The 288,358-nt window shown below is 35.2% G+C and overlaps 1 protein-coding gene across 1 annotated transcript; it reads left to right on the top strand.

Moving 5' to 3' along the window:
* Positions 1 to 104,392: 104,392 nt before the first annotated feature.
* TGIF2LX (TGFB induced factor homeobox 2 like X-linked) lies at positions 104,393 to 105,097 on the top strand (the record flags this gene model as incomplete). Its single annotated transcript, XM_081043026.1, has 1 exon — positions 104,393 to 105,097. The coding sequence occupies one exon, from the start codon at positions 104,393 to 104,395 to the stop codon at positions 105,095 to 105,097; it is 705 nt and encodes a 234-aa protein (XP_080899152.1).
* Between the last annotated feature and the right edge of the window lie 183,261 nt (positions 105,098 to 288,358).

Here is a 288,358-nt window from a genome sequence, read left to right as displayed (position 1 = left end):
CTCAATCCCAAAAGGCTGTCTCCAAGGAACATTATATTGAAACTGTCAAAAATTAATGACAAGGTAAGAATTCTCAAGGCAGCCAGGAAAAAGAAGACGGTAACCTACAAAGGAAAGCCCATTAAATTATCATCAGATTTTTCAGCAGAAATGCTACAAGCTAGGAAGGAGTAGAGTCAAATATTCAAACTACTGAAAGAGAGAAATTACCAGCCAAGAAAAATGAATCCAGCAAAGTTATTCTTTAGACATGAAGGAGGAATAAAGACCTTCCCAGATACACAATAGCTGAGGGAATGTTCCACCACAAGGCCTGCATTACAGGAAATACTGAAGGGAATTAATCTAATTGAAATAAAGACAAAAGGATACAAAACTATGAGTAACATGACTAACAGACAGACAAAAGCAGGAAATGGCAACACTTATTCAGAATAGGGCAGCATACCCTTAAACATAGCATAAAGGTTAAAGGAGATAAAAACATAAAAAAAGAAAAAAGAGCAAAAGAAAATTTGGTACTGCCACTTGGAAATGAACTCACAGCGTAAATAGGGATAATTAGTGACAACAAAAACATAAAAGGGGAGGGTGCAAAGGTCTGAATTTGCAAAGGGGAATGGAGATAAGATGCATGCTAAAGAAAAAAGACTACTGTATATATGAAACTATTTTACATAAACTTAACGGTAAACACTCAAAAAATATATACAGAACTGAGACACATAACATAAAAAAGGAAAAAAAACAGAGGGAAAAAAGTCATAGAACACCACCAAACTAAAATAGCAGAGAGAAACACAAAGGCAAAGAAACAATGGAGACACTGAGCTACCAGAAAACAAAATATAAAATGGCTATAGGAAATCGTCATACATCAGTGGTCACCCTAAATGTAAATGGACTGAACTCACCAATAAAACAGCACAGAGTAGCAGATTCGATCAAAAAACAAAACCCAACCATATGCTTCCATCAAGAGACACATCTCAGCTTCAAGGACAAATATAGATTCAAAGTGAAAGGGTGGAAAACGACACTCCAAAAAATGTCATTCAGAGAAATGTGGGTATAGCCATACTTATATCTGACAAAATAGACTTCAGGAAGGAAAAGGGGATCAAATATCTGGTGATCTATTATAGAAATGTACACTTGAAACCTATATAATGTTACTAACCAATGTCACCTCAATAAATTTAATTTAAAAAATCAGAAGGTTTTACATATATACTTATATATTTTATAATGATCACCATATTTTATAATATTTTAAAGGAGCATTGCATTACACTGGTTTGACCAATATAACGTGGTTCAAATGACACTGTTCTTACTTTAGGCCTAAACTTTACAGATATCTGGGCATCTTCTGGTTTTGCATTCTTGGATCTCAGTCACCATGCCGTAAAAAATGTCCAGGACAGATAACTGAATATTTAGAGGCCACAAGAGAGGTCTGTAGGCTGAGACTTTCTAGCCCTAGCAGAGCTCCCAGCTGAATATGGCTACATGGGCAACCTCAGCCAATATTATGGGAACGGAAAAACCACTCAGCTGAGTCCTACCTCAATTCTTAATCCACAGAAATATAAGAAGTAATAAATTGTTGTCACATTTTAAAATCATGACCTTTGGCATGTGCCTTTTTATGGGTAAGAGAGAAATAAGACAACTAAGTAAACTATTTAAATTTTCAGATGAGTTAATTATAAAGGAAAGAAAGTAGGACAAAAGCTAAGACATATGAGAGGGGCACAAATCTAAATATAGTATCTAGGAAAAGCCTCAATAAGGTGACTAGTGAATCAGTACATGAAAGAAGCAGAAAAAAGTAAATCACATTAATCTGTAGAAGCATATTGCTTCATATGTTGTTAAAAGGATTTTTTTTTTTTTTTTTTTTTACTCTTATACTGGGATCCAGTGGAGAATTTTGCGCAGAGGTATGACTTCTTGATCCAGTTTAGCAAGTCAGCTCTTCTCATCAAAGCCCTTAAGGAACTCAGATTCCGTACAACCTCTTCTTCGGCACTGGTATCCTTTGGGTAATTGGGTAATTGCCACGGTATGCCTTATGTAGTAAGTGGCGGCCAACCTTAACTGCAAGGAAGGTCGGACAGTCATGTACCAAGCCGCAGTTCTGTTATTATCAAAGGAAGGAAGAATAGATTCTGGTGGACAGCTAGAAATCTTTACCACAGGAGCCATGAACACATACATAGCAACTTAAGCTGCAATACTGCATGAGATGAAAAAAGGAAATTAGTGTGGGATACATGAAGATAATATAAGAAATACAATACCAAAAAGCTCAGAAGATTCTACATTCCAGTGATTATAAAAGTGTGATGCGCCCCTGATAGATGGCTTCTGAGTTAGTTCTTGATAAAGAATAGATGATATAGTGGTGATTAATATTTGTCACAATACGAGAGCCCCTCCTGATACCGTGTTTCCCTGAAAATAAGACCCAGTCAATCAGCTCTAATGTGTCTTTTGGAGCAAAAACTTAATATAAGACCCAGTCTCATATTATATTATGCTAGATGAGACCTAGTCTTATTTTACTGTAAGACCAGGTCTTAAGTTAATTTTTGCTCCAAAAGACGTATTAGAGCTGATTGTCCTGCTATGTCTTATTTTCGGGGAAACACGGTACTAATGGTGTTATAATGAATACATTGCATGGAAATCAAGAAGGTATTAAGCAGAGGTAGCCTAGATTTGGACGTGTTAGTTCCGCGTTGGATGGGTGAGGAATAGGTAATGTTCAGGTGGGCTTTAAATAGAGAACTTAGAGTAAGATGATATGAATGCTAAATTAAAAATCTTGCAAAACATTTTGGAGTTTACGAAGCTCTTGGGAATCATACTTTTATACCTATTGGTATGATTACAGCCATGGAAATAAACCATGGTGCTCATTAATCCATATTGCCTCACCTATTATTCTCTATACTGGAAGGTTCTGAGGAATAGTTAAGTTCATTCCTTTGGTTGCTATTTTGAAATTATAATCATAAAATTAATAAGGTTATGTACAATTGTGCAATCCTGCTGATTTGTTTTCTGCAACATGGGGCAAACAAAACTGAACAACTCAGAGTCTAATTCAGGATGTGTGGAGGCAGATCGAAATATTTTCCTCTTAAGCAGAGCAAGATATATCTGTTTATTTTCCCTTAGTGATTTTTGTGGAGGTCTAGATTTACTTCACTATCAAAGTTCCTTCTCTATCAGACCCCAACACTCACACTAGAATCCACTCTCAGAAGCATTATCCAGTTTCACTGGAGAGCAGTTTTCGGCTGGCAGCCATACTGTAGGAGAGAAGATAAGCCCAATGGGGCCAGCTATTATAAAACCGTTTTTTAAAGATTATTTTTGTAAATGCTCTATTTTCTACTCTCAATCTTTATTTGTTTACCTTAAGCACATAGATTCTTTCGGGCTTATTTGAAAGGAACCAGTATTACCTCTAATATTTGTGGTCATTTCCTTAATAAATTCAGTGCCATCTCCCTTGTAATTTCTAAGAATCTCACCAAAATATGATCTGCAGAAGACATTCTTTCTGGTTAAGAGCTATTATGCTTTTATTGATTGCATTAAACATTTTTCTATCATATTGAAGAGGAATATTGAAATGGTAAATATCAAAGCATCACTAGATTTGAATATTAGATCCACCACTTAAGAATTTGTGATCTTGGGAAAATTATTTAACCATCTTACTCTAAGTTTCTTTAGTTCTAAAACATGATAATATTCACTATTCCAGGGGCATGATTTTGAGGATTATGTGTGATATGTAGCCTGATGTCTAACATATAATAAGTATTCACTACATATATATGTTATTATTATTTTTATAATAGTAAGACATGTTACAGACCAGTTTTAATTAGAAACTTGCTTAGTTTCTACTCTCTACATATATTTCTGAGAAAATCTCCTAATGTGTTATTAGTGGGTGAATTAGTTTTCTAATCAGTTTGCTAACATGAAAATTAATTAGATGTATGTAGAACGAAATTGTGCACCTGACTACTTCAGATAAGTCTGTGATATGAGATGTTAAACAAGGATGTTAAAAGTGAGTTACTTCTACTTGCTATGTACAACCATCTGAAGCCAAAATCAACTCAATAGGAATATACTCACTCACACACACACAAACACACATACTATTGGAGGTAATTGGGAAAAATTGCAATTTGAAACCAAATGAAATGACAATCGTGGTAAAAGTCAGAAATATTGAAACCTGCAGCACTGCCCCAAGATATCTATTGAGCTAAAAACAAGCAGTTGGTTGAAAAATATTTTATATCATTATTAAAATAATGGAAGTGTTATGAATGTTTTGCTGAATGTCCTGGTCTCGTGTATGATAGAAAAGCCTAAGTTTCATTATATATTTTATTTCATATTTATTATAATAAAAGCACAGTTTATAACAAAATTCTCAATAGTCTTGTCCCCATCATATGAAATTAATATCTAGGGTAAATTTGTGTGTGGGCCTGTGTGAGTATAAGGAATTACTCAGATTTGCATCAGTTGTACATTTGAAAAGTGTATCTATCCTTTTTTCTCCACAGAAACTTGGTTTATTACTTTTCATGCATTCTGAGGACTATTGTCGGGATATTAATAAAGTCTAGACACATGACCTCCATACACTAATATATTTTTTAAGTTTCTAAACACTTATTTTATTAAACAGGGACTGTAGAGATAAAGTGTTTTAATAAAACCACAGCATGTTTTATCAGGGCAACTTGCTTTGTATTTTTCTTTTATTGCTTATCTTTATACATGCTATCCTATATAACCTTCACTTGGGAGGCTGTCTTCATTTAAATTATTTCTAAGGGAATGTTTTTATTGCAGAAAAGAATCGCAAACTCAGTCAAAGTTATGATCATAAAGAAGAGTGTAAATCTCAAGTCAAGGTATGTTTTTACAACATGGTAATCCTCCTTTAACTAAGCTGGCTTCCAAGTTCAACATCATGGAAATAATTATATACATACAAAAATTCTGCAACAATGCAAGGTAAACTCTTCAAACAACAGTATGCAACATAATGCATTGACATTTACTTAGGCCTTAATTATCTAGATATCGGGTTCAACAGCACATAGTAATTTACAGTCCTCCTATGGGCTCTAAGAACCCATATAGAGAGATAGGTCTAGGATAGATACTAACCTATTCCCGCAGTGTAGACTTTTGCACTCCCTTTGTCAGGCAAATGTGGATATTAAGCCATCTTGCTGGATTTGATGTATAAAAAGAGAGTGTCTGGTTCCAGTCTTTTGGGATGTAACGAGGTGTGATTGAAAACTACAGTAAATGTTTAAATAAATTAAAAAAATGTTACAGTAAAAGACTCATTGCCATTAATGCCCCTCAGAATACTCCCCCTCACTTGAACACACTTATCCCATAATTCTTGCCACGTTCTGAAGCAGTTCTGGAAGTACTCTTTCATGGGTGTCTTTAGTTGTGCTGTCGTGACTGCCTTGATGTCCTGAGTCGATTCAAAATGTTTACCTTTCATGGTCATTTTACCTTTGGGGAAGAGCCAGAATTTGCACTGTGCCAGATCCGGTGAATAAGGTGGATGAGGACACACCGTGTGATGTTTTTATTTGACAGAAATTGCCATATACAAGAAGCAATGTGTGACACAGAACATTGTCATGATGGAGGATAATTTATGGCACCGTTTAAAACACACCTTCTCTCAACTGTAGCTCACACCCAACTGATTGCACTGAACAAGTTGAAACTTGTCACACACTGTTACTAAGGTTCGACGGGCCACTTCCCGTATTGAAGATCCCTGCCTTTCTGTTGGATGGCACTCGGCAGCAGCATTCACCATAGTTTTTGATTACACCATATAAGATTGTGCTGGCTTTTATAGATGATTAAGAATATATGCATCAGATATCTGCAAGTATTTATTACACACTGCTTGTGAGCTACTATAGTGGTAGCTACTACACACAGTTTCAATTTCTTCTCCGAACAGAATTTTCAATCATATAAAGAAAAAACACAAGGCAGTGACAATTTTCTAAAATTACACACACACACACACACACACACACACACACACACACTCACACGTCTAGGTGTTCATATACACATATATGCATATATACACACCTATATACATATTATGTAGATCTGATATAATGTTGCAAATTATTCTCAATGTGGATCTTGGTATGTGGTTTTCCTAAAAAATCTTTATGTATTAGTAACATACTGAAAATTTATGGTTGAAATTGTATAATCTGTGATTGCCTTAGATTTGCTTTAAAATTCTCTGGCCAGAAAAAAAAAATTGGAGGTAGGCCAGATGGAACAAGAATTGTGAAATGTTAATTGTTGAAGCTGGATGATATGTACATGATATTTCATTGTAAAATTTTCTCTAAATTTGTAAATGTTTGAATTTTTCTATAATGAAGTTAAAATTAAGACAATTTACAGATTAAAAGAAACACAAATATTGTACAGAGCACACTAAAAGCAAAAAATAAATAAAAAAATAAAAATTGAGAACTAACAGGCTGACACCAAAGGAAAACAGAGATATTATCAAAACCAAAGTGTGAGTGTGTGTGTGTGTAAGTTTACAAAATCCCCTCTTCCTAATATGCCTCTTTATGTGCTCCAGAAAGAAGAGAGAAAAATCACAAGAAGTCCAAAAATCTTTCTCACAAAGTAAACATAGACATTAATATGCTGGTTCCTTCTCTTTTAAAGACAGTATATTTATCAAATTATTTATTGAGGATCTATTATATGCTAGCTAATTGAGATACATCAGTGTAAAAGCAGAAACAACCTTTCCTCTCATGGAGTTTTCATTCTAGTGAGGCGAGACATACGATAAAAAAAACAACAAAAAAAGAGTAAGTAAAGTTTAAAGATAAATAGGTGTGAAATAGGTAAATAAGTAGAAGATATATATATGATAGGTAGGTAGGCAGACAGACAGACAGACAGACAGACAGATAGATAGATAGATAGATAGATACTAGATAGAAAAGGCAAATAAGGCTATGGAAAAAATAAAGCAGCAATGGTAAATTGAGAGTGTGAGAAAGGACTGAATTTTAGTAAGGCCATAAGGTATATTTCTTTTAAAACGTGACATTTGAGCAGAAAACTGAAAGAGGTGAGGCTGTCATCCATTTAGATATCCGAGGAAAGTGTTCCCAATAGAGGGAAGGGCTAATGTAAAGGCCCTGAAGTGGAAGTATGTTTGATATAGTTATTCAAGGAAGTTTAAAGAAACCGGTGTGAGTTTAGAAGAATGAATGGTGGAGAGTCTAGTAGACGATATGGTCAGAGAATTAACAAGGGGTCAAAATGAATTAGGGCTTTGTAGGCTATTGGAAAGATTTTAACTGTTCCTCTCACCAAGATGGGAAAACACCAGAATTTAACAGAAAAAAGAATTTATTTGATATAGATTTTAAATTATTTCCTCTTCTATGATGAGAGTAAATAGTAAGTGGTCAAAAGTAGAGTAAGGAAAACCAGTAAGGTCGTTATTACAATAGTCTAGGTGAGAATTTGGTGGTGGCTTGGTTAGGAATAGAAAATTGGAAATGGTGATAAAACATCAGATTCTGGATGTATTTTGAAGGCAGAGCCAAAAAAATGTTCTGGTGAATTTCAACTATACTATGAGAGAAAGAGAGAAGTAAAGGATAACTACATGCTTATTTAGAAATGCCTTGACGAATTTTGATGTCTGGACATGAGATTTGATGGTGATGAAGGATAAAAAGTACTTCACAAAGTATTTCTCCAATAAAAAAGTGAATTTGCCTTGGTGACATACAATCAGTTCCAGGGAATATACTGCCATCACTGGAATATTCAGGAGTTGGCATATTCACAAGCACAGTGAGTGTTGAGATATGCATTGGAAATAAACACGGCATGTAAATTTAAATGAAAGATCTTAAGTAATTGTTTACATTGAGGTCCATGCAAGCAGTCCATTAGGGATAACTCTATGATAAATGAGATTTCTTTATGGCAAGGATGAAGTTGAACTCTAATGTGAAGAGTAAGGAACAGTACAGCATTCTATACTTTTATGATATCACTTCTTTGGTAGAAATGATGCTTTTTCAACACTGATATTCTTTTAGAGGTTTTGGAAGTAGAGTCCTTCCAAAATTCATTCAACAACTGGAATTGTTATTTTCCAGTCTGAAAGACAGTGAACAATTTATAAGTAACTAATTTCTAGGCAAAATTATGTGTTATTTCAGTCTCAAAAGATGTGTATCTGAGCTTTAGCTTCAACAAGTAGAACAAGTAAAGCAGGTCTGGCTCTTCATATTCTAGTAAACTTTAGGGACCCAGTCAAGATGGCAGAGCAGGTAAATATGCTCACCTCATCCCATGACCACCTCAAAATTACAACTAAACTACAGAACAACCATCATTGAGAATCACCTAAAGTCTAGCTGAACAGAAGTCCTATAACTAACGATATACAGAAGAAACCATGTAGGGACTGATAGGAGTGGTAGAGATGCAGAATGGCTGATCCCACATCAACATGTGGTGGATAAAACTCAGGAGGGATATCTCAGCTACAGAGGAATGAGGAGTCCTACCCCCACACCAGGCTCCCAGCCCAGTTTTCTAGTGCCAGAAAGAGAAATCCTCATAACTTCTGGCTTTGAAAACCAGCGGAAATTTTGGCTGAGTGAGTAGGAGGGCAGCTGGAGTTACAGATGTTCCTCTTAAAGGGCCCAACTTGGACTTACTCATTGGTAAACTCACTCGCTCTGAGCTCCAGCACTGGGCAGCCGCGTGAAAGGAGCCAGGGAAACATGGGGAGGATCTGAATTGTCTGGCTACAAGGTGAGGGCTGGAGGCACAGCTTTCTTCCAGACAGAAATGTTAGCAGAAACCATCATTCCTTTGTTGCGCCTTCTCCCCACCCAGAATGCAGACACAGGCAGGCACCACATTTGAATCTTCTTCAACCTGGCTATCACTATTCACCTCACCCTAGTAATTCCCTGATACTCTGCCCCACCCAAAATTTAGGCCCACTCAAACCACTTCCAGTGGCTTTTCCATGTAAACAGCCTGTCTTGACTCATGCTGTGAACATTCGTAAAATCTCTCATAGGTTCACAAACCCCAAACAAGCAGCATCAGTCCTTGGCATGCCCAATACCTCTTGCTAAGCAGCCCTAAGCCCAGCATTAGCAGCAGCCAGCTTTGGTTCAAAGCTGAACCTCTCCCAGGCACCTCCAAGCCCAGAACAAAGGACAACTATCTTCAGGTCACTTTATAGCTCATACCAAGTAGCCCTGTCCAGGGCACAGGCAGCTGCTGACCTTTGCCTGCACAAACACCATCCCAAGAGGTCCCATAACCACACATCCAATAGCCAGCTTTAGACCGCACCAGAGCACCACCCAGCCACCACCACAAATGACACACCCAAAAGTCAGACTATGCAAGAACCATAGGGTTAGTCCCTGCACAACAGCTCCTCCACTCTAGTCAGGGCCAATCCTCACAACCAATCAACATGAGGGTCAATCCCTCCCACTGACATGCAAACAGTAACCAAGGCTCAACGGCAACATAACCCACACAAGGGACATACCTGGAGTACCTGGCTCAGGGGACCAGGAGACTGTGCCACTGGGCCCCACAGCACACCTACTACATAAGTCCACTCTACCAAGACTGGAAGACATAGAAGCTCTACCTAATACATGAAAACAAACACAGGGAGGCAACCAAAATGGGGAGACAAAGACACATGTCCCAAATGAAGTATCAGAACAAAACTCCAGAAAAAGAACTAAACGAAATGGACACAAGTAATCTACCAGAGTTCAAAACACTGGTTATAAGGATGCTCAGTGATCTCAGCAAGAACTTCGACAATGAGATAAGAAACATAAAAATGGAGATAGGAAACATAAAAAAGAACCAGTCAGAAATGAAGAATACAATAACTGAAATGAAGAATACATTCAAGAAAATCAACAGTAGATTACATGAAGCAAACGATCGAATCAATTTTAGAAAATATGGTAGCAGAAAACACCCTATCAGAACAGCAAAAAGAATCCAAAAAAATGACGATAGTTTAAGGGGGCAGTGGGACAATTTCAAATGTACCAACATTCATGTCATAAGGGTTCCAGAAGGAGAGGAGAGAGAAAAGGAGTTGAAAATTTATTTGAAAAAATAATGACAGAAAACTTCCCTAACCTGGTGAAGGACATAGACGTAGAAGACCAGGTAGCACAGAGAATCCCAAACAAGAGGCCCACACCAAGACCTATCATAATTAAAATGCCATAAGGTAAAGACAAAGAGGGAGTCTTAAAAGCATCAAGATAAAAAGCAGTTAGTTTCCTACAAGGGAGCTCCCACAAGACTGTCAGGTGATGTTTCAACAGAAACTTTGCAGACCAGAAGGGAGTGGCACAAAATAGTCAAAGTGATGCAAACAAGGACCTAAAACCAAGATTAATCTACCCAGCAAAACTATCATTTAGAATCAAAGGGCAGTGAAAGCACTTCCCAGACAAGAAAACACTAAAGGAGTTCATCACCACCAAACTGGTATTACAAGAAACATTAAAGGGATTTCTTTGAGAAAAAGAAGAGAAAAATATAAAACAAAATGTGAATAATAAAATGGCAATAACTACATATCTATCAACAATTACTTTAAATGTAAATGGATTAAATGCTCCAATCAAAAGATAGGGTGGGTGGATGGATAATAAATCAAGACTCTCACATATGCTGCCTACAAGAGACTCACTTCAGATCAAAAGACACACACAGACTGAAAGTAAAGGGATGGAAAACGATGTTTCATGGAAAAAAAAAAAAGCTGAAGTAGCAATACTTATACCAGACAAAAGTAGACTTCAAAATAAAGGCTATAGCAAGAGGCAAAGAAGGAGCCGGTAATTCCACTTCTGAGTATTTATCTGAAGAAACCCAAAACTCTAATTTGAAAAGACATATGCATTTATATGCTCATTATAGCATTATTTACAATAGTGAAGATATGGAAGCAATCTAACTGTCCATCAGTAGATGAATGGATAAAAAACATGGTGTGTGTATATATATACACTCATATGTGTGTGTGTGTATATATATATATATATATATATATATATATATATATATATACTCATACAATGGCATATTACTCAGCCATAAAAAAGAATAAAACCTTGCCATATGCAACAGCATGGGTGGGCATAGAGGGTATCATGCTGAGTGGAGTAAGTTAGACAGAGAAAGACAAATACCTTATGATTTCACTTATATGTGGAATCTAAAAAAACAAATAAAGGAACAGATAAAACAAACAAACTCATAGATACAGAGAACATTTTGATGGTTGCCAAATGGAGAGGGGATGAGTGAGAAAAGGGAAGGGATTAAGAAGTACAAATTAGTAGCCACAAATGGTCATAGGGATGTAAATTTACAGAATAGGAAATATAGTCAATAATATTGTAATAACTATGTATGGTGTCAGATGGGTGCTAGATATATCAGTGTGATCATTTTGTAAGTTATATAAATGTCTAATCACTATTTGTACACTTGAAACTAATATAATATTGAATGTCAACTGTAATTGTTAAACTTAAAAAATCATTTAAAAAAAGTTAGAGATTTTTCAGTACCTATAGGAAGAGGTTGTGTGTATATATAAATGTAAATTCTTACAAATTTGTGAATCAGAAATAGTTGGACATTTTGAGACCATAGATGAGGGGGTGCAGCTGTTAAAAACAGTCAAAACTATAAAGCTACACTTTTAAAATAATCAATATACATCATCACAAAATATACAACACATTTTAGATATATTTGTTAATTCATATTATATTTAAGAAATATTTCTAATCAAATTACTTAAAATAAAAAAAATGTCAGAGGTCTAAGTTTTAAGCTGTCAGATGTCTGGAAAATTCAACTATCCATGGTGAGTAAATATGTAGGGCTTCTTCATAGAAGTTTATTATAATAAAGATATACATTGAAATAGTTATAGATAATGAATGAAAGATAGAGATAATTTTCATGTTGTAAGTAGAAACCTAAAATAAAATAGATGTATATCATTTACAACTTAAAATGCAGTAAGTGGAACTAGAAATGTTCTATAGATCTATGTGCCTTCCAAGCACACAGTTTCATTTGGTTGCACGAGACAATACATTCTCCACAAAGTTATCATAGTTTTTGATATTTGCCTTCAGTGAAATCTGTGTCTTTACCCTGGCTTCAACTCGCTTGAAAGAAGAGTCATCTACAAGATTCATGGTGTCTCTTTCATACAAACTTGAAGTTTCCTTTTTGAATAGGGAAGTACATTTTACAAACATGTGAATTCAGGCCAATTAACTAAAGAGTATACAGTTTCTGAATATGTATATTCCTAGAAATTAGGACAATTACTCAAAGTTAAAAAAATACTTAAGCAGTCATTTAGACAACTAAAACAAGTGTTCCACAGACCTATTTTCTATAACACAAAAAATATGGAGAGTGTAAAGGTCAGGGACAAGGGAAGAAAAACAAAATCCCCCTTTTATAGGAGAGAATGTTTTTGTTAATGTCAGTTTTGACATTTCATCAGTTTCCAAATGTTTCCATTGCAAATTGTTACTGAGTAACTAAATTTTGTTTTTATTTTAAAAGTAACTTCTTTTACTTTGGACTCATATAAATCACATGTACACAATTGTTTGAGTTCTGCTTATCCTTTTACTATTCACATTATAATCGAGGATTTTGTCAATTTCCAATGTTTTATGCTGTAGCAAAGTTAAAGGAAAAAAAAATCTCATAATAACCTTAAGAAAATCAGGCAGAAGAGACCAAGCTGCACATGGACTACAATTAAAAAGATAAAAGGAAAATATATTTACATTTTCAAACATGGTTCTTAAATAATTTAAATGGAGGAGAGGAATACAGGGTGGAAGGAAAGGGAGACGCAAATCCCTAAAGCATCATCGAGTTATTTTCCAATCCTTGTATGAATATGCTAGTGCAGTTTTCATGAATAATATGCATTCTTGGAAAATGTGGATTTTAAAAGAGAAATACTCATGTGATATTTACCCCATGATATTTCAAGATGATGTGTGACAAAATGCAAACGTATATTAGGCATAGCCAAAACCATGGGTTCCTTTATTCTAGAATTGAAACACAGCATGCTTGACATTGAAACTTTTGGTGATAATGACATACAAGTATTATAGGTAACTTGAAAAGCTGGAAAAATACGTATGTGTATATGTGTGTAAACAGATTAGAAAAATAAAGCAATCCACGGCACCATCAGCCAGGCTTCATGCAATTTGTTCTTTGGCCTTATGATAATGTGCCTAATCCACAGAAATTAAATTGTCTTTCTTGAACTATATTAAGAAGCAATATTATATAGGGCTTAAAAGCTTGGATGTTATGGGCAGAGTACTCAGGTTTTGAATAAGGATTCTTTGATTTATTAGTTGAGTGACCTTGAACAATTTATTCACAACCATTTTGTGCTTCTACTTCTTAATGTGAAAAATTGAGAATACCTTGTTGCCTATCTTCTATGGTTGCTGCAAATATTAAACTAAATAATATCTGCGATAGTATGCAATTCAGTGTCGATTCACACTTAGCATTCCATAAATTACAGTGATCATGATGTAATACAGCTTCAGAAGGAGTCTGTGCATGATATCTATTTCCAATCCTAAGTGACAAAGCTCCTCACCATGCCGAGTCTTGACAAGGTCTTCTTCTCCACTGTGATTCCTCTACCACCTGTATATTCCAAACACTGTTTACATGATGTAATATGTCTCTTATTTTCTCATTAGCTAAAGCTCTCATGTGTTCCTGCTCTTTTCTTTAGTTCAATTGTTGACTCCTTCAGAGTAGAAGATACGTTTTATCTGTATTGTGGATTCATGTACAGAATAGTGCCACATACACCATCACCTCTAACCATTTTGTAAATACTTTCTATAGAAATCAATTAAATTTAATTTTGTATTAACTTATGAACATGAGAAATATAGGAGAAGACATTTGAATTGTAGTGGTCTTAGCTTTTCTAAGTATCTGATTAATAAATCCTCTATCTCTTTTCAGTGACAAGAAAACAGTAGCTAATTCTTAGCATATTAGCCAAAAGTTATGAGTTTACAAATCCTGTGAAAGTGGAGTGATTTTAATGGCAAGGCTGGTTGCACAAGGAAATGTGCTACCACTAACACATTGCATTTCTTGGAGCATTGATAATTATCTGTAGTACTCCTCAAAATATTAGTGGTAGGGTAGTGTAGTGTGTTTTGCAAGGAAATCAAGAAAGCAAATTTCAGGCTACAAATCCTGAACTAAGCTCATGCGAGGATGATTGGGCCTGTAGGACTCTTTTTGTTATTGGAGAACAGGTTCTTGGTATCATCACAGGAAAGAATTCAAGGATGTACCGAATAAGTCACGCGAAGAAAGCCAAGCAAGTAGGGAATTTATTTTTTAAAAAAAAGGACACTTTCAAGATGTCCTGAGAGTGGGCAGGCCCAGAGGAACAGCAACTGCCCTGAAAAACAAAGAAGCTTAGGGTTTATTCTAAACCCTGAGGGTGTGAAATAGTCAAGATTTAGGGGTGGCATTATAGGTGTTTCTAGGCAGGTCCTTGCTGTCGTCACTGACTACTCCTTCCCCTCGAGTGGTGGGATTCCCTTGTTTTTTATGTGGCCTGTGTAGGAAGTGTCATGGCAACACAGGGGGTGGAGATTTTTTTCTGCGATGCTAGCACCATATTTCCCCGAAAATAAGACCTACACAGAAAATAGGCCCTAGCATGATTTTTCAGGATGCTTGTAATATAAGCTCTACCCCCAAAATAAGCCCCAGTTAAGATTGTCAGTATGTCTGTTGCAACACAAGACAGATGTATTGAATTATAAAATAATATTAATATGTAATTAAATATAAATAAATCATATTGACATTAATATTTAAATGATAACATAAATTATAATTAAGTGTTTGTAAATACCCAAGTGGGTGTCTTTGGATGAGAGGTAAACGCCTATGTAAACAGAAGAACTCGAGACTTATTGCCGAATGACCAATCAGAGTACAGACACAACGCAGGAAAAACGTGTGCACTTGATAAGGAACAGATATGGTTGTGTCTAACATAAATCTTCATAATTCAATATGTCATGTGTTGTAACGAATGTACTTAATGCACCTGTGTGAAATAAAGAAATGTTTTCTAAATTTTGGTGCCTGAAATTTTTCATCACTTTTGTGTGGACCATCATTCTTAACTGTCATCATTTTTGTTGCCACTCCTGTCTCGTACGTCTTCAATTAACACTTGATTTAATGGTAGATTTAAAAGGAGTAACATTTTGTCCACCAGACATGATGAGTGCAAAAAGAAAGATCTATTCTGTCACGTACAAGAAAGGAATCGTGGAGGACTCCCAAGGCAAGAATCTTACAGCTTTCTGCGAAGAGAAGAAGTCGGATCTCCCAATGGTCTGAAATTGGCGTGCGGAGTACAATAACCTCAGTCAACAGGTGGACGAGGGAAATGGTAAGAAGCGCAAGTGTGGATCAGGTTGGCAACCATTATTTCCTGAGCTGGAAGACATCGGCTGTGAATGGATTGCTAACAGGAGAGCAAAGGCTTTGGTTGTGTACAGGGCTGATATTCAAGCATTTGCCCTTGCAATGGCACCACAATTAGAAATATCCCCAGAAGAATTCAAAGCACAACAACACTGGCTGAATGGCTTCCCTCAGCGATATGAACTGTCTCTTAGATCGACAACACTGTTCAAGCTGGAAGATACTGAAGTTATTAAACGTGCACTTGCATTCAAGTCCTTTGTTGATGGCATCGACTTTTCTAAATACCAACTCTCCAACATGATTGTTATGGATGAAACTGCAGTGTTTATGGGCCAAGGATCTCAAATGACAGTTGATCAGAGGGGTGACTCGTCAATCTATATTCCCTCCACTGGTTACGAAACTGCATGTGTTACCTGTATTTTGGCAATTCATCTGGATGGAAAGAAAGCCCCACTTATAATTATATCTAAGGGCAAGAAAGATAAGGTTGAACATGTTTTAGGCATTTATGTTCTTGAAACCATAAAAGCCTGGTGCACACAAGCAGTTATAAGGAAGTGGGTCAATGTAATGCTGCCACTTGTTTTGTGAGGTGGCCAAAGAGGTCTGCTAGTCTGGGATTCAGCCAGCACTCACCACGCTGAAGACCTGAAGAACTTGACTGCAGAGAGATGAATAGATCAAATGATTCTCGCAGGAATGACTGCCTATCTCCAGAGTCTTGATATTGCAATAAACAAACCATTCAAGGACTATTTGCACATGGAAATCAATGACTACATTGAGAAAAGAATGGAGAGAAATCAGCGTGGAAACTTTGTGAAGCCTAGCCTGCAAGAAGTCGTGACTTGGGTGAAGAATTCATGGGATAAAATCACTGTCAGCTGTGTTGCCAATGCACTATGAGCAGGCTGCATGAACAATAAGTGCTCATTCAAGGAGAGCTCTATTTGCTGGGCATGAGAGACTGGGGCCAATGGTTCTACGGGAAATGGAGTCGCAAGAAATTCAAGCTGGAATTTGGGGTTTGGAGAGTTATAACGATGTTCCAAAAGATGACTGTATTAGAATAAATGTAGATTTTTGTAGATGAATAAATGAACAAATATAGATTGCTGTACATGAAAAAATAAGACATCCCCTGAAAATAAGCCCTAATGCGTCTTTTGAAGCAAAAATGAATATAAGACCTGGTCTTATTTTTGGGGAAATACGGTAGTGTTATAATCCATTACAATTAGCTGTAGCTGCACTGTTTCTTAGAATGACCCCATCTCCTCTTTCCTTAATTTCCCACACTTCCCCCTTCCCCGTTCCTCCCTCCTCTCTCCCCGGTGACCCTTTTTTTTCTGCCTATTAACATTATTATATTTATCAGTGACTTCCTACATCTAGTCAAAAGTTTTTCTTTTCCTATTTAGATACAAAACAAACCATTGAATTAATACATATAAATATTCATCATTACTTTGTTTTTCTTGGTGAATGCCTGCTCTTGTTTATTTTGAATATTAAGATAATTATCTTACTTTATTTAGAAAGTTCAAGAAACAATCAGAAGAAACAGTTACGTAGCAGCTAATATGATATCCTTCTGTATCAATATCAATAAAAGTGAGGGTTACTATTACTATATTGTACTAAATATCTGGAGTCAAGTATTTTTGAAAGAAATATTTTTATTTTATTTTAATTAGATGACAGCTTTATAAAGAGCCAACTAATAAAGATAAGAATTAGAGAAACCAATACAGGAGAGTGTAATACTTACAGGATAGCAATTTAAGGAAGCAATTATTAACATTAGGCTTCACGACTCATGGGAGTGAAGAGTTACTGGAAGTCAATTTAGATAGTTGTTTGGAGGGGATCTTTCTAACATAAATCGTTGTCTTTGGAAGAAAAATTAAGTATATGGAATGATAGCAATCTAGCAGTTAATAAACTGGGGAGAATAACCTCAATGTCACCCACTTTTCAATTTCTTGTTTCTGACTCCAATGGCCAAGCTCAATGAAAAACTAGAAGGCAATGAAGCACTTTAATGCAGTGTATACTGGTCATTCTACCAGGGAACAAAGTAGAGTAGAAAACGGGTCATGTGTGTCTAAAGGGGAAAATTAAAGCTATCCTACACACGGTGCAGAACTCAATCCAAGATACCATATGTTGTTGTAAGTAATCTATCTTTTTTCATCTCTTGGTCTTCCTCTCCTTTGCATTGGCATAATTTTCAGGAAGACTCTTCCTACATTTCGGCAAAGTGATTTCACACTATTTTTGTTCTACTAGTTATCAACCGCTGCAGCCAAAGAGTGCCTTTTCCAATCAATATCTTACAACACTCCCAAAAGGACTCTAATTGATTAGGTTTAGTTCCTGTGCACATTTCTCAACCAATCATTTTGATTAAAGAAATATAGTGCTATGCCTGGCCACCAAAACACTATTATAAGATTATGTCTAGGGCTTAGAGGAATGGGGGAGAAGGTACCGCAATCAGAACTATGTGTGTTAAAAGAGAATGGAAGTTCTTTAAAGGAAAATGCAGATGCAATTACGAAATGAAGAGAAAAGGGATGTTGAGTAGCCAAAAACAATGTTTATTACATCTTCTATTTCTACCCATCATCTTTTGCTCATTATGCCTCAAATATTCTAAAAATAGTTTATATTTTTGATGCAATTCAGATATTTTTATTTTTATAAAACTTCCATAAATGATAATAATTTGAAGTGAAAACTAAGAACCATAATATGATATAGTTATTCACTCACAAAAATTTCAAAAATAAATTAGTGGAAGCCATGTTTATTCTCAAAAATAAGCCATTCAATTTCAACCTAAACAAAATCTTCTGCTAAAGAAGCTACTATTTCAACAAATATGTTTATGCCCTGAGGTTAAAAGGTAACTATTAACAGCTAATAAATGGAGTTGCAGCAAACAATGTATAACATACATAACATTTTGGAAATGTAGACACACAAGATTTCCTTAACTTTAGAGCAATTTTTACTTTTTTTCCTTTTGAGTCTTTAACTCTATTTAACAAGTATATTTATTAAGTACTTATTCATGCAAATAACTTTACTAGGTATATAGATAGTATAATTGGAAACACAGGCACACACACACACACACACACACAGACAACGATAGAGATTTAAAAAAACATGGTATAAGGGTGTTAGTGGGGTAGACATTAATTCTTGTAGAGTAAATCCCAGAGATTTCTTGAAGGAAATGGATTTTAATTAATCATACAAAACAAGGGTAAGATTTCAAGAGAGTTGATACATACTATATCCAGAGAATTTATACAAGTTCCAGCCCATGTAAAATGAACAATAAATATCTAGTAAGTAGATGTATGCATACATGAATGAATGAATGAATGAATGAATGCACAATGATGTTGAAAAATGATATTTGCCATGTAAAAACATGACAAAGGTATAGAACTGGGAAACAAGAAATTGTATTTGAAAAAGAGTGACTATCAAGACAACTAGAATATACTTTTTATAGGTACTTTAGGTGAAGGATGTTAATGGTAACCTGAATTTGTTCTTTACCTTTTATTTCTTCATCAAGATAGTGATATTGGAACATGTCTTGTGTAGCTAGTTGTATTTTCCCAGACGCATTTATCCTTAGATGTTTCTCAAGAAAGCATGCAGATTTTTTTGTTCTTTTACTCTAAAATGAATGAGAAACACTTATCCTTTAAATATCCCCTTGGGTTTCTACTAATGGAGAGAGGACGTAATTGTGCCTACACACAGCAAATTGACTGCTAAAATGGCCTTTTATAGCAGACCAATCACAGACTTTATCCAATTTGTTGCCTCGGTGTGAAGAAAAGCACCACCAAACAAACATTTGATTGCCTCCCCATATCTTAAGACATAGGCTTTCATTTCTTTTATTTAGTTCATGCAAACTGTTTGCTCTCGTGTTTTTTTTTTTTTATCCATTCAACCTCTATTATGGCAGCAGTATTAAAGACTGGCATTTTGTATTAGTGAGATTCCTGTTTTCCAAGAGTGGCTCTAGATTTAAACCTCAACATTAGCAAACAGCTAACTAAAACCACAAAACGTCTCCAAAGTATTATCTTTTCATTATATCTATGCCTAGTTCCTTCAATTCCATGGACAATTTGTCCTTCTCATTTCTCTCCAGTTTCAGAACTTCCTAAGCACTTACTCACGTTTCAAATTGCCAAACCAATTTAATAACTACATCACATTTTAGAAATCCCTGCTAATTCTAAAGAACACAATGGCAAGGCAGGCATAGGACAAACTATCATGTTTTACCTTTATGTTAAAAAAAAAAAAATGAGACAGAGATTAAACAATTGTATCAGGATTTTTTAGGCAGTTCATCAACTGTCCATGGTTTCCTTATTTATCATCTATCTATCTATCTGTCTGTCTATCTATCTATCTATCTATCTATCTATCTATCTATCTATCTATCGATCGATCTCTATCTATCTATCTATCATCTATCTATAGCTCTATCTATCATCTATCTATTTATACAGACCCTACTTCTTCTGTAAGAAAGAATTTAAGACAGTCATATTTAGGGAGCTTTCTACTTTTACTCATCTATGTGTTTTTTTCTTTCCATTTTAATGGGTCATATCTGCAGTCAGTCAGAATAAATAAAAACATTCTCTTTCTCTGTTGCTTAGGTTTAAATAAACAGAGTTTAATTCCTTGATATCAGCATCTACTTTGACAGAAGATTTGCATTTGTTTGCATATCTGTCTGAACATGTCTGTGGTCTTTTACAGTGTACTGAAAGGCATTTTAAAGATTGCTTCTTTTTTTAAATTTTTAATGATGAAGTGCTGATTTTTTTCCAGCTTTATTAAGATATAATTGACATAACATGATTTGACACACTTATATAGCAAAGTGATCGCCACCATAGTATAGATAAATCTCTTATTATATAATTACCATCCTTTTTGTGGTGAGAGCATTTAAGATTTGCTCTCTTAGTAACTTTCAAGTATATAATACAATATAATTAATTATAATCACTACGTTGTATATTAGATACCCAGAACTTATTCATATTATAACAGGAAATTTGTACACTTTGACCAACATCTCCCCTTTTACCGACCATCCAGCCCATGGTAACCAACATTCTACTCAGTTCCTATGAGTTTGGTTATTTCAGATTCCACATATAAGTGACATCATACAGTATTTATGTTTCTCTGTCTCATTTCACCTATGCCTTCAAGGTCCATCCATGTTATTATAAATGGCAAGATTTCCTTCTGTCTCATGGCTGAATAATAGTCCATTGTGTTTGTGTGTGTGTGTGTTTGTGTGTGTGTGTGTGTGTGTTTGTGTGTTATATATAACTGAAACAGCCCTGCATCTCTGGAATAGATCCCAGTCAATCATGGTGTATGATTATTTGCAATGTACTATTGAATTCAGTTTGTTAATATTTTGTTAAAAATTTTTGTATTTGCACTCATTAGGGATATTGGCCTGTAACTTTCTTTCTTTTTTTTATTTTGACTTTTTTAGTATTCTTGTCTGGTTTTGTTTTCAGAGTAATGTTGGCCTAGTACAATGAGTTTCAAAGTGTTTCCTCTTATTCTTTTCTTTTTGACAGAATTTGAAAATAATCAATATTAATTTTTCTTTAAATGTCTGGCAGAATTCACCAGTGAAGCCATCTGGTCATGGGCTGGGCTTTTCTTTCTTGAGAGAATTTTGATCACTGAGTCAATCTCCTTAATAATAATTGGTCTATTCATATTTTATATTTCTTCATTGCCAGTGATTTTATAAAAGTGCTGAGTATTTTTGTGTTTTGTTTTTCTTTTTGCTTTTTGGGGAGAAAAAAAAAACCTGACTTTAAGTACAAAATATAAAAAGGAGAAGGTGCATCTTTGAATTCACAGCATAAGAAAGTTTCCATATTAACCCATTTTCTTTCACTTCTTTCTGTCTTATTCTTCAATGGAAAGTAGAGATCTTCTCATGGGCATGGTTGTAAACAATAAAGATCTTAATGAAGGGTGTTCAAGAGGAAGATAAAAACTTTTTGTTAAAGCAAAATGGCAGAGCAGCCATAAGCTTAATGAAAATAAGCAGGGAAAAGATACCCAAGAAGACGCCTCCTGGGATCAGAGTCAATTATGAATGTTGGGTAGGCTGTACAAGAAATAATGGCTAAAAACTTCCCAAATTTGATGATAAAAATTAATTTAGACATCCAAGAAGCTCAACAACTCAAGTATGTCAAAGACAAAGAAATCCACACCTGGACGTGTACAACGTCAGAATAACATCTGAGTTTTCATCAGAAACAATAGAGGCCATAGGACAGTGGGACAATATATTCAATGTGCTGAAAGTGAAAAAAAAAGGGTTAAACAACCGCCAACCAAGAATTATGTCAAGAAAAAGTATATTCCAAAAATGAAGGCAAAAATGAAGCTATTCTCTGATAAGCCAAAACTCAGAAAATTCATTCCTAATTGACCTGTCTTATGAGGAATACTGAAAGAAGTTATTCAGGCTGAGAGCAATGATAATAAGAGAGTCATCTGAATACACTCACATACACACAAAGCACTTGTGAAGGCAATTATGTAATTCATTATTTAAAAAGTGTAATTACATATTATCTTTTCTTCTCTTAACTGATTTAAAAAGAAAACTGCATAAAACAAGTACATGATTGTACTGTTAGACCTATAATATATAGAAATGTAATTTATGTAATAAGAATACACAAGGAGGCAGATGGGAACAAAGTTGTGTTGTATTAAGAATATGACAACAGTTGATAACTAATATCCCAGGGAAGAAATGAAGATAAATAAGAAAAATAAATAAGAAGTTCAATATAACAAATTCTAAGTATATACTAGCATACTTTTTTCTCTCAGATTTTTAAAAATATAAGATTATATAAAGCAATATACTTCATAATCAATACAAAATAAAAATTGTATAATCACATCTATATGAAATGTTTAGAATAGGCAAATCTATAGAGATAGGATTAAAGAAAACTTTCTCAATCTGATTAAGGGCACCTATGAAGAATCTACAACTAATATTATAAACAAAGATGCAAGACCAAATCCTTTTTCTATAGGATCAGGAAAATACAAGGATGTCCACATTCACCACTTTTATTCAACATTGTAATAGAGGTTCTAGCAAGGGAAATTTGGGGATTAAAAACAAACAAGCAAACAAGCAAATAAAAAATTAAAAGCATCCAGTTTGGAAAGAAATAATTAAAACACTCTGATTTCAGATAGCAGTAATATATATGTATATCAAATCCTGAGGACTTCACTAAAAACCTGGGAGAAATTAAAAACTTTCTGCACAGTAAAGGAAAAAAAATCAACAGAATTAAATGGCAACCTAAAGAATTGGAGAAAATATTGTAAACATTGTATCTGATAAGGGGCTAATATCCAAAAATATATAAGGAATTCCCACATTCAATAGTAAAAACAAAACAAATAACAGAATTTAAAACTGGGCAAAATACTTAGACATTTCTCCAAAGAAGACATAAGATGTATGAAAATGTGCTCAAACTCATTAATTATCAGAGAAATGCAAATCAAAACTATAACCTGAAACTAATAAAATAAAATAAAATAAAATAAAATAAAATAAAAAACTATAATGAGGTATCACCTCATATCTGTTAAGATGGCTATAATAAACAACAACAACAACAAAATGATAGGATATGTTAAAATTGTACCCCTTGTACACTATAGGAGTGAATGCAAAATGGTGCAGCCACTATGGAAAACAGTATGGAAGTTTCTCAAAAAATTAAAAGTAGAATTACTATATTATTCAGTAATCCTATTTCTGGGTACATATTCAAACTAACTGAAATTAAAATCCAGAAGAGATATCCGCCCTCCCATTGCTATGTTCTGAATATTTGTGTCCCACCAAAATTCATATTTTGAAATTGTAACGCCCAATGTGATCATATTAGGAGGTGGTGCCTATGGGAGGTGATTAGGTCACGAGGACAAAGCCCTCAGGAATAAAATAAACATCTTTATAAAAGAGGCTCAAGGGATCCCCCCCTTTTCCCGTCTACCAAGTGAGGATATTGCAAGGAATCGGCAACCAGAGAGAGGGCCTTCAGCTGACTGTGCTGGCCTGTTGGTATTGAACTTCCTGCCTTTCAGAACTGTGACAAATAAATGTTTGTTTTTTTCGTTATAGCAGTCCAAACAGACTAAGACACCCATGTTCATTGCAGCACTATTCAGAGTAGACAAGAATGGAAACAACCCAAGTGTCTATTGATAGAAAAAAGGATAAAGAAATGTGGTATGTACATACAATGGAATATTACTCAGCCTTAGAAAAAAGAGGGAAATAATCCCATTTACAAAAACATTGATGAACCTGAAAGACATTATGCTAAGAGAAGTAAGCCAATCACAGAAAGATAAATACTACATGATTCCACTTATGTGAGATATCTAAAATAGTCAAACTTGTAGAAGCAGAGAATACTATAGTGGTTTCCAGTGTTTGAAGAAAGGGGGGAATGGAGTTGTTGTTCAATGGGTAGAAAGTTTCAATTATGCTAGGTAAAGAAGTTCTAGATATCTGCTGTACAACATAGTGGCTGTATTTAATAATATAGTATTGTGCACTTGAATATTTGTTAAGAGAGAAGATCTCATGTTGTGTTCTTATCACACACAAACAAAACCAAAAACAATTAAAAATAGGGACACAAGGGAACTTTTGGAGGTGGTGTATGTCTATTCCCTTGATTGTGGTGATGATATTATGAGTATTTGCATATGTCCAAACTCATCATATACAGTGTGCCAAAAAATGTATACTCATTTTAAGAAAGGAAGAAAACTGTATTAAAGTTGTAATACTCAATGTATACCAATAACAAAAGATGAATACAAGTCACGTTTGACTTCTTCAATTACAAGAGGTGCTCAAAGTTGTTACCATCAATGTCCAGACACTTCTGATTATGGCAAACTGCTGCTTGAGCAACGTAGACCAAAGTGTGCAGTTTATATATTTTTTTGTCACGCTATGTATATACATTACATATATGCAGTTCTTTCATATCAATTACATGTCAGTAACACTGTTGAAAAAAGAAATAAAGTAATGAAAATGTTTCCCACACACAAGAGTATTAAAGTCATAAAAAACAAATAAAAACTGAATAATTTTCCCAGATTGCAAGAGAGACTAAGGGTATATGGCAATTAATGTAATATTTAATTTTAGGTATGATTGTGGACCAGAAAGAGTACATTAGGAGGACAATTAGCAAAATTGGCTTAAGCTCTGTAGATTATTTAATGGTACTTTACAAATATCAATGTTCTGGTTTTAAAAGTTGTGCAAATGTTTTTAAAAATGTTAACAAAGAGAAAACGCGAGTAAAAGTAAATGGGAATTCTTTGGACCATTTTTACAACATTTTACACATTCAAAATGATTTCACACATTTAAAGTAACATCAAAAGACTAAAATGATTAGGTACACATTTAACAAAAGAAGTGCAAGACTTGTTTACTGAAAACTAGAAAATGAATAAATGGAAGTCATACCACTTTCATGAATCCGAAAACAATTTTGTTACAATGGAAACACTTCCTAAACTGATCTATTGATTAAATTCAATCCTAATCAAAATCACATCTGACTTCTTTGCAGAAATTGGCAAGATGATTCTACAATTCATATAGAAATTCAAGACCCAGAATAGTCAAAACAATCTTGAAAAAACACAATTGGGGGTATCAGACTTCTTTATTTCACAACTTACTACAAAGCAACAATAATTGAGAATTTGTGGTAATGGCATTAAGGTATATAGATTAATAAGGTTAGAATTTAGAGTACAAACACAAATCCTTACATTTACGGCCAAATGCTTTTTATCAAGTGTGATTGGACAATTCAATGGGAAAATAATAGTCTTTTTGACACACTGTACAAGGACCACTGGATATCCACATTCAAAAGAATAAATTTGGACCCCAACTTCACACCATACATTGTAATTAACTCAAAGTAGATAATAGACCTGAATGGATGAGCTAAAATATATATTTTTTTTAGAAAATGTAGGCATAAATCTGTGACCTGGAGTTAGCTAAACTTTTCTTAGATACAACATCATAAGCACAACCAACAAAAAAGAAAATGAAAGAAAAGAAAAAAAAATCAAACTTTATGAAACTGATTAACTTTTATTCTACCAACAATATCATCTAGAAAGGAAAAAGACAATGAACAAAAAACAAGAAAATATTAACAAATCATACATGTGAGGCACTTTTATTCATAATGTATAAAGAACTTTTATAAATATATAATAAAAAGACAGATAACCCAATTAAAAAATGACAGAGGATTTGAATAGCTTCCCAAAAGATTATATGCAAATGGCAAAAAGCACATGAAAAGATGCTCAATATCATTAATCATTAGGGAAATGCAAATCAAAAACACAAGGAAATACCACTTCACATTCATTAGGATGACTTGAATAAAAAAGATGTACATTAATGAGTGTTGGCAAGGATGTGGAGAAATTACAATCTCATTCATTGCTTATAGAAACAAAAAATGGTACAGCTGTTTTGAAAAACAACTTAGCAGTTCATAAAATAAAGTTCCTAACTTTAAACATAAAGTTAAGATATGACCTACCCATTTCTCTCCTTGATATTTACCTGAATAATGAAAACAGATATCCACATAAAAACTTTTACATGAATTTTCATAGTAAACTGATTTATAATAACATAAAAGTAGAAACAATTCAAATGTCCATCATTTGATGAATGGATAAAATATGTAACATTTATCAATGGAATATCACTTGATATTAAAAAGAAATAAAGTATTGATACATGTGATAACATGGATGAAACTTGAAAACATTATGCCAGACCCAAAGACCACCTATTACATGACTCCATTTACATGAAATGTCTAGAATAGGCAAATCCATAGAGATAGAAAGTACATTAATGGTTGCCAGAGGCTGGGGAGAGGGAGCCAATGGATAGTGACTGCTAAATGGTACAGGGTTTCTTTTTGTGGTGATAAAAACGTTCTAAAATTGATTGTGGTGATGGTTGCACAACTCTATGAATATGTGAAAATAACTGAATTCTTCATGTCAAATCAATGAATTGTAGGATTTACTCATAGTAATGGTGGCGTGAGCCTCTTGAAACCTCCCCTGGAATTTACAACAAATTGAACAGTTACAATTCCACACAGGACTCCCTGCATAGCAGACAGGCAAGACTAAGAGACGCGCAATTGAAATCATCTAAAGGTGGGCAAATCAGGCGGGTAGGGAAGGAGTGAAAGGGGAAGTGCAGATCTGTGGGTCGCATGTGGGCTGTAGGACAAACACAGACTGGAGCACCAAGCTCCCAGCTCCCTGGATTCTGGAGCTACAGCAGTCACAGGAGAGGGAAGAATTCATACTGCTAGCGCCCCCCTTATGACCCATAGTCCTACCTGAGGGATCAGCATATAACATGGTTGAACCCAATGCTCACGGCAGAGACCTCAGAGCAAAGACTGAGGGAAGAAGGATAAAAACAGTGGTGTAAGCCCTCACTGCAAAGCAGAGGATGGAAGGCACAGGAACGGAGCCTAGCTGCCCTCTCACTACCCTCCCAGAGCTCACCCCACCCCAACCCTCCCAGTGCTGAAAGCAGAACAGTAGCAGTGTCAGATAAAAAGAACATCCTCCCACAAGGTGGTGCCCTGAAAACCAGGTGACTTGCTCACAGAAGAGAAGCCCACCTGCCAGGGAACGCCCCCCTCCCCATTGTGTGAAAAGCCAGAAGAGTGCAGAGAAAATATAACACTACCAAGGTAACAAGACAGCTCAGAAAGAAAATGAAAACTATCCAGAAAATGAAGTTAAAGACATGGAAATATGAGACTTAAATGACAGAGAATTCAAGATTGCAGTTCTGAAAAAAACTCAACAAAATGCAAGAAAACACAGACAGGCAGTTCAATTAACTCAGAAACACAATCAAAGACCAAAATGAACATTTTACCAGAGATTGAAATTAAAAAAAAAAAAAAGCCAAATACAATTTCTGGACTTAAGAACTCAAAAAAGAAATGAAGAATGAAACAGCCAGCTTAGGTAATAGAGCAGACCTGATGGAGGAAAGAATCAGTGATATTGAAGATAGAAATCTGGAAAATGACACAGATCGAAGAAGAGAGAGACTTAAGTGTTAAAAGAAATGAAAGACCTCTACGAGAAGTTTCTGAATCCATCAGAAAGAGCAATATAAGAATAATGGGCATACCAGAAGGAGAAGAAAGGGAGAAGGGAATAGAGATTATATTCAAAAAGTCAATGAGAACTTCCCAAACTTGTGGAAAGACCTGGATCCTCAAATCCAAGAAGCAAATAGAACACCTGATTACCTCAATACCAACATGCGTTCTCCAAGGTACATTGTATTGAAGCTGTCAAAAATTCACAACAAAGAATCCTTTTTTATTCCTATTAAAAACAAACAACAAAAAAAAAATTCAGAGGAAAAAGACAACTTGCTACTGCAGTGCAAAAATCCTAAACAAAATTCTAGCAATTCGAGTACAACAATGCATTAAAAAGATTAAATATCACGACCAAGTGGGGTTCACCCCAGGGGCACAAAGATGGTTCAACATATGAAAATCCATCAATGTGATACATCACATAAAATAAAGGACAAAAATCGTATGGTTATATCAATTGATGCAGAAAAAGCATTTGACAAGATACAACATCCATTTGTGATTAAAACACTAAATAAAGTAGGTATAAAAGGAAAATACCTTCACATAATAAAGAACATATATAACAAACTCTCAGCTACTATCATAATTAACAGTGAAAAACTAAAGCCCGTTGATCTATGTTCAGGAAAACGACACGGCTGTCCCCTATCATCTATGCTTTTCAACGTAGTATTTGAAGTCCTAGCCAGAGCAATCAGGCAAGAGAAAGAAATTAAAGGCATTCAAATTGGGAATGAAGAAGTTAAATTGTCACTCTTTGTAGATGACATGATGCTATACATAGAAAACCATGAACTCCACCAAAAAAGCTATTAGAAACAATACATGAACACAGTAAAGTTGCCGACTACAAAATCAATGTACAAAAATCGACTTTACTCCTATATACTAACAATGAAATCTCAGAAAAAGAAATGAAAAATAAAATTCCTTTTGCAATTGCAACAAAAAGAATAAAATACCTAGGAATAAACTTAGCCAAGGATGTGAATGAACTATATATTGAAAACTGTAAGACATTTTAAAAGAAATTGAAGAAGACAGAAAGAAATGGAAAGACATTCCAAGTTCATGGTTTGGAAGAATCAACATAGTTAAAATGGCTATATTGCCTAAAGCAATATACAGATTTAATGCAATCCCCATCAAAATCCCAGTGGCCTTTTTTAAAGAAATAGAACAAAAAAAAATCATCAGATTTGTATGGAACCACAAAAGATCCCGAATAGCCAAAGAAATCCTAAGAAAAAAAAAACAATGCTGGAGGAATCTCACTCCTTGACTTCAGCTTGTACTACAGGGCAACAATAATCAAAACAGTATATGTGCTCGCTTCGGCAGCACATATACTAAAACAGTATGTTATTGGCATAAAAGGAGACACACAGACCAATGCAATAGAATTGAGAACCCAGAAATAAACCCAGATAAATATGGACAGATAATTTTCAACAAAGAAGCCAAAAACATAATGGAAAAAAGACAGCCTCTTCATATAATGGTGCTAGGAGAATCGGAAAGTCACGTGCAACAGAATGAAACTAAACTGCTATCTGTCACCATGTACCAAAATTAACCCAAAATGGACCAAAGACTTAAACATAGACCTGAAACAATAAAGTGCATAGAAGAAAACACAGGTACTAAACTCATGGATCTTGGGTTCAAAGAGGATTTTATGAATTTGACCCCAAAGGCAAGGGAAGTAAAAACTAATATAAATGAATAGGATTATATCAAACTAAAAAGCTTCTGCACAGGAAAAGAAATCATCGACAACATAAACAGGCAAACAACTGAATGGGAGAAGATTTTTGCAAACAACGTCTCCCATAAGGGGCTAATGTCAAAAATATATAAGGAATTCATACAACTCAAAAACAAAAACACAAACAATCCAATTTAAAAATGGGCAGAGGATATGAATAGATATTTCTCCAAAGGGGACATACAAATGGACAATAGTCATATAAAAAAATGCTCAACATCAATAATCATTAGAGAAATGCAAATAAAAGCCATAATGAGATATCATCTCATCCTAGTTAGAATGGCTATCATCAACAAGACAAATAATAACAAGTGTTGGAGAGGCTGTGGAGAAAAAGGAACCCTCATACACTATTGGTGGGAATGCAGACTGGTGCAGCTACTATGGAAGACAGTGTGGAGGTTCCTCAACAATTGAAGAATAGAATTGCCATATGACCCAGTACTCCCTCTCCTGGGTATATACCCAAAAAATCTGAAAACATTTATCCATAAAGATATGTGTGCTCCAATGTTCATTGCAGATTTATTTACGGTGGCTAAGATGTGGAAACAACCAAAGTGTCCTTTGACAGATGACTGGATAAAGAAATTGTAGTATATATCCACAGTGGAATACTATTCTGCTGTAAGAAAGACGAAATAATGCCATTTAGGACAACGTGGATGGATCTTGAGATCACAATGCTAAGCAAAATAAATCATACAGAAAAAATAGAGATCCATATGATTTCACTGATATGTGGTATATAAAACTGAAAACAACAAAAGAACAAGACAAACAAATGAAGAAACAAAAACTCACAGACACAAACAATAGTTCAGTGTTTCCCAGAGGGTAAGGGGGGAGGGAGGTGTTACCTGAGGGTAAAGTGGATCACATATATGGTGATGGAAGGAGAATTGACTCTGGGTGGTGAACACACAATGTGATATGTAGATGATGTATTACAGAATTGTACACCTGAAATCTATGTAACTTTACTAGCATTGTCACCCCAATAAACTTTAATTAAACTTTAATTTTAAAAAAGTAAATCGAAATATGTTTAAAAATTCAGTGAATTGTATAGTACGTAAATTATATCTCAACTCTCCAGCTGCAGGACGCCCAGATGCCCCAAGTTTGAGGCTGACAGCACCTGCACCATGGGGGTAGGTAGCTTGGCTCTCCTAATCTTTCAATAAAGCTGGTGGTCTGAGTAAAAAAATAAATAAATAAAATTATATCTATAAAAAGCTATTGAAATACATATGCTCTTAAAAAATTAGAACTCTTAAAATCAGAGACAATTTGTATTAAAATTGACCATAATACTTGAAAATTGATTTACTCTGTAAGCCTCATCAAAAATGTCCATTTTCTTTTAATTAAACAATATTTTTATTTTCTGAATAGTTTCCTTCCCATTTTAAATTCTATCTTTGGGATTATTTGAATATTTTAGATTCAGCACATCGACTTAATAACACATTACATACAGAAGATCATTTGGAGAACCTGAGATTCATTGCTGTTACTGTAGCCAGCAAGAACAGGGCCACAGGCAAAGAGGGGGAAGGAAGGGAGGGAGGAAGTGAGAAGAGACAAAGGAGGGAGGAGATGAGATGATTCTTAAGAGAAGGTACAGCTACAAGACAAGGTAGAATTCGCTTTCAGTGGCCAATAGCAGACCCAGAATGCCATTTTGCCCATCTGAGGTGAACTTTAACTAATTGTAATAGATTCTAATAATAGTAGCATGACAGGAAGGGAAAATCTCCATTCCCTGTGTTACCATGACAGTTCCAAGGAGGGCTAAATATGAAAAAATAAAAATAAAATCCCTCCTCCAGACCGGAAGGAATGGTCAGCAAAGACGGCCTGGGAATGACTATAATGCCACACCTAGGTCTTGAATATTTCACACCCTCATTTCAAAAAAGATAAATTCCCAATCTCCAACCGTTTTCAGTTTAGTGGCTATTCTCCCAGCCTGCCCACTCGCACCACTCTGGAAGTGCAATGTCCTATCCTCTTTCTTTCAATAAATTCACTGCTTGCTCAGCTTATTTGGGGCACTTTTGAGTTCTTTCCTGCAGAGTAACCAAGAACCCGTTCTTCAACAACATAGCCTCCTGGAAGAAAAACTGATTGAAAAATGGGTGCTTACTTAAGGAGGGTTAAAAAAATTAATCATCTAAATTAACACTTTAATTGTTTAACTTCTTGTAGTTTCATTTCTACATCACCAAATCAGCCGTGAAACTGTCCACACTGAGTAAATGAAGTAAATATAGACTAAACAATGTTCATTATTTTTCAAAGAAATAAGACCAACAAGCTAATGCAGCTCTAAAACCTATAAAAGTGGACATTGATGCCTGAATTGGCAGACAAGGGAAAATAAAATAAAAATTGTTTGTATGTTTGTAAAGCTTATTATTCCCTTTGCTGAACAATTATCTTCTTCACTATTCCAGAAGATGGCATACTGCAATGCAGCTGCTGACTTTTGAAGACTCAAAACTTCTGATAAATATATCTATATTGAAGATTTCTATTTCTTAGGAAAAGAAAAACGAAATTACTGCCTCCCCTATAATTCAGAACTATTCTTTCATTTGTACAAGTCATATTTTGACTCCCATTGTCATAATGGAATGATAATGGAAGGAGGAAAAAACAAAACTATAATCCAGAAAATACATTGTCCTCATAGGCACAAACTGGAGGACGTAAACTGCGAAAAACTTGAATCCAGGGAAGTTTGTTTATGACTGAGACAACTGAGCTGGGATCAGGTCCTTTTGCTGCTAAACAGAATCCTGGCAGGTACTTTCCTGGAGCCAGTGCCAGTCAGCACAAAGGCCTAATTTAGCACCTTGTCACCTATTCACCAGAAACTTAACCTATCTTCACAATCTCATTTGATGTGGTCACTGCCCTGTACTCAGTTATAACAATGCATGGTTGTTGCTGATCTTAGGAAAGATAACGGCATTCACAGGCACTCAAAAGAGGCAAATGTTTTCAAGGTGATAACCATTCCCAGTGATCCTTTCTCTCAAGTATCTCATTCATAATAAAATTGGTGTACTTTATAAAGATAGTCAATCCAACAAAGAAATGATCCCCTCTTTCCTAGCATATTTCTTTGAGACTGTCAATTAGATTACAGTTGTACCTGTTGTAAATCACATCTCCAACAGCTGGTAAAGCAGGCAGACAGAGCATAGGTTATAGCACTAGGATTGAAACAGATGTTATCATTGATCTTTACGACACTTGATTCATGTGACTGATTTTCTCCCATTCCTAATTTATACCCATGAAGTGATTAAGCAGTTAATAATATTACCCCATTTTCCCACCCAAAGAATATACATTCTGGTTCTGATATACATATCAGAACCAAGTAGGCCAAGCACTGGATGTGAGGAAAAGAGAAACTACAGTGTTAGTGTCCTAAATAAGGAGTGTAATACCAAATGCTTTCATTCTGGTTTAAGCAAACTGAGTTCAATTGAGAAAATATAGTTGCCCTTTATTTCCCTCAATTACAGGATAATTATAACAACTTTTCTTCTTCTGACATATAATATCACCAGATACTTGGCATTGCAAGTTTTCTCAAAAACCCCTTTCTTTCCACCATAGAAACACACAATACAATTTGATAATATAACTAATAAATGTAGCCTATTAATTTAACTACACATTTATTAAATGTCAAAATGTGGTTTGCGAAGTAAACTTGGAACATATGAGTATTATTTAAGTTAGTAGTGTAAGGTAACAAAAGTTCACTTCATAAAATTACTTTGGTTGAAAGATGATAAAAAAAATTGACATTAGAAAAATCTTTAAATTTTAAAGATGAAAAGCACTTAAGATGCTTTACATTCTCCCCTTAGAATAGAGTGGAGACTAAAAGTAGAATTTTTACTCATGAATTGGAATCTAAGATCGTGGAAACAAATTTATGGAACTTAATACTGATAATTTGTACCATGAGATCTAGCTTTTGCAAATATCTTGCTTTGGCTTGGGTCTTGATTGTTTTATTGATAACCACATCTTTTCCACCTAAAAAATCCAAGGATGCACATTTAAAGGAGAGTAAAATGAAACAAATTTGGAGGAAGTTGATCACAAAAAAAGAGAATGACTACCTAAGCTTTTAATATGACAGAAAATGAGACTAACTACAGGATAGGAAACGTTCAAACAGCTCATGTGCAGCTTTTGATAACTGAGTGTTTTTCTGGATATCGTTGAAGATAAACCTAAATTATAACTGACACCCATGGGAAAGATAAAAAGAAAAACTGCATCTTTTCATCACCACCCTTTATCCTATTCCCAAAATGGAAAATGTTGACCTAGTTGAAAAAAAAAAATACAGAAACATAATTGAGGCATATTGTGGGTAATCTTAAGGCACAGGGCCAGTAAGTGAAGTTCTCAATGACATTGAAATCTCTAATATGTGTGAGCTTGGCAAATGCAGACCTCCTATAAGATGTTAAAAACTGATACAATTTTTTTTTAATCTATCATGAACATCTTTCTTTTGTCTAAACACTCCACCTTCCATTCCTTCTTGCCAAACCCTGACATTACACATTGAGCTAAAGATAACTCTCTTTTACTCTCTGGCTTTCTTATTCATTTTTCCTCTTTCACTGGAAGATGGGATTTAGTTAACATTTTTATTCATCGCCGTGGTGACCTCTGAAACTCAGATTTGGTTTTGTTTTGATTCATCTCCATCAGTTCCTATAAAGGTCTGACAATTAATTTCGAGAACTTGTTGCAATGATGTTGCTAACCTTTTTTTGATATCAGTGGGATTATTCATTATGAATTTGTACCAACTGGACAAACAGTTAACCAAGTTTACTATTTGAAAGTGCTGAAAGGGCTGTGTTAAAAAGTTAGAAGACCTGAACTTTTCACCAACAATTCATGGCTCTTGCATCATGACAATGCACCAGCTCACACGGCACTGTCTGTGAGGGAGTCTTTAGCCAATAAACAAAATACTGTATTGGAACACCCTTCCTACTCACCTGATCTGGCCCTCAATGACTTCTTTCTTTACCCAAAGATGAAATATTGAAAGGAAAACATTTTGATGACATTCAGGACATCAAGGGTAATACAACGACAGCTCTGATGGCCATTCCAGAAAAAGAGTTCCAAAATTGCTTTGAAGGGTGGACTAGGTGCTGGCATCGGTGCATAACTTCCCAAGAGGAGTACTTCAAAGGTGACTGTAGTGATATTCAGCAATGAAGTATGTAGCACCTTTTCTAGGAGTTCGCAAACTTAATTGTCTGACCTTCATACATGACTTGAGAAAGATGAGCTTTCCACATGGTCCATAGTAACTTACCAGAGTTCAACATTTAGTTTTTGGATCAAAACCTCAGCAATCAATAAAGTGTTCTTTTGTCTTTCTTTTTTTTCTTTTCCTTTTTATATATGAATCTCACTCAGAAACCTCACAGGAAAAAATGGCGTCAAGGCTAAGTTAGGATTTGTTATTCCTATGTTTTCTGGCTAAATATTATCAAAATACCACTCAATTTGAATAGGCAGGGCAATGAATAAAAGCGACTGAAATAAATGGCCTAGTTTTCTATCCAATATCTTGAATGTATGTTCCTGGGATCATGGTTATATGAAGGTAAAACAAAAATTTGAATGGAGATACCCTCAATGCATGGCATTGTCTTAGTTTGCAGGTACTACCTTAAACCGGTTCTTTTCTTGTAATAAGAGTAGGTTCCCAAAATTAAGGGCTCATTTGATACTCATTCACTTTGCATTTGCTTTATAATAATGGCTTATTGACCTACCCACCCCAAGTGACATTTGATTCTATATTATTAATGATAATACCAGAAAATCACAGAAATGGAACAGACTTTAAATTTATGTAACTTATTTACTACCTTAATTTTACAATTATTTATTTTTAAATAAAGAATTTCATGACATCATTGGAGGGGGGGGTGAAAATCCTGATTGTCCATTAGATCTTTTCTGATACCATCATTACAGGGAGTGGATGGAGTTTCTCCTTACTGGTCAGGTGGTAGTCCACGCTTCCCATTTAGTCTACATTGACATCAATGGGGGTTAGGGAAAGTTCCTTACCACCCAGTTCCCCATTTGCTTCTCCTAAATGTTTCTATTGCCACTTTGGCAGGGAGATAAATGTGCCTTGATACAACTTGGCAAGGGTAATCTCTATTATTGAAAATATGCCATACTTTATCTGTAAAACTACCACAACTTACTTTTCCATAGAACTGTTTGGAAAAGGATTGAATTGTTTTCAGGTAGTGTGCAATATAATGAGTTTCAAACACAAGTTTTGTGACCAAAACTACAGATGTGAAATATCTATAAGTCATGGGTATCATTTGTGATTGTAAATATTATTTTCTGTACAAGGATAATTGACCTTTAAGGGAATCAAGTTTACGATATCAAATATGGCACAAAATTTAACCTACAGATATACAATGAAAATAAAAATCTTATCAGATGATGGTTTAGAAGTTGACATATTATGCTAAAAAGGTACTTTTCATAGGAAACAATTCCAAATTTTACCGATAGTTTTCTGATTAATTTTTAGTTTCCTAATCTAAATGTCATAATTCAGATAAATAAAGATTAAAGGGAAATGATGGAAAAAGAAGGCCCAAATTTGTTAAAGTCTAAATTACTACTTTTCAAGAAATGCACTTTTGTTATTTTTACATTATTTGAGCAATTGAAACTAGGCTAATAAGTAATATAATTATACTACTACTACTAGATTCCATATAATAATAACTGTTTACAGATACATGGGTTCTATAATGCCCCCTTATCTTCTTTTTACACTAATTTTCTTAGAGTCTTAAAATAGAAGTAAATGTTTGTCAATCTCTGTTTAAGTATCAAAAGCCTCAAATTAATAAGGTCATATTTTGGTCTAAAAAAGAACTGATAATTTCATTCAAAATAACAAATATCAGGTAAAAATTATTTATCTTAACCAGTTAACCAACAAAAGGTATAGAAACTTCTTTATATTTCACAAAGGATGACTCAAAATTAGTTTTCAAGACTCCAAGCCATTTGTCTTTCAACTATAATTTTTCTGATAGGTACTTACTTATAGCCTCATCAGTATCTTCTGCCTAGCAAAAGAAAATAATATATATGTATAATTATATGAAATTCTAGATTTATATATATTATTACTGATTTCTATTTAAATATGGAACAAATACACTCTTAAATAATAAAAACAATGGAAAATAATAGATTTTAACTGAATCTATATTTAATGGAAAATATCATAAACATTGAAAGATTAAAAATAACTTTAAAGAGAGCTACTTACTTAATAGATTAATAATTCAGAGATAAGACATCTACTTATTATTTGTATTAAGTAGTTTGTTTCATTAATCCACTGAACAGAAAGAACTGTAATTATACATATGCAGACATATTTAAAAACACAGTAATTATTTTTTCATATTTAAAAACATAGTAATTATTTTTTCATATTTAAAAACATAGTAATTATTTTTTCTGAACTTTAAAGATGTAATAACTTATTTAAAATGTATTCAATACATAAAAATTTTAAATTGCACTCCATTCTATAAAACAAATGAACATATTAAACATTCGATTAATTAAAAAAAATAAAGAATTTCAACCCAGAATTTTTAACTGAGTCACCCATGACATTGTTGACAGAACTGAAAATATAATGCATTCTTTCAGACTCCCAGTTTTGGCTACTTTCCTATAAACTCCACTGCTTTTATTGCAACAGATAATACTAAAATGTAAAATATGTATATTCTCTTTAAGGAGGAACCCTAATTACTAAAGGTATTATAAGAAGCATACCAGAACCAACAAACATAATGACAAATCTTCTAACACCTATCAACAGAGTGTTTAAGAAGAAGAAATATTCTTTAGCTGCAAAGAGCTATTAATTTCACTATTCTATTTAATTTTATTTTTTAAGTTTATAAAAATTCATATGCACATAATTTAAAGAATCAGATAGCTTTATAAGACTTGGTGAGAAAAATATTAGCTCTCTCTATCCCCTCCTCCACTATGTTTATATCTGCCCACTCTATTAGCTGGTTTTCTAAAAGTTTATCTCCATTTCTCAAAATAAGATTGTATACTGATACTTTTTAATTTTATATCTTGGGGAACCATTGACTTTCCACTGTGAAAGATGAGGATTTACTCTATTTTATGTCTCCATCCTACAACACACACAGGGAGGTATATGTATTATTCACCTATCCATGAATATAGTTGTATTGTAAGTTTTGGTTAGGTCAACATTTAGCTATTACATTTTGGCTATGTTAAGTATTATTAGCAGCTATGACATACTCTGAATACTTTTTTAAAATGCACATTATTTTATTTTTTCTTTACATAATTATTGCCTTATTGTTTCTCAGAGTTATTTTTAATATTTTGTTTTGTTTGGATTTGCTTTGCTTATGTTTGCATGAATTTATTCGAATATCAGTGCTATGCTAAGAGTAATGTGAATCTCCTTCCAATATGCTCAGACATATTAGCTATTCTATCATTTTTTTATCCTCTTGAAGAAATTCTCCTGTGGTTTTCTGTTCCAATACAGTTTGAAATATTTGTTTTCTAGTCCTTTTGTACATCTTCATCTTGGGATCATTTTTCACCACCATTCCTTTGCCTCTCGTTGGTGTAATTCCCTAAATCGTGGATCACATGTATTTTGTTAACTGCATTTCTCTCTTTTATTGGTGAAGTTTATGTTCCATTTTCTTCTTGAATTGAAATGCATGGGACATAATATTTAATGATTTTTAATGTCTACACATGCCTTATAGTACCCTAATACTTATTTAACTGACAGTTTACCTGGCTGTAGAATTCAACGTTTTATAGTATTTTTTTCCCTTAGAATTTTTAGTATTTTTTTCCATTGCCTTCAAGCTTCCTGAGAGACTGTTAAGAGATTGGTGACAATCTGATGATTCATGGTTCTTAATATCAATTCTGTTCTTTTAACTCTTTTTAAGATTTTTGTAGAATATTTTTAGTGTAACCTGTATATGAATATTTCGTAGTAATATTGCTTTATGTGGGTCTATTAATTGTGTTGGGTACACACTTTCAATCTGGACACTCATGTCTAAGAAATGTTCTTGAGTTTCTTCTTTGACAATTTTTTCCTTTTTTATGATCTTTTTGTAAATCCTCTTAATCAGATATTGGACCTTTTGTATTGGTTCTCTACTTTTCCTATAATTTGCCTCTTATTTCTCAATTCTTTTTATTTTTGTTCTACTTCTTGGGAGATATCCTCAACTTTATATTACAAGATAATATTGAGTTTTGTTTTCTTTTTTTACTTCTGCTTCATAGTTTTAATTTTCAAGAAATCAATATTGTTGATTAGTCATTTTCAAAATACCCTGTTTTCATTCTTTTGAATGCAATATTTACTTATTACTGTGAGGATATTAATGATAATATTGTTTCATTTTTAATTTTCCCAGAATAGTCTTTTTTCCCTTCAAGTTAATTTTTACTATTTATTTGTTTAGATCATTTTCTTTCATATTAGATGATTTCCTCAAAAATCTGGGCTTTTGTATGTCTGCTCATAATTAAGAGAGGGTAATAAAAGAGATGTTTAGGACAGCATGAGTGGAGCTTGTTAACTGCGGTGTTTACTTTATTGTAATAATATAGCTGCAAAGTTTAACTGAAAAATCCCTAATGTCAATGTCATTCTTTAATGAATTAATTAATTTATTTTCATTTGCACTGGTAAAATTCTCCAGGGAATACTTTTTTCCCCAGTCTTCTTCTTGGACGATATAATCCTGCCTGCCAAAGTTCTGGACGTTGAGTGAAGAAAAACATTTCAGGGATCTCAATATCCAGTAGGAAAATTTTCACTTAAGCGCACTTTCAGTATGCTACCACTGCCATAAATTGTGTCTCATTTCTCATAGTGCAGGGATTCTCTGTTTAACCCTCTTCACAGACTAAATCTTGCATTATCTGCAGGAATTGTGAAGGACCAGTCCCCCATTTGTACAGAGTGGTAGAAGGAATCTGGAGAGGTTATCTAATTTATCCTCAGTGATATTTCTAACCAACCCTTCCGAAGATATGTGGAGCTGAGAGTTCAGGATCCTTTGGGGCATTCTGTAAATTAGACTACTTTGCAGTTTTCTCCATTACCAGCTTGAGATTCTTAGTATCTTCCTCAGCATTACTTTTTTAGACTTAGTGGTAGCTCAATTACCACTGTCTGTCTGCTTTTCAGTTTCCATTTTTTTTCTATCTCCTCTTCCATTATTTAGTTTAATGTTAGTGTTTGGAGAGGTAACACAGCTAAAATGTTTTCAATCCACTATCATTAACTGAAAGTCAAGTTACATGATTTTTACAGATCTTTTCCACATCCTGTTCTTAGCTGAAGCACAATTTGGGCCTCCCCAGATCAGAAGCAATTAGTGGCTGCCCAATCCAGGACTATCTCAGAATATTCCTAGTTGTGCTTGCAGGTCATAATGCAAACATATTGAGAAATGTTAATTAACCTATTTTCCCTTTTCAGTCAAGAAAACTGTTGGAAAAAGGGAGGAGACTAACATAGTCCAATTGTGTGAATAGAGTCATTAGAGTCATTTCAGGAGGATATCTCTGAAAGTCATTATTATGTTCAATGGATTGCCAAAGAAAAATTTATTTTAACAACAAAACGTTTCTTCAAAAGACAACAGATGTCTATCTCAAGAGAGAAGTCATAATCTATCTTGATTGACTCTGGAATACATAGGTCAAATCTAATTAGGACTACTATGTTTCTATCACTTCTACCCATGCCTTAAATTTTATTTTTCCCTTATGTCAAGTAATGTGTATAAAAAAAAGTTTTTAGCACAGCAGAATTTGAGCTCTCGGTATTTTCAGTAATAGAACCTGACAAGCGTCTGCCTTTTTACTCATTGAATAAGTCTTCTGTACCATGTAGCATACTGATACTTCTATCTTGTAGTATTTATTGGGTGTCCACATTGTAAACATAGAATGAAGTTTTATTTACTTCTGATAAGCAGACATAAGGGCTTGTGTTTGACACTCACTAAGGATTCAATATTGTAACAAAGACTGACATTGTTTAGTATATAGTCTCTTGTGAGCAGAAAGTAGTTACAATTAGTCTCTCTTTTTATCCTAAATTTGTATTTTACACAATTCCTTCCTTATTTTAAGCAAGATTAATTTTTATATTTCAAAGGTAGCAAAATTCCCAAATGTTTTGGTTAAATCTGTTTATTTACTAAGAGTAATTTTGTATGGAAGCCTGCTGATTGAAGAAACACTAAATCTTAAGATCACTACACATCTGCACAAGAGGTAAAGAAGGTTTATAGAATTTGTTCTTTGGAACTGCTAGGAATCAGGGGCTAAAATCGGTTTCCTTAGAATATACCTATAGTTTAACCTCTGAGGCCCAGCAGTATAACTTCCTGAGTGAAGTACATTTAACATACGATGTTAAAAACAAACAACAACAACAAAAACAACAAGAGTTTAAAGTCCTCTAAAAAACTGTGGACAGAGGCACACTTAAACAATTTTAGGGACTACTTCCTAGCAATAGCAATGGTTACACAGGCTTGCTGCCTTGGGAGAGAAGCAGAAGGGTCATTCATATTGCGTGGCATAAATTAAATTGTCTGTTGTGGAATATGAAAACTTTCAAGCATGTAGCGTCACTGGTGACTGTCAGGATTGTGCACTGGAATTCATAAGACTAAAGGATTAGCAACTGGAATATGGACAGATTGAGACTGTTTGATCAGTCCCATCACACATAATAAATAACATTTATGGAGTACTTCATATATGCCAGACACTTCATTTATGCTACATAAATATTAATCCATTTAATCCTCACAACAACACCATGAATATTGCTCTATAAATATCTTCACAGGTGGGCACCGGAAATCTACAAAAGACATGGGAGAGAAAGGACTTGAAGAGTTTGTGATTTGTGATATCACCTTTGGAACTCCTATACAACAGCCTTCTGCCAGCAGAGGGATGTGGTTATTGATTGCTGCTCCTACTGAGACTAGGTAGGGAGCGTGGGAAAACTTGTTACCATTTAGCATCCTGAAAATATTCTCAAGACTATTTTGATTTGGGATATGTGATTTGCAATAACCATGTAGAGACCAAAAAATGTACTTTATGTGGAGGACAAAATAAGTTTCCAACAGCCTGAGTATTTATGGGCTTAGAGTAGAGACTTGCAATTTTTTTTTTCTCCCATAATGCAGGTGACGTTCTATTTACCAGCTTGCCATATTTTGTTGAATATACTCAGATTTTATCAAATAAAAAATCAAATTTGTGGAAAATGAGGCATTATAATTCATAATTTCTACTTTTATTAAAAGCATATCAGTTATAGAGGGAGGGTTGCAAATCAGAAGTGCCATAATGGGGAAAATGTGGAGTTTGATGCAATGGACCGAAAATTATTGCAAACTGCTAGTACTTTATCAATGGTAACAGATTTTTTATTGCATACCTCAAAACTTATCACAAACAACAATGCTAAGTGATAGAAAACTGCTAGGTTTGATTAGGTTTATCTACAGCTTGTACCTGAAAATTGTGCCATGCTCATTGAACAACACCACAAAAATATCAGTTAACAAACTCATTCTCCTAAAAAAGCAGACAGCTGTCAGACTCTCAGAGAAAAGATGTGAATGACCAAGTTACAGAGGCTTCCAGAACAGCAATTCTTAGGACTATGTATTTAAAATACTGTGTATGTTAAAGCTTCTAATCAATAAATTTGATTATATTAGACAATGCAATGCAGACATAAGAAGTTTGGAGCTCTGGAGCTTTACTACCTCGGTTCAAATCACGTCTCTTCCATTAACTTGAACTGTGTCGTTGGCAAGTTAACCTATATATCTGTGCCCACCTGTGAAGATATTTATAGTACAATATTCATGGTGTTGTTACGAGGATTAAATGGATTAATGTTTATATAGCATAAATGAAGTGTCTAGAATATATGAAGTACTCCATAAATGTTCCTTATTATGTGTGATATTAATACAATATACCCTAAACTGTGTTACATGTCATAGGAATTGGAAAGTAGCCTAATTTTTAAAATAATGTATATTTGATTTTATATTTCTGCCCACCTGAATGAACCTAATAAGAAAGACAATTCTATGCTTGCTATTCAAGAATCACAAGCAAACAACTTTCACCAGTGTGGAATAATGTGATTCGTACACTTGGAATAAATAGCAAAGTGGGCTTCCAAGGTTTTAACAGTCCAAATAACTAAAATACTATGCATGCAGAAGTGAAAACCATTAAAATTATTTTGAACACTGGGGAAAATTACAATAGTTTTATGCTCATAGAGTCAATCATATGTATTCTTATTTCCATATGTTGGTCACAGTCCCAAACACTGCACTCATAACAATACAAAAGCAAATGGTTATTATCTCACTATGTTAGTAATGAGCAGTAAAATGCATCATTTCTCCACTTCAGTATGACAAAGTTAGCCTGAAGAAATCATGAGATAATATTTAAGTTACATACTTTTGACAAACATAATCAAATAGTCATTATTCAAACACACAATGTTTGTTAAGACTGTAAAGAAAAGTATTTCTAGGAACCTTACTGTTGGAAATATTTAAATAAATCCCAGGACAGCAATCTTGACATCATACTCATCTGGTCTAGTAGTCCATCATAAAACAAGTTTAAGTATCAGATTACTCTGGATTTATTCAATTACTCTTCAGTTAAACTTGCAAATATTCAATTTATTAACTGCTTTTTGTGTTGTGTTTATGCATGTGTTATTTCTGTTATTGCTATTAGATTGGTTGATTCTGAATATTATTCTATAATAGAGTTACAAAATAAGAACTGAATGCGATAATGGGAGTAGTTGTCAATATAAAATAGGTTACACTCTAGTAAGAAATAACTACCCCCTGAATCAGTATTTTAATACAAGTTTACTTTTTCCTCACACTGCATATTTCACATGGAAAGGACTCTATACACTATCATTCAAAGACTCAGGCAAAGAAAGCTCTATTATGTTTTAGCTGCACTATTTCAAACACTTGGACTTAAACAGAGAGATTCTACATACAACTTAATAACAAAACTAAAATAAAACAAACAAAAAACAATCCAATTTAAAAAATGGGCAGAGGAAGTAAATAGACATTTTTCCAAAGTAGACATCCAAATGGCCAACGGGTACCTGAAAAAATGCTCAACATCACTAATCATCAGAGAAATGCAAAACTACAGTGAGATATCACCTCACACCTATTATTATAATGACTTTCATCAACAAGACAAGAGAAAACAAGTGTTGGCAAGGATGTGGGGGAAACGGAGCCTTTGTGGTGGGAATGTAAATTAGTTCACCATTGTAGAAAACAGAATGGAGCTTCCTTAAAAAAAAGAAAGAAAAATCTACCATATACCAGCAATTTCATTTCTGGGTTTATATCCAAAGGAAATGAAAACAGGATATTGGAAAAATAGCTGCACTCCCATGTTCATTGCAGTATTGTTCACAATAGCCAATATATGGAAACAATTATGTGTCCATCAGTGGGTGAATGGATAAAGACAAAGGATGTAGGTACGTACAATAAAATATTATTCAGCCATGAGAAAGAAGGAAATCCTGCCATTTGGGACAACATAGATGAAACCTGAGGACATTGTACTAAGTGAGAAGTCAGACAGAAAGACAAATACTGTAAGATATCACTTACATGTGGATCTGAAAAAGCTGAACTCATAAAAACAGACAGTAGAATGGTGGTTGCCAAAAGCTGGGGGATAGGGAAATAGAGATGTCGTTTAACAGTACAAACGTGCAACTAGTAGATAAATAAGTTCTGGAATATAGTGATTATAGACAACAATACTGGACTATAAACATCAAACTTCCTAAGAGATTAGATCTTAATTATTCCCACCACAAGAAAAGAAATGAATACATATGTGACGTGATACAAGTAACGCTGTAATGGCAATCATATTGCAATATATAAATGTACCAAATTAACATATTATACACTTTAAACTTACACAATGTCACATGTCATTATATATCATTTTTAATAAAAAAAGATTCTGAACGAAGGCATGAAGTCTTTTCACTGTCTCAGACTGGAAAGGACACCCAATGCTTCTTTTCATTTCTATTTGACTAGACCTAGTCACATGGCCCCACATAACCACAAAACATCTGGGAAATGAAAACTTCCTTCTGTCTGGAAGAGAGAACCAGATATCTGTGAGTACCAGTAATATCTATTGTGTATGTGCTTTCATTTCTGCCTTCTATTTTAGAAAACTTTCTAAAACAGATCCCATATAAATTGTTTTCCAGGTCTTTACTAAATTGTAAGTGGGTGTGCAGTGGAAGAGGGGAGCAGGGTGGAGCAGTATCAGAATAAATATCAAATTCAAATTAGCTTCAAAAATAATATAATTTATATTTTTCTTATTAGGACACTTAAGTATGCTTTGGAATTTAAGAAGCAGAATTCTTAAGCTAACGTGAATTGAATTTTGTTACTTTCAATACAAAATATTCTAATTTGCTTAGCACATGATTTTTGGATGTACATAATTTTGTACTAGTTATTTAAATTTAGGATTATTTCTAAGGGATAATAAAAATAATTATAATAGCTTCCATTTTAAAGCAATCATTGTGTTCTAGGTACTGTACTAAATGTTTTATATATTTTATCCCATTTGAATTGTCATCATGCTTATGAGGTAAATAATTACTTCCATTTTACAGTTAGGAAAACTAAGCACCAGATAGTTAAATAAATTATTCAATGTCTTATCATTGATGAGTGTTAGAGTTCAGATTTTAAAGTGAAGCTTGACTGATTCCAGTATCCATGCACTTAAATACCATACTATCTTTCTTCAAATATATATGAAAATGTTCTAAAAAGTTAAATTAGAAATTCATTAGAAAATACCATTCCCCAGTCTTGCCAGGAAGCAGACTTTTTCTACATATATCGATGGAAATCATACTTAATGAAGAGCTTCAATCACAACTTGCACAACAAAACTCAAATAACCTAAAAGTAATCACACAGAATGGAGTTTACATATTTTTACTGTTATTGTGGAGAAAGAAGTAAACAAACAAAAGTTAAGTTCTGAAATGTCATGCTGCTGACACTTCTCATTTGAATTATTTGTGGAATTACTATTACATGATGTCATTTTCCTGAAATTTCCCTGAAATAAATGTATCTGTAGTTCATCTCTTAATTTTTATCTCATATTCACTAGGTAAAGCTGCCTGAATTATTATATTAATGCAAATGTAAACTTTTCACTTCGTCTACTTAAATCTGTATTCTTCTCTCATTAAGTTACATTGATTTATATGTGATTACAAATTACTGTGATGTTAAAAAGACCTTAGGGTAAAATGTATCTCAGACTCAGTATGGGAAAATGGAATTATTACCATGTCTATGTACAAAGTTTCTTGGTAAATGTTAGACAAAGGTGAATTGGTAGCTACTTTCCATCAAGTGTTCTGATGAATGGTAAAACAGTCTTAAAAGCAAAATCAGCCCTTCCACTGTCCTGGTTTGGTGTTTGAAATCCCCTGGATAACTGTTTATTTTAAGGTCTTTTCTAAAATCTTTTAAGTTTATTATGTAACTGTGTTATAAGAGAAATGTATCTATATTATCTATTTAATAACATCAATAGAAATGTATTTTCTAAAACCATTGCTGACCACTGGTCACCCAAAAGAAAGGAGAGGGTGCTTTAAGCAGAGACAGGATGGAATGATATTAACGCATAAGAAGAAAGAGAAAGTAATATAACCTTAGGCTAAGTTAGTACCGTGTTTCCCAGAAAATAAGACCTAGCCTGACCATCAGCTCTAATGTCTCTTTTGGAGCAAAAATTAATATAAGACCGGGTCTTATATCATATCATATCATATCATATCATATCATATCATATCATATCATATCATATCATATCACATCACATCACATCACATCACATCACATCACATCACATCACATCACATCACATCATATATTATATCATACCAGGTCTTACATTAATTTTTGCTTCAAAAGATGCATTAGAGCTGATGGTCCGACTAGGTCTTATTTTCGGGGAAACACAGTATATAAGTATAGGGCATGGCCATAAACCCTCCAAAACAAAGAATGAAGATTCTGATGGAGAAGGGAACGCAATAAAAAGAAAGAATAGGTACTCAAAGGTAGTATGAAGTTGGAGTAGACCACTAGAGAGGTAATTGTGACAGAGAGCAAGTGGTATGCCCTGAACTCAAGCTGTAATCTTTAGGCATTAAGTTTTATGTACATTTATTTATTTATTTATTTATTTTTGATTAAATTTATTGGGGTGACATTGGTTTATAAAATTATATGCTTTAAATGTACAATTCTATGACACATCGTCTGTATATTGCATTGTGTGTTCACCATCAAAAGTCAAATCCCATTCCATCACCACATATTTGAACCCCTTTACCGTCTTCTACTACCCCATTCCCCCTTACCTTCTAGTAACCATTAAACTGCTATCTGTAACTATGAGTTTTTGTTTGTTCTTTTGTCCTGTTCATTTGTTGCTTTCAGTTTAACATCCCACACGTGAGTGGAATCACATAGTTCTTTATTTTAAAGATACAGCCTTTCATCAGTCATTTTGAGTGATTTTCATGGGAAGTAGGACAGAGTATGTCTTTAATGTATCTGAATGCTCAATAGATTAAGGGGTTTCGTTGCACTGTAATGTATTTAGTAATCTCATATATGTTTCTTTCAAAACACAAGCTAGTCACACTATTCTTTATGGTAGAATAATATGAATATATTGTTATTTTAAGCATACTATCATGATTAAAGTTAGATATTCAAGTTGGGGTGTTTAGATTCCTAAATTATTTTTCCTGCTGGATTAAATATGCAGCCAATGAACAGAATGACATGCAGGTTATGAACTCGAAGAAGTGAAGGTATAGTAACCATATATTTCTTTATTTCATTTGAAATTGATCTCTGTTTATACTCACAGAATTAGTTTCTTATCCTATATGGCTTAAGTTAAGGGAGTAGGAGAAGTTGTATGTATTTGGAAAGTGTCCTATATGAGAAAAGAATGAATAGAGTTACTTTCAATGTTTGTAAGTAAAGTTGAAAATGAAACACCCAATCTCACAGTTTGTATATAATAGTCTCCAAAAAAAGTGGCATAATCATTAAACTGAATGTCAAAAAACCTGGATTGTTTTCCATGTGTGAAGTTGAATTTAACTTCCCTGAGCTTTAATTTCCTCATCAGTAAAATGAGAATTCTATATAACTATTTTTAGAATACTTTTTGAAACATCTTTAGCTGTATAATCAATTCAGGTGGTTATAAGCAGGATTTATTAATTAAATAGAATATAAAATATTGATGTGCACTGAACATAAGGATTAATATTGTTTCATGAATCATTTTGATGAGCTATAACTCTGTGAGTGCATGTGCGTGTGTTTATTTACTAGGTGATAAAAGTAAAAGTTGGTTAATACTATGGGTCATAGTCAGAAATATCTATAATCCACTACACTATATTATTCTTTAAGTTATTTCCATATCTAAAATATTATGCTCCATATTTACTTGGATTTATGACATAATGAGTTAATCATATAAATTAATTTTAAACTTTACTTGATGGGCTACATAAATGTTAAAAAGATAATTGTTTTGTGATACATCTGTAAAATCTTGTAGACACAAAGCTACCAAATATTATTTAAGCATACAATTCCTTAAAATTAATTCGTTGGGGATGTGTGCAGAACAATAAAGCTATACTGAGATTCAGATGATGTATTATCATCTAGATTAATTTTCTAAGCAAATTGTTTGTATAATAACCTAATAGTAGTCATGAATCAAAATCCTACAATAAACTTATTTTTATTGCATGTGTCAATTTGCAATTATTTCAAAATAAAAGGTCAATAAAATTGTATATATTGTTACACATAATTTGAAGTTATAAAAAGTCAAAACACGTACTGTTAAATTTTCACATGCCTAAGGTCAACCTACTCATAAAAACAAATTTTTTATCAAATAAAATATATTTTAATACAATAAAAATTTTTCAAATTGAATTATAAAAACTCGGAAGATAATTAGGGGGTCAAACTTTGTACACTGTATGCAATTGTTATAGCCAGTTATCTGCTATATACATGCTTACTAACCAACTCAAGGACTTTGTAGGTTTTAAATATCTTCTTTTAATCTGGCAGTCTGCTTTGGCCACTGTCCAGCTCAGTACTAGGTTGGTAGACTACAGGAGAGAGGCTCCAGAGAAGTTCAAGTTCAGTTGCTTTGGGGATATTTTTTTCTAGCATGAATAATAGTATCTCTTGACACATGTTCTGGTAGCTCTGACTTGGAGGATGGAAGGAAATGTAAAATACATGTTAAATATTTAAACTAAAATCAACAGAAATACAATTTCATAATTGCATAATCTCTCTCCGAATGTCACTGGCAGAGTATAGACCTATGCATAAAAACATTGTATTGGTTTAAAACAAGCTTTGGATAGCACAAGCCATGCCACTTGAAGTAGGAGAATGTAAAAGTTCAGAAAAGGAGGGATTTCAGGGAGAGTTCAACTGAACATATATAACATTGTCACAAGCTGAAGTGTAGCTTGAGTATAAGATAGAGAAAAAGAAGGCCAGGAGGTGCATGAAGTTATAAGGTGTCAAAACTACAGAAAAAAAAGGTGATGAAAACTACACTGAGATCCAAAATAAAGAAGTCAATCCACAATGAATCAAGGAATATATTTTAGGTAAAACTTGCTGTAATAGAAGACTGCTAAACATTTATAAATTTATTTTCTGAAAGAATAATTAAAAAAAGGACTATGAGAAAACATATATTTTAAAACAAAAACAAAACAAAGAAGTTACTGAGAAGATTCTTCACTTTAAAAATGGGGATTTAAGTGATTGCTCTAGCAGTGTGGAATGAGTGAGGTAACCTATGTATAAAGTATGTTTCATTGTGTGTAACATAATTACCCATTAAATATTGGATAGCATTTTATTTTTTAATTATAAAAATCATTTTTCTTTCTTATTTTTTGAGCTTTATTGAGATAAAATTAACATATAATGTTTTGTAAATCTAAGGGGTACAATGTGATGATTTAATACGTGTACAAGGTGTAATCAAAAACTACAGTGAATATTTAAATTTTTAAAAATTATTATAGTAAAAGACACATTGCCATTAATCCCCCTCAAAATACTCCCCCTTACTTCAAACACATTTATCCCATCATTATTGTCACTTTCTGAAGCAGTTCTGGAAATCCTCTTTCATGAGTGTCTTTAGTTGCACTGTCGTGGCTGCCTTGATGTCCTGAATCGATTCAAAACATTTTCCTTTCATGGTCATTCTGACTTTGAGGAAGAGCCAGGAGTCACACGGTGCCAGATCGGGTGAATAAGGTGGATGAGGACACGTCATAATGCTTTTATTTGACAGAAATTGCCATATACAAGAAGTGATATGGGATATTGAGCTTTATCATGATGGGAGGATGAACTAAAGACACTCACAAAAGAGGACTTCTAGAACTCCTTCAGAAAGTCATAAGAACTATGGGATAAGTGTTTGTGAAGTCAGAGGAAGTATTTTGAGGGGGATTGATGGCAATGTCTTTTATGGTAGTAATATTTTTTATTTAAATATTCATCATATTTTTTATCATACCTCGTATATGTTGCAAAATGATTGCCATAATAAGGATAGTTAACACCTCCATCACTTGACATAGTGATGACATAATTATGTCATAACATAATTATGTTGACATAATTATGGTGAGAATGATGTTAGGAAAATTTGCCTTCATTGACTGATGTTATCTTTTGTCTGTTAGCTTTTTGTTATTTTGTTCCCCCACATGAGAGACTACATGTGGGGTGCTGGTTAGCTTAAGGTTAAGGAAATTTCTCCCTCTAACTAAGTTATATAGAATGACATGACAGACATGTTTTCAGGCTTTAGAAGGCCTTGAGTCGATGGTCCCAGGTGAGAACAGTAACTGTTCTTTGTCCGAATGAACTGGCCCTTCAGCCGGAAAAACAATATTCTTATCACAGTAACTGCTGAACCCTACTGGAACTGGCCATTCCCGGAGGGGGAGGCAGGAACAAGGAGCTTGGCTCTAAGGAACATCAAAAAAATGTATATTTAAGACAGACCTCAGTTGGCAGTGTAATTTCATCGTCCATCCGTGGTGATTCTTCATCATTCCAACATTCTTGGAAACTAGCAAGCAGCCGTGGGAGACATCTCAGCTTTCCCAGCTGCAGACCTGAAAAGGTTTTGATTTCTGATTTTTCCAGTGATGTTTTCCGCTGGTTTGGTGAGCTTCTCTGGTATATATTTTGGTCTTAACCACCTTTACTTTCTGTCATTAGCACCTCATTTGAATTGCCTTTGTCTTTTGCTATTATATTGCTAAATAAATTAATTAGCTCCTCTCTAATGTGCTCCTCCTCCCCCCCCCCCACTTGTCATTACAATTACCTTTTTTTTTTGGTGGTGAGAACTTTTAAGATCCACTCTTTTACCAACTTTCAAGTGTATTATACAGTACTGTTAACTATAATCACCATGTTGTACGTTATATCTCTAGAACTTATTCATCTTATAACTGAAAGTTGTACCCTTTGACCAATATCTCCCCATTTTCCCCACCCCCAGGCCCTACGAATCACCATTCCACAATCTGATTCTATGAGTCTGGCTTCTTTAGATTCCACATATAAGTTAGATCATACAGTATTCATCTTTCTATTTCTGACTGATTTCATGTAACACCATAACCTCAAGGTCCATCCATGTTTTTGCAAATGGCAGGATGTCCTTCCTTTTATGGCTGATTTATATATATATATGTATATATATATATATACATATATACACATATATATACATATATATGTGTATATATATGTATATATGTGTATATATGTATGTATATATATGTGTATATATACATATATATGTATATATATATATGTATAATTTCATTATCCATCTATTGATGGTGGTCACCTATGTTCTTTCCAAGTCTTGGCTGTTGTGAATAATTCTGAAATGAACATAGGAGTGCAAATATCTCTTCAAGACTGCGGTTTCATTTTCTTTAGATATATGTTATTAAAGAAAAATATCCAATGATATTTGTTAAGGACCATAACACTAGATATAGGGACCACTGCAATGGGATTTTACAGTGGAGGAGAGAAATTGGACTAAACTCCAAACCCAACTTGGGCAAACAGGAATTTATAGAGATGGAGCAGGTTGGAGGTCAGGGCATAGAAAATTACTCAGAGGAAACATCAGGGGTAAAGGGGGATTCTGGCTATACTGGCATAACAAGATTCTTGCTGAAGACAGGCCAGGGTGATTAGAAATCACCTGGAGGATGGTATAAGATAAGGAACCTGATCTGATCTTCAGGGTGATCAGATATAAAGAATGGGGTTCTAGTTAAACTGATTTAGCATGGTTCTTGCTAAAACTAGATTTTAAAAGTAATTGCCCAGATAAGCCTAAGAGAAGCTTCAGAAGCCTGAATAAAATTTTGTCAAGCAAATAATCATTGTCAATAGCCAGACGCAGCGTTGGTGGATCACATGGTAATTCTATTTTTAATTTTTTGAGTAACTTCCATGTTACATCAAACAAAAAGCTTCTGCACAGCAAAAGAAAATATCAATAAAATGAAAAGGCAACCTATGGAATGGGAGGAAATATTTGCAAATTATGTATCTAATGAAGGGTTACTAGCCAAAATATATAAGGAGCTCATACAACTCAATAGCACAAAACGACAAATACAGTGGTACCTTGGTTTTTGAACGTCTGAGTTGAAGAACATTTCACTTTATGAATGCTGTAAATTTTATGGATCTATAGTATCATTAGTAAAATTCATGCTAAATTTGCAGTTGTAGAGGTTAATTTTAAAGGTCTGGAATGGATTAATCCATCTTGCATTACTTTTTATGGGGAAACTGTGCCTCAGTTTTTGAATGTTTCAGAACTCGAGCGGTCTTCAGGAACGGATGACATTCGAAAACTGAGGTACCACTGTATTTTGATTTAAAAATGGGCAAATAAACTGAAAGGCCATTTTTCAAAGAAGACATATAAATGGCCAACAGGTGCATGAAAAAATGCTCAGCATCACTAATCATCAGGGAAATCAAAATCAAATTCACAATGAGATGTGTGGTGGTCCAGAAGGATTTCAAGCAAGCTATGTCTTAGTGATATGCAGATTACTTTGAGCTATAAAGGCAATTTTAGCTCTAGTGTCAAGAGAAACTTCTGCCCCACCCCCTTAACTATCTTTAAGAATTTGAATTAGAGGCCTTGCCCATAAAGGATTATCAGAGATAACTTCTTCTGACTTATCTATAGAGCGAGGCAAACTTCTATTTACTAAATCTCTATTCTTATCATCCTGCATTGAACTTTTGAAGCCCCCAAGGTGCATTACTTTATCCCTATCTCAAGGTGTCTTATATGACGTGTGATCAAACAATACAGTGAGTGTTTAAATAAAAAATAAATGTATTACAGTAAAAGACACATTGCCATTAATCCCCCTCAGAATACTCCCCCTCACTTGAACACATTTATCCCATCATTCTTGCCACTTTCTGGAGCAGTTCTGGAAGTCATCTTTTGTGACTGTCCTTAGTTGTGCTGTCATGGCTTCCTTGATGTCCTGAGTGATTTTGACTTTGGGGAAGAGCCAGAAGTCACATGGTGCCAGATCCAATGAATAAGGTGGATGAGGACAAACCACAATGTTTTTATTTGACAGAAATTACCATATACCAGAAGCGATGTATGACATGAGCATTGTCATGACAGGATGATTTATAGCGTACTTTAAAATACACCTTCTTTCAACTGTAGCTCATACCTGACTGACTGCACCGAACAAGTTGAAATTTGTCACACATTGTTACTAAGGTCTGAAGTGCTACTTTCAGTATTGAAGATCCCTGCCTTTCGTTTGGATGGCACTCGGCAGCAATATTCACCATATTTTGTGATCACAACAGAAAAGTTCTGTGTCACACATCACTTCTGGTATATGGCAGTTCTGTCAAGTAAAAACATTATGGTGTGTCTTCATCCACCTTATTCACCAGATTGGCACCGTGTGACTTCTGGCCCTTCCCCAAAGTTAAAATGACCTTGAAAGGAAAACATTTTGAATCGATTCAGGACATTGAGGCAGCCATTACAGCACAACTAAAGACATTTATGAAAGAGTACTTCCAGAACTGCTTCAGAAAGTGGCAAGAATAATGGGATAAGTGTGTTCAAAGCCAGGGGGAGTATTTTGAGGGAGATTAATGACAATGTGTCTTTTACTGTAATAAATTATTTTATTTAAACATACACTGTATTTTTTTTTTATCACACCTCATATACCTCAATCTCCTTTTCTATCTCTGAACTTCTCATGCATGTGGGGTCTCTGACTCTCTCATGTATGTGGGGATCCCATTGGGTTACATGCTTTTTTCTTGTCAATCTGCCTCCTGTTGATTTGATTATTCTGCCAGCCAAAAACCAGAAGAGGGAAAGGGGAACTTTTCTCTCTCCCCGCTGCAGATATCACCTCACACCCATTAAAATGATCATTATCAAAAAGACAAGATTGGCATAAGGCAGTGACCTGCTGGAAAAAAAAAAAAAAAAAGACAAGAGATAACAAGTGCTGGTGAGGATGTAGAGAAAAGGCAGCCATTGTTCACTATTGATGGAAATGTAAAATAGCATAGCCATTTTTTAAAACAGTATGGAGGTTCCTCAGATACTATTTTAAATCACATAAACCCCAGGGTTTGGTTATACTGGGACTGGCTTAGTTGGTCTTCTTTCAGACTAAATGTATAGCTAGGGTAAAAATAAAATATAGTAGAAAGATTACCCAGCTGCACATTTAAAATAGTTGTAGAGAGGAGATTGCATTTGTTTCTGAACATTATTCTCTATGACTGTTCAAACTTTGTTTTTATTCTTCTTTTACATTATGACTGTCATCTATTTATTACATATTTGTTATATTTCCTGCAATTTTTTTCCTTTGCTGATATTATCTTCTATATAAAAAGTCAACATAGGAAAATGGAGAAATAAATGAACTGGAAAATCATGGGCAAAAAAAAAAGATACTAGAAGCATATGCATTAAAGTCAGGAATAATATATGGGTGCCCACATTACTGCATTTTAATTCTCGAAATCCTAAAAATGCAGTTAAGAATTTCAATAAATCATGCATAAACATTTAAAATGAGCAAACATAATTGTACTCTTTTGTAGATGATAAAATTGCATTCCTGGAAAGCCCAAAAGAATCAACTGGAAAATGTTAGAAAACTGTAAGACCATTCAGGAAGATGGTTGTTCACAGAATTCATATATATAGAATAATTAGCTTTTTCAATATAAATTTCAATATAAATTACATTTAATAAATGGAAGAGAATTTCCCATTTGGAATAAAACAAAAAGATAAAATAGAAAATATCAAACTTAATGATAAATTATACTAACATTTCCACCCACTGCCGTAAATGAAGAAATACAAAAATGTCTGGTTTTATAATTTCTATTCAGTATTTCAGTGTTGGTCCTTGACATTATTGAGAGACATTAAAGAAGACCTAAATAAATTGAATTGAAATGTATACTGTCATGGAAAAGAAAACTCAAAATTGATAAAATGTCAGTCATCGACATTTATCAATGTAATTGATATAATGAAGCTATAGATTAAATGCACTCCCAATCAAAATTCCAGCAGGCAGTTCAGAGAAATTGATAAGCTGATTCTGATATATATATATATATATATATATATATATATATATATATATATATATGGAAACAAAAACAACCTAGAGTAACTAAAAGAGTACTGGAGAAAATAAAATTGGGATAACTTGCACTAACAGATCTAAGGGCATATAGACATTAAAATTAAGCTTAATTCTTGTTGAAAATAAGAGAAGAGATTTTTCCTCCCCTCCCTTTTCCTTCAGAATTTCTTTCTCTGTCCTTTCCACATGCATATGCTTCTTTACAGTGGCTAAATAAGCTTCTTTCCACATCACAACCCAGCAATGTTTCCTCCAGGACCCGGGAGCCAATTTTTTGAAATGCAAACATTAAGGTAAGTAATGTCCCAATCTCCCAGTTACTGGGAAAGGTTAAGAGCTTAACTTTGGTGGGCGACTTGCTCCAATTTGCAAATCTATCTTCTGTCATAAATTTATAGATAGAAGTTTGTTTCTCCTGGTAATAAAGCCAGTTAGCTAACACAGGTGGTCTCCCTAATTAACATGATAAAGTTAGTGCAGATTATGTGTGACAAAAGGTGCTCTGTAAAGTTCTCTTACTTGAGAACTAGTTATTGATTATCTTGAAAGCCTCTATGTAATGGTTTGTGTTTGGCTATATATGGAGGTAAGATTCCTTTCTCTGTTTGCAATCTCTTAGCAGATTACCTGGGATATACATTGTAACCATAGATGAACTTCATTTCTTTAGCATGCATTCTGCTCTAATCCAGGCTAGCTCTGCTTAGCCTGATAGAACTGAAATTCACTTGCATTCTTTCCCCAGTTCCTCCGACCTGTACATATACTGTATGTCCACTCCTTTTAATCATGAAGCACTTAGGACATTAGGTTCTGGTCAGCATCAAACTCATTTAAGAATTAAAGCTTCAGGTCTATCAACCACGACTAGGATATAGTAAGGAAACCTCAAACAACAAGTGAGTGTTTAAAACAACAAAGCTAACACCTTGGCCTCAGTTACGTTTCAATACTGTACTCATGAGAGCGGAACTGTCCCACAGACCTCATCCCCTGGAAACCAGACTGAACAATGCTGTGACTGACACCAGGGCCTGAAGCTGTGATCAATTGCTCCCTGCCTTAGTCCTGACCAATCAGTAGAGCCCCCGAGCCCCAGTTCCCATAGTGACCATGATTAATGATTTTTCCTTCATATAATGTAGCCACTAGAGACCATCTGGGAGCCAGGTTTTTGAGAGCACTACCTCACTTTTTTCTCCAGACTTGGTGCCAACTCATTAAATAAAACTTTACTACTTTCCTTGCTGCAAACTCCTGCTCCTGTTTTGTTTGGCTTGGGTGCACGGTAGGCAAGTGGACCCTTTTGAGTCAGCAGTAACAATGTCACATTCTGATTCAATGCTTATTCAGTAATAAAACTGCTTTCTTTCTCTGCTACCTTTGTAGAGAGGCTTTCTGCACAAAGGAAGCATGGGTGTAAGATTTTGTTTTTAATCATATTTCTGAAACATATATTTATAATCAAGTTATAAAGCTACAGTATTCAAAGCATTGTGATTATGGCCTAAGGATTGACAGAGTAACAGAAGTACAAAGACCAGGAATAGACCCACACAAAATGTTGACATGATTTAAAAAAAAAAAAAAAAAAAAAGGCACCAATGGAATTCAATGAATAAAAGGAGTATTTTTTCAATAAATGTTGTTGGAGCTACTGTAGTGAAACCCCTAGTATTATTGGCAGCTAGAATTAAATAATTTAATTATCAATTAGGCCTTTGTTCACATGTTAATTGCTCTTTTTGCTGAACTGCTTTAGTTCTCACAATACAATTTTGTGTTCCTGATGTTCTGTTTCTTTTGTTTTTGTTTTGTTTGTTTCGTTTGTGTCAAGCAGGAGGAGATAACTTCAGGGTCTCAAGGAGAATTTATGAGTTGCACGTGGAAACGATGTCTCCAAGGTTGTTGCAACCAGCTGCTGGCACCTAGGAGTCTGATGTGAAAAAGCATTGTATCTGACTAAAAAAAAAAAAAAAAAAAAAAAAAAACTTCTCTCTCAGTTATCTGGAACTCTCCTTCTCCTTCCTCCCCTGTAAAACTCTTCTGCCTGGTACGGATCTTTGGATGTGGTCTGTGGACAGTAGTCCACCATCTTCCCAGGCTGCCAGCTTCCTAAATAAAGCAACCTTTCCTCTCCACCCAACATGTCTCTCGAGTATTGAATTTCAAGTGGCTAAGCAGCTGATCTTGGGTTTTGTTTTCATTTTTTGGTAACTCGACTAGTAATTTGTATGGAAAAAGGTGAACAGTGACCCCTACTTCATATCATTAATAAAAGTCCTAGCATAGATTCCCAGCATGACAGTGTGAAGAACTCCAAGACTCACTCCCCACTGAAACTTGTGAAAAGTACAAAGGAAAAAAAAATTAAATGGAAAATGGTTAAGGCCAAAGAACAAATAAAGATATATCTATTCAATAAAATTTATGAAGATTCAATAAGAAAGGTGAGAGTCTGTGGTATTTGAAACAAGATGCCTGCCTTCATCCCTCCCAGCTCAGCAAAGCAGAACTCAACTTCAGACTGCTGCCATCAAGAATAAGAGCACACTCTCCCCACAGCTCCAAGTCATAGGACTTTCTTCTCAGGAGGAAGAGGTCATCAGTATTTACCTTCCTGTGCCCTGCTTCATGTTGCTGAGAAGTCCCAAGAGAATGCTGCTGAGAAGCAGGAGATTTCTTCCACACAGCACCCACTCATGGAATGGAAGCTATACCATGGATGTGGCACACTGAGGAGACTGGGAAGAGGGCTATGGTCAGCCAGGCACATAAGGTGACATTACCATGTCAATAGAAGCAAGCCAAGAGGACTTCAGATCCACTGCCACTTCTTCCACCATGCATTCAGCTTCTAGAATGGGGATACAACTCAGAAAGGAGCTTGATATTTTCCCCACCATTAGCTACAGAGCCCCGGATCAAAGATTTTGCCTGTGGGACAAGCAAACCATAAAACAGATAGTTCCTCTTCCTAAAGGGACTGACTTCACTTGCAATGAGGCATGGAAAAGTGGAAAAAGCTTAGGGGCACTCTCAAGAAGAGTGAAAGTTGTGATGAAAGACCATTGGGAAAAGAATTAAGATACAGGCTAAATTGTAGGTCAACTAATTTGCAACTAATTTGGGAAAGACTTCTGGGAGGATTTCTCCTGGGGTCAGGCATATATCAAACACTAACCTCAGAAAATATTTTTTAAAAAGGAGACATGATTTGATTCAATCAGTTTGTAGAGCAATTTATGCCCTAGGGCATGGTGGAAAACAATTAAACAATCAGCCCACAATTAGTGGAGTTTAACAACTGGATATGGTCAAGGAAAGAAAAGAAGAGAGGTCTTAAGGAGAAGGTCCAAGATGGCAGATTAGGTAAACACTGTGCCTACCGCCTGCCAGGATCACACCAAAATTATAAATAAAGTATACAACAATCAACCTCAAGAATTATCTGAAGACTGGCTGAACAGAACTTCTATAACTAAGGATATGAATAAGAGGCCACATTGAGACTGCAAGGAGGGGTGGAAACATAAAATTGGCTGAATTCAAACTCACAGTTAGTGGTTGAACACTGGGAGGCACAACTCAGTGGCAGAGGTCCCCTTGGAAGAGCACACACTAAGCTCCCCAGCCCAGAAGTCCTGTGCAAGGGAGAGGATTTCCTACAACATCTGGCAGTGAAAATCAGTGAGGACTCTGTCGGCCCATCCCAGTGAAACAGAAGGTGGCTGGAAACTCAGATGCCCTCTTAGAGGGACTGCACACAGTCTCACTCACTTGCAAACATTCACTTGCGCTCCAGTAGAGGGGCAGCTTCTTGAGAGGCACCCAACCATTTCAGGAGAGACTGAGTTGTGTGGCTTTTCTGCGAGGCTGCAGGGACAGGAGCCACTGTCCCTGTGTGGAGCCTGCCTCATGTGTAGACAACAAAAGGATGTCATCTTTTCTATGTTGAACCTTCCTCCAAAGGGCCAAATCTGAGACTGCATTGATCTGGTAAAATCCGGCTATGGGTATCACCTTGATGATACTCTGGGTCCCCACCCTGCACTGCTAGTACTACATCGCCAAGGGCACTCTCAGCTCATGGGCACTGGCCCTGCCCTACAAGCTGCAAAAGCCTTTGACAGCAGTGATGGTTTCTGGTGGCCCAGAGAAACTTTTGGGGGTGGGCAGTAAGCCACAACCTGTACCGTAGCCTCCCTGGGGAAGCTCTCAGGGACCTACGGGCTTAAGGGTCGCAGTGGACAGCTTCAGTGTTCTCAGGGTGCTTTAAAGAATTAGTCATGGGCCCAGAACTGGTCCAAGAACTAAAACTGCATTAATTTTGTGAAAACCACCACCCATACCCCATAACTCCCTGGAACCCCACCCCACCCATATAGTGCTGCATTGCTGGAGGCACTCTTGGCTCCTGGATGGCTGGCCACAATCCACAAGCTGTGGAAGCCTTGTCCAACAGGAGACAGCCCGTGGCTGCCCAGAAAACTTTTGGTGGTGGGCAGTGAGCCACAACTTGTGCCACAGCCTCTCTACAGTGACTCTTGGGGAACTGTGAAACTGAGGTTGGCGGTGGCTGGCTGCAGTGCTCTCGGGGCATTTTGCAAAGTGGTCACAGGCCAGGAACTGACACAAGAACTGAATCTGCATTAACCTTGAAAAGACCAGCAACAACACCTCGTGATTGACTGAGACCCCGCCCTGCCCAGCTAGTGCTATGTCACCAGGGACACTCTCAACACCAAATCAATTGGCCTAGTCCACATACCTAATGGGGACTCTTTCAATTAGTGAGCCTTATGGGCAGCCAGCAGGTGGCAACAGGTCTAGGAGGACCTGGGCTTTTTGCTAAGCTGCCTCAGGCTCAATACTGGTGGCAGCCAGCCTAGGTTCACAGCGAAGCCACCCCCACATAGCTCCAGGTCAAGCACAGGCAGCAGCCAACCACAAATAGTTCTGTAGCTCCTGCCAGGCATCCCCAAGCAGATCACAGGCAAGGCTGAAATTGGCCTGCACAGAAGCCCCTCCCAAGAATCACCACAAACAGCATACCCAGAGGCTGGTCTTAGACCACAACTGACAACTACCTAGTTAGTCCCACAATCAGCACACCCAAAGGGTGGTCTCAACAGGCACAAGAGCCCAAGGGGGTGAATTCCCCTCTGAGGGGTCACTCCTCACACAGCAGCTCATATTCTGTTGGTGTATCCAATTCTCATAGTCAGCCTGGGAGTCAGTCCCACCTACTGATGGGCCAAAAGCCATCAAGGCTAAACTTCAAAAGGAGAATACACACAACACACAGAAGGGACACTCTAGGAACACAAGCACAGGTGATCAGGGAGACTGTGTCACTGGACCACACAGGAAACCTACTGCATAAGACTACTCGCCAAAGACTGAGACACACAGGAGATCCACCTAATACATAGAAGCAAATACAAAGAGGAAGCCAGAATGAGGAAACAAAGAAACATGTCCCAAATAAAAGAACAAAAGAAACCTCCAGAAATAGAACTAAATGAAAAGGAGGCAATCAGCCTACCAGAGACAGTTTAAAAGCCCGGTCAGACTGATGTCATAGGAATGGAGGCAGCAAGGCGGACTTCTTGAGTTCTCCTCCGGAACTTACCACAAATTGAACATCTATAACCCATCAAAGGACACTCTGCTTATCATACAGAACAGCTAAGAGACTCGAACGAGGATTACTTGAAGGTGGGCAAATTGGGCAACAGGGGAAGAGGGAAGGGAGCGGAGTGGAGATACGGCCCGCATCCACTGCTGCAGAGACACAGGCAGTCCCAGGACAGAACAAAGATCACAAAAGCCAGGAGGTGGGCTCTTTCCCTACATCCCACAGCTGTTCTCTCCTGCTGAGAGAGCAGCATATCCAGCATTTGAGGCAGAAACCTCAGCTGAGACCTCCAGCTGGGCCCTAGGTCGGACAAAGGACATAAACTCCATACCTCCATACTCTCCCCCCACTCTCCCAATCCTACCCCCGCCCTTTCAGAGACTCAAACTGACCCTTGAACTGAGGAGTAGTGTCAGATTACAGAGGAGCCATGGCGCTCAGGATCTGAGAAGATCCAGCTTGCAGTTCTGACCTAGGGAAGAGGCTGGGAAGTGTGCAATATTGCTGGGCTGAGAGAGAGAAGATTCCCCCACCCCCAACCCCCACCTTTTCTGGCCTGTGGGAAGAATGTGACACTGCTGGGCTGGGAGAGAGAAGACCCCTCTATCCCCAGCCCCCACCCTTTCTGGCCTGCCTAGGGCAGGGCAATTACAACTGCGGAGATACACTCAGGGAATCAGCGGTAGGCAACAGATGCAGCTCTGGGCTTTCAGCAGCTCAGAAATCTCCCACCCTCCACACACACACACACACACACACACACACACACACACGGAAGAAGTGCCCTAAAACTCAGGAGACCTGGGCACAGAGCTGGTTGTGTTACTCTCAGTGCGCATATGTGCAGGCAAGAGCAGAAATTGCACTGACTTTGTAAAAACTACCATCCAGACCCCATAGCCCCACTCATCTAAAACTGCAGTCCCAAGGTCACTCTGGGCACCAGGTAACCGGCTCTGCCTGCACAATACACAGAGGACTCTTTGGTATAACAGAGGACAACCTGGAGATTACTTGGTGGGTTTAAGTCAAGACTGGTGCTGCTTTTTTTGTTTTGTTCTGTTTTTGTATCTTTGACATTTTTGCCTGTGTTGAGTGTGGGTTACCGGTTGTTTTCACATGTGACTGTATTTGTTTTTTTCTTTGTTGTTATTATTGTGCTTAGTGATTTGCTTTGTTCTGAAATTGCCCTACAAGGGCCCAGCTTAAGAGGCACAAGAGTCAATACACCCAGAGGCCAACTCCAGACAAAACCAGAGTATTACCAGATTTGACCTACAAGTCACACACTCAGAGGGAATTCTCTACAGGCACAAGAGCCCATAGAGGCCAAACCTCATTTGAGCGGTCAACCCTCATGCAGCAGAACATCTGCTGTGGGCAGAGTTACGTCTCACAACTAGTCAGCCTAGGAGTCAATCCCACCTACTCACAAGCCAAAAGCAATTAAAGATCAACTTTAACAGGACAATACACACAACGAAAGAGTCACCTTTGGAGCACATGCAGAGGAGAAGAAGGAAGTAGTGCAAGTCAAATATAAAGGACACATACTACATAAGATAACCCAGCAAAAACTAAGAACCCTGGGGGAATCTACCTAATTCATCGAGGCAAACACAGAGAATCACCTAGAATGGGGAAACAAAGAAACATGTCCCAAATAAAAGAATAGAAGAAACCTCCAGAATTGTAACCAAATGAAATAGAGGTAACCAACCTATCAGAGACAGAGTTCAGAACACTGATGATAAGAATGTTTAAGGAGTTTAGTGACGACATAAAGAAGGATAACGAAATAATAATGGACAATCAGTTAGAACTAAAGAATACAATAACTGAAATAAAGAGCACACTTGAAGGAATTAACTGCAGGTTAGATGAAGCAGAGGACCGAATCAGCAACTTAGAAGACAAGTTAGCAGAGATCACCCAAACGGAACAACAAAAAGAAAAAAGAATAAAAAACAATGAAGATGGTTTAAGAGAACTCTAGGATAACATCAAGTGCAACAACATGCACATCATAGAAATACCAGAAGGTGAAGAGAGGACGCAAGGGATCGAAAACATATTTGAAGTAATAATGTCCGAAAACTTCCCTAACCTGGTGAAGGAAACAAACATACAAGCCCAGGAAGTGCAGAGAGTTCCAACCAGGATAAACCCAAACAGGTCCACACCAAGACATATTATAGTTAAAATGGCAAATGTTAAAGACAAAGAGAGAATCCTAAAAGCAGCAAGAGAAAGCAGGTTACATACAAGGGCAATCTTACAAGACTATCAAATGACTTTCCTATAGAAACATTGCAGACCAGGAGGGAGTGGTAGAAGATACCCAAAGTGAGGGAAAACAAAGGTCTACAACCCAGATTGCTTTCTACAGCAAGGCTATCATTTAAAACTGAAGGGCAGATAAAGAGCTTCCCTGAAAAGAATAAGCTAAAGGAATTTATTACCACCAAGCCAGCATTGCAGGCAATATTAAAAGGGCTTCTGTAAAGAGAAGAAAGATGAAAACAATTTAACTACAAATTTAAAAAATGGCAATAACTATGTACCTATCAAGAATCACTTTACATGTAAATGGAATAAATGCTCCCATCAAAGGACATAGGGAGGCTGAGTGGATAAGAAATCAAGACCCTTGCATATGCTGTACACAAGAGACTCACCTCAGATCAAAAGATACACACAGGCTGAAAGTGACAGGTTGGAGTAAGATATTTCATGCAAATGGAAATGAGAAAAAAGCTGGAGTTGCATTACTTATCTCTGACAAAATAGACTTTAAAATGAAGAATATATTAAAAGACAAAGATGGGCACTATATAATAATAAAGAGATTGATCCGACAAGACGACATAACCCTAGTAAACATCTATGCACCCAACATAGGAGCACCTAAATATATAAAACAGATATTGACTGACATAAAGAAAGAGATCATCAGTAACACTATCGTAGTAGGGGACTTCAACACACCTCTGAGAACAAGGGACAGGTTTTCCAGACAGAAAATCAATGTGGAAACAATGGCCTTAAAAACCCATTGGAACGCTTGGATTTAATTGATATTTGCAGAGCATTTCACCCCAAAGCTGCAGGATACACGGTCTTTTCGAGTGCACAAGGAATATTTTCCAAGAAAGACCACATGTTAGGCCATAAAACAAGTCTTGAAAAATGTAAGAAAAGTTAAATCATACCAGTTGTCTTCTCTGACCACAATGCTATGAAATTAGAAGTCAACTACAGGAAAAAACTGGAAGACACACCAATTCATGGAGGCTGAATCACATGTTACTAAAAAATGAATGGATCAATCATGAGATCAAGGAAGACATCAAAAGATATCTCGAGACAAATGAAAATGAAAACATGGTGACACAAAATCTATGGGATGCAGGAAAAGCAGTCATAAGAGGAAAATTCATAGCATCACAGGAGTACCTAAAGAAACAAGAAACATCACTAATCAACAGTTTATCTTCACACTTAAAGGATCTGGAACGAGAACAGCAAAATGAACCCAAAGGGAGTACAAGACAGGAGATAATAAAGATCAGAGTGGAAATAAACAAAATAGAGACCAAAAAAAAAAAAAAATACGAAAGATCGATGAAACCAAGAGCTGATTTTTGGAGAAAATAAAAATAATTGACATATCTTTAGCCAGACTCATCAAAAAAAAAAAAAAAAAAAAAAAGACAAATGATCCAAATTAATAAAATCAGAAATGAAAGAAGTGACAACAGACACCACAGAAATACAAAAAATTTTAAGAAATTACTATAAGCAATAATATGTCAACAAATTTGACAATCTGGAATAAATGGACAATTTTCTAGAAGCATACAACCTTCTAAGGCTAACTCAAGAAGAAACAGTAAACCTGAATAGACTGATTACCACCAGGGAAATTGAATCAGTAATCAACAATCTTCCAACAAACAACAGCCCTGGACCAGATGGCTTTACAGGTGAATTTTACAAAACATTCAAAAAAGAATTATCACCTATTCTCCTCTAGCTCTTCGAAAAAACCCAGAAAGAGGGAAGGCTCCCAAACACTTTTTACGAGGCCACTATCACTCTGATCCCAAAATCAGACAAAGACATTACAAAAAAATAAAACTACAGGCTGATATGTCTAATGAACATACATGAAAAAATCCTCAACAAAATGTTATCGAACAGAATTCAGCAATACATTAAAAAGATCACGCACCATGATCAAGTAGGATTCATCCCTGGTATGCAAGTGTGGCTCAACTTCTGCAAATCAATTAATGTGATACACTACATTAACAAAATGAAAAATAAAAATCATATGATCATAGATGCAGGAAAGAGCATTTGACAAAATCCAGCAGCTATTTATGATAAAACCCTTAAGAAAGTGGGAATAGAGGGATCATATCTCAATATAATAAAGGCCATATATGATAAACCCACAGCTAACATCATATTCAATGGGGAAAAGCTAAACCATTCCCCTTAAGATTAGGAACAAGGCAAGGTTGCCAACTTTCTCCACTTCTATTCAACATAGTGCTGGAAGTTCTAGCCATAGTAATCAGACAAGAAAAAGAAATAAAAGGCATCCAGATTGGTAAGGAAGAAGTAAAATTGTCATTATATGCAGATTACATGATATTATATATAGAGAGCCCTAAAGACTCCACCAAGAAACTATCAAAGCTGATAGATGAATTTAGTAAAGTAGCAGGATACAAAATTAATATTCAGAAATCAGTTGAATTTGTATATACCAATAATAAAATATCAGAAGCAGAAATTAAGAAAACAATCTCATTCACAATTGCTTCAAAGACTGTAAAACCTGGAAATAAATTTAACTAAAGAAGTAAAAGTTCTGTATTAAGAAAATTATAAGATACTGAAGACAGCAATGAAGGAAGATACAAATAGATGGAAACACTTATAATGTTCATGGATAGGAAGAATTAATATAGTTAAAATGTCCATACTGCCTAAGGCAATATACATATTCAATGCAATCCTATCAAACTACCAAGGGAATTTTTCACAGAAATAGAACATATAATCCTAAAATTTATATGGAACCATAAAAGACACTGGATAGCCTCGGCAATCTTGAGAAATAAGAACAAAGTGGGAGGTATCATGATATCTGACATCAAATTGTACTACAAGGTAATCAAAACAGCATGGTTCTGGAATAAAAACAGACACATAGATCAACGGAACAGAATAGAGACCCACCCAGAAATAAATCCATGCCTATGTGGTCCTTTAATCTAGGACAATGGAAGCAAGAATTTACGTTGGGGTAAAGACAGTCTATTCAATAAATGGTGCTGGGAAACCTGGACAGACACTTGCAAAAAAATGTAGCTGGACAACCTCCTTACACCATATACAAGAATAAATTCAAAATTGCTTAAAGACTTAAATGTAAGATCTGAAGCCATAAAATTCCTAGAAGAAAATATAGGAAAAAACTTCACAGACATTACCTGGAGTAAGATTTTTACTGATGTATCCCCTCACACAAGGGAAGTAAGAGAAAAAATAAACATGTGGGATTACATCAAACTAAAAAGTTTTGTCACAGCAAAGGAAACCATCAATGAAACAAAAAGGGATCCTACTGAATGGGAAAAGATGTTTGCCAATGATACATCCTATAAGAGATTAATATCCTAAATTTATAAAAAACTCACTCAACTCAACTCCATTTAAAAAATGGGCAGAGGGCATGAAGAGACATTTTTCTAAAAAGGACATACAGATGGCAAACAGACATATGAAAAAATGCTCAACCTCACTAACCATTAGAGAAATGCAAATACAAATCACAATGAAATACCATCTCACCCCACTCAAAATGGCTATCATTAATAAATCGACAAACAGCAAGTGCTGGCAAGGATGTGGAGAAAAGGGAACCCTTGTGCACTGTTGGTGGGATTGCAGATTGGTGCAGCCACTATGGAAAACAGTGTGGAGGTATCTCAAAAATCTGAAAATGGAACTACCTTATGATCCAGCAATTCCACTCCTAGGTATCTATCCGGAGAAATCCAAAACTCTAATTGAAAAAAATTATGCACCCCTATGTTTATTGCAGCACTATACACAATAGGCAAGACATGGAAACAACCGAAATGCCCATCAGTAGACGACTGGATTAAGAAACTGTGGTAAATTTATGCAATGGAGTATTATGCGACCATAAGGAAGAAAGAAATCTTACCATTTGCAACAACATGGATGGACCTAGAGAATATTATGTTAAGTGAAATAAGTCAGACAGAGAAAGACAAATACTATATGATCTCAGTGATATTTGGAATCTAAAGAAAAGAATAAATGAATGAATGAATCAGAAACAGTCTCAGAGACATAGAGGAAAAACTGAGGGTGGCTAGATGGGGATGGGGATAAGGGGGAAGGTGAGGGGATTAGAAAGCACAGTCAACAGCCACAAGATTGCCACGGGGTTACAAAAATCAATTTGGGGAATGTAATCAATGATGTTGTAAAGATTTTGTAGGATATCTGATGGACACTTGTCTCATTAGAGAGACCATCTCATGAAAGATGTAGATGCTTGATCACTGCACTGTTCACCTGAAGCTGAAGCTGAACAATAATGAATGTCAACTACAATCATATATATATATATATATATATATATATATATATATATATATATATATATATATATATGTATATAGTTACAAGATGCAGAATACAGTATTAGGAATAGAGACAGTGGAAATGAATGGCTGTGTGCAATGTCAGAGGGATAGTGGTTGGGGGGAGGGGTTTGTCACTTTGTGAGGGATATAAATGATAAACGTCTAACTATTACATTGCTTTGTGCACCTGAAACAAAAACAAACAAACAAAAAAGCCTGATCATAAGAATGCTTAAGGAACTCGTGAGAATTTAAACAAAGAGATAGTAAGCATAAAGGACACAGAAACCATACCAAAAAAAAAAAAAAAAAGGGCAGAAATAAAGAAAACTAACTGAAAGGAAGAATACACTAGAAGGAATCAATAGCAAGTTAGATGAAACAGAGAATTGAGTCACCGATTTACGTAGAAGGTAGTAAAAAACTCTCAATTGGAATAACAAAACGAATAAGAATTTTTTAAAAAATGAAGATAGTTTAAGGGACCTCTGGGACGACATCAAGTGCAACAACATTGGCATCATAAAGGTACCAGAAGGAGAAGCAAGGGAGCAAGGGACTGAGAACCTGTTTCAAGAAATAATGATGGAAAACTTCTCTAACCCAGCAAAGGAAATAGACATATGAGTATAAGCCCAGGAAGCACAGAGAGTCCCAAACAAGATGAACCCAAACAGACCCACACAAAGACACATCATAATTAAAATGGCAAAGGTTAAAGACAAAGAGAGAATCCTAAAAGCAGCAAGAGAAAGAAAACCAGCTACTTCCAAGGTTGCGCCCATAAGACCATCTGCTGATTTCTAGACAGAAACTCTGCAGGCCAGAAAGGAGTGGCAGACATTATTCAAAGTGATGAAAAACAAGGGCCTACAACCAAGACTACTCTACCCAGCAAGGCTATCATTTAGAATTGAAGGACAGATAAAGAGCTTCCCAGACAAGAAAAAAAGTAAAGAAATTCATTCCCACCAAGCCAGTATTACAAGAAATAGTAAAAGGAATTTTTTAAGCAGAAGAAATCGGAAAACAAAAAAAAACAAAGATCAAAAATATGAATAATAAAATTGCAATAATGATGTACCTATCAATAATCACTTTAAATGTAAATGTATTAAATGCTTCAATTAAAAGACATGGGGTAGCTGAATGGATAAGAATACAAGACCCATGAGTATGCTGTATACAAGAGACCCAACTGAGATTGAAACATACACATAGACTGAAAGTAAAGGGATGGAAAACGATATTTCATGTAAATGGAAAAAAAAACTGGGGTTGCAATACTTATATCAAACAAAATAGACTGTAAAACAAAGACTATACTAAGAGACAAAGAAGGACATTACATGATAGCAAAGGGATCAATCCAACAAGAGGACATCACCCTAGTAACCATTTATGCACCCAACATAGGAGCCCCTAAATCTATAAATCAAATATTGTCTGACACAAAGGCAGAGATCAACAGTAACACAATCATAGTAGGGGACTTTCACACAGAACTGACACCAATGGACAGATTCTTCAGATCCTTCAACATGGAAACAGTGGCCTTAAATGTCACACTAGACCAGATGGCTTTAATTGATATTTTTAGAGCATTTCACCCCAAGGCAGCAAAATATACATTCTTTTCAAATGCACATGGAAAGGGTAGAAAAGAGTAACCTTAGAGTAAGAAAACATGACAAACCTTACCTCAACAAAGGAATAAACTTAACATCATTAAGTCATGTTGATAGCATCTACTCTTTACATGTTGTGTTAAGAATGAACTTCATTTCTTCAGCCTTTTCCCCACAGACTCATGACCCCAGCCCAATCATGGGGGGAAAACAAATCAGACAAAGACCAATTGAAGAGTTTTAAAAAATATATACAAATAGTGTTCCTTAAAACTGTCAATTTCATCAAAAGTGAGGAAAACATGACAAACTATTATAGCTAAGCGTAGCCTAAGGCAACATGATTACTAAATATAAGGTAGTATCTTATAACAGTAAAAGGATATTAGTTAAAAACTAAGTAAATACTTATAAGCATGGGATTAAGTTCATAATCATGTACCAATATTGGTTCAATAATCTTACCAAATGTACCATACTAATATAAAATATAAATAACAGGGGAAACCAGGTGTGGAGAAGACGGGAACTTTCTGTACTATTATTTTTTTTTTTATGCATCGAAAACTGTACTACATTGTTTGAAAAAATAAACTGTGAAAATGATTCTGATAGTTAAAGTATGATAAAACCTTAAAATTGCATTATGTATTTAGCAGTGGGGGATGTCAATACTAGCCATAATAAAAGCAGTTTCATTGTGTGATAGAGGCAAAAGCCTGAGTAATGTGTATAAAAGATAGAGTGGTGGATAAGAAATGGAAATAGTGAAAATATATATCTATATTGAAGAATTTATTGAACAACATATGTGGAACAACTCTTTTCAGTCATTTATCAACTGTGGCACAGAACCCGAGCACTGAAAGAAGGGGAGAAATCAAATTGAGCACTACAAACATATTGGACTTTGGCCTAAAGGCACTTTGAAATAGCAGAGCAGATAGGAGACACCAAATAGTACAAAGGGCTCTTACTGAGTTAAATAGGCAGAGATCAGAGGAACATGATTTGGAGAAGGCAAGACAGCTGTAATTTTCAGCAGTGATTGTGGTTGTGAAGAGAAATCGCTGCAGGAATTTTTATAGGTGCACTCAGGTTTTGGCTGAATACTATGGTAACTTGCACATGAAAAGGGCAAAATTCCACATGGATGAGCAAAAACAAATATGGGGGAAATAAAATTTACTGGGGAACTGTAAATTGAACTTCTCCCACAGTAAATACGGTGTAAAGAAACTAAACATTTTGGGAAATTCCCTAGAAACTGAAGAAGTGACATACCTTAGTCACAGGGCTAAACAAGCCTTAGATTAGAGACCAATGTAAGCATGCTCTAACAAAGCCAGAAAGTCTTTAAAAAATCAAGTCAATGTGCAAGCAACTTAACAGATTGCTGAAACAAATCGATAATCTTTGAAGTTTGATGGATAAATTGATATTCAACAATGCAATATGTAATACACCCAGCATCTATGAAAAATTACCATTAGATGTACAAATAAACAAGATATAAAACAAAACAAGGAGAAAATCAGTTAAAAGAAACTGAACCAGCCATGATAAAAATAATGGAATTATCAGACAAAGACTTTAAAGAAGCTATAATAAAGGATTTGTATATTTAAGGAAAACGTGAATATGGTAAAGATGGAAATATACAGAGGGTGCCAAAAAAATGCATACACAGGACTTGTATCTTGTGTTCATTTTTGTTATTGGCATATATTGAGTATTACAATTTTAATACAGCTTTTTCCTTTCTTTAAATGTGTATACTTTTTTTGGCATATATCAAACTAAACAGTAGAATGCTATGAAGAAAAAATGACAACATGAGCTTAAACAGTCATTTAGACATTGAGGGTGAAAAAAATCACTAAATGAAAAAATATAGCAATAAAACATATCTAAACAGAAGCACAGGAAAAATGGTAGGAAAAAATTAACAAACTGTCAATAAATGTAGGACAATAAATATTAGTTGAACATACATTCAATTGAATCAAGGAGGTAGGCCAGAGAGAAAAAAAAAAGTGAAGAAATAAAGCTATTTAATAAATATTTTGAATGTTATAAATACACAAAACAAAAAGCCTAACAAAATACAAATTATGAATCACAGATACATCAACCACAAAGTACATTACAACCAAATCACTGAAATATTTAAAGAATGCAAAAAAAATTGCATATCACAATTCTGGAAACAAAAGAAAATTGCAGACTTACAATTACCATCAAAAAATGCCAATAGAAAATAGAATCATTAAAGAAAGAAAGAAAAAAAATGATGTGTGTGTGTGTGTGTGTGTGTGTGTGTGTGTGTGTGACGTGTATTTAAGATTTCCAAACAAATGAAATCTAATTAAGGGTAAAAGGTAGGGCCAGGAGATCAGTACTAAAACAAACGTGAATTTCATTGCACCAAGAGTCATCAGGGTTGTTGGTCTACAGTTACATTTATTGTAGTGGCTTTGGCTTTGGTTACAGTATATTGAGGCCTCAAAGAATGAATTCGGATGTGCTCCCTCCTCTTCAAGTATTTCTAAGAGTTTAAGAGGATTGGCATTAATTCTACTTTAAATGTTTTATACTATTCACCATTTATGCTATCTGGTCTGGGGCTTTTCTTTTCTGGGAGGTTTTTTATTACTGGTCCAATTTTCTTACTAGTTATAGGTTTGCTCATAATTTCTATCTCTTGTTACTTATTATTAGTATTTTGTTTGTTTCTAGAAATGTCTCCCTTTCAGCTAGGGTACTCAATTTGTTGGGAGACAATTGTTCATAAGATTATCTCCTTACCTTCATCCATGTTGTCTCTGCTGTCTGGATTATTTTTCCCCCATTAATATTTAAGATACAATCCAGGTGCCATATCTCCCAGGAAACCTTTCCCTACCTCCTTCATCACTCTCTCCACACAGATCCACAGATGTGTTAACTTTGGTGCCCTTCTTGTCTTCTCTCAAAACGCCTCATCCATAATTCTTTGAAATTAAATGAACCAAGCTCTATTGTAAATATCTATTTATGCATAGTCCCATTTTTATAGGGTTATATTTCTGGTTTAGAAATCATCTTTGTGACCCAGTGCTTAACACAGTTCCTGACATGCAATAGAATAAACAATATTTATTAAATTCATTCACCTATTTGCGGGGCTGGCCCGGTGGCTCAGGCGGTTAGAGCTCCGTGCTCCTAACTCCAAAAGCTGCCGGTTCGATTCCCACATGGGCCAGTGGGCTCTCAACCACAAGGTTGCCAGTTCAATTCCTCGAGTCCCGCAAGGGATGGTGGGCTGTGCCCCCCAAAAGAAAAAAAAAAAAAAGAAACCTATTTGCTCACTTTTCAGAGTCAATAATAATAATTCACTAAAGCATTTCTTTATTCCTAGATTCGATTTACTAAATGTTTTGTAATTATACATCAAATACTTATTTTTGACTATATTTTTTCTTTCCCTAGTTATAATTTTCTTTCACTGGCTATAGAAAATATTTTAAAGCATGACATTTCAATTACTGTTTTTCTTTTCTCATTAATGAAATTGTACTCAGATAAACAGATGTAATTTGTGACATTTAAAATACTGCCGCTACCTCTATATCCAAATACAAAAATCAGTGTTTTAAAATTGTTAAATTTAGTAACAAACAAATTAGCGAGAGGATCTGTTTTAATGTCTAATTTCAACATAAGTATGGCTTTGACTACTCTGTTTAAATAAAAATAATGTGTGTTTTTTTTTCCTGAATGTTACATATAATTTACTTTCTTTGTTATGGCAAATGCTTCCAGAATCTCAGATAGATGTATTCAGAGAGAAGGTTGAGAATACTATGTTCCCTAATACCTCTGCAATGCTTATTTTTCTTATTTTAGGGTAAATATCAAATTTTGACAGGTTAAAAGAAGTGTGGGTACTATCTTAAACAATTCAAGGCCACACACACACACACACACACACACACACACACACACACACTAGGTCTGACAATTAAGTTGCCAAATTGTTGCAATGATGTTGCTAACCTTTTTTGATACCAGAGGGATTATTCATTACACATTTGTACCAACTGGACAAACAGTTAACCAAGTTTACTATTTGGAAATGTTGAAAACACTGCATGAAAAACTTAGAAGACCTGAACTTTTTGCCAGCAATTCATGACTCTTGCATCACAATGCACCAGTTCATAGGGCACTGTCTGTGAGGGAGTTTTCAGCCAACAAACAAATAACTGTATTGGAACACCTTCCCTACTGACCTGATCTGGCCCCCAATGACTTCTTTCTTTACCCAAAGATAAAGGAAATATTGAAAGGAAGACATTTTGATGGCATTCAGGACATCAAGGGTAATACGACGACAGCTCTGATGGCCATTCCAGAAAAAGAGTTCCAAAATTGCTTTGAAGGGCGGACTAGGTGCTGGCATCGATGCATAGCTTCTCAAGGGGAGTAATTTGAAGGTGACCATAGTGATATCCAGCAATGACGTATGTAGCAGTTTTTCTAGGATGAGTTCGCGAACTTAATTGGCAGACCTCATGTGTGTCTGTGTCCCTGTGTATGTGTTGTGTGCATGTATGCACGTGTGTGCAATATGTGTGTGTGTGTGTGTGTGTGTGTGTATACAGAGTGTGCCAAAAAACGTATACACATTTTAAGAAAGGAAAAAAATATATTAAAATTGTAATACTCAATATACACTGATAACGAAAGATGAATACAAGTCGTGTATAAATTTTTTGGCACCTTCAGTATATATATGGCTAGTGTGAAAATATGGAAGAAGCAGGATATAAACCCAAAAATCTAACTTCAAATTCATCCTTCTACAGTCATGATAAAAAAAACCTGCCTTTATTCAATGTATGGGAAAATGCCTAGAAAGTAAAATTTTACACCACTCTCCATTAATGATATCAATAGTACTTGTCCAGAAGTTTCAGTTTCCAAGAGTTTCCTCTTTTCTTCTCTCATGACTTTGGGCAGAACAATGTTATATGTTTTGTCTTATGCTACTCATTTTTAAAAATCTTACATAAAATAGTAGATACTTAAAATTAAACTTTTTGAAGTACTGTTCTTCTGTACTTCACATATATTAGGAATTAATTGAGCAAATACCTTCAGCAAACCCTCAGTTCTTGTTTGACATAAAAATCATGCACAAATTACTCAGGAAGACAAAAAAATTAAGAGAGAAAAAACAGACACCTGTAAGAAATTTACATAGTGCTAATTCTCTTTATGAGAGTAATAATCTACTCTTTCAACAAATATTTAGTTGATCTTTGTACAATCAAAAAAGAAAAATACCATAGCTATAGCCTGAAAACAGCCATCTTATAAGCTAATTAAGAGAACTTTTTCAAGCAATGTATAAAGGAAAACTTGTTACTTATTTTTCATATGATGATTTAAAATCATAAGTTAGATACTTGATCCTGACTAATAATTTTCTTTCCCTGATAATTTATTTTTTATTTTCTTATTTGATCAAATTTTAATCAGGTAGGTTTTGAGATTTGGGGCATTTTAAAATAATGCCACCATCACTAAGTACGAATTCAAAACATCAATGTTTTCAGATTATTAGATTTTTTTTGAAGTAAATTAGTGAGAGCATCTTCATATTTTTCTGTCTGGTTTACCGCACAGCCATTCTTCTGATTGCTTTGTTTAAATAAAAAGTGTTCTATAAACCCTGACCTACTTTCCCAAACATGAATAATAATCCTACAAGCATAAGCACAGTCAACTTAACCAGAATAAAAATAACCAACCTGAAGTATCATCATTCGCAGAATGTAAGGACTGAGCCTTGAATCACTGGATCTCATGGTCTGTGCTCCATGTGAGAAAAACCCAATCCTCACACCTCAGGAGAAATTGCAGGGGCCACCCCAGCACACTGCTCTCAGCACATCAGCTGCTTTGTGTCAATTCTTCTTGATCACTGCTCTCAAAAAACAAAGCTCTTCAAAGAGTCAAACTGTATATGAGCATGTCATGCACTATTGGAGCTCATTTTCACTGTCAGTGTTCAAATACTGCACGGTTAGAAAAATCTATGGATACTGCATCTCAAGAATGAATAACCAATATTCTTTATGAAAAGAAGGTTTCAGTATTCATTTCTGTTGAAAGAGATTTAATGCTTGGAGAGAAACAATTTCATTCTAACTTTTTAATATATTAGAATTATTTGGACTTATCACCTTATTTATTTATTTTTTGTAAGATCACCTCCTTCTCATTATGCTTTTGTCTATGAGTCTTTTGCTTTCTATTCACGGACATGATTCTTATTCTGCTGAGTTTTAAAAGAAATAGTCTGTTGGGATTATTTTATTTGAGTAGTATCAAGTACAGTACCGTTAGTCTTATTAAAAATTTGACAGAAATAAATTCAAACTTTTACTAATACTGCTTTAAACTTATATCATTACACCTATTGAAGAAGTGTGATTTGACAGATAGCAAAATATAGGTTTCTAATAAAAACCTAGGGAATGTTTATACTATTATGTCTACTTGAAAGTATGAATTACACACAAGCTTTCCCCCCACACCAAAAAACAAACAAACAAACAAAACAAAACCTAATGTATGCATTGGGTGGGAAACCATAGAACTTTTAAGTGTGATACTTACTGTTAGTGATAACCTGGATAAAATTGTAGAAACATGCACATGTAGAGAAAAGAAATATAAGAATTTGATCAATACATTTTTCTGCTTTAATTCAAAATTTTGCACTTGGCATCAAAATTGTTGGCTCATTCTTTTTATTAATTTCTAATTTTAAAAACTTAATGTGAAAATATCAGAACTACTAATGGACATTATATTGTAAAATATATTCCAATGAAACATTAAATTAGAAGTAAGGAAACATGGGAGTTCCACATCTGCAATGACATAATGTGAAACTCCATAGACCCATTCCACATTAAAACAACCATAATTGCTGGATTTATTTATTTACTTTTTAAACACAACAAATTGAAATTTCTGAAATGTGTTTTAAAGACATAGTATACTGCATGAGAGTAGAGCAAATGAAGAAAGATTTAGTCAAGAAAATTTAAATTTTGGCAAGAACAGCAAGAGTCTGAGGGACATGAGCTATGTCTTACTCCTTCTTCTTCCTTAGCTCTGTGTGATAGAAGCTTTACTCTTAGCAAGTGTGGCTCAGAATATGAAGTTCCCAATCCCCTTAGTGGCCAATCAAGGAATGTGGTATGAGCAGGAGGAGCAGGCCATGAGCATTTCTCATCTCCCTCAGATCTGGCTTGAAGAGGCTAAATTCATGGTGAGTGTAGCCAAGAGACAGGTGCTGCCTTATTCCATCCAAGTTTCAATTAATAGGTTGGAGATTCTGCCCCAGGGTCAGCAGGCCAAAAAACATAGTCCCTCATCTCCCTTGACCAAGCCAACTCATAAATCAAGGTTCCATCTTGGAAGAGGCAAGCAGGGTAGTCCAGAGGCTACTGCCCTCATCTAGTCCTCTGCTCATTAAACAGGATGTCACTCCAATAGAAGTGGGTCCTATCTCCATTCCCAGTTCCTCAGACGTAACTCAAAGATTTTGCCCAGGGGGGAAAGGCATTACCAAAGAAGACATTGCTCCAAATTTCTCCCAAGGAACTAACTGTATTTGAAACAGAGTGCAAGTGTTCAAGCTTGACACTACCCTTGAAAACAATGGATATTTTTGAGGTAATCAATTAAGAGAAGGTCCGTAAGTCTATAAGAGCACAAAATCTACACTGTAGGCTAGCAGATTTCCAGGACAGAACAAATGTCAATGGTTGACAACAAACAAACAAACAAGAACAAAAATTGCAAGAGGACCCAAATATAATAGGATTCACTTGTGAAGAAATTTGTATCTCAGATCAGTATAAAAAACAATAGAAAACAATAGATTAAGCAGGACACTAAAAGCTGGATGTGATAACAGAGACAAAAGGCGTATAAGAGAAATTAAGAGAAGAGATAGTTACAGAGAAGACTACTAAAACCACGGTCACCCACAGTGACTGTCGCACATGCTTAAGGCATAAACCTTTTGAGGAGCAACATGAGAGACTTCACACTGCTGGGGAAATAAACATCATTAAAACACTACAGATAACTCAACAAATAAACAAGCAATTATCAGTAAAATCTGCATCAAAGAAAGGGATCAGTATTCAGTGTTGCTACATTATATTACTTAAAGTGTCCAGTTTTCACCACCATCAAAAAACAAGATATATGCAATAACAGAGGAAACTAGGATCCATAAACAGAAAAAAAATAAATAAATAAGAAAAGAGAAATTACCTGTGAGAGGATTCAAATATCTCATACAAACTTCAAAGCCATTATCAGTAAGCTTAATGAACTAAAGGAAACAATTCTTAAATAAATAAAGGAAAACATGATGAAATCTATCATAGCATGAGAATATCAACAGAGATAGGAAATATAAAAAATAACAAAATGGAAATTCCAGCATTAGAAAGTAAAATAACTGCAATTAAAAATACTTAAAGTAGTTCAAGAGAAGTTCTGAACTGGAATAAAAAAGATTAGCATACTTGAAGAGAGATCAATAGAGACTATGCAATACAAAGAATAGAGAGGAAAAACAGTAGAGAAAAATGACCAGAGGCTCAGAAAAATGAGGAACATTATTATTTGCACCAACATGGACATATTTAGAGTTCCAGAATAAGAAAAGAGGGAGAAAAGAGCAGAATAATATTCAAAAAAATAATGGCTGAGAAAACTTCAGTTTTATATCCCACATATGACTGAAATCATATGGTTCTTGACTTTTTCTCTCTGACTTATTTTGCTTAGCATTATAATCTCAAGATACATCCATGTTGTCACAAATGGCAGTTTTCATCTTTTCTTATGGCAGAATAGTATTCCATTGTGTATATATACCACATCTTTTTTATCCAATCATCCACTGAAGGGCAGTCCAAATGGTTCTAAGTCTTGGCCACTGTGAATAATGCTGCAATAAACATAAGGGTACATATGAGTATATCTTTATAAATAACTGATTTCAGATTTGTTGGGTAGATACCCAGAAAGGGGATTGCACGGTCATATGGTAATTCTATTCTTAATTTTTTGAGGAATCGCCATACTGTTTTCCACAGTGGCCATGCCAATTTTCATTCCTAGCAGCAGTGTATGAGGATTCCTTTTTCTCCACCACAACCTCTCCAATACTTGTTATTACTTGTCTTGTTGATGATAACCATAAACTTATGGACCTTTGGCTCAAAGAGGATGTTATGTATTTGATCTCAAAGGCAAAGGAAGTAAAAGCAAAAATAAATGAATGGGAGTAGGTCAAACTAAAAAGCTTTGGAACAGCAAAAGAAACATCAACAAAACAAGAATGCAACAAACTGAATGGGAGAATATATTTGCAAACAATGCCTCCGATAAGGGGCTAATATCCAAAATATATAAAGAACTCATACAACTCAACAATAAAATAACAAACAATCCAATTAACAAATGGGAAGAGGACTTGAACAGACAGTTCTCCCAAGAAGACATACAAATGACCAAGACATATGTGAAAAAAAAATACACAACTTCACTAGATATTTAGGAAATGCAAATCAAAACCATAATGGGATACCACCTCACATCTGTTAGAATGACTATCATCAACAAAGGAAGTAATAACAAGTGTTGGAGAGGCTGTGGAGAAAAAGGAACCTTCATACACTACTGCTGATGGGAATGTAAATTGGTACAGTCACTATGGAAAGCTGTATGGAAGTTCCTCAGAAATTATGAATAGAATTACAATATGACCCAGCAATTCCTCTTTGGGTATCTACCCCAAAAATCTAAAAATACTTATCCATAAAGCTATATGTACCTCTATGTTCTTTGCAGCATTATTCACGGTGTCTAAGACACAGAAACAACCAAAGTGTCCTTCAATAGGTGATTGGATAAAGAAGATGTGGTACATAAGCACAATGGAATATTACTCAGCCACAAGATGAAATACTGTCATTTGCAACAATATAGATGGATCTTGAAATTATGACGCTAAGAGAAATAAGTCAGGCAGAAAAATTTGAGAACCATGATTACACTCATATGTGGCATATAGAAATGAAAGCAACAAGTGAACAAAGCAAACACATAAACAAAAACTCAGCCATAGAGAACAGTTTAGTGGTTATTGGAGGCTAAGGGGAGAGGGATGGTAGAAGAGGGGAAGGGGTCAAATACAAGTACATGTTGATAGAAGGAGAACTGACTCTGCATGGTGAACACACAATGCAATAGACAGATGTTGTATTATAGAAATGTACACTTGAAACTTATATAATTTTACTAACCAATGTCACCCTGATATTTTTTTTAAAAATTTATAAATTAAGGAGAAATTCAGAAATCTGAAGATAAGTGAAAACTGAGAATTCATCGATAGCAGGCCTGCATTTGAAGAATAGTGAAGAAAGTACTTCAAACTGATAATCATTCAATCATTCAAATCCAAATGAATAAATAAAAGGTAGGTATTGTTTAAAGTATCTACATAGATAAATATGAAAGACAGAAAAAAAGTTTTCTGTAACACATTTTTAATTCTATCTAATTTAAAAGACAAGGGCATAAAGCAATGACTATAAATCTGTGTTGAAAGGCATACATATTTAAAGACATTATTTGTATGACAAAAAGCAAAAAGGAGAAGGAAAGATGTAGCTACGTAGGAAGAAATATTTTTATACACTATTGAAATTAACTTGGTATTAATCAGAACTAGATGGGTATAAATTAAGTTGTTAATTATAATCCTCAGGGCAGCCAGAAAAAAAATCAAACATATCAAGAGAAGCAAGGGAATTAAAATTTCACACTATAAATTATGTACAGTCACGTGCCACATAAAACATTTCAGTCAACAATGGACCACATACGTGGCCTGACAATTAAGTTCACGAACTCATGCTAGAAAAAGTGCTGCATACCTCATTGCTGAATATCACTATAGTTACCTTCGAAGTACTCCCTTTCGGAAGCTATGCACTGACATCAGCACCTAGTCCACCCTTCAAAGCAATTTTGGAACTCTTTTTCTGGAATAGCCATCAAAGCTGTTGTTGTATTATCCTTGATGTCCTGAATGTCATCAAAATGTCTTCCTTTCAATGTTTCCTTATCTTTGGGTAAAGAAAGAAGACATTGGGGGACAGATCAGGTGAGTAGGGAGAGTGTTCCAATGCAGTTATTTGTTTACTGGCTAAAATCTCCCTCACACACAGTGCCATGTGAGCTTTTGCATTGTCATAATGCAAGAGCCATGAATTGGTGAAAAGTTCAGGTCATTTTTTTTCACACAGCCTTTTCAGCACTTTCAAATAGTAAACTTGGTTAACTGTTTGTCCAGTTGGTACAAATTCATAATGAATAATCCCTCTGATATCAAAAAGGTTAGTAACATCATTTTGACTCTTGATTTGGACTGATGTAACGTTTTTTGGTTGTGGAGTATTGGCTGACTTCCATTGTTCACTCTGCTGCTTTGTTTCAGGGTCGTATTGGTAAACCCATGGTTCATCACCAATGATAATATGGGCCAAAATATCATTTCACCTCTCCAAAAGATCTTGGCAAACTTCAACTCTCCTTTGCTTGTGTTCATCAGTGAGCTTCTCTGGGACCATTTTTGCACACACCTTTCTCATGGAAGATTTTCAGTTTAAGATTTTCCTAATTGTTTCTCTATCGATGACTATTTTGTCTGCTGTGATTCTCAAAGTCAGCCAATGATTTCGATGCCCAATTTGACAGATGTTCACAATGTTTTCGTCAGTTCTGCTCATTACTGGCCATTCTGACCTCTCTTCATCAGTGATGTGTTCTCTTTCCTCAGAAAAAGGTTTAATTCATTTGTACACTGCCGTTTTCTTCATGGCGTTATCCCCATAAACTTGGACTAACATTTCCCTGATTTCACTTCCACTCTTGCCAAGTTTAACAAAAAATTTAATGTTTGGTTATTGCTCTAATTCAAGCTCAGGCATTTTTGTGATGGCACACAAGAACATGCAACAACAATAATGAACACCACTCAGCAAGATACTGCCACACATCAACACGAACACAGCTGTGAGACACTGATATGCTAAGGTTATGAAACCTTACTGAGTTGTTTGTACAGTGCTTCCAATGTAAGTGCACAGTGGCAAGTTTGCAAACTTAATTGTCAGACCTCATATATTATGTTATAATCCTCTGTTTACTTGACTGTACTAATACCTGGACTCTTAAAAAAATAAACGAAAAAACTTTCTTTGAATTTTATGAAAATTGTATTAAACCTATTCATGAATTTGTAGAGAATTGTCATCTTACCGTGTTGAGTTTTTCACTCCATGAACATGGTATGTCTTTTCATTTATTTAGCTATGTTTTCTGGTTTTTACATATCATTTTGTAGTTTTCCACATACAGATACTGTGTAGTTTTTTTTTGAAAAACTGTATGTCTAATTTTATAAATGCTATTTTGTTTTTAAATTTGGTTTCCACATTTTCATTGTAGAAATATGATTGCTTTTTGTGCTTTGATGTTGATCTTGCAGTCTTGCTTAACTCTATTGTACTAGGGTATTTTTTACATGTCCTGGGTTTTTCTATGTAGACAATCATGTCATCTTTAAATAGGGACATTTTACTTTTTGTTTACCAAGCTAAATGCCTTTTACTTATTCTTCTTGTCTTGTTATGCTGGCTAGAATTTCCAGTATATGTTGAAGAGGGCGGTAAGAGCAATTTTCCTTACATTGTTCCCCATCATAGAGAAAAATATTCCATCATTTCTTTCTGATATTCATGATTTGTGTCTTTGCTCTTCTTATCTTTGTCAATCTTCATAGAGTTAATCAATTTCATAGATTGTTTTCCAAAGAAAAAACTTTGATTATGATGTTAACTGTAGGTTTTTTGTAGATACCCTTTATTAAACCGAGAAAGTTCTTTATTCCCTAGTTGCTGAGATTTTTTTAATCTGACTAGGTCATAGATTTTGTCAATTTGTTTTTTTGTGTCAGTTGATAAGATCACGTGATTTTTTTTTTTCCTGTAGTCTTTCTGATGTAGTTTATAAAATTTCAAATGTTGAACTAGCCTTGCCCACCTGGAATAACTCCCAGTTCATATTGGTGTATACCAATTTTTACATAATTTTGAATCTAATATTTTGTTGAGCATTTTTGCATCTAATTTCATGAAAGATATTGGTTGGTGGTTTTCTCTTTTTCTAATATTTGTCTGAGTTTGGTGTCAGGGTAATATTGGCCTCATAAAATGAATTGTAAATTGCCCTCTTTCACTTTTACTTTCTAGGAGACATTGTGTAAAATTGATGTCAATTCTTTAATTCTTCTTTAAATGTTTGGTAGAAATCTCCAATGAAATCATCCAAGCCTGGAGATTCTTTTTTGCTCACTCTATTGAGGATTGATTGACATACAACAACTTGTACATATTTAATGTATACAAGTTGATGAGATTAGAGATGAGTTTGCACCCATGAAACCATCACCACAATCTATGCCATAAACATATCCATTACCTCCAAAAATTTCCTCCCAGCTTCTTTATGATGATGATGATGACGACAATAAGCACATTTAATATAAGGTCTACCCACTTAGCAAAATTGTTCAAGTATACAATACTCTATTGTTAACTATAAGCACTATGTTGTACACTATATCTCAGGACTTACCCATTTCATATAAATGAACATTTGTACCCTTTGACTAATACCTCCCTGTTCCTTCATCCCCTCAATCCATGGCAACCACCATTTTACTCTCTCATTCTGAGTTTGGCTATTTAAGATTATTCACATAAGTGGCATCATGTAGTATTTATCTCTCAGTGTCTGCCTTATTTAATAGCATACTGTCCTTCAGGTTCATCCATGTTGTCAAATACACAGGATATTCTTCCTTTGTTCAAGCTGAATAATACTCCATTGTATGTATATACCACATTTTACTTATCCATTTATCTATCAATAGCCATTTAAGTTACTTCAATATCTTGGCTACTGTGAATAATACTGTAGAGAACTTGGGAGTTCAGATATCTCTTTGAGATTCAGATTTCAATTCCTTTGGATACATATGTACTAAGTTGATTGCAGTGTTTTATATACATTAATTAGATCCTGTTTTTAATTGTTTCATTCAGATAGTCTATTTCTTTCCTGGTTTCCTGTCTAGTAGTTGTATCAGCTGTTCAGATAAAAGTCCCTAAGTATAATTGTTAATTTATCTATTTCTTCTTTCAGTTGTATCAGTTTTTGCTTCATGTACCCATATTTCTATTCTTTCTCTTATTCCTTCTTCCTTCTTGATGTTCCCAAACTTTTTTGTTTGTTTGTTTGTTTGTTTGTTTGTTTGTTTGTTTGTTTCATTTATGTTTTATGAACTTCATTTAGATCTTCTTTAAGAGTAGGTAGGTATGTAGAGACAAATTCTTTCAGTTTTCCTTCATTTGATATTTTTATTTCTCTTTCTTTCCCAAGTTTTACTGGATATAGGATTCAATTTATAGTTCTTTTCTTTTGGCACTTGCGAAATATTGTCATACTTAATTCTTGCCTTCAAGATTACTAATGGAAAATCTACTGTCGTTTGAATTGGTGTTCTATCATTAATTGATTATTTTTCTCTGGCTGCTTTCAAGGTTTTTATTTGCATTTAGTTTTCAGAAGTTTAATTATGATGCATGGATTTCTTTGAGTTTATCCTGTTGGAGTACAGGCATCTTGAATCTGTATGTTTTTGTCTTTCATCAAATTTGGGAAATTTTAAACTACTGTTTATGTATACTCTTTCAGCCCCACGCTCTTTACCCTTTTCTTTTGGGACTTTGATTATACAAATTTTTGATATTTTGTTACTGTCCCACAGAACCCTAAGGCTGTGTTTTTTTCTCTCTCTCTCTCAGTTTCTTTTGTCTCTGTTTTTCAGAATGGGTGAATGATATTGATTTGTCCTCAAGTTCACTGATTGCATATTCTTACAGTCCATCAAATGAGGTTTTTTTCTGTTATTGTATTTTTCAGTTATGTAATATTCATGTTTTATAATAACTTCAATTTTTTCCTGAGATTTTATTTTTAATTTATTTCAAGGGAACTTTTAATTGATAATTGAAGCATTTTGAGGATGGCTACTCTAAAATACTTGTCAGTTAATTCCAAAATGTGATTCTTTTTAAAGTTGGCAACAATTGCTTGTCTTTTCTTATTAAGTTGTAATTGTCCTAGCTCTTGGCATAACCAGATTTTTTTTTTTTTTTTTTTTTTTTTTTATTGTATTCTGGATATGTTAGGAAACTTTGGTCTCTATTTGAATCATTTATTTTGGTAGGTTTTCACTCTGTTTATGTTTAATGTGCAAGTTCTAGATGACTTCTTATTCAATCTATTTGAATATTATTTGAAAGTTCAATCTATTTCTTAGATTGAAATAGATGACTATTCTGGGCTATGGCTTGCATGACAGTTTGATTTTCACTTTTGTGGTGTTACTTTGTTCTGCTCACTTTGTTCTGCTCAGTTTATCTGATATCACTGGGGCTCCCAATTGCCCCTGCTGATGTTGCCTGAAGGGACAGAAGGGGTTTCCCCAAACTGGTCACTGGGTGTTTCTCAGTGAGATAAGGGAGGCTCAGGTCAGCTGGGATGAAGAGGCTGGCCTGTGTTCCATAAATTAAAATATATCACATCCCTAGCATCCACAGATTTAACATTTATGCAATAAACTGACCGTAAATGAGAGGTAATTATAATCATTTGCAATTTTGCTGATATTTAAGTTTGAATTATTAATATTATGAAAATTGAATGAAGAAATTAACTATTGAGTGTGCCTCGTTAGCTCATACCATCCACATCTAGTATCTATATCTATTTCTCACTTGTACTTAATACATGGTGGGGGAGCATACAGAACCAACCGTGTTTTCCCGAAAATAAGACCTAACCAGGAAATAAGCCCTCGCATGATTTTTCAGGATGACATCTCATGAATATAAGATCTAATCCATCTTTTAGAGCAAAAAATTAATATAAGACCCAGTTTTATTTTCAGGGAAACACGGTAGGATGATTGAAAATGATTCCTGCCTCACATCCTGGTGTCCACACCAGTCTTTATTCCCCTCCTGGTACTTGTGACTTGTTTCTAACCAGTGGAATATGACAGAGGTGATAGGTTGTTACTTCCCTGATTGAGCTATATTACATGTCAAAGGTGTGTCATAATTATGTTACCTTATAGAAAACTGCCTTAATTGGAAATTCTCTTTCCTGACTTGATGAATTAAGCAGCTATTTTGAAGAAGCCTACATAACAAGGAACTGTGGCCTCTAGGAACTGTGGACAGCCTCTATGGCCTGAGGCTAACCTTCCATATGACAGCCAGTAAAACAGCTGGAGCCTTCCATCATACAGCCAAAATAAAATAAATACTTCCCCAAACTAAATAAACTTGGAAGAAAATTATTCCCGAGTCAAGTCTCCAGATGAGAATACAACAAAGCTAACACCTTGATTGAACTGTGCTCAGTCTGCTGGCCCAGAGATAATAAAAGAGAAGAAATGTATGTTTTAAGCTGCTAAATATATGGAAATTTGGTATATAGTATAGAAAACTAATACACGTGGAAATTCCACTGGAGAGATAAAGCTGATAATTCCGTTAAGTTTATGGTTAATGCTATAACAGCAATGATGTAGAGTAAATTTTAGTGGTAGAATTTAATGGTTTTATAAATACATTTATTCATTTATTTATAGAATCTTTGAAGGTTGTATGGGCTCATGTAAAATATTCAGTTATGCATATTGAATTATATGGAGTGTAGTGGTAAACTTTATGTGTCATGTATAGGCCATGATTCCCATATTTGTCATCAAACATTATTCTAGATGTTTCTATGAAGTTATTTCTTAGATAATATTAACATTTAAATTAGTAGGTTTTGATTAAAGCATGTTACTTTCCATGATGCTTCATTTGATCAATTGAAGGCCTTAATAGAAAAATACTAATCTCTCTAGAAGAGGAAGGAGTTCTACCAGCAGACTTCCTTTGGATTCCAACTGCAGCTCTTCCTTGTGTCTCCAGCCTGTTGGCCTATTCTGCAGATTTTGGACATACCAGCCTCCACAGAAAAGTGAGCTAATTCCTGAAAATTTCTAATACATGGGGGAAGTTAGAGACTATTTTATTATTTGCTAACTTAGAAATTTATGAAAGCCTTGGGATATATTCCTGCGATATTAAGATATCAGTAAAAATTAGCAAAGAGGGAATAACTTTTTCATTATTAGCCTGAAATAGCTCCATCTGATGTCAAGGGGAAGACAATGAACATAATTCTTATATCTAATTTTGTGATCTTGGGGTAGATTGAAATTATGGATGGCTCAATGGTGGAATTTACATTTTACTTATCACTGAAATGTCTTCTCAGTTGTGAGAATTTGAGAGGATGAGACACTATTATACGAAATGTAAAACTGAAGCTCAGAAAAGTTCTGGAGATATTTTCACTGTTTTAATACACAACAACTCCACAAATCACCAATTAATTGATTTTTAAATATATATGATTCTTGGGGTGATGTCAGAAACATGGAGGTGTGAGGGGTACCCCTTGATCTCGTCCCTTGAAGTTACAACAAGTTGAAAAACTATAATTCAACAAAAATTCCACACACAAACTTGTCTGAGATCTGCACTCCAAAATATCTCAAGGTGGGTGACTCATGGTGAACAGGGGAGGAGGGAAGGGAGAAGTAAAGAGACCGGGGGCGAGGATGCAGCCCGGAGCTCACTGCAGGTCCTGGGAGAGGAGAGGACACAGGCTGTAGGTGCATTTTCTGTGGCCCCCAGCAATCCTGCCTGAAGGAATCAGCATAAAATATCGCTGAAACCAGCGATTGGAGCAGAGATCTCTGGGCAAAGACTGAATATAGAAGTGTGAGAACTGTGGTTTAAGCTCTCACTGCTAGGAAGAAAACAAAGCCACAGAGCCTGGCTGCCTCCCCCAACTCTCCCAGAGCTCACCTCCCTGCAACCGTCCAGAGCTAGCAGGGGATCCCAGAAGAAGATGTAGCAGTGAGTGTCGGGTTAAAGAGCAGCATATCTACAGCCCTGAGAACTGGAGAGACAGTTCATGAGTCGCAGACACACACTGTGGCTAATCCCAGTGAAAAGCATGGAGATAAAGAGGCAAGGCAGCTGTGGTCTGGCAGTCACATTACTCAAAGGGCAATAAAGCCACAAAGACACCAACAGCCTCTTCCAGTCCACTCCACTCCACCACCACATTTCAAAACTGATCCCAGCACTGAATCTGGCTACAGGGGTAGCACTGGGGTTTCGCGAGCTCAGAACCCCATTGCCCACTGTATTCTCCCAGGCAGTGGTACCCTGAGACTGAGACAACCTAGTCAGAGAGGAGTTGCCCACTTCCACAGGGAATATTCCACCACAAAAAGGCAAAACAGAGCAAGAGAAAATAAAATGCTCCAGTGCTACCTGCAGGAAAATAAAAGAAAGACCCCCTTTGTACCAACCTGCTGCAGAATTCATTCCTGGAGATGCCTCAGAAGAGAAATAATCCATCAATTACCATGAACAACCAAGGTAACAATGCAACTCAGAAAGAAAATGAAAAACATGCACAAAATAAACTTAAAGACATGGAAACGTGTGATTTAAATGACAGAAAATTCAACACTGCAGTTCTGAAAAAACTCAATGAGACACAAGAACACACAGACAGTTTAATGAACTAAGAAATAAAATCAATGAATAAAGTGAATAGTTTACCAGAGATTGAAACTTTAAAAAGGAACAAAATAGAAATGCTGGAGCGTAAGAAGTCAATAAAAGAGATGAGGAATGAAACAGGGAGCTCAGGAAATAGAGCTGACCAGAATTAGTGGTATCAAAAATAGAAATCTGGAAATGTCACAGATGGAAGAAGAGAGAGACTTGAGAGTTAAAAGAAATAAAAGAACTCTACAAGAACTATCTGACTCCATCAAAAAGAGCAATGTAAAAATGTACATTGCTCTTTTTGTAGATATGCTGCTCTTTAACCTGAATAATGGGTATACCAGAAGGAGAAGAGAGGGAGAATGGAACAGATAGCTTATTCAAACTAATAGCTGACGAGAACTTCCCAAACCCATGGAAAAAATCAGATCCTGGAATCTAAGAAGCAAACAGAAAACCTAATTTTCTCAATCCTAAAAAGGACATCCCCAAGGCATATTACATTGAAACTGTCAAAAATTAATGATAAAGAAAGAATTCTCAAGGCAGCCAAGAAAAAGAAGACAGTAACCTATAAAGGAAAACCCATACATTATCATCAGATTTTTCCACAGAAACTCTACAAGCTAGGAGAGAGTGGAATTAAATAGTCAAACTATTCAAAGAGAGAAATTACCAGCCAAGAATAATAGATCCAGTAAAGTGATCCTTTAGATATGAAGGAGGAATAAAGACCTTTCCAGATATACAGAAGCTGAGGGAATCTTCATCCACAAGGCCTGCATTACAGGAAGTACCAAAGAATTTGGAAATACCAAATTCTACCAGAAACAAAAAGACAAAAGGATACAAAACTATGAGTAAGATGACTAACAGACAAACAGAAGCAGGAAATGGCAACCCATATTCAGAATAGGGCACTATACACTTACATGTAACATAAAGGTTAAGGCTATGAAAACATAAAAAAGAAAAAGAGAAGAAGATGTTGCTACTACATCTTGGAAATAAACTCACAGCAAAAATAGGGATAATTTGTGACAACAAAAACATAAAAAGGGAGGGGATAAAGGTCTGAATTTGCAAAGTGGAATGGAGATAAGATGCATGGTGAAGAAAAAGGACTACTGTATATATGAAACTTTCTTTTACATAAACTTAATGGTAACCACACACACATACACACACACATGCATAAACTTAATGGTAACCACACACACATACACACACACATGCACACACACACAAACACACACACACACACAAATCCACAACTGAGACACACAACATACAAAAAGGGAAACAGAGGGGAAAAACAAATCATAGAATACCACCAAACTAAAATAACAGACAGAAACTCAAAGTCAAAGAAACAAAGAAACAAACTATTCAAAAACAAAATATAAAATGGCTATAGGAAATGCTCATATATCAGTAATCACCCTAAATGTAAATGGACTAAACTCACCAATAAAAAAACACAGTGTAGCAGATTGGATCAAAAAACAAAACACAACCATATGCTGCCTCTTTCAAGAAACACATCTCAGCTACAAGACAAATATAGACTCAAAATCATAGGGTGGAAAATAATACTACAAACAAACGGCATCCAGGAAAAAGGATGTGTAGCCATACTTATATCTGACGAAAAAGACTTCAAGACAAAAAATGGTAACAACAGACAAAGACAGACATTTCATAACGATAAATGGGATAATATATCAGGAAGACATAACACTTATCCATGTATATGCTTCCAATCAGGGAACACCAAACTATATAAAGCAACTACTAACAGAACTAAAGAGAGAAAGTGACAAAAACATTGTTATAGTAGGGGACCTCAATAACCCTATTCCCAGCTATGGATAGATCACCGAAACATAAAATCAATAAGGAGATGTCAGCCTTAAATGACTCATTAGACCAAATGGACATAATCAACATTTATAGACCCTTCATCCCAAAACACCAGACAATACATTCTTCTCTAGTGCGCATGGAACACTCTTAAGAATAGAGCATACTTTGGGACACAAAACTAGCCTCAACAAATTTAAGATGATTGGAATCATACCAAGTACATTCTCTGAACACAATGCTTTGAAACTGGAGAACAACTACAAAACAAAGTGGAAAATAACACAAATATGTGGAGATTAAATAACATGCTACTAAAGACTGACTGGGTCAAAGAAGAAAGAAAAGGAGATACATAGGAACAAATGAGAATAAAAATACAACTTATCAAAATTTTTAAGATGCAGCCAAAGCAGTAATAAAAGGGAAGTTTGTGTCACTACAGGCCTCTCTCAGGAAACAAGAATAATCCAAAATAAACAACCTAACATTATATCTTAAAGAACTAAAAAAAGAAGAACAAATGAAGCCCAAAGTCAGCAGAAGAAAGGAAATAAAAATTAGAGAATTAAGTGAAATAGAGAACAAAAAGACAATAGGAAAAATTAATGCAACAAAGAACTGGTTCTTTGCAAAGATTAATACAATACACAAATCCCTGGCTTGACTCACTAAGGAAAAAAGAGAAAACACACAAATAAACAGAATCAGAAATGAAAGAGAAGTTATACCAGATACCACAGAAATACAAAAGGCCATGCAAGAATACTCTGAAAGACTATATGCCACCATATTCAATAATGAGTTCTTAGAAATACACAGCCTTGCTAGACTGAATTACGAAGAACTGGAAAATCTAAATAGACCAATCAATAGTAAGGAAATTAAAACACTTCTCTAAAACCTGCCCAAATGCAAAAGTCCAGGACCAGATAGCTTCACTAGTGAATTCTACCCAACATTCAAAGATGATTTAATATCCATCCTCCTAAAACTCATCCAAAAAATTGAAGGAGAGATAATACTACCTAACTCATTTTATGAGATCAACATTACCCTGATACCAAAACCTGGTAAGGATAACACAAAAAAAGGAAAACCACATACCAATATCTCTGATTAATTGGGATGCAAAAATTCTAACAAAATACTAGAAAATCAAATACAATGCATTAAAAATATTATACACCACAATGAAATGGGGTCCATTCCAGGCGTACAATGATAGCTTAAACATATGCAAATCAATCAACATGATACATCATATAAACATGATAAAATATAAAAATCATATGATCATATCAATAGATGCAGAAAAAGCATTTGACAGGATACAACATCCATTTACGATTAAAATACTTAATGAAATGGTTATAGAAGGAAAATGCCTCAACATAAAAAGGTCCTATATGACAAACCCTCAGCTAATTGCATACTTAATAGTGAAAAACTGAAAGCTTTTCCTCTAAAATCAGGAATAAAACAGGCATGCCCCCTATCTCCACTGTTATTCAACATAGTACTGGAAGTCCTTACCAGAGCAATCAGGCAAGAGGAAAAAATAAAAGGCATACGAATTGGGAATGAAGTTAAATTGTCACTTTTTGCAGATTACATGATTCTTTTTATAGAAAACCCTAAATATGTCATGAAAAAAACGATTACATACAATAAATGAATATAGTAAAGTTGCAGGATAGAAAATCAATGTAAAAAAAATCCTTTGCATTCCTATATACTAACAATGAAATTTCAGAAAAGGAAATTTTTAAAAATTCCTTATGCAATTGCAAAAAAAGAATAAATTACCTAGGAATAAACTTAGCAAAATGTTGTCACGCAGCAATCCTAACCCTTGTACCTCTCCCTAAAGAAAGAAGAGTCTGTGAGACTAATTCTTTCAGGGACTTTGCTTCACCTTTGTGCTTACACCTCATGTCTCTCTGTTTGGCCCCCAAAAGATGGTTGGTCAGCCAATGACGGGTAAGATACCTCACAAAAGGAACAACCCAAGCCAGGTGCAGCCACATGGGGACCACCAGAAGAACTCACGGGGTCGATAGAGGTGGGCACAGCCCCCCACCATCCCCCGTCTAAGGAGAGCCTCTGCCTCTGTGGCTGTATTCCTTCCCACAACCTGCTTGGGACGTGAGTCAATGATGTGATAACAGCAGTTCTCCTCCCATTCTTATCAATAAGTTTCAGCATAAAGGATTTGTCCCTGGGGAGGCACATACCATAATTGTTAAGACATCATGGGACTTTCGATTCCGGCTGTTTGCAGGCAAGGGTGATTGATTTGAATCAGTTTTCTGGTATGATGTATGAGACTCACAGACCGTGGAGAAAACAATACTACTTCCTTGTGTGTATATCAATAGAAGCTACAAGGAGGCCCGATTCGGGGCTCTCAGTCCTTTGAGGCTGGGAAACCCTTGGCACCCTTTTTCATAACTTTCTTGATTTCTGTTTTTCTTAACCCCTCGCTGACCCTTCTCGTTCTCTCACTGCCTGTGTTGTGTTGGACGCGACAGCAAAAGTTGTGAAGGACCTATACACTGAAAGATTTAAGACATTATTAGGAGAAATTGAAGAAGATACAAAGAAATGGAAAGATATTACGTGTTCATGGATTGGAAGAATCAACATAGTTAAAATGGTCATGTTACCCAAAGCAATATACAGATTGAATTCAATCCCCATCAAAATCCCAATGGCATTTCTTTTTTCAATAAATAGGAGGAAAGAATATCATCAGATTTGTATAGGATCATAAAAGACCCTGAGTAACCAAATCAATCCTAAGAACAAGGCTGGAGGTATCACACTCCATGACTTCAGTTTGTACTACAAAATGACAATAATGAAAACAGCGTGGTATTGGCAGAAAAACAGATACACAGACCAATGGAATAGAATGAAAAACACAGAAATAACCCACATATAAATGGGCAGATAATTTTTGACAAAAGAACCAAAAGCACACAACGGAGAAAAGAAAGCCTCTTTAATAAATGGTGCTGGGAAAATTGGAAAGCCACGTGCAAAAGAATGAAACTAGACTGCTGTCACCATACACCAAAATTAACTCTAAATGGATCAAAGACCTAAACATAATACCTGAAACAATAATTTTTATAGAAGAAAGCATAAGTACTAAAATTGTGGACCTTGGGTTCAGAGAGGCAAGAAAGTGCTTTTGCACAAAGGCAAGAAAGTACAAGCAAAAATAAATCAATGGAACTATGTCAAACTAAAAAGCTTCTACACAGCAAAAGAAGCCATCAACAAAACAAAGAGGTAACAAACCAAACGGGAGAAGATATTTGCAAACAACGCCTCTGATATGGGGCTATTATTCAAGATATATAAATAACTCATACCATATGACTTCACTGATATGTGGGATATTAAACTGAAAGCAACAAAGGAACAAGACAAACAAATAAAGAAAAAAAAATCACAGACACAGGCAATAGTTCAGTGGTCACCAGAGGGTAAGGAGGGAGGGGGATAGTAGAAGAGGGTAAAGGGGGTCAATATTCATGATGGACGGAGAACCAACTCTGGATGGTGAACATATAATGTGATACATAGATGATGTATTACAGAATTGTACACTTGAAACATATAATTTCACTAACGATTGTCACCACAATAAATTTTAATTAAAAAAAATAACTCATACAACTCAACAGAAAAAACAAACAATCCAATTTAAAAAATGGGCAGAAGACCTGAACAGACACTTCTCCCAAGAAGACATGCAGATGGACTATAGATGTATGAAAAAATGCTCAACATCACTAATCATCAGAGAAATGCAAATGAAAACCCCAATGAGATATCACCTCACACCAGTCAGAGTGGCTATCATCAACAAGACAAATAGTAACAAGTGTTGGAGAGGCTGTGGAGAAAAAGGAACTCTCATACACTGTTGGTGGGAATGCAGACTGGTGCAGCTACTATGAAAGGCAGTGTGGGGGTTCCTCAAAAAATTAAGAATAGAATTACCCTACGACCCAGCAATTCTTCTCCCGGGTTACCTACCCCAAAAATCTGAAATTATTTATTAGTAATGGCATATGTAACCCTAGGTTCATTGCAGCATTTTTCACATTTCCAAGACTTGGAAACAACCAAAGTGTCCTTCCATAGATGATTAGTTAAAGAAGATGTGGTACATATATAAAATGGAATATTACTCGGCCATAAGGAAGATGAAATTCTGTCATTTGCAACAACATGTATTGATCTTTAGATTATCAAGCTAAGTGAAATAGGTCAGAGAGAAAAAGTCAAGAACCATATGATTTCACTTATATGTAAGATATAAAACTAAAAGCAACAAACCAAGTAAACAAACAAGCAAAAACTCATAGACACAGACGATAGCTTACAGGTTGCCAGAAGGTAAGAGGGAAGGGAGGGAGCTAGAAGACGGTAAAGAGAGTCAAATATATGTTGATGGAAGATTTGACTTTGGGTAGTGAACACATAATGCAATATATACATGATGTATGATAGAAGTCTACACTTGATACCTACATAATTTTGTTAATCAATGTTACCCCAGTAAAATTTATACACACACACACACACACACACACACATATGTGTGTGTGTATATATATATATATATATATATATATATATATATATATATATACACATATATGTATAATTCTAAATATTTCTGTGGCCATAATTCTTCATTATTTTACTTATAGATATATAAATATACTGATATATTTAAATGAAGCTTTTAGGGCATTTACATACCCAAGAAAATATGTTAAATCAAGTCAGTGATGTTTTGGATTATTGCCTCCACTGTTTTCCTAAGCATAAATCCTTTAATTAATAGTGTCAATTCTTCATTGAAAAGGACTCATTTTGCATAAAATGAAGCATTTGTTGTCTAATCCTTTTTATATCATGAGGTTTTAAAGGAGTATGTCATTTTGATAGTGTATCAGTTCAAGCTATTCTGCCAGTTAAGATTTTATTCCTCTGTACAAAAAGGTTTGGACATAAAGACATTTCAATTATTAATACTTTAGCTGGTTTGATTAGCAAAACATTGATATAATCTATGTATTGATGAGAACTGACACCATACCAAAACTATATTATCTTGGTCATCTAGATAACTCAACTATGCTAGCCCTTTAAAGATTAATGTCTTTTTAAAATTTACATGCAATAGTGGCCAAAAATATAATTCAGCTGATGAAATTACCAAGCCAAATAGCATGAACTAAAACTGCATTTGAACTAGAGGTTGTAAGTTTTTCATAGACTTATCATAACATAACTAATCATATATCTATGTCTACAATTGCCTATTTGGCTATATAATTGTAAAAATGTTGAGTATGTTCAACATAAGCTCAATTTTTTCACATATATAAATTAGCTGTTCAGAAACCTAAGCATATTTCATGGATTTAAAAATGTCCTTTCGTTTAAAATAAGGAAGCTTTAAAAAAAACATTCAAAATTCCTAACATAACTTATAAAAAGTTCTTAATTGATCTCACATACAAATTTATAAAATTATATTAAATATTTAGGTAAAATATAAAAACACATTTATGCTCAATAAAAAAAAAGACCTCATATAGAAGATAGATAGCACATTAATTCCTCACTCTGAGAATGTGTAAAGGGAAATATTAAGTATTGTCATGCCTTTCCTTTGTGATTTTTTATTTTTTATTTTTATTGGGGAATATTGGGGAACAATGTGTTTCTCCAGGGCCCATCAGCTCCAAGTCATTGTCCTTCAATCTAGTTGTGGAGGGCGCAGCTCACTGGCCCATGTGGGAATCGAACCAGCAACCCTGTTGTTCAGTGCTTGCGCTCTAACCAGCTGAGGCATCCAACTGCCCTGTCATTTTTTTCAATATAACCAAATAGTTCTATTTGATAAGGACTTTTCTTTACAGTAGAATTCCAGACAATTTATGTAGAAGAATTAGTATAATAAGAAAAATGTCAATTGTGCTCATCATAATAAAATAATTAATTCTTCAAAAGGTCATTAATGGATGCTAAAAACAATAGATAATATACTAATGGGGCCTGCATATTTGCAGGATGCTAACTTTTCTCATATTGTTGGTCATAAGGGGGGAAATGTATTTTTGCAATGCAGGGACTAGGTGACTTCCACCTGATTCAACTGATCAAACTTAGCATCATTAAGAATGGAACCACCAGACACATCAGACATGATGGCTTCCTGATAATGTCTACTGTGATGCAGTGTTGGGTACAGAGCATTGCATATGCAACATTTGGGGAAAAAAAATGTTGAGCTTGAATCTAATCCAGTTATTCCATCTAACTTCCAATGTAAATATGATACAGGAGTAGAAGAATATAGTAACTACTGCTACTAATTATTTATACACAAGCAAAGAAGGACCTAAGCATCTTGTTAATATCTAAATTCTGATTCCACTGGTATGGGGTGGGGACCAATATTCTGCCTTTCTAACAAGTTCTCAAGTGATGCGAATGTATTTTAATCCTTCCTACAGCACACTGAGTAACAGATTTTAAAAGAGAAATCAAACAGATAAATTTGAAATATAGGATATTCCAAAGAATAACCAGTCTAGTCTCATCAGATACTCAATGGTATGAAAAGAAATGGAGGAAAGTTGTTTAGAACCACACTTACTTTAATTACTATATATTTGTAAAGTATACAAACACTATGAAAGCTTCAGGGAGTCTACAGCTGTCACATGGGCTGCTGAGATCATCAGCAGCAAAAGCTGGCTGGCTCCTCCACAGAGCAGGCTGCTGGGCATGACCATAGCACTGGTCTGCGAGGCTGATACTAGGAGCACCCACACTTGTTTGCTCCTAGCCATCTCTTAGCCAATTCTTAGCAAAGCTGATTCCCCCAACAATCCTTTCCGTGAGGTTATTCTCTGTTTTTGTTGTTGTTCCACTGTGTTGCTGTAGGTTCTTAATTGGACACTTGTGCCCTCCCAGGGCTATTTTCATGTATAGATTACTGTCTAATTGTATTTTTTCTGTTTGTTTGTTTGTTTGTTTTGTTTTGTGGGGGAACTAAGGCCATTATTTCCTACTCTGCCATCTTACTGATGTCACTTGTACTCCTCACTCTAACTTTGGTTACTTCTTTCTTTATTCTTAATTTAGGCTTAAATTGCTCTTCTTTTTCTAGTATCCTGATACAGAATCTTAGTTTAATGAGTTTTGCCCTTTCTATTATATGCATTTAAAACTATCAATTTTCCTCTAATAATGGATTTCACTGCATACCACAACTTTTGATATATTTATTGTAATTTTCATTTAGTTCAAAATATTTTTAAATATTGTTCTTGTTATTTCTTTTTATACCTATGTTTTATGTAGTGGTATGTGCCTTAATCTCCAAATATTTTGCAATTTCCAGCTTTCTTTCTGTTATAATTTCTAGTTTAATTTGTTTCCTTATTGGCAATGGCTGTTTCACACTACAATTGCAGAGTTGAGAGTTGAGTGTTGCAGAAGAGGCCTTGTGACTCCCAAAGTCCAAAATACTTATTATCTGCGTATTTACAAAAAAAAAAGGAAAAAAAAAAAGTTTGCTGACCCCTGTTTATATCATTACTCAGAAATGGAATACATATTTTTAAAAATTAGATACCACTTCACACTCCCTAGTAGAATAATTAAAGTTAAAAAAAACCTGACCATACCCTGCTGTTGAAAGTGTAAAATGGTACAATTGTTTTGGAAAACAGGTTGCCCTCTTTATTCTTTTACTTTTATTTTGAAATAACTTAAGGCTTACAAAAGTTGCAAAATTGTATAGAGTTCCTTTGTACTCTTCACTCAGCTTTCCCTAATGATAACATCTTAGAAATCATAGAACAGTGTGGAAACCAGGACATTGACATTTATACAATGTTAACAACTAACCACAGAGCTTATTCAGATTATCCCAGGTTCTTGTAGATTCTGGTGTGTACAGGGATAGATGGCATAATAAAACTATTTCAAATATTCAAAGCAGATAATAACAGCAAGATTTTGTTGGATATTAGGGAGGGGTAGATTTTTAGGGTTTCCTCATTACCTTGACAATTGCAGTAGAAGCCTAGGAAAAAATGGTATTAGCTCCTTTTCACTAGCTACGAGTAAGTCTTGAACAACGTTGATAAATAGGCAATTTTACTCCACATGGGCATGTCCTTATCAATGAATGAGAAGATTTCTGGGGCAGTCAAGAATCACAAGTTCACAAGCCCCTTTTCGCCTTTACTAAAATGTTTCAAAGAGTTTGTGTAGAGCACCCCTGGAAGATGTTAGAATGAGTTTTGTGTGAGCAAGAGTGACTCCATATTGAATGAGCAAGAGTAACTCCATTTTGGACATGCACAGACAACTTAGCAAATAATGCCCAGGGAGCTGCCCAGTTGCCCTGATAATTGATTGTAACCAGCTACACTCCGAAGGTCCACTACTGAAGATAAGGCTGGCTGCCCTGATGTGGTGACATCAGGAAGGCACTCAGAACTGCATAAAAACTGAGAACTTTTGCTGCTCACAGAGCCGGTCTTGACTGAGAGGTGACCATGCTGTCATTCTGCTCCAAGAACCCTCCACTCTGCTCTGCTTCGCTTGGACCGAGCTTCTGCTGACAGACCTCCCTGACAAGCCTCCCTTCCTTGCTCCACCAGGACTCTGATTGACTTTGGGACTGGTTCGTTTACTCTATTTTACCCAATTGTTGTATTACTCTGTGTGCTTTACTGTTTGGTGTGTTGATGGCTGATGTTTGACTAAAGAGCATATTGAAAGGCATTTAAGATCTTGTGTGCTCTATTCTTCACTCATGCCACGACTACCACGGAGGCCTCAGTCAGTGCCAGGTGGATCCTGGGGGCTGAGAGTCTCTCGAGGGTTAGTCCCCCTGACTTGCAGGAAGAGACTGCAGCACGGACTGTGAACCTAGCAGTCACTTGTGACAGAGTTCTTAGTCCCACTGTGCAGACCTCTTCCTGATGCCAAGGAAAGTTGTAGGAGACCAAGAGGTCTTTAGTCTTAGGCTCTGTCATGCTTCACTCTTCATACTTATTTGGGAAAATAACGTTAAAATGTATGAAGTCTTTCTTAAGCCCTGTTAGTATACTTGAGGATATCTCAAAAGGGTTGATTTTATATAAAGTATGTGGTTCTTTCATCACACAAGATAATGAGGATTTAAATTCTCGGTCTTCTCTATATTCACAAGCACACACACAGAGACACAAGTGCATTGCATGTTTATATGTATGCATATGTATGTGTGTGTAATACACACACATACACACATATATGCAAATTACTATGGAATTTATAATAGTATTAATTAGATAAAATTCCCAAAACCCAACTTTATACTTAATTTAAAACAAAAATATTCCTTTTTTCTAATGGCCAGTCACCTGTCCCAATTTGTTCTTTCTCCCATGGTCAGGCCACTCCCACCTTCAGCCCTTTAATTAAAGCATACTAAGTGAATTTGCCAGGATTCTCTACACTTTCTGTAACTACCACTCTTTCAGTATAGTGACTTTAAGAATAGCTCCCTGTATGTTTCTTCAATTTGTTTAAAGCTGTAAAATATCTGGCAGAAAGCATCCAAAGGTTGTGGTATGTTCTTGGCAACCTTCATTATTTTCAGAGTGAATCAGAATCCATCACCAATGACATGGAAAGCCACACCTACCATGCACAGAATAAGGCTATTGCCATATTCTGTTTGTTTCTTTGCACTAACTTAATATTGGTGCAAAGGTAATTGCAGTTTTTTCAATTATGTTTAACTTTTCAAACTGCAATTACTTTTGCACCAATCTAATATTTATGCCTACATGTTTATCACATTGTTGTAATTACTTGCTACTTTAAAATATAATATAATATCTAGTAGGGAAAATGTTTCTATATAAGTTTGCTTTTACAAAAAAATGCTATAGTATATTACATATTTGTCCCTCTAGATGAATTTTAGAAATATTTTTCAGCATGTATCATAAGGTGAGAGGTTAAATGAGATTGAGAGCACTTGTGATTTTGATAGATAAAAGACACAAAGATACATTGAAAGAATTGACATTATCAAAATATTGAGATTTCCTATCAAAGAAATAAAAGTATTTTGACACTTTTTAACATCTCATTTTATGTTTTTCAATAAGATTTTATATTTGTCTTAGTATGGGCCCTGCATAATACTTTCTCATTTTATGACTAAGTGTTTTATGCTTTTTTTCTTGTTATAATTATCAACTAGATAATTTACCCAATATATTTTCTAAATTATAGTTGTTGGTATATATTGAAATTTATCACTTATTCATTTGTAACTGACCATCTCACCTGACTCTTATTATTTCTAATATTTTCTCAATTGATTTTTAAATATTTCCTAAATGGCTAATCATTCCATCAACAAATAATACTATTTTACCTCCTTTTCTTATATGCATTACATTTATTTTTGTTTAATTTCACTGGCTTCAACTTCTAAGCAATGTTATAATAGTGAAAACAGACACCTTTGCCTGTTTTCTGTATATTATAGAAATATACATATATCGGAGAAAAATCAGATGATTGTTAGATAGATAGATTTTACATATATACATAAATTTCCACCACTTTTCATTTTCATACCACCAGTCTCCTTCTCTTGTTGTCATGTCACACTTCCCATCTTCATGCTTCCAAATAAGGGAATATTAGTTGAATTTGCCAGAACTTTCTATACTTCCTATTCATAACTTACCCCCACTCCTTAAAATAGGGGAGTTTAGTGTTGGCTTTCTGAATATTCCTTCAGTTTGTTTCAAAGTTTAAAATATCTGGTAGGAATTATCCAGGTATTTTACAGTACGATAAACTCTATGCACTTAACACCTATCAATTTTTGCTTCTCTTAAGTCACTGTGCTTTGTTTGGGGAGTTTTTGCTTGCTTGTTTGTTTGTTTGTTTTAATTTGCTTTTGCACTACCCCGTTTCTTGGAAGTCAAAACATAAGCTCTCTTTTTTTTCATCTCTGCAGATAGACTAACGTAATTTGAAGTGTAGAATACTCAAACTTATTTTCAAATTACAAGTAGATTACTAGAAACAATAAGTAACAAGATACATTTTTTAAAATCCCATCTTGCCAGAGCCTTACATAATTTGAGAATTAATGTGCATATTATAGAATAATACCATGTTCATTCACTATATAATCATGAGAAGACACTTTTCAGAGTTATATGTAAATAAATTAATGCTTATACATATACAACACTGTTTTCAGTAGGATCCCACGGTGTTTTATGTAAAATGAAACGATGAAGGAAGACAAAAGTTGATAGAAACCATTTAGATTATTCGAACTCCTTAGAAAGTTTAAAGAAGTGGGTGGGTAAAAGCAATCCATCTCTCTCTTCAAAATGCTCTTAATTCATATTTTATAATTCATATCATCCAAAACTTAAGAAACCTAGCAGGCTTTATTCAGTGTTCCCATTGTTATGTTGTAAAACAAAGTCAGATGTTTTGAATGAAAACTGATGGGTTTCTTCCCAGTTTTTCACGTATTTTGCAAATATCTCTATGTTCCTATAGCTATTATTAATGGAAAAAAAGATCTCCAAATTTCTTGGGGATAATTTTGAACCATCATTATATTCCTTTTCAAGGGAATTAATAAAGGAGTCATTAAATATCTAGGACCTGGGGTGACTGGATGGCTCAGTTGGTTAGAACGTTGGCTCTCAACAACAAGATTGCTGGTTCAATTCCCACATGGGATGATGGGCACCATCCCCTGCAACTAAAGATTGAAAATGGGGACTGGACTTGGAGCTGAGCTATGCCCTCCACAACTAGATTGAAGGACAACTATTTGGAGCTGATGGGCCCTTGAGCTGATGGGCCTTGGAGAAACACACTGTCCCCCAATATTCCCCAATATATTAAAAAAAACAAAAAAACAAACAAGGACCTATATCACGTCACTGAGAATAAATAATAGTGATTTAAATATGTGCAGTTCTATTAATTCTTCAGCAGATATCTGAATACCAGAAATACAAAGAGCATATAGAAGCGACAAGTGAAGGAGATTAATTTACTAGAAACCATACTGACAAAGTAGTTTCAGTGAGCATGGGTCATGAATGCATTGATGGGAAATAAAGTGAGTTTTCATTATGAATGGAAAACCTTATCTTCTGCATTCCTGTAGCCCAAAATACCAATGGAAGTCGTAGCACTCTCTTCTAATAGACACTTGATCTTAGCCAAAAGTCCAAGAGGCGATGCTCTCTTCTCATAGTATTACAAAGGAGACCTTCACATGTAGCCAGCATATGCACTTAGTGGTTATTGGGAGCTTTGCTGAGATGTCCATTAGATTTGATTGTGTATTTTTATATGTCTCCCTTACCGTACATTTTAAACTATGAAAGTCAGCACCAGTAAGGTTACCAATAGCCAAAGGATCAGCAGACAGTATTCTGATATCCAGCCCAGTGACACCAAATATGAACTCTTAAGGGTAAAATAATATTTTCTCTGCCAAATAGACACTATGGACAACATATGATGCTTAAAATGATGGCCATGAGTTTTCTGTGAAATTAGCAATAATAACATACAGTATCCTTGAAAACTAAAAGTCTATGATTATCCTCTAAGTGGATCATAGTGTTCTTGAAAGACCCAATCTTTGTTTTCAACTATCAGAAATTAAGATGTACTATTTATGAATCCTTTTATCTGATTTAGGAAGTAAGTTTCATGTACTTAAACTATCCAGAAAGATTTAAATAATCTAAGTCTGCGATCACTGTTATTTCTTGAATCCTATCTTGTTCCATGTCTCTAAAAGACCCCTGAATTTCTGACTGAAGCTTCAAAGGGAATCATCACAACTGGATATCAGAACCCAAAATATAGACATAAAGACCACAGTGGTACAGTGAAGTCATGTTAAAGCCAAACATTTCAAGGCCATGGAGAAGAAAAATCAAGAGACAGGATGTCAAAAGCAAATCTCTAGTTAGTAATTATTCTTGAATCAGCTTTGAATATGGAAGGAAGGTTTCAGGGTACAACCACTTACACTCTCCTTCTATTGAAGTTAATGTCTAACAGATAAGTTGTTTCTGATGTATGTAGACGAGCCAATGATGCAATTATAAGAGGGGTGAAAAATATCAGAGTAAATTCAAAAAGTAAGAAAGTGAAGTGCCTATGCATAAGCCAAATTTAACCAGTAGAAATAGAAACCAGTAACCAGCAGAGAAATAAAATTCTGAAGAGGTTAGAGTTAAACTGATAGGGTTAAAAGAAGTGCATTTGAACCGAAAAAACACAGGAGTAGCAGGGAAAGGGGAAACCAGGAAGTGGGGGGTGAGGGACAGCACAAAGGTCATAAAGCATGCTACATCACAAAGCCCGCTGGCTCAAAGCTGTCAGCAACAAGGCCTTATCTGCCTGGGAAGCAAAAAGTGGAGACATCCCCCTGGCGACCTGCCCAAGCTGTTTTCACTGGTCCTCTCAGACCTAAGTTAGTCCTGACGCAGCCATCATCCCCGATTCCCAAAGTAGTGACGACAAGCCTCAAGAAAATGGAGGCAGTGGAAGAAACCCTCATGGAGACCTCGAGTTTAACCCAAGACACTTCAATCATGTCGACTAGTGACACCGGTACAGATAAAGTTCTCATCTCACGAGAGGGCAAGAGGAAGAGGAAAGCATACTCACGAACCGAGTCCGTGAAGATCCTCCGCAACTGGCTGTTTGAACACCGGTTTAAAGCCTACGCTTCAGAAGCAGAGAAGCGAATGCTCTCAGAGCGGACCAATTTGTCTTTCCTGCAGATCACTAACTGGTTCATAAATGCACGCAGACGAGTTCTTCCGGAAATGCTTCAACAGTTTGGAGACGACCCCAACCAGATCACCGTGTACCGCCCAAAAGGCAAGGCTGCAGATGTGATACAGGAAGGCATCCATCCATCTAAACAGGCCAAGTCAGGGCCCCGAGATCCAGGAGAGATGCAATGCCTGCCCCTGTGCCCCCTGCCAACGGCCCAGGAGTCAGGGGAAAATGCTCTGAATCCAGAGTCAGCCCCAGGCCAGAACTTCACCCGGAAAGCCCAGCCAGAGGAAAAGGTTGAGATTTCCACCAGCAGGCCTTTGTTTGTGTCTTCTCCCAAACCTGTGTCTACAGAAAAATACACGGACTTTATCAGCTTCCAGTTGCTGGTTGATGTATCTGTACAAAAGGCTGCCGAACTGAAACTACAGAAGAATCAAGAGACCAATCCATGACTTTCCATGTCCCTAATAAACTCCAATTGTCAATCACTTGTTTATTGTGGTAGATCCATTTATTCTACCCCAACTAATTCGTAGCTTTCCCTTTTACAAAGACATCGTTGCTGCTAGGGCCTTTATGAGAATCATCCGTAGCTATCAGAATTCAGTTTTACCAGATATTTCACTATTTCTAGATGCAAGATACGAACCTGTCATGATTAACACTGCAGCAAACATCTCATTTCTTCTGCTTCCTCCTAGATTTAAAAAGCTTTAGACAATCAGACCAATTCATCTGGGACTAGACACAGTGTGCGATGTCATCAGAGAAGAATGGCTATTCTAACCAGACATTTTGGTCTCAAAGCTGCTGCAGATACTGAGTCACCCCTCTTTCTCCCTTTCTCTATAACTTTCCTTGTTTATTATCATGAATGATGCAAAAGAGTATAAAAGAATTCTCTAACAGCATTGGCCTCATTTTAATGTTGAAATATTTGTGAAATTTTCAACTCTGTTTTCCTTTGTACTGTTTATTGACAATATTAACGAGTAGCTAATTTATTTCTTCAGGGGGATAAGCATGAAGGACAAAATACAGGGAGTTCATAAACATGTTACAGATAAATGTGAACTCTTATTTGTGGTATCAGTGAAAAGTATGCAGTAAAGAGAAGAAAATTCTAAATGGTACCTTTCTGCTGTTGGTTGTTGGATAGCGGGTTTTAGAAAATGCTTTTTATTAATTTTAATTCTCAGCATCAGAGAAAAAAGGTAAAAACAACAAAACACTAAAAAGCAGAAAAAACGACCAAAAGTTTCCCAGAAGAAACAGAAGATAATTTAAAAGTAAGAAAAAGGAAAAAAAAAAAAAAAAAAACAATCAACTTCAACATGTTGTAAGGATAAAAAGAAAGTAGAGTCAGGCATTCTATTGTTTTGGTTTGGTCTGGTTTTCCCTTTCTAATACATATTTATTTTTCCTTTTAAAATGTTTGGATTGATGGGGCGGAGGTGGGATTGACAAAGCTTCTGGCAGCTCCCACTTGGAAATAATCCTTTTGTTCTGGAGAGGTAGCTCTTCCCCCTGCTTCAAGTACAGACAGATTTTTACTAAGAACAGAAAGCCATTCCTCCAGAAAGCTGTAATTTAGCTTCTCTGATCTTAGGGAACTAAACCCTGAGAAATCTTGTGCTAAAAATTAGACTGTGGTCTCAGTTTCTGCTCCTGCCCTGAAGTGAAATAGATCATATTGGTGTTTACTTCCAGAGTGTGTGTGTGTATATGTATATGTATATATATGTATATGTATATACACATATATATGGTTACTGGCAATTTTCAATACAAGACATCCTATCTTCTTTATATATCTTAAGAAACAATAATCACAGATTATTACTCTGGATATTATAATTTTGCATTATATTGCCATCTTCTCCATATGGAGGCATCGGAGGTTTTTCTTCAAGGAATGGAAGCTTGTTACTTGAGTGGGAAGATTTCTAGGCTCAGTCTATACAATCCTGGATCCTAACTACTTTGCTTTCTACATTTTATATCCAAGAGTCTTTGGGACTCGTTAGCATTTTCTCTGGCTCAGTGGAAAATGAACTGCTATTGTAACTTTACTGCTGGGGTCTGGGAAAGGAAATTTCTTATTGTCTATCCTCTTCTAGCTTGTCTCTGAGGCTGAATCAAGTGGGATTGTTGCAAAAGCTGTTAAAGGCAATATGCTAGGATGACAGTGCTCTTCTTCCATTTCCATTGTGCATATTGTCATGGTGAACTGTATACCATCGTGGTGGTATAGTTTTCATTGCATTATGTGGGAAGAAAGGAGAGGGTGGGCCTGGTCTTTGGTTTCTGCCTCGGTTTTGTTGTTCTACCAACATGGGGAAGAAGCATAGTTTTGTTTTGTTTTAATTTTTTCAGTTAAATTAAGAAAAATATAGGAAAGAACTTATATTGTGGAGCTTTTCACGAATAATTTTCTATTGATTTTAAGGCATAATATAAAAGGATAATGCACTCTTATTTCTCCAGACTTTAACCACTCTGCAGTTGCACCTTCTCTATTCCCATTATTTTCTGGGAGTGAAACTTAGAAAGCTTTAATCTACTGCACTCTGTGGAGAGATATGGAAATAATTTTCTAAAGAAATGCCATTTTTTTTAAAAAACCTAACCAATTCCATGTTACTTGAGTTTAAAAACTTTGTAAAACCTGACAGAGAAAAGAATCAGTTTCTAACACCATGGTCGTGTAGAAATGAAAAGGTGAAAGTGGCATTGAGAAAGGAGATTAATTGGGCTATTTTCTTGGGAGAGATTTCTATCGATAACAGTGGACTGAGAAAAGTATGTAGTGGAAAGTTTTAGGATGAATGGGAAGTCCATAAGGGTTTGTTCTAAAAAGGAATAAGGCATAATTGATTATGAATGAAGTTGTTCTATTCAGTGTTTTCTCTCTGTCTCAGATGGTGAAGAAGGGAGACCAATCAATGTGTACTCCAATAATTTCACATTAAAAGTATTCTTCTGAAGGGATGTCATATCAATGTGTCTTAATCCTCTGGTGTAGGAGCACATTTCTAAACAATTTAGTCATAAGGGATATATTCACCCTTGAGTTCTTTCATATCTCTTAAGAGTACAAGTTGCAATATCCAGGATTTTCCTTTAGCTTATTTATTTATGAAGTCTAGAATGTCTTGCATATTTTTATAGTGAGCTCTCATATATGCACTGCATTTCACTGAAGAGAAAACATGAGGGTGGGATTTTCCTGGATAATTTATTCAGTGAAGACTAAGATGAAGAATTTATTCAATCTATGTAGTGATCTCTCCAGCTAGCAAGGGCCTACTTTGTGTACTATGACAGAGCTGTGCCAGTAAGTTTCCTTTATATCACTTCCTTAAAGCATCTGCTTTTGGTTTTCAAATATTTTCCAACACTTATATTTGATTTATTTCAGTTACTATGTGTTTTTTATCTGTTACATTTCAAGGACCTAGACATTTGTATCATTCTTTCTGAAAAACACTTCTTTATGTGTTTATTTTTAAAGATATGTTCTAGATCTAGGTTTGTTTTAGTTCATCATGCTATAATAAGGACAATAAGAGCAAGGTAAGCACGAATTTAGCCACTGACTCCCAGAATGTTAGAAAGAGGTTACAACCCTCAGAGCAGGTAAAAAGCAGATTACTGGCAGATCAGAGAATGTGGTCTTTTACCTAAAAAGGCGTGTAATTATACTCAATTTTTAATTAGTTATGGATGACTACTTTGTGTTTTTAGAATCTCAAGAATTGGCGCACACTAAAACAATCAGAAAGGAATTCAAAAAATCATTCATAACTAAGCCAAGATTGACTATAAAGGAAAGGTAAAATTCACTGGCAGGAAACTATTTAAAGATGAAATCCAGGAGGCCAACTATATGTCCTTTCACAGAACAATGTTTGCTACTACTTGTATAGGCAGAATGTCAGGGTGGATAGTCTATGAATTTAATCAAGAATAGCTCTTAATGCTTTCTATAAAATGTAAATTAGAAATGTGATAAACATATTTTAAAACATCTCTCTTATTTTGAATTGTTTAGCTCCTTTTCATTTTCAGTAGTGTTTTCATTTTGTTTCAACAATTCTCATTAGCTCAATAATACTGGTGACATTTGAAGTTTTTAAGTTTGCATTCTTTTCTATGTAAAAGACAATAACAAGGGTGACCAGTGTTTTTCTACTAGATATTCTAATTGTTGCAACTTAAAACTCCTTGATATACTCATACATAACAAATGATTTCTCTTTATGGGATGTAGATACCGTGTTTCCCTGAAAATAAGACCTAGCTGGACCATCAGCTCTAATGCGTCTTTTGGAGCAAAAATTAATATAAGACCCGGTCTTATTTAAATATAAGACCGGGTCTTAAATAATATAATATAATAATATAATATAATATAATATAATATAATATAATATAATATAATATAATATAATACCAAGTCTTATATTAATTTTTGCTCCAAAAGACACATTAGAGCTGATGGTCCGGCTAGGTCTTATTTTCGGGGAAACACGGTCAATAGACAGATAGAGATAGATATAGATAGATATAAATATAGATATAGATATATAAATATAGATAAAACAGAGAGGCTTCAGATATTAAAATCCTGACCAGATATCAATAAGTACCTTGACTCACTATAAAATATGATGAAACATTTTATTATTTCTTCTTATTAGTTATTTTTATTACCATCCTTTTGAAAATGCTGAAGTTTTTGCCTTCTTATCCCAAAGATAGCCTAAAGAATTTTAAAGTTTTCCTTAGCTTTTGATATAATATAGAAAAAGTTGAATGAGACAATATTGAAATCAGTAATAACTTATGAAAGATATAAAAAAATAGAAATGCCCCTTGTGCATGCTACTATAAATGTAATATAAAGCCTTTATATGAACATTAATTGTTAACTATGTGTCATGATTTAAATTTTCACTGTTTTCCTCTTAAGGAAAGATATTTCAGTTTTCTGAATTTTCCCCAGTTTATCATTAACTTCTGCACAATATGCTTATGAGAACACTGAAGAATATTAATAAAAACTTAAAATTAAAAGAATACAAACCAAATGCTTTATAAAATTGTAGTAGCATACAAAATTATGAAGCAATTGACTTTTAATACAAATATCTGTTGTAATGTTAAAAATTCTTCTACATCTTTCTTTAGCCAACCAAATTTAGTAGAGTTTACTAAACAAAAGGACAGTGATATTGTGTTTGAGTGGTTTCGTGTGTGTGTATGTGTGTGTGTATGTGTGTGTGTGTGTGGTGTTAGACAAAGAAAGAGAGAATGAGAGTGTGAGAGAAAGAATCCAAAAATTCAACAAGAGGACAAACTTTACTTCCAAGTCAGTGCAGTATATTAACTCACTGTGGAAGGAGTTCAGTTGATAGGGTGCTCATGAGATTTTTATACCCTTTCGGTATTTCATAAAAATCTTATGGAAGAATTTCACCTTTAATAAGCAAAATGATTGCAAGGATTCCAGCCAAATATATCTAGATTCTGAAGTACCAAGAGGCTCTAAAAGCAGATATCATGAACGTGTATGGATCTCAGAACATAATTTAAAAGTTACTTTTCCAGTATGACTGTCATATGACTTTAGAAGAAAAATGACAGGATATTATTTGATCAAGTGACCAATTGACTGGATACAAGAAACTAGGAAATTAACTTAAGGTACTGACTATAACATAGACAAAGTATAAACACATTAAATCAATCATTGTGTAGAATAATTTAGAGATGTTGTATGGCTTTCCAGGAAAATTCCTATGAAATTTGATTACCTGTAAATAAATATGTGCCTCTGATAAATCTCATCTATACTGCAGACTTAACTATAATCATACCCAAAGTCAGACATGGTTCATCCTTCCCTGATATTCAATATTAAAAATATGTAAGTGGAATTTATAATCATGCAGGTAATGAAACAGGTAGCTTATAAATCTCAGCTGTTTTCAGCTAAGAAAGCTGAGATTCTTCTTACTGTCAATCAGAGCTAATGTTATTTCAGACCTGTTTTAGTTGTTCACGATGATATTTTTGCCATAAAAGGAAAACCTCCTGATTCATCAGTTACGGTAACAACAACAGAGCTACACTGTTACATTTAGCTCTTGTGAACATATAGCTGGTGTGTGTGAAGGCGGAACATGTGCAGCACTAAATGTATTACCTGTCACAACAGTTCCTCAGACTGGATAAATTATATCCCTCAGTTGGGTACTACAAAGGTAATTCTGTTGCCGTATGTTGTGCCAAAGAGCTGCTGCTGTGACAGGATACATTAGCGATGATGTGTGTCTATGCGAGGCCCATTTTCTTCTTCCTCTACAGAAATTGCATCTCTACAAAGTTTGTGGTATTGCAGTATAAAGGCTTTGCCAGAGCTAGAAATTCCAAAGTAATAAAAACACCATTCCTAATTAGAATAGGATTCCATTGCAATCATTAAAATGAGTCAGATTTTATAAATGTACCCTAATCCTTATAACCAGTGCCTGCTGGGATTCAGAGTGGAAGAATTAATTAAATAAATAAATAAATAAATAAATAAATAAATAAAGCAAGTAAGCCATAAGTCTCAAAATTGAGAATTCACTCTTTTTTCTTTACACTTTAAAACTATACTATTTTTAAATTACACTTGTTCTGCTGTGAACTGCTTTCTGAAGACAGGAGAAAATGCAATAACTAAATAATTATTTATTACCATCAAGCCACAGGATATGGTTATAAATCACAAGGCCACTGAGGCATATCACAGAAGTCCTTCTTGCCTCAATAAGTGAAATAAATAAATAAATAAATAAATAAATAAATACATAAATACATACATAAATACATAAATAAATAAATGTAATAATACAACCTTTGTGTGTTCTGGAGAAAGCCAACATAGCAAACATTTATCATAGGAAGAAGGAGTAGCAAGTAAGGATATCTCCAAATACACTTAGATGAATAAAAAAAAAAAACACATTAAAAAATGGCAATTTCAATTCACAAAATCCAGTCTTTGAACCCTGTCAAGGGACCAGATTCAAGTCATAACTGTGCCCTTGTTAATTATAGCAGCCCAATGCTTCATAATGTCTCCAGAGATAGGCTTGACCTAAATTATAAAAAAGTGTAAAATGAATAGGATATTAATAATCTTTGGGGTAGACTTAAATTACCTTATTTCTTCATAAAAACTAAACACGGGCTTATTAAGTCAGCGCAATAAACCTGGTGGACTTATGTTGGTGATAGCTTTTCTAACCTTGGCATTAGCTAAACTGACCAGTGTTCCTGCTCAATGTGACAATTATTTCTAATTATATGACTAAAAGAACATTATACATAAACCTTCTGCATTGTGCTACTGATCCAAAGAGGGAAAAAGAGAACATAGGGGATCCAGTTCCTGCTATTCTAACACTTTAATTCATATCCTCCTCTTTGTTGCATGTCCAAAATGAGATGTTACAATGCAACATCTTTCTGAAGTTGGAGCTTAACATGAACCTTTGAAAAAGCTGGATATGTTTGGACTCCTCTAATCAAAAAGCACCTTTTAATATGTAGCCAGATGAAGAACATAATCAACTCCATCTCCTACAGTTAGAATATGTTCATTGTCTACTTTATTGTTATATCAAATTTTAAATTGTGTCACCTCACAATGGTAGGCAAAATGTTATTGAAACAAAGACATAACCCTGTTGTTGGGTGCCTTATTAGAAGGAATGGAATAGTAACAAAGTATTTATCCAAGGAGCTGCTATATACCATTAAAATCTGTTGTACAGCGTTTCTACCATCTGTGTCATGTAGATCAACTCAAAAATTCAGAAGGAAGTTTAAATCTTTTAAAATGAAAACAACTGTTTTGGGCTTTATTTCCAAACTAAAGGATTTATTTATTTATTTATTTCTTCCACTCAGCACATGAGGAAAATACTGAGTTCCTTCTTGTTACGCTCTTAACTATGTTCTTAGAAGTGCACCAGTCATGATGAATTAGGGCCCCACCCTTTTGATTTATTTAATCTTAATTATCTCTTTAAAGGCCTTATCTCCTTATACAGTCACATTGGGGGTAGGAGCTTCAATATATGAATTTGGGGGAAGATAAAATTCATGGTTCTATTTCACCCAGAAGAGGCTGATTATAGTCATTAAAAATAAAGCATATGTAGATAAATTAACGGTACAATAAGTAAGTGAAATCAAAGCTACTGTCCCACTATTTTACATAGAAAAGTTAGTTTTATTTCTCATTAGAAATGGACCAACAGGAAAGTGATATCAGCAAGATGGTGGAGTAGGAGTTTTGACCCCTCATCTCCCACAAAAACACTGACTTTGACAATTGTGTACAGATAAGAATACCTTTGTGGGAGCCTGAAAATCCAGCAGAGATCCCAGCACTCCATTGGGGCAAAAATATTCAAGAATAGATCAAGGTAAGAAAACTGTCAATTTACCGATGTTACCCCTCTTCCATGGTGGCACAGCTGAGTGCTAAGAGAGACCCCACTGGCCCATAATTTCTCCCCTGGGGGAAAGTGAGAGCATCGAGAGTGCCCAGCTTAATGACCTGCTCAAGAGGCCCAATTCTTTCCCACCCAACCCAGAACATTTGGGGGATTGGCAGGGCTGACTAGACTTCAGGCAATTGGGAGAAGGGAAAACTGGTAGAGGCTCAACTAACGGACACAGAACTCAACAAAAGAACATGGTTTCTACTAAGCACTTGTGGAATCTACCAAGAGCCTTCATAATAAACCTTGTAGGAAACATCACCTGCAGACCACTCTGCTAACCCATGAAAGGCCCTAACATTCCACGTGCCCCTCCAAAGTGTAGCCAGAACCCTACACATGCCCCCACAAAAAGATGCACGTGCTTCTGTAGATAATGCACAAGCACACACAGACAGCTGACCCAACTATGCTAGATTGGGTGAAGGTATATAATCTTGAATACATCAGGGTATTATTTTAGGATAAATAAATGGGAGGCTTTCAGCACGAGGCCTGGTTTTGTGGGATGAAGAGAAGGCACACAATACCAAAACTTCCCCTCAACAGGAAAAAAGAGGAGTGAAATGTGCGCATCCATAGAAAGTCCTGAGAGATCCCCAGAATCCCCAGCTGGACTGATTGGTGAAGGCCTTTTCCTCGTCAAGGCAGTCAGTAACTCCTGGAAGGGATGATAATTACTTAAAGGCAAAAACAGCAACATGAAACTTCAAAAAATCATGAAAAATCAAGGAAACATGACATACTCATAATAAAAAAAAATAATTTTCCAATAACCGATACTTCTTCAAAGAAAGACATATTTTTCCACATGAAATAGACATTTTTGAATTGACTTACAAAGAACTCAAAGTAATTGTTTTAAGGAAGTTCAGTGAGCTCCAAGACATGATTCAACCAAATCAGGGAAATAATACATGGAAACAAGAAGTCCAACAAGATACAGAAATCACCAAATAAAAAACCAAACAGAAATTCTGGAGCTAAAGGATACAATAAATGAAATAGAGCATTTCAAGAGGAGACTCCATCAAGCAGAAGAAAGAATCTGTGAGCAAAAAGAGAGATCATTAGAAATCATCCAGTCAGAAGAGAAAAATAAAAGAATTAAAAAGAGTAAAGAAAACCTATAGGATTAATGGGACACCATCAAATGAATACACATTTTGGGAGTTTCAGAAGAAGAGAAAGACAAAAGGGCAGAAAACTTATTTAAAGAAACAATGGCTAAAAACTTCCCAAATCTAGAGAAAAATATAGACATCCAGGTTTGTGAGGTCCAAAAGCCTCCAAACAGGATCAACGTAAAGAAGAGTACAGTAAGATATATGTAATCAAATTATAAAAAGTCAAAGAAAAAGAAATAATTTTGAAAGCAGCAAGAGAACTATTACTCCTCATATAAAAGGGAACACCCATAAGACTATCAGCATATTTCTCAGCAGAAATTTTGCCATCCAAGATAGAGTGACATGACATATTTCAAGCACTGGAAAAAAAAAATCCAACCAAGCTTACTATACCCAGAAAAGCTGTCCTTAATAAATGAACAAGAGATAAAGACTTTCCCAAACAAAAGCTGAGAGAGTTCATCACCTCTAGATCTGCCCTATAGGAAATGCTAAAAGAAATTGTTCAAGTTGAAATGAATGGATGCCAAATTATAATATGAAAACATATAAAAGTGCATAGTCAGATTTTGAATACTCTAAAGTTGATGGGAGTGCATAAATTAATTTTAATTCAAGTACAAAAATTAAAACATAAAAGTATTAAAAATAACAATAATAATTTGTTAATAGATACACAATGTTAAAAAATGTAAGTTATGACATCAAAACCAAAATACGGGGATCAGAGAGTAGAGGGGAAGAGTTTTTGTATGTGATCAAAATTAAGATGTTATTAGCTTAAAACAGACTGTTGTTATTATAAGATGTCTTATTTAATGATAACCACAAAGAAAAAATATCTAGTAATATACAAAAGAGAAATAAATCAAAGCATACAACTAAAAAAAATCATCAAATCATAAAGACAGCAAGAGATTTAGAAAGGAACAAAGGAACTATAAAACAGTCAAAAAACAATAAAATGGCAATAGTAAATCCTTACCTATCCATAATTACTTGAAATGTAAATGGACTAAATTCTCCAATCAAAATGCATAAAGTGGCTGAGTAGATTGAAAAAATACAACCAACTCTATACCATCTACAAGATACTAACTTCAGCTTTGAAGACACACACAGACTAAAAGTGAAGGGAAGCAAGAAGATATTCTATTCAAATAGTAGCTGAAAGAGAGCAGGAGTGGTTCTATTTATATCAGACAAAGACTTTAAGTCAAAATCTGTAACAAGAGATGAAGAAGATCACTATATAATTAATTCATCAAGAGGATATAACAGTTGTAAATATATATGAACCCAACATTAGAGCATCTAAATATATAAAACGAGTATAGACAGCAATATAATAATAGTAGAGGGCTTCAATACTTCACTTTCAACAATAGATAGGCAATACAGACAGAAAAATCAATGAGAGACAGTGGATTTGAACAAAACTGTAAACCTAATGGACCTAAGAGATATGTGTAACATTTTGTCCAACAGTACCAAAGTACATATATGGCTAAGATAGATCATATGTTGGACCTTCCCAAAAAAGCTTTAACAAATTTAAGAAGATTGACATTATATCAAGCATCTTTTCCAAGCACAATGATATGAAAATTAAAATAACAGGAGGAAAATTCACAAGTATGTGGATTTAAATAACACCCTCCTGAAAAATCAATGAATCAGAAAAAGAAATCAAAAGAAAACATTTTTTAAAACTCTTGAGACAAACTAAAATGGAAAAACAACATACCAAAATGTATGGGATGCTGTACAAGCAATTTTAAGAGGGAAGTTTATAGGAATAAAGGGCTACATTAAGTTGAAAGAAATATCTCAAATAAACAGCCTGACTTTATACTTCAGGGAACTAAAAAACAAAGAATTAAGCACAAAATTAGCAGAATGAATGAAATAATAAAGATTAGAGCAGAAATACATAAAATAGAGACTAGAAGAACAACAGAAAATGTCAACAAAAGCATGTTGGCTTTTTGAAAAGATACCAAAAATGACAAACCTTTATTTGGACTAACCAAGAAAAAAGAAGGCCTGAATAAATAAAATTGCAGATGAAAGAGGAGAAATTACAACTGATATTGAAGAAATACAAAGGATCACAAAATACTATTATGAACAACTATATGTCAACAAATTGGGTAACCTAGAAGAAATGGATAAATTTCTAGAAATATGCAATCCAACCTGCCAAAACTGAATCATGAAGGAATAGAAAATCTGAAAAGACCAATAACAAGCAAGGAGATTGAATCAGTAATCCAAAATCTCCCAACAAAAATCAAGCTCAGGACCAGATGGCTTCACTGGTAAGTTCTACCAAACATTTAAAGATAAGTTAATACCAATCCTTCTCAAACGCTTCCAAAATAAATTGAAGAAAAGGGAACACTTCCAAACTCATTTTACAAGGCCAACATTACCCTAATACCAAAGACAGACAAAAACTCTACAAGAAAATCATAGGCTAACATCCCTGATAAACACAGATGCAAAAATCCTCAACAAAATACCGTCCGAGCCAACCAGATTCAACAGCACATCATTATATCAACAGAAAGATTATATAATGTAAACAAGTTAGATTTATTCCCAGGAGGCAAGAATGGTTTACCATTAGGAAATCAATGTGATACACCAAATTAACAGGGGAAAAAGGATAAAAATCTTATCATCTCACTAGATGCAGAAAAAGCATTGAACAAAATTCGACATAATTTCATGATAAAAACTGTCAATAAATTAGCAATAGAAAAAATGCATGTCAACATAATAAAGGCCAGATATAGCAAGTCCACAGTTAACTTTATATTCAACAGTAAGAAGCTTGAAATCATTTTCTTTAAGATCAGTAGCAAGACAAAGAGGCCCACTCTCACCAGTTCTATTTAACATAATACTGGAAGTCATAGCCAGAATAATTAGGAAAGAAAAAGAAATAAAAGGCATCCATATTGGAGGGAAAAAATAAAATTGTCTCTTTGCAGATGACACCATCTTATACACAGAAAATACTAGACTCCACTAAAAATCTATTAGAATTAATAAATTCAGTAAAGTTGCAAGATACGAAATCAACATGAAAATCAGTTGCATTTTTATACACTAAGAACAAACTATCAAAGAAAAAAAGAGAGAAAGCAACTCCATTTAAAATAGCATCAAAAATGATACAATACTTAAGAATAAATTTAACCAAGGAAGTGAAAGATTTGTAAACTGAATAAGACATTGATGAAAGAAATTGAAGAAGACACAAATAAATGGTATGATATTCCATGTTCATGGATTGAAAGAATTAATGTTTTTTTAAACACTAAATAAAATACTACCCAAAGTGATCTACATATTCAGTGTAATCTCTATTAACATTCCGATGCTTTTTCTCACATAAATAGAATAAATAATCTTAAAAATTTTATGGAACCACAAAATACTCAAAGAAATTTTGAGAAATAAGAACAAAGCTATAGACATCATATTTCCTTATTTCAAACATATTACAAAGCTCTATTAATCAAAATAATATGGTACTGGCATAAAAACAGACACATAGACCAATGACATAGAATAATAGAGAGTGCAGAAGCAAACCCACATATATTCAGTCAACTATTCTTTGACAAGGGTGCCAAGAACATGCAATGGGGAAAGGGTAGTCTCCTCAATAAATGCTATGTGGAAAACTTATATTCATGGATAAAAGAGTAAAATTGGAATCATATCTTACATTATATACACAGAAAAATTATTTTGAAATACTAGTTTAGACCTGAAACCATAAAGCACTTAGAAAAAAAATATAGGGTAAAAGCTCTTTGAAAAGCTATATGCACCCCTATGTTCACAGCAGTGCTATTTACAATAGCCAAGATACGGAAGCAACTGAAATGCCCATCAATAGATGATCGGATAAAGAAGATGTGACATCTATATCTATATGTCAATTATATATCTATCTCTATCTCTATCTCTATTTATCGATATCTACATCTATCTCTATAATGGAATATTATTCAGCAATAAAAAGTAATGAAATCTTACTATTTGCAACAACATGGATGGACTTAAAGAGTGTTATGCTAACTGAAATAACTCAGACAAAGAAAGAAATACCATATGATCTCACTTATACGTGGAATCTAAAGAACAAAAAATAAACTGACAAACATACAAAACAAAAAACACAAAAAAAACACACAAGAAACAGACTCAGATACAGAGAACAAACTGATGATTAGAGATGGGAGGGGGTTGAGGGGCTGGGTAAATAAGGTGAAGGCATTAAGACATGCAAATTGATAGTCTCAAAATAGTCACAGGGATGCCAAGTACAGTACAGGAAATGCAGCCAATAATATTGCAATAACTATGTATAGTGAGAGATGGGTACTAGACTTATTGGGGGATCACTTCATAAATTATATAAATGTCTACTCACTATGCTGTACATCTGAAACTAATATAAAATAATTTTGAATGTCAATTATACAAGTAATTGAAAAAAAAGGGAAAAAAAGTTCTTTAACATTGGTCGTGGCAATGACCTTTTGGTTACAACAACTAAAATGCAGGCAACAAAGGCAAAATTTGAGGCGAATCTATTTCAAAGTAATTTTTGTGTATTTTGATCTTTACCTGGGCTGGCAATATGTGGTATGATACTCTCTCGTGATGTTGGTAGGGGCTGCAAGATGATTTGCCCAACTGTGGGCAAATGTAAGTGTTCTGAACATGTTTAAAGTAGGCTTGTCTAAGCTATGATGTTCAGTAGGTTAGATGTATTAAATGCATTTTGGACTTACAGTATTTTCAACTTATGGTGGGTTTATCAGTATATAATCCCATTGTAAATTGAAGAATATATATAAGGTCTGACAATTAAGTTTGCAAATTTATTGCAACAATGTTGCTAACCTGTTTTGATATCAGAGGGATTATTCATTATGAATTTATACCAGCTGGACAGTTAACCAAGTTTACTATTTGGAAGTGCTGACAAGGCTGTATGAAAAAGTTAGACGACCTGAACTTCTCACCAAAAATTCATGGCTCTTGCATCACGACAATGCACCAGCTCACATGGCACTGTCTGTGAGGGAGTTTTTAGCCAACAAACAAATAACTGTATTGAACACCCTCCCTACTCACCTGATCTGGCCCCCAATGACTTCTTTCTTTACCCAAAGATGAAATATTGAAAGGAAGATATTTTGATGACATTCAGGACATCAAGTGTAGTATGATGAGAGCTCTGATGGCCATTCCAAAAAAAGAGTTCCAAAATTGCTTTGAAGGGTGGACTAGGCGCTGGCATCGGTGCATAGCTTCCCAAGGGGAGTACTTCGAAGGTGACCATAGTGATATTCAGCAACGAGATATGCAACACTTTTTCTAGGATGAGTTCACCAACTTAATTGTCTGACCTCGTATATAGTATCTTAATTTAAACAAATAAACAGGGAATAAGCTGAGCCATGATGAAAATTAAGGGCTAGATGTTTACAATTTTCCTTCACTAATTTTTCAGTGGAATTAAGTCACTTCAGTAACTTACCTATCTTCATACAATTGTGCCTATCTTCTTACTTCAATTTTTTAATAAATAAATAAATAAATACATAGCAACATGATTACAACATATTGTTAGGAGTTGTCAGACCAACTACTGGGTCAGAAGGAATCCAGATGAACAAAAGCAGTTATACTTATGTAGTTACCTTAGGTGGAAACTATCAAATTTTCTAGTTCCCTAGATCCATGCTTTACAAACTTCATTGAACCTGAATTCCATAAGTTGTTTTGAGAAAGTGCTACGAATAAATGTTTATGGATTTATTCTTAAATATTACACATGCGCATATATACCCTATATACACTATGAGGTGTAGACAAAAATATAAATTAATTATGATTATATAAATGGTGAGCACGAATAGTTCTAATATTTTATTATGCCACAATACATCTTTCTGTGTACCCTATGATGTTCATACATATGAACTGAAAAAATTATTGGAAATATGTAAAATGTTCTGTGAAAAGAGAAAATTATATCAACAAAAAGTTTGGGTAAAACATTTACACTTAAATGATTAATGACCAGATAGATAGGTAGATTTCTAATTCCATCAAACCTACATATGTGACTTTAATTCGAGGGTAAATTCTTAGCCATTTTATCATATGAAATGTCAATTCCTTTAAATTCTAGAAGATGAGTTCTTGACATTTCTAACTGTCTTTGTTGGGCCAAATATCTTCCCTGGTTGCTCCCTTAAAGATTAATTCTCCAAACTGATTTTGTTTCTTTAAAAAACACAGAAAATTTCTTGAGCTCAAAAGCTTCAAAACATTTTAAACAATCCAAAATATCTTTCTCAACATCAGGAAAAAAACAAAACAACAACAACAAAAAACTTTGTTCTAACTCTGACTGCTCTTGAACTTTCAGGACAGTTTATTGTTTCTGACACACCTATTTCAAAATTTTGACAGGAATAGGAAAGTACTTTTAGAGACTTTAAAGGATCATATACGAGAATGCAACCAGGCACATTTTACCTGAGTATTGCTGAAATAAACAAAGAGTGAATTTGGATCAAGGCCTTTAAATCTGAGATGAATTAATTCAATCTCCACTGATATTAGAAAAAGTAATGCTTGTATGAAGAAATGTCTGTTATATATACTCATATATTTCTGTTCTTAATATGTGATTTATTTATATATTAATTTCCTTAGATTTCTAGAATTTATTTCTAATATTTTAATTCCACAAACAAGCAAGAAAATAAATGTATCCTTAACCAGTATTCAAATATTTTTGATATCTGTTCACTGATTAATTAACTCATTGCCACAAGAAAATCCTGAATAGCCAATGCAACCTTAAGTGAGAAAAAAGAAAAAAGCTGGAGGCATCATTCTCCCTGATTTCAAACTGTATTAAAAAGCTATACTAATTAAAACAGTGTAGTATTGGCATAAAAATAGACACAAAGTTCAGTGGAACAGAATAGGGAGTCAAGAAATAAACCCATGTGTATATGGTCAATGAATTTACAATGTAAAACAGCCAAGAATGTAAAATGGGGAAAAGACAGTGTCTTCAATAAATGGTGTTGGGAAAACTGGACAGCCACATGCAAAAGAATGAAACTTGACCATATCTTACACCATATACAAAAATTAACTCAAAATGGAATAAAGACTTGAATGTAAGATCTGAAATCATGAAACGCCTAGAAAAAAACCTGGTTGGTAAGCTCCTGCCCTAGGTCTTAGCAATATTTATTTTTTAAATAAAAAACAAAAGCATAGGTGTCAAAAGCAAAATAAGCAGGACTCCATCAACTAAAAAGTTTCTGCAAAGCAAAGGAAACCATCAACAAAATGAAAAGGCAATCTACTGAATGGGAGAAAAGGTTTGCAAATCATATATCTGATAGTGGACTAACACTGTATGTATTACTAGGGGTGCCAAAAAAATGTTCACCTTTTAAGAAATGTTATCTATGTGTTAGTTTTCAAAGTTGAATTGAATTACAAAGCAATATGTAGTATGACGTTCACTCAAAAGATGGTATTAATCAAATGAATGCTAGTGACATTCATTGTATTATAATTTTAATACAGTTTTTTCCTTTCTTAAAATGTGTATACTTTTTTTGACATCCTCTGTATGTATAGTATACATATATATACATATACATATACACATATATGTACATATACATATATACATATATACGTGTATATATATATATACACATACGTATATATGTGTATATATATATACGGCCCATATATATATATATATACGTATATATATATATATATATATGTATCAAACAATTCAATAGCACAACCTGATTAAAAAGTGGGCAGATGATCTGAATAGATTCTTTTTTTCCAAAGAGGACATACAGAGGGCCAACAGGTACATGAAAAGATGCTCAACATCATTAATCATCAGTGAAATGCAAATCAAAACCACAATAAGATATCACTTCATAACTATCAGAATGGCTATTATCATAAAGATAAAACATAGCAAGTGTTGTGGAGAATGTGGAGACAAGAGAACCTTTGTGCACTGCTGGTGGGGCTGCAAATTGGTGCAGTCACTATGGAAAACAATACGGAGATTCTTTAAAAAATTAAAACTAGAAATCATAGGACCCAGTAGTTCCACTTGTGGGTATTCATCCAAAGGAAACAGAAAGACTAACTGAAAAAGATACGTACCTGCATGCTCATTGCAGCATTATTTATAATAGCCAAGATATGGAAACAACCTAAATGCCCATCAATTGATAAATGTATAAGGAAATTGTGTTACATATATAGCAATATTACTAAGCCATAAAGGGCAAGGAAACCTTGTCATTTGCAACAACATTGACGAACCTTGAGGGCATCATGCTAAGTGAAATAAGTCAGACAGAGATAGACAAATTACCCTATGATCTCTCTGATCTGTGTAATCTAAAACAAACAAACAAAAAAAAACAAACTCAAAGATAAGGAGAACAGATTGGTGATTTCCAAAGGCAGGGCTTGGGGGAGCAGGTGGGGGTGAGAAGAAATAGATGAAGGTCAAAATGTAAAAAAAGAAAAAGAAATAAAACTTTTTAGCCATTCTTGTACTTCATGAACATTGCTACTTGAGGCAGCCAGAGTAATTTTTCCCTCAACCCCTGTCCAACACTCTCTCCCACAAACACATCTTATGGTACCTATTCAATAATTTTAGTTCCCAGGAAACATCTAAACATGCCAGAACGCATCAGATGGAACTGAAGTCTAGGGCAAGAAATCAAGGACAACTGGCAATGGTATATTGAGCCCTAGGAACAGTCACCCTCGCTTGTAAAATAACGTAGTCAGGAATGAAAACCATAAACTCTAGTAGCAGTGCCTGGTAGAGACAGTAGCTTTGGATTCTTCTGTGCCTGTTTGTTTAATCCAGTATGCTCCAGAGAATATAGAAGTGCACGTTAGAGAAAATCTCATTTTACTACATCACAGATTGGGTGTGTTAGTCCAGGTGCTCTGAGAATCCGAACCAAAATGCTATATACGTACAATAAGTTTAATAGGGGAAATGCCTGGGAAAGAAAAAAGGGTGGGACCTGAGGGAGGCTGGGAATGTTGTCAAACTGGGGTACAGTGATTCAAGGCATGACCTGGAGTGAAGTAGCAAGGGAAGGAAGGAAGGAAGCTTATGTAAAAGTGTCTTAGACTGCTACAAGTTCTAAGGAAAGATCAGAAAAATGAACAGGGAGTCCTAGAGCCAAACTTGCCTATCAGAAGAGTCTTCTATTAAGCAGAAACAAGACAACCTTAATATCTCAATTGAGTTCAGTCTTTGCTGGGAGTGGTTCATGGAAAGCATGGCCTCACTGCAAACACAACAGTGGATTTCAGCGCAGAAGCTGGGACCCTTGGTCAATTACAGTTCTTACATGAGGAGCAGTGTGGCTGCCACACATGGAATGGGTTTGGGGGGAGTACTTAGCCTCCTTTTGTAGACTTGAGGAGGAGACATGAACACTGAGACAGAAAATGCCACACATATATTTCACATATAAATATCCCATTGAATTTTTTTAGTTAAAACAATGAAAATCTTGATAATTTTCTATTATTTGCATATTATGATTTCTACAAGATTATTCTCCTGCTGGAGAATAACTCCCCTTTGCCATGCACTGTTCAGATAGCTAGCTTCATTCATTTATGAAGATTAAGATAACCTATTATGGGTCGAAATAATCCTGTCAATTGAATTTAGATGTCCCATGAGCCTTCTTCCTCATTCCAGTTTTAATCATTATATAGTATATTACATATATCATCATATATATTATATATGCATATATATATTCATATACAGAGCGAATATATATATATATATATATATATATATATATATATATATATATATATATATATATATATCTCCCCTCTATCTCAAACCCCTATATTTGTCTTTTCCATGCAATTTCCTTTGCTCCTAAAGGGAAATATCTTATATTTGGAAGTGAAGTACTGAACACCTTATCCTCTGCCTCTATCACTTAAATGACTCGAATGTCAAAAAACCAAAATGTTTAATAAGAGAGATTATTTATGTTCCCACTTCATCTTAGTGCTCTGACCCTCTTGAATTATGTATACTGCTAATTATCAAAAGAGAATATAGGGAAACAATTTGAAAAATACTTTTGACTAATATAAAGCAAGTATAAACTGGTTTCCTAGAGTGACATTGTGAGTACCATAAGATGATTTGGAATATTGTAATGGAGAACAAAATTTCACAATCATGCATTCTTTTCTCTAAGATCGCCAAAGGCTAACCTTGGCATTATGAATTATTTGTAATAAAAGATTCTTTGGACAGTTTCTTGAGAACAAAATTTAGTTTCCAGTATGTGTCACTGAAGCAATAATTCACTAGATGACAAATATACAACAGAAGAGTTGGTAGAGGAAAGATGATTTAAGGAAAGTGGAATAAAAAGCAACAGTTTTACGATATTCAAAAAGTAAATATTTGTTGAAGATCATTTATTTTATATAAAATAATAGCTCCCCTCAAAGTTAATCCCTTTCACAAAGTGTTGATGGAATAACATGTAATATAGTCAGTATTTCGCTCTTCTGACAGTCTCTTAACACCTTCCTGCATTTGAGGGAGGGTCTAGCTGTAAGTCTAAGGAAACTCTCCTGAGATGATATACATCTGCCCTCTGATTTGCTACATCTGAGATACACAGAAACACACACACACACACACACACACACACACACACACACAAACAGAGGGTGCCAAAATAATGTACACACATTTGAAGAAAGGAGAAAATTGTATTAAAATTGTAATACAATGAATGACACTAGCATTCATTTGATTAACACCATCTTTTGAGCAAATGTTATACTACACATTGCTACTGTAATTCAATTCAACTTCGAAAACTAATACATAGATAACACGTCTTAAAACATGCACATTTTTTGGCACCCCCAGTATATATATAAATTGTTGTAGATTTAACAATAGGAGATAAAGTGGCAAAAGTTAAGCACGGTGAAGACAGACATGACAAAGGCATATATATTAAATTTCTCTTCACTGATAACTTTATCTTTTATTTATCTACTATGATATTTTTAGACATTACTGTGTTCTCCAATTTTCTCTATTTCTGCAAACTATATCTATCATGTATTTCCTACAGGAAAATATGAGTGAAAAATTCATTGTGAGGTTATGGCTTTATTTCTTGAATATCTACCAAAAGCCTTCCTAGAATATATTTTCATAGATCTGACATTGACCAGAGCATTCTTTTCAACATTAAAGACTCTATCGAGATCTTTGAGTTCTGGTCAAGATGGCATAGTAGGTAAGTGCTGTGCTCGCCATATCTTACAACCACATCAAAATTACAACTAAACTACAAAACAACCATCATTGAGAATCAATGAAATCTTGCTGAACAAAAGCCATACAGCTAAGGACATACAGAAGAAGCAACCTTGAGACTGGTAGGAGGGTCAGAGACTAGGAACTGCTCGGTCACACACACAAGTGTGACCATTAAAATTTGGGAGGAATATCTCAGCTTCAGAGGTTCCTCCTCCACCCCTGGTGGAGGATCCAAGAGTACCAGCCTCTCCCCAGCCCAGGGTTCCAGTGCTGGGGAAAGAAGCCCCCATAATTTCTCGCTGTGAAAACCAACAGAAATTGTGATTGAGTGAGACAGAGGGCAGCTGAAGTCCCAGGCGCTCCTCTTAAAGGGACTGAGCATGGACTTACTCACTGACGGAGTCATTGGCTCTGAGTTCCAGCTCTGGGGCAGCATCTGGAGAGGCAACAGGGATATATGGGCAGGGGTTACATGGGGAAGACTGAGTTGTCTGGCTTCGGGACAGGGGCTGGAGGGGCAGCTTTCTTCCAGATGGAGGAGCTGGCAGAGGCCACTGTGTCTTCATTGAGTCCTTCCCCTTCTTGGTGTGCAGACACAGGCAACAGCACGTTTGCCACACCCTGCTGATTTGAGATGATGCCCCACTTAACCTTCAGGCACAACCGAACCACTTCCAGTGGCTTTTTTTTATACAAACCACCTGCTTTGGCTCATGTTGCAGACTTTCCTAAGGTCTCTAAAAGGTTTGCAGACCTAGACAAGTAGCATCTGGCATGAGCATGTCCCATACCTCTGGCTGAGCAGCCTTAAGCCTGGCACTAGCAGCAGCCATTCTTGGTTACCAGCTTGGACTCTCAAGGGACTTCCAAGCACAGCATGGGTGGTGGCCATCTGCAAATTTCTTTGTGGCTCCTGCCCAGTAAACCTGGGTGGGGCACAGGTTTCAGATGAACTTGGCCTGCAATAGGTCCCCGCCGAGGTGGCCCTGGAGCCAGCACTCCCAGTGGCCAGCTTCGAAATGAGATGGAGAATCACCCAGCCACCTCCCAGGATGACACGCCCAAAGGACTGATTGAACAGGCATCAGAGCCCTCTGGAGGCAGATCTTGCTCTATAGGGTCAGCCCCTGCACTACAACTCTTCCACTGTAGTCATGGCCAATCCCTACAACAAATGAACCTGATGGTCAATGTCTCCCACTGACTTGCAAACAACAACCAAGGTTCAACTATAACAGGAGGACACAAACAACACACACAAGGGACACACCTGGAGTGACCAGCTCAGGTAACCGGGAAGACTGCATCACTGAGCCCCACAGCACACCTACTACATACAGTCACTCTACTAAGACTGGGTGACATAGCAGCCCTACCTAATACCATGAGACAAACACCAGGAGGCAGCCAAAATGGGGAGACAAAGAAACATGTCCCAAATAAAAGAAGAGAACAAAGCTCCAGAAAAAGAACTAAACAAAATGGAGACAAGTAATCTATTAGACACAGAGTTCCAAACACTGGTTACAATGGTGCTCAACGATCTCAGGGAGATCTTCAACAAAGAGATAGGAAACATATAAATGGGGATAGAAAACACAAAAAAGAACTGGTCAGAAATAAAGAATACAATAACAGAAATGAAGAATACATTACAGGGAATCAACAGTAAATTAGATAAAGCAGAGGATCGAATTGGCCACTTAGAAGATAAGGTAGCAGAAATCACCCAATCAGAACAGCAAAAACAAAAAAGAATCCAAAAAAATGAGGAGAGTTGAAGGGGCCCCTGAGACAACGTCAAGCATCCCAACATTTGCTTTATAGGGGTACCAGAAGGAGAAGAGAGAGAGAGCAAGGAATTGAAAACCTACTTGAAGAAACCTACTTACAGAAAACTTCCTTAACCTGGTGAAGGACATAGACATACAAGCCCAGAAAGAGCAGAGGGTCCCAAACAAGATGAACCCAAGGAGGCCAACACCAAGACACATCATAATTAAAATACCAAAGGTTAAATACAAAGAGAGAATCTTAAAAGCAGCAAGAGAAAAGCAGTTAGTTAAAAGGGAGCTTCCATAAGACTATCAGCTGATTTCTCAACAGAAAAATAAATAAATAAAAATAAAAGAGTAAGACTCTAGATCTTATTTTGTTTTCAGAATACAAAGTGTAAACTTATCTTTCTGAGTAATATTTCCTTATCTAAGTGCATAGAGATGGATGTGTCAAATTCAGATGATTTATTCTTTTAAAATGAAATATGTAATACAGACAAAAATAGTTAAATTGCACATACTTTTCCTGTAGACATATATTCACATGAAAAGTCAATACATTGTAAGAATGTTGCTTGTTGGAACATAGACTCTGAACAAGACAAGTTAGATTGAGGTATGACCCAGAAGTGATGTGTAGATAGGCAGAGCTTGTTCTGACATTTTACCCACTCTGATGGATTCAACACTTTGACACATCACCAAAGTAGATCCAACTTCCCATTATATAACAAGACATCAATATTTTTAAGAACATTTTGTGAGGAGAGAGTTTTTAAAAAGTTTATATCATAAACACAATATCAAAGATTTACAAAATCCCCTTAAAAAATCTCTTTTCTTTTCTCCCCAAATTAAGGATCCTCATTTTTCCTCTTCCTTTTTCCTTCAGTTAGCCTCTAAAATGCCAGTTTACATTTTAAAGTAATTTTGCTCCTAGTTTCATCTACCATACTCAGTAAAACAAAACTTGAGTCCTACAGCTAGATTTTCAATTGTTTCTCAACTATGCCTCTTGGGATTTCTAAGTTCATCCAGCCACAAAGGACTCAAATATGTAATGTTATTAGGCAAAAATTTCCTGATTTATATATCTCCACAACTCTCCATGCCAATTAAAAGAAAAGTACTCAGATTTATTACTAGCCGCAAGTCCTTCTTTGGAACACATTTTGATAGACACTGCCCACATTAGTCTCTGCACCTTTTTTTTTCTTTGACTCCATCTTCATATTAACTGAAATTCATCTTCTATAGGTGTGTTAATACAGATAGAAAAATGTGGCTGATATTTATTTTCAGATGTTGGGAAGTGCTTTATAGGCCTTATACACACAGATGTATTTCATTCTCACAACAACCCCATGAGCACTATTATTACTATTTATATATGGGTAAAATAAGGAACAGAGACGATAATTAACTTGGTCAAGGGCACACGGCTATTAAATAATCTTTTTGAAAGTTATAATCTGGACAGTCTAATTTCGGAGCTCAGACTCCTAAATAGCAGTTATATCTTCTCTTCTAATCCTGTGGAACAATGTTGTAGAAAATCAAACTAATTATTCAGATGAGCAGGGTTTTGTTTGCCCTTCATTCTATGTATTTGAACACAATATGTTATCACTTTGTGTACAGTATTATATATGCTAAATGTGTACGTGACATAGGACGCTTCTGGTGCAATTTATGTTGATATAATTCCCTCTTAAGTATAACAATCGTTACTAGGTACTGAGAGTTTATGCATTCCCACTTTATAACAAAATCAAATGGGATTGTAAGTTCTAGTTGACAAGGGACGTTTTCCCTTAGTCTTTCTACATTTTTCTTCCTCAAGGATAAGTATCTGCTTCCACATTTTGTATCTAACAATATTCTCCTCTACTCTAGCCTGAGAGGCTATAGTTTAAGATTCGCTATTTTTCTGAGAGAGAATGTAATTTACAAAAGTTTTCTTCATCTTTAAATTTACTACTAGTTATGGTGATATTATCTCAGGATGCATTTCCAACATACATTTTTATGGAAAACACATTTTTAAATACTATAAGCCGAACACATATTTACAAAACATAGGACATTAAAGTACACAAACTTGTCCAGGTCAACCTTGCCCGGCAGACCTAGGCTCTGAGAGAACAGAGTGCATGACTCTGCTTTATCATTAGTGTTGATGCAATATGGAAATAATTCTTTCAAATTTGTTTGGCAATAATGCTATTTAAATGTAACTGTTTTAGTAACATATGGGATATAACTGTATACCTTAAGATACCTGTACAAAATGCATTTCTTTTACAACCACTGGCAATTTAATTTTTTCTGTTTTAAATAATTGTTTTAATGAAGGGAATAAAACGGTACACACATAATAGGAGTTTATTTGCTCTATTGTAATATTATACAAGGTGCAAATGAAAGAACAAAATGTCTAAACCACGATTTTAAAAATGTCATCTTGGTTCTATTTAATTATAAGTATGCAATTTTAAAACTTAACCACCTACTGTGAATAAGAATATTTTCAATTAACTTTTCACGAAAGAAAATGTTTCACTCAAGAACAAATAAAGCACATGTTTCTAAGACTAATTTATTTGATTATATGTGTGTGCTTTTCCAAGATGAAATACATTTGTGTTAATTAACATGAAAAATTACAAATACAGGCAGTTCCCAATTTATCTAAATATTTTAAATATGAACAGACGTTAGGAAGATAGCTATCAAATAATTACTTTAAAATATGAACTGAAGTATTAAGTAGGAAAAGTAAAAGGTACTATATGATCCTATTATAAAAGTCTACAATAATTACATATCAGTAGCCTGAGACGTTTATATGTCTGAGAGCTTTATTTTAGAATCAGAAGCTGAAGGAGTTTCTTTTGCAGGTAATAGACCTGGGAAGAATGGTATTAATTATATTTCGGAATATGAGGAATATGTAACTTTGTATGCATTAGGATACATCACCCAACTCTTCCCCCTGCCCAGGTATGCCATAGACGATGGAGACGGCAGAGCCTCAGCACAATATTGGAACCAGGATATATTAAGTAGAAATTTGTCCAACCAATTCATTTTATTAATGATGGAAAAACCTGAGATTAATTGTGGCTTTCCAAAGGTCATATAGACTTGCAAGACGATGATTATAAAATAAGAAACGTTAGAGCAAAATATGATCCCCTTAAAACAACAAAAATTCTCATGAGTTTGGGCTACAGGCTAAGGCCTTTAGCTTTAAGATAAGATTTGTACAACACCTGGATTCAGGACTGTTAAACAGTCTTGGCAGTTGTGTTAGACAAAATATAGACCAGAAACTATTTAGAAAATAAATCAGAACACAAAAGTACATTTGGTCAAACATTTCCTAAAGTCATAACTATAATTACTCAAATAGTGGATAAAACAGATGCTGTTATTTGTTAAGTAGATACGATATCCAGAGAATTGTTTACATATTTCATTCCACATGAATGTTTTATCATAATATAGATACAACAACCAAATAGTAAATGGCCGGTATGATTTTAAAATACTATAGCTTCTATATAAAATAAAGTGAGATGCATGTTTTGTCAACAAATGTTTATTGGATATTATAGTAACTACATTAAATATATTAAACCTTATGAAGTAGCCAATAATTGATATCCTTCAAGTTATAATAATAGCAATTTCATATGACTTAACATAAGACATGAGCAAATTTTCATAGAATAGTTGCAATTTTTATCCAAATAACCATTTCCACTTTCTACCACTTTTCCAAGTTGCATATAGATATAACTGGTTATTTCTGCAGGATAAAACTTGAAAAAGCTTTGTTTGCCCCATAGTAATTACAGTGTGTGTGTGCATGTTTGCATGTGCGGCAGCTACCATGTTTTCCAAAGGGATTCTATATTGAAAATATTCTGAGATGGTATGACTGGCAACCAATCTCTGAATTTGTTTGCAAGAGTACGTTGTTATTTCACTCACTTGAAATGATACTACTATATAGGGAAAAAAAAATTGCTAGCTTGAAATGCTGACTGGAAAACAAATATAGAATTGTCTATATTTGAAATCTGGGTATGGTAGGAACTGAAACTTGTATTACTATAAATGTGAGTTAAGTGCAATGGCTCTAAGTACACTTTATTTTTGAATAAAGTTGTATTTACTTATGTGCCTACATTTTTTTAAATACATGCAACACAATTTAGTTGTATAAACATATATAATCTAGATAATAATGAAAGTAAAATAGCGTGATTGAGACTCCTATTTTGTACCTGATAGTAAAATGGATAACCAGAACAAAACTTTCTAAGGCTAGAAATTTCAGTTAAAACTAAGGAAACACAATTAAATGTGTAGCTACGGTTTCACGAAAGTAATGAAAAAAAAATCCTATGGTCCAAAAATAGAATCATGGAACCATAGCGATGAAATAGATTAACCTTTGTTGATGTCATGTGGGGATCTGAGTAACTAAGGGCATTGTGTTTTAATGGATACAGGGGCCATGAGACAAGGACTTAAAACTGAGACTAGGGAGATAAAACAGAGCCTTTGCATGTAGCTAGCACCTTTGAAACCCTACATCCTCAATGAAATGGTGAACTAGGAATAATACGTTTACCATTAAATACATCTTTCAGGTAAACTTTCCTGTATCTGTTTGGAGTCTAGATAAACATGCATGTGTATTGTAAATTGTTAACACTTCTTATTTTCCTGCTGCTTCAGCATCTCCACAAACAGGTTGTGACTAGGTGAACCAATGTAAAAAGACTGACCCTTGCCAAGGGTTCTCCTTCTCTCTCCCTCTCTTCTCTCTTTTCTCTCTCCCTCTCTCCCTCTCAGCACCTTACCTGCTTAGATGAGCCCACTCCTTTGGCAATCTTCCCCACGAGGCACCTTCATGGCATGCAATGAATCTGTCTCTCTAGGACATGTGAGTATAATAAACTTTGTTTTCCTGTGCCTCTCCTGTGTCCCCTGTGTGGCCACATGTGACTGACCATCTCATGGAAACATATAAAATAGTGTGGTAGGCAGAAATATAATGTGTCTCTCTGATCGCCACCCTCTGGTGTTATCCTCATTATTATGTATGTTGTTACATGGCAAAAGGGATTTTGCAAAAATTAAGGTTAATAATCAGTTAAGCTTACAATAGGGAGATTATCCTTTTGTCTAGCTAGTTGCACAAGGAGGGATCAGAGAGATTCAAGGCATGAAAGGAATGTGATGCCTGGGAGATTCTGCAATGCTGAGATGGAGGGGGCATGTGGCAAGCACCTGATAGGGGTCTCTTGTTGCTGAGAGCAGCCCCTAGCCAACAACTGGCATAACAAAGGAAACCTCAGTCCTTCTATCCTAAGAAAATAAATTCTGTCAAAAACCTGATAGAATTTATAAGCAGACATTTCTCTAAATGAGCCTCCAGATGAGGACCTAGCCCAGCCAACACTTTGACTTTAGTTCAATGAAACTCTGAGAAGAGGACCCAGTGAAAATATGCTGGATTCTTGAATCACAGTTACTATGAAACAACAAAATGTGTTGTTTTAAGTCACTAAGTTTGTGGTGATATGTTATACAGCAATATAAATCCAGTATACCTGCTTATCCAGGGCATGAGAAGAGTGAGTTATGCATTTTCCTAAAGGTAAGGTGGACACCCTAATAAATAATGTTGGGACAATGAGTTGGCTTAATACCTCTGCATACTAGGAGAAATTCCACTAGAAAAAAAATATAAATGTAACAAGAAAAAACCCATAAATGCATTACCTAAAAATAGGAGAAACTTCTTTGAAATTCTGGAGTGGAAAAGGTCTTTCTAATTATGACTCAATATATAGGAAAAAATGATTCTTAAATTCAGGTGCATAAAAACAATGAACATTTCTCCATAGTGAAAAACACCAAAGCAAAGTCAAAAGACAAATGTTATTTTGTGCAACTGTAATGTGTCTGACAATTAGCATTTTTTTATTGTAGTGTATGTTCCTGACATTAAACTTTTGATTGCCAAGGCATCCACTTGAAAGACATCCTTCCTATACTTTAATTCCTGCTCCTATATTTTAAATGAAAAATAAAGAGTGAACCAGAGAATCCCTAGGTACCTTACCCTACACTTGAATAAAGGCAGAACCCAGGTCCTCTCTCTCTCTCTCTCTCTCTCTCTCTCTCTCTCTCTCTCTCTCTCTCTCTCTCTTCTCTCTTTGTTCCCCCACCATGACCTTGCTGTGTGGTTCCAGGTGTGTTGTGTATCCTCCAGAAACTGTGAGTAATAAACCTTGTTTTTTCAAAGTTCCCTGATGGTTCTTGATAAGGTGTGCCTTGCAAAAATAAGAATTACAAGGGCCAGTCTAGTTACAACATTGGCTCCAAGAGGAAAAATCTCTGTGGAGGCATGTCACAAGTAATAGAGGCCCAGATAAGTGTGCCAAGCATTTATAGCTGATAGCATCACAATCAATAGGCTGAGATTGTCCCAAAAGAGCCACTCATACAAGTATGAGATTATTTTTCTACCATCTACCTATCTGTCTGTCTCTCTACATATCTAACATCTACTTAGCTACCTACCTACCTACTTACCTATCTTTCTAGCTATCCTTTTTATCTACATATCAGAAAAATAAACAAATAAACACAAACAACCCAATAAAAATATAGACAAAAGGCATAAGCAGCTATATAAAAAAACCTGCAATTGTCTCTTAAACATATAAAGTGGATGTGAAAGTTTACATTGCTCATAATAAAAGACAGGCAGTTTAAGAATTCATTGTAATAGCATTTTTATCTATGAGATTAGCAAAAACATACAAGCATGACAATACCTAATGTTGGTGAATCTGTAGGAAAACAGGTTCTTTCATACTTTCTTCATGGGGCGTGGGATGATATGAATTCCTAGTAGACAATTTTGAAATAACTGCCAAAATTGCAAATGTATTTATCCTTGGATCCAGCAGTCCCATTACTGAGGACACATTTTACGTGTGTGCTTATGAAATGTCTTATGAATAAGGTTATTTACTGTAATAGTATAATGGAAATATATATATATATAAAAAACAAAACTCCAATTGAATATCTGTAATATACTGGTTAAAGATTGTAGTATATCCATTCAATGCAGCTGCTTAAAAGAATAAGAAATCTTGCCACATACTAATAGAAAAAATGCAAAATATACTCTTCTGTAGCAAGATTCATGTGAGAAATGGGGGGAAACAAATTATATTTTCATTTTGCTTGACCATGCTGACAAAAATGTCTAAGGATATACAAAAAACTATCAAGGGTGGTTGTCTGTAGGAGTTAGGAAATGCTTTACATAAGGAAAAGGGGGTGCTGTAATAATAGACACTTTGCTATCTTATGCCATATCACCTCGAATCACTTCTGATTTCAGCTTGAACTCCATTGGATAGCTCTTACGCATATAGATAGAGTCCCACCTAAAGCCTGTGTCTTTCCACTGGTGACTTTCTTTTAAGCCCTGTAAGATTCCTCAGCTCAGGGTCAGAGCAGTTAATGTCCTCAGGGGCTACTGTCACTCATCCATCCAACAATATTGAAGCATATTCCACATGGTACCTCATGACTCCCAGCAGGATTGCCTACAGCAGTAACTGGTTCAATGATACACCGTTTACTATTTTATCATCCTTTCCTGAAGGATACTATCACTGCTCCCTCCTTCCTGTTTAACAGAATCAACTTTCACATCAACTGTCTGTAGTGATTGGCTTTTTTCCAGCTCTGCGTTTAAACTAATAACAATTACTTCATCAATGTATACATTTTGATATTGTTTTGATTTTTGAACCATGTGAATATAATATTTACTTTTGAAAGTCTGAAATCCAAGTGTTGGCCATACTGTGGAGCTAAGACAGTTCTTATAAATTCCTGAGGGGAAGTAAATTAGTTTTGAAAAATTTGAAAGTAACTTGGCAAATTTTAGTTGAGTGTAATATGTACATATCACTATAATTCCAGTCCCAGAGAACTCTCACATGTCCAGGAATACATATTCAACAGTATCCATATCAGCATTTTGATAATTACAAATAGCTGAAAATGATCTGAATGTGCATTAATAGAGACAGGATCAATGCATTTTGACATAGCTATAAAATTAAATTCTATTCAACAGTGTTAAGTGAATGAACTATTGATATACCGATAAATGTAGATGACTCACAAACATAATGCTGAGTTTAAAAATATATTGCAGAAAAATACACATGACATTTTACACATAAAATTTTTAAAGGATGAAAGACATGCTACTTATTGTTAAGTAAAATGAAATATTAATAAATACATGATAATACTGATCAAGTTATTGCTATTATCTCTAAGGAAGAAAGAAATTATATCTGTACTATAAACTTCAATAACATTGTAAAGTTTAATTTCTTAAACTGGGTTTGCATGCAAAGATATTATTTATGCTGCTGTTATTATGTATACCTTCTTTCATAGATTTAGACAATTTCACAATATGTTTCAAAAAGAAAAGAAAGATAACAAAACAGCATGATGCAAAATGATTACAGTAAATCACTAATTTTCCACAAATTTATTACTATGTTTTCCTTAAGTTGTTTCTTCTAACTTGCACCTTTTTAAAGGAGTGTTTTCTGGGCAGTATGCCTTTTCTGGAATACTATTAGTGAGTATTTCATGCTCTCTCATCTTCCAATTTATACTGATAGACATCACAGTGACTAAAGAGTTTGAAACTATCATTCACACATCGTTGTGCCTATTTCTGAAACCAAGTATTAGATCCAGGCCATTGTCTACCACAATGCTTTCCAAAGTGTGGGCATGTGATAACTCTGCAATGGGTAGATAATTGAAAACTTCCTATAGAGATATCCTGAAGTCATTTCTATTTGCCAGCTATTGACAGAAACAATTCTATCAAGAATTAATGTATAATAAAACAAAACTGAAAAATGTCCAGATTTTTTTTTTTTTTCTTTGTCACAATTTTTGAAATTCGTGAGCATGCTGTCTTGCTGACAATGAACCCTCAGTGAAATGTATTTCTTATTTTTTAACAATATAACAACTTTTTTAACCGACAATTATTTTCTAACAGAATGCTAAATTGCCCAGCAACAGAAATAAAACAATATCAGATGGTTATAAATTCAGAGTGTCTCGATGCTCTGCTAATTGGGATGCCCACTATAACCATTCAATATGAAGTTCCTCAGAGATGACATTAAGTGAAATAGCTTCTAAGCAGGGATGATATTCGTTTGGTGTAAAATAAAATAATAGGCTGAAAAGTATCTAGAGATACCTAGGGTGTAACCAATATATTCCTTCATATAAATAATAAACTTTTTTTTAAATTTATTGGGGTGACAACTTCTTGCATCATTCATGGAAGATTTGAATTTAAAGAAGGTGACATATTTCTGAATCTGCTACAGCTCTACTTTTTCTTGTACCAACTTTTTGTTACCCATACACACAACCCCGGAAAATGCCTTTGAATGGACAGAATACTTTAGAAATATACACTTTTTAAAACTCTTCTAATATTTTCCTTTCTGTCTCCTTTTGTATTCTACTACTACATCTCTTCACTGTTCCCCCCTTTTTTCCCCTGTGGGTTAAGGGGTGTGTGTGTGTGTGTGTGTGTGTGTGTGTATTTTATTGTAAATCTATTTCAACTGGCTAGGCTTCGCTTGTACCCTTCGTCTATCACATGTACAATTTATTCGAGGCACAAAATTTTCCCAGTACACAAAAGCAAGGGGCACCTCAGGAACTAAAGCAGAATAACTAATGCAGAGATTTCTGCTTAGACTTCAGAAAGAATTATGACATTGCAGTTTTATGCCACAGACTATATAATAAGAGAAAGATTAGAACTTCTTTCTGGACTATTCTTGGTAGTGTTAACACTATGACAGCTATGCCCTCTGTACATGCTTAGCTGAGCAGAAGTAGTTGAGGCATTACTGGCTGTTGCCATAGCAGCATGTTTAACTCACTCATACATTTTATCTTGGCAAATGATTAAAAAGAAATAGGCCAGGAATTCTGCTATACAAATGTTAATTTTTTAAATAAACCTAAGTTTGGGCAATCTGGCCACCAGGAAGTCAAAGATGTTCGAAGATGTTCGAAGATTGGTAATGACATAGATATTGGGTATATTAGACCATCTCAATTTCACTTGTTTTAGCATGTTAAATAGAAAAATACAAAAATTAAAAAGAAATGGCATAGGTCTCTTCTATTTCCGGATTGGAACTACACCAGCCATCATGTAATTTGTATGCAGCACCACTAGCATGGACTGAAAACACAAAAGCATGATGATAAAAAGAGATAAACATATCAATAATGATAACAAAATATTGTTTATAAAATATGCTGTTCATGGTCTCTGTGTAATAAATTAATTTCCTATCTTCGTCTATGGCAAGTAACCAGAATACATTACAAAGTGTTTGATAAACCAGTAGGACAAAATATGCCTTTCATAAAAAGTCAAGAATTTAGTTATTAGAGCCCTCCCTCAACCATTTATATTTCCCATCTGGTAACACCAAAAGAAAACAACTTGATTTTTAAATACAATATGAAAAAAATGATGTTTTAAAAGTTCAATCTGAAATAAAAACAAAATTAGTCTTTCTAAATGTCCCTTAAACCTATGAATCTTAGCCCTTCTGCTATTCTTTTACCCAGATAAATTGACAACAATGCACCATGACCATAGTTCATTTTGGCTCTTATTTATTCTAACCAGTGTCCAATGTTGATGACTATAAAATCCAGAGAGAACAAATTGATGGCTATGCTGGTTTTGTACAATTCATTTTGGCTACTGAACAGCTCTGAATACCTTTTGTGTGTTTGGGAAATTTCTTACTTAATAAAGCAAAACCTAAATTTCTGAGCCTTCCTGTAAAGGTAGTACCAAATAGTACCAAAACTGCATCATATTTTGCATGAATAGCCAATAATATGAAGAACCAGGCAGCAAATGGACTCAGGGAAGGCACAGATTGTGATATCTACAACCAGTTTCTAGCTTCGGAGCTTCTAGCCCTACCGTCCAAAGTCCATTCATCTCTGTAGCAACGTGGTAGCAGTAATATGTCAACTAGAACAGCTCAACAGTATCATCTGGTGGATTGTTCCTGACTGCGTAGCCTCTGAACATGCTTCTACCGCCCTCTGTGAGATGCGATGCTGTGAAGTTACATACTATCCTTTAGTAAATTAATTTCTCTCAATTGAATTATTTTGCACATTTCAGAAGTTTTTCAAATTGACTTCCAGAAAAATCGTTATCTATTTACTCTCCTTTCAGCATTGTATTAATATGAAATTGCCTGCTTCCTGGGACACTTACTAGTCCCAGGAATTGTATTTATTTTTTTAAAGTCATAGTTTGATACACGAAAAATGTACATTTCTTTGATTATTCATAAAATTGAGCAAGTGTCCCTGGGATTCTTGGTCATTTGCATTTCTTCATCATGAATTACCTGTCTATGTATGTTGATCATGAGGTATTCTTCATCTTTTTCTTGTAGATTTATAAAAGCACAACATATAACAAAGAAATCAATTTTCTGATTTGGTGTGTAAGTTGCAAATACTTCCCCAAGATTATTGTGTGTATTTTAATTTTACTGTCTTTTTTGATTCACATTTCTATCCCAGGGGCCCCTAGAGCTGCATTTCCTGCCTCTGACAGGCTCCTGCCACTTCTTCCAATACCAGCTGTAAATCGTTTCATTAACAGCTCTGGATCAGTTTCCTTTCCATATCCAATCCAATCCAGGTATTCAGCAAACATACGTGGCCCATTTGTCTTAATCTGATCTCCCTTATAGCCACTTACACAGGTATAGGCACTTGGGCTAGGTGCTAAAGTGGATTATTTCCAGTTCACCATGTCTCCAGTGACACTACGGGAAAAATAAAAAAACAAACAACAAAAAAAAACACCCTTGTGGGAGACCATGAAGGTGAGAACCAGTATTTAGTGAGTCCTGATGCTTTAGAGCTGATTGTATGGCTTATTTCCCCGAAAATAAGACCTAGCCATACAATCAGATCTAATGTGTCTTTTGGAGCAAAAATTAATATAAGACCCGGTCTTATAGTATAAATAAGACCGGGTCTTATATAATGTAATATAATATAATATAATATAATATAATATAACATAACATAATGTAATACAATAATAATATAATATATATTAACTTGACTGGGCAATGAGGGGCCCCGATATTTGGTTCCACATTACTTCTGGGTATGTCTGTGAGAGTGTTTCTGGATAAGATTAACATTTGAATCCGTAGACTGAGTGAAGTAGTTGTCTTCCCCAGTGTGGGTGGGCCTCATCTAGTAAGATAAAGGCCTGAATAGAATAAAAGGCTGAATAACAAAAAAAATTCTCTCTCTGCCTTTGAGCTGGGACATTGGTTTTATCCTACCTTCAGGTGTAGACTCAAACTAGAACTTACACCATTGGCTTTCCTGGTTCTTAAGCCTTTGGATTTTTAAATTCTTTTTATTTTTTATTTAAGTATAGTTGGTATACAATCTTATATTGGTTATATTAGTTTCAGGTGTACAATATAGTGATTTGACATTTTTAAACCATTCAATATGATCATCCCACTAATTCTAGTAATAATATGTCACCACGTAAACTTATTACAATATTATTGACTATATTCCCCTTCCCCTTTTCACCCATCCTCCACCTTTTCCCCTCAATTGACTTTTTACTTACAACTAAGAATACAAATCCTTCCAGTAAAACAAACACTTACGAAGCATTTATTATTTAATGAGTACAAGAGATTCCCTCTACCCTCAAAAAGTAACAGTGAGATTTACATAAAGGTTATGAGTAAGCAAACAAACCAGTTGAAAACAAGCAGTAAGAGGTGTGGGATGACAGATATCAATATCATCCTAGTTTGTATACCCTGGCTGATTTATCACTTATAGAATGATTTAAGACTATTCTTTTAAAACTATCATACTAGTCACATAAAAGCAATTGATCAAATATTTGATGCAATCTAGTTATGACTAACCCATAATTAAAATAATGCTCTGATTAAACGGATCAGTTGAGAGTTGGTTTGTGAATATATGATTACTTAAGCTGATCTCCCTTATAGCCACTAATACATTACATTGCTTATGTCCCATTGCTTCTATTTTTAATGGATATTTTTGAGTGATGAGAACTATTCTCTAAGTAATATTCTTCCACACATTCTCCTTAACAAACATCAAGTGGTAGCTATCACTAACAAGACATTCTGGCAGGACGTGGGATTTAAAAATAAATACTGCAAAATTCCTCGTCAGTCAAACTGCAAGTTCCACAAATAACTATCACTATCAACAATGAGGGTACCTTGGCAATCAGTTTTTTAAGGTATGTTTTTTTATCTAAATCTAATTCCCTGCTTATTTTTCTTCCCCATGCACCCATGTTTTAGAGTCACAGATGACATTCTTATAAAAAAAATTTCAAGTTATCCTGTAATAATAATAATGATGATAATTAACAATTAATGAATGCTTAGAACTTGTATGGCATGACATTTTTTATTAATGTGTGCCCTTTCCTTTAAACATTACAATGGCCCCATGAGCTGTACTATATATAGGCAAAAATAGAAGAAATGAGAAGTTAAGTAATTTGTTCTAGTTCACACAGTTTGATGGAGCCAGGATTTGAACTTGGGACTTTATTACTCTATGTCATTAATGCCTAAAAAAAGAATAATGCTAATATTTTCAAAGAGCTTATTTCACCAAGAGAATAATAGGAATTGTCTTAAAAATACTGTATTTACTTATTTAAATAAAAGGCAGATAGTTATTTTTTACATATGTAGAGTAAAAAAACAAATGGTGTCATGACAAGACCCTACCATTTAATGTTAGTTTGTTTCATAGACATAGAGAAAGAACCTAGAAAGAAAAGAAGTTCCATGTCAAATTCACAGGAAATATTCAGTGATAAGCTAGAAATAAATCCTAAATTACCCAGTACTTCAGTCCTATATAGAAAGCTATCTACCATGTGCTTTAGACAGCAGTGTTGTCTTTAATAGTAAAGCATTGCAAACTGATAAGGTAAGTATACAGAATATCAAATCAACGTAATTCAAAGCCAAGACTGCTGATTTAAAAAGTAAACCATGTTAGCAAAATGTGTTTATTTTTCCTAGCATTATTCACCAAAGCATTAAACAGCAGCGATATTCTGTCAGCAGGAAATATATCCAATACTATTACTATCATTCCAATGAAAGAGTCCTATTAGCCAGTCATTCTCACAAGCGCTTGCTTCAGAAAGAACATGCAATATACATGATTTTGTTAGTGGTCTTGAAATATTTATATTTATGCACACACAGATGTCACATACATATATTGTTCTTAGTTTTTTTGTTTGTTTTGATCTTATCTCATTATTATGGATAAAATATTTTTGGAACCTATATTAATTTACTCAGGAAACATCCTGATTTGATTTTACACAAAACAGTCTTCATCCAATGACAAACATACAAATCAGTAGAGAAACCAAAATTGCAGGTGACATATATATACAATATATTGAAGACAAAACCTTATTCAATCCTTCTCATGGACTTTCGAAACACCTATTTAATTGACTTATATTTTTGTATAAATAATTTTGTTATTATTATTTATTAATTTAAGCAGATTATTAATGAGCAACCCACTACAAAACTATCAAATATTTATGAGCATTCTCTACATACAAAGCACCATGCTAGCTGCTAGAAAGAAAAAAAAAATCATAGGAACTGTGCCCAATAACTTTTTTTCTTTGAGAGGAGACCACAATTTAGACCAGAGGTGTCCAAACTGCGGCCAGCGGGCCAACTGCGGCCCGCAATCCATTGTTTATTGGCCCACAGCAAATTCCAAAAATATATTTAGTTTACTTAAATAAACCAGGTGAGGCAATAAATACTTCACCTCGAGTGAGTGGCCCGGCTGTGTGTGTATTTTACAGCATATGGCCCTTGGTAAAAAACGTTGAAAAAAGTTTGGACACCCCTGACTTAGACCTTCCATGCTCTTATACCAACATAATTCTATTTAATTCAAATGAATAAAGGCTTCTCCATTGAGTATATTACATTGAAATACTTAAAAGAGTTAGCTGCAAAACCATAAAATTCTTTACATATTTAAAATATTTCTATTTTCAGATCTATGTATTTCTGGTAAACCTGGATTTTACAGATGAAATTATGTTAAACTTTCTTATGAGAAAGAAAACAGATACTTCATTATATTTAACAACTGGCTTATTAATTTTCAAGCACCACCTATAATGATGCAGTATCAATGAAGTGAACAAAATTCTACATCATGTAGCAATAATTCCAGACATGGCCATTAGCACTAGCTCTTTACTCATACTAATAATTGAAAAACTATAAATGAACAATTTATGGATTTTCTTTACTATGGATTGAGACATATTACAACTGGAATGTATGCAGTTGCCAAACAAGAGGAAAAGTGGTTTTAACCAAGATAACTTTATTGGAACCTTATTGATGATATACTTACCTTTTACATATGCCATTTTTAGCTTACTAAAATCTTCAGTGCAACTGAAATAGCCAGGATAGTTTGAGAGTTTGAATCTAAAACGGTATTTCTCTTTCAATTTTTAAAAATCTTTTATTAAAATATAGGTAACATTCAATATCATATTAGTTTCAGATGTATATCACAGTTATACAACATTACCCACCTGGCACTATACAGAGCTATTACTACACTGTTGATTATATTCCCTATGCTAAAGAAGTGATCATGATAATTCCAGCAACCATCTGACACTGTACCACGTTTTCACAATATTATTGACTATATTTCTTATGTTATATATTACATCACCAAGACTTATTTGTTTTATATCTGAAACTTTGAACCTCTTATTTTTTTTTTTATCTTCCCCCCACCCACATTTAACTTTTCAATTAGAGTTGACATTCAATATTATTTTATATTAATTTCAGATATACAACACAGTGGTTAGACATTTATATAATTTAGGAAGTGGCCTGACTAGTGCCTGACTAGCATTACACATAATTATTACCATATTATTGATTATATTCCCTATACTTTACATCCCCATGACTATTTTGTAACTACCAATTTGTATTTTCTCTCATTTTTTTAAATTAAAGTTTATTGGGGTGACAATTGTTAGTAAAATTACATAGATTTCAGGTGTACAATTTGCAACACATTAGTTATATATCACATTGTGTGTTCACCACCCAGAATCATTTCACTTTCCATCACCAGATATTTGATCCCCTTTACTCTCATCTACCAACCCCCTCCTCTCTTACTGTCTAGTAGCCACTAAAATACTGTCTGTGACTTTGAATTTTTGTTTCTTCATTAATTTGTGTTGTACTTTTGTTGTTTTCAGTTTTGTATACCACATATAAGGGAAATCATATGGTTCTCTACTTTTTCTGTCTGACTTATTTCTCTTAGCATTATAATCTCAAGATCTATCCACGTTGTCCCAAATGGTACTATTTCACCTTTTCTTATGGCAGAATAGTATTCCACTGTGTATATATACCACAACTTCTTTATCCAATCATGTATTGAAAGACACGTTGGTTGTTTCCATGTCTTGGCCACTGTAAATAAAGCTGCAATGAACATTGGAGCACATATGTCTTTATGGATAAATGTTTTCAGAAATTTTGGGTAGATACCCAGGAGAGGGATTGTTGGTCATAAGGTAATTCTACTGTTAATTTTTTGAGGAACCTCCACACTGCCTTCCATAACGGCTGCACCAGTCTGCATTCCCACCAATAGTGTATGAGAGTTCCTTTTTCTCCACAGACCCTCCAACACTTGTTACTATTTGTCTTGTTGATGATAGCCATCCTGACTGGGGTGAGGTGATATCTAACTGTGGTTTTTATTTTAATTTCTCTGATGATTACTGATGTTGAGCATTTTTTCATATATCTGTTGGCCACTTGTACGTCCTCTTTGGAGAAATGTCACTTCAGGTCCTCTACCATTTTTCAATTGGGCTGTTTGTTTTTTTGTTGTTGAGCTGTATGAGTTCTTTATATATTTTGGATATTAGCCCCTTATCAGGGGCAATGTTTGCAAAAATCTTCTCCCCTTCAGTTGGTTACCTCTTTATTTTGTGGATGGTTTCTTTTGCTGTGGGGAAGATTTTTAGTCTGATATAGTTCCATTAATTTAGCTCTTACTTCCCTTGCCTTTGGAGACAAATTCATAAAATGCTCTTTGAACCCTAGGTCCATAAGTTTAATACCTATGTTTTCTTCTATGCAGTTTATAGTTTCAGGTCTTATATTCAGGTCTTTGATCCATTTTGAGTTAACGTTGGTACATGGTGACAGATAGCAGTCTACTTTAATTTTTCCCAATTCTTCCAGCACCATTTATTGAAAAGGCTGTCTTTTCTCCATTGTAGTTTTTGGCTTCTTTGTCAAAAATTATCTGCCCATATTTATGTGGGTTTATTTGTGGGTTCTCAATTCTATTCCATTTGTCTGTGTGACTGCTTTCTGCCAGTGCCATACTGTTTTGATTACTGTTTCCCTGTAGTACAAGCTGAAGTCAGGGAGTGTGATATATCCAGCATTGTTCTTTTTCCTTTGGATTGCTTTGGCTATTTGGGGACTTTCGTGGTTTCATACAAATTTGATGATTTTTTGTTCTGTTTCTTTAAAAAAATGCCACTGGGATGTTGATGGGGATTGCATTAAATCTGTATATTGCTTTGGGTAATATGGCCAATTTAACTATGCTGATTCTTCCAATCCATGAGCACGGAATGTTTTTCTATTTCTTTGTGTCTTCTTCAATTTCTTTTAAAAATGTCTTGTAGTTTTCAGCATATAGGTCTTTCACATCTATGGTTAAGTTTATTCCTAGGTATTTTATTCCTTTTGCTGCAATTGCAAAAGGAATTGTTTTTTGTATTTCTTTTTCTGAGATTTCATTGTTAGTACATAGGAATGCAATGGACTTTTGTACGTTGATTTTGAAGCCAGCAATTTTATTGTATTCATTTATTGCTTCTAATAGCTTTTTGGTGGAGTCATTAGGGTTTTCTATGTATAGCATCATGTCATCTGCAAAGAGTGACAAATTAACCTCTTCATTCCCAATTTGGGTGCCTTTTATTTATTTTTCTTGCCTGATTGCTTTTGCTAGAACTTCCAATACTATGATAAAAAGCAGAGGTTATGGGGAGTAGCCCTATCCTGTTCCTGAATGTAGAGCAAAGGGCTTCAGTTTTTCATAATTAATTATGATATTAGCTAGGGTTTGTCCTATATAGCCCTTATTATGTTAAGGTATTTTCATTCTATACCTATTTTATTAAGTGTTTTAATCATAAATGGATGTTGTATCTTGTTAAACACTTTTTCTGCATTTATTAATATAATCATATGATTTTTGTGCTTTATTTTGTTTATGTGGTATATCACATTGATCGATTTGCATATGTTGAACCATCCTTGTACTCCTGGGATGAACCCAACTTGTTTGTGATGTATAATCTTTTTAATGCATTGTTGCATTTGATTTGCTATAATTTTGTTTAGGATTTTGCATCTGTATTCATCAGAGATATCGGTCTGTAAATTTCTTTTTTAGTGCTATCCTACCAGGTTTTGGTATCAGGGTAATATTTGCCTCCTAAAATGAGTCAGGGAGTATTGTCTCTTCTTCAAATTTTTGGAAGAGTTTGAGTAGGACAGGTATTAGATCCCCTTTGAATGTTTGGAAGAAAACACTAGTGAAGCCATCAGGTGCCAGACTTTTACTTTTGGGAAGGTTTCGGATAAGTGATTTAATTTCCTTACCTGTGATCATTCTATTTATATTTTCCAACTCTTCGTGATTCAGCCTAGAAAGGTTATGTTACTAAGAACTTGTAGATTTCTTCTAAATTGTTGAATTTGGTGGCATATAATCCCTCATAGTATTCTTGGATGATCCTTTGTATTTCTGTGGCATCTGTTATAACTTCTCTTTCAATTCTGATTTTGTTTATAGGTATCTTTTCTCTTTTTATCTTAGTGAGTCTAGAAAAGGGTATGTCAATTTTATTAATCTTTTCAAAGAACCAGCTCTTTGTGGCATTAGTTTTTTCTATTGTCTTTGTTCTCTGTTTCATTTAATTCTGCTCTGATTTTTATTATTTCCTTCCTTCTGCTGACTTTGCATTTCATTTGTTCTTTTTTTTTTCTATTTCTTTACGGTATAACATGACATTATTTATCTTGGATTTTTCTTGTTGCTTGAGATAAGCCTGTAGTAATATAAATGTCCCTCTTACTGCTATCGCTGCATCCCAAAAATTTTGATAGGATGTACTTTCATTGTCATTTGTTTCTATGTATTTTTTTGATCTTTCTTTTTGTTCCTTCTTTGAACCAGTCACTCTTTAAAAGTATGTTGTTTAATCTTCACTTATTTGTGGTTTTTCCCTGCTTTCTTTTTGCAGTTGATATCTAATTTCAAAGCCTTGTGATCAAAGAATACGCTTGGTATGATTTCAATCTTCTTAAATTTGCTGAGGCCAGTTTTATGTCCGAATATAGGGTCCATTCTTGAGTATGTTCCATGTACACTAGAAAAAAATGTGTAGTCTGATGTTCTAGGATGAAGTGCTCTCTAAAGACCAATTATGTCCATTTCATCTAATGTGTCATTTAGGGCTGCTATTTTTTAATTTATTTCCTGTTTTGATGTTTTATCCATAGCTGCCAATGATGTATGTATGTTCCCTACTCTAATTGTGTTTTCGTCAATTTCTCCCTTTAGTTCTGTTAGTAGTTGCTTGGTATATTTCAGTGCTTCCTGATTGGGGGCAGAAATATTGATGACTGTTACGTCTTTTTGTTGTATAGTCCCCTTTATAATTATGAAATGTTCATTTTTGTCTATTGCTATTTTTTTTATCCTGAAATCTGTTTCATCTGATATCAGTATGGATACACCTGTTTTTCCCTCGATACCATTTGCTTAGTGTCAATTTCCACCCTTTCACTTTGAGTCTATATTTGTCCTTGTAGCTGAGATGTGTCTCTTGGAGGCAGCATATGGTTGGGTTTAGATTTTTGTTCCAATCTGCTACTCTGTGCCTTTTTATTAGTGAGTTCAGTCCATTTACATTTAGAGTGATTATTGACATATGAGGATTTCCTATCATTCTATCTTTGTTTTTCTGGCAGTACTGTGTCTCCATTGTTTCTTTGCCTTTTTTGTTGCTGTCTTTTATTTCAGTGTGGTGGCATTTTATAATTTTTCCCTCTGTTTCTTCTTTTGTTATGTTATATATTTCAGTTCTGGATTGTTTTTCAGTGGTGACCATTAAGTTTATGCAAAAGAAAGTTTCATATTTAGAATATTCCATTTTCTTTAGCATTCTTATTTTCTCCATTCCCTTATGCTGGTTCAGACCTTGAGTCTCTCCCTTTTTCTGTTTTTGTTGTCACAAATTATCCCTATTTATGCTGGTGGAATAGCCGCCTTCAGTATTTCTTGTAGTGCAGGTTGTATGTTAGAAAATTCCCTCAGATTCTGTATGTCTGGAAAGGTCTTTAGTCCTCCTTCATATGTAAGGGATATCTTTGCTGGATACATTATTCTTAGCTCATAGTTTCTCTCTTTCAATAGGTTTGAATATTTGGTTCCACTCCCTCCTGGCTTGTAGAGTTTCTGCTGAGAAATCTGATGATACTCTAATGGGCTTTCCTTTGAATGTTACTATCCTCTTTTCCCTGGCTGCTTTCAGAATTCTTTCTTTGTCATTAATTTTTGACAGCTTCAATAAAATGTGCCTTGGAGAAGGCCTGTTGGAGTTGAGGTTATTAGGTGTTCTATTTGCTTCTTGGATTCTAGGATTCAGTTCTTTCCACAAGTTTGGGAAGTTTTCATCAACTATTTATTTGAATATACTCTCCATTCCCTTTCTCCCTTTCTTCTCCTTCTGGTATGCCTATTATTCTTATATTGCTCTTTCTGATGGAGTCAGAAAGTTCTTGTAGAGTTCTTTCATTTCTTTTAAGTCTCAAGTCTCTTTCTTCTGCCATCCATGTCATTTCCAGGTTTCTACCTTTGATGTCACTGATTCTTTTCTCCATCTGGTCAACTCTACTAACTAAGCTGGCTATTTCATTCTTAATTTCTTATATTGAGTTCTCAATCTCCAGAAATTCTATTTGGTTCTTTTTTAAAATTTTAATCTCTTTGGTAAAATGTTCATATTGTTCCTTGATTGTGTTTCTGAGTTCATTAAACTGCCTGTCTGTGTTTTCTTGCATCTCAGTGAGTTTTTTCAGAACTGCAATCTTGAATTCTCTGTCATTTAAGTCACATATTTCCATGTTTTAAGTTCATTTTTCTGGACATTTTTCATTTTGTTTTGGAGCTATTTGTTACCTTCGTTATTCATGGCAATTAGTGAATTATTATTTCTCTTCCTAGGCATTTACAGGAATGGTTTCTGCAACAGGTTGTTAGGAAGAAGTCTTTCCTTTGCTTTCCAGTAGGTGTTGGTAGAATGCTTTATTTTCTTTCCAACTGCAGCCTTTAGTTCTCTCTCACGCTGTAGTATTATATTTTCTCTGCACTTTTCTGGCTTTTCACACAAGGGGGGATTCCCTGGAAGATGAGTTTCTCCTCTGTCAGCAGATTACTTGGGTCTCAGTGCACCACCTCCATTGGGCGATGTGGAGAGCTTCTGAAGTTCTGAAGCTCTTCCTTCACTGGACTCAGGGCCTGTGTGTTTCAAGGGCTCTGTTTACCCTGCAGGGATCCACTCATATAGGTGGGGGTGGAGGTGGTTGCGGGGTTGGTTGTGAGAGGTGGCTGTGAGCAAAGGGGGCGATCACCACGACAGTCTGTTCTGCACCCAGGGCTCCCTCCCCTTTGCCGAACCTAGTTGGGCTGTGAGTTCCTGGTCTCAGGGCTCAGTTCTCAGCACTGCAAATATTCTGTTTTTTGATCTGACACTGCTACCCTTTGGCTTCTAGCACTGGGCAAGTGGGGGTGATGTGAGCTCTGAGAGGGTGGGGATGGGTCAGCTAGGTTCTGTGCCTAATCCTTCCATCTTCTGCTTGGCAGTGATGGCTAAACCTCCGTTTTCACCCTTCTTCCCAGTTCTGTTCCATGAGCATTGGGTTCAGCCGTATTATGTGCTGATTTCTCAGGGGGGACTGTGGGTAATAAGGGGAGCATTAGCAGTGTGAATTGTTCCCTCTGCAAAGACTGCAGTAGCTCCAAAATGCAGGGAGATTGGAGCTCTGTGCTCTGTTCTGCTTGCTGCCCCAGTGTGGTCTGAGTCTCTGCACTTTCCTCCTCTTTCCTCCCCTACTCGCACAATTTGCCCACCTTTAGATGATTTCTGTTGTTTTTCGCTTAGTCTTCCCTGTCTAGTTTGCAGGGAGTCCTTTGTGAAATTATAGTTGTTCAATTTGTTGTAAATTCTAGGGAAGATTTCAAGAGGCTCACCACAGGCCGCCATTTCTATGATATCTTTTTCTATTTTTTTCCAATTTGTATTTCTTAATCCCTTCACCTTTTCACTCTTCCCCCAAACCCCATCCCATCTATAGATCTAGTACCCATCTGACACCATACATAGTTATTACAATATTATTGACCATATTCCTTATGCTAAATCAACCTCCCCATGACTAGTGTGTAAAAACCAATTTGTACTTCTTAATCCCCCCCCTTTTTATTCACCCCCAGGAGGTATTTCTTTAAACAAAAAAGTAAAAGTAATATTACAAAAGGTAAAAATAAATATAATTATCATAATCTTCTCACCCACTAAAAATTAGACCTAAATTTCACCACAGCAAAAAAGTTTCTACTTGAGTAAGTGATATGACTTCGTAACTTATTTATACAGTGTCGATCTTCAGATTCCCCAAGAACAGAAGTAGACTCCTCAATGCATTATAACAAAACAGCAATTTCTCTTATTGCGAGTTTTGTTTAAGTTTCATTTTAATGAAGGGATAGCAGCACTAACATTAATTTTATTTGTTGTTGTTGTTGTTGTTAATTATGTAGCAGAAATCAGCTATTTTGAACCAAACGATTTTTTTTTTCACTCTAAGGAAGAAAAGGTACCAAACTTTTCATTTACAACTGAACTGGAATCATAGGATCTCAATCTATCATATTTACCACAATGCCGAAAAGTGAAAGTCCTGGAAATGTAACAGTTAACTTGCAGGTGCACAATTTGCTATAGAAAAGTCAATTAAGGCAGCACGAAACAACTTACAATAGCATATCCAGCTTCTTTCATTTGTTTTATTTGGAGAAAGAGTCTTCTAACGTTTTTTAAGCCTAATGTCTCTACATAAATATCCTTATTTTTCTCCATGAAATATTTCACTTATAATGTGGCTGGAACATAACATTTTTATGATGGACTGTAGGCAACTGAAGAGTTTTGCACTCTCATTATTCCAGGATTAAAACATACATATGATAAGATATTTAGCAAAATGATATTGCATTGATATTTCAAAATGAATGTAAAAGGAAGTACATGTGACAAAAAATGACAGGTTTATAAATTATATTCATTATTGTCTGTTCAAGCTATATATTGTTATGTTTTCTGAAGTTAGCTTATCTTTGACTAAATTTCGAATAAACTTTGGAGTTTAAAGATCAAATTCCTATAATGTGTAGAGAATTGTCACATTTAAGTTGCAAAAGTAATTATCTTGATAATAATGGAGACTCTTAACTACAAATTTTGTTTTATAAATAAAAGAGCATGGTTTTAAAAGCCATATTATAGAAAAAGAGATGTATTCAAAATAAAACTACACCACCAATTCTGGCCCTCTTCCCATATGTAACTCTTACTGTATTTATTAAAAATTATTATATATGGTTAGAAAAAAACCAAGAATCAAGTTAGAGAGCAAAAAAAATTATTGTATGTGTATTATTAGTTAAATGTACATAACAGTCTTTTATATGCAGTTAGGTACATTTATGTTGTATATGCATATTTGGATTTTTGAAAAATTACACAGATGCAATATTTTACATACTGTTTTGCACTTTGCTTTTTTCAGTTTATAATATATCAGAGATCTTTAGCAAATAATATAATGATCTATATTTTAATGAAGGAATGATATTTCATTATATGAATGTGTGATATTATATTAAATATGTTAAATATACTAAAATATATTAACCATTCCCCTGCTGATGATATTTAATTTGTTTCCATTTTTGGTTAGTACAAACAACACCATAACAAAAATATATCACATGTGTCCAAATGGTAGAAATGTAGGGATAAAGTGTTTTTATTTATAAATTTCTGCTAGACATTGTCAAATTTCCATTTAAAATTTGCATCAAGAGTTCTACTTCTAACATGAAAGCATGAGGACCTCTGGTAACTGACTCCCCAGAAAAAAACTGGTTAAAATTCATTTAAAAAAATCAAACATTCAATGTCCCTGGAAATGGTCCTAAAGGCATACAATACAGGAAGAAACATTTATTCAAGAGTATCTATCAAAACTTGGTAAGAAGAGCTACGAGTCTGTTGCATTTAAACTAAGACCGCTATCTCCTTCTTACTTCCCAGCTCAGCAAGATGGAGACTCCATTCCAGAATGCTACAACAGGAACACATTGATCCTTTATCCCCAGATCCCGGTTAGAGGGCTATCTTCCCAGGAGGGACAGGACATCAGCATTTCTCATCCTCACCCAGATAACTGTTGCTAAGCTTAAGTTCCAGAAAACCTCAGATGAGAGGTCGGTAGACTTATGGGACAAAGAATCTACTTTGGGTGGAGTAGTACTGCGATTACTGGGCACCTGATTGTCCTCACTCTGGCACATAGGGTGGAGGTTCCAGGTGAGGAGAGGTAAGTCAATAAAAACAAAACAAAATATCAACAACAACTAAGGCTACTTTTCTCCTTGATTGAGCTCCAGATCCTAAAGCTGAGAGAAGCTTGTCATTGTATCCATCCCCTATCCAGAGCTTTGGCTCAGAGGTTTTCCCTGAGGGGACAAACAGCCCATAAAACAGAAAGCTGTGAATCACTTCTCAAAGGAACTGAGTTCATTTGCAACAAAGAGTGAAGGAATTCAAACCTATGAGTTTACTGAACAATAAAGGAGGTTGTTATGAAAAACACGATTCATTGGAGATATAAGCTAAGATGGCAAGCTTGTCAGAGAACCAGGGAAAGAAACTGCTAAAAAGAGCCATTCTGGCATTGCAACAAATCTCAAACACTGACCCTACAAACCATCCCTTGAAAAAGTCATGTTTTATTTGGATTAGTCTGTGAAGCAATTTATGCCCAGGGCATTGTTAGAAAATGAAAGCAATCAGCTGACAGTTGGGGAACTTACCAGCTAGGTATGGTGAGGGAAAGCAGCAGCCTAAGAGAGCTCTACCAAACTCAATGTCATCCCTGGGTGACTGTGGGCATACCCAAGGCAGCACCCTTTGCAGAACATCATTAGAGCTTTCGCTGTGTGTCAGGAAGGGAAACACACTTCACTAAAATAATTCAGCCAGTCACTAAACAAATGAGTAAACAAAAAACAATAACAAGCCTAAGATTGGGGCCATCAATATTCAGAGTCACTATACTGTATTATTTAAATGTCCAGGTTCCCAGAAAAAAAGTTATGAGACATGCAAAGTAAAGGTAAATGAAGTATGGTCCATGCACTAGAAAGAAAAGGAAGCAATAAAAACTGCCTATGAGAGTGACCGGATGTCATTTGACAAACACTTCCAAGTATACATTATATATATTCAAAGAAGGGGAAAAAACAAAGCATAGTTTAACAAGTAAAATGAGATATGATGGCAATGGATCATCAAAAAGACAAAATTGTAAGAAAAGAACCTAATACAAATTCTGGAATTGACAGGCGACATAACAAATAAAAATATTCTCTAGATGGGAAGAAGAGTAGATTTGAATTGGCATAGAAAAAAAATTGGTTTAGGACATAAAGAGCATTAAAAAAAAATAATCCGAAGCTAATAAACATGTGAAAATATTTATTCTCACTCTCTATTAAAGAAATCCATGTTAAAGCAATGAGGTACAATTTTAAATTATCATAGTATCCAAAGTTAATATTTTGATAATACAAAGATTCTGGAAGATGGTGGGTATACTATAATTTCCATTTCTTATAGTTGGAAAATGAAATATGATACAATTTTTAAACAGTAGTAAAAGAAGTTTTATATTTTAAAGGCTCTATATAATTACTTTATAAAAAGTTTTTAAGATACAGTTCAAAAATGATACAATTAATCATTTACAAGTGTTAAATTTAAGTTTTTAGTTTTAACAGTTTTTAGTTATCTAATAGTCATAGATATATGTAACAAAAACCACAATCTTAGAACATAGTTATCACCTCAAAAACAAGCCCTACATTCTTTTAGCTATTACCCATCATTCCTCCAAATCTATGTAATCACTAGTCTACCTTCTAGCTCTACAGATTGCCTTATGATGGATATTTTATATAAATGGAATCATATAATATGTGGTCTTTTATGAGATTATTTCACTTAGCCTAATGTTATCAGGCTCCATCATGTTGTAGCATGTATATACAATATTCCAATGTATGATATACCACATATTGTTTACTCATTTGTCAGTTGATAGCTATTTGGCTTGTCTCCACTTTTTGGCTATTATGAAAATGTGGCTATGAACATTTGTGTACATTTTTTTGTGTGTGGATATATGTTGTCCTTTATCTTGGATATACACTTAGATGTGAAATTGCTGGGTCATATGGGGACACTATGGATAACCATTTGAGGACTGATAGACTGTTTTCCAGAGTGGCTGGCCCTTGAAACACTCCCACTACTAGCTAGCAGTGTATGAGGGTCTGATTTTTCCAGACGTTTGCCAGCAGAAATTATTGTCTGACTTTTTGTTTATAGATATCCTAGTGAGCATGATCTCATTGTGTGTGTGGTTTCTTTAAGGCCAGGCTTAATTTTTTTAGAGCAGTCTTAGGTTCACAGCAGAATTGAAGGGAAGGTACAGAGATTTCCCATATACTGCCTACCTTCACACATGCATAGCCTCCTCAGTTATGGACTTCCCTCACCAGAGTAGTACATTTCTTACAATTTGTGAACCTATACTGACACATCATAATCACCCAAAGTCCACAATTTACATTACGGTACAGGCTTGATTTTGGGTGTTCTATAGGTTTTGACAAATGTATAATGACATCTATTCAAAATTATATTTTTCGTTGCCCGAAACATCCTCTGTAACAAAGGAATGTGACCAACAAACAAAGAAACAAAAACTCAGAGACATAGACAGCAGTTTAGTGGTTACCAGAGGGTAAGGGGGATCAAATATATGGTGATGGAAGGAGAACTGACTCTGGTGGTGAACACATAATGTGATATATAGGTGATGTAATACAGAATTGTACATTTGAAAACTGTGTAATTTTATTGACCATTGTCACCCTGATAAATTGAACAACAACAGTAAAAAAAAATCCTCTGGACTCTACTTATTCATCCCACTCCTCTTCAACCTCTCACCACCACTGATCTTTTTACTGTCTCCCTAGTTTTGCCTTCAAAACAGCATTCAGTTGGAATCATACAGTATGTAGCCCTTTCAGATGGGCTCCTTTCACTTTGTAATACACATTTAAGCTTCCTCCATGCATTTTCATGGCTTGATACCTCATGTATTTTTAACACTGAATAATATTCTATTGTCTGGGTGTGCCACCATTTATTTATCCATTCACATACAGAAGGACATCTTGGTTGTTTCCAAATTTTGGCAATTATGAGTAAAGCTGCTATAAATATCTTTGTGAACATTTTTGTATAGATACAAGTTTTTAGCTACTTTAGATAAATACCAAGGATCTCAATCAATGGAATGTAAGGCAAGAGTATGTTTAGTTTTGTAAGAAAACACCAAACTGTCTTCCAAAGTGGCTCCACTATTTTGCATTTCCACCATGAGTGAATGAGACCTCCTGTTGTTCCACATCCTTACCAGCATTTTGTGTTGCGAGTGTTGTAGATTTTCAGTGTTTTAATATGTGTATAGTGGTATCTTGTTGTTTTAATTAACATTCCTCTGATGACATATAATGTGGAGCATGTTTTCATATGCTTATTTGCCCTCTGTATATCTTCTTTGCTGAAGTGTATCTGTTAAGGTCTTTGGCTCATTGTGGTTTTGATTTGCATTTATCTGATGACTAACTTTTGTTGGCTATTTGTATATCGTGTTTGGAGACATATCTATTCAGATTCTTTGCCCATTTCAAATTCTCTTGTCTTTATTTATTTGTAGGAGTTCTTTAAATATTCCAAATAAAAATCCCTTATCAGATATATGACCTGAAAATATTTTATCCCATTTAAAAGGCTTTCTTTACACTTTACTGAGAGTGTCCTTGGAAGCCTAGACGTTTTTAATTTTGATGAAATTGAATTAACTTATTTTTCTTTTGCTTCTTGTGCTTTTAGCATAATATCTAAGAAGCTATTGCCCAATCCAAGGTCATGAAGAACCACCCTTATGTTTCTGGTAAGTGTTTCATAGTTTTAGCATTTGCATTTAGGCCTCTGATACATTTTTAATTAGTTTTTATATGTGGTGAGAGGTAAGAATCCAATTTCTTTTTTTTTTTGCATGTGTCTATCCATTTGTTCCAGCATCATTAGTTGAAAAGATTTATTTTTTCCTCTATTAAATGCTTTTAGCACCACTGGAGAAACAGCTGTTGCCTTTCTAATTGTCCTTAGTGAAGACTAAATGCTTAACTATGGGCCAAGAAGTTACCATGCAGCCTAAGCTATCCATCATGAACTGGGTGTTGTCTCATACACTAAGCCTTACATTTGGGTGCACACAGCAGCATGCCATCATGAAATGAAAGTGGTATTTGCAGGCCCTGAAGGCATAATTGTCACATGAAGTGGGATAAATGCCCAAGTCTCCACTCTTTCTACATTAAATTCTTTCTCCCGTTCCATACATATGTCCTCATTGGCAGTCCCTATGATCAATTGACTGAGGGACAGAAAGCTTGGGCCTAGTTTACAGATGGTTCTGTGATATACAGGTATCACCCAAAAGTCCACAGCTGCCACAATACAGTCCCTTTCTGGGACATCCCTGAAGGACAGTGATAAAGGGAAATCCTCCCAGGGGCAGAACTTTAGGCAGTACACCTGGTTGTTCATTTTGTTTGAAAGCACAAATGGCTAGACATGCAATTGTGTATCGATGCGTAGGCTATGGTGAGTGGATAGGCTGAATGGTCAGGGACTTGCAAGGAATGAAATGAGAAAATTAATATTTGTAGGTAAATCCATAACTCAATGGAAATTTATTTTTAAAAACTCATGTTTTTAAAAATATTTTGGAGCAACAATTATAGTAACAAATACATTCCACTAAACAGTGACCTTGAACACTAAATCAGTGAGTGGTTATCATATAAATTTGCATGTTAATGACAAGGAAGGGGAAGGAGAGTGGGGACAGAATTTGGAGGAGAATATCTGTCCCACGGGCACAAGTCCTATGAATGGGGCACAAGTCCTATAATGTCTGGAAAGAGGGATGTCTATAGTCCTTTCTGAATGGGCAAAAATCATGAAGATATCTGAGTTACACGGGCATGCTCCCCAAAGGGTAACTTCAGTAGAGGGGGATTTTAATAATCAAGTGAATATTATGACCCATCTGTGGACACAAGTCAGGAAAGGCAGGTAGAGCTGCATCATAGATCGCGTGGATTAACTCCCAGTTTGTTTCCTCAGGGATTGTCAACGTGGAGGGGGTGAGAGAGTCTCACCACATCTTTCTTACCCAGTATAAAAACACAGCTATGGTCATGCTGCTGATGAAGGCAAAGGGAATATGGAATGAGTGGTAGAAGAAGATAGTTTAAAATAACAGCAATGCTTATGACAACATGACCAGTTGCAAAAATAAGGACTGTAATTGTTATGAGCATTTCTTCCTTATTTTTATTAATATATTTGTGTCTGTATATGTAATATCTTTCTCTCTCTTAGCCTCTTAACATATAACATAAGATGTATCAACCTTCCGTCATAATATTTAAGTATTATTTACTTTGCATTGTAGTATTTAAGTTAGAGCATATCAAGAAGAAGAGTTGACATTATCCAAGACTTTGAGTCCTTTTAGGAGAGGGTCAGTGCATTTTCAGTTCTACACAAGATAACTGCATCATGCTAGGTAGAAATGTGACATTGTTATTGTTTTTATTTGTAGACTAAGTATGGTTTAAGGAGATATATATGGATGCCAAGTCAACAAGGGACAGAGAGGGATGGCTGAGTTGTACATGGAAACTCAACTAGTTTATAATGTACACTTGTTTAGTCAGATACTAGTCCAGAAGTCCCTGTGAAGATATTTTAGATGAAAATCAGTGAAGATATTTTAGATGAAAATCAGTGTTTGTAAGTAAAGGAGATTACTCTTGATAATATGAAGAATCTCTTCTAACCAGTTGAAGACCTTAAAGGGCAAAAGCTGAAGTTTCCTAGAGTAGAATAAAATTTGCCTTAATACTGTAATGTAGAAATTCTGTCCGAGTTTCCCATCTGCCTACCTTCTTTACAGATTTTGGTCCAAGACTACATTATCAACACACGCCTGAGTTTCCAGCCTGCTGACCTGCCCTATAGATTTTGGACTTGCTAGTCTCCATAATTATATGAACTAAGTTTTTAAAATAATTCAATATTTCTTGATAAACACAATATTGGGCAGTGCAGCAAATGCTTTCAGGAAAAAAAATAATCTGCCATGAATTCTCAGCTCATTGCTGAAAGTCTATCACAATTTTATTGCCTCTAATATTCATTGTTTCCAAAGTTCTCTTGTGCCTTAAAATGTGCTTTTTGTAATATTTTTGGCTTTTCTGTTTGTTTTCTGAGAGAGCATACTATGTATTATGGGGTCTTTTTCAGAAACCAAATTTGTAAGACTATTTTAAATATATGGAGAGAGGAAATTATAGCTTCAATTCTCATACATATTATATTTAAGGATTATTCACCATTACAGAGGCAAGATTTTCCTGATTGCTAAACCCATTTTCCTGTAAATTATGTATTTTTTCTCTGTGGCTGGTGGGAACAAGCACATATCTCATCCCTGTATGAACACAAGGCCCTGCTCTTTTCAATAGTTCTTTCCCTGGCGGTGGTTAGTTATCTCACACATTTGTACTAATCACTACTCTCATGAAATATTTGAAGTGGTACCACCTACAGATCTCAAGAATTTTGTGTGTAGCTCTCTCCTCTCTGCTATACTGCTCTGTAAATTTTAGCTCTCTTGGTCTCCCCAGTATGTTTACTCCCTCGCCTTAACTCACTTGAGTCCATCAGGATTCTCATTAATTTTCCAAACCTGAGCCACAGCCTAGACATTTTAGGAAGGAAGAACAAAGGGGTGATTACAGGGCTTACATCATTTGCTTCCCAATATTCTGGCATCACTGTATTTTGATGCCTAAATGATGGCACCTTGAATCCCATCTTCCATATATTGTATCTGGGTTTTTGGTTGTTTCAGTGACAAAGTGTTGTCCATGTTGATCCATGATATCCCTGTTGATCCATTTTAACTGGAAGTGGAAGTCTCTGATAAGATTATATTTCTGGGACCCCAATATTTGAGTCTGTCTGCCTATGTGCACTGGCCCAAAAGAAATGCATGAGCAAGCAAAGAGTTTGCAGTATAGAAATGAGGTTTACTAGAGAACTGGCCAATCCATAGTGCAGGCAAGCTAATGCCCAAAGACTCATCTCCCCTGCAGGTGTAGGTTACAGATTATATAGATTGTATAGAGGAAAATCACAAAACCCCATGGGTTAAAGTTTTGGGGGTCATGCTGGGAGCTGATTATTTGGAGATGAGGTAAGGGTAATAAAACATTTCTACAGGTCTTGAGGACAGCTCTAAGGTCTGCTCTGGCCTCCCTCTTTCTTATCTCATGGAAAAGTAGCCATAGGGTTGTTCCACCTTAGGGCTCAGAAGCTGAAGCATAATTAGGTCAAGATGTTATTTTTAGCCTGCCAGAGGGTGATCGTTAGTGAGGTTTGGGCTATTGTCTTCTGCTGCCTTGTGGGTTGCTGATTATCAAGGGGAAGGGCTAGGTCTATAAGGGGTATAGAAAAGGAGAGATATGATTTCTAGAGCTAGAATTCAAAGTTGAATTTAACCAAAGTAATAAGGACCCTCGCTTGCAATTATATCATGATAATTTAAAAATGTAACGCAATGCATATACACTTGCTCCCATTCTTGTTGTCTGGTCTTATTATATAAACTAAAACAACAATAAAAACAACAAATCCAGAATCAAATCCTAAAAAGAAACCAATTCAGCTTATTGCTGAGTCATTTGACACTCTGAAGGGATACACAGAAAGCCAAGCATCATAAATCATTAAAACTCCACAAGAAAGAAGAATAAAAGTCATAAACAAGCAAGTAATATTTTAATTAACAAAATAAAGGTTTTCATTCAAAAGATACTGAAAATCTGAAATCTTGTTCCTTAGGTTGGGTTGGTGATTTGCTACAATGTGGTGTATATTATATAATTTTGGAAAGGCCTCTTTATAACTGTGTAGAAATACTCATGTGGGTTAAATGGAATCAGACTGCACATTATATTCAAATGTTTACAAAACAGTTTGAAAATTTTGTGTAATAACTTGAAAGAAATTAAGACCTAAATTTATTTCAGTGCTCTATCAGCAAATATACTATAATTAAGATAGCAGTGGGGGGGGGGGGAAATGGCGGCGTGAGGTGAGCCTCTGTAACGCTCCCCTGGAATTTACAACGAATCGGACAACAATAACTCCACAAAGGACTCCTTGCACAGCAGACAGGCAAGACGAAGAGGCCGACTACTGAATTCACCTCCAGGTGGGTGAATCGCGCGAGCGGGTGAGGAGGGAGAGGAGAAGTGCGGAGACGGAGCCGCGCGGGCGCAGGACACAGACCTAGCTCAGTGCTCGGAGCCCGCTGCTCCCGGAACTACCGCCTCTGTGGGAGAGGGAAGGACTCGGACTGCTAGGGCTCCGCTTACGGCCCACAGGGCTGAGGGGGCAGCATACAAAACCGCTGAACCCAACGCTCGCTCACGGCAGACCTCGGAGCAAAGACTGAGGGAAGAGGGCTGAAATCAGTGGTTTAAGCCCTCACTGCCGAGCGGAGAACGGAAGCCTTAGGCACGGAGACTAGCCACCCCCTCCCTACCCTCCCAGAGCTCGCCCCGCCCCCACCTGCCCGGTGCTAGAAGCGATAAAGTAGCAGTGTCGGATCAAAGGACAGAATATTTGCTGCTCTGAGAACTGTGGACCGCAGACACAGATTCGCAGCTCAACTAGTTCCAGCAAAGGGGAGGGAGCTGTGGAAGCAGGACTGGCTGTGGTGGTGGTCGCCGCCATTGCTCTGGGCCACCTCTCACAACTCACCCCGCCCCTAGCCCCACCTATCTGGGCGGATCCCTGCAGGAGTAAACAGAACTGCTGAAACAAACGGGCTCTGAATCTGGTGCAGAAAGAGCTTTGGAACTCCAAAAGCTCTTCGCATACCTATCAACCTGTTGCAGAAGACACTCCTATAGATGTCTAGGAAGAGAAATAGTAAATCAGTGATTGCCATGAATAACCAAGGCAACAAGATAGCTCAGAAAGAAAGTGAAAAGTCTCCAGAAAAGGAACTTAGAGATATGGACCTTTGTGATTTAAATGACAGAGAATTCAAGATCGCAATTCTGAAAAAACTGAACGAGATGCAAGAAAACACAGAAAGGCAGTTTAATGAACTCAGAAACACAATCAAAGAACACCATGAGCATTTTACAAAAGAGATTGAAATCTTGAAAAAGAACCAAATAGAATTTCTGGAGATTAAGAACTCAATAGAAGAAATTAACAATAAAATATCCAGCTTAGGTAGTAGAGTTGACCAGATGGAGGAAAGAATCAGTGACATCGAAGATAGGAACCTGGAATTTACACAGAGGGAAGAGGAAAGAGACTTGAGACTTAAAAGAAATGAAAGAACTCTACAAGAACTTTCTGACTCCATCAGAAAGAGCAATATAAGAATAATGGGCATACCAGAAGGAGAAGAAAGAGGGAAGGGAACAGAGAATATATTCAAACAAATCGTCGATGAGAACTTCCCAAACTTGTGGACAGAACTGGATCCTCGAATCCAAGAAGCAAATAGAACACCTAATTACCTCAATCCCAACAGGCCTTCACCAAGGCACATTGTATTGAAGCTGTCTAAAATCAATGATAAAGAAAGAATCCTCAAGGCAGCCAGGGAAAAGAAGACAGTAACTTACAAAGGAAAGCCCATTAGATTATCATCAGATTTTTCAGCAGAAACTCTACAAGCTAGGAGGGAATGGAACCAAATATTCAAACTATTGAAAGAGAGAAATCATGAGCCAAGAATAATATATCCAGCAAAGATCTCCTTTAGATATGAAGGAGGAATAAAGACCTTTCCAGACATCCAGAAGCTGAGGGAATTTTCTAATACACGACCTGCACTACAAGAAATACTAAAGGAGGCTATTAGACCACCATCAACAGGGACAACTTGTGGCAACCAAAACATAAAAAGGGGGAGCGTAAAGGCCTGAACTGGAATATGGGAATAGAGAAAGTAAGCGGACTGAAGAAACTGGAATACTCTAAATATCAAACTTTCTTTTACATAAACTCAAGGGTAACCACTCAAAAAACATCCAAATCTGAAATATATACTGTAATAAAAGAAGAAACAGAGGGAAACATCATAGAATACTACCACACAGAAATAACAGACAACAACAAAAAGGCAAAGAAACAATGGAGACACAGCCTTACCAGAAAACTAAAGACAGAATGACAGGAAATCCTCACATATCAATAATCACCCTAAATGTAAATGGACTGAACTCACCAATAAAGAGACACAGAGTAGCAGATTGGATCAAAAAACTAAACCCAACCATATGCTGCCTACAAGAGACACATCTCAGCTACAAGGACAAGCATAGACTCAAAGTGAAAGGGTGGAAATTGACACTTCAAGCAAATGGTACCCAGAAAAAATCAGGTGTAGCCATAATGATTTCCGATGAAACAGACTTCAGGGTGAAAAAGATAACAAGAGACAAAGATGGACATTTCATAATGGTAAAGGGGACTATACAACAAGAAGACATAACAGTCATCAATATTTATGCCCCCAATCAGGGAGCACCGAAATATACCAAGCAACTACTAACAGAACTAAAGGGAGAAATTGACCAAAACACAATTATATTAGGGGACTTAAATACATCATTGACAGCTATGGATAGATCATCCAAACAGAAGATAAATAACGAAATCGCAGCCCTAAATGACACATTAGATGAATTGGACATAATTGACATATATAGAGCACTTCATCCTAAAACATCAGACTATACATTCTTTTCTAGTGTACATGGAACATTCTCAAGGATAGACCATATATTGGGACACAAAATCAGCCTCAGCAAATTTAAGAAGATTGAAATCATACCAAGCATATTCTCTGATCACAAAGCTTTGAAATTGGATATCAACTGCAAAAAGAAAGCAGGAAAAAACACAAATACATGGAGATTAAACAACATACTTTTAAAGAACGACTGGGTCAAAGAAGAAATTAGAGGAGAGCTCAAAAGATACATAGAAACAAATGACAATGAAAATACATCCTACCAAAATTTTTGGGATGCCGCGAAAGCAGTATTAAGAGGGAAATTTATATCATTACAGGCCTATCTCAAGAAACAAGAAAAATCCCAAATAAATAACCTCATGTTACACCTTAAAAAACTAGAAAAAGAAGAACAAGCGAAACCCAAGGTCAGCAGAAGAAAGGAAATAACAAAAATCAGAGCAGAACTAAATGAAATAGAGAACAAAAAGACAATAGAAAAAATTAATGTGACAAAAAGCTGGTTCTTTGAAAAGATTAACAAAATCGACAAACCCTTGGCTAGACTCACTAAGATAAAAAGAGAGAAGACACTAATTAACAAAATCAGAAATGAAAAAGGGGAAGTTATCACGGACACCACAGAAATACAAAGGATTATCCAAGAATACTATGAAGGACTATATGCCACCAAATTTAATAACTTAGAAGAAATGGACAAGTTCTTAGAAACATATAGCCTTCCAAGGCTGAATCATGAAGAACTGGAAAATCTTAACAGGCCGATCACCAGTAAGGAAATTGAATCAGTCATCAAAAACCTTCCCAAAATCAAAAGTCCTGGACCAGATGGCTTCACCAGTGAATTCTACCAAACCTTCAAAGAGGATCTAATACCAATCCTGCTCAAACTCTTCCAAAAAATTGAAGAAGAGTCAGTACTCCCTAACTCATTTTATGAGGCCAACATTACCCTGATACCAAAACCTGGTAAGGACAACACAAAAAAAGAAAACTACAGACCTATATCTCTGATGAATACAGATGCTAAAATCCTAAACAAAATTCTAGCAAATCGAATACAACAATGCATTAAAAAAATTATTCATCACGACCAAGTGGGGTTCATCAAAGGGGCACAAGGATGGTTCAACATTCGCAAATCCATCAATGTGATACATCACATAAACAAAATAAAGGACAAAAATCATATGATTCTATCAACTGATGCAGAAAAAGCATTTGATAAGATACAACATCCATTTATGATTAAAACATGTACTAAATTTGGTATAGAAGGAAAATACCTCAACATAATAAAGGCCATATACGACAAGCCCTCAGCTAATCTCATAATTAATGGTGAAAATCTGAAGCCCTTTGCTCTACGTTCAGGAACACGACAAGGTTGTCCCCTATCACCTCTGCTTTTCAACATAGTGTTGGAAGTCCTCGCCAGAGCTATCAGGCAAGAGAAAGAAATAAAAGGCATCCAAATTGGGAATGAAGAAGTTAAATTGTCACTTTTTGCAGATGACATGATGCTATACATAGAAAACCCTAAAGACTCCACCAAAAAGCTATTAGAAACAATCAATGAATATAGTAAAGTTGCTGGCTACAAAATCAACGTACAAAAGTCCATTGCTTTCCTATATACCAACAATGAAATCTCAGAAAAAGAGATAGAAAAAACAATTCCTTTTGCAATTGCAGCAAAAAGAATAAAATACCTAGGAATAAACTTAACCAAGGATGTGAAGGATTTATATGCTGAAAACTATAAGACATTTTTGAAAGAAATTGAAGAAGACACAAAGAAATGGAAAGACATTCCGTGCTCATGGATTGGAAGAATCAACATAGTTAAAATGGCCATATTACCCAAAGCCATATACAGATTTAATGCAATCCCCATTAAAATCCCAATGGCATTTTTTAAAGAAATAGAACAAAAAATCATCAGATTTGTTTGGAACCACAAAAGACCCCGAATAGCCAAAGCAATATTAAAAAAAAAGAACAATACTGGAGGTATTACACTCCCTGATTTTTCCTTGTACTACAGGGCTACAATAATCAAAACAGCTTGGTATTGGCGGAAAAACAGACACATAGACCAATGGAATAGAATTGAGAACCCAGAAATAAAACCATATAAATATGGACAGATAATTTTTGACAAAGAAGCTAAAAACATACGATGGAGGAAAGACAGCCTCTTCAATAAATGGTGCTGGCAGAATTGGATAGCTACGTGCAAAAGAATGAAACTGGACTGCTATCTGTCACCATGTACCAAAATTAATTCAAAATGGATCAAAGACTTAAGCATAAGACCTGACACAATAAACTGCATTGAAGAAAACATAGGTACTAAACTTATGGACCTTGGGTTCAAAGAGCATTTTATGAATTTGACTCCAAAGGCAATGGAAGTAAAAACTAAAATAAACAAATGGGATTATATGAAACTGAAAAGCTTCTGCACAGCAAAAGAAACTATTGACAAAATAATGAGGCAACCAACTGAATGGGAGAAGATTTTCGCAAACAGTTCCTCTGATAAGGGGCTAATATCCAAAATATACAAGGAACTCATGAAACTCAACAACAAAAAAACAAACAACCCAATTGAAAAATGGACAAAGGACCTGAAGAGACATTTCTCCAAAGAGGATATACAAATGGCAAATAGACATATGAAAAAATGCTCAACATCGCTAATCATCAGAGAAATGCAAATGAAAACCACAATGAGATATCACCTCACCCCAGTCAGAATGGCTTTCATCAACAAAACAAATAGTAACAAGTGTTGGAGAGGCTGTGGAGAAAAAGGAACTCTCATACACTGTTGGTGGGAATGCAGACTGGTGCAGCCGCTATGGAAGGCAGTGTGGAGGTTCCTCAAGAAATTACGAATAGAATTACCATATGACCCAGCAATCGCTCTCCTGGGTATCTACCCCAAAAATATAAAAGCATCTCTCTATAGAGACACGTGTACTCCAATGTTCATTGCAGCTTTGTTTACGGTGGCCAAGACATGGAAACAACCAAAATGTCCTTCGATAGGTGAATGGATAAAGAAGTTGTGGTACATATACACAATGGAATACTATTCGGCGTTAAGGAAAGATGATATAGGAACATTTGTGACAACGTGGATGGATCTCGAGAGAATAATGCTAAGTGAAACAAGTCAGACAGAAAAAGCAGAGAACCCTATGATTTCACTGATATGTGGTATATAAACCAAAAAGAACAAGACAAACAAATGAGAAACAAAAACTCATAGACACAGACAATAATTTAGTGGTTACCAGAGGGTAAGGGGGTGGGGGGTGGGTGATGAGGGTAAAGGGGATCAAATATATGGTGATGGAAGGAGAACTGACTCTGGGTGGTGAACACACAATGGGATTTATAGACGATGTAATACAGAATTGTACACCTGAAATCTATGTAAATTTACTAACAATTGTCACCCCAATAAAATTAATTAAAAAAAAAAATAAAAAAATAAAAAAATAAAAAAAAAAAAAAGATAGCAGTGATATAATTATAAAAATTAACTCTAAAGTGGCAATTTTGAAAAACCCTTTTATCTCATCACAGATGGCCCTATTGGTAGAAAATAGGATATTAATTAATTAATTAATAATATAATTCAATAGAGTCTCCTTAGATTTTTGTAAATCATGTTAATTTCCAGAGATCTAAAAAGGAAAAAAAAAAAGTGGATTTTTGCAATTGTTTTCCAGTGTAGTCACTAATTTTGTGGAGGAGCTGATTTACCAATTCCTTGCTCCAATATTTCTGAAACCCTACCTCTCATCATTTTTATTTGAAACACATGCATTTAATGCAGTTACAAGCATGCAATTCCATTCATAGGACTTGTGCCCATGGAACAGATATTCTCCTCCAAATTCTGTCCCCACTCTCCTTCCCCTTTCCTGTCATTAACATGCAAATTTACATGATAACCACTCACTGATTTACTGTTCAAGGTCACTGTTTAGTGGAATGTATTTGTTATTATAATTGTTGCTCTAAAATATTTTAAAAAGCATAAGTTTACTAAATTTCCATTAAGTTATGTATTTATCTACAAATATCAATGAGGCATTATTTTAATAAATTTGAATTTATCAGTGTTTTATGGTTAAATCTTTTTGTGCCTTCTTTTAGTGCTTCGAGCACAAAACAATATTCTTTTATTTGTATATATTAATTTTTTATATATACATATTTAATTTTCATATTTCAAGTCTTTCAAATATTAAAATGGATTTGTGTATGAAATAATGCAGAAAACCTCTTCCATTTTTGTTTCATATGGAAAAGCAATTGTCCCATAATCATTGAAAGGATAATACAACCTTTGCCAGTAATCTGCCATCTTTTTCTTTCATTTACCAATTTTCATGTATGCATGGTTTTTTCTTGAACTCTTTATTCTCTCTCATGGGGCTATTTGTGTATCTTTGTACTACTATCACATTGATTTATAATATAGATTTAAGACTGCTCAAAAGTGAATACAGCAAGGCAAACGTGAGGAGAAAAGAGGCACATTAGGCTTTAGAAAGGTACAAATAACATCATTAGCACCCTGACAAGAGATTACAGGATAAAATAAAAAGTTATGCAAGAAATTTGAAATCCAAAAAAAGACAAAGCCCCCAACAAATAATGGGAACATGAACTATCTCACTTTTGGAAGAGCATGGGATTAAGAACCACTGGCTACGGGTATGACAAGTAAAAATAAATTGGCTTAATTATTTAATAAACTGTTACATTCCACGTGTGGGCAAAAGGGTAGACAAGAATAGCTGAATATCCCAGACACAAAGGGAGCTAATTGTCTTGCATAAACGCTTTCTGATGGAAATCCAGTAAGTTTTCATGAGAAAGAGTCTGCATTTGACCGGTCAAAAGAGGTTGTAGAAGAATCAACATGAAACACCAAGACTTCTCAAAGCGCTGTTTCTCTATGAAGCACAATCCTTACAGTGCATTGTAAGGGGTAGGAATAGGAGGACAAGGGAAACAACTATCATGCCCAATACAAAGAAATAGAGGCATTATCATTGGGGTACAGGTAGAAGAAAGACTTTTGAACTTTGGGAGCAGGACAAAAAACTATCTTGGGTTGCAAATCTTATACCAAGGCCAAATAGAGGTCTGCTAGCATTAGGAAATGGGAAATGAAACTCCTGTGAAAGACCAAACACAGATGCAAGGCAAAGCTTAGCTGCCCCAGAAAGAAAGACAGAAACACTGAGAAAGCTCTATCCCCAATCTAAGGAAAAGAGGGTCAGCCTAAGACTGAGGCGAGACCAGTATCATAGAGAAAACTATCCTTACTCCCAACACAAGTCTAGCTTGAGTAACAAGCAATATTATTCGACCATTGAAGGATGAACAAGAATGTGGATAGATAATCTTCTGTGGCACAGGCATATAGTCACCACCAAAAGATGATTGCACAGCATTAACACTGGAGAAAAACTCTCCAGGTCTTAGCACCCTCATTAAAAACAAGAAAAAGACATATGATTCCTGGAAGAATTGAAAACTGTGGTTCATGGATAGCAACAAAAGACAAATGCAACTTAATACCTGACTAGGTTACCTAAAAACCCACAACAATGGCCTGACAAAACAAGAGGAATACCTATTTCCAGGATTAAGTGAATCTTACCACAATTACTACATTTCTATACAAAAATATCTGGCATTTCATAAAAAAATTAAAAGACACCTAATAAAGGAAATTGCTTAATCTAATAAAAGATACATACAAAAAAAGTACAGCTCACGTGAGTGAGAGAAGAGAGAGTGAAAGAATAAACACTATTACTCTAATATTGGGAACAAGAAAAGGATGTCTACCTTCACTCTTCTTATTTAACATGACACTGGAAGTTCTAGCTATTAGACAAGACAAAAAATAATGTCCTAATTTGCCACAGAAATGATTGTCAAAAACTCCCAAGAAATGTTTAAAAATTCTCTTTGAATTAATAAGTATGACAAGATGCTGAACACAATGTCAATATAAAAAAAAGTTAATTGCTTTCCTATGTATCACCAATAAAATTTAGAACACACACACACATACACACGGTGTCAAAAATGTATACACATTTTAAGAGATGTTATCTATGCTCAAGCAGTAGTTCACCATAATCAGAAGTGTCTGGACTCTGATGGCAACCACTTTGAGAACCTCTTGTAATTGCAGAAGTCAAACATGACTTGTATTCATCTGTTGTTATCAGTATGTATTGAATATTACAATTAATACAGTTTTTTCCTTTCTTAAAATTTGTATACAGTTTCTGGCACCTTCTCTCTCTTTCTCTCTCTCTCTCTCTCTCTCTCTCTCTCTCTCTCTCTCTCTCTCTCTGTCTATCTCTGTGTATGTATATATATATTTAGAGAGAGAGAGTCTCAATATTATTTAGATGTAAATTTTTCTTTTTTTCTTTTTTAAGTGTGTTTTTCCAGGACCCATCAGCTCCAAGTCAAGTACTTGTTTTAATCTAGTTGTGGAGGGCACAGCTCACAGTGGCCCATGTGGGGACCGAACTGGCAACCTCGTTAAGAGCACCAAGCTCTAACCAACTGAGCTAACCGGTCACCCCTAGATGTAAATTCTTGTTCTATAGATTGAACACAATTCAACTCAAAATCCTTGAAAGTTTTTGTGCTTGTATTTATAGACAAAGTTATTCTTAAATTTATGTGGAAAAGCAAGGGATCTGGAACAGCTAAGGCATTTTTGCAAAACTATACGAGAGGACTCACATTAATCAATTTTAAATTTTACTGTAAAGTTACAATAATTAAAATAACATGATATGAGCAAAGAGAAATGATGAATGCAAGTAGTTTACAGAGATCAGAGATAGATTCATACAAATGTATTCAATTGCTCTTTGAAAGAATGCAAGGGCAAATGAAGAATAGTGTTTTGAACAACTGGTGCTGAAAGTATTTGGCATTCATAAGCCAATTAAAAAGAAAAAGTAAAGAAAAAAGAACAAAGACAAAACCACACATTTTACCAAAAGAAATGTAAAAGGGATGATAAATCTAAATGTTAAATGCAAAATTTTAAAATCTCTAGATGAAAAATAAAATCTGTGAGACTTTGGGATTAGTGATGAAATTTTATACAGAGGATCAAATGGGCAATTTATGAAAAAAAAATTTTATAAATTGGTCTTTATTAAAATTAAAATCTATTGCTCTCTGAAATTCACTATTTTTGTTGTGTGTGTGTGTGTGTGTGTTTAAGATTTTATTGGGGAAAGGGAACAGGACTTTATTGGGGAACAGTGTGTACTTCCAGGACTTTTTTCCAAATCAAGTTGTTGTCCTTTCAATCTTAGTTGTGGAGGGTGCCATTCAGCTTCAAGTTGTTGTCTTTTCAGTGTTAGTTGTGGAGGGCGCAGCTCAGCTCCAGGTCTAGTTGCCATTGCTAGTGGCAGGGGGCTGCAGCCCACCATCCCTTGCGGGAGTTGAACCGGCAACCTTGTGGTTGAGAGGATGCACTCCAACCAACTGAGCCATCCGGGAGCTCAGCGGCAGCTCAGCTTATGGTACCGTGTTCAATCTTAGTTGCAGGGGGCGCTTCCCACCATCCCTTGTGGGACTCAAGGAATTGAACTGGCAACCTTGTGGTTGAGAGCCCACTGGCCCATGTGGGAATCGAACCGGCAGCCTTCGGAGTTAGGAGCATGGAGCTCTAACCGCATGAGCCAATGGGCCGGCCCCTGAAATTCACTATTAAGAGAATGAAAAGATAAGCCACAGATTGGAAGAAACTATTTGTAAATTGTATATATGATGAAGGACTCATAGCTAGAATATGTCAAAAATCCTTAAAACTTATGAAAAGAAACTTACAAATTTTAAAATATGGACAAAAGATCTGAAAACACTCACCATCAAAGAAGGTACACAGATGGCAAATAAGCATACGAAATGTTACTCAACGTTACCATAGATGGCCAGGAAACAGAGCAATAGGGACTTTCATTCACTGCTGGAGAGAATGCAAAATTGTGCAGCTACTTAGAATGACAGTTTTTAATTTCTTATAAAACTGAACAATCTTGGAATATAATCCAGTAATCACACCTCTAAGTATTTATCCAATTTATTTGAAAATGAATGAATGCTCAAAAATTTTTACAAGAGAATTTTAATAATCACCAAAATTTGGAATCAAGATGCCTTTCAATATGTGAGTGTATAAATAAAATGGTCCATCCATACAATGGAATACTTTTAGCAAGAAAAAGGGATGAACTATCAATCTATGCAACGGCATAGAAAAATCTTAAATGTACATTGCAAAGTGAAAGGAGCCCCTCTGCAAAGACTGAATAATGTATTATAACATTTATATGTTATTCTGAAAATTCAAAAAGTATAGAGATTGAAAACAGTTCAGTGGTTCTTCAGATTTTGGAGAGGGAGAAGGTTGAATAGGTGAAGTATAGGGGATTTTTTTAAGGTGGTGGAACTATTCTGTATGATACTGTAGTAGTGGGTACATGACGTGATGCATGTGACAAAACTTATACTATCTTACAGCACAAAGAATGAACCTTAACATATGCACAGTAAAAATAAAATAAAATAGTAAAATAAAATAAAAACTTAGGAGCTTCTATTACCACAAGATGGAATGTAGACTGTGCCCGAAGAATCTAATTGTATTAGAAATGCTTGACATAACTTCACTGAGGGAGTGAGGGTAAACGCTGCTGAACTGACCTAAGTAATTTTGGAAATAAATGGCAGCTTGTAAAACTAAAGACTAAAGGAACTGTATATAAGCACTCTATTCCAGATGGTAAAGTTATTTCCCACCAGGGTATGGGTTAACAATTTGCAACCACAGTACATGTATACGGGAATTGATCAAATAAGTAAAGAGACGGTGGATAATGAGAGTCAGGTCAGGAAACCTGTTGGAGGAGAAGATTAAGGCATGGAGGTGGAGAGGCTAGTATAATCTGTGTGGTACCAGGTTAGAGTTGGAGACATCAGTATGAATTCACAGTTAGCTTAATAGTGTTTACATATGCAAATATTTACAAATGTGTATATATACATGAATTAGTATCCTCACATATTATTTTCTATGCTATCCATTGATAGGTCCTAGAAACAACACCACTTCGGTAAAAATGAGCACTTCTAGCACCCATATCTTGGTTTCTAATACCATTCTCCAATAAAAGGAACCAGAGGACCTTCAAGTAATTGCTGATGCTCAGAATGGAGCAAGAAATACACAAGATGGTCCTGGAGCATCTTGTACTGCCAGGAAATAAGGAAGGTTAAAAAAAAAAAACCCAAACAACAATGCCTGTCATACGAATATGTCAAATGTACACAGGAACCACTTATAAGAGCTCCCAATGGCCAAAACTGGAAGAACTTTAAATTTGAACACTAAAATGAAGCAGCATTGGATTACCATCCAGATTACAAAATAAATCCCCATGAATCCATAGTGACATAAATAAATAATTTAATAAATAAATGAATTTGGAGAATAGAAAAAATTCCCATAGAGAATTCCCAGTGATTTATGTAGAGTACACCCCTCTCACGCCAATGGAATGTACTCTCCATCCTCCCAGTCCTCCAATTGTTGGCTGTACATAGTGACTTTTTTCCAAGGAGTACAGTACTGATAGAAAGGAAAAGAGTAATTTGACAGTGAAATAACCTGACGAACTTTACCTTAGTCAAGTGATCAGGTTGGCATAATCAATGATCATACTGTTAATAACATTTGCCCTTGTTATGTGATTAAAATTGTACTTTACCTATCCTGTCTTCCTCCCCAAATTTATAAATACTGTCTTACCATAAGGATAATGTTAAACTAAAATTCAAGGTTATTTTACAAAATGTTTGTCCAGTATTTCTCAAACCTGTCAAGGTCATCAAAAACAAGGAAAGTCTGAGAGTGTCACAGTCTATAGAAACCTAAGGAGACATGACGACTAAATGTAATTGGTATCCTGATGGGTTACTGAAAAGGAAAAGGACATTAGGTAAAAACTGAGGAAATTTGAATAACACGGACTTTAGTTATAATAATGTATCAATATTGGTTCATTAATCTTGACAAATGTACTATGTTAATGTAAAATGTTAGTAATGGGGGAATGAGTGTGAGGCATACATGAAGTCTCTGTACTATCTTCAGAATGATTCTGTCAATTTCAAACTATTCTAAAATTTAAAAATTATTAAGTGTCAAAAAATCTGTAAATATTTCCTGGCTACAATAAAGAGCAACTTGTTCTCTCATACATTGCTAGTATGGATGGAAAGTAGGAAAACCTTTTGTCAGTTTCCCATAAAGTTAAAAACACATCATATGAGACAAGAATCCCACTGCTAGGTAGTTATCTAAGAAAAATAAAACATATTTCCATACAAACACTAGTATATAGTGTTTATAGTAGCTTTATTCACAACAGTCTAGTGCTGAGAACAACCCAAATGTTAATGAACAGGTGAATGGATAAACAAATTTTAGTCAATCCGTAAACTAAAATCTCACTGAAAAACATGCATACATCATCATGGGTGAATCCCAAAATATTATGCAATATTGGTTCATTAATCTTGACAAATGTACTATGTTAATGTAAAATGTTAGTAATGGGGGAATGAGTGTGAGGCATACATGAAGTCTCTGTACTATCTTCAGAATGATTCTGTCAATTTCAAACTATTCTAAAATTTAAAACAAAGTACATGTACTTCATGACTCCCTTTGTAGGTTATTTGATAAAAGGCAATACCATAAGGGCTGAAAAGAGATAAATGTTTACAAGGAACTTGGAGTACGTGGAGGAGATTAAATAAATTGAGGCCTGAATGAATATTTTAGGGTGATAGAAGTTTCCTATATCTTGTTTTTGATGGTGGATGAATGACTGTACATTTTTGTCAAAATTCAGAGAATCATACAACTAAAAATGGTAAATATTACTTTATGTTAATTACAAGTCAATATATCTGACTTAAAAAAAGATAGACACTATTTTTTAAACTTTATAGCTTTAAAATAATTCTTGATAACTGCTAGTACTCGTACATTCACAATGGTTTCTCTCTTACTTTAGAATCAGTTTTTCAAGTGTCTTAAAAATCCTTGTTGAGATTTTGATTTTAAAGACATCTAGTCTGTGTACCAATTTGGGGACAATTTCTTTTTTATCAAGCTTTGCTACCTACCCATGAACATTGCATAATTCTTATGTTTTACCCTGTACATAATATTTTAATTAAAATTTGATAATTTTATGTATGTCCATATTTTAAAATATAGATAAAAGATCTGAAAACACTCACCAACAAAGAAGATACACAGATGGCAAATAAGCATATGAAATGTTACTCAACATTACCATTGATGGCCAGGAAACCGAGCAATAGGGCCATTATTATTTTGTCTTTGGTTTTGGTAATAATATTGTACTAGCTTCACTGAATAAATTTCAGAATATTCCTCTTTTCAACTATTTGAGAGAATTTGCAAAAGAAGTTTTATACTTCTTTCCCTAGGTTAATATTTATTACATTAAGGTTTCTATTATTATTGTATTGGTATTTTATAGTTGATATTACCTACTGTTACTGGCTTCCGGAATTTGAGTTTTATTCTATATATCATTCCCAACAATTTGGTAAAGAATCTTTTTTTAGCAAGACATGTTTCCTGCCTTTCTTTGGTAGCTATTATTGAAAATACAACATTGAAGGAATGTTAGTGAACATGTTTATCTTACTGCTGATTTTAGAAAGGATGACTTTATTTTAATTCATAATGGTGTTTACTGTAGCTTTTTGATAAATATCCATTATAAAGTTCACAAAGATTCTTTCAGTTTGCCAAGTATTGTTTTTAACGAATTAGTGTTACATTTTAATAAATGCTTATCATGCCATGGCTGGGATGGTCATACATTTTTCTCCTCATATTTATTAATGTGGTTGACATTTATATATCTTTTAATGTTAATAAACCCTTGAATTACTGGGAATAACCCATCTTGATCATGGTTCATTATCTTTTTTAAGTTGCTATTTTTTTAATGTGTTTTGCATCTATAATCCTGGGTGAGATTGGACTAATACCGGCCATTATTATTTTGTCTTTAGTTTTGGTAATAATATTGTACTAGCTTCACGGAATAAAGTTTAGAATGTTCTTATTTTTAATTATTTGAGATAATTTGCATAATATTGGATAGTCTATTTCTTGAAAATTTGATAAAACTCAGTTGTAGACCATCTAGGTTCGGTGGCTTGTTTGTGAGAAATTCACATCCTCTCATTCCATCTGATTTCCACTGCGTTCACCATCTCAGTGTTGGTGTCAGTTCAGTGTACTTTCTCATTCAAATTTTGATTTTTCTGGTTCATGGAATGATGGTCACTTTTTTATTGTGTACTGGACATTTTGGTTCTTATGTTAGGAGAATATGGGTTCTACGCAAATCTTTTATTTTACCAAGCAGTCAGATGTTTAGGTTTATCATGCAGATCTTGGACTATTTTTTTGTGGGCTCTCATTCCAAGTATAACTGAATTTTCAAAGCATTGGTGGCATTATTTTGGTTGGCTTTGTTTTTGTTTTGTTTTCATTTGGTTTGGGTTTTCCATGCTGCTGAGGCTCCCATTGGTTCCTTCTGGTGCTGCATGATGGGGCAGAAGTAGTCTCCCCAGGCCAAAGTCATCTGATATTTTCTGGTGGTAGGAATGGTTCTCAGGCCTGCAGAGGGGGGGAAATAGGAGGATGGCTGTTGCCTTACAGCTGCCAAACTGTTTGTTCCCCCAAGCTCTTCCCAGGATTTCACAAGGGAGTGCCTCAGCACACTGAGGCCCGATGGAGAGATATTGGAAAGGCTTTTTTGAGGGGAAGTCTCAGCAAACTGAGACCCAATGGAATTATATTGGTCCCTCCCCTTCAATGGATTCCTTGGAGATGTGCGTGTGTGAAGGCAAAGTTCAGGCTGGAACACAATGGGAACTTTTGGAAATACAGCCAGCAGGCTACTAACACACAGATCTTGAGATTAACAGTCTTTTACCTCTTTAGAAGTTTACCAATAAAATCTATCCGTTGGCCCAATTCGGGGTTCAGTCCCTGAGACTGTTCCCCTTGGCTCCGCGGTCTTGCACTCTATTCATGGCTATTGTCTTTTCTTAACCCTGTGCCACCCTTCTCCCTCCCCACAACCCTCCTCGCTGGATGCGACAGGGAGCGGGTACTGAGAGGAGGGTAGGAGGCTTCCCTGGCTGGGTACTTGTGGAATTTACCCTTGTCTGTGTGGCATAAAGAGAACTTCCTGGATCTCTGTATATGTGTGCTGCAATTTTTCCTTATTTTCTTTTTTAATCCAGTATCTCAATTTGTATATTTTCAATGGGAAATTCATCAATTTGCATTCATGGTGGTTATTTATATATTTAGTGTTGATTCTATATTCTTTATTTTAAATCCTTCTTCTTTTCCATATTCATTTTTCATCTTTGCATTTAAAATATTAATTAAAGTTTTGGGTTACTATTCTCACATCAGTTTTCCCCCTCTACTGATTTTGAACCTCTATAATCCACTCCTTTCTTTTAGCGGTTACCGTGACATTCTGACCATGTATAATTCAAGTCTAATAAGAGTATTTTCCTGGAAATTACAAGAACATTCAACATGTTTACCCAGGTCGTTCCTCTGTGGACCTACATACTATTCTGGTGCAACATTTTATTCCACTTAACTCCCAATCAGATATCATTCCCTTCGTCCTTGTTATAGGAAGCTGTTGTGCCTGTACAGTTACTGCTTCTGTGAGTCCACAGCCAAACATCTATTGGTGGGTTTGGCGTTGTGGCTGGTGATCAGAGCCAGAACTGGGTAAAAGTAGAGGAGAATGAGGGCAGACTGTGACCTGTCAGTCACATCTATATCTGTCTTTCACTATATATAACTATGACATTATTACTAAAATAATGCCAGACCATAACCATGTTGTTATAATGCCCACTGCTTCATTTCTGCCTTTCAAATCTTATGCAAGTTTCTCTTTTGGCCAACTCTAACCCATACAAATACAGACAAGGACCTTTTGAGAAGTGTAGGCCTTCGGCTTAACCAAGTTGACAACACAATCCAGCACACAGATGGTGTTATGCATATTTACTAATTTGTTGGAGTATTTGGGGGAAGGGCGGGGAATGGCAAATTTTTCATTTTCTTTCTATGAGGCAAACAATACAATTCAAATTACACTTCATGAAGTTTTGATTGTTTTGAAGGAAGCAGTTCATTCAGAATATCTAGTTCACTATAGTGCCAGAAAGAGAAGTTATCTGATCGTTTTTAAAAACATTTTCTGTCACTTCAGTAATTTTATGGTCAAAATTATGCATTTTATGAAGTTACATGCAACATTTTATGTCAGTAGGAAAATTCTAGAGTGATGTGAATGTATTTTAATTTAAATGCTTTTTAGTTTAAAATGATTAATATGGAAGCTTTCAAAAGTATCTAACTTCCCAGAGACCAAGAGTTGGTTTTTTTTGTCTTATTTTGTTTTGTTTTTTATTTTACCAATACAAATTGGCAAAGTAGCTATATGTTTTATCATTTAGAATAACTTAATGCTTGATATCCAAAGAGAAAAATATGACACTAGGTAATATTTGACAACAGGTCAAGTTGATTGATGAATGACATTTTGTTCTTTTGGGCAAATGGTGATAGGGATTTCAACACAAATTTTGGAAAGTCTTGATTATATTTTACTTTTGAAACATGTTATGTCTACTTTACCTTTAGAAAGGGCATAAAATGTTCTAGAAAAATGGTAAAAGTTATTTGGCTGTCTCAGGTTTGTTTCATTCTCTCTGGAGAAGGCTAGAGGATTATGTGATTTTTTTGTTTCCCTAGTTTGAAATGGAGGTGTCTTTTTTCCCTTGATAGGCCTCTGGTCATATAGTGTCATGGACTGTCATTTCTATTTAATACATGACATTGTGCAGTGCTTGTTCTACATTGTCTTACTCCTTGTTTAAACACCCATAGATTTTTCATATTAAACTTGCATGTTAGGAGTAGTTACAAGTCTAAAACTTGACTTTAAATTAGGAAGCACTTAAATGAATTGATTTTATAAAATATATGTTAAAGTGAAATTCAAAACCTAATTTTCCTTCAAATAAAAACTGAAGGCAGAATTTTGTTTTGTTTCCAATGAATGTATTACTTCGATTCACTTCACTTTGAATACAAACAAAAAATATCTGCAGTATTGACTATAGGAAAATATGAGATAGGAAATATTCTTGAGAGCTGCTCCACTTTTCTGACCATTTGCCATTTCCCACCCATATTTCTTCTGCAACATTTCACGCAGACATGTTCTTCAAAGAAACTACCTTATACACATTTTCTTGAGGAATTCCTATCACCTATTCTGATACCTAATGGTTTTGGGTTATTATGTTACTTTATTTAGATGACATGTTTTCATTTTGAACTGTAATTTATTAAAACTCAAGGGTTACTAATGATGAGAAAATAAAGCATCATAAAAACTGAGAATGTTATTTTGGAGGCATTATTCTTAGTCCATATATGAATTTCATTTGTCTTGAATACCTGAAAGAATTATTTCTTTTTTAAAAAAATGTTTATTAGTTTCAGGTATACAAAACAATATAATAGTTAGACATTTAAACCCCTCATGTAGTGATAAACCACCCCAAACCTACTACCCCTCTCATGCCTTATAGAGCTGTTACAATACCACTGACTGTCTTCCCTATGTTGTACTCCATGTCCTGTGACTATATATAACTATTATTTAGTGATAGTTGACATTCAATATTATTGTACTTCAGCTTCAGGTGTACAGCACATTGGTCAGGCCTCTACACCGTCTATGAGGCGATCCCCCTGAGAAGTCCAGTACCCATCTGGCACATCACATGATCTTTACAACATTGTTGATCATATTCCCCATACTGCCAATTTGCATTTGCATTTTGCATTTCTTAATACCTTCATCTTTTTCACCCTGCCCCCAACCCCATTCCCATCTATCACCCTCATAGATCTAGTACCTATCAGGCACCATACCTAGTTATTACAATATTATTGACTATATTCCTTATATTATACCCTACATCCCCATGACAACTGTGTAATAACCAATTTGTACTTCTTAATCCCTTCCCCTTTCACCCATCCTTAACTCCCCTCCCATCTTAAAGAAGTCCCTCTAAGATTCCTTGTAATACTGGTTTGGCGGTGGTGAACTCCTTCAGCTTTTTCTTGTCTGGGAAGCTTCTTATCTGTCCTTCCATTCTAAATGATAGCTTTGCTGGGTAGAGTAATCTTGGTTGTATGTCATTGCTTTTCATCACTTGGGATATTTCCTGCCACTCCCTTCTTGCCTGCAAAGTTTCTGTTGAGAAATCAGCTGAGAGTCTTATGGGGCCTCCCTTGTAGGTCACTAACTGCTTTTCTCTTGCTGCTTTTAAGATTCTCTCTTTGTATCTAATCTTTGGCATTTTAATTACGATGTGTCTTAGTGTTGGCCTCTTTGGGTTCATCTTGTTTGGGACTCTGCACTTCCTGGGCTTGTATGTCTATTTTCTTCACCAGGTTAGGGAAGTTTTCTGTCATTATTTCTTCAAATAGTTTTTCAATTCCTGGCTCTCTCTTGTCAACTTCTGGTACTCCTATAACGTGAATGTTGGTAAGTTTGATAATGTGCTGGAGGCCACTTAAACTCTCCTTAATTTTTTGAATTATTTTTTGCTGTTCTGGTTGGGTGTTTTCTGCTACCTTATCTTTGACATTACTGGATGGATCCTCTGCTTCATCTAATCTACTGTTGATTCCCTGTAATATATTCTTCATTTCTGTTATTATATACTTTATTTCTGACTGATTCTTTCTCATGGTTTCCATCTCCATTTTTATGTTTCCTGTCACTCTGTTGAAGTTCTCCCCGACATCATTGAGCATTCTTTTAAATAATATTTGGAACTCTGTGTCTAATAGATTGCTTATCTCCATTTTGCTTAGTCCTTTTCCGGAGCTTTGTTCTGTTCTTTTCTTTGGGACATGTTTCTTTGTCTCCCCATTTTGGCTGCTTTCCTGTGTTTGTTTCTATGTATTAGGTGGGGCTGCTATGTCTTCCAGTCTTAGTAGAGTGGCCTTATGTCGTAGGTGTGCTGTGGGGTTCGTGGCACAGTCTTTCTGATCACCTGAGCCACACACTCCAGGCGTGTCCCTTGTGTGGGTTGTGTGTGCCCTTCTCTTGTAGTTGAGCCTTGGTTGATAATTGCACATCAATAGGAGGGACTGACACTTGGGCTCACTTGTTGTGAGGACTGGCCTTGACTACAGCGGAAGAGTTGTGCAGGAGCTGATCCTACGGAGCAGGATCTGCCTCAGCAGGACTTTGGTACCTGTCCAATCTGCCCTTTGGGTGTGTCATACTTGGAGGTGGCTGGTTAATGCTCCAGCTCATTTTGAAGCTGGCGACTGGAAATGCCATCCCCATCACCACCTTGGAGGGTATCTGCTGTAGGTCAAGTTCAGTCACAGCCCATGCCCCACCTGGAGCAACCTGGCAGGAGCCAGAAAGAAATCCACAGATGGCTGCTGACTGTGCTGTGCTTGGTAGTACCTTGAGAGGCCAAGCTGCGAACCAAGGCCAACTGCTGCTAGTGACGGCTTAGGGCTGCTCAGCCAGAGGTACAGGACCTGCTCAAGTCAGGTGCTGCTTTTCTGGGTTCCATGAACGTTTCAGAGACCCTAGGAAAGTATGCAGCTTGAGCCAACGCAGGTGGTCTGCACAAAAAGAGCCACTGAAAGTGCCCAGGGTGTGCTGGAAAGTTGGGTGGGGCCAGGTCTTGAATCACCAGGGTATGGTGAACGAATGATGAAGACTCAGATATGGTGACCCCCTGTGTCCACACATGGGGAAAGGCGGAGGGCTCAAAAAGAAACAATGGCTTCTACCAGTTCCCCAGTCTAAGAAAAAGCTGAGTCTCCAGCCCCTATCGCAAGCCAGACAATTCAGTTCCTTACCATATGTCTCTGCCACCTTTCCAGCTGCTGCCCCAGTGCTGGAGCTCAGAGCCAGTGATTTCATTGATGGGTAAGTCTGTGCATGCTCCCTTTAAGAGGAGCGCCTGGGAGTGCAGCTGCCCTCCATCTCATTCAGTCACAATATCCACTGGTTTTCACAACCGGAAAGTATGGGGGCTTCTCTCCCCAGCACTGGAAACCTGGGCTGGAGTGGGGCTGGGATTTCTCAATCCTGTCTGGTATGGCGGGGATCCCCACAGTCAAAATACCCCTCATGATCTTTAATGGTCACATGTGGGTGTGGGACCAGCCCGTTCCATGTCTCTGATCCTCCAACCAGTCTGGAGGTAGCTTCTTCTGCGTATCCTTAGTTGAAAGGTGTTATAATTCAGCTTGATTTTAGGTGATTCTCAATAATGTTGTAGTGTAGATTAGTTGTAATTTTGATGTGGTTGTGAGAGAAGGTGAGCACAGCATTTATCTACTGTGTCATCTTGGTTGTCTCTCTCTGAAAGAATTATTTCTTTATCTATTTTCCAAACTTTTCACTCCTTTCTTTCAAGAACATTTCTTTTTCAAAAGAACATCTAACACTAACACGTCTATTGAAAGAAGGACGAGTTTCTACATTTAAGTGACAAAATTTCACCATAAATTTTGAATATCTGTGTTCATTATACCTATGCATATACATGTGTAATTATGAGTACATGTCCCTGAAGTTACGCCTGTATAAATCACATTTTTTATATTAAAAACAAAATGCAAAACATCTTTATTTTGTATTATTTAGTAATGATTCAAAAATTTTTGCTTCTACTTAAAAGTTATCTAATAGAGAAATATGTTTTATGACTTTGCTTAGTTTTATAAATTATAATGGCTGTCATGAATGAAAGTATAACTAATAAAACTACATTGATCTAAGGGTGGAAAGTTAGTGATTGTCTCTGCTTATTTTATCATGATTTCCATTTTTCAAAATCATCTATCAATTACGCAAAACATTTTTTTCTTTTGGTTTCATCTATGTCAATTTTTCTTGCTACTTTAAAGCTGTTTTATTTTTCTACAGTTAATAATCAAGTTCAAAACCCATTTAAACTCTTAAGTAAATATTTATATAATTTAGAATATTTTCCACTTTTGTAAAAAGAAAATAACATTGTTTTTGAAAAATAGCTAATAAAACAATATATATATACACACATATATGTACATATACACATATGTGTGTATATATACACACATATACATGCATGTATATGTATGTATACATACATGTATGTATACATACACATGCATGTGTGTGTGTGTGTATATATATATATATATATATATATATATATATATATCTCCATAGATTGTTTTTCAGAATGATCTCTCTGTAATACATGTTTCTTTCAAAAGTCAGTTATATCTTTACTCATTATTAAAGTGTCACTTGTATATTAAGTAGAGATTCTTGAAATTTGGTTCAGTGAAATCTGGAGGACTATGAGAAACTGATCTGATCTGTAAGAGGATCTGTAAGGTCAAAAGTCTCTTCATATAATAATAGATATGTTTTTCAAAATAATACATTGTGTTTTTCATTGTGTTAATGTGTAAAAGCAGCTACTGGTGCCATAGCATAAATTAAGGCTGTGACAACAAACTGTATACAGATTCCTTTTATTCTTCACTGTCAACAGTCAGGGGGGAAGAATGGCAGTTACACTTATGAATGTTTTCGTTGAAGTAGTAGAAGTTATTCATTTTATTTAAATTTAAGCCACTAATTGCACAAGTTTGGATAAAATTCAAAGTTTACATATTGTCTTTGATGAAACAGAAAGTATACATAAAACACTTGTTTTATGACAATATACTGTGGGTGTCATAAGGAAAGCCACTTGTATAATTGAGTTGAGATGACTTCTTTATTCATGGAACTGCATTTTTACTGGTAAGAATGGCTGACTCTTAAAGTGTGGTTATTGATACCTGGATATTTGGCACACATTATCTCATAAATTAACTAAGTGGATCTATCACTTCAAGATCAGTGTTTTGCCAGTGATAATAGTCAAGCTTTCAAGGAAAAATTAGAATGATGGGAAACTTGTATCCGGAATTGTGAGATTCTATTCATCACTGAGAACTTGACAGATTCCCAATTCATAAGACATTTTTGCATATATATTTTCACATTTATGTGTGTATATGTGTTACAATGTTTCAACATTTAAAAATTCTTTATAACTCACTTACCAATATTTTTCAATTGCCTAATTCTTGGCATTATGAAATCTTGCCTAGGTAAAAACATGCATTCAAAGTATAAGGTAGACAAATGGATTTTAATGCAACAAAGTAAAAAGTTCACTGATTGGCTTCAGATTCCACACTGCAACTAACCTTTAGGAAACTATTACTTGTTGATTTTTGGTGCATTTTTCAAAAAATACCCACATTATCTGAGAATACTAAAATGTCTTCCCCTTTTCAATTATGTATCTTGGTGAGGTCAGATTTCCTTTATCTGCCTCAACCAAAACAGATTAAATGCAGAAGCAAATAGGAGAATCCAGCTGCCTTTTATTTGGCTGAGTTTAAGGAAAATTTGTAAAACGTAAAGAACTACTACTCTTCTCAATATTTTTTAGAAAAAAATGTTACTTATATTTACATGCAACAGGTTATTTTTGGTATTTTAACTGAATTAATATATTTTTCTTTTAAATTCTGTTTTAATTCTTAATACAAAAAGTACTGATAGATATAACCCATATGCAGCAAAGCTTTCTTGGGTTCTCAATAATTTTAATTCTGTAAGGAAGTCCTGAGAACAAAAAGCTTGAATACGGCTATGTTAAAAATAAATTGTGGAGGAGAGATACAAGATGGTGCAGTACACAGTAGACAAATGCTGTGCTTCCCCATCCTGTGAACACATCAAAATTACAACTAAATTATACATAAATCAGCCTGGAAAACCATCTGAAGCCAAGCTGAACAGAAATCTTATAATGAAGGATATAAAAAACAAAATACGTTGAGACTGGTAGGAGGGGTGGAGATGCAAAACAAGTGAAATTTATAGCAATACAGGCCTACCTCAAGAAACAAAAAAAATCTCAAATAATCTAATCTTACACCCAAAGGAACTAGATAAAGAAGAGCAAACAAAACCCAAAGTAAGTACAAGGAAGGAAATAATAAATCAGAGCAGAAATAAATGAAACAGAGTCTAAAAAAGTCAATACAAAAATTGATAAAACCAAGAGATGGTTCTTTGAAAAGATAAACAAAATTGATAAACCTTTAGCCAGACTCATGGGGGGGAAAGGGAGAAAGCTAATTAAATAAAATCAGAAATAAAAGAAATGACACTGGGCCACATCTCACAACCTACTGTACTCCTGTCCCCAACTATAAGGGTGTATCCCTGCAGGAGTAAACAGAGCCACTGAAACACAGGCTCTGAATTTGGTGCAAGAAGAGCTTCAGAACTTCAGAAGCTTTCCACATCCTCAAGAGGAGATGGTGTCCTGTGACCCAGGCGAACTCAGAGGAGAAGCCTGCCTTCCAGAAAATCACCCCATTGTGTGAGAAGCCGGAACAGTGCAGAGAAAATATAATATTATAGCGTGAGAGAGAACTAAAGGCTACAGTTAGATAGAAAATGAAACATTTTACCAACCCCTACAGGAAAACAAAAGAAAGACCACATTCTATCACCTTGTTGCAGAACTCAATCCTGTACATGCCTAGGAACAGAAATAATATAACATTAATTGCCAAATATAATGAAGGTAACAAGACAGCTCAGAAAAAAAATGAAAACGTTCCAAAAAATGAACTTAAAGACACTGCAACTTAAATGACAGAGAATTCAAGATTGCAGTTTGGAAAAAACTAAAAAAGATGCAAGAAAACACAGGCAGTTTAATGAACTCAGAAACACAATAAAGAACACATGAACATTTTACCAAAGCGATTGGAATCTTTAAAAAGAACCCAATAGGATGTCTGGAAATTAAGAACTCAATAAAAGAAATGAAGAATGAAATAGCCAGTTTAGGTAGTAATAGAGCTGATGAGAGGGAGGAAAGTATCAGTGACATTGAAGACAGAAATCTGGAAATGACACAGATGGAAGAGAGAGACTTGAAACTTAAAAGAAATTAAAAAAAAAAAACTCTACAAGAACTTTCACACTCCTTCAGAAAGAGCAATATAAAAATGATGGGCATAACATAAAGAGAAGAAAGGGAGAAAGGGAACGGAGAGTATATTCAAACAGTCGACAAGAACTTCCCAAACTTATGGAAAGAACTGGATCCTTAAATCTAAGAAGCAAATAGAACACCTGATTACCTCAATCCCAACAGTCATTCTCCAAGGCACATTGTACGGAAAATGTCAAAAATTAACAACAAAGAAAGAATCCTCAAGTCACCCAAGGAAAAGAACACAGTAACTACAAAGATAGGTGATTCATTATCATCAGATTTTTCAGCAGAAACTCTACAAGCCAGGAAGGAGTGGAATCAATTATTCAAACTATTGAAAGAGAGAAATTATGAACCAAGAATATATATTCTGGCAAAAAGATTCTTTAGATCTAAAGGAAGAATAAAGACCTTTCCAGATGTACAGAAGCTGAGGGAATTTCCTAACACACAACCTGCGCTACAAGAAACACTGAAAAAGTCTTTTCAATCAGCATAAAGAGGGATAATTTGTGACAACAAAAACAAAAAAGGAGGGGAAAGGGATAAAGGCCTTAACAGGGATATGGAAATGGAGAAAGTAATCACACTGAAGAAAATGGAATACTCTAAATATGAAACTTTCTTTTACATAAACTTAATGGTAACCACTCTAAAATAATCCAGTACTGAAGTATATAACATAATAAAAGAAGAAACAGAGGGAAAAATCATAGAATACCACCACACTGAAATAATAGAGAGCAAGAAAAGGCAAAGAAACAATGGAGACACAGTACTACCAGAAAACCAAAAATAGAATGATAGGAAATTCTCATATATCAATAATCACCCTAAATGTAAATGGACTGAATTCACCAATAAAAAGGCACAGAGTAGCAGATTGGATCAAAAAACTAACCCAACCATATGCTCCCTCCAAGAGACACATCTCAGCTACAAGGACAACTATAGACGCAAAGTGAAAGGGTGGAAATTGACACTCCAAGCAAATGGTATCCAGAGAAAATAAGGTGTAGATAAACTTATATCTGATGAAAGAGACTTCAAGTTAAAAAAAGTAACAAGAGACAAAGATGGACATTCTATAATGATAAAGGGGCCTATACAACAAGAGGACATAACAGTCATCAATAATTATGTCCCAAATCAGGAAGTACTGAAATATGCCAAGCAACTACTAACAGAACTAAAGGGAGAAATTAACCAAAACACTGCTATAATAGGAGACCTAAACACATCATTGACAGCTATGAATAGATCATCCAAACAGAAAATAAATAAAGAAATATAGCCCTAAATGAGACATTACATGAAATGGACATAACTGACATTGATAGAGGAATTCATCTTAGAACATAAGACTATACATTCTTTTCCAGTGTACATGGAACATTCTCAAGGATAGACCATATATTGGGACATAAAAGTACCCTCAACAAATTTAAGATTGATCATACCAAGCATATTCTCTCACCACAAGGCTTTGAAATTGGATATCAACTGCAAAAAGACAGCACACCAAACCACAAATATGTGGAGAATAAACAACGTACTTTTAAACAACGACTGGGTCAAAGAACAAAGAAGAGGAGAGATCAAAAGATAATTAGAGATAGGAATGGCGGCAGCGGGGCGCACTTTCTGAGTTCTCCTCCGGATCTTATTACAAAAGGGACTTATAACCCATCAAAAAACTATTTGCTCATCACGCAGAACAGCTAAGAGACTTGTGGGAGAATTACTTGAAGGTACACAAATTGGGTGAGCAGGGGAGAAAGGAAGGGAGTGGAGTGGAAACGTGCAGTCCCGTGGTGGAATCGTGCATGGCGGCAGTGGCGGTAATGCGGAAGGCACTGCGGCTCTAAAGACGCAGGGGTCCCCAGGGTGGAACAGAGAATACAAAAGCCAGGAGTTGGGCTCTTTCCCAACGTCCCACAGCTGTTCTCTCCTGGAGGGGTGGGCAGCTTTATGGGCCCTTGGGAGGACAAAGAACACAGACTCCATACCTGGGCCCCTCCCCCCACTCTTCCAAAACTATCCCGGCCCTTCCAGAGACTTAAACTGGCCCCTGAACTGAGGATTACTGTCAGATTACACAGGGGCCGTAGTGCTCAGGTTCTGGGAAAACTGACAGGCAGCTCTGACCCAGGGAAAGACTGGGAAGAGTGTGATTTTGGCTAGGCTAGGAGAGAAGAGACTCCTCCACCCCCAGCCATCACCTTTGCTGGCCTGCGGGAAGAGTGTGATGCGGCTGGGCTGGGAGAAAGAAGACCCAACCATCCCCAGCTCCCACCCTTTCTGGCCTGCCTAGGGCGCGGCAAGTGCAACTGTGGAGACACTCCCAGAGATCAGCAGTAAGCGGCAGACACAGCTCCCGTCTTTCAGCAGCTTAGAAATCTCCCACCCGCCCCCCACACACACAGAAGAAGTGCCGTAAGACTCAGAAGTACTGGACACAGGCCTGGTGTTGCTACTCTCAGTGTGGATATGTGCAGGCAAGGGCAGAAACTGCACTGACATTGTAAAAACTATCATCCAGATACCCTAGGCCCACACATTTAAATCTACAGTCCCAAAGTCACTCTGGGCACCAGGTGACTGGCTCTGCCTGCATAATAGGCAGGGGACTCTTTGGTACAGCAGAGGACAACCTGGAGATTACTTGGTGGGCTTAAGCCAAGACTGGCACTGCTTGTTTTGCTTTGTTTTGTTTAGTTTGGTCTTTATATCTTTGATATCTTTGCCTGTGTTGAGTACGGATTATTGGGTGTTTTTACATGTGAATGTATTTGATTTTTTTCTTTGTTGTTGTTGTTGTTCTTGTGCTTGGGGATTTGCTTTGTTCTGAAATTGCCCTACCAGGGCCCAGCTTAAGAGGCACAAGATTCAACATATCCAGAGGTCAACTGCAGACCAAACCAGAGTAATACCAGGTTTGACCTACAAGTCACACACCCAAAGGGAATTCTCTGCAGGCATAAGAGCCCATAGAGGCCAAACCACATTTAAATTGTGAATCCTCCCGCAGCAGAACAGCTTGTGGTGGGCAGACCCAAGTCTCACAACTAGTCAGCCTAGGAGTTAACCCCACCTACTCACAAGCAAAAAGCAATTAAAGATCTTCTTTAACAAGACAATACACACAACACAAGAGTCACTTTTGGAGCACACACAGAGGAATAGAACGAAGTAGCGCAAATCAAATATAAAGGACACATACTACATAAGATAATCAAGCAAGAACTAAGAACTCTAGGGGATCTACCTAATACATCAAAGTAAACACAGAGAGTCAGCCAGAATGGGGAAACAAAGAAACATGTCCCAAATAAAAGAACAGAAGAAACCTCCACAACTTGAACCAAATGAAGCAGAGGTAACCAACCTATCAGAGACAGAGATCAGAACACTGGTGATAAGAACATTTAAGGAGCTTAGAGAAGACATAAAGAAGGATGTAGAAATCATAACGAACAACCAGTTAGAAATAAAGAACACAATTACCGAAATTAAGAACTCACTTGAAGGAATGACCAGCAGGTTAGATGAAGCAGAGGATCGAATCAGCGACTTAGAAGACAAGTCAGCAGAGATCACCCAAACTGAACGACAAAAAGAAAAAAGAATAAAAAATAATGAAGATAGTTTAAGAGACCTCTGGGATAACATCAAATGCAAAAACATGCGCATCATTGGAATACCAGAAGGTGAAGAGAGGAAGCAAGGGATTGCAAACATATTTGAAGTAATATCCTAAAACTTCCCTAACCTGATGAAGGAAACAAACTTACAAGCCCAGGAAGTGCAGAGAGTTCCAACCAGGATAACCCCAAACAGGTCCACACCAAGACACATTATAGTTAAAATGGCAAAGCTTAAAGACAAAGAGAGAATCCAAAAAGAAGCAAGAGAAAGACAGAGGGTTACATACAAGGGAACTCCCATAAGACTGTCAAATGACTTTTCTACAGAAACACTGAAGGCCAGGAGGGAGTGGCAGGAGATACTCAAAGTGATGGAAAACAAAGGCCTACAACCTAGATTGCTTTATCCAGCAAGGCTATCATTTAAAGTTGATGGAGATATAAAGAGCTTTCCAGAAAAGAATAACCTAAAGGAATTTATTACCACCAAGCCAGCATTGCAAGAAATACTAAAAGAACTTCTGTAAATAAAAGAAAGATGGAAACAATCTAACCACAAATTTTAAAATGCCAATAACTATGTACCTATCAATAATCACTTTAAAAGTAAATGAATTAAATGCTCCAACCAAGAGACATAGGGTGGCTGAGTGGATAAAAAAGCAATACCGTATATGCTGTATACAAGAGACTCACTTCAGATCAAAGGGCACACACAGGCTGAAAGTGAAGGGATGGAGTAAAATATTTCATGCAAATGGAAATGAGAAAAAAGCTGGAGTTTTAATACTTTTATCTGAAAAAATAGACTTTAAAATGAAGAACATATTGAAAGATAAAGATGGGCATTATATAATAATAAAGGGATCGATACAACAAGAGGACCTAACCCTAGTAAACATCTATGCACCCAACATAAGAGCACCTAAATATATAAAACAGGTACTGACTGACAAAGACAGAGATCAACAGTAACACTCTCATAATAGGGTCCTTCGACACACCTCTGACAACAAGGGACAGGTCTTCCAGACAGAAAATCAATATGGAAACAACAGCCTTAAATGACACATTTGACCTCTTGGATTTAATCAATATTTTCAGAGCATTTCACCCCAATGCTGAAAATACACATTTTTCTCAAGCGCACATGGAACAATTTCTAAGATAGACCATATGTTAGGCCACAAAACAAGTCTTGATAAATTTAAGAAAATTGAAATCATACCAGTTGTCTTCTCTGATCACAGTGCTATGAAATTAGAAATGAACTACAGGAAAAATACTGGAAGACACACCATTTCATGGAGGCTGAATAACTTATTACTAAATAATGAATGGGAAAAGCAGAAGATCAAGGAAGAAATCAAAAGATATCTTGAGACAAATGAAAATGAAAACATGATGACCCAAAATCTATGGGATGCTGCAAAAGCAGTCCTCAGAGGGAAATTCCTAGCATTGCAGGCCTACCTAAAGAAACAAGAAACATCACTAATCAACAGTTTATCTTCACACTTAAGGGATCTGGAAAAAGAACAGCAAAATAAGCCCAAAGGGAGCACAAGAAAGGAGATAATAAAGATCAGAGAAGAAATAAATAAAATAGAAACCAGAAAAACAATACAAAAGATCAATGAACCCGAGAGTTGGTTCTTAGAGAAGATAAACAAAATTGACAAACCTTTAGCCAGACTCATTAAAAGAGAGAGAGAGAGGACCGAAATTAATAAAATCAGAAATGAAAGAGGAGAAATGACAACAGACAGCACAGAAATACAAAAAAAATATATGAAATTACTATGAGAAACTACATGCCAACAAATTTGACATTCTGGAAGAAATGGACAAATTTCTAGAGGCGTACAACCTTCCAAGGCTAACTCAAGAAGAGACAGAAAACCTGAACAGTCTGATTACCACCAGGGAAATTGAATCAGTAATCAACAATCTCCCAACAAACAAAAGCCCTGGACCAGATGGCTTTACAGGTGAATTTTTCAAAACGTCCAAAAAAGAATTATCACCTATTCTCCTCAAGCTCTTCCAAAAAATCCAGAAGGAAGGAAGACTCCCAAACACTTTTTACGAAGACACTATTACCCTGATTTCAAAATCAGACAAAGACACCACAAAAAAAAGAAACTACAGGTCGATATCTCTAATGAACATAGATGCAAAAATCCTCAACAAAATATTAGTGAACAGAATTCAGCAATACATTAAAAAGATCATACACCATGATCAAGTGGGATTCATCCCTGGTATGCAAGGGTGGTTCAACATCTGCAAATCAATTAATGTGATACACCACATTAACAAAATGAAAAATAAAAATCACATGATCATATCAATAGATGCAGAAAAACCAATTGATAAAATCCAGCAGCTATTTAAAAACCCTAAAGAAAGTGGGAATAGAGGGATCATATCTCAACATAATAAAGGCCATATATGACAAACCCACAGCTAACATCATACTCAATGGGGAAAAGCTAAAACCATTCCCCCTAAGATCAGGAACAAGGAAATGTTGCCCAGTATCTCCACTTCTATTCAACCTATTCAACATAGTGCTGGAAGTTCTTGCCACAGCAATCAGACAAGAAAACGAAATAAAGGCATCCAAATTGGTAAAGAGGAAGTAAAATTATCATTATATGCAGATGATATGATACTATATAGAGAGAACCCTAAAGACTCCACCAAGAAACTATTAGAACTGATAGATGAATTTAGTAAAGTAGCAGGATACAAAATTAATATTCAGAAATCAGTTGTATTTGTATATACCAATGATAAAATATCAGAAGGAGGAATTAAAAAAACAATCCCATTTACAATTGTTCCAAAGACTATAAAATACCTTGGAATAAATTTAACCAAAGAAGTAAAAGATCTGTACTAAGAAAATTATGAGACACTGAAGAAAGAAATGAAAGAAGATATAAATAGATGAAAACACATATCATGTTCATGGATAGGGAGACTTAAATTAATATAGTTAAAATGTCCATACAGCCTAAGGCAATATACATATTTAACGCAATTCCTATCAAACTACTTACGAAGTTTTTCACAGAAATAGAACTTATAATCCTAAAATTTATATGGGACTATAAAAGACCCCGGATAGCCTCAGCAATCTTGAGAAATGAGAACAAAGTGGAGGTATAACAATACCTGACTTCAAATTATACTACAAGTCTACAGTAATCAAAATAGCATGGTACTACCATAAAAACAGACCCATAGATCAATGGAACAGAATAGAGAGTCCAGAAATAAATTCATGCCTATATGGCCATCTAATCTACGACAATGGAAGCAAGAATGTACGATGGGGTAAAGACAGTCTGTTCATTAAATGGTGGTGCGAAACCTGGACAGACACATGCAAAAAAATGAAGCTGGACCACCTCCTTAAACCATATACAAAAATAAATTCAAAATTGCTTAAAGACTTAAATGTAGATCTGAAACCATAAAATTCCTAGAAGAAAATATAGGAAGAATTTTCACAGACATTACCCGGAGTAGGATTTTTACTGATATATCCCCTCGTGCCAGGTAAGTAAGAGAAAAAATAAACATGTGGGATTACATCAAACTAAAATGTTTTTTTTTTTTTTCACAGCAAAGGAAACCATCAATGAAACAAAAAGGGATCCTACTGAATGGGAAAAGATATTTGCCAATGATATATCTGATAAGGGGTTAATATCACAAATCTATAAAAAACTCACTCACCTCAACTCCAAAAAAACAACCCAACTGAAAAATGGGAAGAGGACTTGGAGAGACATTTTTCTAAAAAGGACATACAGATGGCAAACAGACATATGAAGAAATGCTCAACCTCACTAACCATCAGAGAAATGCAAATAAAAACCACAATGAGATGTCACCTCACCCCAGTCAAAATGGCTATCATCAATAAATCAACAAACAACAAGTGCTGGCGCAGATGTTGGAAAAGAGAACGCTTGTGCACTGTTGGTGGGATTGCAGATTGGTGCAGCCACTATGGAAAACAGTATGTAGGTATCTCAAAAATCTGAAAATGGAACTACCCTATGATCCAGTAATTCCACTCCTAGGTATCTATCCGGAGAAACCCAAAACTGCAATTCAAAAATTTTTCTGCACTCCTATGTTTATTGCAGCAATATACACAATAGCCAAGACATGGAAATAACCGAAATGCCCATGAGTAGATGACTAAATTAAGAAACTGTGGTACATTTATACAGTGGAGTATTATGCAGTCATAAAGAAGATAGATATCTCACCATTTGCAACAACATGGATGGACCTAGAGAACATTATGTTAAGTGAAATAAGTCAGACAGAGAAAGACAAGTACCATATGATCTCACTTATATGCGGAATCTAAAGAATAGAATAAGTGAATGAACTAATCAGAAACAGTTTTGGAGACAAAGAGGAAAAACTGAGGGTTGTTAAATGGGCAAGGGGGTGGAGATAAGGGGTAAGGTGAGGGGATTAGAAAACAGTCGGTAACCACAAGATGCCCACGGGGTTTTGAAAATTAATTTGGGGAACGTAATCGATAATTTTGTAAAGATTTTGTACGGTATCCGATGGACTCGTGTCCCATTTGAGAGACCACCTCAGGGAAGATGTAGATGCCTGATCACTGCAATGTACACCTGAAGCTGAACAATAATGAATGCCAACTATAATTATATATATATATATATATATATATGTATATATATGTATACATATATATATATACACACATATATACATATATATACATATGTGTATATATATATACACATATACATATATATACATATGTGTATATATATACGTATATATATACATATATACACACACATATATATATACATATATATATAAAGTAGTTATGGGGATGTTGCGTATAGCATAAATAATATAATCAATAATATTGTAATAAATATGTATGGTGTCAGAGGGATACTAGATTTGTTAATGTAAAAATGGGAGAGGGTCTAGGGGCAGGGTGAAAAAGGTGAAGGGATTAAGAAGTGCAAATTGTCAGTTACAAAATAGTCATGGGAATGAAGGGTATAGCATAAGGAATATAGTCAGTAATATTGTAACAACTATATATGGTATCAGATGGGTACTAGATTTATTGAGGTGATCTTTTCATAAGTTATACAAATGTCTAATCACTGTGATACACCTGAAACTAATATACTATTGTATATCAACTGTAATTGAAAAATAAAACAATTATTTAAAATAAAAAGATAATAAGAAACAAATGACAATGAAAATAAATCCTACCAAAATTTTTGAAATGCAGCGAAAGCAGGTTTAAGAGGGTAATTTATATCACTACAGGCCTATCTCAAGAAACCCTAGATAAATAACCTCATGTTACACCATGTGAAATTAGAAAAAGAAGAACAAATAAAATCCAAAGTCAGCAGAAGGAAGGAAATGATAAAAATCAGAACAGAACTAAATGAAATAAAGAACAAAAAGGCAATAGAAAAAATTAATGTGATAAAGAGGCGGTTCTTTGAAAACATTAATAAAATTGTCAAACCCTTGCCTACACTCACTAACATAGAAAGAGAAAAGACACCAATAAACAAAATCAGAAATGAAAGAGAAGACGTATCACAGATGCCACAGAAATACAAAGGATCATCCAAGAATACTGTGAAGGACTATATGCCACCAAATTCAATAACCTAGTAGAAATGGACAAGTTCTTAGAAACACATAGCCTTCCTAGGCTGAATCACGAGGAATTAGAAAATCTAAATAGACCAACCATCAGAAAGGAAATGGAATCAGTGATCCAAAACCTTCCAGAAAACAAAAGACCGGGACCTGATGGCTTCAGTAGTGAAATCATTCAAACATTCAAAGAGTATCTAATACCTGTCCTACTCAAAATTTTCCACAAAATTGAAAAAGAGACAACATTCCCTAACTCATTTTACGCGGCCAATATTACCCTGATACCAAAACCTAGCAAGGACAACACAAATAAAGAGAGTTAGAGACCAATATCTCTGACGAATACACATGCACGAATCCTAAACAAAATTCTAGCAAATTGAATAAAACAATGCATTAAAAAGATTAAAAATCACCACCAAGTGGGGTTCATCCCAGGGGCTCAAGAATGGTTCAAATTATGCAAATAAATCAATATGACATACCACATATATAAAATAAAGGGAAAAAATCATATGATTATATCAATAGATGTAGAAAAAGCATTTGACATTATCCAACATCTTTTATGATTAAAACACTTAATAAAATAGGTATAGAAAAAAAATACCTTAATATAATAAAGCACATATATGACAATCTCTTAACTAATATCATAATTAATGGTGAAAGACCAGAGACCTTGCTCTACATTCAGGAACACGACAGGACTGTCCCCTATCATCTCTGCTTTTCAACATAGTGTTGGAAGTCCTTGCCAGAGCAATCAGGCAGGAAAGAAATAAAAGGCATCCAAATTGGGAATGAAGAAGTTAAAATGTTACTCTTTGCAAATGACATGATGCTATAAATATAAAACCCTAAAGACTCCAACAAAAGCTGTTAGAAATCAACAAATACAGTCAAGTTCCTGGCTACAAAATTAATGTACAAAAGTCCATTGCATTCCTATATTCTAACAATGAAATTTCAGAAATTGAAATAAATAAACAATTCTTTTTGCAATTGCAGCAAAGAGAATAAAATACCTAGGAATAAACTAGGTATCAAGGATGTGAATGTCCTATATACTGAAAACTATAAGACATCTTTAAAAGAAATTGAATATTTTTCAAAATAAAGGACAGAAACCATATGACACAAAGAAATGAAAAGACAACATTTTTCATAGATTGGAAGAATCAACATAGTTAAAATGGCCATATTACCCAAGGCAATACACAGGGTTAATGCAATCCCAATCAAAATCCCAATGGCATTATTTAAAGAAATAGAACAAAATATCATAAGATTTTTTGGGAGCCACAAACGATCATGAATAGCCAACGCAATCCTAAGAAAACAGAACAATGCTGGAGGTATGACACTTCCTGACTTTAGCTTGTACTACAGGGAAATAATAATCAAAGCAGTATGGTTTTAGCAGAAAAACAGACACAAACACCAATGGAATAGAAGTGAGAACTCAACAATAAACCCATATATAGATAAACAAATAATTTTTGACAAAGAGCCAAAAACACACAATGGAGAAAAGACAATCTGTTCAATCAATGGTGCTGGGAGAACTGGAAAGCCATGTACGAAACAATGAAACTGTAGTGGTATCTGTCACCATGTACAAACATTAATTCAAAATGTATCAAAGACCTAGTCATAAGACCTGAAACAAACATCAAGACATCCCATCTAAAATGGTGGCATGAGGTGAGCCTCTGTAAACTTCCCCTGGAATTTACAACTAATTGAACAAGAATAACTCCCCAAAGGACTCCATGCACAGCAGACAGGCAAGACGAAGAGGCCCACTACTGAATTCACCTAAAGGTGGGCGAATAGCGTGAGCGGGGGAGGAGGGAAGGGAGAAGTGTGGAGATGAAGTCGTGCGGGCGCATGACACAGACCTAGCTCAGTGCTCCGAGCTCTCTGCATCCCGGAACTACCACAGCTGTGGGAGAGGGAAGAACTTGGACAGTTAGGGCTCCGCTTAGGACCCACAGGGCTGAGGAGGCAACATGACTGAACCCAACACTCACGGCAGAGACCTCAGAGAAAAAAACTGAGGGAAGAAGGCTGTAAACGGTGGTTTAAGCCTTCACTGCTGAGCAAGATGGAAGCTTTAGGCACTGAGACTAGCCGCCTCCTCTCTACCCTCAAAGAGCTCAACCTGCCCCACCTGCCCAGTGCTAGAAGAGAAACGGTAGCAGTGTCAGATCAAAAGAACAGAATATTTGATGATCTGAAACTGTGCAGCGCAGACACAGATTCGCAGCAAAACAAGTTCCGGCAAAGGGGAGGGAGCTGTGGAAGCAGGACTGGCTGGGGTGGTGGTCGCTGGCATTGCTCTGGGACAACTTTCACAACTCACCTCGCCCCTGGCCACACCTATCTGTGTGGATTCCTGTAGGAGTAAACAGAACTGCTGAAACATACGGGCTCTGAATCTGGTGCAGGAAGAGTTTGGAACTGCAAAACCTCTTCACATACCCACAGGGACACTGCACCCTTTGACCCAGTTGAACTATTAACAGAGGAGAAGCCCATCTGTCAGGGAATCCCCCCATTGTGTGAGAAACTGCAACAGTGCAGAGAAAATATAGCACTAACGTGTGAGAGACAAAAACAAAGCTGCAGTCGGAGAGAAAATAAAACATTCTACCAACAAGTACCAGAAAACAAAAGAAAGACCTCTTGCTATCAACCTGTTGCAGAAGTCACTCCTGTAGATGTCTAGGAAGAGAAATGATAAATCAGTAATTGCCATGAATAACCAAGGCAACAAAACAGCTCAGAAAGAAAGCAAAAGGTCTCCAGAAAAGGAACTTAAAGATATGGAAATATGTGACTTAAATGACAGAGAATTTAAGATTACGGTTCTGAAAAAAACTGAACAAGATGCAAGAAAACACACAAAGGCAGTTTAATGAACTCAGAAACCTAATCAAAGAACAACAGGAGCATTTTACGAAAGAGATTGAAATTTTAAAAAAGAACCAAATACAATTGGTGGAGATAAAGAACTCAACAGAAGAAATTGAGAATGAAATAACCAGCTTAGGTAGTAGAGTTGTCCATATGGAGGAAAGAATCAGTGACATTGAAGATAGAAATCTGGAAATTACACAGATGAAAGAAGAAAGAGACTTGAGACTTAAAAGAAATGAAAGAACTCTACAAGAACTTTCTGACTCCATCAAAAAGAGCAATATAAGAATAATGGGCATTCCAGAAGGAGAAGAAAGAGAGAAGGGAACAGAGAGTATATTCAAACAAATTGTGGATGAGAACTTCCCAAACTTGTGGACAGAACTGGATCCTCGATTCCAAGAAGCACATAGAACACCTAATTGCCTCAATCCCAACAGGCCTTCTCCAAGGCACATTGTATTAAAGCTGTCTAAAATCAACGACAAAGAAAGAATCCTCAAGGCAGCCAGGGAAAAGAAGACGGTAACCTACAAAGGAAAGCCTCTTAGATTATCCTCAGATTTTTCAGCAGAAACTCTACCAGCCAGGAGGGAGTGGAACCAAATATTCAAACTGTTGACAAAGAGAAATTATGAGCCAAGAATAATATATCCAGCAAAGATATCCTTTAGATATGAAAGAGGGATAAAGACCTTTCCAGACATACAGAAGCTGAGGGAATTTTCTAATACTCGACCTGCACTACGAGAAATACTAAAGGAAGCTATTAGACCACCATCAACAGGGATAATTTTTGGCAACCAAACATAAAAATGGGGAGAGTAAAGGCCGGAACCGGAATATGGGAATGGAGAAAGTAAGCCTGCTGAAGAAAATGGAATACTCAAAATATCAAAATTTCTTTTACATAAATTTAAGAGTAACAACTCAAAAAAAGTCTAGAACTGAAATATATACTGTAATAAAAGAAGAAACAGAGGGAAACATCATAGAATACTACCACACAAAAATAATAGACAACAACAAAAAGGCAAAGAAACAATGGAGACATACACTTACCAGAAAACTAAAGATAGAATGATAGGAAATCCTCATATATCAATGATCACCCTTAATGTAAATAGACTGAACTCACCAATTAAAAAGGCACAGAGTAGCAGATTGGATCAAAAAACTAAACCCAACCATATGCTGTCTCCAAGAGACCCATCTCAGATACAAGGACAAGCATAGACTCAAAGTGAAATGGTGCAAATTGACACTCCAAGCAAATGGTACCCAAAGAAAATCAGGTGCAGCAATAATGATGTCAGATGAAACAGACTTCAGGGTGAAAAAGATAACAAGAGACAAAGGTGGACATTACATAATGGTAAAGGGGACTAGACAACAAAAATACATAACAGTCATCAATATTTATGCCCCCAACCAGGGAGCACAGAAATATACCAAGCAGCTACTAACAGAACTAAAGGGAGAAATTGACCAAAACACAATTATACTAGGGGACTTAAATACATCATTGACAGCTATGGATACATCATCCAAACAGAAAATAAATAACAAAATAGCAGCCCTAACTGACACATTAGATTAAATGGAAATAATTGAAATACATAGAGCACTTCATCCTAAAACATCACACTATACATTCTTTTCTGGTATACATGGAACATTCTCAAGGATAGACCATATATTGGGACGTAAAAGCAGCCTCAGCAAATTTAAGAAGATTGAAATCATACCAAGCATATGATCACAAGGCTTTGAAATTGGATAACAACTGCAAAAAGAAAGCAGGAAAAAAACACAAATACATGGAGATTAAACAACATACTTTTAATGAACGACTGGGTCAAAGAAAATATAGAGGAGACATCAAAAGATACATAGAAACAAATGACAATGAAAATACATACTACCAAAATTTTTGGGATGCAGCAAAAGCAGTTTTAAGAGGGAAAGTTATATCATTACAGACCAATCTCAAGAAATAAGAAAAATCCCAAATAAATAACCTCATGTTACACATTACAGAACTAGAAAAAGAAATACAAGTGAAACCCAAATTCAGCAGAAGAAAGGAAATAACCAAAAATCAGAGCAGAACTAAATGAAATAGAAAACAAAAAGACAACAGAAAAAACTAATGTGACAAAGACCTGGTTCTTTGAAAAGAATAACAAAATCAACAAACCCTTGGCTAGACTCGCTAAGATAAAAAGAGAGAAGACACTAATTAACAAAATCAGAAATGAAAAAGGGGAAGTCATCACAGATACGGAAATATAATGGATCATCCAAGAATACTATGAAGGACTATATGCCACCAAATTCAATAACCTAGAGGAAGTGGACAATATAGTCTTCCAAGGCTGAACCATGAAGAACTGGAAAATCTAAACGGACCGATCACCAGTAATGAAATTGAATCAGTCATCCAAAACCTTCCCAAAAGCAAAAGTCCTGGACCAGATGAATCAGTAGTGAATTCTACCAAACCTTCACAGAGGATCTAATACCAAGCAGGCTCAAACTATTCCAAAAAATGGAAGAAGAGACAGTACTCCCTAACTCATTTTATGAGGCCAACATTACCCTGATATCAAAACCTGGTAAAAACAAAACAAAAACAAAGAAAAGTACAGACCAATATCTCTGATGAATACAGATGCAAAAATCCAAAACAAAAGTCTAGAAAATCGAATACAACAACGCATTAAAAAGATTATTCATCACGACCAAGTCAGGTTCATCTCCGGGGCACAAGGATGGTTCAACATCCGCAAATCCATCAATGTGATACATCACATAAACAAAATAAAGGAAAAAAATCATATGATTCTATCAATTGATGCAGGAAAAACATTTGACAAAATACGACATCCATTTATGATTAAAACACTTAATAAAATAGGTATAGAAGGACAATAACTTAACATGATAAAGGCCATATATGACAAGCCCTCAGCTAATCTCATAATTAATAATGAAAAACTGAAGCCCTTTGCTCTACGTTCAGGAACACGACAAGGTTGTCCACTATCACCTCTGCTTTTCAACATAGTGTTGGAAGTCCTTGCCAGAGCAATCAGGCAAGACAAAGAAATAGAAGGGATCCAAATTGGAAATGAATTTAAATTGTCACTCTTTGCAGATGACATGATGCTATATACAGAAAACCCTAAAGACTCCACCCAAAATCTATTAGAAACAATCAACGAATACAGTAAAGTTGCTGGCTACAAAATCAATGTACAAAAGTCCATTGCTTTCCTATATACCAACAATGAAATCTCAGAAAAATAAATACAAAAACAATTCCTTTTGCAATTGCAGCAAAAAGAATAAAATACCTAGGAATAAACTTAACCAAGGATGTGAAGGACCTATATGCTGAAAACTGTAAGACATTTTTGAAGGAAATTGAAGAAGACAAAAGAAATGGAAAGACATTCTGTGCTCATGGATTGCAAGAATCAACATAGTTAAAATGGCCAAATTACCCAAAGCAATATACAAATTTAATGTGATCCTCATCAAAATCCCAATGGCATTTTTTAAAGATATTTAAAAAATCATCTGATTTGTTTGGAACCAAAAAAGACCCCAAATAGCCAAAGCAATCTTAAGAAAAAAGAACAATACTGGAAGTATCACACTCCCTGAATTTAGCTTGTACTACAGGGCTACAATAATCAAAACAGCATGGTATTGGCAGAAAAACAGACACATAGACCAATGGAATAGAATTGAAAACCCAGAAATAAAACCACATAAATATGGACAGATAATTTTTGACAAAGAAGCTAAAAACATACAGTGGAGGAAAGACAGCCTCTTCAATAAATGTGCTGGGAGAACTGGATAGGCACGTGCAAAAGAATGAAACTGGACTGTTATCTGTCACCATGTACCAAAATTAATTCAAAATGGATCAAAGACTTAAGCATAAGACCTGACACAATAAACTGCATAGAAGAAAACATAGGTACTAAACTTATGGACCTTGGGTTCAAAGAGCATTTTATAAATTTGTCTCCAAAGGCAATGGAAGTAAAAGGTAAAATAAACAAATGGGACTATATGAAACTTAAAAGCTTCTGCACAGCAAAAGAAACCATCGACAAAATAAAGAGGCAACCAAGTGAATGGGAGAAGATTTTTTGCAAACAGTGCCTCTGATAAGGGGCTAATATTTAAAATATACAAGGAACTCATGAAGCTCAACAACAAAAAAACAAACAACCCAATTGAAAAATGGGCAGAGGACCTGAAGAGACATTTCTCCAAATAGGAAATACAAATGGCAAATAGACACATAAAAAAATGCTCAACATCGCTAATCATCAGAGAAATGCAAATAAAAACCACAATGAGATATCACCTCACCCCACTCAGAATGGCTATCATCTACAAGACAAATAGTAACAAGTGTTGGAGAGGCTGTGGAGAAACAGGGACCCTCATACACTGTTGGTGGGAATGCAGACTGGTGCAGCCATTATGGAAGGCAGTGTGGAGGTTCTTCAAAAAATTACGAATAGAATTACCATATGACCCAGCAATCCTTCTCCTGGGTATCTTCCCAAAAAATCTGAAAACATTTATCCATAAAGACACGTGTGTTCCAATGTTCATTGCAGCTTTGTTTACGGTGGCCAAGACATGGAAACAACCAAAATGTCCTTCGATAGATGAATGGATAAAGAAGTTGTGGTATATATACACAATGGAATACTATTTGGCGGTAAGAAAAGATGATATAGGAACATTTGTGACAACATGGATGGATCTTGAGAGCATAATGCTAAGCAAAATAGTGAGACAGCAAAAGCAGAGAACCATACGATTTCACTGATATGTTGTATATAAACCAAAAACAACAAAAGAACAAGACAAACAAATGAGAAAGAAAAACTCATAGACACAGACAATAGTTTAGCGGTTACCAGAGTTTAAGGGCGGTGGGGGGTGGGAGATGAGGGTAAGTGGGATCAAATATATGGTGATGGAAGGAGAACTGACTCTGGGTGGTGAACACACAATGGAATTTATAGATGATGTACTACACAATTGTACACCTGAAATCTATGTAATTTTACTAACAGTTATCACGCCAAAAATTTTAAAAAAATAAAAAATAAAAAACGACCTGAAACAATAAACTGCATAGAAGAAAACTTAGGTACTAAACTTATGGACCTTGTATTCAAAGAGTGTTTTATGAATTTGACTCCAAAGGCAAGGAAAGGAAAAGCTGAAATAAATGACTGGGACTATATGAACCTAAAAATCTTCTGCACAGCAAAAGAAACCATCTACAAAATAAAGAGCAACCAATTAAATGTGAGAAGATTTTTGCAAACATCGCCTCTGATAAGGGGTTGATATCCAAAATATTCAGGAACTCATACAATTCAAGAACAAAAAGACAAACAATTCAATTAAAAAATGGGCAGAGAACCTGAAGAGACTTTTCTTCAAAGAGGACATACAAATGACCAATAGAAATATGAAAATATGCTCAACATCACTAATCATCAGAGAAATGCAAATAAAAACCACAATGAGGTATCACCTCACCCCTGTTAGAATGGCTATCATCAACAAACCAATAGTAACAAGTGTTAGAACGGCTATGGAGAAAAAGGAACCCTCATACACTGTTGGTGGGAATGCAGACTGGTGCAGCCACTATGGAAGGCAGTGTGGAGGTTCCTCAAAAATTAGAGTTCCTCAAAGACTAGAATTACCATATGACTCAGCAATCCCTCTGTGTATCTACCCAAAAAATCTAGAAACATTTATTCATAAAGATATATGTACTCCAATGTTCATTGTAGCTTTATTTACAGTGGCCAAGACATAGAAACGGAAGTTTGCTTTGATAGATGAATGATAAAGAGGTTGTGGTATATGTATATATATATATACAATGAAATCATATTCATCCATAAGAAAAGATGAAATAGTACCATTTGCAACAACATGGATGGATCATGAGATTATAATGCTAATCAAAATGAGTCAGAAAAAGTAGAGGACCGTACGTATATTATTTCACTGATATGTGGTATATAAAACTGAAAACAACAAAAGACAAGACAAACAAATGAAGAAACGAAAACTCATAGACACAGACAATAGTTTAGTGGTTACATGAGGGTAAGAGAGGAGGTGGGTTCTAGAAGAGGGTAAATGGGGTCAAATATATGGTGATGGAAGGAGAACTGACTCTGGTTGGTAAACACACAATGTGAGATATAGATGATATATTACAGAATTGTACACCTGAAAGCTATGTAAGTTTACTAACAATTGTCACGCCAATAAACTTTAATTAAAAAAAAAAAAAACTTCCCAACAAACAAAATACTTGGACTGATTGTTTCCCTGGGTGAATTTTTTCAAACATTAAGGAAGAATTAACACCGATCCTTCTCAAAGTTTTTCAAAAATTTTAAGAGTATGGAAAGCTTCCAAACTCATTTTGCGAGTCCACCATTATACTGATTTCAAAACCAGACAAAAATATTCCAAATATATATATATATACATACATACATGTATACATGTATATGTATGTATGTATATACATGTATACATGTATATGTATCTATATACATGTATATGTATATATGTATATATACATATACATGTGTGTGTATATGTATATATATGATATATATATATTAATATATACATGTGTGTGTGATATTCCTGATGAACATAGATTGAAAATCCTCAACTAAATAATAGCGTACAAAATATAACAATACTTTAAAAGATCATATACCATGATCAGGTGGGATTTATTCCTGGGGTGCAAGGTTGATTCAGCATCTGCAAATCAGTTAATGTAATATAACACATAAAGGATATGAAAGATAAAAAAAATCACATGATCATATCAATAGATGCAGTGTTTGACAAAATCCAGCATCCATTTATGATAAAAACTCTCAGCAAAGTGTGACTAGAGGGAATCCATCTCAACATAATAAAGGTTATATACAACAAATGTACAGCTCACCACAAAAGCTAAAAGCATTTTTCTTATGATCAGTAACAAGATAAGCATGCCCACTTCAACCAGTTTTATTCAACATAGTATTGGGAGTCCTAGACACAGCAATCAGACAAGGAAAATAAATAAAACGCATCCAAATTGGAAAGGAAGAATTGAAACTGTCATTATTTGCAAATGACATGATATTATATATAGAGAACCGTAAAGATTCCACCAAAAAGCTATTAAAATTGATAAATGAATTCAGGAAAGTAGCAGGATACAAAATTAACATTCAGAAACTAGTTGCATATCTGTGCACCAATAATGAACTGTCAGAAAGAGAAATTAAGAAAACAATCCTATTTATAATTGCATCAATAAAATAATAAAATACTGATGAATAAATTTAACCAAGGAGGTGAAAGACCTGTACTTGAAAAATTGTAAAATATTAATGAGAGAAATTGAAGAAGATACAAATAAATGGAAACATATACTGTGATCGTGGATAGGAAGAATTGACATCATTAAAATGTCCATACTTCCCAAAGCAATCTATAGATTCAATGCAATTCGTGTCAAAATACCAATGGCTTTTTTCAAAGAACTAGAACAAATAATCTTAAAATGTATGTGGAACCATAAAAGAACTCCAAATAGCCACAACAATCTTTAGAAAGAAGAACAGTGTTGGAGGTTTCATGCTACCTCGTATCAAACTATATTATAAGGACATAATAATCAAAACAGCATGGTACTGGCATAAAAACAGAGACATAGTTCAATGGTACAGAATGAAGAGCCCAGAAATGAGTCCATGCTTTTATGGTCATTTAATCTATGAAAATGAAGGCAAGAATCTATAGTGGGTTAAAGATATTCTAATCAGTATGTTGTGCTGGGAAAACTGGATAGATGCATGCAAAAAAAATAGAACTGGCACACTATCTTGCACCATATACAAGAATAAACTCAAAATGGATTAAAGACTCAAATGTAAGATTCCAAAACATAGAACTCCTAGAAGAAAACATAGGCAGTAAATTGTCTGACATGACTCTTACTGATACTTTTCCTGATATGTCTCCCCAGGCAAGGGAAACAAAAGAAAAAAAATTAACAAGAGGAACCAAATCAAACTAGAAAGTTTTTTCACCGAAAAAACAAACAAACAAACAAACAAAAAACATCAACAAAACAAAAAGCCTGCTGAATGGGAGAAAATAATCACCAATGATATATCTCATAAGGGGTTAGTACCCAAAATTTGCAAAGAACTCATACAACTCAACACTAAGAAAATGAACAATCCAATTAAATAATGGGCAGAGAACCTGAATAGATATTTCTCCAAAGAGGACAAATACGTGGAAAATAGACATACGAAAGGTGCTCAACATCACTAATCATCAGAGAAATGCAAACTAAAACCACAATGCAATATCACCTCACACCTGTCAGGATTGTCATCATCAATAAATCAATAAACAACAAGTGTTGACAAGGATGCAGAGAAAGCGGAACTCTCATACACTGTTGGTGGGATTGCAAATTGGTACAGCCACTATGGAAAATGGTTTGGAGGATATTCAATAAATTAAAAATATAACTACCTTATGACAGCAATTCCACTTTTGGGTATTTATCCAAAGAGATCCAAAACAGTAATTAAAAAAGATATATGCACCCTATGTTCATTACAGCACTAGTTACAATAGCCAAGATATGGAAGCTATCCAAGTGCTCGTTAATACATGATTGGATAAAGAAGTGGTATATATCTACAATGGAATATTATTCGGTCATAGAAAGGAATTAAATCTCACCATTTGCAGCAACATGGATGGTCCTAGAGCATATTACACTAAGTAAAATAAGTCAGACACAGAAAGACAAATACCATATAATCTCACTTATATGTTGAATTAAAGAAGGAAATAAACACAATATAGAAATAGACTAATAAATACAGAGAACAAACTGATGGTTGTCAGAGAGGAGGCAGGTTGGGGAGCTCAGTGAAAAGGTGAAGGGATTAAGAAATACCAATTTGTAATTACAAATTAATCACAGGGATGTAAAGTACAGATTAGAGAATATAGTCAATAATGTTGCAACATCTGTGTATGCTGCCAGGGTGGTACTAGACTAATCAGATGGATCACTTTATAAATTATATAAATGTCTAACCACTATGCTGTACATCTAAAACTAATATAAAATAATACTGAATGTCAACTGTAACTGAAAAAAATATTTTTTTTTCATAAATAGATTAAATCAGATTTTCTGGATATTCTGATTTGCTTTATTTGTTTCTAAGTACATAAATCTTGAAAATATATCAGTTTTCATTAATTGACTACATTCTTCTATATTTAGCACATAAAATATTGATAGACATTAAATTAAAAAATAATTATAAATATTGCTACAGTGAATGTTCTTATACATAATTTATAACATTTATTGAGCACTTACTATGTGCCAAGAACTGTTGTATGCATTTTATCAACATTGTGTCATTTAGTCCCAATAATCCTCTGAAATAAGTATAAGGTATTACCTCCATTTTACAGAAGAGTACACCAAAAGTTTGAAATGGTTTTTCAATCTCTCAAGTAACTGTTTTAGTCGTTAATATACATGGGACTCAAACCTAACTTTCTTTGGAGCCCAAGTTAGTGTTTATAAGTAGTACGCTATAATGCTTCTTTATCTACCTATTTTTGATTATTTCATCCAGAGGATAAGCCAAAGTCCTTACAGTAGTCTTGAACATAGTAAATTGATTCTTCCTTTAAGGACCATATATATATACACTAAGGAATGTTTTTTTTCCTTGATAATCAGTTCCCTAACTAATTTATCAGCAGAGATATAGATGACTTGAACAACATAAGCCAACTAGACTTAACAGAGAGCTCTACAACACTCAACCCAACGATAGCAGAGTATATATTCTTCTCAAGTATCTATGAAATATTCTCTAGGATAGGCCATATGATAAATAGTAATAAGTCAAATTGAATTTTAAAAGATTGAATCATAAATGATATATCCTCTGATAGCAATATAATTAAATTAGAAATTAACATTTGGGAAATTCACAAGTATTTAGAAATGAAACAACATAGTTTTTAATAACCAATGGGTTGATGAAGAATTCACAAGGAAAATTAGAAAATATTTGGAGCTGAATTAAAACAAGATATAACATATAGCTAAAACAATGTTAGAAGCATGAATTTTAGCTATTACAAAAGCTATACTAGAAACAAAGATCTTAAATCAAAATCATACCTTGCACTTTAAGATAACAAAAGTGGATTCTTTGAAAGATTAACAGTATTCACACACATTTATCTATACTGAGAAAGATAAAAGAGTGAAGACATCTATTACCAAAATCAAGAATAAAAAAGGGAATATCATCATGGGTCATACAGACATTAAAAGGATTATTAGGTAATAGTACAAACAACTTTATGTCAACCAATTAGATAACTTAGAAGAAATGGCCAAATTCCTAAAAATATAAAACTTACCAAAACCAACCTATTAAAAAAAAAGAATATTGGAATAGGTTTATAATAAGTAAAACAAAAAAAGTATTAAAACCTTCTGACCAAGAAAAACCTAATTCTAGATAGTTTCATTGATGAATTCTACCAAATATATAAAGAAGAAATAACAGTAATGTTACATTAATACTTTCAGAAAACAGAGGTTGAAGAACACTTTCCAATACTTTCTTTGAGGCCAACTAAACAAAGAAATCACAACAAAAAAGGCAGATTTAAATCCCTCATAAATATAGAAACAAAATCCTCAACAATCTATTAACACAGGACCTACCAACATAAAAAAAAAGGATTATATACCATGACCAAGTAAATATTATTTCAAGAATTTAAGGTTGACTTAACCTCTTAAATGAATTAATGTAAAATACCAGATTTCAGATTTCAGTAAGATGGTAGAATAAGAGGCTCTTGGCTTGTATCCTCCCTCAGCAACAATAAATTTGACAAAAATCCATGGACAAAAGGCCTTTGTGGGAGTTTTGGGATCCAGGTAGGAGACTGTGAAACACCAGTGGAACCCAAGACTGGGAAGAGCTGTTTTGAGAAAAGAAACCTCCACTCAGGTGGCTGACGCTCCAACTGTGGTCACAGCTACACACCCTTGAGGATTAGGTTATAGCCCTGTTTGGCATTGGTCCTGGCACCACCACCATAAACCAAGGGATTTGGGAGAAGTCATATTCACCCATATTTTGGATAATAGGCATAAAGTTCTAGCAGTCAACCCTAAAGTGGCCCATGAACTGGCTCCAGGCGCTCTCAGCTGTGCTCTGGAGCCCCTGCACGTAAGCCTGCGAAATTTGGACCAACTATAGATTCTGAAAGGACCCTGTAACTGGACTCTAGCCATTCCCAGCTGTACTCTGTGAAGAATCCTATTGGCACAAGCACCTGGCAAGAGACACTCCCATCTGTGCCCCAAAGATCCTGAAGGGCTCTATATTCAGCTGTAGCGTACTCCCAGCTGCATTTCATGAGTAGTCCTGCTGGCACATGGACCTTGAAGAGACATTCTTCTATGTAGGACCCTACTCCACCCAAGATCTTGAAAGAGTCCCATCCACTGCCCTTTCTCTCTTGCAGGCAGTCAATAAGCATTCCTGCCAGTCCAGGGAATGAGCAGGAGACACTCCTGTCTACAACCCCAGACATTCTGAAAAGTTCTCATACTGTACTCTGCTTTAGCCCCTCCAAGCCACAGTCCATTAGCAATTCTGCTCACACAGATACCTGGAAGAAGATACTCCTCCCTGTGCCCTCAGAGATCCTACAATGATGTTAAAGTCTTCGTCAACCCCTCTAGCTATGTATAGGAACAGCCGAGCTCTCCTAGGGACCTGGTGAGAGACAAACACATGTGTTCGTAGAGACCCAGTATGTAGATGGCAATCTTGTCTGTTTACCCTGAAATAGCCCTGAGATTCAGATCTAGCTCCTCTCAACCACGATTCAGGACCAGTTCTGCCTCCTTTGGGACCCACTCAGTGACATGGCAGGAGCCCTTTCAGGCATCTAGCAAGAGCCACACCAGTCCGCATATGGGGTAACAGGCTCACTCTCTGAAGATCCTGAAATTCACCCTTATCCCAGTACAACCGACTGAACAAGGTACTGGAAGCAGTCCCATCCTCCCAGGGCCAGATAGTTCCATGCCCCTGGTGACAAGCATGCCAGCTGCAGAACCCACTGAAGGCCCAGCCACAGCCTCATACTCAGCTCCAACCCAACACAATCATGATTCAAAGGTAATCTTGTCAGCCAAGGAAATAACAGAAGAAGGCCTTTACCTGCCAAAACCAGTCTATAAAGACTGTAAGAGGTGTTTGCTCCCTCAAATGCACAGACATCAACAGAAGTCTGCATGGATCAAGAAGAATCAGGCATATATGATATAACCACAGGAAACTAACAAAGCTTCAGTAACTAACCCCATAGAAATGGAGATATATGTATTGTCTGACAAAGAATTCAAAATAAGCATCTAAAAGAAACTCAATGAAATCCAAAAGAATACAGATAACCAATAAAAGAAAAAAAAAGAAAAATCAGGAAAACAATGTTGGAACAAAATGAGAAGTTAACAAAGACATAGAAATCATAAAAAAAAAAAAAAAAAAAAAAAACAACCAAAACAGAAATGGAAAGATAGCTTATGTTTATGGATTGGAAGAGGTAATATTGTTCAAATGTCCATACTATCAAAACCAATCTACAGATTCAATGCAATCCCTATTAAAATTCCAATGATATTTTTCACAGATATAGAAAACACAATCTTAAGATTACCATATGACAACAAAAGACTCTGAGTAGCCAAAGCAATCTTGAGAAAGAAGAGCAAAGCTAAAGTTATCACCCTTTATTATTTCAAACTGTGCTACAAAGTTATAGTAACCAAAACTGTATGATAGCGTCATAAAAACAGACATACAAACCAATGGAACACAAATGAGCTCAGAAATGAACTCATATGCATACTTATAAGGTCAATAAATATTTTACAAGGGAACCAAGAATACTCAATGGGAAAAAAAATATTCTGTTCAATAAATGGTGCTGAGAAAACTAGATATTCATATGCAAAACAATAAATTTGCCTCCTGTCTTACACCACTCACAAAATTAACTTGAAATGGATTAACAACTTAAACATAAGACCTGAGACAATAAAACTCCTAGAAAATAATATAGGAATATTATTCAGCCATCAAAAGAAAAAAAATCATGCCATTTGTGATAACATAAATAAAAGTTGAGGGCATTATGCTAAGTGAAATGAGTCAGACAGATAAAGACAAATATGTATGCTCTCCCTTATATACGAACTGTAAAAAAGTTGAACTCATGGAACAAAGAGTAGATTGATGGTTTTCAGGGTCTTGCCGGTAGGGAAAATGGATGGATCTTTGTCAAAGGGTACACGTTTTTAGTTCTAAGACAAATAAGTCCTGGGTACCTAATGTACAGCATGGTGACCATAGTTAACAATACTGTATTGTATACTTGAAAATTGTGAGTGAATGTTAAATGTTCTCACCACACACACACATACACACACACACACACACACACACACACAAAATGGTAACTATGTGAGGTGATGCTTGTGTTAACTATCTTATTGTGGTAATCACTTCTCAATATATATGTGTATTAAATTATCACATCATACACTAAAACTTATGAAATATTATATGTCGATTATATATTAATAAAGCTGGAAAAATGTATATACCATATTAATAGAATAAAGGACAATAACTACACGAATTTTTCAATATATACAGGAAAAAAATGGTAAAACATTCCACTCAAAAATGCTAAAACTCTTGGAAAACTCTAAATAGAAAAGATTTTTTTTTCAATTGATAAAATATATCTAAAAATAAAATGGAGGTGGGAGATCCAAGATGGTGGAGTAAACACTGCCTGCTTCCTTCCATGAACATATTAAAATTACAACTAAATTATAGAACAATCAACCTGCAGAACCATCTGAAGTCTAGCTGAATAGAAGCTTAATAACTGGGGATATAAGAAAGAAGCCAGGTTGAGACTGGTCAGAAGGGTGGAGACACGAAACGGCCTGGCCCCAAACCTGCCTGTCGTGGTTGAGAATCAAAAGCGATATCTCAGCCATGGAGGTTCCCCCCTGCAAGGAGCAAAGGACCTCAGCCCATACCAAGCTCCCCAGCCCAGAGTACTGGTGCCAGGAAAAGTAGCCACCACAACATCTGGCTGTGAAAAACAGTGAAGATTCTAACTGTCCAGGTGGGACGGAAGGCTGAGGGAAACTGAAACATCCTCTTAAATGGCCCGCAAACAGACTCACTTGCAGGCACTCACCTTGTGCTCCAGTAAAGGGACAGTGAATCAGGAGGCGTTGGAGGCATGCATGGGGCAGACTGAGGTGTGTGGCTTTGAGGACAGTCGGCATTTTCCCTGTGTGGGATCTTCCTTTCATACAAATGGCAGGCAGGTGCCATCTTTTCTGTATTGAGCCCGCCCCCACAAGGCCAAATCTGAATCTGATTGGTCTGATGAGCTCCATAGCTCTTCCCTGCTGATTCACTGGGACCTTTTCCCCCAACTCCTCCAATGCCAGAGGCATTTTTTGCTGGATCAGCCAGTCCCACCCACATTACTCTCTCTTGGAAAACAATCAGAGTCTACAGGCACCAGGTGGGCAGCAATTGGTCTCAGTGTGCTCTGAGACTTTTGCTGAGTCACTCCAGGCTCCACACTGGCACCGAACCAGAATTTACATTAACCTGGTGTCATGCAGTGTCTCTTGTCCTGCTCCCTGCACAAGAATGCAGGATATGATGAGGCCAAAAAGGAACACCAACGGAGCCATGGATAGGGGCATCATATCACTATATTCTCGATGGCGGCTGGGTTGGAGACATAGGAAGCAGGAGCCACACGATTTGCAAACTGCCGTCCACTTCTCTGCCAATTAACCCACCAACCAACCCCTTGCTAACTGCAATTCACACTTGCTAGCTCAGCCACAGCAGTTATATCAGTGGCGAATGGCTAATTGGTTATAGCTGATGGCCATCTACTACCTGAGCCAGCACCTTTCCACGTGAGGCCGAGAGCCTGGAAACTGCTCTCTGGGACTCTGTCCTCACACCTGGTGACCACAACTCTTCCCACTCCAGGGACTTCCTGAGACCCTGCTTCACCCAACTCACCTTCCACATGAGGCATTACCAGTGGCTACACCTTAAGGGAACTGGCAGGTGGCAGCAGGCCTTGGGGTGTACTGGCTTTTTGCAGAGCTACCCCAGGCCCGGTACTGGTGGCAGCCATCCTCAGTTCACAGCATGGCCTTTCCCATGTGCCTCCAACTGTAGTATAGGCAACGAATAACTGCAGATCACTTTGTATTTCTTACTATGTATCCCCCAGCCAGTCACAGGTGATGGGTGACCCGGGCCTGCACTGAAGTCCCTCCCAAGTGGTCCCAGAACCAACATACTTGGAGGTTGGCTTCAGACCACAGCAGAACACTGGACAATAAGCCCCACAAGGGGCACACACAAAGGGCCATCTGAATAGGCAGCACAGCCCACTGGAGTGAATCACATTCAGTGGGGTTAAGCCCCCTGTGGGAACAGAGCCCCAGAAAACAGTTTCCAGGCTCTCGGCCTCACATAGAAAGGCCTTTTCACTGCCTTTCTATCACTATATTGATAGAATATCAATATCTACTTCCGGCTCAGGTAGTAGATGGTCATCAGCTGTGATTAGTTGGCCATCGGCTCTTACCAGTTAGCCATTAGCCACTGATATAACTGCCGCAGCTAAGCTAGCAAGTTGTGGCGTGGTGGTGGAGTGGTGTGGCATGGAGGTGTGGTGTCCTGGCGTGGCATGGCATGGTGGAGTGTGCATTAGGGATTGCAGAGAGGTGGATTGCAGCTAACAAGTGAGGTTGGTTGGCTGAGACAAGTGGACGGCGGGTTGCGGATAGTGTGGCTCCTGCCTTCTGTGTCTCCAACCCAGCCACCAGTGAGACAATAGTGGTATGACTCCCTTAGCTATAGCTCCATGGGTGTTCCTTTTTGGCCTCACCATATCCTGTGTTCTTATGTGGGGAGCGGGGCCAGAGACCTCGCATGACATCCCACATGACACCCCCCACACAATAGCCCATAAGCTATGGATGTGGCCTGTCATTCAGGGTGTCATGCGGGGTCTCAGCTCTCACTCCCCACATAAGAATGCAGGACATGGTGAGGCCAAAATGGAACACCAATGGAGCCATAGACAGGGGAGTCATATCACTATAGTCTCGCTGGCGGCTGGGTTGGAGACACAGGAAGCAGGAGCCACACTATCTACAACCTGCCATCCACTTCTTTGCAATCCGCAACCCACACTCCACCCTTGCTAGCCCCATCTTCTGCTAGTGTAGCCACGGCAGTTATATTAGTGGCCAATGGCTCACTGGTTTCAGCTGACGGCCAACTAGCCACAGCTGATAGCCATCCAATCACAGTTGATGGCCATTTACTACCCAAGTGAACACCTTTCCACGTGAGGGCAAGAACCTGGAAACTGCACTCCTGGCTCTATCCCCACAAGGCCAAACACTACAACCAATCAGATGAAAGTCTGTCCCACCCACTAACATGTTAATAGCAATCAAGGCTCAACTATAGCAGGAGGTCAAACACAACCCACATAAGGTACACTCCTGGAGCACCCAGAGCGTGTGACCAGGGAGACTGTGCCAGGGCCCCACAGGGCACCTACTACACAAGACCACCCAGCCAAGACTGGGAGACATAGAAGATCTAACTAATACACAGGAACAAACACAGAGAGGCAGCCCAACTGAGGAAACAAAGAAACATATCCCAAATGAAAGTCTAGGAGAAAAGTCCATAAAAAGAACTAAATGAAATGGAGGCAAGCAATCTACCAGAGACAGAGTTCATAAAAGTGCCTGGTAGCTCTAGGTGCAAAAAATGAAGAAATCCCAGTATCAAATTCATGCACAGCAAAGGGGTTAACAATTTTCTAAAAAAGCCTTGAAAACAACCAATATTTTTCTTATAGATTGGTTTAATTTTAACATACTCAATTGATTATTGCCTTCTTGACCTCATCTGCCATCAACCAGAAAGTCTAAGTCGGCAATCTGAATGTGGAACTATATGGTACGGATTGAGTCATAATTTTCAGAAATAGCGACGAGGAGGTAAGGGGCAGACAGATTGAGAGAGTGCGTGCTCTGTCTTTAACGGCAAAGACAATCAAAGAGTATGGTGTTACAATATTTATGCACATTTATTGTGAATTTATGTATGTGTGTATATGTTAATCACTTATAAACAGTATTTCCAATTCTAATGCCCCTCCAAAAACCAAATATTCCATAAGACAGAATAATTTGCAAATGAGAAAACAAAATATTAGAAAATGTGATTATATTCTTCAAGGTCACAAATCTAGGTAGGAATATAATTAGGACTTGATCTTGGTCATTCTTCCAAAATTTTTTTGGTCATTCTTCCAAAAATTTTTCCAAAATTTTTTCCAATTTTTCCAAAATTTACCTCTTTCCATCTAGGAGTATACATTAATATGGACAATCTTGCAACAAATGCAAAATTGTCCTATTTTGCTGGGGAGAATGCATCAAAATAGGACTAAAAATTAATACATCTAGTGGCTATAGGTTCAATTTTAAAGACATTGTAAATTGCTAAAATGTCTCTCAGGAAATAATGTGAAAATAAATGATTTCGTTTTCACCTATCCATACAAGTTCAGATTGAGCTGCATAGCCTTAACGCTCCCAGAGTAGACCATTTCAGTCTTCATAATAGTATAGGGAAGGGACATGAGGACTATTTTTACAGAAGAAGGAAGTAGGAAGTTGGATCCCAAGCCTGCTGCCTGCGCGCTACCTGACACAGAACTTGTGCAGATGTGAACCAGTCACACAGAGCAGACTATCCAAAGCCTATTGAGCAAATGCCATTGTAATGGCCATCCCCATAATAAAACCTATTACAAACTAACAGACTGTACCTCGCAAAAGTTAAAGGCAAACCTGCCCCTATCCTTCTTATGCCTTGCAGAAGTGCCCCATACCAAGAAGTTTTCCATGGAAACAAGAATCATATATGAACTCTATCTAGCCTGGGGGATGAAGAGGGTCTCTCTTCCATTAGCGATTAGAGACTGCCATTCTGTCTATGGGGTGGACTTTGTTTTCTTACTTACTCTCTGCTAAATAAACTTACTTTCACTTTAAACTCTGTATCAGCTCATGTTTGAATTCTTTCCTATGTGAAGCCAAGAACCTTCTTAGCCCAGGGCTTGAGTCCCCACTCCAGGGGATTCACCCCACTCCAGCATCAATGATAGAAAATCAGTGGTTGTTTCAACCTTTAACCTCAGATAACACTTTAAAATTGCCAATGGGGAAGGAAAACCAAGCCTAAGAGTGTCATAAATAATTTGAAGTCAATATTTCTAAAACATTAACAAGACTGATAAATTGAATGGGATGTTTGAAATATACAGTGCCCTATTCATAAATAACACTTTCCTGGAGTTATAATAAGACTTTACTTGAAAAAAGCATTTACAGTATTAAAAACTGTATAAAAATAACTACCAATAATTTGCTATATTAGTACTTTTTCAAAAGAAAATTAAAGTAATCATTTAAATACTTCATGACATATTCATTTATTTCTACTTTCTCCCTTCTCATCTAAGTTTTGTTTTTCATCTGCTGTCATGAGAAATTGGTAAATATTAGCATAAATAGCTGTACTCATTTTATGGCATCTTCCCAAAGAGTTATATATCAAGCACATTTGTTTCATGAAGAAATAATAAATATTTTTGAGTTTAACTTTACAATATTTTTTACCTCCCCTCCTTAGCAACAGCCATTTACAATTCTCATTGACCTAGTACCTTTTCAGATAAAGGTATTTTAACCATAGATAACCTTTAATTGCAAGCATAGTTTTCTAGGTGGATTAATGGGCTGGTGGTGTTTCTTTTACTTACAATCAATAAAATAATTGCAATGAAAAGATAATGAAAATAAAACGTGTGACACAGAATAAGTGTATGTTATTAACAACAGCTACTACTACTACTACAGAACCTTTTAACTTAACAAGAAATGGCTAAGAATTTACTGAATACTTAACAGTTCCCCTTCATACTAGGGCTCTGTTAAATTTACTTGTAGAGGTCATTAAAAGAGTAAATTGTTTATAATATCATTGAAGCTGTGCTGTTGGAAATAACTAAAAATGTTATTGTCATTTTTCATGCTGCTTTTGTATGAATTTATACAATGTTTTTGCACAATATTATTTTGTATAAAATAGGAATGCCACTTGATAGTCATTAATTCATGTATGTTTCAAATTGGTATCAAATGCAAATAAATCACCCTGGATATGTATATTGGCAAATGTCAAAGTTAAAATTCAGAATTATAAACACACAACTATTTTTATGTGGATTTGAAGTTCATCAAACTTGCTGCATTAAGGGAAAAATACACATGAACTTCTAGGACAAGTATATCAGTTAAACCTATCTGTACCTAGTAACAGCGTATGTGATACATTGTTTGTGTCTCTTTCCATAACAAAACTATTCTAACATAAATCAATAATATGTTCTATTTTCCACCAAGAACTCAAAATGTTTTGTATGATGCTTTTTCATTCACTCTCACAATAATAAGCTTCATGTAGTTCTGAAAACAAGACTGTTATCCTAAATCTCCTTTTGAAGAAAAATAGAGCCAGAGTGCTTTAGTAAACCAGTTTCACAATAATTATCCTTACTTGTATTTCAATTTGAGATATAGGAAATTATTTGAAATGGGTATTAGATTTTTCTTCCATTTCAGTATTCACTCATCAAGATAAGCATGGTCATTATAAAATAAAGATAAATTAAAATTATTGTTTTATCAAAAACAACAGAGCTATAAATGTAGTAGAAGGAGTAAAATACTGACTGGGATTATTCTGTTTATAATATAGGCAGAGTGATCACTTATCTGCTTTTGTACATTTCCAAAACTAAGCTTGATGAAGTCATAACTTCTTGTTCAATGTTATATTCTCCAGAATAATACATAGTACCTACTGCATAGATGCTGTTTAATAAATGGTGGTTATGTAGGGGTTGCAAGATTTTACCTCTACCTTCTGAGGATTCTTTTCAGCTGGGCTTGAGAGTTAAACTGGCATAAGATTGATTAACAGGAGAAAAGCATGCAAATTTACTTAATACAAGTTTTACATGACAGGAATCTTTCTAAGGAATGAAGACCCAGAGAAATGGCAAAACCTACATGCTTTTACATTAAAATAAACAAAGAGAGGCAATAGTGAAAAAATAAGTACACTATGTAGAGAAGCTAAAGGAAGACAAGAATTATTTTAAACGTCTGTTTGTATATAATTATCCGAGTCTCAAATTGTCTGTGATGATAAGAATGTTATTTTTCTTCTGGTATAGGGAAGACATCTTTCACATGGGAATTTCATCTCCTGTTTTTAAGAAAAAAAAAACAAAAGGAAAGTCTGAGTGTTTCTCTTCCATTTTCTGTTTTTCAAGTGCTTTTAACTCAAAATAGTCAATATGCCAAAACAGCATATTTTGAGGTGGCATATTCTGAGCTCTTTTAGTTGCCACTAAGTGTAATAAAAAGTAACAAAGCATAAGTGCCACACTTTGTGCATATTAGTTAAAGTAAAGAGGGAGAATTTTACTCTCTATTCAGCTATGTTCAACCACTATTGCTTGACATAATGAATATATCAAAATTTATATGAGAAGCATGACAACCAAACAAATCAAAAGCAAGAGTAAAGTTCACAGTTCCTCAGTCTTAGCTTCCTTCATGTTGCTGCTTCTGTAACATCTAATTCATAGTTTACAACCCCACAGATAGAATTCACTCATTCATTCATTCATTTGTGCATTCATCAGGTAATTCCAGAACTACTTAAATCATTATATTTGTGCTCAAACTTACTGGCTTGTGTATATCCGAGAATTCTCCTTGAAAACCTAAGATAAATTTTTATAAAGGGATCTATAACTGCATTTTGTGGAAACAGAAAAGAAGAATATAAGCCACATATCCCATTTTTTCTCAGTATTTCAATGTAATCTTATCCAACTAATCTCAAATTGTTAGTGAACAGAGTTCATCAACGCACACCCAAACTCTGAACACTGAGAACTGCAGTGGAAAAGGATTGACCATTTTATTATTTTGTTATGAATGATGCCGCCCAGGAGAACAGGAAGCTAATGCTCAAAAGCCTGAACTCCCTCCAGGGTTTAGGGGTGTGTTTTTAAGGGTTTAGGGAGAATAGGTCTGGAGAAGTACTGGTGGGACAAGTTTTAACTGGAGGACCTTGGAGTTTGGCCATTTATGGTAAGGGGCATCAACACTGGACCTTTCTGGACAAGGGACCCTTTTGAAGTAGTAATATGTCACTGTGAATCCCCAAATAAGGTAGGGGACTTTGGAGAGAGTGAGTGAGTGCCGGGATCATGTCTCCTGAGATCCAAGAATGGAAACACGGACCCAGGAGAGGCAAAGAGTTTTAAAAAAGGAGAGTTTATTGAAAGCAAAAGGTTAGAGCTCCCGAGCGGGAAGAGGTCCCAAATGGGGTTGCCCAGTGACTGAGGCAAAAGCTCTTACTTTTATACCTTCCCTTGCCTGTTTGGGGAAAGGAAGCTGGCGCCTTCTAATGAAATTCGTCTACCAGGTTTGTTCTGCTTGCCCATCCTGAAGGAATTAGCAAAATAACCCACGCTTATCTATCAGATTTACTCCATTAGTCAGGCCAAAAGGAATTTTATGATTAACTTCAAGGTGTTTTTACATTTTGTCCTGGAGCAAAGGAGTGATTTCAAAACCTGGAGTTTCAGGATATGGCTGTCTTTGTTTATTCCATCAGAGACCTCCCTGTCTACCTACGGACGTGCTAGCTAACCTGTTTCACTTCGCTTCTGAAAGTGCTCTGGTTTTCAAGTTCCAGTTCTGTCCTAGTCCTTAGGTTTCCTGGGGGGAAGGGGCAAGGCTTTGTTTCTGAGCACAGCTGGAGGTCAAAGTTCTCTCTTCTGCCCCTGCTTTGGCTGCATGACCTGTGGTTTTGCTCTGTTGTCTCTGAAAAACAACTCAGTATCCCATTAAACAGGATAGGACCATTTTGAGCTAGTTCTGTGGTTACAAAATTATTTAGTACAATACAAAGACAAGAATATTCTTTGCTTCCACTCCTCAACACATGCCTAAATTCACCAAGCATTTATTCTTAATGGATACTTAAATATTATTCTTTACAAAATTACTCACACCAATTCAAAGTTATTTCCAGAAATCAAACTGTATATTTTAAAGTACAAATATGTCATGTAAACAAACAATTGATAGAGCTTGCTCTTTGTTGTGTCAGTAACTCAACAGCAATTTGTGTGACTACCAAATCATGAAGCTTTTTAAAATAAGCCTACATCTTATTCATCTGTTTTCTTTTGTCTAATGCACATAGAATTCTCACCAAATTTCCTCTTTGTGGGTAAGCAACGTAAACAAGGATGTTTCATTAAGTCCACATTACAAAGGAAAGAGAACCATAAAAATATGTTGTTAATGAATTGAACCAATTAGTAGTTGAAATCAGTGAAGGTCATTCAATTCAGTTAAGAAAGAGAGCTCCTAAAGATTCAAAGCACAAATCCTGTGTTTAGCTTCATGGTCAGAAGTGGAAGGGGTGTGTGTGAGAGAGGATTAATTTATGCCCTTCTTAGATGGATTCAAGTCATTTGGCACAAATTCTAAAGTTTCTTTCTTCTCCCTCTTTCTTGAACATAGTCCTATTTACTATCAGACCATCAGGCTGGGAAGTGAAGAGGGGAAGTCGCTAGAAGAGGGAATGATTCATATATTATTCCTTCCTTTGGTGCAAATATCCTGTGCACCTGCAGCTCTGGGACAGTTATGGAAATAGAAGCATTTAGAAATTCAAAGCAAGTTTGTAAAGTGCATGTTTTACCATGCAAATCATGTATTTCATACACCTGTACAGAGTTAACCAACACAATTTATTTAGGGAAATAATTTAATTTCATACTTTTAAAAACATTTTACTTTTGTGAATGAATGACAAAAACATCTGGTCAATGTTAAGTGTACTTCAGAATACTGTTCACCTCAGCTTTTTGTATGTCTTGAGTGTGGCAAAATAGATTAAAGAGTGGCAGACACAAAAGAGTTGTGCCTTAATGAGTATTCACATAGCGCTGCATTTAGTCATTTGCACTTTGGTATATGAATAACAAGTGACCATTCATGCTGCTAAGTAGGCAAATGTAGCTTAGTGAGGTGAGAAAAATAGAGTGATTTAGTAACAAATGCAACAAGCAGGAGTCTCTCTAACCCTAGGGTGCTTTGCATTTGCTTAATGGGTTAGAAGAGCACTTGACTACACAAGTCTTAACAAATCAACACCTTTTCTTTACAGTACCTCTTAACCACAGATACTCAGGAGAATCACAGCGGAGTGGTAGGCTTTTCAGAATGCAATTAATGGGATCCTGTTGCTGGAACTGAATAGGGTTTGCTTTCATCTTTTGGTTTGAATAAGTCTTTCTATGTAGAACCTCATTAAAGCTTTCAAGAAGCACCTCGCATTACAGGGGGGAAAAACACTATAATTTTGCTTAAGTTTTCATAAAACACTGCCATTTTCTCTGCCATATGTATTTGGATTTTTCATATAATTGATCTAAAAAGTTGTCTTATTTTTTTTTTTACTTATTCAAGAAATACTGATTGAGTACCTAGTTTGTTCCCTATACTCGGCTAAGAAGAAAGTTTCCTATAGGATATGCTATTTAAATTAAAACATGAAGCATGAATAAGAAGTAAGCCAGAAACATAATGTTAAAAACAAGACAATAGACCCAAAATGGAGTTGCTTATGGTAAGCCCCACATCACCAAACCAAGACGTAATTTACAGTTCTGGTTCTCTCAGAAATGAAATCAAACCAGTCAATCAGGAACTGCCTGATCACCACTATCGTGTTTCCCCGAAAATAAGACCTAGGCAGACAATCAGCTGTAAAGCATTTTTTGGAGCAAAAATTAATATAAGACCAGGTCTTATTTTACTATAAGACCAGGTATAGTATAATATAATATAATTAGTATAGCATAGTATAGTATAATAATATAATTATAATATAATATAATATAATATAATATAATATAATATAATATAATATAATATAATATAATATAATATAAATATTGATGTAGGAATATTTTTCCTGTGAGTCCCCAAATGATGTTGGATCTGCCAGCAGTTTCTGAGTGTGGGCCGGGATCCTGTCTCGTGAGACCAAAGAATGGACACATGGACCCGGGAGAGGCAAAGAGTTTTAAAAAGAGTTTTAAAAGAGTTTTAAAAAGAGGATAGTTTATTGAAAGAAAAGAGTCAGAGCTCCCGAGTGGGAAGGGTCCCGAATAGGAGTGCCCCCTGATTGAGGCAAAAGCTCCTACTTTTATACCTTCCCTTGCCTATTTGGGGAAGGGAAGCTGTTTGAAGAAGGGTACTGTTTGAAGAAGGAAACTGGCGCCTTCTAATGAAATTCATCTACCAGGTTTGTTCTGCTTGCCCATCCTGGAAGAATTAGCAAAATAACCCACTCTTATCTATCAGATCTGCTCCATTTGTCAGCCCAAAAGGAATTTTATAATTAACCTCAAGGCCTTGTTACGTTATATCCTGGAGCGAAGGGGTGATTTCAAAACCTGGAGTTTCAGGATATGGCTGTCTTTGTTTATTCTACCAGGGACCTCCCTGTCTACCTAGGGACATACTAACTAACCTGTCTCGATAATATAATATAATATAACATAATATAATATAATGTAATGTAATGTAATGTAATATAATATAATATAATATAATATGATATAATATATAACATAACATTATATAATACCGAGTCTTATATTAATTTTTGCTCCAAAAGACGCATTAGAGCTGATTGTCTGGCTAAGTCTTATTTTCAGGGAAACAAGGCAGTGAGGTAACTGCCTGGTAGACCCCTGTCATCCCTTAAAGGAAAGGAGCCTTGTAACAACCAACCAATTTTTTGGCTAGTATAACTTCCTGCCTATAAAAGTCTTTCATTTTGTATAGCTCCTCAGAGCTCCCTTCTATATGCTAGATAGGATACTGCCTGATTTGAATTGATTTATGCTCAAATAAACTGATGACGTTTTTAATATGCTCCAGTTGACTTTTAACAATAGTTAAGCATATTCAGACAGAAAAAATATAAATAAATAATGTGTACCCATTGAATTAATATTGCATAAAAAAGCTAGAGATGGGAAAGTTGTGATTGATGAAGTGGGAGAGGTTTGGACCTTGTCTTGAATGAAAGAAATAGTGATTTAATGAAATATGGAACTGGATATAATAGGATAAATACAATATAAATAAGGAGAGAAAGGGTGAAAGCAACACTGGTGATTTTACTTCTTTGCTCACTAGGGGATTTAAAAATGCCAGAGGAAAAGCAACTTAAAAAATAAATAAATAAAAGCAAAGTCAGTAGTTCTTAATATTGCTAAGATTTATGAGATTTTCCAGTAAGTGTGTTCATAACCAGAAAGAAACGGATTCATAGCAGAGCACAGAATTTTTTTTCTTTTTTTCCGAAGTAAAATTCTCCTTTGGTCTACCCAGTGATTTTTATGGCAAAATACAAGAATACATATACTTCACATGAATTATCATAATTGTCATTCTATGACTATTGGTCAATTATTTGGTAAATGTTTTCTATCTCTTTCTCCCAATTAGACTCTAAAAACAATGCTGGTAGGTACTATTTATTTCTTATTTCCCACTGTATAATTAACATTTCATGTTTAACAGGCTACATTCTTCTGTTATCTTAAACAGAGTATACCTTCTTGTAAGGGTGAAACTGTATCTTCTATTTTGAGATTAAAGCTCTAGTATAATTCAATTTAACAGTAGAGTTTAGCTTGGGACTTTTTGAAAGTTTTTTTTCTTTTCTTTGCTTCCCTCCTCTCCTGCCAAACCTTAATGATTCTGTTTACTATACATTTACTTTTCATGCCAGTTTCAGTGGCTCTGCTTACTTCAGGCCAAGAACACCTCCCCACGACTCACCCCCCTTTTTCTTTTCCCTTAATTTGCTGTCAGTTATCATTTGCTCTCCGTACCAGCCTATAAAACCTTTTGGCCCCGCTGGGAGGGGGGATGGCCATTGGACAGGAGTCCATCATCCTCCCAGAATGCCGGCAGTTTGAATAAACCTGCTTTTCTTTTGACCAATCTCATCTCTCAAGTTTTGGCTTTCGTGCGCCGAGCATCTGGACCTTTGGTATGGTAAAATTCTGAAACTTTAATTATAGGCAGGTCTGCAGGCCCTAGGACATTACAACATTCCAGTGCAGCTATGACTCTCACAAAGGGTTATTTTAATAATTTTAAATAAAGCTAAATTCTAATTTACATAGTCTGTTATAATTTGTTTTTAGACTCACACATGAGGTCGGACAATTAACTTCACAAACTCATCCTAGAGAAAGTGCTGCATACCTCATTGCTGAATATCACTACGGGCACCATCGAAGCACTCCCCTTGGGAAGCTATGCACCGACGCCAGCCCCTAACCCACCCCTCAAAGCAATTTTGGAACTCTTTCTGGAACGTCCATCAGAGCTGTGGTCGTATTACCCTTGATGTCCTGAATGTCATCAACATGTCTTCCTTTCAATATTTCCTTTATCTTTGGGTAAAGAAAGAAGTCACTGGGGTCCAGATCAGGCGAGTAGGGAGGGTGTTCCAATACATTTGTTTACTGGCTGAAAACTCCCTCACAGACAGTACTGTGTGAGCTGGTGCATTGTGGTGATGTAAGAGCCATGAATTGTTGGTGAAAAGTTCAGGTCGTCTAACTTTTTCATGTAGCCTTTTCAGCACTTACAAATAGTAAACTTGTTTAACGGTTTGTCCAGTTGGTACAAATTCATAATGAATAATCCCTCTGATATAAAAAAAAAGCTGATGATGTAATACAGAATTGTACACCTGAAATCTATGTAAATGTACTAACAATTGTCACCCCAATAAATTTAATTAAAAAAAAAGTTTACAACATCATTGCAACAAGTTCGCGAACTTAATTGTCTGAACTCATACACCTGGGGGATTAAAAAGAAATCTTCTATCAGTGTAGACACACCAGGAGAATAATGGTGACATCCCAGTTTCATTAAGAAACACCAAAAAATTAGAGAGACTTCCCAAGTCAATATGGACACACCTGGGAATAAGGGAAGTATAAAAGTTCAGAGTAAATACATTGGGGAATTAGGAGACATCCCAGGTCAAAGTAGATACACCTAAGAGATAGAAGATTGTACAGTCATGAGCTACATATAAGATTTTGGTCAACAATAAACTGGAGATATGATAGTGGTATACCACATAGCCTAGGTATGTAATAGGCTATATTGCCTAAGTTTGTATAACTGTACTCCATGATGTTCACACAATGATGAAATTGCCTAATGATGCATTTCTCAGAATGTGTCTTCATTGCTGTGGTGTGTTAATGTATTGTTTAGTTTTCACATATTTAAGGATTTTGTAGTTTTCACTCTATTGTGATTGGAAAAGGTGCTTTGTTCGACTTCAGTATTTCAAAAATTTATTAAGACATTTTGTGGTCTATGATCTATCATGGAGATTGTTCTTTGTGTACATTAAAAAATAAAATGAGTATTCTTTTATTGTTGGGTGGACAGTTTTGTTTATATCTTCTCAGTCCAGTTGGTCTATAGTTTTGTTCAAATCCTCTGTGCTCTCATTGACCTTTTGGTTGTTCTATTCATCATTGAAAGTTGGAGTGCTGAAGTTTTCCACTATTACTGTAGAGTTTTTGATTTTTTCCCCTCAACTCTGTCATATTGCTTCATATGTTTAGGAGCTCTAATGTTGGTGCATATATGTATGTAAGTGTTGTATCTTTACTGTGAATTGACCCTTTATGAGTATGTAATGTCTTTATGTACTGTATCAGCTTGTGACTTAAAGTCTATTTTGTATAATAGTATAGCCATCCCTGCTGTTCTTGCTTACTACTTTCATAAAATATCTTTATACCTTTCTCTCTTTTCACTTTCAAGCTATGCTTGTCCTTACATCTAAAGTGAGTCTCTTTTAGAAAACATACAGTGGGATCCTGCTCTGTTTTGTTTTAATCAATTGTACTGAACTATGTCTTTTGATTAGGTAGTTTTATACATTTGTAGTTTTCATGTGCCACATCACTAATACTACATTTTTTGGCTATCAACCTGAGATCTCAACTATGCCACCTTTCCATTTGAGCTCTGAGTCACGTGATACAGAATCTAGTCCTTAGTGCAGGCTATAGACAAATCGGAAGAATGTAGACAATTTTGTTGATAAAGGGAAGCAGGAATAGGGTCTATTCCTCCCAAACGTGTCATGCTGGAGAGAGGATGGGGCAAGGTCAACCAAAAAGGCCATAAAATGTCCTACTGTTTTTGAGTGGTTTGTTTTTTCTTCATTGGACATTTGTTTGGTTACTACATAATCCTTGAATATTTACCAGGTTCCATAAAACTATTTTCGTCAGTCTGTAGCTGTTAACTTGATGTTTTCATTTGGGAGCAAGGACCAGGAGTTTCTTAGTCTGCCATCTTGCTGACATCCTGGGAGACTCTTACTACCTAATTTCAAAAATTTATAAAGCTACATTAATAAAAACAATGTAGTTTGGGACAAAGAGAGCCAAATTAATCAATAGAACAAAATAGGGATACCAGAAGTAGATCTACTAATATATGGATAATGGAATTTTTTACAAAGGTGTCTTAATGAAGAAATAATTATCTTTTCAATACATTGTGTTGGATCAACTTGATATCCTATTACAAAGATAACAATGATAATAACCTCTACCCATACTGTTCTTGCTTTACAAAAAATGATGCAAATTAATTATAAACCTAAATGAAAAGTCTAATATTATAAAATTTCTAGAAGAAAACATAGGAGAAAATCTTTATGATTTTGTGTTAAGCAAAAATTTCTTAAATACAATACTAAAAACACAGTTCACAAAAATGAACAGGACTTCATCAAAATTAAAAATTTTCACTCTTTGAGAGATACTGTTAAGAGAAAAAAGACAAGCCACAGACTGGTAAAAAAATATTTGCAAGTTGTATAATTGCTAATGGCGTTCTGTCCAGAACATAAAAAAGAAATCTCAAAAGATTCAGTAAGAAGAAAAGAAACACTCCAATTAAAATGGATAGAAGATTTGGAAATGTTATCACAGAGGAAGTATGGATATCAGGTAAGCACAAGAAAACATTCTTAGTATCATTCGTCATTAAGAAAATGCATTTTAAAGCCACAATGAAAGAAATCCAAGATGGTGGAGTAGATAAACACTTTGCTTGCCTCTTCCTGTGAACACATCAAAATTACAACTAAATTATACAACAATTAACCTGGAGAACCATCTGAAGTCTAGCTGAACAGAAGTTTTATACTTAAGGATACAGTGGTAGCTCGGTTTTCTAACATAATCCGTTCCGGAAGACCATTCAAGTTCTGAAACGTTAGAAAACAGCCAACAGCTAGGCCTCAGGGTCTTGCACTTAGTGGGAGCTGCGTGACATGTTCGACTTCTGAGGCATTTTCGAAAGCCGAAGTATTTACTTCTGGGTTTACGGCATTTGTAAACTGAAATGTTCATCAACAGAGACATTCAAAAACCTAGGCACTACTGTATAAAGAAGAAGACTTTTCAAGACTGGTAGGAGGGGCAGAGACACAAAATGGGCTGGTCTCACACCCACGTGTGGTGGTTGAAAATTGGGAGAGATATCTCAGCCACAGAGGTTCTCAAAGAAGGAGAGAGGGATCCCAACCCTCCACACCAGGCTCCTCAGCCCAGAGTACCGACGGCAGGAAGAGGAGCCTAAGCAACTGCGGGCTGTAAAAGATGGTGGGGATTCCAACCATCTAGGTCGGATGGGAGGTTGTGGGAAACCCAGGTGTCCTCTTAAAAGGCCCACATAAGCACTCACCCTGGGCTGACTCTTGGGTGAGTCTGGGAACGTCGAAGACATATGGGGAGAGACTGAGTTGTGTAACTTTGAGCAAGGACTGAAGGGACAGTCCCCATTTTCTCTGTGTGGGGCCCTCTTCCTGTGCAGCTAGCAGGCAGAAACCACCTTTTCCATGTTGAGCCCACCCCCACAGACCAAATCTGAATCTGTCCTGGTGAGCTCCGAAGCTCTGCCCTGCTGACTCACTGAGACCCTGCCTCACCCAACTTGTTTACCACAGGAGGCTTTGTCACCACTGAAGCTTATGGGAGCTAGCAGGAGGCATCAGGCCTCGGAGTGTCCTGGCATCTTGCAGAGCTACCCTAGACCCACTACTGGTGGCAGCTGTACTCGGTTTTCAGCGTGGCCTCTCCCACATGCCTCCAGGAATAGCACAGGCAGCATCCAAAGATGGATCACTTTGTAGTTCCTACCAACTATTCCCTGGCCAGTCACAGACAATGGCTGACATGGGCCTGCTCTAAAGCTCCTCCCAAGAAGCCCCAGAAACAACATACTTGGAGGCTGACTTCAGAGCTCAGTAGAGCACCACACAATTAGCCCCACAACTGGCACATACAAAAGGTAGTCTCAATAGGCACCAGAACTCATTGGAGGGTATTAGACTACTTGGGGTAAGCCCCCCATCCCACAGCAGCCCATAAGCTGTGGATGTGGCCAAATTCTATAGCCAGTCAGATAGAGGGTCAATCCCACACACTCATGTGCCAACAACAATCAAGGCTCAGCTATAACAGGAGGGCACACACAACCCACATAAGAAACACTCCTGGAGCACCCAGAATAAGTGTCCAAGGAGACTGTGCCAGGGCCTCACAGGGCACCTACTACATAAGGGCACCTGGCAAGACTGGGAGACATAGCAGCCTTATCTAATATATAGAAACAAACACAGAAAGGCAGCCAAAAGGAGCAAACAAGGAAATACATCCCAAATGAAAGAACAGGAGACAACTCCAGAAAAAGAACTAAATGAAATGGAGGCAAGCAACTTACCAGACAGAATTCAAAACAATGGTGAGAAGGATGCTCAAGGAGCTTAGTGAGAACTTCAACAGAGAGACAGCAAGCATAAAATAGGACACAGAAACCATAAAAAAGAGCCAATCAGAAGTGAAGGATACAATAACTGGAATGAAGAATGCACTAGAAGGAATTACCAGCAGTCTAGATGAAGCAGAGGATTGAATCAGAAATTTGGAAGACAAGATAGCAGAAAACACCCAATCAGAACAGAAAAAAAAAAAAAAAAAAAAGAAGTTTTAAAAAATGAGAATAGTTTAAGAGACCTCTGGGACAACATCAACCAAAACAACATTCACATCATAGGGGTAACAGGAGAGGAGAGAAAGCAAGGAATTAAGGCTCTATTTGAACAAATAATGATTGAATTTTTTCTAACCTGGTGAAAGAAACATATATACAAGCCTAGGAAGTGCAGCGAGTGCCCAAAAAGATGAACCCAAACAGGCCCACACCAAGACACATAGTAATTAAAATGGCAAAGGTTAAAGGCAAAGAAAGAACCCTAAAACTAGCAAGAGAAAAGCAGTTAGTTATCTACAAGGGAGCTCCCATAAGACTGTCGACTGATTTCTCAACAGAAACTTTGCAGGCCAGAAGAGACTGGCATGAAATATCCAGTGATAAAAAGCAAGGACATATAATCAAGACTCCTATACCCAGCAAGGCTATTATTTAAAATCAAAGGACAGATGAAGAGCTTCTCAAAGAAGAAACACCTAAAGGAGTTCATCACCACCAAACCAGTCTTACAAGGAATGTTAGAGGGACTTCTTTAAGATGGGGAAAAAAAGAGAAAAAGATAAAAATATGAATAATAAAATGGCAAAAACTACGTCTATCAACAATTGCTTTCAATATAAATAGATTAAATGCTCCAATCAAAAACATATGGTGACTGAGTGGATAAGAAAACAAAACCTTTACATATATTGCCTACAAGAAACTCATTTCAGAGTGAAAGACATACACAGACTGAAAGAAAAGGAATGAAAAAAGTTATTTCATGCAAATGAAAGAAAAAAAAATGGGTAGCAATACTTATACCAGACAAAATACTTTAAAACAAAGGTTATAACAAGAGACAAAGATGGACACAGTAATCCCACTTCCTGGTATTTATCTGAAGAAACCAAAACACTACATCGAAGGGACATGTGCATCCATATGTTCATTGCAGCATTGTTTGCAGTGGCCAAGATGAGGAGGCAGCCTGGGAGTTTGTCAACAGACGAATGGATGAAGAGGAGTTTGTACATATATACAATAGAATATTGCTCAGCCAGGGAAGGGAATGTGTTCTTGCCATCTGTAGTGGCATGGATGGACCTGGAGGGTATTGTGCTGAGTGGAGTATCTCAGATAGTGAAAGACAGATGCAATGTTATTTCATTTGTATGTGGAATATAAAGAACAAAATAAATCAACAAAACCAAAACAGACTCATTGGAGGTCTGACAATTAAGTTTGTGAACTCATCCTAGAAAAAGTGTTACACACTTCATTGCTGAATATCACTATGGTCAGCTTTGAAGTACTCCCCTTGGGAAGCTGTGCACTGACATCAATGCCTAGTCCACCCTTCAAAGCAATTTTGGAACTCTTTCTGGAATGGCCATCAGAGCTGTTGTTGTATTACCCTCAATGTCTTAGATGTCATCAAAATGTCTTTCTTTCAATATTTCCTTTATCTTCAGGTAAAGAAAGAAGTCATTGGGGGCCAGATCAGGTGAGCAGGGAGCATGTTCCCATACACTTGTTTACTGACTAAATATTCCCTCACAGACAGTGTAGTGTGAGCTGGTACATTGTCGTGATGCAAGAGCCATGAATTGTTGGTGAAAAGTTCAGGTCGTTTTCGTCTAACTTTTCGATGCAGCCTTTTCAGCACTTCCAAATAGTAAACTTGGTTAACTGTTTGTCCAGTTGGTACAAATTCATAATGAATAACATCTCTGATATCAAAATATTTAGCAACATCCTTTTAACTCTTAATTTAGACTGACAAAACTTTTTGGTCATGGACAATTGGCTCACTTCCGTTGTGCACTTTGATGCTTTGTTTTGGGATCATATTGGTACACCCATCTTTCATCACCAGGCATAACATGGCTCAAAATATCATCTTGCCTCTCCAAAAGGTCTGGGAAAGCTTTGACTGTGCTTTGCTTTTGTTCATCAGTGAGCTTCTTTGGGATCATTTTTGCACACACCTTTCTCATGCCAAGATTTGCAGTTAAGATTTTCCTAGCTGTTTCTCTATTGATGTTTACTTGGTCTGCTATGCTTCTCACAGTCAGCCAATGATTTTGATGCATAATTTGATGAATTTTTGCAATGTTTTCATCAGTTCTGCTCGTTACTGACCGCCCTGACCTCTCTTCATCAGTAATGTGTTCTCTCCTCTCAGAAAAATATTTAATCCATTTGTACACTGCTGTTTTCTTCATGGCATTATCCCCATAAACTTGGACTAACATGTCCCTGATTTCACTTCCACTCTTGCAAAGTTAAACAAGAAGTTTAATGTTTGTTCATTGCTCTAATTAAAGCTCAGATATTCTTGTGACAGCACACAAAAACATGCAATAACACAACAACAATAATGAACACCACTCAGCAAGATACCACCACACATCCACATGAACACAGTGGTGAGACATTCATAGACCAAGGTTATGAAACCTTACTGAGCTGTTTGTACAATGCCGCCAATGCAAGTGCAAGGTGGCAAGTTCGCAAAATTAATTGTCAGACCTTGTAGTATCTAAGGAAATTGTAGATCATTGTCAGTTACCAGTTATATTTAGACAACTGGCTGCAATTTGCACATCAAAATCAGAGTCACGTGGATGCTGGGAAGAGTATGCATCGCCCTGAAAATTTGACAACAAATTTTAGTGTTCAAACATAAGAAATATATTACAAATTCACTTTGAAATGTCTTTTAATTATAAGGAAACATTAGAGCTAAGATTTGTCCTCACAGCAGAAACTAAAAACGTTTTTATCAACTAAAGGGGTGGAGCAATTTTATTACTTTTTAAATTTAAATTGCTATTACTTAGGAAATTATTCTTAAAATATCTGTAGTGCTCTATCTCTGCAATTTTAATCTGTAGAAAACAATTTTTTTTAACAGAGGTAGATAATATGTCCCTCAATGTATCATTATTTTCCATTAACTTGAAATTCAAAACTCAATTTCATTTAACAGTTTTTTTTTGTAGTATGTATTTTCCAATTGTTCTGTTGTATTTCATAATTGCAAGTAAATTCTACCTTTCTATAACCTGAAAATTAAATTTATTTTAGAAATGCTTATGTTTTTCTGGGCAGATTTTAAATATTATTTCTCCTATTTTAAAATTTGGGGGGAAACATTGTAATTTTACTCTGGGTTTATTTTACTTAAAACTTCAGCTTAAAAAAGTACTTTGATTTAAAAGTCTTGCTACAAGATCAAATATGTATTAAGCTAATCTACTATCTTTATAAATAAACGGTTTGCAAAGACCAATAAACACAAATTTGCACTTTTAAAATAGAATGAGAATTTTTTTTTTCTAAACTAATCTAAGTTTATCATTGTTTGGACATGGAATTATTGTAGGTTCTATGACCTTCAGCACAATGAATTTTGAAGACTCATATTGATAGAGAAAATATAATTGAAGGGCATTTGGGAAGAGAAACAAAGAGGCTTTTGTGTTCTGAATTAAGATTTAACATGAGTATAACAAAACCTTTCCCTCCATAACAGGAATGAGTCAATCTGTAAGGAAAGCCAGATGTAATTACACTATGAAATTAAGACAGAAAATATAAAGTTAACTTTTATCCAAAGAGCACATTCATATTTTACGTCCTTTCCCAAGTTTTAATCCACATTTCAAAATACAGTATTTTAATAAGGAAAAAAAAAATAGAGACGTCACCAAAATGGCCTCGTGAGGTGAGCCTCTGGAAATCTCCCCTAGAATTTACAACCAATCAAACAACTATAACTCCACAAAGGACTCCCTGCATAGCAGACAGGCAAGACGAAGAGGCTCACTATTGAATTCACCTAAAGGTGTTCAAATTGCACAAGCAGGGGAGAAGGGAAGGGAGAAGTGCGGAGATGGAGCAAAATGGGTGCAGGACGCAGACCTAGAGCAGTGCTCTAAGCTCCCTGCATCCCAGAATGACTGCAGCTGCGGGAGAGGGAAGAACTTGGACTACTTGGGCTCCTTTTATGGCCCACAGGGCTGAGGAGACAGCATATAACATGGCCGAACCCAACACTCATGAGAGACGTCGGAGCAAAGACTGAAGGAAGAAGGCTGAAAACAGTGGTTTAAGCCCTCACTACCGAGCAGAGAACAGAAGCCTTAGGCACTGAGAGGAGCCGGCCCGTCCCCACCATCCCAGAGCGTGCCACACCCCCACCTGCACAGTGCTAAAAGTGGAACAGTAGCACTGTCAGATCAGAAGAACAGAATATTTGCAGTTCTGAGAACTGTGGTCCCCAGACATAGATTCACAGCCCAACTAGTTCCAGCAAAGGGGAGGGAGCTGTGTAAGCAGAACTAGCTGTGATGGTGATCGCCGCCATTGCTCTGGGCTATCACTCACAACTCACCCCGCACCTATCCTCACCTATCTGGGCGGATTCCAGCAGGAGTAAACAGAACTGATGAAACACACAGACTCTGAATCTGGTGCAGGGAGAGCTTTGGAATTTAAAAAGCTCTCCGCATCCCCACAGGGACGTGGCACCCTATGACCCAAATGAACTGTTAACAAAGGAGATGCCCACCTTCCAGGGAATATCCCATTGTGTGAAAAGCTGGAATAGTGCAGAGAAAACATAACACTGCAAGGTGTGAGAGAAAAAAGGGCTGCAGTAAGAGAGAAAATAAAACATTCTACAAACACGAACTGGAAAACAAAAGAAAAACCTCTTCCTATCAACCTGTTGCAGAACCCACTCCTGCAGATGTCTAGAAAGAGAAATAAAAATGCATTAATTGCCATGAATAAGCAAGATAACACGACAACTCCGAAGGAAAGTGAAAGTCTCCAGAAAATGAACTTAAAGATATGGAAATCTGTGACTTAAATGACAGAGAATTCAAGATTGCAGTTCTGAAAAAACTCAATGAGATGCAAGAAAACACAGAAAAGCAGATTAATGAACTCAGAAACACAATCAAAGAACAACATGAGCATTTTATGAAAGAGGTTGAAATTTTAAAAAAAGAACCAAATACAATTTCTGGAGATTAAGAACTCAATAGAAGAAATGAAGAATGAAATAGCCAGCATAGGTAGTAAAGTTGACCAGATGGAGGAAAGAATTAGTGACATCGAAGATAGAAACCTGGAAATGACACGGATGGAAGAAGAAAGAGACTTGAGACTTAAAAGAAATGAAAGAACTCAACAAGAACTTTTTGACTCCATCAGAAAGAGCAACATAAGAATAATGGGCATTCCAGAAGGAGAAGAAAGAGAGAAGGGAACGGAGAGTATTCAAACAAATAGTTGACAAGAACTTTCCAAACCTGTGGAAAGAACTAGATCCTCGAATCCAAGAAGCAAATAGAACACCTAATAACCTCAACCCCAACAGGCCTTCTTTAAGGCACATTGTATTGAAGCTGTCAAAAATCAACGACAAAGAAAGAATCCTCAACGCAGCCAGGGAATAGAAGACGGTAACCTACAAAGGAAAGCCCATTAGATTATCATCAGATTTCTCAGCAGAAACTCTACAAGCTAAGAGGGAGTGGAACCAAATATTCAAACTATTGAAAGAGAGAAATTATGAGCCAAGAATAATATACCCAGCAAAGATATCTTTTACATATGAAGGAGGGATAAACACCTTTCCAGACATACAGAAGCTGAGGGAATTTTCTACACACAACATGCACTACAAGAAATACTGAACGAGGCTATTCCACCAGCATAAATAGGGATAATTTGTGACAACAAAAACAAAAAAGGGGGGAGACTCAAGGTCTGAACCAGCATAAGGGAATGGAGAATACAAGAAGGCTGAAGAAAATAGAATATTATAAATATGAAACTTTCTTTTACATAAATTTAATGGTAACCACTCAAAAACAATCCAGAACTGAAATATATAACATAACAAAAGAAGAAACAGAGGGGAAAATTATAAAATGCCACCACACTGAAATAAAAGACAGCAACAAAAAGGCAAAGAAACAACGGAGACACAGTACTGCCAGAAAACCAAAGATAAAATGATAGGAAATCCTCATATGTCAATAATCACCCTAAATGTAAATGGACTGAATTCACCAATAAAAAGTCACAGAGTAGCAGACTGGATAAAAAAACTAAACGCAACCCTATGCTGTCTCCAAGAGACAAATCTCAGCTACGAGGACATGGATAGACTCAAAGTGAAAGGGTTGAAATTGACACTCCAAGCAAATGGTATTCGAGAAAATCAGGTGTAGCCATAATGATATCAGATGAAACAGACTTCAGGGTGAAAAAGATAACAAGACACAAAGACGGACATTTCATAATGGTAAAGGAGACTATACAACAAGAAGACATAACAGTCATCAATATTTATGCCCCCAATCAGGGAGCACTGAAATATACCAAACAACTACTAACAAAACTAAAGGAATTGAGCAAAACACAATTATAGTAGGTGACCTCAATACATTACTGACAGCTATGGGTAGATCATTCAAATGGAAAATAAATAATGAAATAGCAGCCCTAAATGATACATTAGATGAAATGGACATAATTGACATACATAGAGCACTTCATCCTAAAACATCAGACAATACATTTTTTTTTTCTAGTATACATGGAACATTCTCAAGGATAGACCATATATTGGGACATAAAACTAATCTCAGCAAATTTAAGAAGACGGAAATCATACCAAGCATATTTTCTGATCATGAGGCTTTGAAATTGGATATCAACTGCAAAAAGAAAGCGGGAAAAAACACAAATACATGGAGATTAAACAACATACTTTTAAAGAATGACCAGGTCAAAGAAGAAATTAGAGGAGAGATCAAAAGATGCATAGAAACAAATGACAATGAAAATATATCCTACCAAAATTTTTGGGATGGAGTTTTAAAAAGGAAATTTATATCATTATAGGCCTATCTCAAGAAACAAGAAAAATCCCAAATAAATAACCTTACGTTACACCTTAAAGAACTAGGAAAAGAAGAACAAATGAAACCTAAGGTCAGCAGAAGAAAGGAAATAATAAAAATCAGAGCAGAACTAAATGAAATAGAAAACAAATAGACAATAGAAAAAACAAATGTGAAAAAGAGCTGGTTCTTTGAAAAGATTAACAAAATTGACAAACACTTGGTAGGCTCATTAAGATAAAAAGAGAGAAGACACTAATAAACAAAATCAGAAATGAAAAAGGGAAAGTTATTACGGATGCCACAGAAATACAAAGGATCATCCAAGAATACTATGAGGGACTACATGCCACCAAATTCAATAACCTAGAACAAATGGACAATTTCTTAGAAAGACATATAGTCTTCCTAGGCTGAACCATGAAGAACTGGAAAATCTAAACAGACTGACCACCAGTAAGGAAATTGAATCAGTCATCCAAAACCTTCCCAAAAGCAAAAGTCCAGGACCAGATGGAGTCATTAGTGAATTCTACCAAACCTTCAAAGAAGATCTGATACCAATCCTGCTGAAACTCTTCCAAAAAATTGAAGAAGACACAGTACTCCCTAACTCATTTTATGAGGCCAACATCAGCCTGATACCAAAACCTGGCAGGAACAACACACATAAAAGAAAAACTACAGACCAATATGTCTGATGAACACAGATGCAAAACCCCTAAACAAAATTCTAGCAAATCGAATGCAACAATGCATTAAAAAGATTATTCATCACGACCAAGTGGGGTTCATCCCAGGGGCACACGACAGTTCAACATCCGCAAATACATCAATGTGATATATCACATAAAGAAAATAAAGGACAAAAATCATATGACTATATCAATTGATGCAGAAAAAGCTTTTGAGAAGATACAACACCCATTTATCATTAAAACCCTTAATAAAATAGGTATAGAAGGAAAATACCTTAACGTAATAAAGGCCATATATGACAATCCTTCAGCTAATCTCATAATTAATGGTGAAAATCTGAAGCCCTTTGTTCTATGTTCAGGACCAGGACAGGGTTGTACCCTATCACCTCTGCTTTTTAACATAGTGTTGGAAGTCCTTGCCAGAGCAAGGAAAGAGAAAGAAATAAAAGGCATCCAAGTTGGGAATGAAGAAGTTAAATGGTCACTCTTTGCAGATGACATGACGTTGTATATGGAAAACCCTAAAGATTCCACCAAAAAGCTATAAAAACAGTCAACAAATACAGTAATGTTGCCGGCTAAACAATCAATGTACAAAAGTCCATTGCATTCCTATATACTAACAATGAAATCTCAAAAAAACAAACAAACAAAAAATTCCTTTTGCAATTGTAGCAAAAAGAATAAAATACCTAGGAATAAACTTAACCATGGGTGTAAAAGACTTATATGCTGAAAACTACAAGACATTTTTAAAAGAATTTGAAGAAGACACAAAGAAATGGAAAAACATTCTGTTCACATGGATTGGAAGAATCAACATAGTTAAATTGGCCGTATTACCCAAAGCAATATACAGATTTAATGCAATCCCCATTAAAATCCCAACGGCATTTTTTAAAGAAATAGAACAAAAAATCATCAGATTTGTTTGGAACCACAAAAGACCCCGAATAGCCAAAGCAATCTTAAGAAAAAATAACAATGCTGGAGGTATCACACTGCCTGACTTTAGCTTGTACTACAGGGCTACAATAATCAAAACAGCATGGTATTGGCAGAAAAACAGACACATAGACCAATGGAATAGAATTGAGAACCCAGAAATAAAACCACATAAATATGAACAGATAATTTTTGACAAAGAAGCTAAAAACATACAATGGAGGAAAGACAGCCTCTTCAATAAATGGTGCTGGGAGAATTGGAAAGTCACGTGGAAAAGAATGAAACTGGACTGCTATCTGTCACCATGTACCAAAATTAATTCAAAATGGATCAAAGACTTAAGCATAAGACCTGAAACAATAAACTGCATAGAGGAAAACATAGGTACTAAACTTATGGATCTCGGGTTAAAAGAACATTTTATTAATTTGATCCAAAAGCAAGGGAAGTGAAAACTGAAATAAATGAATGGGACTATATCAAACGTAAAAGCTTCTGTACAGCAAAAGAAACCATCAACAAAATAAAGAGGCAACCAACTGAATGAGAGAAGATTTTTGCAAACAGTGCCTCTGATAAGGGGCTAATATCCAATATATACAAAGGAACTCATGCAACTCAACAACAACAACAACAAAACAACCCAATTGAAAAATGGGCAGAGGACATGAAGACACATTTCTCTAAAGAGGACATACAAATGGCAAATAGACACATGAAAAAATGCTCAACATCACTAACCATCAGAGAAATGCAAATAAAAACCACAATGAGATATCACCTCACCCCAGTTATAGTGGCCATCATCAACAGGACAAAGAATAACCAGTGTTGGAGAAGCTGTGGAGAAAAAGGAACCCTCATACACTGTTGGTGGGAACGCAGATTGGTGCAGCTGCTTTGGAATGCAGTGTGGAGGTTCCTCAAAAAATTACAAATAGAATTGCCGTATGACTCAGCAATCCCTCTCCCTTGTATCTATCCCAAAAATCTGAAAACATTTATGCATAAAGACACATGTGCTTCAATGTTCATTGCAGCTTTTTTTACGGTTGCCAAGACATAGAAACAACCAAAATGTCCTTCAATAGATGAATGGATAAAGAAGTTGTGGTATATATACGCAATGGAATACTATTCGGCGGTAAGAAAAGGTGATATAGGAACATTTGTGACAACATGGATGGATCTTGAGAATGTAATGCTAAGCGAAACAAGTCAGACAGAAAAAGCAGAGAACCATATGATTTCACTGATATGTGGTATATGAACCAAAAATAACAAAAGAATGAGACAAGTCGATCAGAAACAAAACTCATAGACACAGACAATAGTTTGGTGGTTACCAGAGGGTAAGGGGGGGTGGGTGGTGGTAGATGAGGGTAAGGGGGATCAAATATATGGTGATGGAAGGAGAACTGACTCAGGGTGGTGAACACACAATGGGATTTATAGATGATGTAATTCAGAATTGTACACCTGAAATCTATGTAACTTTACTAACAATTGTTACCCCAATAATCTTTAATTAAAAAAAAATACGTAGAACTACTTATTGTGCTATTCGTGACCCCCTGGTATCTTACCTAGAAAATGTCATAATGAATACTGGAAATCACAAGTTCAGCCTGCACTTTGTGACAACCACGTAAAATTCAGCGAAGACATTTAAGAGCTAATATTTAGCTTTTCTAAGACTTGCTTTGTAAATTAGACAAAACTTACAAAATGATGGCAAACAACTTTATAGGGTGAATACTATGAAAGTTAAAAAAGATCTCGAATTGTATTACATTTACATTTTTACCTATAACTGTTTACCAGAGATCTTAAAATTTCATAAAGGAAATGGACCTTAATTTCATGGTATGAGAAATTGAGGTCACAAAATTGTCAGTAACATGACTAAATGTAAGCAGATAAATAGTGCAGAAGCAAGACTAAGGTACTAATATTTGTAATCTTGAATATATGACTAATATGTTTATAAATTTGTATTAAATATATATGTATATCATTGTATGTTACCTAACTCGTAAGTATCTTAAAGAAGAAAACAGGGCCAAATTGAAGTCAGTTGTGCTACACCCATGTCACTAAAACCGAGACTTAATATCTAAGCTAATTGCAGTTTCATTCTTCCCCCAAAATATATTTCTAACCGGTCAGTCTGGATTTTCTGGTCAACACCAGTAAGTTTATCTGCCACATAGGCCCTTTCCATTCCCGCCCCAAAAGATAAGGTAATCTGCTCTTTCCTTATCCCTTCTCCTTTCTGCCTAGAAAAGCCTTTCACTTTGTACAGCTCCTTGAGGCTCCTTTCTGTTTGCTAGGTGGGATCCTGCCCCAATTCATGAATCGTTCAATAAAACCAATTTGATCTTCAAATTTACTCAGTTGAATTTTTTTTTGAATTGGTAACAGCAAAGTCCCATATATCTCTTTTCCGATAGTTCTATTAAGGTTGTGATAAATATGGTATTGTGTCTATAGTGAAGCATAATGAGATCTTCAGTTTCAAACACTAACCCCGTATTCTTACAAAAGAAGACAGGCCACTACAATAACAAGATGAATGGTGCAAAATCCTCTGAATTGCACACTATTAGACAATTATAGGTTTATAGCGAAGTGAATTTGTCAAAGTTAGTTTTAAGTCTGCTGTTGAGGTTATTAACATGAAAGATTATCTTGTAAGTAAATGTTTCCCATGTTTCATTGCTCTGAAATAAAGGAGTTTATACTACTTAGGCAACACCACTACCGATTCAAGGACATTTATGGGCAAAACTGGCAAAATTCTCTTTTAATTTTCTATAATGTATTTGAAGGTTTTTTGGGGTGTGTTTTTGATCACAAACAATGACCCCTTCCTCACAGCTAAAAATAGAGATGGTATCCTTTAAAATTGAAAATATTTCTATAAATTTTGCATACCTAAAAATATTGTTACTAGTATATTGTTTTTAAGTAATTCTCTTTTTAAAAACAACCTGACAAAGACCTTCAGAGAATTTGCAATTCTCTAAATATCCTTTATGTCTTTTCTCTAAGATGCTTCTTCATTTAAGATTGTCAAAGTGAGATTTTGAGGCAAATCAACCTATTTTTACAGACAAGTTCAGAAGCACAGGAAATGGTCTGATTGAAATAATTCAAGAAATTTTTTTTCCCCTCCCAATATGGACTCCCACTCACTTTTTTTGACTGTCTGAAGATTAGTTCATAAAAATTCTCATTAATTCATGGCCAAAACTTTGTTGTCTTAAAAAAAAAAAAGTGTATTAAAAAATATTCTGGTGAATTCTTTTCTTTTTTTTTTTTTAAGATTATTATTTTTTATTGGGGAAGGGGAACAGGACTTTATTGGGGAACAGTGTGTACCTCCAGGACTTTTTGTTTTTCCAAGTCAAGTTGTTGTCCTTTCAGTCTTAGTTGTGGAAGGTGCAGCTCAGCTCCTGGTACAGTTGCCGTTGCTACTTGCAGGGGGCACAGCCCACCATCCCCTGCGGGAGTGGACAAATCGAACTGTCAACCTGGTGGTTGAGAGGATGTGCTCCAACCAACTGAGCCATCCCGGAGGCAGCTCAGCTCAAGGTGCCGTGTTCAATTTTAGTTGCGGGGGGCGGAGCCCACCATTCTCTGCGGGACTCGAGGAATTGAACTGGCAACCTTGTGGTTGAGAGCCCACTGGCCCATATGGGAATTGAACTGGCAGCCTTCGGGATTAGGAGCATGGAGCTCTAACCACCTGAGCCACCAGACCAGCTCTATTTTATTTTTTAAGAAAAAGAAACACCATAGAATCTTAATTTTGAAAAGAGATCATTGCAATATGTCGTGAAGTATATTTAGATACCATCTTCTGAAAAAGCTCTAAATAATTTGAATAAACAGAACAAGTCTACATTTTTCAAAGACTGTATGGCAGTAGAAATCAAAGTCCTAGGCTGCCTTTCATTTATTTTGCATAATATTATATTTTAATTAACAACTCTTATGTAATTTTATGTAATAAATATATAATTTTTGTTAGATATTTATTGAATAAATTGTGTTTAACAGGAAATAACTTATTAAGTGTAGAATAAAGTAAAAATAAACCTAATATGTCTATTTACTTTGGCTTATTATTACATGTCTTAGGACTCTAATAATTACAAAGATAATACAAACTCTTCAGAAATAACTGTAGTAGGGTACAAAATACCCTAAGGGCATAACACATTTTGAATAAGAAATTGCTGTTTCTTACAAATTATTTTGTTGTACCCCTAGATCTCATCTATATAAGTCAAGTCCAAGTTTTGTATAATGAGAAGATTTGATGGTTCTCCAAATATCTGACATGCCTGCAAAAGTTCAGCAACTCATAAATAATAATGCACTAATGAAGTTTTTCCATACAAACACTAAATTCAGAATTAGGGAAAACATTTTGATCAGCTGTAACAAAATGGAGATAAATTAATGATTATATGCTTCAAAGATGTAAAAATCTATAAATAGTTTCAGCTTTGAGATTTAGAGAGCTTGAAAGATGTTGATCCCATTTATACAACAAGACAAATGCTAAACAGACAGTAAATTAATGTTTTTTTCTAAAGCCATCAGGGATCTCCAGTTGCAGGGTAAATAGCTACCCCAAATTCTAAAGAAAGAAAGGCATCTTCAGTGAGAAATAGAATGTGAGCATTTGCTTGCCTGGGGTGAATGCCACTCTGGCTGCCACAAAAGCTAGGAAGGAAGATAAAACTATACATTTTAGGTAGGTAGGAAGATAAAACTATACATTTTAATGAATTGCTCATGGGTAAGTATGGACTAGTGTGAAAGCATAATGTTTCTAAGACCTGTGATCATGGAAGGGAAAAGGTCTCACCATGTAATAAACATCTCTGAGAACTCAACAAGCCTCTCAAAGGGAAGACTGAGGAGAATCCAGATGTTCAATACAAAAAGAAAATTCTTGTCAACAATTAGTATTGGGAAAATTAGATATTCTCATGGAAAAGAATGAATTGGGACCCTACCTCACACCATACACAAATATTAAATCAAAATATGTGACAGAGCTAAATATAATAGCTAAAAGTAAAAAAAAACCTTTGAAAGAACACATAGGAGAAAATATTCAGGACACTGGGTTAGGTAATAGTTTCTTAGATATGACATCAAAAAAAAAAACAAGCAACAAAAGAAAAGTAGAAATATTGGACTATGTTTAAATTAAAAACGTTTGCAGAAAATGATATAATCACAAAAGTGAAAGGCAACCCATGGAATAGAAGAAAACATTTGCAAATCATACATTTCAAAAGCAACTTGTACCCAGAATACATATATAAAAAAACCTCTTAAACTCAAAAAGTCTAATAACCCAATTTAAAAATGGCCAGTGTATTTAAACAGGCATTTCTACAAAGAAAGTGTACAAATGAACAATAAGCACACAAAAAGATGCTCAATACCTTTAAGACCTTAGCACAATGCAAATAAAAATCACAAGATACAATTTACAAACACTAGGGTGGCTATAATAAAAGATAGACAATAACAACTATTGGCGAGGACATGGAAAAATGAAAACCTGCATACATCGTTGGTGAGAATACAAAAAGGTGTAGACACACATAAGAAGATGTTCAGCATCATTTGTCATTAGGGCAATGCAAATTAAAACAGTAATGAGATATTACTACACAGCTATCAAAAAGGACAAAATCCAAAAACCCGAGAACACTAAATGCTATCAAGGATGGGAAACAAGAACTCTCATTTGTACCTGGTTGAAATGAAAAAATAACATAATTACTCTGGAAGTTTCTTATAAAGTTAAACATAGATTTGTCATAAAACCTAGCAATCCCACTCCTGTTTACCCAAATTAATTGAAAACTTATGTCCACACATAAACTATACTCATAATCTCTGAAAAGTCGAAGCAACCAAAATGTCCTTCAACAGGTAAATAGAAAATCAGTGGTATATCATATTGTAGGGGGCGGGTGCCTGTAAGGCACCATCACATAACTGAGAAGCATGAGATAGAGTAAGTTACTTGGGTAACACCCACATTCTGTAGGATGTGTCCGGATGGCTTAAGACTGCTAGCCTGCAGCAACCCTTCTTATGTTAATGCCCCTCCACCCAGCAAAAGAATGTATATAACCCATGATTGAGCTGCAATAAAGAGAGACTTGATCAGAACTCCTGTCTTGTCTCCGGTCTTTGTGTCTCCCATTTTCCTCCCTTCTAGGTGCTTCGGGGTCCCTCGTGTAGTGTCCCGCGGATCGGGACATCATATAACAAAATGCTATTCAGCAATAGAAAGGAATGAGCTACCAAATCAAGTAATAACATTACTTTTTCCTAAGTGAAAGAAGCCAAACCCAAAAGGTTAACGTATCATTTCATTAATATATCATTATGGGAGAGCTGGAACAATTTTAGAAATAAAAGTATAAAAGTAGTAGGGGATTCTAATCCAAAGTATAAATAAAATATCCAAGAGTCTGTACTGATATAAATAAACCCACAATGTGCAGTAGGGGTTAACTTTCGAGTGGAGAAATTTGGCAAACAATACCTCAGCTGGACAATCACGGTTAACATCAATGGTGATATGGGTAAGGGTAGAAAAACCCTTCCTCTACCCATCCTAAATTCTTTGTATATTAGACTGACAAAATATAGATTATCAGGAGCAAAAGCATGTACATGTATTTGAGGTTAAAAGTTTTACATGTCACAGGGGAGAGGGAGACTTCATAGCAAGAACAAATCCCCAAAGAAATGGGAAAGATTGGAGGTTTATATACCACTTGAAAAAAGATGATATATTTAAGAGAAATAAAAGACAAAAGAAAGGGACTAAGCTTCTAGGGCAGAAAATTGCAGGAAGGCCAATATGGAAAACAAAGGTAGATAAAGGTTATTAGTAAGGTTTGTTTGTGTATATGCTCAGTGTCATTTCATCTCTGGTGACAAAGTTGCTATTCCTTTCCTGGTACAGGTAGTGGGAGAAGGGACACTTTCACAAGAAATTTATGATCTTGTTATCAGGTAGTTAAGGGAAGGGCTAAAAGCTCATCCTGTTCCTACTTTTTCTCAGTTTTTCTCAGTTTTTCTTCAGCTCAAAACTATCCTTATGCCAGAGTGGCATATTTGGGTGTGACATGTCCAATCTCCTCCATGTGTTATGTTGATGGCATGTAACCCTGACATGATGAGAATGAAACTATATCTTAGTGGTCTTCCTCCCAAATACCTAGAAACCAAGTCTAACCCTTAGAAAGAACATTAGCTAAATTTCATTGAGGACCATTCTACAAAATGCTTGATCAGTAATCTTAAAAGTTGTTAAGGTCATCAACAACAAGGGAAGTCAGAGAAACTGTCACAGTCTAGAGAAGTCTAAGGAGACATGCCATCTAATTGGTATATAGTATCTTGGGTGGGATTCTGGAATAGAAAATTACATTACTGAAAAAACTAATAAAATTTTAATAAAGTCTGGAGTTTAATTTTGACCAATAAACAATGGCAACATAAGATGTTAACAATAGGAGTAAATGAGTTAGGGGTATATAGGAATTCTCTGTATTATTTTAGTAACTTTCCTGTAAGTCTAAATTTATTCTCAAATATATGTATATATTTGTATTCGGTTTATAGATACATAATATAATCATTTATCAATGTGTTTGATCTTTATAAAAATAAGGTGTGCTACATAAATAACCATTGATGCTTAAGGAAAGCAATTATTGTTTTGTACAACAATTAGAGAGAGTCAAGCTACTTGTCAGATAAATGGTCAAGGACAAAAACACTCATGTATCTATAGTATACATGACATCCATGCTCTGGGTCGTAACTCATGGTGAAAAGAAATGTTAGTTCATGTGTTATCAATTTCATTCACACATAAAAGAAGCAGGGGTCACATGGGATGCAGAACCACTCTTAAATAGAAATAAAAACAAGATGTTCTGGTAACCCATGCTACTAGATTCTTTATCTACACTCTTTAATGCCATCAATTTGATACATTTTTATTTCTCAAAACAAAAATGTTAAGGCTTTAGTTCTTTGTGACATATTTTAGTACAGTTTGAAAGTTGTACTGGAATCGCAATATTTTAAAAACTCATATTGAAATAGCCTTTGGAGATTGCACTAAACGTTTCTGCCATTGAGTATAGAAATTGTGAGTTAAATGCTCTGGAATTATCAATAAGAAATCATTATAAAAAGCAGCAGAGTAAGAACAACAGTAGTCTTTGACTATTGCATATTATATGTTTCTGACTTGATTAACTTGGGAAATATAATAAATTTAAAAATATTGCAATTATCTCATTATAAAAGAAGTAAACAGTGGTAAGGTATAGAAAAACATCAATACATTAGAATACTAAAAGTGCATGAAGTTAAGTGATGTGCTTAGCCAGTCAAAAATTTTCTGTCTTACTCTGAAGAATTTATTTAAAAGAAAACATGCAAATAGACATATCTAAAGAGAATAAATTTTGATCTGTGAAGAGAATTACATGTAAGGAGCAATAAAACTATCATACTAGGCTATATAAGCATATATATATATGTAGATATATATGTGTATATATATATATATATATATATATATATATATAGAGAGAGAGAGAGAGAGAGAGAGAGAGAGAGATTTATATCTATATATAGATATATATGAATGATAACTGGTTTACTTTTAAGTGTTGCTCAGTTTGATGTAAAACATTTTATACACCTAAAATGTGAATATTCAACCTTAAATTTGGGCTCATGATATTGCATTTGTGCTCTTTGTTTTACAGTTAAATATGTATCTAAAAAGAAAGCAAGTCTTATTAAATAGAAAGTGTATTAGTTCCAAATTTCCAGTTCCCTTTTGAAAGAACCAGAAAACAAAAATCTTCCTTAGCAATGATTGATTGAGTCAATTATAAATGTAACTGAGGAAACTTTTTTCATAATCCTCACATACTCTTCTCAGCAAGTCCCATAATAGAGACAACTACTGTAACATATGCCAATAAGGAACAGATTATTTAGAATAACCTCATTATTTTTGTTTCAATTTTAAAATAATTACCTTGTTTTGCATTTTATTTTGTCTACATAGGGAACTGAACATTTTACCTCAAGAAAAGATATTCCTACAGAAATAAAAGGTAAAAACAAAAAATCCGTTAGGTTTATTATAGACTTGTTAATTTTCTTAAATTGAACACATGACACAGTGCCACTATCATGATACCCAAATATTATCCTCTGTTTGTTAACAATCACATTTACCTGATATTATTTCTATATAATCAAAATAAGATTATTTAAATGCTGAGTATAGCTTTCATAATTGGTTAATATAATACAATTCAAATGTAAAAGCTTGTATACAGAAAAGGTATACATGCATATTATTTTTCACTTGGATAAGCTTGGTTGACAATTTTAAACATGTGTCACTATACTAAATTAAGAATACAATGCTGATTTTCTGCACTTCAGTTAGGCTGAAATGATTTCTCCTGAAGTTATGTAACAAGTTCTTCTCCTTTCATTTTTGCTATTGTTAACACACTTCACATAGATGCTTTGATTTGTTAAAATTCATGCTCGTGTTTTTATCATGATTAGTGGCTGTGAGGGATCTCCCTATCTATCCATAGGTGCTATGATAAATATGGTTTACTGATTTGCTTTCTCTAGACCCCAACTTATAATTCTTAAACCCACTTGATAAAATGTTTGAAAATATATAGAAAAATCAATCTCCTAGGGAAATGGAGTAATGATACAGGTACTTGCTGACAAATTTTGGCAGACTTGGTATGGTAATAATTTGGGTTAGCCAGGTGGTAAATTAGGGGCAGTCTGATGCTTAATTAGCCTTTATAACTCTAGCAATTTGTACACTTTTAGTTCACATACTCCTGCAACATCTTCTTTAGGTCTTTTATTATAATCACTTAGCAGTTCTTCTCGTAAAAGTAAGTTTACCAACTTTAATATTTTTTGCATGTCTACGAATTGAAATAATCACAATTGTTGCAAAGCAGTAATTGCCTAATATATGGACCTTGTTTAATTAAAAGGTGGAAATAGAGTCATGGCTGTTTATGTCTATTAAACATTATGTGTTTTTTCCTCTGAAAATTATATTTGTATCTGAAATAGCTTTCGGGGGTAAAATTCTTAGATTAAACATGACTATTTGATATTATCAAAAAAAATTTACTTTTTCTTATGCTTTCTGTTTATCATATGGTTGCTCTTTTCTACTTTTCCAAATATCTGGTTACCTGTGTATATGTTGTTGTTTTGTTCTTTATTTGGTTTGTTTCAATTCCAACTGAATCAAATATTTTACAATATTCGAATTGTGAGTTCCTTATTTATCTTTGTGTGCACATGAAAAATAAAACTTTGTGCATCACACGGCTGGTCACTCAAAAAGTAAAAGAAAGGATAACTGTCAAGAGGTTGAGGCTTTAATGACCCGAACACTTGAATTCTAAAACCAGGAAACCTGCCTCTAGTTCAATTCCATTTAATATGTACCCACACAGCCAATCTTTTTCTTTCATTTCTTTTCTTTCTTTCTTTCTTTCTTTCTCTCTTTCTCTCTTTCTCTCTTTCTCTCTTTCTCTCTTTCTCTCTTTCTCTCTCTCTCTCTCTCTCTCTCTCTCTCTCTCTCTCTCTCTCTCTCTCTCTCTCTCTCTCTCTCTCTCTCTCTCTCTCTCTCTCTCTCTCTCTCTCTCTCTCTCTCTCTCTCTCTCTTTTTTTCCAGAAGCTCATTTAGATGCAAGAAAGAGATATATTCAACCTGGTTCAGGTAAAGAGAGGATTACAGTGAAGCGTTGGCCGAGCAAAAGTATTTACAGAATCTCACATGTACCAAGAATTCAAGAAAGACCATCTGCTTTTAAGGCTTATTAGGAGATCTCTAAAGCAGGAAAGGTTCAGCATCAACATTGCTTAGAGCTAATTCTAGGCTCCATTACTCATTAAGAGTTTAATTTTAGGCAAATTAGTTAAAGCCTCAGGCTTTTTAGTTTTTTGTGTTTTTTCGTTTGTTTGTTTTGTTATTTTTCAAAATGAGGATGATGATAACTACTTTGTAGAGATGTTGTAAGGGTTAAATTAGATTATTCATGTTGCTAAATTCTTTTTGTGGTGGATTTACTACTTGGTAAATGCTACCTGTTATTATAATTGAAATTATATATCTGTGCCTCTTGCAGTCCCACTACAGAATACCAAAATGTTACATACTTCTCATTTAAAACCTGCGAGAGGATTTGTTAATTTATAAGTACCATATCTATATGAGAGCAGCTCTTTATGCCAAGATATGTCATCACTTGCTGGCAAACATATAGATGACCCATCCTCAGAAACAGCTGCTGCTAAGAGAACAGAGTCACGTGATATGAAAATTGCTGCTCAGGCACTAGGGACTGGAGAGAGTGAGATTTCCATAAAATGGAGCTGTGGGCATGGCAGGCAATAATTGATGGCATCACCTAATATAATTACTGTTTACAAATGATAGAAATGTATAACATATAATCTTCCGACATTAAAAACAACAATAAAGAAAGAGGTACGTTGAGAATAAAGAGGCAAAAAAAAGCACTTGATCTTTCAGGAGAGCAGCGAATAGATTAAGAAGCTGAATGAAACAAAGAGATTTTGCTGTTATTGTTATTTTCATAAACTGATAGTGGAATCTGAGAACACATTACAAATCATCTCTAATGCCAAACCAAAATATCTGAATAAAGACTTCCCATTAATGACTTTAATTTCAATTGTTCATGAATAATTTTCTTCCAGTTTTTATAGTTGTTATCCATCAGCAAGTGAACAACTGATTTTTAATTGTGTAGTAGCCAACGTTATCAATTTTTTTTTTTGACAGAGTAGCCAGTTAATTATTTCAATTCTTACTTCATTTTCATGGTTAGGTAGAATTAAGAGAGGTTCTTACCCTCTCTTTGTATTTCATACAGCATTTCTGTATTATGCTATTCATGAGTATACAAATGGCTGTCCTTAGGGAGTCTGACCCATGTTGGAAACTGAGAAAAATTGGTTAAGTTGATAGGCATTTTAAATAAAAATAGGCAAAAATATTAAAAACAAACAGAGTTGGAAAATAATAATGTAAATTTTGTGTTTAAAGTTTTAAGCTGATAAATGTAAGTAGTAGTTCATATTATTTCAGAAGAAATGGGAATTATATCAGGGGTCCCAAAAAATGTATACAAGTAGACACTTTGGTCAATGTTGCTCAAGTAGTAGTTCGTAGTAACCAGAAGTATCTGGACGCTGATGGTAACCACTCTGAGCACCTCTTGCAATTGCAGAAGTCAAACATGACTCGTATACATCTTTTATTATTGGTATATACTGAGCATTACACTTTTAATAGTTTTTTCTTTCTTAAAACGTGTATACATTTTTTTTGGCAGACTCTGTATTTGTTCTAACCAAACATCTAAGTCGTGAGGAAAATGGAAACAACACTTATTTTTTTTCAAAATATTTGCCAGAGTAAGAATAGGGAACTCTCCTTTTCTGATCTACTCAGAATGCAAAAATTATATGATGCAAAATATATTGCACAAGGTGGTACTTATAGTATGTCCCAGAAAATATCTACTATGCAGTTCCAAGAAGTTTCATCTTTCATTTTCCCCCATGGATAAAAAGTGATAAGATAAAAAATAATATTTCCCAAAGACAGTATGTATAGGTAAGGATCAATCTAAAAATATATGAGTTCAGACAATTAAGTTCGTGAACTCATCCTAAAAAAAGTGCTACGTACCTCTTTGTTGAATATCACTACAGTCACACGCAAAGCACTCTCCTTGGAAGCTATGCACTGATGCCAGTGTCTAGCCCACCCTTCAAAGCAATTTTGGAACTCTTTTTTTCTGGAATGACCATCAGAGCTGTCGTTGTATGATCCTTGGTGTCCTGAATGTCATCAAAATGTCTTCCTTTCAATATTTCCTTTATCTTTGGGTAAAGAAAGAAGTCATTGGGGGCCAGATCAGGTGAGTAGGAAGGGTGTTCCAATACAGTTATTTGTTTACTGGCTAAAAACTCCCTCACAGACAGTGCCGTGTGAGCTGGTGTATTGTCGTGATGCGAGAGCCATGAATTGTTGGTGAAAAGTTCAGGTCATCTAACTTTTTCACTCAGCCATTTCAGAACTTCCAAATAGTAAATTTGGTTAACTGTTTGTCCAGTTGGTACAAATTCATAATGAATATTCCCTCTGATATCAAAAAAGGTTAGCAACATCATTACAACAAGCTGATGAACTTAATCGTCAGACCTCATATATTGCTTGCTAATGAAGTCCACTGGCAGTCTTTCAAATGTGGAAAATAGATCAAAGTATCAAGTATCAATAAAAATCTTTATCTGTGACAAACAGGATATATAAGAATTAACATCACTGGATTATTGAATCAAAGGTTCTGTAACCTCTTCATTTTTTCAATATTCTGGTATGGTTTTGTATTTTATTAGTTAAATAATAATTTGCTCTCTATTCTTACATCTTTATAATAGATTTTGAATTAGTTTGCATTGGCAAAAAAACTCCATGTCAGTTCAGGAGCAATAGTCTTTCACTTAAATTGTAAAGTTGAATCCCCAAAAGTTAAAGTAATGAGTAATTTTCTCCTTTGAGCTAAAGTAACTTTATGACAGTGATTATTAAGACATCAGTATTCCATTATTTAGGATTTCAGTAACCCTGATTCTTGTCTAATTGCTCTTATTTTCCTCATAAATTGCACCTTAAAAATTTTTATTTATTTTTAACTTATTTATTTCTTTTTTTTTCAGTTACAGTTCACATTCAATATCATTTTACATCAGTTTTACATAGTAGTTAGACATTTATATCATTTATGCAGTGATCCTCCTGATTAGTTTAGTACCCACCTGGCACCATACATAATTGTTGCAACATTATTCATTATATTCTCTATGCTCTACTTTATCCTTGTGACTATTTTGTAATTACTAGTTGGGGGAATCACTTTGTAAATTACACAAATGTCCAACCACTGTACACTGAAACAAGTATAAAATAATGAATGTCAACTGTAATTGAAAAAAAAAGTGCTATTTAGTGTCTTTTTTAATTGGTTTAGTCTACTCACATTAGCCCCTTAACCTGCTTACATTGGCTATTTGCTCTGACTTTTACTCTCTTCATTTATGTCAAAAATAGCCTGTATCAATTCACTCATTTTATTGTTTTCTTTTGTAATTAGTACAATTTAGAAAGTGCCATTTTCTTCTGATAATGAAAATAAAAGCATGAATCATGAATAGTAAGAATTATAAGAGTATCTTCTTCCAATAAAGCATTTCTGTGAATAAGGAAGAAAAAAAAGAAGGAAGATGTTTCACATTATGTATATTTTAAACAACATATTGCTCCATAAATGAGAGACAAGAGCAGATCAGCATGCTGCAAAAAAGCAATAGCAAGGTAACACTACAATAAAATTTCCATGCAATATTTGTATCAGGTTGAGCTACTGAATTAAAAAAAAATGAAGTCATAATTAGTTCTCAACTGAACAACAGCAAAAGATGATGTCATTTGGCTTAAAACAACAAAATACTTGCTTCAGCCAGCAAATTGGGTTGACAGCAGCTTAATCAATACAACCAGATTCATCAACCGAGTCAATCTATAGAGCATTGTGTTCTGAATATGTACATGTACTTGGTCAAAGAATATGTATATGTACTTTCATACAGATTTTTAAGATGAATTATAAATTTCAAAGGTACTACAGCGTATAGGGTTTTCTAGCTATCTTTACATTGTTCAAGATATGTATAAGGTTGCATGTACACAGTGCTTTGCACACGGATCCTCACTGCAAGAGTTTCACTAAGCCTGGATGAGAAAGATTTTACAAAAAAGAACGAAGTATTGAGTCTCAATAAAAAGTTTCATGCTTAAGAAAGCTAATCCTTTAATCTTCTCAGCAACCTCAAATTTATGGAGTTGGAAAAATTTCTAGATTGCCAGTCTGTCGCCTGTGTTCTATGATAATCCTCTTCTACTTGTATTATCCTAGTTAAGTCAGTGTAGAACTTTCAGAATTTTTCAATGTAAATATCCACATCAAAAATAACACATTAGTAAGCATACCATTTGGAATAATTGCAATTAGATGACAGAGTGTATATACGTGTGTATGAGTTCGAACATAAGTTCACGAACTCATCCTAGAAAAAGTGCTACCTACCGCATTGCTGAATATTACTATAAACACTTTCCAAGTACTCCCCTTAGGAAGCTATGCACCAAAGCCAGCACCTAGTCCACCCTTCAAAGCAATTTTGGAACTCTTTTTCTGGAATGGCCATCAGAGCTGTCGTCGTATTACCCTTGATGTCCTGAATGCCGTCAAAATGTCTTCCTTTCAATATTCCCTTTATCTTTGGGTAAAGAAAGAAGTCATTGGGGGGCAGATCAGGTGATAGGGAGGGTGTTCCAATACAGTTATTTGTTTACTGGCTAAAAACTCCCTCACAGACAGTGCCCTGTGAGCTGGTGCATTGTCGTGATGCAAGAGCCATGAATTGTTGGCAAAAAGTTCAGGTCGTCTAACTTTTTCACTCAGCCATTTCAGCACTTCCAAATAGTAAACTTGGTTAACTGTTTGTCCAGTTGGTACAAATGCATAATGAATTATCCCTCTGATATCAAAAAAGGTTAGCAACATTGTTGCAATAAGTTTGCGAACTTAAATGCCAGATATCCTCTGTGTGTGTGTGTGTGTGTGTGTGTGTGTGTGTGTGTGTGTGTGTCTTTGCCCTTATTGTAGTCAGAACACAACAAAGACAATAAACATTTTTAAGGGACAGCGAAATTGTATCAGACCCTTGATTAAACTCTCTTGGCTCCCCATAGTAGTCAGACTAGTAACCCATTAATCGTAATTACAAGACCCCTTAATATCTCCCGTTTCACCTCCATCCATTCCTACCACCAGTCATTATACTCAGCCTCACTGGCTTTTTTTGCCCCTTTAGGTACACCAAGCTCAATCTCATTTCAAGACATTTATTACTAAGCCTTCTTGGAACACCCTTACCCCACATCTTTGCTTAGCTTCTTCCTTCCCATTATTCAAGTCTCAATTATATATTCCTTCCTCATATGCACCTTTCATAGCCACTACAGCTAAACCAGTGTCATGCTATTACTCTCTACCAAATAGAATTTTATCCTGATAGTAACAAATCAGACACATGAGGTTTCACAGCACGTTACTGTTGTAAATAGAAAGCAATTTTGACACTTTTTCCTTCCTTCCTTCCTTCCTTCCTTCCTTCCTTCCTTCCTTCCTTCCTTCCTTCCTTCCTTCCTTCCTTCCTTTCTTCGTTTAGTATCTAGGGTTTTCGTGACCATTGAAATTTGTTTATGTTATCCTTAGCTCAAGATTCTTTTAAAAATATCATTACCATATTAGTTAGCTAACTGCTTTAGCAGCTGAAGAGAAAAGAATAAAACACAAAAGAGAAAAAAAAGTGAAATTTTTCTTTCATAAATGAAAAAGTTAAGTTTTAAAAAAACATTCTTTCTAATTCTGGGTTAAGGTCAAATAATAAAATAAATCATCATATTAAATCATAAGGTTGATCACTTTATTGACTACAGTGTTGAACAGACTTCAGTATGAACTTAAAAAGCCTCATGTATAAGAACATTCACTTTCATTTCCTTATGATTTAACACTCATAAGTTATTAAATGTTATAAATGTAATCAATGGGTTGAGTTTGATTATATTCACATAGCTATAAAAACAGAAACTAGGATTATCAGTGATCAATCTCAGGTCTAAATATGTCTTTTCCTACTATTATTAATACCAACTATTTGTTTTTACTACATGAAAATACTAAATTAAAGTTCATTACATTTAATCTAAACTGATTTTTTTTAAGACCATTTCCATTAGTAATTATCACTGATCCTTACAATACACATTTGCTGGAAAAAATTAATGTTAGGGCTTACAAAGCAATTTGAAGATCAGAAAAAAAAACGATAGTAGTTGAAAAGAGAAGTAATATTTAAATGATTGTGTAACCCAGAAAAGAGAAAAACTGCTATTTGGTTTAGAACTACATTTGCAATGGCATAACTCTCATGAGGTATGATGAACTGTTAATTAGACCCAAATTGTACAACTATCCACAGAGCTGAATGCAAAACTTACTGAATATACTTAGCATTCATTTTATAATCATGAAAGGACTGAATGAGATAGGAATTATCTGAGATAGGAAGGTAATTAGCTTTGAGATTACCTCTAACTATTCTCACTGGTCTGTAACAGCTGTTTTTTCCAGTTTGTGTCTAAAAAGGAAGTTTTGTTATGTATATTTTGAAGATAAAGATCTGCCTTAAAATTTCCTTCCCAAAGAAAAATGGATAATTTACTTTGTGTTTATACGAGAAGAAAATTATAAATTTAAACTTATGGTGTAAGATAGAATTTATGTAAAAATAGTGCCCCATCTATGTCTATCTCTCACACAACAGCACAAATGTGAAATTAATTTGAATTGTTTTATTCAGATTAGTCAAAACTGGATCCTCAAGAAAGGACAGATAGGACATATCTAACAGAACTGGCGATTTAATGTCAGCCCTGTGTTTGTTTTTTAAGCTTGTTAGATTGCTCAAATAATACCTGATGTTGAATAAGCGAAAGTGAGCAATGTATGAAAATCAAGCACACGTTTCTAATTATTAGGTTATAACAGTAAACACTCCATTTCCTAGAAAAGAAAATTTTCTGCAATAGTTTTCTTTGTAGAAAATCTAATAAAACTCTTTATGACCATTAACATTTCACTGTTTTGTTATTCTATTTAATTGCAAAGAAACATACAAAATATTTTTCTTAAATTTTATATTACTTCTGCCCGTTAACATCTTCAATGGTATCTACTTCTTTACCTTCTTTAGTTTCAAGGTTCCAATAAGTCTTCATGTGCCAGGTATTAACTTTAAACTGTATACAAACATGACTGAAAAAGATTTACTGCCCTGGACAATCTCACAAACTTTAAGGGAAGACAGTCAAGTAAAACCCATATTACACTGTTATTCATATGATAATTCAGAAATGTTCAAGAAATGGAAAGATATGTACAGAAATAGGAGAGAAGATTGATTCATTCAAATGAGGAAGGGGTGGTAAGGGACAATTTTATTGAAGATTTGAATGGGTAGTTTTTTTTTTACAATGTGATCACCATGATAAATCTAGTAACTATCTAGTCACCGTACAAAGTTATTATGGTATTGAATATATTCTCTGTGCTGTACATTACATCCCCATGACTTATTTATTTATTTTTATTTTTTCAATTACAGTTAACATTCAATATTATTTTATATTAGTTTTAGGTGTATAGCACAGTGGTTAGACATTTATATAATTTACAAAGTGATTACCCAAATTAGTTTAGTACTCACCGGGCACTATACAAAGCAATTACAATATATCGACAATATTCCCTATGCTGTATTTTATATCCCTGTGACTGTTTTCTAACTGCCAATGTTTACTTCTTAATCATTTCCCCCTTTTCACCCAGCCCTCAAATACCCTTTCATCTGGCAACCATCAGTTCGTTTTCTGTATCTATGTATCTGTTTCTGATTTGTTTGTTAACTTACTTTGTTCTTTATATTCCAAATATAAGTGAGATCCTCTGGTATATAACTCAACTCTGGTATATAACTAAACAAAAATACAAACAATCCAATTTAAAAATGGGCAGAGGACCTGAATAGAAATTTCTCCAAAGATGACATATAGATGGCCCATAGACGTGAAAAGGTGCTCAACATTGCTAATCATCAGAGAAATGCAAATAAAAACCACAAAAAAATACCACCTTACACCTGTCAAAATGGCTACCATCAATAAATCAAAAAATAAATTTTGCCAAGGATGTGGAGAAAAGGAAACCATCATACCCTGTTGGTGTGATTGTAAAATGGTGCAGCTAGTATGGAAAACGTTATGGAGGATCCTCCAAAAATTGAAAACAGAGCTACCTTATGATGCAGCAATTCCACTTCTAGGTATTTATCTGAAGAAATTTAAAACATTTTCATTCGAAATGCACCCATATGTTCATTGCAGCATTATTTACAACAGTCAAGATATGGAAGCAACCTAAGTGTCCATCAATAGATGACTGGAGTGATGTCAGAAACATGGTGGCATGAGGGGTTGCGCTTGATCTCTCCCCTTGAAGTTATAACAAGTTGAACAGCTATAATTCAACAAAGGATTCCCTGTGCAACACACAAACAGATCTGAAAGATCGTGCATCAAAACTTGAAAGTGGACGAAATGGGGAGAACAGGAAAGGAGAGAAGGGAGAAGTGCAGAGATGGGGGCCATGGATGCAGCCCGGAGTTCACTGCAGTCCTGGGAGAGGGAAGGAGTGAGATTGCAAGTCCACTCTCTGTGGCCCCAGCATTCCTGCCTGAGTGAGCAGCATATAATACAGTTGAACTCAGCAAGTAGGGCAGAGACCTTGGGGCAAAACTGAATACAGAAACTACAACTGTGGTTTGAAAGCCCTCACTGCCAGGTGGAAAACTAAGCCACAGACCCTGACCACCTCCCCCCCACCTTCCCAATACTCAATCCCCCACACCCTTCCAGTGCTAGCCACGGTCCCCAGAAAAAAATGGTAGCAGTTTTGGATTCAAGAACAGACTATCTACAGCCATGAGAACTGGAGAGACAGTTCCTAAGTGGCAGATATGCACACTGTGGCTAATTCCAATGATAAGGGAGGAACTAAAGGGGTGAGGCAACTGTGGTATGGCAGTCACCATTACTTAGAGGAAAACAAAGACACAAACATACTGGCAGCAGCTTCCAGCCCACCATGCTCAAACCTTTCACAGCTGACCCCTGCAGGGGCATCTGGGGCTGCTGAAGTGCATAGCTCTGCATCTGGCTGTAAGAGAAGCACTGGAATTTCAGGGGCTCAGAACCGCATTGCTTGCAACATTCTCCCATGAGGGTGGTGCCCTGAGACCCAGGTGACCTGGTGAGAGAGGAGATGCCCACTTCCCTAAGAAATCTTCCACCATGAGAAGCTGGAACAGGGCAAGAGAAAATAACCCACTCCAGGACCACCCATTGCAAAAGGAATATCTCTTCACATCAGCATGCTGTGGAACCCACTCTTGTAGATGCCTAGAAAGAGAAATATTCTGTTAATTACCATGAATAACCAAGGTAACTAGGCAGCTCAGAAAGAAAATGAAAAAATCTCCAGAAAATGAACTTAAAGACATGGAATTATGTGACTTAAATGACAGAGAGTTCAAGAATATCATTCTAAAAAAACTCAATGAGATACACAAAAACTCAGGTAGGCAATTTAATAAACTTAGAAATAAAAATCAATGAACAAAATGAATATTTTACCAAAGAATAAAATTTTAAAAAATAATCAGAGAAATTATGTAACTGAAGAACTCAGTAAAAGAGATGAAGGATGAAATAACCAGCTTAGGAAATAGAGCTGACCAGATGGAGGAAAAAATTAGCGATATCAAAGATAGAAATCTGAAAATGACACAGGTGGAAGAAGACAGAGACTTGGGAGTCAAAAGAAATAGGAGAACTCTACAAGAACTGTATGACTCCATTAGAAAGAGCAATATAAGCATAATTGTTATACCAAAAGGAGAAGAGAGGGAGAAGGACACAGAGAGCCTATTTAAACAAATAGTCAATGAGAACGTCCCAAAATTATGGAAAGAACTGGATCCTCAGATCCATGAAGCAAACAGAACACCTAACTATCTCAATCCTAAAAGGCCTTCTCCACATTATATTGAAACTGTCAAAAAATAATGACAAAGAGATATCTCAAGGCAACTAGGGAAAAGAAGATGGTAACCTACAAAAGAAAGCCTATTAGCTATTTATTAGATTTTCAGCAGAAACTCTACAATCCAGGAGGGAGTGAAATCAAATATTCAAACTATTAAAAGAGAGAAATTACCAGCCAAGAATAATATATCCAGCAAAGTTATCCTTTAGATATGAAGGAGTAGTAAAGACTTTTCCAAATATATAGAAACTGAGGGAATTTTCCACAAGTCTTACATTGTCAGGTTATTCTACCTGAAACAAAAAGACAAAAGGATACAAAACTATGAGTAAGATGACTAACAGAAAGACAGAAGCAGAAAATGGCAACTCCTACAGAGAATAGGACAACACAATACAATTAAACATACCATAAAGGGTAAGGAAATAAAAACCTAAAACAAGAAAAAGCAAAGAAGAAGACAATTTGCTACTGTAACTCAGAAATGAACTCACAGCATAAATAGGGGATAATTTGTGACAACAAAAACATAAAAGGGGCAGGGACAAAGGTCTGAATTTGCAAAGGGGAATGAAGATAAGATGCATGATGAAGAAAAAGTACTACTGTATATATGAAACTTTCTTTTACATAACTTAATGGTAACCACTCAAAAAAAATTCAGAACTGAGACACATAACATAAAAAATGGAATAGAAGAAAAAAATCATAAATACTACCAAACTAAAATAACAGACAGAAACACAAAGGCAAAGAAACAATGGAGATACTGACTCTGGTTGGTAAACACACAAAAGATAAAATGGCTATAGGAAATACTCATATATCAATAATCATCCTAAATGTAAATGAACTGAACTGACCAATAAAAAGGCACAGATTAGCAGACTGGATCAAAAAACGAAACTCAACCATATGTTCCCTTCAAGAGACACATCTCAGCTTCAAGGACAAATATAGACTCAAAGTGAAAGGGTGGAACAGAGTACTCCAGGCAAATGGCATCCAGAGAAAAGTGGGTGTAGTCATACTTATATCTGATGAAACAGACTTCAGGATAAAAAAGGTAACAAGAGACAAAGATGGACATTTCATAATAGTAAAGGGGGAAATACAATAAGAAGACATAACACTTTTCAATATATATGCTCCCAATAAGAGAGCACCAAAATATATAAAGCTAACAGAACTAAAGCAAGAAACTGACAAAAACAAAATTATAGTAGGGGACATAAATATGCCATTGATAGCTATGGATAAATCATCCACACAGAAAAATCAATAAGGAAATATCTGCCTTAAATACACAGTTGACCAAATGGACATAATGACATTACTAAGCCTTTCATCTCCGAATACCAGACTATATATTCTTCACTTGTTCACATGAAAAATTCTCAATGATTGACCATATGTTGGAGCATAAAACTAGCCTCAATAAACTCCAAAAGGTTGAAATCATACTAAGTATATGCTCTGACCACAATGCTTTGAAATTGGAGATCAACTGCAAAAAAGAAACAGGGGAAAACCACAAATACGTGGAGATTAAACAACATGCCACTAAAGAAAGTCTGGGTCAAAGAAGAAATAAAAAGGGAGATCAAAAGATACCGAGAAACAAATGAGAATGAAAATGCTACATTTCAAAACTTTTTGGATGCTGTAAAAGTGGTAATAAGAGGAAACATTATACGATTAGAGACCTATCTGAAGATACAAGAAAAATCCCAAACAAACATCCAAACACTACATCTTAAAGATCTAGAAAAAGAAGAACAAATGAAACCCAAAGTCAGCAGAAGGAAAGAAATAATGAAAATTAGAGCAGAATTAAGTGAAACAGAGAACAATAAGACAATAGAAAAAAATAATGCAACAAAGTGCTGGTTCTTTGAAAAGATTAACAAAATTGACAAATTCCTCAGTAGACTCACCAAGGCAAAATAAGAGAAAAGATACAAATAAGCAAAATTAGAAATGAAAGAGAAGTTATAACAGATACCACAGAAATACAATGGATCATACAAGAATACTATGAAAGACTATGTGCCAAAAAATTCAATAACCTAGAGAAATGAACAAGTTTTTAGAAATATGTAACCTTCCTATACTAAATTATGAAAAACTGGAAAATCTAAAAAAAACCTAATAACAGTAAGGAAATTGAAACAATCAACCAAATCCTCCCCAAAAGCAAAAGTCCTTGACAACATGGCTTCACCAAACATTCAAAGAGGATTTATACCTGTCCTCCTCAAACTCTTCCAAAAAAAGTGAAGAAGAGACAATAGGTCCTAAATCATTTTATGAGGCCAACATTATCCCAATACCAAAACCTGCTGTGGATCACACACACACACACACACACTCACACACACACACACACACCACAGTATTGATCAATATATCTGATGACTATAGATGCTAAAATCATAAGCAAAACACTAGTAAATCAAATACAACAATACATTAAAAAGCGTATATAACATGATCGAGTGGGGTTCATTTCAGGAGTACAAGGACGGTTCAGTATGTGCAAATCAGTCAACATGATACACCACATAAACAAAAGAAAAGATAAAAGTTGTATGATTATATGAATGCATACAGAAAAAGCATTTGACAAGATACAGCATCCATTTTTGATGAAAACACTTAATAAAATGGGTATAGAAGGAAAGTACATCAACATAATAAAGGCCATATATGACAAATACACAGTTAATACCATACCTAAACCATTTCCTGTAAAATCAGGAACAGGACAGAGTTGTCTCCTGACACCACTGCTATTTAACATAGTATTGGAAGTCCTCGCCAGAGCAATCAGACAAGAGAAAGAAGTAAAAGGCATCCAAATTGGGAATGAAGAAGTTAAATTGTCACTTTCTGCAGATGACATGATTACACATACAGAAAACCACAGGACTCCTCCAAAAAACTATTAGAAACAATAAACAAACACAAAACTATTAGAAACAATAAACAAACACAGTAAAATTGCAGGATACAAAATCAATGTACAAAAATCCATTAATAATGAAATCTCAAAATACATACGTATATATATACACACACACACACACACACATATGTATGTGCAGATAGATAGATAGATAGATAGATAGATAGATAGATAGATAGATAGATAGATAGATAAATTCCTTTTCCAATTGCAACAAAAAGAATAAAACACCTAGGAATAAACTTAAAAAAGGATCTAAAGGACCTATACACTGAAAACTCTAAGACATTATTTTAAAAAGTTGAATAAGACACAAAGAAATGGAAAGATACTTTGTGTTCATGGATTGGAAGAATCAACATAGTTAAAATCAACATAGTTAAAATAAGAATCAACATATTACCTAAAGCAATATACAGCTTTAATGCAATCCCCATCAAAATACAAATGGCAGTTTTTTTTAAAGAAATGGAACAAAAGATCATCAGATTTCTATGGAATCACAAAAGACCACAAATAGTAAATGCAATCCTAAGCAAAAAGAACAGGGCTGGAGGTTCACACTTCCTGACTTCAATTTATACTGCAAAGCAAAAATAACCAAAACAGCATGACATTGGCAGAAAAACAGACACATAAACAAATGGAAAAGAATTGAGATGTCAGAAGTAAACTTACATTTATATGGGCAGATAATTTTTGGTAAAGTAGCCAAAAACATATAATGGAGAAAAGAATGCCTCTTCAATAACATGGTTGAGAAAATTAGAAAGTTACATGTAAAAGAATGAAACTAGACTACTATATGTCACCATATATCAAAATTAACTCAAAAGGGGTCAGAGACCTAAATATAAGACCTGAAACAATAAACTGCATAGAAGAATGCATAGGTACTAAACATCTGAACCTTAGGTTCAAAGAGGATTTATGAATTTGACCTCAAAGGCAAGGAAAGGAGAAGCAAAAATAAATGAATGGGACTATATATCAAACTAAAAAAGCTTCTGCACAGCAAAAAAAACCCTCAACAAAACAGAGGCAACCAACTGAATGGGGGAAGACATTTGCAAACAACACCTCCGATAAGGGGCTAATATCCAAAATATATAAAGAACTCATACAGTTCAACAACAAAACAACAAACAACCCAATTAAAAAATGGGCAGAAGATCTGAACAGACACTTCTCCCAAGAAGACATACAAAGAGCCAACAGATATATGAAAAGATATTCAACATCACTAATCATCAGAGAAATGCCAATAAAAACCACATTGAGATCATTTCACACCAGTTAGAATGGCTACCATCAACAAGACAATCACAAGTGTTGGAGAGACTGTTGAGAAAACAGAATCCTCATACATTGTTGGTGGGAATGCAGATTGGTTCAGCCACTATGGGAGGCAGTGTAGAGGTTCCTCAAAAGATTAAGAATAGAATTACCATATGACCCAGCAATCCCTCTCCTGGGTATCTACCCAAAATATCTGAAAACATTTATCCATAAAGATAATATATGCTTTGATGTTCGTTGTAGCTTTATTTATGGTGGCCAAGACATGGAACCAAAGTGTCCTTCAATAGATGATTGGATAAAGAAGTTGATGTGTTACAGAATTGTACACCTGAAATCTGTGTAACTTTACTAACAACTGTCACCCCAATAAACTTTAATTTAAAAAAAGAAAGAATTGTGGTATATATACACAATGGAGCATTATTCTGCCATAAGAAAAGATGAAATAGCTCCATTTGCAACCACATGGATGGATCTTGACATAATAATATTAAGTGAAATAAGTCAGACAGAAAAAGTCGAGAACCATATGACTTCACTCACATGTGGCTATAAAACGGAAAGCAAGAAATGGACAAGACAAACAAAGAAATCTCATGTACACAGACAACAGTTCAGTGATTACCAGAAGGTAATGGCAGGGGGTGGCTGAAGATGGAAAAGGGGGTCAAGTATGTGGTAATGAAAGGAAAACTGACTGTGGTTGGTGAACACACAATGCAGTATATAGATGATATATTATAGAAATGCACACTGGAAACCTATATAATTTTTCTAACCAGTGTCACCCCAATAAATTTAATAGAAATTTTTAAAAAGATGATTGAATAAAGAAGATATTTTACATATGTACAATGGAATATTACTTGGCCATAAAAAGGACTGAAACCTTGCCATTTGTGACAACATGGATGGACCTAAAGGGTATTATGTTAAGTGAAATAAGTCAGACAGAGAAGATTTGTATTTTGATTATAAACTGTTTTCCTAGTAGAGGAATGTTACGGGGCATTGCATTCCTAGGGACTGCCAAGTGAAAAGGCAGTGAGGTTATCGAAGGGCATGAGTGCTTCAGGGTAAAACAAAGGGGTCAAATTTGTTAAAATGGAAAGTGTGAATAGGAGTTTAGCAAAGGACAAAGATGGAGAATTCATCAGACTATGAAGACTTTCTCTTGATATCCTAGGTAGCTTAAAATATCTAAGCATTGGTTGGCCAAATTATTTTCCCTATGATTACCCCTTCATTGTTCTTTTTCTCTTGTGTTTAAGTGGATACACATAAGGAATCTATTTTGTCTTTTTGTCTCTCTACAAGATATTAACCACAAATTCCAGTTCAATAGTATCTATATTTTGTCAGTCGAGATATTGGTGATTTCATATCCAGCTACCAATCACAAAATATTTTTATACAACTTAAATTTTTATTTATTTACAAATAACAGGAAAATTATAGTAGCAAATAAGAACATACATGCCTCAAATTAAATGGCATAAAATATTCTTCTTCAATGTGAGTGGCATCCTTAGGAACAAACAGAAGACAGCCTTTTCCATTTTAATAATTAAGCACTGGATTCTTGGTGCAATCATTTAATAAACACACCCATAAATTTTGTTTTCATTTGTACTCACATCTTAGATGTGAAATATCTCAACCAATTAAATAGAGTTCTGGGAGGACATAGCAGATTCTGAACACTTTTGTGTGTTGGTTGAGTGCTAATCACAATGATTACAAATATTGTCTAGTTTTTTAGGAACAGACCTCTAATTTTCCATTCACACTTCTTTTCACATTAAAATAGCCTATTGTAGATAGTTAGGTAATTGGGAATTAGGCACACTGTTATGGTAATCATGCAATTATCTGGAATCTAATTAGCATGCAATGGATGTATTCTGGCACAAATACTGAGTTTATATAAGCAAACATAGTTACAGAATGCATAGAGTGTTTATTGGAAATCTTGAAATCAAATTGTATTTAATCTAATAATTAATGGACTTTGGCATTGTCTGATGTATGCTAACATAAGAGAAAAACAATTAATCAGACATCAATGCCTCCTGATGACAACACAATCCATGGCATATTATTGCCCACTTCATTTCCAAAACAGAAATCTATATCTGATCAAGCCTCTGGAACCAACTGTCAATTTATAGGAACTACAGAGGACAGAGGGACTGTCCTCTGTATAGTAAACAATACCACAGAAATGCAATCAGCAAAATTCAGACCATGGAAAATTCTACTACATACATGATATGTATTCTTTAATAAATAAATTGTAATAGAGAATAATATGAATAGAGAACCTATGGATCAAAAGAGATGTCAGGAAACATAGAAAACCAATTGTGTTTCATCTACATAATTTTTATCATGACTCAAAATATATACTGAATTGTTTGTGTGTGATAAGAAAGAGCGTGAGACATTATGGAGACAGATGGAAATTTGAACACTGACTGGATATTTGATGAGAGTAAGGAAGTACTATTAATTTTTAAATGTGATAACGGTATTGTGGTTATGATTTTTTAGACTTCTATTTCTTTCTTTTTTGTTTTGAAATAATTAGAGGTTCACAGGAAGTTGCAAAAATAGTATGTAGAGTTTCCATGTAATCTTCATTTTCAGTCTGGTAACATTTTGAATAACTGTAGTATATCATCAAAACCAGGAAATTGACAACCCATGAATCTTATTCAGATATCATTGGTTTTACATGCACTCATTTGTGTGTTTGTGTGTGCATGTGTGTGTATTTAGTTCTGTGTAGTTTCATTACATGTGTATTTTTGTGTGACCACAGAAACAGTCAAGATACAGAACAATTCTAATACCTGAAGGATCTCATTTACTACTCTTTTATAACCACACCCACCTCCTTCCTATCCTCTTTCCAGTGTTAGGCAATAAAGGAAAAAATCTGTCCCTCCTCTCTATAATTTTGTCATTTCAAGAATGTTATATTGATTGATAGTTCTGATCAAGATGGTAGAGTAGATAAAAGCTGTGCTTGTTTACTGTCATGAACACATCAAAATCACAAGCAAACTACAGAACACCCATCATTAAGAATCACCTGAAATCTAGCTGAACTGAAGTCCTACAACTAAGGACATGCAAAAGAAACCATGTCCAGACTAGTAAGAGGGACAGAGATGCAGAATGGGCTGGTTCCACATCCATGTGTGACTGTTGAAAATGAGGAGGGATATCTCAGCTGTGGTGGTCCCCCTGGAGGAATGAGGATTCCCAGCCCCAAACCAGGCTCCCAGCCCAGGATTCCAGTATCAGAGAGAGAAGACCTTATAACTTCTGGTCGTGAAAACCAGCGGAGATTTGGCTAAGTGATATGGAGGGTGGCTACAGTCTCAGAAAATCCTTTTAAAGGGCCTGCACATGGATTTACTCACAAATGGGCTCACTAGCTCTGAACTCCAGTACTGGGGCAGCAGCCCAAAAGTCACTAGGAAGAACTATAAGTCACCATATCAGGAAGAACTAAATTGTCTGGCTTCAGGACAAGAGCTGGAGGAGCAGCTTTCCCCCAGACAGAAGTGCTGGCAGAATCCATTGTTTCCTTGTTGAGCCCTACCTTCTCATGGCTTGCAGACTTGGGAGCCACCATATCTGAGTCTCTGTCAACCTAGTTAAACACCAGTCATTCGCTCTGCCCTGGTGATTCCCTGAGACCCTGTCTCATCTAACTTTTGGGCACACCCAAGTCACTCCCAGTGTCTTTTCCATACAAATGGCTTATCTTGGCTCATGCTATGGACATTTCTAAAATCTCTCAAAGGTTCACAAAACCAAAACAAGCAGCATCTGGCTTTAGTGTGTCCCAAACCTCTTACTGAGCAGCCCCAAGACCAGCACTAGTGGCAGCCAGCCTTGGTTCATAGCTTGGTTTCTCAAGGCACCTCCAAACCCAGCATGGGTGGCAGCCATCTGTGCATTGCTTTGTGGCTCATGCCAGGTGGTCCTGTGCAGGACACAGGCTGTGGCTTCACTTGGTCTGCAGTAGGGTCTCTCCAAGTAGCCCTTGGAGCTGGCACACCTGGTGGCAGCTTCTGACAAAAAAAAGAGCATCATCCAACCACCTCTAAGGAAGTCACACCAAAAGGCAGACTGAGCACAAATAAATCCTGCTAAAACAAATCCTGCTCTATAGGGTCAACTGCTACAAAATGGCTTCTCCACTGTAGTCAAGACCAATCCTTACAACCAATCAAGCCCTATCATTGACATGCAAACAACAACCAAGACTCAACTATAACAGGAGGGTAAACACAACTCACACAAGAGACACACCTAGAGCACCCTACTCAGGTGACCAGGGAGCGTGTGCCACTGGGCCCTACAGGACACCTACTATATAAGGCCACTCTATTTAGACCAGGACAAATAGCAGCCCTACTTAACACTTTTGCCATGATGGTTGGATATATCCCAATGAATATTTCCATCCGCTGACTGGAGATGGAAACTTCCAGAAAGGAAGTTCAGGAAAGCAGATGTACATTTTTCAATATTTTTGTGTTTTTCAAGAATGAATAACAATAGGAAATTTTTATACATAAAAATAATGCCATTTATATACAAAGTGGCTCAAATTGTTATTAAATGCATAAAATATTCAAAATATTAACTTTTTGTTTTTTTTGTGGATTGCTGACACATTTTGGAAAAAGGACCAACAACACAAAACTTGAAATCAATTAACACAGTGAAAGAGTTAGTACACAGAAACAAACACAGGGAGACAGCCAAAATAGAGAGACAAAAACATATTTCCCAAATAAAAGAACAGAACAAGGTTCTAGATAAAGAACTAAACAAAATGGAGACAAGGAGAATTGCAAACACTGGTTCTAAGGATGCTCAATGATCTCAGGGAAAACTTCAACAAGGAAATAGGAAACAAAAATAGAGATAGAAAACATGAAAAAGAACCAGTCAACAATAAAAAATACAATATCTGAAATGAAGAATACATTACAGGGAATTAATAGTAGATAAGATGAAGCAGAGGATTGAATCAGCAATGCAGAAGATAAGGTAGCAGAAAACACCCAATCAAAACAATAAAAGGAAAAAATATCAGAAACATGAGAATAGTTGAAGGGGCCTCTGGGACAACATCAGGAATATCAATATTTGCATTACGTGGTACCAGACGAAAAGAAAGAGCAAAGAATTGAAAACGTATTTGAAGAAATGATGATGGAAAACTTCTCTAACGTTGTGAAGGAAATAGATATACAAGCCCAGGAAGTGTAGAGTTCCAAACAAGGTGAAGCCAAAGAGGCTCACTCCAAGACACATCATAATTAAAATGCCAAAAATTAAAGGCAAAGAGAATCTTAAAGCAGCAAGAGAAAAGCAATTAGTTACCTACAAGGGAGCTCCCATAAGACTGTCAGTTGATTTCTCAACAGAAACTTTGCAAGCCAGAAGGGATCAGCACAAAATATTCAGAGTGATGAAAGCAAGGACCTACAACCAAGAATGCTCTACCCACAAAGCTATAAAGATAGATAAAGAGTTTCCCAGACAAGAAAAAGCAAAAGGAGTTCATCACCACCAAAACAGTATTACAAAGAATGTTAGAGGGGCTTAAGACTAACCAAATAATAATAATAATAATAATAATAAAAAATAATAAAATGGCAATAACTACATATCTATCAATAATTACTTTAAATGTAAATAGATTAAATGTTCCAATCAAAAGACATAAGAGGGATGAATGGATAAGAAAACAAAACCCATAACTATTCTGCCTACAAGATTGAAAGACACACACAGATGGAAAGTAAAGAGATGGAAAAAGATATTTCATGAAATTTGAAACAAATAAACAAACAAACAAGTGCTGTGGTAGCAATACTTTTACCAGACAAAATCAACTTTAAAACAAAGGCTATAACAAGAGACAAAGAAGGACCCAATAATCCTACTCTGGGTATTTATCCAAAGAAACTCAAAATGCTACTTGAAGGGGACATGTGCATCCATATTGTCATCGCAGCATTGTTTACAATGGCCAAGATGTGGAGGGAGCCTTGGTATCTGTCGATGGAAGAATCAATCAAGAGGAGGTGGTACGTATATACAATGGAATACTGCTTGGCCATGGAAGGAAATGGGTTCTTGCCATCTGCAGCAGCATGGAGAACCCAGAGAGTACTCTGCTTAGTGGAGGACAAGTATGTCAGACAAAGCAGATGGATTGTGATTTTGCTTACATAGTATGTGAAATCTAAAGAACAAAATAAACAAACAAAACAGAAACAAAGTCATAGATACAGAATATTTTAAATGGTTGCCAGATGGGAAGGGGGTTGGGGTGAGTGAAAAAGGGAAGGGGATTAAGAAGTACAAACTGGTTGTTACAAAGTAGTCATGGGGATGTAGGGTATAGCATAAGGAATATAGTCAATAATATTGTAATAACATGGTGTCAGATGCGTACTAGATTTGTTGGGGTGATAGATGGGAGGGGTTTCGGGAAATGGTGATAAAAGTGAAGGGATTAAGAAGCACAAATTTGTAGTTACAAAATAGTCATATAGATGTAAAGTAAAGCGTAGGGAATATAGTCAGTAATATGGAAATAACTATGTATAGTGCCAGGTGAGTATTAGACTTGTCAGCGTGACCACTTTGTAAATTATATAAACGTCTAACAACTATATTGAAATTAACGTCAAATAATATTAAATGTCAACTATAACTGAAAATTAAAAAAATAAATTTTAAAAGACTACAATAAATATACATACACACATACAAAATAGACACACACAGAACACTGTAAATAGTATACTATGTAAAACAGTATGTTACTTGTTTAAAATAGAGGGAAAAATAACATATACAAAAATATATCTTGAAAGATACACCATCAACTATTAACTGATTACCTATTTTAGGGAGGGAGCAGAAAACTGGACAGTTGGGAGACAGGTGACAGATATTTTTACTGTTTACTATTGTATAGTTTTAAATGTTAAAATCATATGATCTATCATCTAATTAAAAACATTCAATTAAAAAATAATGTTATATTAATGGAATCATACAGTATGTAAACTTTTAGGATTTTTTTAACTCATCATAATTCCCTTGAGATTCATTTAAGTTGCATGTGTATCAACCACTCATTCTTTTTATTGCTGAGTAGTATTCTATGATATGTATGGACCACAATTTTTTTAAACATTCACCCACTGAAGGACATCTAGATTGTTTCAAGCTTTGGGCTATTAGGAATAAAGCTGTTATAAACATTCATATACAGATTTTTGTTTAAACATATGTTTTAATTTCTCTGTAGTAAACGCTCGAGTATAATTTCTGTATCATATGGTATTTCCATGTTTAATTTTAAAAGTAACTACTAAATGGTTTTCAAACAGACTGTGCACCATTATACATTCCTACCAGCAACATGTAAAATGATCCAATTTCTCTGTACCCTCACCTGTATTTGGTGTTTACACTGTTTTTTTGTTGTTTGTTTTTTATTTGTCTGTGTGTTTGTTTTTAGGCTAGGGGTGTAGCAATATTGTGGTTTTAATTTATGTTTTCCTGATAGTGATGTTAAATATCTTATCATGAACTTAATTTGCCATCTGTTAAATCTTCTTGGGTAAAATGTCTGTTCATGTCTTTTACCCATTTATGAGTTGGATTGTTTTGTTTTTACTACTAAGTTTTGAGAGCTCTCTACATAGTCTAGATACAAATCCTTGTCAGATATGTGTTGTGCAAATATTTTCTCCCAATCCCTAAACTATTTTTTTATTCTGTTACCAGAATATTTCTTAGAGCAAACATTTTAAATTTTGGTTAAGTGCAATTTATCATATTTTTTCTTTCATGGTTCATGGATTTGGTGTCATGTTTAAGAAATCTTTGCCTAACTATATGTCTCAAAGATTTTCACCAACAATTTATTCTAAAAGGATTAAGACTTACATTTTTTATTTAGTTTATGACCCATTTTTAGTTAATCTTTGTATAGTATATGAGGCTCAAGTCACATTGTTGTTATTACTGTTAAATATGCATCTTAATAACAGGTAATGTGATTGTTCCCGTTTTCTTCTATGTTTTTTCAAAATTATTTCATCTATTCTTTTCCTTTGCTTTTCCACACATATTTTTAGATCAGCTTCTCTGTATTTGTCTGTATACCAGTAGCTATAAAAGTCTTACTAAGATTTTGTTAGGAATAATGTTAAACCTATAGATCTGTTTGTGGAGAATTGATACCTTTACTATGTTGAATCATCCAATCTATGAACATAGTATATCTCCTCATTTATTTAGTTTTCCTTTTATTTATTTCATTAGAATTTTATAATGTTCATCATACAGATACTGTAGATGTTTCACTACAAATTTCTTAAATATTTAATTTCTGGAAATGAATTGTAATTCGAGTTGTGTTTTTATTTTTTTTCCATGCTAGTATTTAAACATGTGATTGATTTTGGTGTTAACCTTGTGTCCCGCAACATTTTTTTTTTAAATTAAAGTTTATTGGGGTGACAATTGTTAGTAAAGTTACATAGATTTCAGGTGTACAATTCTGTATTACATCATCTATAAATTCCATTGTGCGTTCACCACCCAGAGTCAGTTCTCCTTCCATCACCATATATTTGATCCCCTTTACCCTCATCTACCAACCCCTCTACCCCCTTACCCTCTGGTAACCACTAAACTATTGTCTGTGTCTATGAGTTTGTGTTTCTCATTTGTTTTTCTTGTTTTTTGTTGTTTTTGGCTTATATACCACATATCAGTGAAATCATAGGGTTCTCTGCTTTTTCTGTCTGACTTATTTCGCTTAGCATCATACTCTGAAGATGCATCCGTGTTGTCACAAATGGTCCTATGTCATCTTTTCTTACCGCTGAATAGTATTCCATTGTGTATATATACCACAACTTCTTTATCCATTCATCTATCGAAGGACATTTTGGTTGTTTCTATGTCTTGGCCACCATAAATAAAGCTGCAATGAACATCGGAGCACACATGTCTTTATGGATAAATGTTTTCAAATTTTTGGGGTAGATACCCAAGAGAGGGATTGCTAGGTCATACAGTAATTCTATTTGTAATTTTTTGAGAAACCTCCACACTGCCTTCCATAGTGTCTGCACGAGTCTGCATTCCCACAACATTTTTGAACTCACTTATTAATGTTAGGAGGGTTTTTTTGTTTGTTTGTTTTTTTAAGATTCTTTAGGACATTCTATATAAATAGTTATGACATCATCATATAGAAATAGTTTACTTCTACCTTTCAATTCTGAATGCCTTTTATTTTTTTTGCCTTATTGCATTGGCTAGGAATTGCAGTAATGTGTTTAATATGAGTGTGATAGCAGATATTTTTGCCTTGTTTTCAATCTTAGAAGAAAAGCATAAAGTTTTTCAACATGTAACATTAATTATAGGTTTTTAGCCTACTGATATGAAGAGTTACATTGATTTATTATTGAATATTGAACTAGCCTTATATCCCTTGAATAAACATCACTTGATTATAGTGTATAATTATATATGTATATATTATATATATGTATGTATATATGTATATGTATGTATATATATGTGTGTGTATATATATACATATATATATATATATATATATATATGTAACTGGATTCTAGTTGCTAATATTTGGCTGAGGATTTTTGTGCCAAAATTTATGAGAGATATTGGTCTGTAGTTCTCTTTTTTATGTTGTATATTTGATTTTGGTATCAGGATATACTGGCCTCGTAAATGAGTTGGGCAATGTTCCTTTCTTTTCTATTTTCTAAAAAATAATTTTGTAGAATTTATGCTAGTCCTTCTTTACCTGTTTGGTAGAATTTTCCGGTGACAACTTTTAGGATTCTGAGGATAGAATTACTGTCCATTTGATCCCTGAGTCTTATTCTTGTTTTTTTTTTTTTTTCTCACAATTTGTGTTTTTCAAATTAGGTAAATTATATTGATCTTTCTTGAAGTTCACTAATTGCATCTTTTGTTTTCTCCTGTTTACTACTGAACCCATCCGGTGAGTTTTTATAATTACTGTCATTGTATTTTTCTGTTCTATAATTTCCATTTGGTTCTTTTTATAACTTCTTTTATTTGCTTAGATTCTCCATATTTTCATTTGTTTCAGGAAAATTTGTATTTAATTTTTGAAGTTTTTTTTTTTTTTTTTTTGATGGCTACATTGAAATTCTTTCAAGGCATTCAACCATCTGAATGAGTTGAGTGTTGGCATGTATTGACTATCATTTTTCATTCAATTTGTAAATGTTCTTGTTAAAATGAATGGTTTTCAACTGTATCATGGAGATTTAGGATGTCATGTTAAAAGACTCTGGATCTTATTTTAATATTCTATTTTAGTAGGCAATCATTCTGTTTATATTTAAACCAAAAGTCATAAGTCACTTTTATGGGCTGTTTCAATGGCAATTTAGTTTTCAGTGTCCTTGTGGTGATAGCTGGGTTTGCTTCATATATGCGCTACTTGCAGTCTACTAAAAATATGGGTGAAATTCTACAATGTAGTTTGTTTTACAACCTTTTGGCATGTTGAATCTGGTTGGTTTCACATTTTTGTTTTTCAGATGTTTACCCAGAACTTTTTATGCTGGTTTTAAAAAAATCCCTTTCTTCAGTTCCCTTTTCCCTTCCATTCTCTTCCCACTCTCTAGTTGGGAGGATAAAAGATACTGACTGCCACTGCTGGGCTGTGGTGGGAGTCCAGATTTTCCGCTCCATCTCCATTGATAAGTTAATAAGGAAGGAGAACTCTGTCCTGAGTCACCTGCTGCCTTTAGGTAGTGGGATCAAATATGTGATTCCTTGCGTATTCTGTGCAGGTTTCTTCAGTTGGGAACAAATGTGCTTACTTGGGCCTTTCTCTTGTTGCTAGGTAGGGTGTGAGAGATGGGGGTGTTTGTTTGGTTTCTTTTGGTATTGCAAGCAGGGGAGGATGGTGATTTCCTGGGCATAACTGCTGAAGAATATTTGTCTTTTAAGGATACATACTGAAATAATTGTAGATGACATGATAATAATGTCTGGGATTTACCTCAAAATAAAAGGAATGTCCAGTGTACAGAAAATAAGGTTGAGTAAGAATCAGTAATTGTTGAGCATGAAAAATGAATACACTAATGTCCATCACACTACTCTATTTCTGTGTATATTAGAAATTTTTATAACACAATGTTAAAAATGGCAATTAGACTGAAATTCTGACTTAATATTTAGATATTCTATTTGTTTAAATTACGCAATAATACAGGGCAAGCCATTATGGGTATTTAAATTTTGATTCTCTTAAAATTAACTTTTCAAGCACAGTAAAACTTTCCTTTTTGATAACAAAAATAACAATTTACTCTGATCACCTCACAAAATATATATTAAAAAAACAGTTATGAACATTTGATGTCATTTAATATAGGAATTTGAAGAAATTACTTGTAATAAAGGAATTGAACATATAATACTATCTCATATGCAGTATATTATCATTTATTCCAAATATTTGTTATGATTACTGTTCCAAATGGCAGCCACATTCAGGTAAAATACACTTCTTAGAATGATAATCAAATGGGATAGATCTATTTGTTCTGTTATATTAAGGAATTACAGTGGTACCTCGGTTCTCGAACGTAACCGTTCCGGAAGACCATTCGAGTTCTGAAAAGATTGAAAACAGCCAACAGCTAGGCCTCAGGATCTTGCTCTCAGCGGAAGCCGTGTGACATGTTTGACCTCTGAGTCGTGTTTGAAAACTGAAGAATTTACTTCTGGGTTTACAGCGTTTGTAAACCAAAATGTTCGTCAACGGAGACGTTTGAAAACTGAGGTACTACTGTACTGTTTTTTTAGTAATAACATAATAGCAAAATCCATGGCTTTTGTATATGGTAGATGGACAGCAAAATTTCTTCACACATTCCTTTATTCATAGCTTTTGAAATTATACTTTGAGGTACTCCCCATTCACGTATGGGGTTTATTTTCCCAAACTTGCATATTAGTTTGCCTTGTTATTTATTTAAGGAACATCATGCAGTAGAAGAGACTTGTGTCAAATCTAAACCTGGGACTCAAGAATCTTTCCCTGTTTCCTCTATCTTAAAATTCTGCTACCTTGACAACTAGCACAGGTTAGCTTGCTGCAGGATGCTTAACTATGTGAAGAATAGTCAATGCAGCACAGTAACATCCAACAAATGTCCAAGAGCATGGAGACCTAGCTGACCCTCAGCGTCCTACAGTAATGAGAGAGTCAGAAGGACTTCCATCTGAGTGTATCTTAAATCATGGCCTACAGAATAGTGATTTTCATAAACAGTTGTTAATTTGGGCCATTAAGTGTATGGGTAGTTTTTGCTATGCAGCAATATCTAACTGACAAAGTATCAAATAAAATTCAAAGACTTACAAATTTCTCTAAATTGACTTCTTATCTATGATTATTCAAAGTCATGAATGCTAATGAAAGCTTTAATATGCTTACAAGGAGTTAAGTTCATACTTCTAAATATCTAACCCTGTCTTGGTGGGCTTCTGCAAAATAAAAGGTGATACAAAATTACCACCAAAATAGAAGAGGAAAGAAGCAAAGGATGGAGCTAAGGAAAAAGAGAAACTATAAATTTCCTATGGTTGATGAGCAAATTACCACACATTTAGCAGCTTAGAATAACATAATTGCATTATCTCACAGCTCTATAGGTCTGAAGTCTGACATGGTATCAAGGGGTTAAAATCAAGGTGTCAGTAGGGCAGCGTTTGTTACTGAAGGTTTCAAGGAAAAGTTCATTGTCAGGCTCATGTAGATTGTTTGCAGAATTTAGTTCCATGCAGTGTAGGGCTGGGGTGCTTGTAACCTTGCCAGCTGCCAGCCAGAGGTTCTCAGCTTCTAGAGGTCACTTACATTCCTGAGATCATTACCCTCTTTATCTTCAAAGTCAATGATGGTGCAAATAATTCTTCCTATGCCTCATTTCTCTCGATTTCCTTTTCTGCAGCAACTGTCTTCTATCAAAAAGATTTTTTACAGTTTCATATAATCCCATTCGTTTATTTTAGTTTTTACTTCTATTGCCTTTGGAGTCAAATTCATAAAATGCTCTTTGAACCCAAGTTCCATACGTTTAGTACCTATGTTTTCTTCAATGCAGTTTATTGTGTTAGGTCTTAAGCTTAAGTCTTTGATCCATTTTGAATTAATTTTGGTACATGGTGACAGATAGCAGTACAGTTTCATTCTTTTGCACATAGCTATCCAGTTCTGCCATGATTTCACTGATATGTGGTATATAAACCAAAAACAACAAAAGAACAAGACAAACAAATGAGAAAGAAAAACTCATAGACACAGACAATAATTTAGTGGTTACCAGAGGGTAAGGGGGTGGGGGGTGGGTGATGAGGTTAAGGGGGATCAAATATATGGTGATGGGAGGAGAACTGACTCTGGGTGGTGAACACACAATGGAATTTATAGATGATGTAATACAGAATTGTACACCTGAAATCTATGTAAATTTACTAACAATTGTCACCCCAATAAATTTAATTAAAAAAAACACAAAAAACAAACAAACAAAAAAGATTCTTTACTTTTAAGGACCCATGTGATTTACAGTGGGCCCACTGGAATATTCCAGAATAATGTTATCATCTCAAAATCCTTAACTTAATCACATCTGCAAAGTCCTTTTTGCCATGTCATGTAACATGTTCACACATTCCAGGCTTTCATACATAGACTCCTTGGGGCAGAGAGGTTATTTTGCCTATCACAGAAACTAAATTAATATTTATTGAGCATCAACATTGTGTAGGGCACTGTACCAAATATTTTCCATCCATTATCTCTTTTAACACTTGCCACAAACTTGTGAAGCATATGTTATTATCTATACTTTTAAAAATGAGGAAAATTAGACTTACAAAAGTAACTTCTTAAGTTTATAAAGTTAGTATCAAACCAGGGATTTGGTTTATTTCAATCCCTATGAATTTATAACTATACCACACTTTCACAAGAAGCACAATGAACAAAAATTGATTAATAGATGAATGGAACAAAGGGGAGAGGATATAAGGAAGCAAAGAAAAAATAGCGATAAAATAGAGAAGAAATCAAAATGAGTACATCTGTTTGGATTTTCAAATAGTCTGTGAAAACACAAGAGTTCTGATAGCTTAGGGCTGGAAAAGCCTGATTAGAGTAGAGAAATTCCCTTGAGAGCACTATTTCTGTAAAACAGTTTCTTTATAAACAACGATCCTTGGTTTCTTGTTGCAAATATTGTTTTTTCTTTTTACTGATTTTCCCCTCAATAAAAGTGTCTCGTTTTGCAAATAAAATTTTCTTCAGCAACAAATGTAGCAGAGGACAGATTCCTCTACTTTGCCAACAAATGTGATGTTACACTGACCCCCTGTAAATCACCATTTAAGAAAACATAAGCATAAAATATTGCATCTCTTTTAAAATAATAAATTATATTACATTTCCCATGACAAATTTTGTTCAAATATGGTGCTTGATCAGATTGACACTGAACAAAAACAATACTTTTAGAAGTGATTTTTGTTTAGGGGTAGAGTTAAAACTGGTGGATCAGTCCCATGAATTTAAGCAACAAAAACAGATCTCATGCATCAGTAAGAAAGCGTTGGTGATATAGTGGTGAGCATAACTGCCTTCCATAAGAACATCAGTTGAAGTGATGGCAATACCAGTTCTTTATACAATTATAAAGTTACATTTTCTCATTTGAATTAAGTACTATGATTTTTAGATACCTTTTAGAACAATACAGTTGAATTTTAACATTTTTCAAAGATGCAAATAAATATTATGTTAATGAATAACTTACAACTCAGTAGCCTTTTTAACAATCATGCATTTTATGATAAACTTTTTTTGTAATCTATGTACAAGTTTGTCATGTCCCTCACATGCACACACCTTTATCAGGCAGGAGTGCATCTCTGATTCACCTATAACTTAGTTAAACTAAACACCTCACACCAAAGAGCTCAATGAGAACTGTTTTTCTTTATAGGCTTAGAGTATGATCATTTTAAAATTTAGTTGAATTGAATTGTGTTAATTTCTTAGATAAGCACCAACTCAAACACTTGTGAGCAAAAATACATGGTTATTTTGTATGCTGTTGGTTTGTTACGCAGACACATTATGGTAATAGGTAACAGATATTTCTAATAATTAGCAGGATGTATCCACAAGTACAAAAAGTTATATAAGAAGTTTCCATTTGTTTAATTAATGGCGTTTATTTCTAAAAATACAGTTTATACATGATCACTATCATAATTTATAATATATTTTATATTGGTTTCAATTCTGAATAAGTTTTTGAACTTGCTCTGAATTTTTAAAATTAATTCCTATTTCTTACAAAGAATGACAGAATGATAAGAAAAAAATATTTCAGGTACAAAATGCATATGGCATTATAATAAAATTATGTAGCAACAAAAGTGAAATATTTGTTCTAATTAAAATGAAACATACAAAAATTTTCTTTGCTAAAACATGAATAACATTATTAACCCATTTGACTTACATACATACACAAATACTGTTATCTCTAACAAATTCTCAGTTGTTCTTTTTTGTTTTGTTTTTGGTTTTGTAAATATTGACACTGATCCTAAAATTTATATGGAAAAATCAAAGACCCAAGGTAACAAGAAATCCTGAAAAAGAATAAAAAAATTTGAGGACATACACTTCCTGATTGCAAAGCTTATTATAATGTGTCAGTAATCAAAACTGTGTAATTATGGCAAAAAGGTTGACATATAAATGAATGGAATAGAATTCACAATCCAGAAATAAACTTATACATTTACAGTCAATTTATTTTTGATAAGCATGCCAAGACAATTCAATGGGAAAATTAAATTTTCAGAAAAAGTGCTGAAATAATAGAAAATCCAAATGCAAAAGAATGAAATTGGGGCCTACCTAACATTACAAAGAAATATTAACACAAAATAGATCAAATGCTAATATAAGAAGAAATAAAATTTATAAGAACACACAGGTGTAAGTCTGCATGCTCTTGTGTTTGGTAATGCCTTCTTAGACATGATATCAAAAGCACAAGTGACAAAAGAATAGACAAATTAAACTTTATCAAAGTTGAAACACTTTGTACTTCAAAGACTACAATCAATAAAATGAAAAAGAATCCCACAGAATGGGAGGAATGTTTGCAAATAATACATCTGAAAGAGATATATGTCTAGAATATATTAAGAATGCTTAAAACTCAACATTAAAAGACAAATACTCACTTAAAAAGTGTGCAAAAGATTTGAATATTTTCCCTAGAGAATATATACAAAGGCCAAGGCCAATAAGCACATGACAAGATTATCAACATCATTCATCATTTGGGAAATGAAAATCAAAACCACAATTAGATACCATTTCATACTCACTCAGAGGGCTATAATAAAAAAGACAGAAAATAACAAGCATTAGGAAGGATATGAAAAAAATATTGGAGACTTGATGCAACTATTTTTGAAAAAGTCTGGTAGATCCTCCAAAATTTTAACATGGACCTACTACATATTCCAGCCATCCCATCCTTATGTATATGCCCAAGAGAATTGAAAGCATAAGTGCAAACCAAAAAAAGACATATACACAAATGTTTACAGTAGCACATTCTTAATAGCCAAAAGTAGAAACTACTCAAATGTTCATCAACTTATGAATTAATAAAGAAAATGTCGTATATTCAAATAATAAAATGTCACCCAGCCATGAAAATGAAGTATTGATACAATCTATAACATGAATGACATTTGAAGATATCATACTACATTAGTCATTCACAAAATGTACATAGTGTGCAATTGTTTTTATATGAAATATCCTGAATAATTAAATCCATAGAGAATAAAAGTAACTTAATGGTTGCCAGGGGTTTAGAGGAGGTGGAATGGGGAAGGACTATTAATAAATATGGGGTTTCTATTTGGGGTGATGAAAATCTACACAGATTAGGTCATTGTGATGTTTGCAAAATTTTGTAAAAATCCTAAAAAGTCAGTGAATTTTACACCTTAAGAAGATGAATTTTACTGCATGTGAATAATATCTTGTATTAAAAAAATGGAACCAGGGAATAAATTGCACAACCTATGAATAAAAGTGCATTACAAGTGTTTTCCTTCCTATCACATTAACCATTTACCTATATTCTCTAAAATGCATAGCATGAAAGAACTTACCTAGTGGTAATTTAAGCATGCTTTTATTGTTTGTTTGGGTGTTTGTGTAAATGTATAGAATCTGTAGTACGTTTAATGATAGCTCCCCAAAAGATATGTCCACTTAGAACCTGTAAATGTGACCTTATTTGGAAAAAGGGCCTTTGCAGATGTAATTAAGTTAAGGATCTCAAGATAAGGTCATCCTGAGTTGTCCAAGTGCCCCTTAATCTAATGACAGAGAGTTAATAAGAATACAGGACACAGAAGAAAAGGTGATGTGAAGATGTCTGGTATGTCATTCTCAGAATGACTAAAATAATATCCAAATACACACACACACACGCACACACACACACACACACACACACACATATATACTCAATAATAAGATCATGTAAATATAATGATACAGGTAGGACAAAAAAATTGAAAACAATATGTCACTGGACTGAGTATATTAATTTCACAAATAGACCAGAGCAAAGAAAATTTCCAGGAATAAAGAAATAGATTACAAAACATTAAAAGAGTCAATTTACCAAGAAGATATAAAAATTTTAAATATATGTATCCATATATGTATATATATGTATATATAATCTCTCTCTCTCTCTCTCTCTCTCTCTCTATATATATATATATATATATATATATATATATATATATATCCATAAATATACAGAAGGTCCCAAAAAATGTATGAGGTCAAACAATTAAGTTGGTGACTCATCCTAGAAAAAGTGCTACATACCTCATTGCTGAAAATCACTATGGTCACCTTTGAAGTACTCCCCTTGGGAAGCTAGGCACCAACACCAGCACCTCATCCACCCTTCAAAACAAGTTTGGAACTCTTTCTCTGGAATGGCCATCAGAGCTGGCATCGTATTACCTTTGACCTTTTAAATGTCATCAAAATGTCTTCCTTTCAATATTTCCTTTATCTTTGGGTAAAGAAAGAAGTCATTCGGAGCCAGATCAGGTGAGTAGGGAGGGTGTTCCAATACAGTTATTTGTTTACTGGCTAAAAACTCCCTCACACACAGTGCCATGTGAGCTGGTTCATTGTTGTAATCCACAAGCCATGAATTGTTGGCAAAAAGTTCAGGTCTAACTTGCTCATACAGCCTTTTCAGCACTTCCAAATAGTAAACTTGGTTAACTGTTTGTCCAGTTGGTACAAACTCATAATGAATAATCCCTCTGATATCAAAAAAGGTTAGCAACATCATTGCAACAAGTTTAAAAACTTAATTGTCAAACCTCGTATACACAATTTAGGAAAGGAAAAAACTGTATTAAAATTGTAATACTCGATATATACCAATAACAAAAGATGAATACAAGTCACGTTTGACTTCTGCAATTACAAGAGGTGCTCAAAGTGGCTGCCATCAAAGCAATTTTATTACAACTTTTTCCTTTCTTAAAATGTGTATACATTTTTGACACTATATATATGTGTGTATATATATATATATATATATATATATATATATATATATATATCAAGTATATATATATATCAGTAAAAATATTACTAAAGGTAATGTTGCAAATTTACTTCCTATATTTTCTTCTAGGAGTTTTATGGTTTCAGTTCCTACATTTAGGTCTTTAATCCATATTGAATTTATTCTTGTATATGGTGTAAGGAGGTGGTCCAGTTTTCCCAACACCATTTATTAAACAGACTATCTTTACCCCAATGTAAATTTTTACTTCCATCGTCATAGATTAAATGATCTTATAGATGTGGATTTATTTTTGGACTCTATTCTATTCCTTTGATTTATGTGTCTGTTTTTATGCCAGTACCATGCTGTTTTGATTACTATAGACTTGTAGTATGATTTGATGTCAAGTAGCATGATACTTTCCACTTTGTTCTTATTTCTCAAGATTGCCGGGGCTTCTCAAGATTCGGGGTCTTTTATGGTTCCATATAAATTTTAGGGTTATATGTTCTAGTTCTGTGAAAAATGTCATTGGTAATTTGATATGGATTGCACTGAAGTTACATATTGCCTTACATAGTATGGACATTTTAACTATGTTAATTCTTCCTATCCATGAGCAAGGTATGTTTCCATTTATTTGTATATTCTTTAATATTTCACAGCAAAGGAAACCATTAATAAAACAAAAAGCCATCCTACTGAATGGGAGAAGATATTTGTCAATGATACATCTGATATGGGGTTAATATCCAAAATTTATTAAAAAAAAAAGCAGATGTAACTCAACATCAAAAAAACAAACAACCCAATTAAAAAATAGACAGAGGACATGAAGATACATTTCTCTAAGGAGGACACACATATGGCCAACAGACATATGAAAAAATGCTCAACATCACTAATCATTAGAGAAATGCAAATAAAAACAATGAGATACCACCTCATTCCAATCAGAATGGCTACCATCAATAAATCAACAAACAACAAGTGCTGGTGATGATATGGAGAAAAGGGAACCCTCATGCACTCTTGGAGGGATTGCAGATTGGTGCAGCCACTATGGAAAGCAGTATGGAGGTATCTCAAAAAATTAAAAATGGAATTACCTTATGACCCAGCAATTCCACTCTTGGGTATCTATCCAGAAAAATCCAAAACACTAATTCAAAAAAAAATATATGCATCCCTATGTCTATTGCAGTGCTATTCACAATAGCCAAGACATGGAAACAACTGAAATGGCCATCCGTAGATGACTGGATAAAGAAACTGTGGTACATCTACACAATGGAGTATTACTCAGCCACAAAGAAGAATGAAATCTTACCATTTGCCATGACATGGATGGCCCTAGAGAATATTATGCTAAGTGAAATAAATCAAATGGAGAGAGACAAATACCATGTGGTCTCACATATATGTGGAATTTAAAGAACAGAATAAATGAACAAACAAAACAGAAATAGACTCAGAAATATAAAAAAAAAACCTGATGGTTGCTAGATGGGAGGGGGGTGGGGATGAGGGAGAAGGTAAAGGAATTAGAAAGTACAAATTAGTAGTCACAATATTGTCAGGACGATATGAAAGACAGTTTGGGGAATATAATCAATAATGTTGTAAAGATTTTGTAGGGTGTCAGATGGGCACTTGTCTTATTATAGAGACCTCTTCATGGACGGTGTAGATGCCTGACCACTGTGCTGTGCACCTGAAACTGAATAATACTGAATATCAAATATATATATATATACATGTAGTTTATATATATATATATATATATATATATATATATATATATATATATATATATATATTTCCCCTCTGAATACTGAATATCAACTATAAATATATATATATATTTCCCCTCCACGGGATGTGGAGTACAGCATAGGGAATATAGTCAATGGAATTATAACAGTTATATACACTGTCAGATGGATAATAGACTGAGAAGATTATCACTTTGTGAGGGGTATAAATGTCTAACTATTGTTTTGTACACCTGAAACTAATTTTTTAAAAAAGAAAACAGAAAAAAGTTAAGGATAGAATTACCTTACGACCCAACAATTCCTGTTCTGGGTATCTACCCCCAAAATCTTAACACATTTATCCATAAAGATATATGTACCCTTTTGTTCATTGTAGCATTATTTGTGGTAGCCAAGACATGAAAACAAGCAAAGTATCTTTGATAGATGATTGGAAAAAGATGATGTGTTACATATATACAGTGGAATATTACTCAGCCATAAGAAAGATGAAATACTGTCATTTGTGACAACTTGGATGGATCTTGAGATTATCACGCTAAGTGAAATAAATCAGAGAGAAAAAGTCGAGAACCATATGATTTCACTTATATGTGGGAACTAAAACTAAACAGAACAAGTGACCAAGACAAACAATCAAAAACTCATCGACACAGACAACAGTTTAGTGGTTGCCAAAGGGAAAGAGGGGAGGGGGAGGTAGAAAAAAGTAAAGGGGGTCCAATATACAGTGACAGAAAAAGATTTGACTTTCACTTTGGGTGCTGAACACACAATGCAACATGCAGGTGAAGTATTATAGAATTATACACCTGAAATCTGTATAATTGTATTACCCAATTTCACACCAATAAATTTAATAAAATAAAATTATATATACATATATATTTATATATATATAATTATATATATATATATATTTAACAATGGGAAAAAAGAAGAACTGCATCAAGTGCCTTTACACACAAAAAAAACTGTAATTGCAGATTTTAAAAATTCAGTATTTGGTTTAAGCAATGTGCTGAAGAATTAATGGAATTTCGAGGATTAAATGGTAACTGCTTTTTGAAAATGTGAAATTAAAATCTAAAATTTACTTTCATCTAAGTGCTACACCTATTAGATCATGTTATATTTTTCATCAAAATTAATAAATTTTAAAGAGTATATTTTGCAAATACATTTTCATAATCACATATATCTAATAGAACTGCTAGTTCAAATTCTTACCTCAAAACTCCACCCATATTTCACTAAGTTAACTTAAAAATAAACATAATTTAACATTGCCATCTAAAATCAAGTATTTTACCCCTAATATTACAATAAGGTTTCTATATTTTATACACTTTTATTTAGAGTGATGTATGACCATTAGTTCAAACTTCAGTAAGACATAATATTGGTTATCCCTATGGCAAAACTGTAATACAATTTTGAGAAAATAAATATGGAATGTGCTTCTTCCTTGCCACATAAGCTTCCCATTTAAGAACATGTTATCTAGTTCTTATATAGTGAACCTTTTTGTACATCTATCTTTTACACTTTTAATATAGAAAGAGACAAATTAATTTATGTCCAAAACTAATATTTGACAAAATCTGTATCAGACACTAATTTCATACTAATCCAATTTTCAGCCATGATGGCAATCAGAATTCAAGTTTTCCTTTTCAAGACATTTACTGCTCATATTTTAAATGTTATTTGTACTCAATATATCATTGTGATACATGATTGACTTAGAGTCTCTGAGTTTAAGAGAAAGCTCTACTGAGCAGAATTCATTATGCATCATTGTGCATTATGCAATGTTTTTAATAAAGCTGAAACCAGTGAAAACTGACTATGCAAAAGGATAGATGTTGCTGCATTTTCATAGTCTGGTTCTTTTCTAAACGTAATTCTCGTTTAGTTAACTTATTAAAGAAAAAAATATGTATATCTTGCTAATTTAAACTTTCATATAATAGTAAATGTAAGAAAAGAAACTGTAGTCCCTATTGTAGTTTTTATCAATTTTGTCAAAAGTGATAGCTTTGCAATATTACCCAGAAATGGAAAAGGACACATACAAAGGTTTTAAATTATGTCTCTTTTTCTTTCATATTTAACACATGTACTAAGAAACCAGTGTGAGAAGGAAGAGTATTTAGAAACAGTATATGAACATTATTTGGGGGGATGTTGGTATCTAGGTTTCGAAGTGTTACTACCAGCTTGTGGACAGCATGACTTGGTTCATAATCTTATGACTCAAAAAAAGAGACTACCTCAGTTGTAATTTATAGAGAAATTTTGATAAAAATATTTTACACTCAGTTATGTAACTTTCAATATAAATAAACCTCTACATTAAAAGTGCAAAGCATGAAGCTGATATTGTAATCCTTATATATTAAAAGGCAATATAAAATTTAGAGCAATAATTAAAGAAATTAAACCTATTTACTATATGATATGTTTGCCATTAATCTTTAACTGTGTGATACAATCCTCATTCAGCCCTCCAGTTTAAATATCAAGTTACTCTAACTTTTTTTTATTTGTGGTGAATTTGTCTCTGGTTATGAGCAGCCTAGCAATTTTTCTCAGTTAAAAATTTCATATAGACATCAACAATATGGCTGAATAAGATGTTCCCTGATAGTATTCCCACTGAACAACAATAGTCTGGCATCCTTCCATGGACAAAAGTATCTTGGTGGGAGCTTTGGGATCAAGGTAGTAGTTTGAAACCCCAGTGCTGTCTCAGAGTGAGCAAAGACATTTCAGAAAGCAGGCCTACACCAAGGTGGCTCAGCTACATTCCCTGTAGGTCTTGATCCTGTCAAAAGTACCATATGCTAAGGGACCTAGGAGAAGCCATGTCACCTTTGCCTTGGGTAATGGGAATAGAGACCTTGGTCCAATTATTGACAATGATGTGGCCTGAGAACTGGCTGGCTCTCGCCCCTCTTAGCTACAGTTTTGGAGCCCTTGGAAGTAAGCCCAACAAATTCAATCAGGATATATATTCTAAAAGGGCTCCATCCTGACCCAGCAGCAGCCCATGGACAATCCTGTTGGCAAAGGAACCCAGCAGGAGACACCACCATCTGTGCCACTTTAACAAAATTCAACAATCTTTTGTAATAAAAGCTCTCAACAAGTTGGGTATAGTAGAAACATACTTCAGCATATTAAAGACTATAAATGAAAAACCCACAGCTAACATCATTCTCAACGGTGAAAAGCTGAAAGCTTTTCCCTAAAATCAGGAATAAGACAATCAACCTAGTACTGGAAGTCCTAACCGGAGCAATTAAGAAAGAAAAGGAAATAAAAAGCATCCAAATAAAAAATAGAAAGAAGGAAAACTGTCTCTGTTTGTAGATGACATGACTTTATATACATAAAACCCCAAAGACTCTACCAAATAACTGTTAGAATAAATCATTTCAGTAAAGTTGAAGGTTACAAAATCAACATAAAGAAATCAGTTACATTCTTATACAGTAACAACTATTTGAAAAAGAAATAAAGAAAACAACCCCATTTAAAATAGTATCAAAAATAATAAAATATTCAGGAATAAACTTAACCAAGTAAGTGAAAGATCTGTGCACTGAGAACTATAAGACATTGATGCAAGAAATTGAAGAAAACAAATAAATGGAAAGCTATTCCATACTCATGAATAGGAAGAATTAATTTTGCCAAAATGTCCATACAATTGAAAGTGACCTATAGGTTAAGTGGAATCCTTATCAACATTCCAATGATATTTTTCATAAAAATAGAAAAAAACTATTCTAAAATTCATATGGAATCACAAAAGATCCCAAATAACAAAAGAATCTTGAGAAAGAACAAAGCTAGAGGCATCACCCTTCCTTACTTCCAACTGTATTACAAACTTACAGTATTAAAAACTGTATGGTACTGGCATAAAAACATACATGAATTTAACAGAATTAAAATCCCCAAAATAAACCCATGCATATATAGTCAACTAGTATTTGACAAGGGAGCCAAGAATACTAAGTCGGGAAAGGCGAGTCTTTTTAATAAATTGTGTGTGGAAAACTGTACAGTCACATGCAAAATAATGAAATCGGAGCCTTATCTTACACCACTCACAAAAAGTAACTTAAAATGGGTTAAAGACTTATATGTAAGACATGAAACTGTAAAACTCTATATGAGGTCTGACAATTAAGTTCGCAACATTGCCACCGTGCGCTTACATTGGCAGCACTGTAAGAACAGGTCCGTAAGTTTTCATAACCTTGGTATATCAGTGTCTTAACAGCTGTGTTCATGTCGATGTGTGGCGATATCTTGCTGAGTGGCGTTCATTATTGTTGTTGTGTGTTCTTGTGTGCCATCATGAGAATGTTTGAGCTTGAATTAGAGCAACGAACA

Source organism: Rhinolophus hipposideros (genome assembly GCF_964194185.1).
Source record: "Rhinolophus hipposideros genome assembly, chromosome: X".
Classification (NCBI taxonomy): Eukaryota; Metazoa; Chordata; class Mammalia; order Chiroptera; family Rhinolophidae; genus Rhinolophus; species Rhinolophus hipposideros.
The sequence above is the reverse complement of the archived record's forward strand: the minus strand, read 5'-3'. Positions and strand labels throughout refer to the sequence as shown.